Source organism: Antedon bifida, chromosome 10, assembly GCF_963402885.1.
Source record: "Antedon bifida chromosome 10, ecAntBifi1.1, whole genome shotgun sequence".
Classification (NCBI taxonomy): domain Eukaryota; kingdom Metazoa; phylum Echinodermata; class Crinoidea; order Comatulida; family Antedonidae; genus Antedon; species Antedon bifida.
In genome coordinates, this window is record NC_136235.1 from 121,570 (window position 1) to 370,826 (window position 249,257).

General features: G+C 33.6%; 16 protein-coding genes across 25 annotated transcripts; 7 read left to right on the forward strand and 9 right to left on the reverse strand.

The window, feature by feature from the left end:
• Positions 1-1,704: 1,704 nt before the first annotated feature.
• On the reverse strand, positions 1,705-79,728 carry LOC144853856 (mediator of RNA polymerase II transcription subunit 23-like). Of its 3 annotated transcripts, none has more exons than XM_078711708.1 (34): positions 79,502-79,728; positions 15,217-15,260; positions 15,051-15,082; positions 14,444-14,537; positions 14,176-14,300; positions 13,415-13,526; positions 13,231-13,329; positions 12,773-12,877; positions 12,304-12,373; positions 12,090-12,202; positions 11,723-11,818; positions 11,318-11,524; positions 11,011-11,154; positions 10,736-10,866; positions 10,124-10,191; positions 9,391-9,502; positions 8,833-8,981; positions 8,554-8,728; positions 8,261-8,424; positions 7,919-8,116; positions 7,341-7,407; positions 6,423-6,585; positions 6,161-6,232; positions 5,895-6,062; positions 5,594-5,710; positions 5,381-5,480; positions 5,066-5,195; positions 4,849-4,952; positions 4,531-4,696; positions 4,237-4,309; positions 3,386-3,600; positions 3,153-3,273; positions 2,840-2,931; positions 1,705-2,699 (listed from the first exon to the last, which is right to left on the reverse strand). In XM_078711708.1, exons 2-34 carry the CDS (start codon positions 15,256-15,258, stop codon positions 2,555-2,557), a joined length of 3,969 nt encoding a protein of 1,322 aa, XP_078567834.1. In that variant the 5' UTR covers positions 15,259-15,260; positions 79,502-79,728; the 3' UTR covers positions 1,705-2,554. The 3 variants fall into 3 exon arrangements, with proteins under 3 accessions (XP_078567834.1, XP_078567833.1, XP_078567835.1); XM_078711707.1 differs by lacking the exon at positions 79,502-79,728 and adding an exon at positions 15,531-15,658; XM_078711709.1 differs by lacking the exons at positions 12,090-12,202; positions 12,304-12,373; positions 12,773-12,877; ... (5 more) ...; positions 15,217-15,260; positions 79,502-79,728 and adding an exon at positions 11,919-11,954.
• On the forward strand, positions 35,215-82,309 carry LOC144853851 (uncharacterized). Of its 4 annotated transcripts, none has more exons than XR_013614442.1 (31): positions 35,215-35,361; positions 62,194-62,423; positions 62,920-63,101; positions 63,552-63,652; positions 63,824-64,095; positions 64,333-64,497; positions 64,767-64,807; positions 65,033-65,130; positions 65,343-65,607; positions 66,486-66,746; positions 66,834-67,097; positions 67,342-68,541; positions 68,683-68,984; positions 69,266-69,424; positions 69,623-73,500; positions 73,654-73,787; positions 74,084-74,327; positions 74,580-74,961; positions 75,054-76,253; positions 76,719-76,837; positions 77,248-77,864; positions 78,191-78,408; positions 78,642-78,872; positions 78,996-79,107; positions 79,262-79,452; positions 79,909-80,041; positions 80,358-80,537; positions 80,679-80,780; positions 80,899-81,570; positions 81,692-82,085; positions 82,144-82,309. XR_013614442.1 is itself a non-coding variant. In XM_078711701.1 (30 exons), the coding sequence occupies exons 1-30, from the start codon at positions 35,239-35,241 to the stop codon at positions 81,832-81,834; spliced, it is 12,219 nt and encodes a 4,072-aa protein (XP_078567827.1). In that variant the 5' UTR covers positions 35,215-35,238; the 3' UTR covers positions 81,835-82,309. The 4 variants fall into 4 exon arrangements, 1 of the variants encoding a protein (XP_078567827.1); XR_013614443.1 differs by having other exon boundaries at positions 81,692-81,971; positions 82,030-82,309; XR_013614444.1 differs by having other exon boundaries at positions 81,692-81,971.
• Positions 82,310-82,860: 551 nt separating this feature from the next.
• Positions 82,861-109,552, reverse strand: LOC144854536 (uncharacterized). Its single transcript, XM_078712484.1, has 44 exons — positions 109,395-109,552; positions 107,366-107,697; positions 106,732-106,876; positions 106,243-106,278; positions 105,361-105,644; positions 104,876-105,023; positions 104,082-104,419; positions 103,686-103,830; positions 103,153-103,451; positions 102,189-102,324; positions 102,043-102,090; positions 101,384-101,700; positions 100,889-101,033; positions 100,333-100,643; positions 99,921-100,068; positions 99,274-99,581; positions 98,810-98,954; positions 98,078-98,476; positions 97,724-97,843; positions 97,369-97,526; positions 96,897-96,993; positions 96,267-96,423; positions 95,818-95,883; positions 94,916-95,160; positions 94,364-94,732; positions 93,656-94,084; positions 93,193-93,399; positions 92,942-93,029; positions 92,555-92,721; positions 89,287-89,451; positions 88,965-89,075; positions 88,607-88,723; positions 88,308-88,427; positions 87,929-88,084; positions 87,729-87,845; positions 87,436-87,552; positions 86,956-87,061; positions 86,589-86,696; positions 86,403-86,474; positions 86,087-86,158; positions 85,587-85,658; positions 85,018-85,089; positions 83,703-84,742; positions 82,861-83,285 (listed from the first exon to the last, which is right to left on the reverse strand). The coding sequence occupies exons 1-44, from the start codon at positions 109,468-109,470 to the stop codon at positions 82,861-82,863; spliced, it is 8,733 nt and encodes a 2,910-aa protein (XP_078568610.1). The 5' UTR covers positions 109,471-109,552.
• Positions 109,553-110,307: 755 nt separating this feature from the next.
• Positions 110,308-123,433, reverse strand: LOC144853861 (uncharacterized). Its single transcript, XM_078711715.1, has 2 exons — positions 123,352-123,433; positions 110,308-112,827 (listed from the first exon to the last, which is right to left on the reverse strand). The coding sequence occupies exon 2, from the start codon at positions 112,818-112,820 to the stop codon at positions 110,868-110,870; it is 1,953 nt and encodes a 650-aa protein (XP_078567841.1). The 5' UTR covers positions 112,821-112,827; positions 123,352-123,433; the 3' UTR covers positions 110,308-110,867.
• Positions 115,201-123,105, forward strand: LOC144854467 (axotactin-like). Its single transcript, XM_078712427.1, has 19 exons — positions 115,201-115,216; positions 115,429-115,608; positions 115,937-116,059; positions 116,337-116,477; positions 116,734-116,840; positions 117,316-117,482; positions 117,712-117,881; positions 118,098-118,329; positions 118,827-118,911; positions 119,245-119,387; positions 119,795-119,907; positions 120,070-120,306; positions 120,532-120,652; positions 120,833-121,024; positions 121,504-121,631; positions 121,889-122,068; positions 122,404-122,626; positions 122,720-122,827; positions 122,934-123,105. The coding sequence occupies exons 1-19, from the start codon at positions 115,201-115,203 to the stop codon at positions 123,103-123,105; spliced, it is 2,838 nt and encodes a 945-aa protein (XP_078568553.1).
• Positions 123,434-123,979: 546 nt separating the features above from the next.
• Positions 123,980-129,366, forward strand: LOC144853859 (uncharacterized). Its single transcript, XM_078711713.1, has 13 exons — positions 123,980-124,045; positions 124,327-124,479; positions 124,634-124,777; positions 125,025-125,156; positions 125,338-125,568; positions 125,762-125,847; positions 126,151-126,304; positions 126,484-126,650; positions 127,090-127,180; positions 127,452-127,598; positions 127,712-127,833; positions 127,941-128,250; positions 128,510-129,366. The coding sequence occupies exons 1-13, from the start codon at positions 124,030-124,032 to the stop codon at positions 129,106-129,108; spliced, it is 2,352 nt and encodes a 783-aa protein (XP_078567839.1). The 5' UTR covers positions 123,980-124,029; the 3' UTR covers positions 129,109-129,366.
• A 251-nt stretch (positions 129,367-129,617) lies between these two features.
• Positions 129,618-142,070, reverse strand: LOC144853858 (structural maintenance of chromosomes protein 6-like). 3 transcript variants are annotated; one of them, XM_078711710.1, is made up of 22 exons: positions 142,010-142,070; positions 141,447-141,572; positions 140,926-141,037; positions 140,451-140,556; positions 140,082-140,361; positions 139,832-139,933; positions 138,317-138,771; positions 137,754-137,918; positions 137,389-137,567; positions 136,881-137,056; positions 136,666-136,773; positions 136,157-136,353; positions 135,790-135,949; positions 135,444-135,671; positions 135,164-135,301; positions 134,896-135,014; positions 134,539-134,638; positions 132,903-133,061; positions 132,548-132,706; positions 132,054-132,206; positions 131,867-131,964; positions 129,618-131,049 (listed from the first exon to the last, which is right to left on the reverse strand). In XM_078711710.1, the coding sequence occupies exons 2-22, from the start codon at positions 141,564-141,566 to the stop codon at positions 130,950-130,952; spliced, it is 3,414 nt and encodes a 1,137-aa protein (XP_078567836.1). In that variant the 5' UTR covers positions 141,567-141,572; positions 142,010-142,070; the 3' UTR covers positions 129,618-130,949. The 3 variants fall into 3 exon arrangements, with proteins under 3 accessions (XP_078567836.1, XP_078567838.1, XP_078567837.1); XM_078711712.1 differs by lacking the exon at positions 132,903-133,061; XM_078711711.1 differs by lacking the exon at positions 132,548-132,706.
• A 307-nt stretch (positions 142,071-142,377) lies between these two features.
• Positions 142,378-158,798, reverse strand: LOC144853853 (multifunctional protein CAD-like). Its single transcript, XM_078711702.1, has 38 exons — positions 158,246-158,798; positions 157,744-158,013; positions 157,425-157,483; positions 157,031-157,114; positions 156,672-156,813; positions 156,373-156,544; positions 155,972-156,265; positions 155,431-155,584; positions 154,955-155,086; positions 154,442-154,675; positions 153,947-154,168; positions 153,438-153,626; positions 152,975-153,208; positions 152,517-152,654; positions 152,111-152,355; positions 151,563-151,809; positions 151,214-151,414; positions 150,963-151,085; positions 150,401-150,802; positions 150,093-150,260; positions 149,772-149,954; positions 149,567-149,671; positions 148,949-149,194; positions 148,480-148,728; positions 148,079-148,243; positions 147,747-147,878; positions 147,363-147,564; positions 147,024-147,139; positions 146,664-146,879; positions 146,262-146,463; positions 145,738-145,937; positions 145,236-145,313; positions 144,896-145,037; positions 144,565-144,761; positions 143,921-144,076; positions 143,396-143,497; positions 142,967-143,061; positions 142,378-142,834 (listed from the first exon to the last, which is right to left on the reverse strand). The coding sequence occupies exons 1-38, from the start codon at positions 158,331-158,333 to the stop codon at positions 142,732-142,734; spliced, it is 6,687 nt and encodes a 2,228-aa protein (XP_078567828.1). The 5' UTR covers positions 158,334-158,798; the 3' UTR covers positions 142,378-142,731.
• Positions 158,799-165,684: 6,886 nt separating this feature from the next.
• LOC144853864 (coiled-coil domain-containing protein 25-like) lies at positions 165,685-168,503 on the forward strand. Its single transcript, XM_078711717.1, has 7 exons — positions 165,685-165,906; positions 166,219-166,266; positions 166,411-166,450; positions 166,548-166,675; positions 166,797-166,900; positions 167,395-167,597; positions 167,691-168,503. Exons 1-7 carry the CDS (start codon positions 165,882-165,884, stop codon positions 167,770-167,772), a joined length of 630 nt encoding a protein of 209 aa, XP_078567843.1. The 5' UTR covers positions 165,685-165,881; the 3' UTR covers positions 167,773-168,503.
• Positions 168,504-168,829: 326 nt separating this feature from the next.
• Positions 168,830-191,085, reverse strand: LOC144853854 (uncharacterized). 2 transcript variants are annotated; one of them, XM_078711704.1, is made up of 27 exons: positions 190,997-191,085; positions 189,933-190,003; positions 189,335-189,451; positions 188,949-189,031; positions 188,579-188,756; positions 188,046-188,098; positions 187,525-187,570; positions 187,096-187,188; positions 186,577-186,634; positions 186,004-186,173; positions 185,543-185,683; positions 184,983-185,166; positions 184,311-184,712; positions 184,083-184,182; positions 183,591-183,763; positions 180,944-183,108; positions 180,454-180,521; positions 180,114-180,150; positions 172,577-173,209; positions 172,249-172,383; positions 171,678-171,833; positions 171,234-171,489; positions 170,657-170,808; positions 170,368-170,459; positions 169,955-170,104; positions 169,697-169,844; positions 168,830-169,195 (listed from the first exon to the last, which is right to left on the reverse strand). In XM_078711704.1, the coding sequence occupies exons 2-27, from the start codon at positions 189,936-189,938 to the stop codon at positions 169,136-169,138; spliced, it is 5,856 nt and encodes a 1,951-aa protein (XP_078567830.1). In that variant the 5' UTR covers positions 189,939-190,003; positions 190,997-191,085; the 3' UTR covers positions 168,830-169,135. The 2 variants fall into 2 exon arrangements, with proteins under 2 accessions (XP_078567830.1, XP_078567829.1); XM_078711703.1 differs by having other exon boundaries at positions 184,083-184,185.
• A 1,062-nt stretch (positions 191,086-192,147) lies between these two features.
• LOC144853863 (serine/threonine-protein kinase mos-like) lies at positions 192,148-193,736 on the reverse strand. Its single transcript, XM_078711716.1, has one exon. The coding sequence runs from the start codon at positions 193,719-193,721 to the stop codon at positions 192,486-192,488; it is 1,236 nt and encodes a 411-aa protein (XP_078567842.1). The 5' UTR covers positions 193,722-193,736; the 3' UTR covers positions 192,148-192,485.
• A 1,828-nt stretch (positions 193,737-195,564) lies between these two features.
• Positions 195,565-200,207, forward strand: LOC144854362 (uncharacterized). Its single transcript, XM_078712311.1, has 2 exons — positions 195,565-195,698; positions 196,286-200,207. The coding sequence occupies exon 2, from the start codon at positions 196,328-196,330 to the stop codon at positions 198,623-198,625; it is 2,298 nt and encodes a 765-aa protein (XP_078568437.1). The 5' UTR covers positions 195,565-195,698; positions 196,286-196,327; the 3' UTR covers positions 198,626-200,207.
• A 222-nt stretch (positions 200,208-200,429) lies between these two features.
• LOC144854753 (RB1-inducible coiled-coil protein 1-like) lies at positions 200,430-218,253 on the reverse strand. 2 transcript variants are annotated; one of them, XM_078712712.1, is made up of 18 exons: positions 218,141-218,253; positions 217,319-217,485; positions 212,777-212,903; positions 209,119-209,301; positions 208,683-208,798; positions 208,309-208,519; positions 207,800-207,908; positions 207,362-207,480; positions 206,821-207,005; positions 206,287-206,473; positions 205,746-205,874; positions 205,443-205,540; positions 203,075-205,224; positions 202,712-202,922; positions 202,117-202,242; positions 201,585-201,728; positions 201,446-201,497; positions 200,430-201,137 (listed from the first exon to the last, which is right to left on the reverse strand). In XM_078712712.1, exons 2-18 carry the CDS (start codon positions 217,384-217,386, stop codon positions 201,030-201,032), a joined length of 4,323 nt encoding a protein of 1,440 aa, XP_078568838.1. In that variant the 5' UTR covers positions 217,387-217,485; positions 218,141-218,253; the 3' UTR covers positions 200,430-201,029. The 2 variants fall into 2 exon arrangements, with proteins under 2 accessions (XP_078568838.1, XP_078568839.1); XM_078712713.1 differs by lacking the exon at positions 218,141-218,253 and adding an exon at positions 217,610-217,756.
• Positions 210,145-212,334, forward strand: LOC144854754 (uncharacterized). The gene is made up of 2 exons (XM_078712714.1): positions 210,145-210,465; positions 210,699-212,334. The coding sequence occupies exon 2, from the start codon at positions 210,716-210,718 to the stop codon at positions 212,009-212,011; it is 1,296 nt and encodes a 431-aa protein (XP_078568840.1). The 5' UTR covers positions 210,145-210,465; positions 210,699-210,715; the 3' UTR covers positions 212,012-212,334.
• Positions 218,254-225,168: 6,915 nt separating the features above from the next.
• LOC144853860 (uncharacterized) lies at positions 225,169-240,661 on the reverse strand. Its single transcript, XM_078711714.1, has 8 exons — positions 240,583-240,661; positions 234,962-235,008; positions 234,160-234,315; positions 229,616-229,737; positions 228,599-228,751; positions 228,208-228,310; positions 227,071-227,225; positions 225,169-226,731 (listed from the first exon to the last, which is right to left on the reverse strand). The coding sequence occupies exons 2-8, from the start codon at positions 234,978-234,980 to the stop codon at positions 225,169-225,171; spliced, it is 2,271 nt and encodes a 756-aa protein (XP_078567840.1). The 5' UTR covers positions 234,981-235,008; positions 240,583-240,661.
• Positions 240,662-240,971: 310 nt separating this feature from the next.
• Positions 240,972-246,126, forward strand: LOC144853978 (coiled-coil-helix-coiled-coil-helix domain-containing protein 7-like). The gene is made up of 3 exons (XM_078711860.1): positions 240,972-241,146; positions 242,724-242,822; positions 244,995-246,126. Exons 1-3 carry the CDS (start codon positions 241,036-241,038, stop codon positions 245,091-245,093), a joined length of 309 nt encoding a protein of 102 aa, XP_078567986.1. The 5' UTR covers positions 240,972-241,035; the 3' UTR covers positions 245,094-246,126.
• The last annotated feature ends 3,131 nt before the right edge of the window (positions 246,127-249,257 follow it).

Consider the following 249,257-nt stretch of genomic DNA (forward strand, 5'->3'; position numbering starts at 1 on the left):
AGTTGACGTTGTGCGAGGTATCAAGAGATACGTCTAAAAAGGAACATGTTTCAACTTCAACGTAGAAATTGTGCAAAATTTCTATACATTGCTACGATACACTTGAATAAACACTATATGCAAATTAAGGGTATTTGCTTTGACTAGCCTGTGTTATGAAATCAATATTAGTTGGCTAGCAACAATTGGATAATTCTAAAAACATTTTCTTGTTTTTGTCTTGTAATTTAGCTCAATAACGCTTCATCGTCATATCAATTATAATCCATTTAGTTAAGACAAACCTTACATAATTAACGATCGGTTGAACCCTCACATTTATTCAATTGTTCACCTAGTATAGTCCTCGCAATATTTCAATTACGCCATAGAAACATTTACCGATATTTGTTTCGTTCAAACGAAATATTAACTGAATTACGAATTTTAATTAATGTTCGGGGTTTTTTTTTTCAACTCTCTTATTGGTATTAATTAACCCAAAACATAACTTTACTTATACTTTAAAATATGTTGTAAGCCATTGTTTCTGAAATGTTTTATGTTGCTTTGTAGTTGTTTTTTTAGCTTTTTAGCAGGGATCCTGCATGCGACAAGAAACATTGTTTTCTTCTAATACAGGATAACCCAATAATGGACTTTTACGTATTGTTATTTTGCCATTATTAAAATTCTTGAAATGAAATGATTGATAACTAATGGTTTGACTGTTTCTTAATAGGCCTACTTATGTCACACTAACGTTTTGTTTAAAGGGCAACTTGACCACTTGATTCAACTACAACAATCAATAATCTTGTGTACTTGACCACTTGTTGCAATTTGATTTTTAATTGAATAAATCGAAAATTGTATACTTATAGCTAACAGTTGAGCGTTTGGAAATGGTATTGATTGCTTATATTTAAGCGTTATACTTATTATTATGTCGTGTAGAATAGCTTAAAGCAACGGGCGTGTGTAATTATATAACAACCTACAGTAAATAGTAAGAATTCTCTATTATCTAAATTGATTGAAGGCGTTTTATCTCGTTTGCTGATATTGTAATAGAAAAAGAAAAGTGATGCATAAAGGAATGGTAGCAAGACATGCGTTGTAGTGTTGCAGAGAGGCAACGCTGTATGTATCATGGATGTGGATAGTCGCTAACTCCATGGTATTACTTATGTAGTAGAGAATTAAAAACACACGTAAATTCGATTTTTACAACACATAAATTGACGTAATAAAGTTAGATTCAATAACACGCGATATTAATGTGATGCTGAATCTGTAACATGGTTTAAAAATGGAAAGTAGAAAATATTTTAAAATCAATTAGAGTTATCTAAAGTTTAATTTATTCATTCAGAAATTTTCCAAAATTGTGTAAATTATTAATTTAATATTTTTATAAAATCTAGTAATTTGGTTTTTTTTATAAATGATTTATACCTGTAAATAAAGTAAAAACAATATTTAGTTTCTAAATTCGCCAAAATATTCTAAGCATAATTTTTTCCGACCAGCCTATTTTTACAACTATAATTATTTAAAAGCTAATGCTGTATGCCTAGTAGGTTAAATTTAACTGGCATTAAATGATTAAAACCACCAAATACAGTCTAACTAGAAACCAACCGTTTCACCACTATATTGTGGTGATTGGGTTTATTGAAATAGATTAGCGTGTTGTCTTAAAATAATGAATAACTCACGATATCCAATAATTCAGGATTTATTACTTTATTACCTTTTTTACGTTTTCAAATTAGCCTTCCGGGCCATACTTGACTAGAAGCGCCCTCCTAGATTTAAATATTTTTACAGTAGAGATTTAGATAAACCAACTTTGTTGTGTCATGGGGCAAAACAAACCTGTCTAGGTAATTTATAAAGATTCAGCTACAGCTTTTTGATTCGCAGACAGATAGACCAAGGTGGAACCATGGGGAAAATAAAAGCTCTACAATCTTATCATCCGCTCCGCATTCTTGATTTGCACAAATAATAACAGCCATATTGATTGGGATACGTGTCTACTATTACAATGCTATCAAGAGCCAATATTATTATTATATTGTTAGAGGAATTGATATTATCAATATATTGATTCATCAATAAGAAAGAGGCGTTCCACGACATTGAAACTACTCGGTCAAAGGTCAACTTGGCAATTATCAGTGTTCTACTAAATTACTTTATACTAATTATCCAAATCAATACATGTATTTTGTTGACAATTGAATACCAACTTAATCAATAAAAACAGCAAAGATGCATATTCAGATGGATTTCTATGAGCGACGTCTACATCTGTGACTGACTTATGGTGACAATTATGGCCAATGTCTACATCATTGTACTTTCCATGGATTCACTGCCATTCCAACTAGTGACCATCAATACCAACCCTGTCACCAATCTATAGATTAGATTAACTATTAGGCTTTTCTTTTTTGTTATTATTTTTATATGTTTGTTTGTATGTGTATTTTCATCCTGCAATTGGTGTATACACTGTTGGATGTGAAAGAATGAAAAATACAAAATACACCCAGTCCGTTATATTTTAACTTGATTGTGACTGTACATGTAGTTCAGCTCCTTTACTAATAAAACGTAACCTCTGTTGTAAAGGTTGCCTCAATTCTTTTATGACAGACTCTGCCTTACTCTTTACTACATCACCAGTAAACATATACTTTATGTGGTATCTATTCTCAAATTAAGGATTTTAAAGATAAATCACACTTTATTATTTTATAATATTATTGCGGCCTGTGTTACTGTGTATATTTATCTTACAGTATTGATAATAAAGAATGTAAATAATAGAGGGTGGTATAAAGGATACAGAAAGTCACAGATTGAGTCTTTGTGTTGTAGATGATGAGTTGCACAGTTCTTGTCGACAGCTGCCAACATGTCATAAAACTCACTGGTAATCTACAAACAGAATATAATAATAATAATAATAAATAATAGATAGATTTATATAGCGCAAATAAACAATGTCTCTATGCGCTCGACAATAAAGAGAAAGAGTGGAAACCAAAAGGAAAAGAACAAAAAGACAAAAACACCAAACAAGCACCCAAACCGGAGTATGAGGATACACTATCACCGCTAACTGGGGAACAAGTGTTGTTCACAGGGGACTAACTTACATTAAGCAGACAGCGTGTTCTTTCCTCATGAAATCGTTGGAGAAATGGACCAACAAGATGGAAAACAAAGAGCAGCTGTTCTTCAGTTTTCACAAGCGGTCGGACTTCATTCTTCAGAAATCTTAAAATTACAGAAAGAAATCATGGCAAAATATTACAATAGCTACATATACAGAGCTTAAGTCATAAATTAAACAGAAATTGTGCAGTAAATAACAAAACAAAGCACTTACTGTGGTAGGAGTGTAAGCTGTCCAATACTAGAGTGTAACCATACAGCATGGGTTAATGCTAAGACATATGAACATGGAGCTTCACTGAATGATGTATGAGCAGAGGCAAAATCAAAGGTTGCAAACAGACCTTGAACTGGCCTGCTTGCACCATTTAGCAACGGGCTTTTGAGAGTCTCCAGGATACGGTTGTTTAGCACTGACAAGTATGAATCCTGGAAAATGTAATTATTTTTAAACTGTTCAGTGTAGCATAACGGGATATATAAACAAAATAAGTTCAGTATGATTAATGCAAGAATTGTTAACTTATTTTGAATCCTATTATAGCAATGGACTCTTATTACCATAATACAATATGCGATAGGTCCGGTTTCTGCTGAGCAAGCAGATTTAAAATACTGAAAAATGAATCTGGTCTATATCTTCAATTACCAGTTTAAAAAACATTTTTTTAATGCAATTTTTAGCTGGAAGGTAATACCAATCTTTTGAAATTTTTCAGTAGAAACAGGCCTTAAGATAACTTTTAATTTATTTTATATATTTTACCAAGCACTAACTCTGCCTAGATGATCTGAAACAGTTACACTTAAATGTAAAGGCAGCAGATACAGAGTATGAAATATACAGTATCTATTACAATATAGCAGATTGAGGAAACAAATTCCTATATGTTTGTAATGTACTTATTCTTAAGATCAATCTTGTGATAAGTTAAACATCATCTTTAAAATGTTTACATTCTCTTCAATTATAGAAAATACATTACCAGTGTTTGTATTAGTCAAACATGTTTAAATTGTTTACCTTCGATTTCATAATACTTAACCACTACTTAATCAACTTACAGGTAGTGAGGTCATCACCAAGGCAACAGCATTAATCCACATCATGAGTTTATCACGTGGTATTTCACATGGACTGGTTAAAAAAGAGAAAATTAAAAGCTATATAAAAAACATCTATAAATAAAAAGCTGTCGGAAGGATCATCAATTGATAAATGCGTAAAAGAATGGCCTTTAAATATAAAGTTTTGTACATAAAATAGCATAAAATTATTAGCTACTTGGCCATTACTGCTGAACATTTATAACAATCCATTGTACTATTAATATCAAGTGTAACTTGTGTTATACATACGTTTTCAAGACAACATCAAGAAGAGAATTACTAATAGTAACACTCTGAGGAGATAAAGCCATCAACTCAATACAAGTAACATGTAATGCATGGCAAGAGGCATTTGGGAATTCATTAAATCTCCAATCACATCCTTTAAAGGCTTCAGGTATATCACCAGAAATAGGTAATTAACAGTTAAAGAAAACAACATAATTCAATAGTACACTACATACATATCCAGTTCAATACGAGCAACAAAGCGTAAAATACTCTATACTTTTAGCTACTATAAATTATATACATACAATTACAACCATTCACATTTTGAAAGGATATTGTCAACCAATCTGGCAATCAGTTTGTGGTAATATTCTTGAGGTGGAACCCAAGTTTCATCTCCTGGTCTACCAAGATAATCATTAAAATCCTTAGTTAAGCACCTAAAATAGGAACAAACATTTATTAGTTATATTATAGCTTTCAAAGAAAGAAAGCAGTAAAACGAATTTGAACTATTCTTAATTATTTTAATGAATAAAGTTGACCAACTAACCATCCTTGGGGGCGTATTTCTTTCAAAGAGCCGGTGATTGATCCAACAAGTTTCTTCTTCATCAATGGACGATCTTTAACTTTCTTTTCATAGTAATGAAGTGTATTATACAAATAGGTAATAGGTCGAGCTGTAAACAAATTAAACATATATTTTAATCAAACCAATACACACATTTCATACACAAAATAGAAATATAACAATAAGCTAAAGCCTACTCAAAACTGCAGCTGACATGTCACCTACCGTATTTGCAGTATCTCTATCTTATGACACCTTTAGACAACTAAACCTTTGTATGTATATTTTTCTTACCATGAAACTTGTAAAGTGAGCCAAGATGGTCCAAAAGAGTCTCTAAAGACTTTGAGACCGGTGGAAGTTCCAAGAAACGATGGATAACGATGTCAAAAACCTGTTACAAAAATATTTATACAAATTCATAAAATATATATTACTGCAAAAAGTTATTTATTAACATAAAATTGTAATTTGGTTTATTAAAATAAAAAATAAAATACAACATACAGTGAGGAATCGAAGGCAGACATTTACAAAGTATGTTGGCAAGTACGTCGGTGGGTTTGCCATTTGTGTTCTTGTTGCTTCATATAATCCTTCAAAAAAGAACTTCTCTGGAAATCTCTGTAACAACACATACATATTATTTAGCTTGCAATGAAATCATTATATATAATATATGATAATATATGAACATTTACTAAAAGCTGTAGAATCACTACACTTCGATAGATGGCATGCAAATCAACTGACCTGGGCTGGAAAGTTATAGGGCTAACAACATTTTAAAAAAAAAGCGAATACCCACCTGGTTAAAAGTAACATGGTGAGTGTGCCAGTCATTATCCAACCAATGATCTGGAGAAAGTTTAACAAACTCAGCCACGCGATTTCTAAATTCATTTGGTTTCAGAAGGAGCAGTTGAATGATGAAGAAGCATACTTGAGCTTCGTTGCCTTCATGGTTTCCCAAAGCCTAACAGATTGAGAAAAAGTAATAAGTATAAGTTTAAATAATATAAGTAAATAACCATATGAAGGAATGAATAAATACAAGTTTTGAGTAATACTTGCCAAACTGAGAATAAGTCGATCAAGAGTCACTACATTTAACTTCCAAACCAAATCATTGAGTGTCTCAATGCACTAAAAGAATAAACCAATAATAAATAAATTATACACCATTGGTTATAATAAAATAGAATTGTAATTCTCATCATCTCACATTAACTTACATTACAGTAATTCTACTCAAATAAAAGATCATAATCAATCTATGGATCAAATCATTACAAAAAGCTTTTTAAAAAAACATTAAAAAAAATGAGTTGCGTACCTTATTAACGTGTTGACTGCCAACTGAATTGGAGAATTCAAAGACAAGATAATCAGTAAACAGTCGAATGTGTTTGGAAATCATACGAGGTCCAATTGTTTCTAAGATCTTGATGATAACAGGACGTAGTTGATCAGATTGCAACAACATCTTCCACAGAACACTAGATAATAAAGACAGAATGTTCACAGAACACTAATAATGAAGACAGAATGTTCACAGAACACTAATAACAAAGACAGAATGTTCACAGAACACTAATCATAAAGACAGAATGTTCACAGAACACTAATCATAAAGACAGAATGTTCACAGAACACTAATCATAAAGACAGAATGTTCACAGAACACTAATCATAAAGACAGAATGTTCACATAACACTAATCATAAAGACAGAATGTTCACAGAACACTAATCATAAAGACAGAATGTTCACAGAACACTAATCATAAAGACAGAACGTTCACAGAACACTAATCATAAAGACAGAATGTTCACAGAACACTAATCATAAAGACAGAATGTTCACAGAACACTAATCATAAAGACAAAATGTTCACAGAACACTAATCATAAAGACAGAATGTTCACAAAACACTAATCATAAAGACAGAATGTTCAATACAGTTGACTACAGGCTCTGCTGATGTGTATACAGTTATCAGATATACACATAGATAGCATGATATGTTTTTTATACATTGAGAAAGATCTTGATATATTCTTTGAAGGTTTGCATGATGAAATCAAATGTTGATATAAAGTTTGCGGTACACCACGTATATTAGTTCTGAAAAGAAGTGTTGAGTTTCTCGACGTTTCAATCAATATACTTTGATCGTCCTCAGGAGTGAGAATGCAGAAAGTCCAGGAAACTGGGAATATAAGTGGAATAGGGTGGAAGAGAAAGATCTTACCATAAAAACATTGGTGGACGATTTTCAGCTGTGAAATGCTTCACTAGATCAGCGTCATTATTCATAGCTGTGAATGGTTCAACAAAAATAATTCAAAAACATCAAACTTATATTATTACAGTATAATTTATATAATAGAAAAACTGTATACATACAGTATAATTTACATAATTGAAAACTGTGTACATACAGTATAATTTATATAATAGAAAACTGTATACATACAGTATAATTTACATAATTGAAAACTGTATACATACAGTATAATTTATATAATAGAAAACTGTATACATACAGTATAATTTACATAATAGAAAACTGTATACATACAGTATAATTTACATAATAGAAAACTGTATACATACAGTATAATTTATATAATAGAAAAACTGTATACATACAGTATAATTTATATAATAGAAAAACTGTATACATACAGTATAATTTACATAATAGAAAACTGTATACATACAGTATAATTTATATAATAGAAAAACTGTATACATACAGTATAATTTACATAATAGAAAATTGTATACATACAGTATAATTTACATAATAGAAAACTGTATACATACATTTCCAAACCCTGTATTCTTCATCTACATTCCTCTTCAAAATAGCTCTATTCTCACTATTGTATGGGTTTTGTTGAAAGAACTGGTTAAGAGCTGTAGGAAAGCATTCAAGGGTATGCTGAGCCCAACTGTGAGCCGTGTTTGACATCAGTTTAGCTAGGATATCCTGGCACCAATTGCTTGATAATGTTTCTGATCCTAAAAATAGTAAACTGAATAATATCAGACAAAAAGGTCTAAAAAATTTTTAAAAACAGCCTAAGTTAGTAATATTGCAGTACAATACAAATGTGTAGTTGTCTCGGATATAACCAGTATTTTGATTCCATCCAAGCAACCTACCTGTAATATGCATGGCTCGTGCCAGAGACAGGACAAGAGCTCTATTCAATTCTTCAGATTCCAATGAAAGTAACTGGTTTGGTTCTGTTAAGAATCGTGACAGTTGTGGTTGTACTTCCGTGCTACCTAATCCAGTGATAAGCTGAAGGGCTGTACTTTCAATACTAACAAAACATTTAAAGTCATATGATATGATATTTATTTCATTTCAAGCACGACAAAATAAATTAAAATTGTAACAGTGTAAAACAAAGAAATGAAAGTTTAATGTTAAATATTAGAATGATAAGTACCATAGGTAAAGCTGATTTTGGTTGGTTTGTGGCATACTGTTAAAAGCATGGAGTGATAAGAGCAGCTGGATCCTGTATTGTGGTTGAACATGATGTAACCGATAACTAAACATTTCAAGCATTGTGTGTAGGATACCCCAAGCATGATGTTCCTTAATAGTAGATAGCAACTGATCTGAAATTAAACATATTCATTGATATCTCAATATTGATCAAGAAACCTGAGATTAGTGTGCTGTTCAATTATTATCATTATATTCATTTAAACTAAGCACTTACTGATATAGCCTTTAATTCCAAGTGATTCTATTTCCATGTACACAAGTAGCCTACTGTATGTCTCAATCAACACAGCTGGGATAGAGTGCGTAATTGTCTGCTGGTGTTTTGCCATTGTCATTATTTTGGTGACAATGTTGTGTAACAAACTAAAAAGCAATGACAAAATGCATAATACAGGATGAGTAAAGATAAATTGTGACTTGTAATACAGATTAGACCCTCCAATCGCTCCATTGTTCTGGTGGAAGAACAAGTCTTCTTGGATAAGGACTATAAACCGTAGGTCCAGTGTACACATCTAGCTCATGTGCACTTTAAAGAACGTAGTACATATTTCGAGACAAGTAGGGGGTTACTAGTACACACACACAGCCACTCTCACTCACAACCACTGATCATAACAGGGCCCTCTGGAAGACCAGTCTTTGATTGAAGAGGTCACCCAGTATAAAGAAATAAAAAATAAATTAGAAAAGTGCAGCCACTGGAATGTAACTGTTATTACAATTGAACAGCACCCATAACAGATTGTTTTATGCATTCTGAAAAACATACCTCATTTTAGCATGAACAGTAAGTGAGTCAAGCAAAGCCATTGAGAGAGGTGTAGTTGTTAGAGCTGACAGTATTTTTATTGGTTTATTGAAGTATTCTGCATTTGTACTGTCTGCAGAAAGAAAAAATTCTTTCAATGTACTGTATGTTTTATGAATACTGAGTGCATGAATTGATCAGTAAAATTGAACAATTACATTGACTGTATAGAATGGCTAAACTCACATGCATTGCACAGGAAGGCTACCCTGGTCATTGGAACTTTTCCCCTGGTAAACTCACATGCATTGCAGAGAAAGGCTACCCTGGACATTGGCACTTGTTCACCTGGTAAACTCGCATGCATTGCAGAGAAAGGCTACCCTGGACATTGGCACTTGTTCCCCTGTTAAACTTGCATGCATTGCAGAGAAAGGCTACCCTGGCACTTGTTCCCCCGTTGAACTCACATGCATTGCAGAGAAAGGCTACTCTGGACATTGGCACTTGTTCTCCTGGTAAACTCGCATGCATTGCAGAGAAAGGCTACCCTGGACATTGGCACTTGTTCCCCTGTAAAACTTGCATGCATTGCAGAGAAAGGCTACCCTGGCACTTGTTCCCCTGGTGAACTCACATGCATTGCAGAGAAAGGCTACCCTGGACATTGGCACTTGTTCCCCTGTTGAACTCGCATTCATTGCAGAGAATATCTCATTACTATGCTTTACTAATCTAATTCAACATTACTTACATGCATTGCAGGCAAGAGCTACTCTTGACATATGGACTTCATTGCTATTACGGATTTGCTGAATATATCTGAAAAAAGGCAGAAATAAAACAAATCACGGATAAATAAAATTATGAGTGAATCAATTTTGAGCAAACAAAGCAATGCCAGAATCATGACATATCTATCATACTATGCCAGAATCATGACATATCTATCATACTATGCCAGAATCATGACATATCTATCATACTATGCCAGAATCATGACATATCTATCATACTATGCCAGAATCATGACATATCTATCATACTATGCCAGAATCATGACATATCTATCATACTATGCCAGAATCATGACATATCTATCATACTATGCCAGAATCATGACATATCTATCATACTATGCCAGAATCATGACATATCTATCATACTATGCCAGAATCATGACATATCTATCATACTATGCCAGAATCATGACATATCTATCATACTTTCCTCAAAAGAAATAATTGGCTAACAACCTCATTTCTTTTTCTTTTCTACTGGCAGTGTGTTTTGTGTGTGATTTTCAATAAAATAAAAATGACTTTTTAGTTGATTCAGGTAAAAAAGGAACAATTTAGATACTTACTCAAGATGATGCTTAAGAGCTGGTGGTGTTGGTCTTTTAATGGGTTCCTTCTGGGCTAGATGAATCCAGATACAAGTTACTGCAAATTGTATCATACAGTTGGGATTTTTTAAATCTGGCAGTGGCAAAGGCTATTAATACAATCAAAAATAATTTGTAAATGGATATATTTCTCTTAAAAAAGGTAAAATTTATCAAACACCAGTATGAAACACCATTTTAATAAAAAGAAGTTATTATTATATTTATCAATAAAATAAAAAAATTATGTTTACCTCTCGTTCTGGGTAAAGTAGATCAAAGAGATTCAAAACCGTGACAAAATCACTCACTGGATTCTTCTTAATACTGCCAGACACTATTTGCAAAAGAACCCACATCAAATGGTCACGTCCTCTTAACATTGGGTTCTTGCTCAACTGTTTGTGTATAAAATCAAGAGTAAATATAAAATGTTTAATAGATGTGATTTATTGAGGTACATTAAACCAATACAATGTATGATGCAACTTTTATCAATTATTAAATTTTATCTCTAAATGGAAAACCCAGAAAAGAAAACCACTGTGTTTTAATAGTTACCTTTTTAATTAAAGTTTCAACCATTTGAGGAAATCCAGCAAATTGAAAAAGCACAAAGAAGATAACCTGACTTGATAGGTGGCGCCATAACAGTTCAGTTGAGATTTGATCTAATGTGTTTGTTGCTACTTCTTTTTCCATTTTTTCCATAGCCAATATTAACATATCTACTAACTGCTCCTCTAATACTGTACACCTTTGTTTTTGCTGATGATAAAAAAACATATATAATCAGCTAAAAATGTCTGTAGTTAAAAAAGGCTTAGATTAGAACGTCAGACAACCATATTATTATTTACAGACAAGTGTCAACAAATGTTATAATAAATAAACAATGTACAGAGAAGAGATGAATTGAAAATGTTTAGTTTTTTGGGCAAATTTATTTTAATGACATTTAAGTACCTGTTTGTTGAGGTCTAAAATACTGCATATCATGTCTCTTGAATATGGCTGTTCTAGAACATATCTCAATAAACATTTTTGTGGTTCAAGGAACTCCTAGATAGGAAATAGAAAAATGTTATATGATTAGATATGAAAGGTCAAGCATTTACATTACAGTGAAATGGACAAATTGATTTATTGTTATAAATATTACTTTGTCATAAGGAAGCATTCCTTTCAGTGGGAATCTTAAAGTTGATTGTTAACTTACTTTGTCATAAAGAAGCATTCCTTTCAGTGGGAATCTTAAAGTTGATTGTTAACTTACTTTGTCATAAAGAAGCATTCCTTTCAGTGGGAATCTTAAAGTTGATTGTAAACTTACTTTATCATAAGGAAGCATTCCTTTCAGTGGGAATCTTAAAGTTGATTGTTCCAACTTCCAAGCGTTTCCAATTGAACTTGAGTGACCCACAATTGGTAAGAGTTTTGAGCGTCCTGTTAAAAACATATTTAAAATTATTTCTGATCTCTACAGGATAAATTTTAAAAAAAACAAAAAAATAAATTAATTTAAAGGAACTGTAAAAACAACTTACCTGTGATTGAAACCATTCTTGCTGTCTGTCTAAAACTGTCAACAAATCTAGCCAGCACATCACCAATCAGCTAAAAATAAAAAGAACAAACATACCTGTTTGGTAATCATATTTTTACATTATTTTTAGCCATTTTATATGTTTTATTATTGTGATCTATAATAACTTTAGGAGTTAAACAAACGTGATTAGTGTATATTAATTATTGTGTTGATACATGTAAGATATATTCATGTATTGTGAGAGATGTTGTGATTTACACACACAATGAAACAAAATCAGTTAAGGAATATATGATAATACACAGACCTACATCTAAACTGAATTTGAATCATGACATGCAGTGTAAATACATTTATATCATGGAGGACAGTTTGCACTAAATTTAGTTTTTTCATATAAAGCATAGTGAAGGCAGTTGAACAAATTAGTTACATTGTTTTTATAGAAGATACTACACAATTCTTACCCAATGGTTTGAGTTTGGCTCATCAGATGATGACTTCATTATTTCATTTACTGCAAAATAACTTGGCAACAAACATGAATTGCGATCAAGTATTTGAGAAATAACCTAAAATAAAAACATATACAGTGCAGAAATATAACCAACAGAAGTATGATGGTAATGAGAGGCCATTAACAGATAAAATGGTCAAGTTATGAAAATAAAACATAAACAGAAGTATGATGGTAATGAGAGGCCATTAACAGATAAAATGGTCAAGTTATGAAAATAAAACATAAACAGAAGTATCACAGTAATGAGAGGCCATTAACAGATAAAATGGTCAAGTTATGAAAATAAAACATAAACAGAAGTATCACAGTAATGAGAGGCCATTAACAGATAAAATGGTCAAGTTATGAGTGTACAAATGGAGTATACACACCTTTCAATATTACAATATAAAAATGTAGTAATACCTTTGTAAGAGTTTCCAATTTCTTAGCAGTGGAAACGTTGACATTCTTTGGAATACTCAACGTTTTATCCAGAATAAGATTCCAAAGGTCACGACATCCCTATATAAGAAAAGCACAGTAATATAATTACAGGGATCAATTACAGAAAGGCTTTTAGTTATGATTAGCCAATTGTTAAGCTTACCTTATAGTCAACAAACACAATGATTTTCTTGATAAGTAAGAACGTTTGGCACCAAGTGTCTGTACTCTTGAAGTCTAGTTTGTCCGATATAAGAAGCTCTTCACAAATCAACCTTAAAATAAGACAGAATGCTAAAAACATAACCAATACCACTAAGACAATCAATGATGTATAATTTATTACTTGTATATTTATATTGTTATTTTTACTCAGTTATATATAGTGAGTGACTGGCCAAGCGGTTAAGACAGTGGAACCGTAATTACGTAGCCATAACATCGGCAAAGGTTCAAGGCTCACTCACTACATGGTTCTGGTCGGATAAGGACTATAAACCATAGGTCCAGTGTACACATAGCTGATGTGCACTTTAAAAAACCTAGTATATCTTTCGAGACGAGTAGGGGGTTACCCCGGTGTAGTAGTCCACACAAACACAGCCACTGTCACACACAGCCACTGTGCAATTGGGACTGGACCATTTTTAGAGGTGTTTACCACCTGTTGGTCCTGATCCTACACTCACAGTGTTAGTGAGAAGTTGAATAAATAAAAATATATAACAATCTGTTTGGAAAGCCACTGGGAATTCAAATTAAATCCTTTGTCTGCCTATGCTGGTATGTTTGTTTTTATGAATTGAATAAAATACAAACAATAATAATAAAACAGCAAGGGATGAAAGACTCTGCAAACAAAAAATCCAAACATAGATATAAACATTATCTATAAAAGTGTTGTTAGAACTGTTAACAACTCACTTTGCAGGAATAACTTTCTTTTCAACTGCAAGTGCAAGCATATCACACAACAACCTAACTCTTTTTGGTGCTCGTTGTCCATGTAGTGTTTTGATATAATACTGTAATGCTGCCTTCTGTCCATCCTGGAAAACAATAAATACAATTAATAGCTTGTTATACATTAACATACATTTGACAAATTTAGTTGCACGAAACAAATTATGAAATAAAAAAAAAACAGGCCAGAAAGGAAAAACTGTTACTATTTATTAGCTATGAAAATTACCAGTGTAGTAATTGCTTCTTTCCAAAAGCGTAAGAAGGATTCATTACAGTAAATGACTTTGTTGTGTTCTTCCTCTGGTGAGTACAGGATAAATCTATAAATAGCATTTAATGTAAGCAAATCAATGAATGTACGAGAAGAAGACAATATTTCAATAGATAATTTGCATTTATCTGGCTGTTAGTTAAATCCAAGTATTATGCTCTGTGAAAAATAGCTAGAGAAGTATACTATACTAGTATGTTTAAAATATATATTGCTTTCATAAGCGCACGGTTTTTTTTTTGACGTGTTTTTTGGGCAGATGCTACTGTATGTTGTGGCTTTGGAAACCAAATACTTTTTTGAATCAAACTTAGTTTTTAATTACTGTTAGTACTATTACTATACAATAATCCTATTTTTTACTTCTTAATATTTTTAATGAGATCTGCATGTAAAGCCAATTTCAAGGGTTAACTCAACACTTATTATTGTAAAACAGTTTAAGAATAGAATGGTTTTAATAAATGGAGTTCTAAAAGAGAAATAGAAGGTACTGGTAAAAAACGTAGCATTGTACAACTTTGTAAATTGTACTGTAGGCCTATCTTGTTTTTCTACTGACCCACTGAATGCTTCTTCTACTGATGTGGTTACCTGCAAATATAACAAAATATTCAATATACTTGAATGTTGAACTAATATGTTTAGGCTAATAGATTGATTTAATGCAATGCGTACAAATGGTTCGGACAGCACTAAATAAAACCAACCAAATAATAAAGACTTACCAAGATGTCATTGAGAATTGATTGAAGAGCGTCCTCCATCATATCTTAAAAATCAATTTCTTATTATCTAATAATAATATTATCAATGCTATTATATTATAATTTGAATGGAATATATCTATAGCAACATCTTAGGGCTCTCGGCCTGGCTACATTGCGCCCCTATCGAGCAAGCTAGGCGACTAGAATTTTAGTAGCCTCTCTCTGCATACCTAGGCCTAGCCTAGGCCTAACTAATAGTAGGGGATTAGTTTAGGGCTAGTTTAGTCCAAAAACAGTAATTTTGGTTGAATCTGAAGGTAAATAGAACGTACTTTATTTTCAGATATCCTATGTAAAACTTGTATTATTATTACATTGCATTCAATTATAACCATCAAAATCTCTAGCCTGGATTTGTTGTTTTTGTTCTCGCCGCGCGAGAATGGGGAGAGAGGGCGGGCGTCCGCGATAAGTAAATCTGGAATTAAAGTTCATAGACCAGGAGCCCAGAGGGGTCAACCTAGCTGGAAAGTTAACCAATTTCTATGCATGTGGCAATTATCTACGTACATATAGACAGGCAGCCCAGAGACATTTGGTTAGATGAGCTAGGTACCAATATCTGACTATTTAAGTGTGTTGGTGGTCACTTGAAGTCAATGAAAATGGGAGTCTGCCGGGTACCCCCTGCTGCGTCTAGACAGGGGGGACTCCGAAAGGTGCTAAAAAACGGCACCGGTTAGATGAGAGAGATACCACCTAATTTTACCACCATGGGATGCCCATTGGCATCCTTATACAAGTATCACTAACGACAGACTTTTTGTCTGCTGCAATAGGCCCGCCAGACCCCCCGAGGGAGGGCCTAAAATGGGGCTAGCATAGATGAGTGAGGTACCACTCAAAATTAATGCCAAATGAACAAGTTGTGTTCATACAATACTAAATGGATAACAACAGACTAATTGTTTGCTGCACCGCAAGTACCAGACACCCTAAAGTTAGACTAGAGACCCCCCTTCCCCCAACTAGCCCAGCTTAGATATTGTAGATACCACCAGCAACCAATGTTATATGATTTAGCACATTGTGAGCAATACCAAATGACCTATTACAGACTATCTGTACACTGCCTTCAGGCCCGTAGCCAGGGGGGGGGGGGGGGTTTATGGTTCGGGCGAACCCCCTTTACAGCGAACCCCACGGCCCCCCCCCTCCCCGCCACCCTTAACCGACTGCGAACCCCCATCCCCGACATCCCCAATACCTCACCACCCTCATCTCTGAAAATCCTCCAAATACGTGCCCCACAATACAAAAGGTTATTTGTAAATTGAAAAATTTGTAAACTCGTTGTGAATAACTCATACCGTCAATACAACCGCGTACCTATTGTTTATCACTGGCAGTCAGCATGCATAAAGTATATAGCCTTCCGACGTACATCAAAAAATGGAACGCTGCGGTTACCTACAATATTTATGTGTGGCTATGAAGTATAGTGTATCATCATCATAGAGGATTATAGTGAATTTAATATATTACACACGATAATATCTATGGTATCAGGGCCGTAGCCAGGATCTGTCAAGGGGGGGGGGGGGGGTTCGGACAATAAGTATTTGGGTCACTGCGCCGCGGGTGGGGTCTGAGGCGAATTTAGTGACACCCCTTGATGGCCGGAAATGGTACTCTCGTACATAACATTCATGATAAATGGCACCTCTAATTGGCCGGAAAAACACTCTCATGCAGCATGCTACGATTGAACAAAACGATCGTACTTTTTTCCTCCTCCTCACGATAACATTTGTTGCCGCCGTATGTTAGATGCGCGTGCTCTGTGTGCGGAACCACCGCCGATTGTTTGATCATTCACTCGGTATTTTGTTTTGCGTTCAAGTTACAAGCCCCCCAAAAAAGCACAATTTGGGTGAGAAGGCAAATTCAATGCTTATTATAGCCAGGGGCGGACCCAGGGGTGTTTCCCTTGTGGCCCGGGCAACAGCCTTAATTTCATACTAAATGTTGTTTCTGCCACTAAATTAAAATTGAGTTCCATTTCATCGTATACAATATCCATCCGGACCCGGAACTTGATAGGCTTAGTCATAAAGTAGTTACAGAGTTGCAGGGCATTTTATTATTGTTGAATGTTTTGATATTTTTATTGTTAAAACGACCTTCACAACCAAAATATTTCTTTTCATTTTAAATGGAACGCTACAAAAATAATCCTCTGCTTCATCGGAGCATGAATACCTAATAACCAGACAAGAACGTATCTTTGTTACGTTTTACTATCAATCCATTTTCATGTCACGCAATCCATTTTTCAACAATATAGTAGTATAACAATAACATTTTGATTGAATAGTGAGGGATTAGTTACAGTTTGACTTTGAATAAACCATTGGCAATTTACTGAAAATCCAAAATTATTCAATTAAAGAAACGCTCAACACATGAGAAATAGATGTCGGTCGATAAACTTCTGACGACGACTAAAACAACGACAATCAGCTAAATGTTAGTGATTTTATTTCATCTCTGGCTTGTTACATTTTTCATGACACATTACCGGACTTCCCCCTCCTCTCGCAATGAACGACAGTACAGATCTTCCCTATCTAGGCTCGTGTATGTAGCATACTACGTTATTCACAAATTACCCACGCATAGCAGTGTTACTAGAGCCATCACAGATTACCTCTAATGGATCAATCATTCATACATGAATTCAAAAATTCATCGACAAACGAAATATAGCCTATATTCATTCCTTTTAAATATTAGGCATATTGCCAAGGCTAATAATCGATTTGTCCATAATTATTGCGTTTTGCCGGGGGTTTTCCATAATCTAAGGCCAATTTTTAGGCCAAATCATAATTGTGCGTATTCTGTATTTCCGATGCGTGTAGTACCATATTTATCTTCATTTCCGTACGTTCGTAAATATTAGGCCGAATTTCCGTAGTAATTTATAGACGTTCCGAAATTTGAACCGTGTTATACCGGTAGCAGAGCAAAGTTTGCTTCTTTCTGCAAATGTCCTATCATTCTTTTCTATGTTTTATTTGGAGTGTGGTTTAAAACAACACTTTTGTAAAGTTTATAGTACGTGGATAAATAAAAATGAATTTTTGGAAATGGTGGTTTTAACATCTGACTTTATTTAGCATTTTTAAATGAATTAAAATTCCAAATTATACAATTTAACCTTTTGCTCAATATATTTATAGCAACAGCTTCATATTTTTTGTATAACTTTTTAAAATTATTAATTGATAATTAATTTACATTAATTGAGTACAGTTATTAGAATGTATTACCGTACCAAAAGTACCTTCATCGGGGACCTCCTCCCCGTGACGTTCGCATTGAACGAAAAAAAAATTATCATGAATTTTACGTGCGAGAGTACCATTTGCGGCCATCTAGGGGTGTCATTTAACAATTTTCTTGCTCAAATACTCAGTGTCTACAGCCCTGGAGTCTTTGGGCAACCCTCTTGAAATAGTCCTGCGACCGCCCCTGATAGCTCTATCTCTATTTATTTACAGCAATTTGTTGAGGAAACTAAATATATCAATGTAAATAGGTGGTATTGATACAGTTGAGTAGGCCTACGTATCGGCTGGTGGTCTAGAAAAAAATAATCGAATGCTATAGGTGTAAACTACAGTACATGATACCATAGATATTATAGTGTAATATATTAAATTTACTATAATCCACTATACTTCATAGCCACACATACATATTGTAGGTAACCGCAGCGTTCCATTTTTTGATGTACGTCGGAAGGCTATATGCCAGCTGACTGCCAGTGATCGAAACGCGGTTGTCTAGCGGTGTCCTTTGTACGATTCGTTCGTGCCCAAGCTCACGTCAATATCATGTTACATCCTGGGACCAAAAATTCGTATTATTTTTCGGCAACCAATTCATTTGTTTAGCAATAAGGTATGAGTTATTCACGAACGAGTTAACGAATTTTTCAATTTACAAATAACCTTTTGTATTGTGGGGCACGTATTTGGAGAATTTTCAGAGATGAGGGTGGTGAGGTATTGGGGATGTCGGGGATGGGGGTTCGCAGTCGGTTAAGGGGGGTTCGCTGTAAAGGGGGGGTTCGCCCGAACCATAAAAACCCCCCCTGACTACGGGCCTGGGTATCATGTACTGTAGTTTACATTAGGCCTATAGCATTCGATTATTTTTTTCTAGACCACCAGCCGATACGTAGGCCTACTCAACTGTATCAATACCACCTATTTACATTGATATTAGTTTCCTCAACAAATTGCTGTAAATAAATATAGATAGAGCTATCAGGGGCAGTCGCAGGACTATTTTAAGAGGGTTGCCCAAAGACTCCAGGGCTGTAGACACTGAGTATTTGAGCAAGCAAATTGTTAAATGACTCCCCTAGATGGCCGCAAATGGTACTCTCGCACGTAAAATTCATGATACATTTTTTTTCGTTCAATGCGAACGTCACATGGAAGTCCCCGATGAAGGTACTTTTGGTATAGTAATACATTCTAATAACTGTACTCAATTAATGTAAATTAATTATCAATTAATAATTTTAAAAAGTTATACAAAAAATATGCAGCTGTTGCTATAAATAGGGACAGTACAACATACTGAACTATTTATAGGCCTACTGTAGTACTGTACAATTTTAAGTCAAAAAACGATCTGTTGCCCAATGCTTTTTAGAAGAGTATAATAATAATTTGTAACATAATGTGGTTATCATGTACTATTAACATTTAAACATAATTCTGACCAAACCCAGTAGTATTAAATAAATAACCTTTACAATGAAAGTTTTGCCCAATGCATTTTAGAAGAGTATAATAATAATTTGTAACATAATGTGGTTATTATGTACTATTAACATTTAAACATAATTCTGACCAAACCCAGTAGTATTAAATAAATAACCTTTACTATGAAAGTTTTCTTTTTATTTAAATATTTCTTTGTTTTATATACATATAAATCCAAAGGCAAATTACTGAAAAATGACAATACTGTGGGTATCAGTGGCTGGATCTCAATCGATACAAAAAAAAGCGAAAAGCTAAATCAAAACGATAAAGTAAAACAGCCAGAGAAGTTAGCAGAGCTACTCTCGGGCAACATTATACAATTTGTAAGTAAAAAACAGTAGTTGTAGCCAAATTCTTAATTAGAAGAGTATATTAATATATTTTCAACAAGTACTGTAGCCCAATGCTTATAATAAAAGATTATACTAATTTTTTTTTAAGTACCTTTTTTAATAGATCAGTACTACATAACTAGCCCAATGCTTATTAGAGAAGTCCCCGATGAAGGTACTTTTGGTATAGTAATACATTCTAATAACTGTACTCAATTAATGTAAATTAATTATCAATTAATAATTTTAAAAAGTTATACAAAAAATATGCAGCTGTTGCTATAAATATATTGAGCAAAAGGTTAAATTGTATAATTTGGAATTTTAATTCATTTAAAAATGCTAAATAAAGTCAGATGTTAAAACCACAATTTCCAAAAATTCATTTTTATTTATCCACTATAAACTTTACAAAAGTGTTGTTTTATTAAACCACACTCCAAATAAAACAAAGAAAATAATGATAGGACATTTGCAGAAAGAAGCAAACTTTGCTCTGCTACCGGTATAACACGGTTCAAATTTTGGAACGTCTATAAATTACTACGGAAATTCGGCCTAATATTTACGAACGTACGGAAATGAAGATAAATAGGGTACTACATGCATCGGAAATACAAAACTATACGCACAATTATGATTTGGCCTAAAAATTGGCCTTAGATTATGAACAAGGCCAACAGCCATAAGTCGCGTGCTCTCAGAAAAAAATGAACTTTCAAAAAGTAATGTACTTTAAAACTTTTCTGTACATCAAAACAGTTCAAAAAGTACAGAAAAGCGATAAAAGGCATAGTGATACTGGACCGACAGACCGACCGACAGACAGACCGACCGACCGACATAGTGAACTATAGAGTCGCGACTAAAAACCCCCGGCAAAACGCAATAATTATGGACAAATCGATTATTAGCCTTAGCAATATGCCTAATATTTAAAAGGAATGAATATAGGCTATATTTCGTTTGTCGATGAATTTTTGAATCCATGTGTAGTTCATTGCGAGAGGAGGGGGAAGTCCGGTAATGTGTCATGAAAAATGTAACAAGCCAGAGATGAAATAAAATCACTAACATTTAGCTGATTGTCGTTGTTTTAGTCATCGTCAGAAGTTTATCGACCGACATCTATTTCTCATGTGTAGTAGAGCGTTTCTTTGATTGAATAATATTGTTTGTATTATAACACAAGTTCATTTTGGATTTTCAGTAAATTACCAATGATTTATTCAAAGTCAAACTGTAACTAATCCCTCACTATTCAATCAAAATGTTATTGTTATACTACTATATTGTTGAAAAATGGATTGCGTGATATGAAAATGGATTGATAGTAAAACGTAACAAAGATATGTTCTTGTCTGGTTATTAGGTATTCATGCTCTGATGAAGCAGAGGATTATTTTTATAGCGTTCCATTTAAAAAAAAATTAATACAAAGAAATATTTTGGTTGTGAAGGTCGTTTTAACAATTAGGCTATAAAATTACCATTACCATTCTAAAGGGAAAATAGTTTAAGAGTTTCACTTAAAACTTTATATAAGCCAAATAATAAATACTTTTCAATGCATGAGATTGTTGGAATCTACCTAAAACATATTTTACTGACTAAACGCTGTAGTTTTACAGAAATAACTTTAAATACCTTTTCCCTAGGGACAGTACAACATACTGAACTATTTATAGGCCTACTGTAGTACTGTACAATTTTAAGTCAAAAAACGATCTGTTGCCCAATGCTTTTTAGAAGAGTATAATAATAATTTGTAACATAATGTGGTTATCATGTACTATTAACATTTAAACATAATTCTGACCAAACCCAGTAGTATTAAATAAATAACCTTTACAATGAAAGTTTTGCCCAATGCATTTTAGAAGAGTATAATAATAATTTGTAACATAATGTGGTTATTATGTACTATTAACATTTAAACATAATTCTGACCAAACCCAGTAGTATTAAATAAATAACCTTTACTATGAAAGTTTTCTTTTTATTTAAATATTTCTTTGTTTTATATACATATAAATCCAAAGGCAAATTACTGAAAAATGACAATACTGTGGGTATCAGTGGCTGGATCTCAATCGATACAAAAAAAAGCGAAAAGCTAAATCAAAACGATAAAGTAAAACAGCCAGAGAAGTTAGCAGAGCTACTCTCGGGCAACATTATACAATTTGTAAGTAAAAAACAGTAGTTGTAGCCAAATTCTTAATTAGAAGAGTATATTAATATATTTTCAACAAGTACTGTAGCCCAATGCTTATAATAAAAGATTATACTAATTTTTTTTTAAGTACCTTTTTTAATAGATCAGTACTACATAACTAGCCCAATGCTTATTAGAAGAGTATATTAATCATTATTTTGAACAAAGTTTGTGTATTAAATAAATAACTTTTACAATAAACTGGTTTCCAGAATCGGCATTACCCGAAAACCTTTTTGAAGATGTACCTGTGAGCGTTAGCGAAACCAACGAAGATGATATAAGTTCTGGGCCGAATGGAGCGATGACACTGACAGTGAACTTGAGATGTTCTGTTTTTAGAAATTAGAAATTTACAGAATAATTCATAATTCTCCCGTTATACCGTTTTTATGGTTTTTATTTAATATAAATGTTTATATGTCCATGTCAATACAATTATCCAACTCTCACTAATGCAGCAAGGGCTACAATATAATATTTACTTTAACATATACGTTTACATAGTAATATCCAGTATTTCGAGTGAGAAAAAAAATATATTAAACACAATAATTATTATTTTAAATACTTTTAATACTTTTAACCGAGTTTGGTCAGTAATATGTACATCTAAATATATTTTATTGTTAATAGTAGATTCCATTATAAAAATATTAAATATACTATTTTAATCAGCATTGGGTTATTTACAGTACTTTTATTGTAAAAGTTATTTATTTAATACACAAACTTTGTTCAAAATAATGATTAATATACTCTTCTAATAAGCATTGGGATAGATATGTAGTACTGTATCTATTAAAAAAGGTACTTAAACAAAATTAGTATAATCTATATAATAAGCATTGGGCTACAGTACTTGTTGAAAATATATTAATATACTCTTCTAATTTGGCTACAACTACAGTTTTACAGTACATTATATATAATATAATATAACAAAGAAATATTTAAATAAAAAGAAAACTTTTATTAGGTTATTTATTTAATACTACTGGGTTTGGTCAGAATTATGTTTAAATGTTAATAGTAATTACCACATTATGTTACAAATTACAGTATTATTATTATACTCTTCTAAAAAGCATTGGGCAACAGATCGTTTTTTTTAAAATAAAATTGTATGTACAGAAGGCCTATAAATAGTTCAGTATGTTGTACTGTCCCTAGAAAAAAGGTATTTAAAGTTATTTCTGTAAAACTACAGCGTTTAGTCAGTAAAATATGTTTTAGGTAGATTCCAACCATATCATACGTTGAAAAGTTTTAATTATTTGGCTTATAAGTTTTAAGTGAAACTCTTAAACTATTTTTCCCTTTAGAATGGTAATGGTCATTTTATCTTCATTGATGGGATATATTTTCAATTGTTTTGTGTTAGTTTGATTAAAGTTAAACTTTATTCAATTAAACATGTTGTTTTGGGTTTTTTTTGCTGCTGGTGGTATCTACAATATCTAAGGTAGGCTATACTTGGGGTAAATGGGGTCTCTGGTCGAACTTTAGAGGAGTCTACCAGGGCCAAGGCAGTGTACAGATAGTCTGTAATAGGTCATTTGGTATTGCTTACAATGTGCTAAATCATATAACATTGGTTGCTGGTGGTATCTACAATATCTAAGCTGGGCTAGTTGGGGAAAGGGGGGTCTCTAGTCTAACTTTAGAGGGGTCTGTAAGGGCCAAGGCAGTGTACAGATAGTCTGTAATAGGTCATTTGGTATTGCTTACATTGTGCTAAATCATATAAAATTAGTTGCTGGTGGTATCTACAATATCTAGGCTCGACTAGTTGGGGGAAGCGTGGTCTCTAGTCTAACTTTAGGGTGTCTGGCACTTGCGGTGCAGCAGACAATTAGTCTGTTGTTATCCATTTCGTATTGTATGAACACAACTTGTTCATTTGGCATTAATTTTGAGTGGTACCTCACTCATCTATGCTAGCCCCATTTTAGGCCCTCCCTCGGAGGGTCTGGCGGGCCTATTGCAGCAGGCAAAAAGTCTGTCGTTTGTGATACTGGTATAAGGATGCCAATGGGCATCCCATGGTGGTAAAATTAGGTGGTATCTCTCTCATCTAACCGGTGCCGATTTTTTAGCACCTTTCGGGGTCCCCCCGGTCTAGACGCAGCAGGGGTCACTTCAAGTGACCCCCAACACACTTAAATAGTCAGATATTGGTACCTAGCTCATCTAACCAAATGTCTCTGGGCTGCCGGTCTATACCATATTTGGGCATATCACTACCATATTTGGGCACAACAAATAATAAATAATCTTTTGTTTTTTATGATTAAAAAATAAATTGATTGAATTGACTAATTTTCTATTTTTTTCTGACGACGACAGGTCACGCTTTTGCAGGAGGTGCCCTTCTAGCGTTTGCCTTTGATTATCGTGTGATGCGTAAGGACCGTGGATGGCTCTGCCTGCCTGAAATCGACCTCAAACTACAGTTTTCACCTTTTATGATACAGTTAGCCAAGTAAGAACTTAATATTATTTAATAGTACTTTCAATAAATTGTAATGTGTCGTCAATAGGTGTATATTGCGATCTATCAGATTACATTGTGATCTATCAGAGTTATATTGTGATCTATCAGAGTTATATTGCGATCTATCAGAGTTATCAGGGGCGGACCCAGGGGTGTTGCCCCGGCCACTAGGGCCTTAATTTCATACTAAATGTTGTTTCTGCCACTAAATTAAAATTTAGTCCTATTTAATCGTATACAATATCCATATTTATACGTTATAGAAGTCCAGTCTGGAAGAGAATATTTGTAAATTGGCAGAATGCACAGCAGTCACCAATAGGCCTACTATACCACCCACAGATAAATGTAGATAGGTTTCTGAGCATGCACAGAATGAATTTCTGATTGACTAGTTGCTTGTGGTGTGCGTGTCATGAGAGCAGGGAGATGTATCTCTCTCCTGATGAGAGGTATGACAGGAGACCAACACACACTGTGTTCGGGAAAAACCCATCATATGGGTCGTCGATTTGTTCATAATTATTGCGTTTTTCCATAATTTAAGGCAAAATCATAATTTCCGGACCCAAAACTTGTTAGGCTTAGTCATAAAGTAGTTACAGAGTTGCAGGACATTTTATCATTGCTGAATGTTTTGATGTTAGCCTAATTGTTAAAATTGTAACAAAATTTATTTTAAATGAAATGCTACAGTACAAAAATAATCCTCCGCTTTATCACTGCATGAATACCTAATAATCAGATAAGAACGTATCTTTGTTTAATTTTACTATCAATCAATTTTCTTATCACGCAATCCATTTTTCAACAAAACAGTACAGGCCTAATAATAATATTATATATATATAATAAATAATTGAGGGATTAGTTAGAGTGTTGAATTTGAATAAACCATTTGTAAGCCTAACCTTTTTCAATTTACTGAAAATCCAAAATGTACTTTATGTTATAATACAAAAATTAAAAAAAAAAAAAATTATTCAAAGAAATGCTCTACTACACATGAGAAATATATGTCGGTCGATAAACTTCTATCACAACGACAATCAGCTAAATGTATTCATGATTTTATTTCATCTCTGGCTTGTTACATTATCATGACACATTACCGGACTTCCCCTTCCTCTCGGAATGAACGGCAGTACAGATCTTCCCTATCTAGGCTCGTGTTTGTAGCCTACTACGTCATTCACAAATTACCCACGCATAGCAGTGTTACTAGCGCCATCACAGATTACCTCTAATAGATCAAGCATTCACACATGAACTTTGCGTCAAAAAAAAAAATTCATCGACAAACAAATTATAGTCTATATTCATTCCTTTTAAATATTAGGCATATTGCCAAGGCTAATAATCGCTTTTAGACAGGCAGCCCAGAGACATTTGGTTAGATGAGCTAGGTACCAATATCTGACTATTTAAGTGTGTTGGGGGTCACTTGAAGTCAATGAAAATGGGAGTCTGCCGGGTACCCCCTGCTGCGTCTAGACCCCGAAAGGTGCTAAAAAATCGGCACCGGTTAGATGAGAGAGATACCACCTAATTTTACCACCATGGGATGCCCATTGGCATCCTTATACCAGTATCACAAACGACAGACTTTTTGTCTGCTGCAATAGGCCCGCCAGACCCCCCGAGGGAGGGCCTAAAATGGGGCTAGCATAGTGAGTGAGGTACCACTCAAAATTAATGCCAAATGAACAAGTTGTGTTCATACAATACTAAATGGATAACAACAGACTAATTGTCTGCTGCACCGCAAAATCCAAAATGCTCACTGTATCCTGATTGTGGACCCTAATATGTATGGTAATCAACACAGATGATATTTACACCTGAGTTGTGGCTAAAAGAAACATATTAACTAACTTTTTGTTAATTAATTATTAATTATTGTGGACTTGATCTTGTTAATGAATATAGTTAAGTTACAGAGGTACACATTGGATCAAAAGTGATGAGTGCATTTCTTACATAAATACTAGTAACTGTGTCTTAGCAGGAATGCATTCGTAAGTCATCATAAATAAATACATTCATTAGGCTATAATGTATATTAATTAAATAAAACCATACTGTTGTCTTGCCATTTCAAAAAGAAATTATGTTTAAAAACAATTTTTTAGAAAAACTGTTTACAATTGTGTTACTGTATATATGCAGAACAGAATGTTTGGAGACAGAGAGATTCGCTCATTATTATAATGTATCGTCTTTGGTCATCATTCTGTATATAAAGTATTTGTATGATAACCAAGAATAAATAGAATACAATTAAGTTATATTGATAATAACAAACAATTTGTTTGTATGTTCCTGGCAAAAGTATTATTTTTAGTAATGTTTAACCAATGTACTAGCTATAACATTAAGAACTATAGACCTATTGTTAAAGATAGCTTATCATTTTTCTAAATCAAAATGTATATATTAGGCCTATTCATAGTAAGATTTAGTTTATATGTTTGGATAAAATGGTGAATACAATATTGTATATTATGTATCTGTTTCTGGGCAGCCCATCTCATCGTTTTCTTTTTAGGATTTTGGCATCTTAATTTGTTCATATTGTTGTTATCTTATTTATTGACAAAGATTAACTTTATTCGTCAACATTTTTTTTTCAACTGTGAAAAGAAAAATAAACTTGAATTGAATAAATGCTAATTGTCAAGAGAGAAAAACTGAAATGGAATCAGAGTTAATGTATACTGTCGTACTTAACTTGTTCAGTACAGTGTATTGCAATATACTTTACAATGAACCACTCGAATGATAATATAAATAATGTGAAAAGATAAAGAAGTATAATGCAGAGGATGTTCTCATTCATCAGGGGAAAATTGACACCTATCCATGGGTAACAAGTGTTCCTGTTATTGTAGAATAATTGTTTTGCATACCAATGGTTTAAACGTTTTTAAATTCACAACTCGTATTGTCTGTGTTTTAATCGGTGTTTTAAATGACACGTTATATAAAAGTCCCATACATGCTTTATCAGGCCTATTACTATGTTGTTGATGCATTTTCATCAGGCAATTCACAGAAGCTACCCCATAATGTTGCACCTAGAACAATTGGTGTTTAGTTTTTGTACACTACCTTTCAATAATATCGATACTGGGCCATATGGTTTGATTGATGTTATTTACAATTCAAACGTTTCGGTGGCATAACTAATTGTGGGTCTGAAGAGGCGAATTACCCTATTTTATATATATCCAACCCAATAAGTTTCAAGTGGAACTTATATTCTTCATCAGATTTATTATTTATATTGTTAATTTAGTGCCTATTATAAAAATGTAATATTGGATTATTATTTATTTATTATATATTGACTATAATAATAAACATTTGAATTATAAGTTAACGTATATGTTAAAGTAAATATTTTTTTACTTAAAATTGTACAGTACAGTAGGCCTATAAATAGTTCAGTATGTTGTACTGTCCCTAATTTGGCTTATATAAGTTTTAAGTGAAACTCTTAAACTATTTTCCCTTTAGAATGGTAATGGTCATTTTATCGTCATTGATGGGATATATTTTCAATTGTTTTGTGTTAGTTCGATTAAAGTTAAACTTTATTCAATTAAACATGTTGTTTAGTGGGGTTTTTTTGCTGCTGGTGGTATCTACAATATCTAAGGTAGGCTATACTTGGGGTAAATGGGGTCTCTAGTCGAACTTTAGAGGGGTCTGCCAGGGCCAAGGCAGTGTACAGATAATCTGTAATAGGTCATTTGGTATTGCTTACAATGTGCTAAATCATATAACATTGGTTGCTGGTGGTATCTACAATGGGCTAGTTGGGGAAAGTGGGGTCTCTAGTCTAACTTTAGAGGGGTCTGCCAGGGCCAAGGCAGTGTACAGATAGTCTATAATAGATCATTTGGTATTGCTTACAATGTGCTAAATCATATAACATTGGTTGCTGGTGGTATCTACAATATCTACGCTGGGCTAGTTGAGGAAAGGGGGGTCTCTAGTCTAACTTTAAAGGGGTCTGCCAGGGCCAAGGCAGTGTACAGATAGTCTGTAATAGGTCATTTGGTATTTCTTACAATGTGCTAAATCATATAACATTGGTTGCTGGTGGTATCTACAATATCTAAGCTGGGCTAGTTGGGGGAAGGGGGGTCTGTAGTCTAACTTTAGGGTGTCTGGCACTTGCAGTGCAGCAGACAATTAATCTGTTGTTATCCATTTAGTATTGTATGAACACAACTTGTTCATTTGGCATTAATTTCACTCATCTATGCTAGCCCCATTTTAGGCCCTCCCTCGGGGGGTCTGGCGGGCCTATTGCAGCAGACAAAATGTCTGTCGTTTGTGATACTGGTATAAGGATGCCAATGGGCATCCCATGGTGGTAAAATTAGGTGGTATCTCTCTCATCTAACCGGTGCCGATTTTTTAGCACCTTTTGGGGTCCCCCCGGTCTAGACGCAGCAGGGGGTACCTGACATACTCCCATTTTCATTGACTTCAAGTGACCCCCAACACACTTAAATAGTCAGATATTGGTACCTAGCTCATCTAACCAAATGTCTCTGGGCTGCCGGTCTAATATCAATGTATGGAAATGACAGTCTGGCGCGTTTCTTTTGGTGGGTGTGGCTAGGAGGAACATTGTAAAGGGTAAAAAAAATGAGCTAGATCAGCTGAAAAGTTAACCCCATGAAATATTTTGCAAATTGTTTGACATAGAGTGAAATATAAGGAATGGCTATTGCCAGACGATTTTAGTGGTGGGGGGTGCCTGCCAGACCCCCATTTCTGGAGGGCCAAAAATGAGCTAGATCAGCTTAAAAGTTAACCCTCTAAAACTGGTGGGAAAATGTTCAATAAACTCATAACTATCATGAATGACCATTGCCAGACATTTTCAGTGGTGGAGTGTGCCCGCCAGACCCCGTCAAACACCCAACCCGCAAAAAATTGAGCTAGATAAGCTGAAAAGTTAACCCCATGAAATATTTTGCAAATTGTTTGACATAGAGTGAAATATAATGAATGGACATTGCCAGACGATTTTAGTGGTGGGGGGTGCCTGACAGACCCCCATTTCTGGAGGGCCAAAAATGAGCTAGATCAGCTTAAAAGTTAACCCTCTAAAACTGGTGGGAAAATGTTCAATGTACTCATAACTATTATGAATGACCATTGCCAGACATTTTCAGTGGTGGATTGTGCCCGCCAGACCCCGTCAAACACCCAACCCCCAAACAATTGAGCTAGATCAGCTGAAAAGTTAACCCCATGAAATATTTTGCAAATTGTTTGACATAGAGTGAAATATAATGAATGAACATTGCCTGACGATTTTAGTGGTGGGGGGTGCCTGCCAGACCCCCATTTCTGGGGGGCCAAAAATGAGCTAGATCAGCTTAAAAGTTAACCCTCTAAAACTGGTGGGAAAATGTTCAATGTACTCATAACTATTATGAATGACCATTGCCAGACATTTTCAGTGGTGGGTTGTGCCTGCCAGACCCCGTCAAACACCCCCACTCCCAAAAATTAGCTAGATCAGCTGAAAAGTTAAGTCTGGCAGGCACAACCCACCACTGAAAATGTCTGGCAATGGTCATTCATAATAGTTATGAGTACATTGAACATTTTCCCACCAGTTTTAGAGGGTTAACTTTTAAGCTGATCTAGCTCATTTTTGGCCCCCCAGAAATGGGGGTCTGGCAGGCACCCCCCACCACTAAAATCGTCAGGCAATGTTCATTCATTATATTTCACTCTATGTCAAACAATTTGCAAAATATTTCACGGGGTTAACTTTTCAGCTGATCTAGCTCAATTGTTTGGGGGTGGGGTGTTTGACGGGGTCTGGCGGGCACAATCCACCACTGAAAATGTCTGGCAATGGTCATTCATGATAGTTATGAGTTTATTGAACATTTTCCCACCAGTTTCAGAGGGTTAACTTTTAAGCTGATCTAGCTCATTTTTGGCCCCCTAGAAATGGGGGTCTGGCAGGCACCCCCCACCACTAAAATCGTCTGGCAATGTTCATTCATTATATTTCACTCTTTGTCAAACAATTTGCAAAATATTTCATGGGGTTAACTTTTCAGCTGATCTAGCTCAATTTTTGGGGGGGGGGGGGGGGGGGTTGGGTGTTTGACGGGGTCTGGCGGGCACAATCCACCACTGAACATGTCTGGCAAGGGTCATTCATGATAATTATGAGTTTATTGAACATTTTCCCACCAGTTTCAGAGGGTTAACTTTTAAGCTGATCTAGCTCATTTTTGGCCCCCCAGAAATGGGGGTCTGGCAGGCACCCCCCACCACTAAAATCATCTGGCAATGGCCATTCCTTATATTTCACTCTATGTCAAACAATTTGCAAAATATTTCATGGGGTTAACTTTTCAGCTGATCTAACTCATTTTTTTTACCCTTTACAATGTCCTTCCTAGCCACACCCACCAAAAGAAACGCGCCAGACTGTCATTTCCATACATTGATATGTACGTAGATAATTGCCACATGCATAGAAATTGGTTAACTTTCCAGCTAGGTTGACCCCTCTGGGCTCCTGCTCTATCAGCAGCTCGTCTCAAATTCACTAAGCCCCATCTGGAAAGACTCAGAAAGGGTGTTTGTTTCGTCTTATTTAAAGGGGGAAACATAATAATATGGCCACAAATCACGTGGCATCTTTTCTTTAAAACAAAGATAATAATGTCTTGTTTCCAGGCCCGTAGCCAGGGGGGTTTTTATGGTTCGGGCGAACCCCGCCTTTACAGCGAACCCCCCCTTAACCGACTGCGAACCCCCATCCCCGACATGCCCAGCGACCTATCGATGCAAAGTGCTGTATTACGTAATCACAAGTGGGAACCGACGACGCAATAGTACTGCAAACGTCGTAGGTTTAATTTCACGCAGGCGGGGGAAAACACAATTATTGGAAGGGCATTTGCTTATGTTGCGTAGATTGCGTTACGTTGCGTCGCTAGTGGAAAAGCTTGATTCCCACTAGAACGTAACGCAAGGACGTAAAACGCAACGCAAGCGTTTTAACCAATGACAAGCGAAGTTATAGACAGTTAGCAATCATAAGCGAATAAGCCATCGCTTGTGATTGGTCAATTCACTTGCGTTGCGTTACGTCCTTGCGTTGCGTCGCTAGTGGGAACCACGCTTAACCAAGCTTTAAATTGTCCACGAGTCCAAGTACGATCGTTTTGCTCATTGGTAGCATGCTGCATGAAAGTGTCTTTTCCGGCCATCTAGAAGTGTCATTTAACAAAATTCGCTTCGCCTCAGGCCCCACCCCAGGGGGGGGGGGGGGGAATGTCCGAACCCCCCTTGACAGATCCTGGCTACGGCCCTCGTTTCAAAAGTACTTAAAATCAATTATTATTATTATTGCCATGCAATATTGTAGGTTTATATCTCTGCATCTCATTGGTTTGTTGTATCAGACTATTATATTTTAATTGTTTTCTTTTTCTTCCCTTTATTTTCTTTTTTCTATTCCTTTCAGGAGCGGATATCCAGGATTTAACAGAGTATTAAGCGGGATTATGTATATTACAACATTGTTCAGATAATAAAGCCACATTGGAATGAGTATTATTTTGAATATCTGTCTTTCTGTCTGTCTGTCTGTCTGCCTGTCTAGATGTGTGATAAAACAACAAGTCATCTAATTGACTATGTCAGCCATAATATGTTAACTGACAAAACCTCGTATCTTATTAAATATTACATGCAAAACCTTGTAACTCCGGATAAACAATCATGAAATTATTAATTGCAAAATTGCACCTTACTATTAAAAAACTATTACAATACAAGTAATTTTTGAAAAATAGGATGCCATTAAAAAAGAAAACAATATCTGAGTAGTTTTTTGACGCTCCTGAAAATTCCTCTTTTTTGAGATACAGTACAAGGTTTTGTCAGCACAGCGACGATATGTATAGTCTACGGTATTGTGTTTTAATTGAGTAAAACATATTATATTAAGATGCCTTATCATGAATAGATTAACAATTATTCAAAGGCAGATTAAATTTGAATATACCTATTATTGTTTGTAGGTTTGCATGATCAGAACTAATAACTATACGTGGTGTAGGCCTACCGCAAAATATTAACACATTTATTTATAGTTGTTTTAGAGAATTGGATTGTTCTCCTCAGCCTTCAGGGTCACGTATTGAAACACGCAATCAAACGTTCTGCTCAACGAACCCTGGTTCCTTAATGGAGTCAGTCAGTTGTAAACTACAAGATTAACGATTAGAAGGTCATACTAGGCCTATATTAAATTTCTACTCCCTGTGATATTGTACAAAATAGAACATAATTGTTCATACCGAGTATCAAACGGTTAACCTTTACACGAATGCTAGTTGATATAGTCGTACCTAAAATATATAACTAGCTGCAGAAGATGTCATGGCTAGGGAGTGGAATTCCGATTGAATTGTTATTTGGAATATGGATTGACATGATGCAACGAAGTATATTGCATTATAATAGTAATAGGCCTATTAAATGAATTCCTTACAAAAGGGCTAACCATGCTCTGCATAATTCCAGTGGAAATTATTGGAGATTCTCTCCAAACTGTCTACCCGATGAATACCCGATGAAGGTCTTTTATAACATTCACATTAGCACAATGTTTTGCTTTCAAGCTTAAGTTTTTATTTTAAAATAATAAAAAGGCTTTACGTCGGTTTAGGTTCTTAATTGTATCATTAATTGTGATTAACCGGCGGATAATTAGTTCAAGTTCAAGTTAAAATTTATTATCAAATACAAAGTAAATGAAATTTGCCTTCCAAGGTTCAAATTTCAGTTAAAATAACAACAGTCAAAAACATACAAAACATACAATACTATACAATGGATTAAATTAAATATTATCTCCATATTAAAATTACATTCCCATAGGCCTACTGAGTCAAATGCAAACAATCGAAATAAAAAACACAATTTAACTTTGGAATGTTGAGGTGTGGATTCGATTATTGAGCTGCTTACATAATTTTCTTTTCTTTCATAAAAGACACATTCTGCCCCGTAAGGTTACATTCATTTTATGCAATATGGTGTGCGAAATAGTATATCCTCCATTATTTCTCATCACGCCTGTATAATCATGAATTCTGCAATCATTTCCAAAAGATCCAATAATATATTCATTCAGCCATACTATCTTTTATTCTAATACTTCTTTTATAGGACAACTGTAATGTAGACCTATACATGATTATTCTTCAAAGTTTTGGTCGTTTTTTGATTGTAATTGTAATTTATACATAATACAGGTCTCCCTCCAATTAAGACCACTTTGGGGGTCCAGGTTTTAGCGGTCTTTAGTAGCTTGGTCTAAAATAAGAATCCCTCTAACTAAATTGGTCTTTAAGTTATCATATCTATACCCCTTTCACAGCAAAAGCAAAATTTCGGAGACACTCCGGAGTTTTGGTGTGAAAGGAGTATTAGAGCTGAGAGGGAAATGAAATGTCAGAAAATCTTCATTTTTAGTCGCGTGGACGCGACTCTATAGTTCCCTATGTCGGTCGGTCGGTCGGTCGGTCTGTCAGTCTGTCGGTCTGTCTGTCGGTCCGGTATCACTATGCGTTTTAGCACGCGACTTATGGCTGTTGGCCTTGTTCTGTTTAGGCTTCTCTTAATTTGACAGATGGCCTGCTCTGTCACATTGTTCTATCTACGTATCTATTATTCATTTTGATATTGAGGTACTATGTAGTTGAACTCGTCATGTTTATTTCATTTGTGTCATGATACCAGGATAAGGTGTTGATCTATATAATAATATATGGTGTTTACTATTAGTCAATACAAAACGTGTGACAGGAATAAAAAGATTTCTAAGATTTGTGTAAATATTTACTCTCTATAACAAAGATACATTATTTGCTTAAAAGTATAATAGTAGAATTACCAGACCTATGAACCGAATAAATTTAACAATAAATGAAAAGCAGGGTGCCCCCTTGAAGTAGGTACTGAAATGGGGAATCCCCCACATACTTATTGTCTGTAAATATACTTAATATTGTGTCAATAGTATATTTCGATTATTCTGACTTTCGAATTTGAATTGCAAAGACATCCATACCTCATACAATGAAGACTTTGTTAAACTTGGTTCTGCTGATATTTTTTGAGTTGAGTTTAGTTGTATTTGTGAACTCAACTCACTTTCGAGGAGCCCTATTTACATGGAAGCCGTCATCGGTGCCAAATCAGGTAATATCAGACATTTTAAATTGTAGTTCTTAACAGGCGCGTTCTTCTGTAACTTGAATTGTAAAGTTGACGAATTTAATATCTTGCGTTATAGACCGGCAGCCCAGAGACATTTGGTTAGATGAGCTAGGTACCAATATCTGACTATCTAAGTGTGTTGGGGGTCACTTGAAGTCAATGAAAATGGGAGTCTGCCGGGTACCCCCTGCTGCGTCTAGACCGGGGGGACCCCGAAATGTGCTAAAAAAAATCGGCACCGGTTAGATGAGAGAGATACCACCTAATTTTACCACCACGGGATGCCCATTGGCATCCTTATACCAGTATCACAAACGACAGACTTTTTGTCTGCTGCAATAGGTCCGCCAGACCCTCCGAGGGAGGGCCTAAAATGGGGCTAGCATAGATGAGTGAGGTACCACTCAAAATTAATGCCAAATGAACAAGTTGTGTTCATACAATACGAAATGGATAACAACAGACTAATTGTCTGCTGCACTGCAAGTGCCAGACTCCCTAAAGTTAGACTAGAGACCCCCCTTCCCCCAACTAGCCCAGCCTAGATATTGTAGATACCACCAGCAACCAATTTTATATGATTTAGCACAATGTAAGCAATACCAAATGACCTATTACAGACTATCTGTACACTGCCTTGGCCCTGGCAGACCCCTCTAAAGTTAGACTAGAGACCCCCCTTTCCCCAACTAGCCCAGCTTAGACATTGTAGATACCACCAGCAACCAATGTTATATGATTTAGCACATTGTAAGCAATACCAAATTACCTATTACAGACTATCTGTACACTGCCTTGGCCCTGGCAGACTCCTCTAAAGTTCGACTAGAGACCCCATTTACCCCAAGTATAGCCTACCTTAGATATTGTAGATACCACCAGCAGTAAAAAAAAACCCAAAACAACATGTTTAATTGAATAAAGTTTAACTTTAATCGAACTAACACAAAACAATTGAAAATATATCCCATCAATGACGATAAAATGAACATTACCATTCTAAAGGGAAAAATAGTCTAAGAGTTTCACTTAAAACTTATATAAGCCAAATAATAAAAACTTTTCAACGTATGATATGGTTGGAATCTACCTAAAACATATTTTACTGACTAAACGCTGTAGTTTTACAGAAATAGGCCTACTGCACATACAATTTTAAGTAAAAAAAAAACGATGTTGCCCAATGCTTTTTAGAAGAGTATAGTAATAATTTGTAACATAATGTGGTAATTACTATTAACATTTAAACATAATTCTGACCAAACCCAGTAGTATTAAATAAATAACCTAATCAAAGTTTTCTTTTTATTTAAATATTTCTTTATTATATTATATTATATATAATGTAACTGTAAAACTGTAGGCCTAGTTGTAGCCAAATTAGAAGAGTATATTAATATATTTTCAACAAGTACTGTAGCCCAATGCTTATTATAAAAGATTATACTAATTTTTTGTACCTTTTTTAATAGATCAGTACTACATAACTAGCCCAATGCTTATTAGAAGAGTATATTAATCATTATTTTGAACAAAGTTTGTGTATTAAATAAATAACTTTTACAATAAACTGGTTTCCAGAATCGGCATTACCCAAAAACCTTTTTGAAGATGTACCTGTGAGCGTTAGCGAAACCAACGAAGATGATATAAGTTCTGGGCAGGAATGGAGCGATGACACTGACAGTGAACTTGAGATGTTCTGGTTTTAGAAATTAGAAATTTACATACATACATAGTCATAGAGAAAAAAAACAATCTTATAGTTCTCCCGTTATACCGTTTTTATGGTTTTTATTTAATATAAATGTTTATATGTCCATGTCAATACAATTATCCAACTCTTACTAATGCAGCAAGGGCTACAATATAATATTTACTATAACATATACGTTTACATAGTAATATCCAGTATTTCGAGAGAGAAAAAAAATAAATCATCGTTTTGATTTAGCTTTTCGCGCTTTTTTTTGTATCCATGTATTTTGTCACTTTTCAGTAATTTGCCTTTGGATTTTTATATATATATATATAAAACAAAAAAATATTTAAATAAAAAGAAAACTTTTATTGTAAAGGTTATTTATTTAATACTACTGGGTTTGGTCAGAATTATATTTAAATGTTAATTATATAGTACATAATAACAACATTATTGGTTATCCGCACTTGGCGGATAACCCCTTGTTATTGTCAGGATCTTTTTTTTTTTTTTTGGTTATCCGCAACTTAGAAGTTGCGGATAACCCTTGTGATTGTAAATATCTTTTTTTTTTTCATCTTCTTTGTTCTTCTTTCTTTCCCGGAATTTTGTTGCACGCATATCTCTCATCCTTGTCAACATAAGATTGTATAACTTTGTCAAAAGATTGACCTGTAGCTGTAGATGTGCAAGAAACTTCGTTATATGACGTTAGAGTCGCGCAGCGTAAGTTACGCGCGATTTTATGAATTTCAATGATTGATCATAGATTATAAACAAAAAGTCATTTTGTATTGACACTTGGTGAAAATTTAAGTCATATCATGGGAAAACTTTCTATGGATTAAAAATAGCATGTTTCACAAGAAGTTACGCGCGCACGCGCATTTAAAATTTTAAAATGCGCAAAATTAATTTCTAATCAACTTTCTACGCTGATCATGACATTTTGAGCATGTCAAAAATTCCCACGCGCGCGAAAAAAATTACGCGTAAGGTGCGCACGGAGCATGAAAATCATGTGTTTTTTTCTTGAATTATGATTTTACAGGCTTTCTTAGTCATTTTAAAAAAGATTTACATCATTTCAAATTAAAATGACGTCATACGAACACGTTGAGTTAGACCATTTGCGCGCGTTTTAGTTGCAAAAGTGACAACAAATTGTCAAAATTAAGCCTATTTTTAATCTATTATAGCTCCTCAGGATCATCCACGACCCCCAATTTTTTTAATTTAATATGTAAGCAGATATGTTGTAGATATGAATTCATGCAGAACCTTTACCACTCGGATGTTATGACGTCATCGTATGGCCACACGAATGTAAAATATAGGATTTTTTACTCTTTCGTTATTGCTCATCAAATTCAACAAAGCGCTTCTCGGTTATACGTATTCCATTTCCCCCGAAATTTTAATATTGTCTACGTTAATCAACTATCTTTCGCATGAATTAAAAATATTTTAATTTTTATGATGTCATCATGTCTAAAAACGTAAATAACGTGGGTCACTTATTTTCATCATTACAGTAAATTTCAATCTATTATAGCTCGTCAGAATAAAAAGTGATAATCATGATTAAAACGTTTTCTGGAAGCTATTGGATTGTAGATACGAATTGATGTGAATATTTTGCCAATCAGGTGTTGTGACGTCATCATATGGCCAGTTGAATTCAAAAAGTCATATTTTCATCTCTTGCGTAAAAGTTCATTGCGTTTAAACGAGAGCGCATCTCACTTTTACGTGCCCAAAATTCTTCAAATTTGTTTTAATGTAAATTTTTAGATAATTATCTTCTAAAATTGTTATCTTTATATGTCAATTTGATGACGTCATCGTGTTAAAAATTGGATTTAAAAGATGGGTCTCGTAATTTTGTCTATGCTACACTGTATATAACATATACAGTTTATTCTGTAAAATACTGTAATATGGTGTATGCTACATAATAGGTACAATTCAGCACTGTAAACATATTAATTTCATGTCATAGGGTGGCATAATAATTGTCGAGGTTCATATAGTTATAAGTATGTGCATGTTGCGTTTGCGCGGATAACCCGAACTCGTCAAAGTGACGAGTTCAAATCTAGTTTTCTATGTTATTGGTTATCCGCACTTGGCGGATAACCCCTTGTTATTGTCAGGATCTTTTTTTTTTTTTTTTTGGTTATCCGCACTTGGCGGATAACCCCTTGTTATTGTCAGGATCTTTTTTTTTTTTTTTTTTTTTTTGGTTATCCGCAACCGTAAGGTTTTGCGGATAACCCTTGTTATTGTAATTGGTTATCCGCAACCGTAAGGTTTTGCGGATAACCCTTGTTATTGTAAATATCTTTTTTTTTTTTCATCTTCTTTGTTCTTCTTTCTTTCCCGGAATTTTGTTGCACGCATATCTGTCATCCTTGTCAACATAAGATTGTATAACTTTGTCATAAGATTGACCTGTAGCTGTAGATGTGCAGGAAACTTTGTTATATGACGTTAGAGTCGCGTAGCGCAAGTTACGCGCGATTTTATGAATTTCAATGATTGGTCATAAATTATAAACCAAAAGTCATTTTGTATTGACACTTGGTGAAAATTTAAGTCATATCAAGGGCAAACTTTCTATGGATTAAAAATGGCATGTTTCACAAGAAGTTACGCGCGCACGCGCATTTAAAATTTCAAAATGCGCAAAATTAATTTCTAATCAACTTTCTACGCTGATCATGACATTTTGAGCATGTCAAAAATTCCCACGCGCGCGAAAAAATTTACGCGTAAGGTGCGCACGGAGCATGAAAATCATGTGTTTTTCTCTTGAATTATGATTTTACAGCCTTACCTAGTCATTTTAAAAAAGATTGACATCATTTCAAATTAAAATGACGTCATACGAACACGTTGATTTAGACCATTTGCGCGCATTTTAGTTGAAAAGGTGACAAAATATTGTCAAAATTATGTCTATTTTGAATCTATTATAGCTCTTCAGGATCATCCATGACCCCCAATTTTTTTAATTTAATATGTAAGCAGATATGTTGTAGATATGAATTCATGCAGAATCTTTACCCCTCGGATGTTATGACGTCATCGTATGGCCACACGAATGTAAAATATAGGATTTTTTACTCTTTCGTTATTGCTCATCACATTAAATAGAGCGCATCTCGCTTATACGTATTCCATTTCCTCCGATATTTTAATACTGTCTAGGTCAATCAACTATCTTTTGTATGAGTTAAAAATATTTTAATTTTTATAACGTCATCATGTCTAAAAATGTAAATAACGTGGGTCACTTAATTTCATCTTTACAGTAAATTTCAATCTGTTATAGCTCGTCAGAATAAAAAGTGATAATCATGATTAAAACGTTTTCTGAAAGCTATTGGATTGTAGATACGAATTCATGTGAATATTTTACCAATCAGATGTCATGACGACGTCATATGGCCAGTTGAATTCAAAAAGTCATATTTTCATCTCTTGTCTAAAAGTTCATTGCGTTTAAACGAGAGCGCATCTCACTTTTACGTGCCCAAAATTCTTCAAATTTGTAATGTAATTAATTAGATAATTATCTTCTAAAATTGTTATTTTATATGTTAATTTGATGATGTCATCGTGTTAATAATTGGATTTAAAAGATGGGTCTCGTAATTTCGTCTATGCTACACTGTAAATACTGTAATATGATGTATGCTACAAAATAGGTACAATTCAGCACTGTAAACATATTTATTTCATGTCATAGGATGGCATAATAATTGTCGAGGTTCATATAGTTTAAAGTATGTGCATGTTGCGTTTGCGCGGATAACCCGAACTCGTCAAAGTGACGAGTTCAAATCTAGTTGGTTATCCGCACTTGGCGGATAACCCCTTGTTATTGTCAGGATCTTTTTTGGTTATCCGCACTTGGCGGATAACCCCTTGTTATTGTCAGGATCTTTTTTTTTTTTTTTTTTTTTTTTTTTCTATGTTATTCTTCTTTCTTTCCCAGAATTTTGTGTCACGTGTATCTCAAATTCTGATCAGCATTACATCGTATAACTTTGTCAGAAGATTTACCTCTATCTGTAGAAGTGCAGGACAGTTCGTTTTTTTACTTTAGAGTCGCGCAGCGTAAGCTACGCGCGATTTTATGAATTTTGCGTATTTAACATAGACTAAAAACCAAAAGTCATTTTGTAATGACTCTTGGTGAACATTTAAGTCATATCAAGTGCAAACTTTCTATGGATTAAAAATGGCATGTTTCACAGAAAGTTACGCGCGCACGCGCGTTTAAAATTTCAGAATGCGTAAAATCAATTTCTAATCAACTTTCTACGCGTTTCAGGTCATTTTGAGCATTTCAAAAATTCCCACGCGTGCGCAATTTTTTTACGCGCACGTGCGCACGTAGCGCAAAAACATCTTTTTTTTGCTTGATTTTTGTTTTTTCAGCCTTTTCTAGTAAATTTACCAATTTTCAATCAATTTCGACTTAAAATCACGTCATACGAGCACGTAGAATTAAACAATTTGCGCGCGTTTTTAATGAAAAAGTTAAAAAATTTGTCAAAATTTTGCCTTTTTTAAAACAGTCATAGATTGTAAACTACGTGGTGAACTTTTTTAAAATTGCATATTCTGGAAGTTGATGAGTTGTAGATATCGAATCATGCATCGATATGGCTAACCAGACATTGTAACGTCATCGTATGGCCACTCGAATATAAAATATAGGATTTTTGTCTCTTTCGCATAGCTCATCACATTTAATAGAGCGCATCTTCACTTATCCGTATTCCATTTCCCCCCATTTTGTTATATTGTCTAGGCCAATCAATTATCTTTCGCATAATCTACCATTTTTTAAATTGTGATGACGTCATCATGTCCAAAAGCGTCAATAACTTGGGTCCCTTATTTTCACCTATTCTGCACTGTATGTAGTACGTATACAGAATATAGTGTATACCGTATATACTTTGACGTGACGCAAAATAGAGAGCGCACTAACATTTTTACAATGGCATAATCGTTTTTCTGCGCGCAATATTCTAACGTATGACGTGCACGTGGCTTTTGCGCTGCGGATAACCTAACTCGTCCGTAGTGACGAGTTCAAATCTAGTTGGTTATCCGCACTTGGCGGATAACCCCTTGTTATTGTCAGGATCTTTTTTTTTTTTTTTTTTTTTTTCTATGTTATTCTTCTTTCTTTCCCAGAATTTTGTGTCACGTGTATCTCAAATTCTGATCAACATTACATCGTATAACTTTGTCAGAAGATTTACCTCTATCTGTAGAAGTGCAGGACAGTTCGTTTTTTTACTTTAGAGTCGCGCAGCGTAAGCTACGCGCGATTTTATGAATTTTGCGTATTTAACATAGACTAAAAACCAAAAGTCATTTTGTAATGACACTTGGTGAACATTTAAGTCATATCAAGTGCAAACTTTCTATGGATTAAAAATGGCATGTTTCACAGAAAGTTACGCGCGCACGCGCGTTTAAAATTTCAGAATGCGTAAAATCAATTTCTAATCAACTTTCTACGCGTTTCAGGCCATTTTGAGCATTTCAAAAATTCCCACGCGTGCGCAATATTTTTACGCGCACGTGCGCACGTAGCGCAAAAACATCTTTTTTTTGCTTGATTTTTGTTTTTTCAGCCTTTTCTAGTAAATTTACCAATTTTCAATCAATTTCGACTTAAAATCACGTCATACGAGCACGTAGAATTAAACAATTTGCGCGCGTTTTTAATGAAAAAGTTAAAAAATTTGTCAAAATTTTGCCTTTTTTAAAACAGTCATAGATTGTAAACTACGTGGTGAACTTTTTTAAAATTGCATATTCTGGAAGTTGATGAGTTGTAGATATCGAATCATGCATCGATATGGCTAACCAGACATTGTGACGTCATCGTATGGCCACTCGAATATAAAATATAGGATTTTTGTCTCTTTCGCATAGCTCATCACATTTAATAGAGCGCATCTCCACTTATCCGTATTCCATTTCCCCCCCATTTTGTTATATTGTCTAGGCCAATCAATTATCTTTCGCATAATCTACCATTTTTTAAATTGTGATGACGTCATCATGTCCAAAAGCGTCAATAACTTGGGTCCCTTATTTTCACCTATTCTGCACTGTATGTAGTACGTATACAGAATATAGTGTATACCGTATATACTTTGACGTGACGCAAAATAGAGAGCGCACTAACATTTTTACAATGGCATAATCGTTTTTCTGCGCGCAATATTCTAACGTATGACGTGCACGTGGCTTTTGCGCTGCGGATAACCTAACTCGTCCGTAGTGACGAGTTCAAATCTAGTATTTATTTCTTACCTTCCACCCTTCTACTCCATTTTTTGTGTCACGCGTATCTCAAAAACTTGCACACGTACCGTTTCGTAACTTTCTCAACATATCGCCATTCACGTGAAGTTGTGCAGCGAAGGTTTTCACGACGTTTGCAATTGCGCAACGTGATTTTCGCACGATTTTATGAATTTCGCGTATTTAACATAGGTCAAAAACCAAATAGCATTTTTAATTGAAACTTAACAAAAGTTTAATTTATGTCTTGCGCTAACTGACTGTGGAAAAAAATGGCATGTTTCTCACGAAGTTACGCGCGCACGCGCGTTTAAAATTTAAAAATGCGAAAAATCAATTTCTAATCAACTTTTTACGTGTTTCATGTCATTTTGAGCATGTCAAAAATTCCCACGCATGCGCATTTTTTTACGCGCGCGGTGCGCACGTAGCGCATAAAACCTTCTTTTTTGCGAGATTTTGGTTTTTCAAGCCATTTCTAGTAATTTTACCAACTTTTAAACAATTTCGACCTAAAATCACGTCATACGAGAACGTAGAATTGCACAATTTGCGCGCGTTTTTGTTGAAAAAGTTCAAAAATTTGTGAAAATTATGCCCTTTTTCAAACAGTCATAAATTCTAAACTACGTGGTGAACTTTTTTTAAATTACATATTCTGGAAGTAGATGAGTTGTAGATATCGAATCATGCATGAATATGGCTAACCGGACATTATGACGTCATCGTATGGCCACTCGAATATAAAATATAGGATTTTTGTCTCTTTTGTCATAGCGCATCACATTTAGTAGAGCTCATCTCTACTTATCCGTATTCTATTTCCTCCTATTTTTATATAATGTCTAGGTCAATCAATTATCTTTCGCATGATTTACCATTTTAAAATTTGTGATGACGTCATCATGTTCAAAAGCGTCAATAACTTTGGTCACTTATTTTCACCTATTCTGAACTGTATATAGTACGTATAAAGATTATACTGTATATACTGTAACGGCATTTGGTATAGCCCAAATCATTTATTTCCTACCTACTGCTATAATGTAGCAGGCCAAATAAGACTAAGTACTGATTGGCTATTTGTGATAAACAAATAGGTCCAGGGACCTATAGTATAGTATAGTAGTCATAATAATCTTTTTCTGTGTGCAATATTCTAACGTATGACGTGCGCGTGGCTTTTGGGCTGCGGATAACCTAACTCGTCCGTAGTGACGAGTTCAAATCTAGTTTTTTTTTTTTTTTTTTTCTATGTTATTCTTCTTTCTTTCCCAGAATTTTGTGTCACGTGTATCTCAAATTCTGATCAACATTACATCGTATAACTTTGTCAGAAGATTTACCTCTATCTGTAGAAGTGCAGGACAGTTCGTTTTTTTACTTTAGAGTCGCGCAGCGTAAGCTACGCGCGATTTTATGAATTTTGCGTATTTAACATAGACTAAAGACCAAAGGTCATTTTGTAATGACACTTGGTGAACATTTAAGTCATATCAAGTGCAAACTTTCTATGGATTAAAAATGGCATGTTTCACAGAAAGTTACGCGCGCACGCGCGTTTAAAATTTCAGAATGCGTAAAATCAATATCTAATCAACTTTCTACGCGTTTCAGGTCATTTTGAGCATTTCAAAAATTCCCACGCGTGCGCAATATTTTTACGCGCACGTGCGCACGTAGCGCAAAAACATCTTTTTTTTTGCTTGATTTTTGTTTTTTCAGCCTTTTCTAGTAAATGTACCAATTTTCAATCAATTTCGACTTAAAATCACGTCATACGAGCACGTAGAATTAAACAATTTGCGCGCGTTTTTAATGAAAAAGTTAAAAAATTTGTCAAAATTTTGCCTTTTTTAAAACAGTCATAGATTGTAAACTACGTGGTGAACTTTTTTAAAATTGCATATTCTGGAAGTTGATGAGTTGTAGATATCGAATCATGCATCGATATGGCTAACCAGACATTGTGACGTCATCGTATGGCCACTCGAATATAAAATATAGGATTTTTCTCTCTTTCGCATAGCTCATCACATTTAATAGAGCGCATCTCCACTTATCCGTATTCCATTTCCCCCCATTTTGTTATATTGTCTAGGCCAATCAATTATCTTTCGCATAATCTACCATTTTTTAAATTGTGATGACGTCATCATGTCCAAAAGCGTCAATAACTTGGGTCCCTTATTTTCACCTATTCTGCACTGTATGTAGTACGTATACAGAATATAGTGTATACCGTATATACTTTGACGTGACGCAAAATAGAGAGCGCACTAACATTTTTACAATGGCATAATCGTTTTTCTGCGCGCAATATTCTAACGTATGACGTGCACGTGGCTTTTGCGCTGCGGATAACCTAACTCGTCCGTAGTGACGAGTTCAAATCTAGTTGGTTATCCGCACTTGGCGGATAACCCCTTGTTATTGTCAGGATCTTTTTTTTTTGGTTATCCGCACTTGGCGGATAACCCCTTGTTATTGTCAGGATCTTTTTTTTTTTTTTTTTTTTTTTTTTTTTCTATGTTATTCTTCTTTCTTTCCCAAAATTTTGTGTCACGTGTATCTCAAATTCTGATCAACATTACATCGTATAACTTTGTCAGAAGATTTACCTCTATCTTTAGAAATGCAGGACAGCTCGTTTTTTTACTTTAGAGTCGCGCAGCGTAAGCTACGCGCGATTTTATGAATTTTGCGTATTTAACATAGACTAAAAAGCAAAAGTCATTTTGTAATGACACCTGGTGAACATTTAAGTCATATCAAGGGCAAACTTTCTATGGATTAAAAATGGCATGTTTGACATAAAGTTACGCGCGCACGCGCGTTTAAAATTTCAATTTGCGAAAAATTCATTTCTAATCAACTTTCTACGCGTTTCAGGTCATTTTGAGCATTTCAAAAATTCCCACGCGTGCGCACTTTTTTTACGCGCGCGTGCGCACGAGGCGCAAAAACATATTTTTTTTGCTTGATTTTAGTTTTTTCAGCCTTTTATAGTAAATTTACCAATTTTCAATCAATTTCGACTTAAAATCACGTCATACGAGCACGTAGAATTGAACAATTTGCGCGCGTTTTTGATGAAAAACTTCAAAAATTCGTCAAAATTAGACCTTTTTTTAAAACTGTCATCAATTCTAAACTACGTGGTGAACTTTTTTTAAATTACATATTCTGGAAGTAGATGAGTTGTATTTCTCGAATCATGCATTGATATGGCTAACCGGACATTGTGACGTCATCGTATGGCCACCCGAATATAAAATATAGGATTTTTTTCTCTTTCGTCAGAGCTTTTCAAATTTAATAGAGCGCATCTCTACTTATCCATATTCCATTTCCCTCAATTTTTTTATTTTGTCTAGGTCAATCAATTATCTTTCGCATGATTTACAATTTTTAAAATTGTTATGACGTCATCATGTTCAAAAGCGTCAATAACTTTGGTCACTTCTTTTCACATATTCTGCACTGTATGTAGTACGTATACAGTATATAGTGTATACCGTATATACTCAGACGTGACGCAAAATAGAGGGCGCACTAACATTTTTTCAATGGCATAATCGTTTTTCTGCGCGCAATATTCTAACGTATGACGTGCGCGTGGCTTTTGCGCTGCGGATAACCTAACTCGTCCGTAGTGACGAGTTCAAATCTAGTTTTTTTTTTTTTTTCTATGTTATTCTTCTTTCTTTCCCAGAATTTTGTGTCACGTGTATCTCAAATTCTGATCAACATTACATCGTATAACTTTGTCAGAAGATTTACCTCTATCTGTAGAAGTGCAGGACAGTTCGTTTTTTTACTTTAGAGTCGCGCAGCGTAAGCTACGCGCGATTTTATGAATTTTGCGTATTTAACATAGACTAAAAACCAAAAGTCATTTTGTAATGACATTTAGTGAACATTTAAGTCATATCAAGGGCAAACTTTCTATGGATTAAAAATGGCATGTTTCATAGAAAATTACGCGCGCACGCACGTTTAAAATTTCAAAATGCGAAAAATCAACTTCTAATCAACTTTCTACGCGTTTCATGTCATTTTGAGCATTTCAAAAATTCCCACGCACGCGCAATAATTTTACGCGCGCGTGCGCATGTAGCGTAAAAATATAATTTTTTCGCGTGATTTATGTTTTTTCAGCCTTTTCTAGTAATTTTACCAACTTTTAAACAATTTCGACTTAAAATTACGTCATACGAGCACGTGAAATTGGATAATTTGCATGCGTTTTTAATGAAAAAGTTCAAAAATTCGTCAAAATTATGCCTTTTTTTAAACAGTCATAGATTGTAAACTACGTGGTGAACTTTTTTAAAATTGCATATTCTGGAAGTTGATGAGTTGTAGATATCGAATCATGCATCGATATGGCTAACCGGACATTGTGACGTCATCGTATGGCCACTCGAATATAAAATATAGGATTTTTGTCTCTTTCGCATAGCTCATCACATTTAATAGAGCGCATCTCCACTTATCCGTATTCCATTTCCCCCCATTTTGTTATATTGTCTAGGCCAATCGATTATCTTTCGCATAATCTACCATTTTTTAAATTGTGATGACGTCATCATGTCCAAAAGCGTCAATAACTTGGGTCCCTTATTTTCACCTATTCTGCACTGTATGTAGTACGTATACAGAATATAGTGTATACCGTATATACTTTGACGTGACGCAAAATAGAGAGCGCACTAACATTTTTACAATGGCATAATCGTTTTTCTGCGCGCAATATTCTAACGTATGACGTGCACGTGGCGTTTGCGCTGCGGATAACCTAACTCGTCCGTAGTGACGAGTTCAAATCTAGTTGGTTATCCGCAACCGTAAGGTTTTGCGGATAACCCTTGTTATTGTAAATATCTTTTTTTTTTTTCATCTTCTTTGTTCTTCTTTCTTTCCCGGAATTTTGTTGCACGCATATCTGTCATCCTTGTCAACATAAGATTGTATAACTTTGTCATAAGATTGACCTGTAGCTGTAGATGTGCAGGAAACTTTGTTATATGACGTTAGAGTCGCGTAGCGCAAGTTACGCGCGATTTTATGAATTTCAATGATTGGTCATAAATTATAAACCAAAAGTCATTTTGTATTGACACTTGGTGAAAATTTAAGTCATATCAAGGGCAAACTTTCTATGGATTAAAAATGGCATGTTTCACAAGAAGTTACGCGCGCACGCGCATTTAAAATTTCAAAATGCGCAAAATTAATTTCTAATCAACTTTCTACGCTGATCATGACATTTTGAGCATGTCAAAAATTCCCACGCGCGCGAAAAAATTTACGCGTAAGGTGCGCACGGAGCATGAAAATCATGTGTTTTTCTCTTGAATTATGATTTTACAGCCTTACCTAGTCATTTTAAAAAAGATTGACATCATTTCAAATTAAAATGACGTCATACGAACACGTTGATTTAGACCATTTGCGCGCATTTTAGTTGAAAAGGTGACAAAATATTGTCAAAATTATGTCTATTTTGAATCTATTATAGCTCTTCAGGATCATCCATGACCCCCAATTTTTTTAATTTAATATGTAAGCAGATATGTTGTAGATATGAATTCATGCAGAATCTTTACCCCTCGGATGTTATGACGTCATCGTATGGCCACACGAATGTAAAATATAGGATTTTTTACTCTTTCGTTATTGCTCATCACATTAAATAGAGCGCATCTCGCTTATACGTATTCCATTTCCTCCGATATTTTAATACTGTCTAGGTCAATCAACTATCTTTTGTATGAGTTAAAAATATTTTAATTTTTATAACGTCATCATGTCTAAAAATGTAAATAACGTGGGTCACTTAATTTCATCTTTACAGTAAATTTCAATCTGTTATAGCTCGTCAGAATAAAAAGTGATAATCATGATTAAAACGTTTTCTGAAAGCTATTGGATTGTAGATACGAATTCATGTGAATATTTTACCAATCAGATGTCATGACGACGTCATATGGCCAGTTGAATTCAAAAAGTCATATTTTCATCTCTTGTCTAAAAGTTCATTGCGTTTAAACGAGAGCGCATCTCACTTTTACGTGCCCAAAATTCTTCAAATTTGTAATGTAATTAATTAGATAATTATCTTCTAAAATTGTTATTTTATATGTTAATTTGATGATGTCATCGTGTTAATAATTGGATTTAAAAGATGGGTCTCGTAATTTCGTCTATGCTACACTGTAAATACTGTAATATGATGTATGCTACAAAATAGGTACAATTCAGCACTGTAAACATATTTATTTCATGTCATAGGATGGCATAATAATTGTCGAGGTTCATATAGTTTAAAGTATGTGCATGTTGCGTTTGCGCGGATAACCCGAACTCGTCAAAGTGACGAGTTCAAATCTAGTTGGTTATCCGCACTTGGCGGATAACCCCTTGTTATTGTCAGGATCTTTTTTTTTGGTTATCCGCACTTGGCGGATAACCCCTTGTTATTGTCAGGATCTTTTTTTTTTTTTTTTTTTTTTTTTTTCTATGTTATTCTTCTTTCTTTCCCAGAATTTTGTGTCACGTGTATCTCAAATTCTGATCAACATTACATTGTATAACTTTGTCAGAAGATTTACCTCTATCTGTAGAAGTGCAGGACAGTTCGTTTTTTTACTTTAGAGTCGCGCAGCGTAAGCTACGCGCGATTTTATGAATTTTGCGTATTTAACATAGACTAAAAACCAAAAGTCATTTTGTAATGACACTTGGTGAACATTTAAGTCATATCAAGTGCAAACTTTCTATGGATTAAAAATGGCATGTTTCACAAAAAGTTACGCGTGCACGCGCGTTTAAAATTTCAGAATGCGTAAAATCAATTTCTAATCAACTTTCTACGCGTTTCAGGTCATTTTGAGCATTTCAAAAATTCCCACGCGTGCGCAATAGTTTTACGCGCACGTGCGCACGTAGCGCAAAAACATCTTTTTTTTGATTGATTTTTGTTTTTTCAGCCTTTTCTAGTAAATTTACCAATTTTCAATCAATTTCGACTTAAAATCACGTCATACGAGCACGTAGAATTAAACAATTTGCGCGCGTTTTTAATGAAAAAGTTAAAAAATTTGTCAAAATTTTGCCTTTTTTAAAACAGTCATAGATTGTAAACTACGTGGTGAACTTTTTTAAAATTGCATATTCTGGAAGTTGATGAGTTGTAGATATCGAATCATGCATCGATATGGCTAACCAGACATTGTGACGTCATCGTATGGCCACTCGAATATAAAATATAGGATTTTTGTCTCTTTCGCATAGCTCATCACATTTAATAGAGCGCATCTCCACTTATCCATATTCCATTTCCCCCCATTTTATTATATTGTCTAGGCCAATCAATTATCTTTCGCATAATCTACCATTTTTTAAATTGTGATGACGTCATCATGTCCAAAAGCGTCAATAACTTGGGTCCCTTATTTTCACCTATTCTGCACTGTATGTAGTACGTATACAGAATATAGTGTATACCGTATATACTTTGACGTGACGCAAAATAGAGAGCGCACTAACATTTTTACAATGGCATAATCGTTTTTCTGCGCGCAATATTCTAACGTATGACGTGCACGTGGCTTTTGCGCTGCGGATAACCTAACTCGTCCGTAGTGACGAGTTCAAATCTAGTATTTATTTCTTTCCTTACACCCTTCTCCCTCATTTTTTGTTCGCAGCGCATCTCTAATTCTAGCCAATATAAGATTGTATAACTTTTTCATAAGATTGACCTATATCTGTAGATGTGCAAGAAACTTTTTTTTTTATTTTCGAGTCGCGCAGCGTAAGTTACGCGCGATTTTATGAATTTCAATGATTGATCATAGATTAAAATCCAAAAGTCATTTTGTATTGAAACTTGGTGAAAATTTAAGTCATATCAAGCGCAAACTTTCTATGGATTTAAAATGGCAGGTTGCGCAAAAAGTGACGCGCGCACGCGCGTTTAAAATTTCAAAATGCGAAAAATCAACTTCTAATCAACTTTCTACGCGTTTCATGTCATTTTGAGCGTTTCAAAATTTCCCAGGTATGCGCATTTTTTTTACGCGCGCGTGCGCACTTAGCGCAAAAACATGGGTTTTTTTTGCTGGATTTTTGTTTTTTCTGTCTTTTATGGTAAATTTACCAATTTTCAATCAATTTTGCCTTAAAATCACGTCATACGAGCACGTAGAATTAAACAATTTGAGCGCAATTTTGATGAAAAAGTTCAAAAATTTGTCAAAATTATGCCTTTTTTTAAACAGTCTTAGATTTTAAACTACGTGGTGAACTTTTTTATAATTACATATTCTTGTAGTAGATGAGTTGTAGATATTGAATCATGCATCAATATGGCTAACCGGACATTGTGACGTCATCGTATGGCCACTCGAATATAAAATATAGGATTTTTGTCTCTTTTGTCATAGCGCATCACATTTAGTAGAGCTCATCTCTACTTATCCGTATTCTATTTCCTCCTATTTTTATATAATGTCTAGGTCAATCAATTATCTTTCGCATGATTTACCATTTTTAAATTTGTGATGACGTCATCATGTTCAAAAGCGTCAATAACTTTGGTCACTTATTTTCACCTATTCTGAACTGTATATATATAGTACGTATAAAGATTATACTGTATATACAGTAACGGCATTTGGTATAGCCCAAATCATTTATTTCCTACCTACTGCTATAATGTAGCAGGCCAAATAAGACTAAGTACTGATTGGCTATTTGTGATAAACAATTTATCCAGGGACCTATAGTATAGTATAGTAGTCATAATAATCTTTTTCTGTGTGCAATATTCTAACGTATGACGTGCACGTGGCTTTTTGGCTGCGGATAACCTAACTCGTCCGTAGTGACGAGTTCAAATCTAGTTTTTTTTTTTTTGGTTATCCGCACTTGGCGGATAACCCCTTGTTATTGTCAGGATCTTTTTTTTTTTTTTTTTTTTTTTTTTTCTATGTTATTCTTCTTTCTTTCCCAGAATTTTGTGTCACGTGTATCTCAAATTCTGATCAACATTACATCGTATAACTTTGTCAGAAGATTTACCTCTATCTGTAGAAGTGCAGGACAGTTCGTTTTTTTACTTTAGAGTCGCGCAGCGTAAGCTACGCGCGATTTTATGAATTTTGCGTATTTAACATAGACTAAAAACCAAAAGTCATTTTGTAATGACACTTGGTGAACATTTAAGTCATATCAAGTGCAAACTTTCTATGGATTAAAAATGGCATGTTTCACAGAAAGTTACGCGCGCACGCGCGTTTAAAATTTCAGAATGCGTAAAATCAATTTCTAATCAACTTTCTACGCGTTTCAGGTCATTTTGAGCATTTCAAAAATTCCCACGCGTGCGCAATATTTGTACGCGCACGTGCGCACGTAGCGCAAAAACATCTTTTTTTTGCTTGATTTTTGTTTTTTCAGCCTTTTCTAGTAAATTTACCAATTTTCAATCAATTTCGACTTAAAATCACGTCATACGAGCACGTAGAATTAAACAATTTGCGCGCGTTTTTAATGAAAAAGTTAAAAAATTTGTCAAAATTTTGCCTTTTTTAAAACAGTCATAGATTGTAAACTACGTGGTGAACTTTTTTTAAATTACATATTCTGGAAGTAGATGAGTTGTAGATATCGAATCATGCATGAATATGGCTAACCGGACATTCTGACGTCATCGTATGGCCACTCGAATATAAAATATAGGATTTTTGTCTCTTTTGTCATAGCGCATCACATTTAGTAGAGCTCATCTCTACTTATCCGTATTCTATTTCCTCCTATTTTTATATAATGTCTAGGTCAATATATTATCTTTCGCATGATTTACCATTTTTAAATTTGTGATGACGTCATCATGTTCAAAAGCGTCAATAACTTTGGTCACTTATTTTCACCTATTCTGAACTGTATATAGTACGTATAAAGATTATACTGTATATACTGTAACGGCATTTGGTATAGCCCAAATCATTTATTTCCTACCTACTGCTATAATGTAGCAGGCCAAATAAGACTAAGTACTGATTGGCTATTTGTGATAAACAAATAGGTCCAGGGACCTATAGTATAGTATAGTAGTCATAATAATCTTTTTCTGTGTGCAATATTCTAACGTATGACGTGCACGTGGCTTTTGGGCTGCGGATAACCTAACTCGTCCGTAGTGACGAGTTCAAATCTAGTTTTTCTATGTTATTCTTCTTTCTTTCCCAGAATTTTGTGTCACGTGTATCTGAAATTCTGATCAACATTACATCGTATAACTTTGTCAGAAGATTTACCTCTATCTGTAGAAGTGCAGGACAGTTCGTTTTTTTACTTTAGAGTCGCGCAGCGTAAGCTACGCGCGATTTTATGAATTTTGCGTATTTAACATAGACTAAAAACCAAAAGTCATTTTGTAATGACACTTGGTGAACATTTAAGTCATATCAAGTGCAAACTTTCTATGGATTAAAAATGGCATGTTTCACAGAAAGTTACGCGCGCACGCGCGTTTAAAATTTCAGAATGCGTAAAATCAATTTCTAATCAACTTTCTACGCGTTTCAGGTCATTTTGAGCATGTCAAAAATTCCCAAACGTGCGCAATATTTTTACGCGCACGTGCGCACGTAGCGCAAAAACATCTTTTTTTTGCTTGATTTTTGTTTTTTCAGCCTTTTCTAGTAAATTTACCAATTTTCAATCATTTTCGACTTAAAATCACGTCATACGAGCACGTAGAATTAAACAATTTGCGCGCGTTTTTAATGAAAAAGTTAAAAAATTTGTCAAAATTTTGCCTTTTTTAAAACAGTCATAGATTGTAAACTACGTGGTGAACTTTTTTAAAATTGCATATTCTGGAAGTTGATGAGTTGTAGATATCGAATCATGCATCGATATGGCTAACCAGACATTGTGACGTCATCGTATGGCCACTCGAATATAAAAATATAGGATTTTTGTCTCTTTCGCATAGCTCATCACATTTAATAGAGCGCATCTCCACTTATCCGTATGCCATTTCCCCCCATTTTGTTATATTGTCTAGGCCAATCAATTATCTTTCGCATAATCTACCATTTTTTAAATTGTGATGACGTCATCATGTCCAAAAGCGTCAATAACTTGGGTCCCTTATTTTCACCTATTCTGCACTGTATGTAGTACGTATACAGAATATAGTGTATACCGTATATACTTTGACGTGACGCAAAATAGAGAGCGCACTAACATTTTTACAATGGCATAATCGTTTTTCTGCGCGCAATATTCTAACGTATGACGTGCACGTGGCTTTTGCGCTGCGGATAACCTAACTCGTCCGTAGTGACGAGTTCAAATCTAGTTCTATGTTATTCTTCTTTCTTTCCCAGAATTTTGTGTCACGTGTATCTCAAATTCTGATCAACATTACATCGTATAACTTTGTCAGAAGATTTACCTCTATCTGTAGAAGTGCAGGACAGTTCGTTTTTTTACTTTAGAGTCGCGCAGCGTAAGCTACGCGCGATTTTATGAATTTTGCGTATTTAACATAGACTAAAAACCAAAAGTCATTTTGTAATGACACTTGGTGAACATTTAAGTCATATCAAGTGCAAACTTTCTATGGATTAAAAATGGCATGTTTCACAGAAAGTTACGCGCGCACGCGCGTTTAAAATTTCAGAATGCGTAAAATCAATTTCTAATCAACTTTCTACGCGTTTCAGGTCATTTTGAGCATTTCAAAAATTCCCACGCGTGCGCAATATTTTTACGCGCACGTGCGCACGTAGCGCAAAAACATCTTTTTTTTGCTTGATTTTTGTTTTTTCAGCCTTTTCTAGTAAATTTACCAATTTTCAATCAATTTCGACTTAAAATCACGTCATACGAGCACGTAGAATTAAACAATTTGCGCGCGTTTTTAATGAAAAAGTTAAAAAATTTGTCAAAATTTTGCCTTTTTTAAAACAGTCATAGATTGTAAACTACGTGGTGAACTTTTTTAAAATTGCATATTCTGGAAGTTGATGAGTTGTAGATATCGAATCATGCATCGATATGGCTAACCAGACATTGTGACGTCATCGTATGGCCACTCGAATATAAAATATAGGATTTTTGTCTCTTTCGCATAGCTCATCACATTTAATAGAGCGCATCTCCACTTATCCGTATTCCATTTCCTCCCATTTTGTTATATTGTCTAGGCCAATCAATTATCTTTCGCATAATCTACCATTTTTTAAATTGTGATGACGTCATCATGTCCAAAAGCGTCAATAACTTGGGTCCCTTATTTTCACCTATTCTGCACTGTATGTAGTACGTATACAGAATATAGTGTATACCGTATATACTTTGACGTGACGCAAAATAGAGAGCGCACTAACATTTTTACAATGGCATAATCGTTTTTCTGCGCGCAATATTCTAACGTATGACGTGCACGTGGCTTTTGCGCTGCGGATAACCTAACTCGTCCGTAGTGACGAGTTCAAATCTAGTTTTTCTATGTTATTCTTCTTTCTTTCCCAGAATTTTGTGTCACGTGTATCTCAAATTCTGATCAACATTACATCGTATAACTTTGTCAGAAGATTTACCTCTATCTGTAGAAGTGCAGGACAGTTCGTTTTTTTACTTTAGAGTCGCGCAGCGTAAGCTACGCGCGATTTTATGAATTTTGCGTATTTAACATAGACTAAAAACCAAAAGTCATTTTGTAATGACACTTGGTGAACATTTAAGTCATATCAAGTGCAAACTTTCTATGGATTAAAAATGGCATGTTTCACAGAAAGTTACGCGCGCACGCGCGTTTAAAATTTCAGAATGCGTAAAATCAATTTCTAATCAACTTTCTACGCGTTTCAGGTCATTTTGAGCATTTCAAAAATTTCCACGCGTGCGCATTATTTTTACGCGCACGTGCGCACGTAGCGCAAAAACATTTTTTTTTTGCTTGATTTTTGTTTTTTCAGCCTTTTCTAGTAAATTTACCAATTTTCAATCAATTTCGACTTAAAATCACGTCATACGAGCACGTAGAATTAAACAATTTGCGCGCGTTTTTAATGAAAAAGTTAAAAAATTCGTCAAAATTTTGCCTTTTTTAAAACAGTCATAGATTGTAAACTACGTGGTGAACTTTTTTAAAATTGCATATTCTGGAAGTTGATGAGTTGTAGATATCGAATCATGCATCGATATGGCTAACCAGACATTGTGACGTCATCGTATGGCCACTCGAATATAAAATATAGGATTTTTGTCTCTTTCGCATAGCTCATCACATTTAAAAGAGCGCATCTCCACTTATCCGTATTCCATTTCCACCCATTTTGTTATATTGTCTAGGCCAATCAATTATCTTTCGCATAATCTACCATTTTTTAAATTGTGATGACGTCATCATGTCCAAAAGCGTCAATAACTTGGGTCCCTTATTTTCACCTATTCTGCACTGTATGTAGTACGTATACAGAATATAGTGTATACCGTATATACTTTGACGTGACGCAAAATAGAGAGCGCACTAACATTTTTACAATGGCATAATCGTTTTTTCTGCGCGCAATATTCTAACGTATGACGTGCACGTGGCTTTTGCGCTGCGGATAACCTAACTCGTCCGTAGTGACGAGTTCAAATCTAGTTTTTTTTTTTTTTCTATGTTCTTCTTTCTTTCCACGAATTTTGTTGCACGCATATCTCTAATTCTGGCCTACATAAGATTGTATAACTTTGTCATAAGATTGACCTATAGCTGTAGATGTGCAGCCAAGCTTTTCGACGATTTCGGAGTTGCGCAGCGTAAGTTACGCACGATTTTATGAATTTCAATGATTGATCATAGATTAAAAACCAAAAGTCATTTTGTATTGAAACTTGGTGAAAATTTAAGTCATATCAAGCGCAAACTTTCTATGGATTAAAAATGGCAGGTTGCGCAGAAAGTTACGCGCGCACGCGCGTTTAAAATTTCAAATTGCGAAAAATCCATTTCTAATCAACTTTCTACGCGTTTCATGTCATTTTGAGCATTTCAAAAATTCCCACGCGTGCGCAATATTTTTACGCGCGCGTGCGCACGTAGGGCAAAAACATGTTTTTTTTGCTTGATTTTTGTTTTTTCAGCCTTTTCTAGTAATTTTACCAACTTTCAAACAATTTCGACTTAAAATCACGTCATACGAGCACGTAGAATTGAACAATTTGCGCGCGTTTTTGATAAACAATTTCAAAAATTTGTCAAAATTATACCTTTTTTTAAACAGGTCATAGATTATAAACTACATGGTCAATTTTATTTTTTTTTACATATTCTGAAAGTAGATGAGTTGTAGATGTAGAATCATGCATCCATTTGGCTAACCGGACATTGTGACGTCATCGTATGGCCACTCCAATATCAAATATAGGATTTTTGTCTCTTTCGTCATAGCTCATCACATTTAATAGAGCGCATCTCTACTTATCCATATTCCATTTTCCTCAATTTTGTAATATTGTCTAGGTCAATCAATTATCTTTTACATGATTTACCATTTTTAAAATTGTGATGACGTCATCATGTTCAAAAGCGTCAATAACTTTGGTAACTTATTTTCACCTATTCTGCACTGTATGTAGTACGTATACAGTATATAGTGTATACCGTATATACTCAGACGTGAAGCAAAATAGAGGGCGCACTAACACTTTTTCAATGGCATAATCGTTTTTCTGCGCGCAATATTCTAACTTATGTCGTGCGCGTGGCTTTTGCGCTGCGGATAACCTAACTCGTCCGTAGTGACGAGTTCAAATCTAGTTCTTCTTTCTTTCCCTGAATTTTGTTGGCAGCGTATCTCTAATTCTGGCCAACATAAGATTGTGTAACTTTGTCATAAGATTGACCTGTAGCTGTAGATGTGCAGGACGTTTCGTTTTTTGACTATAGAGTTGCGCCGCGTAAGTTACGCGTGATTTTGTGAATTTCGCGTATTTACCATAGATTGAAAACCAAAAAAACAATTTAAATTGAAACTTGGCAAAAGTGTAATTTATATCATGCGCTAACTTTCTATGGATTAAAAATGGCACTTTTTACCGAAAGTTACGCGCGCACGCGCGTTTAAAATTTCAAAATGCGTAAAATCAATTTCTAATCAACTTTCTACGCGTTTCAGGTCATTTTGAGCATTTCAAAAATTCCCACGCGTGCGCAATATTTTTACGCGCGCGTGCGCACGTAGGGCAAAAACATGTTTTTTTTGCTTGATTTTTGTTTTTTCAGCCTTTTCTAGTAATTTTACCAACTTTCAAACAATTTCGACTTAAAATCACGTCATACGAGCACGTAGAATTGAACAATTTGCGCGCGTTTTTGATAAACAATTTCAAAAATTGGTCAAAATTATACCTTTTTTTAAACAGTCATAGATTCTAAACTACATGGTCAATTTTATTTTTTTTTACATATTCTGAAAGTAGATGAGTTGTAGATATAGAATCATGCATCCATTTGGCTAACCGGACATTGTGACGTCATCGTATGGCCACTCCAATATCAAATATAGGATTTTTGTCTCTTTCGTCATAGCTCATCACATTTAATAGAGCGCATCTCTACTTATCCATATTCCATTTTCCTCAATTTTGTAATATTGTCTAGGTAAATCAATTATCTTTTACATGATTTACCATTTTTAAAATTGTGATGACGTCATCATGTTCAAAAGCGTCAATAACTTTGGTCATTTATTTTCACCTATTCTGCACTGTATGTAGTACGTATACAGTATATAGTGTATACCGTATATACTTAGACGTGAAGCAAAATAGAGGGCGCACTAACACTTTTTCAATGGCATAATCGTTTTTCTGCGCGCAATATTCTAACTTATGTCGTGCGCGTGGCTTTTGCGCTGCGGATAACCTAACTCGTCCGTAGTGACGAGTTCAAATCTAGTGTTACAAATTATTATTATACTCTTCTAAAAAGCATTGGGCAACAGATCGTTTTTTTACTTAAAATTGTACAGTATTACAGTAGGCCTATAAATAGTTCAGTATGTTGTACTGTCCCTAGAAAAAAGGTATTTAAAGTTATTTCTGTAAAACTACAGCGTTTAGTCAGTAAAATATGTTTTAGGTAGATTCCAACAATCTATGCATTATTTGGCTTGTATAAGTTTTAAGTGAAACTCTTAAACTATTTTCCCTTTAGAATGGTAATGGTCATTTTATCGTCATTGATGGGATATATTTTCAATTGTTTTGTGTTAGTTCGATTAAAGGTAAACTTTATTCAATAAACTATTGCGTTTTTCCATAATTTAAGGCCAAATCATAATTTTGCGTATAGTTTTGTTTTTCCGTGTAGTACCCTATTTATCTTCATTTCCGTATACGTCCGTAATATTAGGCAGCATTTCGGTAGTAACAAGGAATTATACCGCGCCGATAGCAGAGCAAACCCGGAATTTGATAGGCTTAGTCGTAGTTGCAGGGCATTTTATCATTGTTGAATGTTTTGTTGTTAGCTTAAAGAGTCCCTTGAAAAACAAAAAATGAAGGACGGTTGAGAAGGTGTTTTCACACAGATCGCGAGGAAGTTTTATGATTATGCATACAGAGTAGTAGGAATTAGTCAAAGGGACAATACTTCTTTAATTGTTAAAATTGGTAAAAGAAGTAATGCTGGCGCCAACTAATTCAGCGACCTTTCTACAACCAAAGTATTTCTTTGTAACAAAATTTATTTTAAATGGAACGTTACAAAAATAATCCTCCGCTTTATCAGAGCATGAATACCTAATAACCAGACAAGAACGTATCTTTGTTACGTTTTACTATCAATCCATTTTCATCACGCAATCAATTTTTCAACAATATAGTAGTATAACAATAACATTTTGATTGAATAGTGAGGGATTAGTTACAGTTTGACTTTGAATAAACCATTGGTTTAAAAAAAACAGATTACCTCTAATGGATCAAGCATTTACACATAAACTTTGCGTTAAAAAAATTCACCGACAAACGAAAATAATATAGCCTATTCCTTTTAAATATTAGGCATATTGCAAAGGCCAATAATCGATTTGTCCATAATTATTACGTTTTGCCGGTAGATTTTTCATAATCTAAGGCCAATTTTTAGGCCAAATCATAATTGTCCGTATAGTTCTGTATTTCCGATGCGTGTAGTACCCTTTATCTTCACTTCCGTACGTCCGTAAATATTAGGCCGAATTTCCGTAGTAATAATAGAGTGTGGTTTAAACAACACCGTTGTAAAGTTTATAGTGGATAAATAAAAATGAATTTTGGAAATTGTGGTTTTAACATCTGACTTTATTTAGCATTTAGCCTAATTCAAAATAATACAATTCAACGTTTTGCTCAATATATTTTTAAAATTATTAATTGATAATAAATTTACATTAATTGAGTACAGTTATTCTATAGAATGTATTAAAGTACCTTAATCGGGGACTTCCCCGTGACGTTTGCATTGAACGAAAAAAAATGTTATCCTATATTGTTAGTCGCGTATGTTTACTACCGGTGGAATATTATAGTCTACAATCCTCTGTTTGCTATAGCGCACTATAGAGTGAGTGACATTTCCGGCGAACTAGAGGTGCAATTTATCATGAATTTTACGTGCGAGAGTATCATTTGCGGCCATCTAGGGGTGTTATTTAACAAATTGCTCGCTCAAATACTCAGTGTTGGAGTCTTTGGGCAACCCTCTTAAAATAGTCCTGCGACCGCCCCTGTAATAGGGGCGGGTCTCTAGTCTAACTTTAGGGTGTCTGGTACTTGCGGTGCAGCAGACAATTAGTCTGTTGTTATCCATTTAGTATTGTATGAACACAACTTGTTCATTTGGCATTAATTTTGAGTGGTACCTCACTCATCTATGCTAGCCCCATTTTAGGCCCTCCCTCGGGGGGTCTGGCGGGCCTATTGCAGCAGACAAAAAGTCTGTCGTTTGTGATACTGGTATAAGGATGCCAATGGGCATCTCATGGTGGTAAAATTAGGTGGTATCTCTCTCATCTAACCGGTGCCGATTTTTTAGCACCTTTCGGAGTCCCCTCGGTCTAGACGCAGCAGGGGGTACCCGGCAGACTCCCATTTTCATTGACTTCAAGTGACCCCCAACACACTTAAATAGTCAGATATTGGTACCAGCTCATCTAACCAAATGTCTCTGGGCTGCCTGTCTATTAGGCTAGATTTTACTCTATTCATCTTAATTAAAATTAGTTTTATATACTGCAATCCCTTCCTTTACCAGAAGTATGATCTGAACAATCTTTAGTTTATCTGTTTTTGTTCGAAACCAGAGCTGTGACTGCATCCGCCCAGAAGTGTTTTTACCAATAAGGGTCATCTCGTCCTCCATCAACACGTCATTCTAAAAAAAAATAACACACTCCCACAAAACGTTATACGAGGGTGCAATTTCCGGGCATCAAGAGTGACATATTTCAGTATTCACTCCTCAGCCCACCAACCATAATGGCTCGATCTATTTGACCTAAGGCAAGGATGATTGCTTGCTTTAGCAAAAGTATTTTTGTTCGTTAATAATGCTCATTGTGCGGTTAAATTATTAACATGACCTTTCAACAATAAAAAAAATGTGTATTGTTGATCGAGAGTGGGGTTGATTAAGAAAACGCACTAGTAGATCCATCGGTTTCGTAATTGCGCGATTTAAAATTATTGGTAATATTGTATTTTCTTAGATTGACGTATCTTGGAGAATATCTTGGCGAAGAGGTAGACAACACTGTGATGAAAACACAATAGCAAATGAACTTTTATTAAATGGTGAAGGTAGCCTAAGTTGCACTTCTGGCTGTTCGGGTAGTGTTTCCTTGTCTTTCTATTGCACTGATTTTAGCGTTAGTGAAGATTGGACATCGGGCGTTAACTCTGTTACATTTTCTGCAGGAAGTCCCACTTTCACTATGAGGTAGGCCCATATCCGATTATTTTATTGTACTATGATGCAATCCTAGACCTATATAATAAATAAATTTCAATTTTTTAGGTAATTGTGTTTAAATTGAAATTCCCATTAATGTAATAAAAATGTTTAAAAAAGTTATTGTAAGCATTTGTTAACACATGCGTAAGGTTTTCTTTGAGCATTGTTGTGAGTCAAAATAGTACCGGAAGCAAAAGCATGATTATTGTGTTTTATTTATATATTTTGGTTTTTAGTAAATCACTTCAATTGTAGGCTACTACCAACATATTGTATACCATGATAACTAGTAACAAATCCAATATTATAAAAAAAAATAGTATTAGGCTTTTATACAACTAAATGTGTGAAGAGTATATATTTGTTTTAAACTTAAGTTGATTCGGTGAAACATATAGTGAGCACCTCTATTCCGATAAACTCGATTATCTAACTCTGCAAAAGAAGCAAAATTGCATATCTCTTAATAATAATCCTACAGGTTTTCCGGTCGTAATTGGATAGGTGGCCTAGTTGTTGGCAGTAATGGTGGGTGGTCACTTCCAATGACAGTTAACTTGACTGTAAGACAAGACACTGAACGACCTAACTCATCTCCACTTTCTTCTGTTACTCCGATTGTTCGATTGCAGCATGGATGTAACCACACATTGGTTATTCCTGGTAAAGATTTTGATTTTATTTTGGAACTCTGATTATCTGTCCAATTATCAGATTATCAACAGGACATTCAAATCGAACTTTTTATAATGTAGGCCCTAATTATAATACATTAAATTACAAAATATAAAGTTCCACAAAAAGATACAAGAATTAATTAATTAAATTCTTATGTGAAAGGATGTCTTATTATTATATAGATATACTGCTTCAGACGAAAAGTAGGCCTACACTAATTGAAAGTAAAGCCGTGTACGCTCAATAAATTATGTTATCTAGGATTCCTTAGAGTTACTCTTAAATTTTGTTCATCCATCTTCTTCTAAATTTCTGAGCGTGCAGTATTACTTAAAATTGCATGTGTGTATTTTGCGATTTATTGTTATTCCTCTCTTCTAGAGGTATTGATAATTATAACAACACATTATTTCTATTTTATTAACCTTTCATTAGTAAATGACCCAGATGGAGATAGAGTGAGATGCCGATGGGCAGTAGGTAGCTTTGAATGTGGCGATGTATGCAATGGATTTCCTAATGCGTTTCTTGAAGAGGTAATAAGAGGTTTTAGACAATAATATAGAACATTGCGGTGTTAAAATACAATACAACTTTTATATTATGTTAGTAATTTTTTTCCTCTTCTTAAGTCACAAAACAGAAATCATTCAAAACCAAATGAATTTTTTCGAGAACTTTATTATTAATGTATATATCTTTTACAGAGTACGTGTACCTTTCGGTATGAGGCCAAGTATACCGTAGGTTGGTACGTTGTGGCTTTAATGATTGAAGACTTTGCAGAACCTTTATCGACGACACCATTGAGCACAGTACCTCTACAATTCTTAGTGAACGTTTTCAGTAACGAAGGTCTTTGCAGCTCCGCACCAGAATTTGTTGATCCGACGCCTAAAGACGGAGCATGCATCGGAATTCCAGCAAATGAAACTTACATTCAAGAAATTGTTGCAAAAAGTGGAGGCGATGGTGTTGGGTTAGAATTATTTTATGTAAATTGTAAAATACATTTTGTGAGCAATTAAAAACATTTCGTGTAGGCCTGCACACTTACATTGATTGGCTTACAAAACACAGGTGGTTACATATTACATATTCGGCTATAGGCCTATATCACTACTTAAAAAATAGCATTAACCAAATACTAATAGTGTCATCGGTCTATCTTAGATTGAAAGTACATTCTGAATGTGCTTTGTTTTCCATTTTACAGGATATCAGCCATTGACACCGTTTCACCGTTGGGCGTTACAAAGTCACTTGTAGCCTCAAAACAAAATGAGAACCAGTTATTTTATGTGAATATAACATGGACACCAAGCGTGCAGCAGTTAGGACAAGAAAATATACTTTGTTTTACTGCAGAAAACACGGAAGGGTAAGAAAGCTGGATATAAATAATTGCTATCACACATTATTCCATTTACATACATTTGTAATAAATATAGATGGGGCAACTTATTTAGTGACCTGGCGTAAAAAAAATGATTAAGGTTCTTTAGAATCAGAAAACTTCAGATATTTTATTATTAAAAAATAGCATACGAATGATTCATAGTAAATAATATCTAAAATAGAAACCAATATGTTCAACAAAATTGTAGACCTACACTATTTTGAATTTGTTGGCATTTTACTTTTTTTTAGACAATCAACTCCTCAATCCTGTGTAACTTTTGCAACTGGTGGTATGTAATATATAAGAGCTTAAAACCCTGTAATAATATATTATTGGCCAAACAAATAGACAAATTAGACGACACAAAACTACTAAACATGACGGAGAATGGTCTCTGCTTGTTCTGAGAAAACTCAGATAATTATCTGTGTTTTCTAGATCCAGAAAACTCATATCTGAGTTTTCATTGGACGTTTTTATGTCACCGATAATTACACATTGTTTGATGTTTCAGAACTTCCACCTACCGTAGTTGCCGGCTCACTTCAACCAAGTTCAGGTTCTAGAATCCTCTCAAGTCATGATACATGGCGCCTACAGTTTAATAAACAGGTATATATTTAGGCTGGACAAAAATAGTAGAGTCTATGGAAAGTTAGACGCAGCTACATAAACCCCACTCAAAACCACTATACACCGCTTGTGTGTAATAATCATAAATAATTTCTCTGCCCTACTTATATTCTTATTTATAAAATACAAACTTGGTAAAACTAAGTGAATCATTTAAAATCAATAATATAAAAATTGTTTTTTTTGTTTAGTTTGTACGACCTACACGACCAACATTCATTCGTTTTTTTGATGCCGGTAACAGTCTTGTACACTCAATAGACGTTTCATCTCGTCCGGATGTTCTGTATCAGTCAAGTAGAGATGGATCTATTGAATTTACAATCCAGGGCCTATTGCTTCTTGAAAAACAAAATTATTACATTTTGATGGATTCTGGTGTAGCTAAGGGGTTAGAACTGTGTGGTCCAGAATCACCAGCCATTCGAGACCGAGCGTATTGGACATTTGAAATTCGTAAGTTCTTATTCATCCTGGTTATTAAAGATGTATTGTCCCTTTGACTAATTCCCAAAAAATTTTTTTTTATATTTAAAAAAAAAGTGGGTCATTTTGAAGTATCATAATAGTTATTAACTTTCGCCAAAAATTAGTCGAAAAAAAAAAATTTAACCGAAATACAGACGTTTTTTTATTCAAAAATATCTGATAATGCAACACGCTTGTTTGGCTACTCTGTATGCATAATCATAAAACTTACTCGCGATCTGTGTGAAAACACCTTCTCAACCGCGACGAGTTGTAAACAATCCTAATTAGCATCATGCATAATGCATACTCGTGGTTTGAAATCTTTGTTTACTTTCGCTCGTGACGATTTTCCAGATGAAATGTAATCAAATTAATTTACCTATTAATTACGTTAAAAAACTTGTTGTTTTTGGCTTGAATTTTCGACTTAAAGTGAATAACTTTAATATTACTTTGATAATGGCCAATTTAAATATAGAATATATTTTTTTTCATTTTTTGTGTTTCAAGGGACAATACATCTTTAAGTTAAGTTAAGTAAGATTGTCATTTTATTGCATGTTGTTTGTCCAGTGGGGCAGCAAAACTCTCTTGTGTGATTTGTACATGGAGGTATAAAAATAGATTTAAACAAAATTGATTTATACAAATATTACTGCGCTTGTTTGAGTTCACTGTAGTTACAAGGTTACATATCAATTATTTCAATATCGTTCAATAAACCTTACTTAACAATTATTGTCCACATGTGGAATTATTTTCATTCAAGCATTGATGATTTCCAAATAAAGATCAATACGCTCGACTTCCCTTACATTGGAATACGAGTTGCATTTATTTTGATATTGTTTGTCTTTTTAAAGAGGACAGTACACCACCTGTTCTTGAATTTAGAGAAAGACCATCTAAAACAAGTGGAAATATAACAATAAGTTGGACATATAATGAAGAGTCGTCATCTACCTGTACTTTAAGTAGACCATCTGGTATGATTGAAACAGTTAACTGTGTCAACCACACTTGGTCCGCTGTCGATTTACCTGAAGGCCGCTATGATTTGTACGTTACTGGGACTGACATCTCTGGCAACGTAGCTGCATCATCACTACACTACTGGTCTATAGGTAACTACAGTATTACTTTTAAACTATACAGTATGCAATTATTGTGAAATGTGTGCAAATTTTTAACGGAACTATATGTCATTGTAGATTTAACAGCTCCAGTAGTATCAATTACCTCAAAACCATCTACTCAAAGTAATGTGGAACAACCAGTATTTCGATTTAGGTGCAACGAATACCCTTGTTCGTATGATTGTAGTGTATTTCGTCATGGTGACACACCAAACTTTATACAATGTTCCAGTTCTTTTACAACTGACATCTTAATGGAAGGATCGCATAAACTTCGCGTAAGAGGGATAGACCAAGTTGGTAACATAGGAACATTTGTTGAGTATTCCTGGTTAGTTGGTAAGTAACAAACAAAATATAACATAAGAACCAAATTATTTGCAATTAAATAAGATTATATTTAGAAAACTTTATGCTTAGTAGCTTTTTTCTGCCAGTTGCCTGTACAGTAATAAAGGTAAAACTCCCATGTGTACGCTATACCGGCAAAATACTACAATTGAATACTGAAGGATATAAGATAATTAATATAATATATATTTTAGCGAGCAATTTCATTAAAAATGTGTTCTTTTACTTCAAGATCTGTCACCACCCACTATCGAAACGCTTCAGTCCGTTACAATAAACTGCGGTGACGACTTTTCACCTTTTACAACTGGGACTCCTGTAGTTAGTGATACGCAAGATATTACTCCTGAACTTGAATACAAAGATTACCCCAATCAACAATGTACAATCAATAGAGTATGGACAGCAGTGGACGACGCCCTCAATTCGGCAACATCAACACAGTTATTGAACATTCTCAATGCTCGTCCTCCAATATACAACATAGAAAGCAATGTGTTAGTTCCATGTGGCGATTCACTTGCAGGAAAAACCGATTCTTATCAACTTGTTTCAGAGGGCATTTTGGAACATGAATGTGGAAGAGAAATGACTGTAACATATGTAGATTCTGTGGACATTGTTCAATGTGACACTGAATTTATAAGAAGTTGGACTATTTCTGATGACTGTGGAAATGTCATTACTGAGCTTCAAACAATTCGAGTGTTACCATTACAACTCCCAGTGCAACCCATCATAGGGCAGGTAAATGTTGATTTAGGCGAAACCTTGGAATGGCCTGCTTATCCTGGATCTCAATCTTATAAACTGTACGTTTGGCCTAACGATGAACCCAAGCCAGATGGGATATTTCTGACTTCATTATTTTACTACCCTGTTGATCTGTTTACGCAAAATACGAAATATCTCTGGCAAGTTGACTACATATTGGATTATGCTACAAGTACGTTCTTGAACGTATCTTTTATACCAAGTCCAATTTGGGGATTTGAAACAGGGACCTATCCTGACATCACAGTCACTGATGTTTACGTCCAACCTGAAGAGCGTTCAGGTGAAGAGATGACAGTATCTTGGACAGTTAGAAATATCGGATTCAGGGGCAGTACTACGTCTACGTGGTTTGATACTGTCTACCTATCACCTAGTCAAACATTCTCAACAAGCTTGTCGTGGAGAGTTAGGCAAGAACAAATACGATTCCTGGATCCGAATGATGGATATATGGCATCAGCAACATTTGATTTAGCAGATGATGATCTAGGGACTTTCTACGTATTTGTATACGCGGATGAATACAGATATATCTCTGACGATATTGACACCTCAAATAACATAGGACGAAGTGAAACGCCGGTAGACGTAAAACTAACACCACCACCAGATTTACAAGTGAAGGAAGTGTTTGTGCCAGAATCAACACGTACAGGTATTTTATTCATCTTGTTATAATGTATATCATCCGACTATAAACTTTACACAAAATGTTTACACAAAATATGCAATAAAGTAATGTAAACATACTTATAAATATTAATTTAGATTATCAATTTGGTTTATTTTTATTTAGCATCAGGAAAAGACATTGAAGTGGGATTCATTGTAATTAACGCTGGGTTTACGGCAACAAAACCAACAACTATATACGACACAATATATTTGATGACTAGCAATACTACATTAACACTTGATACTGAACTTGCAAGAGTACCTCGTAGCAATGGTATTGCTCCTAATGAAGAGTACACTGTTTGGCAAACGGTGACTATACCACGAAAATTAGAAGGTACATTTTGGATCTACGTAGAGACAGACACCACCAACGGTGTGTACGAGCACTTTAATGAAGATAACAATGGAAAGTATTCTGATGTAAGTTTCTAAAGGAAATATTTGATCCATTTTGAAATACAGTACAAGATAGAAATAACATAAGTACTTGTTGATTATATTTAAACCCAAGAAACCATCGGGCACTACACCAACAAGACTTTAAATCCAGTAGTATTGTCGTTAATTTTAATTGTTAATTGGTCATATGACCAATAGCTCACTGACGTTCTTTCGTAGTATTTAAATCATCGACTCAGAGGCAAAACAACTAAAGTAATAACATTTTGTTTTATATCATTCTATTTTGTTTGTATTATTAGAGTGCTATTCTAGTTTTTATCGGCCAGCAGCCAGATCTTGTTCCTACTGTGTTCGAATTTCCTGAAAACGCTGAGTCTACCGAGTCTATAACGATATCATGGTCTGGCGAGAATAAGGCTACAGAAGAACCGTTTGAAAATTTCTGGGAAGATCGTCTGGTAATGAAACATAAACATTACGAGTGTCGGGTGTTTCTTAGTTGATTCATTGTACAGGGGAAAAGTTTTCGGTTTTGGGAGATTTAACTGTATTTTATGTTGTATTGTTGCTTAGGCATATGTCAGTATAATTGTATACTAACAATTTTAAATTACTTTATGAACACCTACAATCTACCATTTTAATTACTATTTCAGACAATATCTGGAACAAACATAGAGTCAACGGTTATTTCAACTCAAACATTTTCAGGAGATTTACTAATTGACGACAGATATGACAGAGAAGCTACTTTTAAGATACCCTCAGATTATACGACGGGGCTTTACAACCTAACTATTCATATCGATCACAGAAACCAAGTTTTTGAATTTGATAGTGACAGTAACAATGTCCAATACAAACCGTTGAGCATTCAGCAAAAGTTACCAGATTTTCAAATAGACTTTCTCAACGCAAGCCAAATGTTTGACATTGAAGCTAATTCGGCGTGGTTGGAAGTCAGTTGGCGTGTCATGAACAATGGCGTAGGTAAACCTGGAGTTGGTTCTTGGACTGATCGATTGTACCTATCGAAAAGTTCTACAACTGATTACTCTCAGACAGTTGGTGAGGTGACTCACAGACTTGTTGACGAGCATGAAGAATCGGTGGGATTTCTCCCAGATTCGTTATATCTGGTAAAAACTAAAATAGATTTGTCTCAACGATACTCTGGTGAATACAACCTAATATGTTACTCTGACTATCAAAATCGTGTTATAGAAGAAGATGATGCAAATAATGCTCGTTCTGTTAAAATTATTCTCCAGGAGCGAATATCTAATTTAGTCGTAACTGGCACAACCCTCAATGGTGGTAGTGAGTATAAAGCGTTGGCTGGAGAGGAGCTTGAATTTGAGTGGGTAGTATTCAATGAAGGAACATGGGTGACAAGTGAAAATGAATGGACGGACACAGTTTACCTTTCTAGGCTAAATTATATCGATTCTTCGGCGATTTTATTAGGATCAAAGGAGCAAGTAAACTCGTTAAAACCTGAGGAATCTTACACATCTGCAATACAGTTTACTTTACCAGATGATATATGGGGTACACTGTTTATTTTAACAGAATTAGATAATAACAGAGACCTCATTGCACGTGATACATTTAAAAATCGCATTGAAGAACTTGACGTTTCGTTACCACCGTCTGCACAGCTTGGCGTAATCAACTTGCAGTACAATGTTCTAAACAACCAACAAAGACGAAAACGTCGTCAGACTGATGATATCACGACGTCGACGCGCTATTTGTCAGTGATGTGGTCAATACGAAACTCGGGTAATTCCATGTTTAAATCACGCACTTGGTCAGATGCTGTTATCATCACGACTGAAAAGGGTGTTACGGAATTTCCAACCGGTATTGTAATCGGTACTGTACAAACTGGGTCTAGATTGTATTCTGGCCAAATTTACAACGTGTCAAAAACGTTTGTCATACCTGATAGCATAAATGGTGGTACATTCTATGTGTATGTGATTCCCGATTACTACAAAACTCTTACTTACATAGAGTTAGAAACGTTACCTATTTTTGATGCCAATATACCAGTTGATATTCCATTGATACCAAAACCAGATCTAGAAATAACTAATGTTATAGATACTTACCCGAATTCTATAACTGCTGGTCAACAAATAATGATTAGCTTTCAGGTGATTAATAATGGTGGGGCAACCCGGGCTAGTTCCTGGACAGATTCTATCATTCTAAGTAAAGACCCACAGATATCATCTGGTTCTTTGACTCTGGTCGAAATACGCCACATCGGCAGCTTAGGCTACGATGGATCATATGCAGTAAATGCAGCTGTAAGGCTTCCTTTTGGAATTACAGGAACATACACGATTTTTATCCAAGTAGATACTCAGTTTAGCGTGGAAGACATCGATATAGACAACAATATTTTTAAATCATCTAATCAAATCATAGTACTTCCAGCTCCTTTACCGGATATTGTGCCTTTTATCAATTTATTGGAATCTTCCATCCGTTCCGGTGAGCCATTTTTTCTCCAATTAAACATCACTAGCTTTGGATTAGGTGTCGCAAACCAAACCATTTATAATAGTGTGTACTTAAGCCAAGATACAAATCTTGACCCATTTGACCGAACACTTTTGAGTGCGAGTACTATTTTAGACATTAGGGCGAATAAAACGCAAAATGTGTTGCTGGAAGTGTTTATGCCGTTCGATATACCATCAGCGAGTTATTACATTATTGTGAAGATTGATAGTAGGGATGATTTGTATGAAGAAAACAACCAAAATAACGACGCGTATACACAAGTCGACATTGAAGAAACTGTATCCACAGATATCGTCGTAACTTCTGTCCAGTCATCTCCATCAACTTTAAAATATAACAATGATATTACGGTTCAATGGTCACTTATTAACAACGGTTCGCTGGATGCCAGAGGATACAAATGCGATGCGACATATTTATCTGTTGATGATAAGTGGTCCATTGACGATGAAGAGCTGGGGATCACATGTTCATCAATTAATCTACCAGGGCTAGGTGCTAATGGACAAGATTATTCCATGGTGACGTCATTACCATTAGTCAATCCTATTAGTTATAATACTATAGTTAGAACCCGAAGTAACATCAGGGATCCTGATCTAAATAATAATATTGCCGTAGCTTTAACTCCAACCGTAGTAGATATGGATCAGCTATTTCTTGATGTGCCGTATACATTCAAATTAGGACGTTTTGAAAGACGAGTATTTCGTATAAGAGATATCCAGGCAGAGAAGACATTGATCATTTCATTACGAAGTAATACGGTTACAGATTTTAATGAATTGTACGTTAAGTACGGTGAAATTGTAACACCTGGGAATTACGATGCAACTGGGCAAGATTTTCTTGTGGCAGATCAAGATACAGCAATACCTAATTCAAAGGCTGGAGACTACTATGTTTTGGCAAGAAATCTTGGAAGTATTCTGGCTAATGAAGACAGCGAATACCAATCTGATATAACATTGACCGTCAAATATGCAAAACTAGAAATACTTGATATTTTCCCACAATCTGCAGCCCCTTACGGCACTACTACCATAAAAATCTCAGGCACCTTATTTCCAGAGGAGGAATTTGTTTACCTGTCACTGCCAAACAACGAAACAAAGATTGAAGCTATTGACGTCTATCATTTTTCTTCTTTAGAGGTGTACGCAACTTTCAATCTGTCCGCATTAGGTATTGATACTTTCTGGTTTGTCCAGATAATAGATCGTTATAACTCGAACCTTCAGACAACATCATTACAAAATCTAAGAATAATTGAAGGAATCCCTGGAACAGTTAATATGAGACTAAACACTCCAGGAGCTCTTCGTCCACAGGAAACAGCAATACTGTCACTATTCATTCAGAATATTGGTAACACAGATGTTCCCACTCCAATAGTTCTTTTTGAAGTGATCGGTGATGCCAGCGCTCAACTAATCCGGGGTTCTTACACATCTGAGTTACAATCAGCGCATACTATTTACGCAACACCTCAGGAAGGACCTGGTGGAATTCTGCCCCCTGGCGGCTATGCACAAGTTTCAATATATATACTACCAGAAAGTTTTGATACCGAAAATATTCAAATTAGAATGGTTGAAGTTAAGCCATCATCTAATGTTAACCACTTCTATGTCGACAGTAAAGACTCTCTTCAACCAAGCTACATAGATCAAGTGGCCTGGGATCAAATTTGGATGAACTTTATCAGTTTTGTAGGAACAACACAATTAACTTTAACGCAACAACTTTCGTCAACCGCCAATCAGCTGAGTTTAATTGAACGCCGGCCGATTGATACGACTCTGCTAGTGGATTACATTATCAACCTTTCTGATGGTATTTTATCAGGTGTATCACTGTACGCTAATATTGATTTGAAGGTATCTTATCCCTATACTGGTTTCAACGAACTAGAACTAGAAAGAGAAATTAGTGCTTTGATTTCACATCGAGAATATGTCGGTTCTTTTGGACGTGGATGGAGAATAAAATATATGTAAGTAACCTTATCTTTTCACACATAGCTCGTTGCAAAACTAAAGACGTATACGATTTCTTTTGTACAACTGTAATCATGAATGAAATAAGTTATAACACAATTGTTGTACTGCAATTAAACCTAATTAACTTCGTCTTTTTTTCATTGTAGTGATACGAGGTTGAAGGAAATCACTAGTGAATATGTCAAACTCCAATTTGGATATATAGTAAATTCATTCTCTGTAGTTAATTACAACTTCTATGAACATTCGTCAGTCGGAACGATCGAAATAAAATCTGATGGTAACTATATTTCTTTTTATTTATAGAATATTATGCAATACAATGCAATAGGCCTATCAACAATGTAGAATATTCAAGCAAGTTGGCCCATTGTGCCTTTATTTGTAATAATGGCATTTGCTTGTATCGATAGGCTACAATAAGTAAATTACGTTATGATCGAATCAAATATTACATAATTACGTCATAAGCCTGATATGGATGTAATACAGGACACTTGTGTGTTTCGCATTTATTACAAATTTCACTTTAATAGCATTAACATTTATAACGCTAACTCTGTTTTCTATTTCAAGAAATAATATTTGCTGACAGGAAGTCTTCTATTGTTACCTACTACCACTTCGACAAGACAAGTAAACTTCTGCAGTATATAGATAATGATTTGGATAAAACCCGGCTGAATTTCTACTATGAACAGAACCTTTTAAAACGGATTGTCTCAACGGCTGATGTTTCTATTAATTTTTTGTACAATAACGCTGGCTTGATTGAAACTGTTACAATGATATCACCAGGACAAGAGGATCTTCTGGCAAAGTAAATAGTATTATTAGTTTAACCTGTTTTTAAATTCGTTAAAGTTACTAAAAGTGCAATGAGCATTGCCTTTGCGACAACCAAAAACAGTCACGAATTGGAAAAATTAAGTACTGAAACGTGTGTGCCTGTAATTTGATATTTGTGTTTTTGTTGGGGTTTTTTTTTTTTTTGGGGGGGGGGGGGGTGGTATTTTGTTTCATGTTTCGTCTAAATTTTGTTAACACATATGTTAACCATTGTTTTCAACAGTTATCGATATGATATCGACTCTCGGTTTTTACTGTCAGCAGACATTAACGGTCAAGTAACACACTACGATTATACAAATGATGGTGCACTCCAGTATGTTACATTCTCTGATGGTTCTACACAGATATACGTATACGATGAAATGAAACTTTACACTGGGTCATCTAGAAATTCAGCAGACGGTAACGTAGAGTCTAGCCTGGAATTCAACAACAACGGTAACGGCAGAGTAGATTCTGATCATTTCCCAAGTAACGATCAAACCACAGTTATCTTTGATGAGAATGCCAATGCTGCATATGTGAAAACTGTAGGTAGATTGTCCTATAGATTTATTCGTGATTATGGAAGCGAAGTGAAAACAATTTACGCTGGAGATCAGGTAGTTATTTTGCACCTTTCTAATATAGATCTTAGTTAGGCCTATATCAAGCTTTATAGGCTTTCATTTTGATTTTGTTTAAATTTCCATAGGTCATAAGAAAAGAAACTTATGATGCTTCGACTGGAGTTTTTCTAGAAACTGATCCAAATGGAGTAGAAACGTCCATCAGTTATTCGTCAAAAGGAGACATACTGGCTATCGAAGATGGAAATGGTAATATACGAACTGGAACCTATGATGAAACACAATCGGTTATTACATACCCTGACATGACAACTGAGGTGGTGAACTATGATGAAAATGGTCACATAAGTAGTTTCAAATCACGAGCTGGCGAGATGACAGAGTTCAATTACAATGAAGCTGGTAATCTTGTTTATAAAAAGATACCAGACGAAGATTCTACGTATTACCAGTATGACCATCGGGGATTTGTAACACAGGCTACTAATTCTATTGGTACAATCTTTATTAGATACAACACAGATGGTTTCCCATTGTCAGTAACATATCCAAATGGTAGAGAATTGGTGTACGAATATGACCGTTATCTAAGAACGCGTATTTACGATGCTAATAACCAAGACTATGACATAAGGTACATATACGATGATTTAGACAGACTGGTAAGAGTTGTAGATGAAGGTTCTGCAAAAAGACAAGAGTTAATGCAGTTACAATACGATAACAAGCAACGAATGATTGAACGAAAAACGGGAAACAATTGCTCAACGATTTATAGCTACACAGACACCACAGTAGAAAGTCAAGTTACGTCATGTATAGATGCAAACCAAGCTAATCTGATGTCAGAGGTCTACGAATTCGATCAACGTAACAGACTTAAAGTGTTGAATTCATCAGATGGAGTTTGGACATACGGATACGATTCAGCTTCACAGATAATATCTTGGACAGATCCTACGGGAAAATCAACAGAAGTAAAATACGATGACGCAGGAAATAGACGTATATTAACAATAAATGATAACTCAAAAGCATATGATGTTAATAATCTGAACCAATATACAAGTTATGGAAAAGGTGAATATTGGTCATATGATTTAAACGGAAACCTTGCAAAGATACAACCTGACAATATATACGGAGACACAGAGAGTTACACGTTTAGTGACGATAATCGACTTCAAGAGTATTCTACAGCAGAGCAAGATTGCAGTCTGGAATACGATGCACTTGGAAACATATACCGATCCACATGTGATGGAAAAACAACACACTTTCTTGTTGATCCGTTCGGATATTTTGGTGCAGAAATTATCTCTGAGGTAAATGTTTATATTATTATTAATAATATCTACCATGGCATACCATAACAAGATGATCTTCATTGTTCATCATTTGGTACTGGTACTGGTACTGGTTCAAATAACCGTCTCACAGAGACATCTGGTAGCCATTGACTTAAAGTTGGCTTTTGGATGTGTTACTTTTAAATATACAGTACGAGAGTGACCACTACTAAATTGCACAGTCACAAAACAACTTGTAAAACAGTTCATATATACAGTTAAAACATTGCTGGGAATTATAAATTTCTGCTCTGTATGTATATTTTTATATGACAGTTTGTCAATTTTTAGATCTGAAGTGCTTAAAGCAATTTAATTTTGCAATTTTGTGTATGTTTCATATTGTATTTTTCTCATTTATTTTTAAGGCATCCTCTAATTGGCGATTTTTGAAAAAATACATATATATGTAGCTCAGTAAAACTATATAATCATCCACAGGAAACCGACGACAGTCTCCTAAAATACGTCTTTGCTGGACAAAATGGACTGGTTGCGCTAAAGAAGTACCAGGATCAGGTCTTCGATCAAGTATTTTACTACCATTTTGACAGACTCGGGTAAGTTAATGTTTAAACGAATAACCACCAACGTTAGAAAATGCACTGTACTATGTGGCGACAATTATTTCATTCAGTATCAACGTTCTTAGAACGAAACTCGACATACATAATACAATTCATAACAATCGTCGAATTTTTATAGGAATTTGATTTACATACGTCATGATTTACATACATCCCAACAGTTCTATCATTTTTAATAAAGAATACCTGGGTATAGATTACGCACATTTCTTCCACAATTTGAAACGACTACTATATTTCATTTTAAATATTTGTAGCTTTTTGTGGAAAAATATATTTTGGAGAATCAATGACATGTTCGCGTAATACTACTGCATTATTCGCCTTAGCACTGTTTAAAAAGGGATTTTTCTTTTATTGTCTTATTATTCGGATCCGTTTAGATCAACAAGAGCAATTACAGATGCAGATGGGAACTCTATAAATATTTATCAGTATGATCCATTTGGCGGTATAACAATGAAGTCTGAAGGAGTCATCAATAAGTTTACATTCATTGGACAATGGGGAGTACGACAAATGGACGGAGTTTCACATCTTTACAATATGAGAGCCCGTGTGTATGACCATCGTCATGGCCGGTTTTTGTCCCAAGACCCACTAGGCATAAACGGAAAATCGTACAACTCGTACGCATATCTAAACAATGATCCTCTTTCGGGAATTGATCCAAGAGGGACAGTACCGGTAGTTGTAATTGGGGGTGCATTCGGATTGGGTACATACGTTGTCGGATATTTGTTAGATGATAAGCCATTTGATTGGACTGCAGCAGTTTCAGCGACCGTTACTGGAGCTCTTGGCAGTGTGAGCAATGGAGGGGCGTTAGCTGCTGCATTAATAACGGCTTCTGGGAACACATTACAGCTGGCTTTAAATGGAAATGGTATTAGTGATTATGACTCTGATGATTATGAGAAAATCGTTCAAGAGAGTTTCATTTCAGCTGTGCTCACCAAAGTGCCGTTTGCCGATATGTTGTTTAAGAAGTCAACAATACGTGAGTATATTAAATCGTTTTTGTGTTCAGAATATCAGTTCTAAAAGCTAATATTATATAATAATTACTATTAATGTATTAATACTGCACTTTGTCATTCTAAGTTAGATTTTTTAACATTAACAGTTTGTTATTTAACATTAATAGTTTGCTACATTAGATTTGGCTCTGTCCTCTATTTTTACATAGTTGACATAGCGTTCAACCAATACAATATTCACACATTCAATTGATTTTTGTTGTTAACTTAACTGATAATTTAGCATCGTTCCTTTAGTTGATGTCATAGTCACAGTAAAAATGTTTTGTTAATATTATACTTGCAGCAACATTAAGTTCACTAGCAAGAAATGCACATAAAAACATACTCAGGAAATCTGTGGATAAACTACGCGAATTTCTAAAGAAAACGTATGAATCGCTGTTTACATCAAATGTAAACAAACTAATTGATTACGTCCAAGACCTATTCGATCGACGTGATGAGTTGATCAATCAGCTTGTTGAAGGACTGATCATTGAATGGCTTAGATCAATTGACCCGGTTTGTTGTTTGTTTTTATATTTCTCTTTATTTTAGTGTTATGGACTGTTCCTAATAGTACCTAAAATATTAGGAAAAATTGGTGTTTGTTAGGATCAATCCGGAATACTGCAAGAGCGCGTGCGTATTTGCATCATGATAGTATTGTATTGAGTTTAATCACATTTAGTTTGATGAATATTTGACCAATAAGAACAGTGGTTTAAATTATATATTCTTATTTGGTCACATAGAACGATATGATCGGTCCCGCTGGTTACGGAGATGCACGGTTTTTGCCCACAGATGAGTATCTTGATTATAAGATTAGATTTGAAAATGATATCAATGCAACAGCACCCGCACAGCGAGTGTTGGTAACGACAGTACTTGATGACAATATTGACATCAGAACTCTTCGAATTGGAGATTTCGGGTTTGGAAACTTTACTAACAAAGTTACACAACCTGCTGGCTCGTATGAGGTAGGTCTAATAATAAGTACGTTACTAAGATAAAATTAACTTTAAAATGAATTATTTTAAAGTTTAAAACATTTAAAATAGTAATGTTTACCACTGTTTGTGTTATATGCGATTTTTATTCAGAAACGAATAGACTTTGTTGATGTTTTTGGAGTGTTTGTGGAGGTTGCTGCGTCGCTGGACTATGGTAAAGGTGAAATCGTCTGGGAGCTAAGGGCTATTGACCCAGAAACACGTAAATATCAATTTACTGCTTGTTATCTAGATTATATTTAATTTACTTTTTTATTTATAAATCCAAATGCGATTTACAAAAAAAAAATAGGCCTAACTACTAGCAACGAGTATTAAATACAACTTTTTCTGTACAATTGCACACTTATTTGCAGGTCGAATGCCAACAGACCCTCTGAAAGGATTCTTGCCGCCTAACCCAGAAAATGGAACAGACGGGCAAGGCTTCGTGACATTTAGGGTGAAGCCACGTGTTAGCACAATTGATCTGTCAGTGATTGATGCAAAAGCTTCTATAATATTTGATAACAATGATCCAATAGAGACACCACCTATATTCAATACGGTATGTTAAATAGTTAATAAAACAATAATACCTAAATCCTGGTACTTACCAAGCGAGCGGCTTCGATTCTCCTAATAAAATCAAACTAACTCTTCTTTCTTAGCTTTACACACTATCTGCCTGTGTTTACGCACCGGGTAGTCAATCATGAACGTAAAGTAAAACATTCAAAATACTGGATAGGCCTACAACAATTAATTCCATTGCAATACAAAGCTTGAATACTTATACGGCTATACAAACGACTTGCTGCTCGTTCGCCGGTCTCTAGTAGAGTGAGCAGACAAAAGGTTGTCTAAAATCAGTTACACCTGTTAATTATGCAGGGATTTTAAGTGTCGCTACAATATTATAATTTGGAAACATGTAGACCTATATTTCTGGGGTTTTTTTTACAATGATACTGAACAAAATGTTAGATAAATTATTTCATTATTTCTAATCTTTCGTTGTCAGATCGATTCTGGTAAACCGGAAGTAAATGTTACAGTTGACACTGACTTTCTTGAATCTGGGATACTTGTTATTCATATCGAAACAAATGATGATGGGTCTGGTGTCAGTTTTGTTGACATTTATACTGATACAGGTAATTCAATCATTTTTACGTATTTCCTGTACTCTTTTTCAATCCTTATTTTCAATTTGTTTTTCCTCCAAAAAACACTAATCACACTGATCCATTGAAAACACGTCTGTTGATGACTTGGCATCATTTTGAAATTGTAAAATGTTCTTCTTGGTTCTATGTGTTGCCTGTTCATATTGTCTATCGATCAACATAAATCTGACAAACATAAGCAATAGTCTTAATACTACAATACTCATTAGGCAACATTGGTAGAGCAAATGGTCATTACGTAACACCAGAGAAAATATATAACGCAATGTGTTTTTTTAATAAGATGGTGAACCAGAGCTGCTGGTTGAAGGGACCACTGACACAACTGTGACACTGGATGTACCTATCGGTGTAACCTACAATATAATAGCCATTCCACGAGACAACGTTGGCAATTATCCTACATATAGTGAACTACAGGAGGAAAATCGAATCATATCGGTCGATTTTCCGGTTGTTACTGGTCAGTATGTTTGATTACTATATTATATATGAGTTACATTATTGGATGTTGTGTGCTTAACATCCCACTTTCCTACTTCGTTCAGACGATTAAATACTGAAAACTTTATATTTATCATATTGGATATTTGTTTATTTGTAGTTTCGTGTACTGCTGTTAATAATTGTTCGGGATTCGGTACATGTACTGGACAAAATCTATGTAGCTGTTACGCAAACAGATACGGATCTGCTTGCAACTCAGGTGAGTTCAATATAGTAGTTCTTAATAAGATACAGACTGGCACAGAAAGTCCAATACATGTAGTTCCTGACAAAACATCGTTGAAAAAAAAATTACATAATATTGTTCTCTTCATCAGTTACGACTCCTGTTGAGCCTCCGGTCGTTGGAGTACAAGCAGCCAGCGTGGACGAAGATGGTGATGTTCCACTAACTGTTTCAATCGTACCTTATGCGAGTAACTACAGTACTGAAACAACGCTAATCGTCAAAGGAGCACCAGATGGGTCGATTTTCTCACATGGAACAAAACTACAAACGGAATGGCATATTCCTATAGACCACCTTCCCAATTTAGTGTTTTCTCCTCCCCTAAATATAGATGGCGTCATCAATCTGGTCCTATTTGCTACCACAAAGAGTGACCATGGAGACGCAGTACGTAGAGTTGATCTCCCTGTTTATATCGCAGCAGTCGCTGATACGCCGGTTGTTACCGTAAACATACCGTGTTTCACTCATGATCAAATTAAGCTTATCATGACGATATCGGCGATGTCTACAGACACAGATGGATCCGAGAATATTACGTCAGTTATTGTATCCGACGTGCCGTCCGACATTAGCATTTCACCAGGTGTTTTGGTGTCTAATAATACGTATAAATTAGTCGGAGATACTAAAGAGATGGAGTTACAAACCGAAGGTACATTTGCAGATTTTGAAATGAATATCACAGTCATTAACAGAGAATCAACAAATGGCCATGAGAACAGTGTGTCAACAAAAGTTCATCTTAAGAGTTGTGAAGGTATGTACGTTTTGTTTTAAAATAGGGCCAATGAGCCAAATTTTATGTTAACAAATCTAATTTCAAAAGTCAATTTGTTTGTTATTTGTTCGCGTGTTAACTGTACTTTATTTGTTTACAGATACAGAAAGTACTTTGCCTCCCAACGATGAAGATCCTAACACATTTGTTATGTATTTGACAATCATTGGTGGTGTGGTTATTGTTGCCGTCATCGTTACCTTGGTGGTAATCATTGGTTGCAGCAGACGTACTCCTACCTAGTTTTTATATACGTGTATCCAGTAGTTTATTGGTTGCAACAGACGTACTCCTACCTAGCTTTTAAATACGTGTGTCCAGTAGTTTATTGGTTGCAGCAGACGTACTCCTACCTAGTTTTTATATACGTGTATCTAGTAGTTTATTGGTTGCAGCAGACGTACCCCTACCTAGTTTTTATATACGTGTATCCAGTAGTTTATTGGTTGCAGCAGACGTACTCCTACCTAGCTTTTAAATACGTGTATCCAGTAGTTTATTGGTTGCAGCAGACTTACTCCTACCTAGCTTTTAAATACGTGTATCCAATAGTTTATTGGTTGCAGTAGACTTACTCCTACCTAGCTTTTAAATACGTGTATCCAGTAGTTTAATATTTTGATACGTTTATCCAATAGCTTAATATTATATTTAGTTATGTTTATTTAATCCAATACTGTATAATATTATCATTTTAATATGGTGTACATAGTGTATTAGCCTGGTGCGGATATGCAATTTTGTTCGAATATTAGGTAGGACTGGGTAAGGTTAGATTTATGATAGTGTATGCTCTGAGTTCGTCATTTTAGCAACAAAATAACATTTTATTCATTTTATAAAATGGTATAAAGATCCTTAAAAGTGTGTTTTCTCTGATTGTAATTTTTTGATTAAAATTTAAATTGAATTCTAACTGAACGTTTGGCTTACAGAAAATTACTATGTTATACGTTAGGCATATACATACAATTGTTTTTGTTTTAATAATGAATGTACACATTTATTTTAAACTCTGATAGAACAATACTTGGGCAAGAAATACGTTCATTTAAAAAGTATTTACAGTAAAAATGTTATATTAAAACGTAAACACGACAAATATATAGCACAACTACAAAAACATGAATTAATATGAAAACAACTTTAAATTCTATAAGTGTGGTTAAAATATAAATTATTAGACAGTTAATTTTTAAATGTATAAATACGATAGAATTAAATATAAAAATTAATATTAAAATGTATGGAGTAAATATTTATAAATAGCTAACATTTTGTATTTCCTGTTTCTTGGTTATTGATACCTATCATGACATCATTTTCATCTCTACTGATTTCATCTCCATCGCTGTATTTATCACCTAGATTATTACTATTGTCTTCAAGTCTTGTATTTAACTCTTCAACACTTTTACTTATGTCCTCTTCACTTTTACTTATATGGTCAGTTTCAATAGCAACATTATCAATCGCAAGTTTACTTTGTCCTTTCTGACACTTTTTAAGAATCGTAATCGCCTCTTTGAATTGCTTCTCTATCGCTTCTATTTCTTCATCTTTAACTCCACCTCCTTCACTATCTTTAAACCTCTTTGCTATAGATACAGACTGAGTTGACGATTCGCGTAAATACGGTAAGAGCTGACGCTTTCGTTGAGCGTTTTCTGGTACAACCCACATAGGAATGTTATCTTGAATTTAAAAAAATAAACATTTTAGTAAATAACAATAAAAATTATACAAAACTTTAATCCACTCATGAAGCTGTATATTGGAAATGGCAACTAAAATAAGAACAATTATACTTCTTTCTAAAATATCAACTTAATAACGAAATATAAGTTTGAGTCCTTCGAATTTCGTAAAATCGAAAATATGGATATTTATTATGTGGTTAAACTGTTATGGACATATACTCGACAGTTAAAAAAACTTAGAAGGATTCAAAAAGAAAAAAAAGACGGAATATAATTGGGATAGTCAAATAAATAAATAAAGATATACAATAAAAAATTATAAACATATCATATCATATTACATCATCCTGCCATGTAATGTTGCAAGTCACGTCGAGGAAAAGATAATACTTGTATTATGTAAGTACTTACTTAATTTCTTCATAGGTAGCGGTGTACTAAATGGCGTTGAACCTGTATTGTTGGATGTTACGGCCTTCTTTTTCTTTTCCAACGTAATATACGAAGAGAATGTGTACAGATGAGGATTTATAGCAGAATTTAAAGGTAAAATAAAAACTGCAGTCCATGCATAAACTGAACCTGGTATGCTCACAGCTCCACCACGTGCAAGAATTCCCATTAAGATAATTGGCAACCAACAAAACATATCGGTTAACACAATCACTGCCATCTTCGTTGCCATTTTCAATTCTTTCCTCTTGCTGTCATTTTTTATGATATTGTCCTTCAGACGATTTGCTGATCTTTTAACGTTTATATACATTGATACATAGCAAATTGCTATCACAAGAAAACTTGTCAAATTCAGTCCTAAGAAAACAATGATTGTATACTCAGCAGCAGGAATGTCCTGGTGTGTAATGGGCAAAGCAAGACAAACTGCATTCACACCGTAAAAGTTAGCAAAATAGTCAATACCAAATAATGGAATAACGCTGATTAAAAATACCACAAGCCAACCAATAACGAGGACACGGATGGCACCCTTTCCTCGCATTCTGAATCTACTAAATGGAAAGACAATGCAAATGAAACGATCGACTGAAATTACTGTCAAAATGTATACAGACATCTCACTTGAGAAAACGGACAAAAATCCAGCGAAGCTGCAAAGTCTACTGTTTCTCCATTGGTTGGCATAGACGACGTAACTATCCCGATAGTAAATGTCGGCGGAAGCTATAACCAATAAATAAATTCCCATGAAAAAATCAGAAACAGCTAGATTCTGGATCAGGTAGCCTTGAACTTTATTTTTCTGCTTATTTTTAAATCGCCAAAGAACTACACAGAAATTTCCAATAAAAGCACTGAGACCTAGAATCCAGACAAACACGCGCAAAGCCTGGTGTCTCATCAGATCCGCGCACGATGAAAACTCGTCTGCTTCCGGGGTGCAAGACGTGGTGGTTGTTGCCAAGCAACAAAACCTGTAGTCATCAGATACCCTAACACAAAAGCAATATAAATAAATAGTCAGCCAATAAAAAAACAGTTCTGTTATAACAATTTATCTAAAAATACAATACAACTTACCATGTATTAACAGTGATAAACTGTATACAAAATCATCAACAAATTTCTACCAATATTACTACTGTAGTATGGTATTTGATGAAATAAATGTTTGTTGAATTTGAATACCATTTTATTTCGTCTTTAATGGTAAATGTGATTGATTTTGAGTACAACAAAAAGATTAGCTTTAATATTCGTTACTTACAAAATCCTCAGCTCCGTTAAAGAATCAAAAGCAGTACCGCTTATCTCATCAATTAAGTTTCCTTGAATGAATCTGAAATGTTTTTGGTTTGAACTTTGGTTTATAATGGTCAATCAAATATAACTTAAAGATGTATTGTCCCTTGACTAATTCCAAAAAAATTTAAAAAAAAAGATTTCGAAAAAAAGTGGGTCAAGTATCATAAGAGTTATTAACTTTCACCAAAAATGAGTATAAAAAATACATTTAAAGATGTATTGTCCCTTGAAGCACAAAAAATGAAGGTCAAAATATTCTTTTTGGCTCGAATTTTCGACTTAAAGTAAATAACTTTAATATTATTTTGATATGGCCAATTTAAATTTAGAATATTTTGACCTTCATTTTTTGTGTTTCAAGGGACAATACATCTTTAATGTGTACTGGTAGCATTGTTATTTCCTGTATTCTTGGTTCCGTATAATTATTAACATTTTAATTGAGGGATTAATTTTTTATTATATGTTATAATTAATTTTATATTTCCTGGCTAGATTATACAAATTATAAAGAACTGATGAAATACTTACAACTCTATCGTGTTGTTGATGTCAATAAATACGTTATTATCAATTTCTATAAGACCATTGTTGCTAATGTCCCTTTAAGAAATAATATGTATATTATTTGTGTATGTGTTGTAAGTCTTAATTTCGTTTTAATATTATTTTTGATACAAACAATCTGAGAGGCGATGTTTACCTTGAACTGTAGGACTTTGAGAACTACGTTCGTTTGTCCCTCTTGATCATTCTTGAGAACTCATAATTTGTATATGGGCGAAAGTTTAAATGGGGTTCAGACCAACTTTTCTCTAAACTAGATTTTAATGTATTTATGGAAGAAGCGCAAACAACATCTTGCGGAAGTGAGTTCCAATACTAAAAAATGTGTCTCCTTATTTCTACTTTAGAGGATGACCTCGTGTTTTTGTGAAAGTTGATTTCCTAAATATTTCTATGTACTCTATATTGTTTTATCGATGTAAGAATGCTTAGAATACTTTATAATAATTTTGTTAAATACTTACAGAATGTTGAGCTTTGTAAGACCCAGAAATGCGTTATCTTCCAACAGAATAATAGAATTCCCGGAAAGATTTCTATAAAATGTTAAATACATTAAGGTATATTTTATTCATAAACTGGTGTTTCTTATACAGCGTATGAGTATTCATTATACTTGAGCTAGCACACACTACAAATGTTTATCAAATATTATTACTACAGTAAATGATTTACTTGTGTATTTGTCCATACACATTGCATCTTATATTATTTCTACAACAAATGCTAATAAGAGTCTGATTTGACATCGAACTCGAACATTAATGACAACACACTCACAGTTTCTTCAAATTGATAAGCGATGCAAATCCACCAGGATTAAGTGATTCAATGTTGTTGTCGGATAGATCTCTGAAAATATAACATTATTAATGACTCTTTCCTTCATTATTTCTAGGTTCGTTGTTGTGAAAAACTAAATTTCTTCAAGAGGAAAATTTATGAAAACTAATGAATGATACTTACAATGTATGAAGAAACGGAAATTTGTCAAGAATGACTAAAAAGTCTTCCACAATCGTTCTTTTCTTACGTTTGTCATTTGTACTAATTGGTAGACTTCCACTTAAATCTCTGAAAAACATAGCATCGATACATCAAACTAATTTACTACTTCTTCAGAATGTTGTTGGATTAATGTACTGTTATTTAGTGGAGACGCCAGGGAGTGTGAATCACCTTTTTTCCAGTGGGAGAATATTTACAATGTTTGTCGGAGGGGTTAAATAACATTAGAAATAAATACAGGAAGAAAACACACCTTACTGCATTTTAAAATAATCATTATTATTCAGACATATGCCCTTTGAATCACATTTAAGTCTTTACTTACAGGAATCTAACAGAAGCTGGAATAAGTTGTAGATCTGCGATAGTTAATGTTGTAGGACATTGTACTACAAATCCTGTGCATGTACAGCTTGATGGACAGGATATGTCTAGGAAAGACAACATGGATATTAAGGGTTAATGTTGTAGGACATTGTACTACAAATCCTGGTCATGTACAGCTTGGACAGGATATGTCTAGGAAAGACAACATGGATATTAAGGGTTAATGTTGTAGGACATTGTACTACAAACCCTGTGCATGTACAGCTTGATGGACAGGATATGTCTAGGAAAGACAACATGGATAAAGGGTTACCGAAATCAATCTTATTAGAATTAGCTGATAATACAGGGTGACAACAGACATAATATATTTTTAATAGCTTTCTTACCACAAAACAAAATTAGAATTAGCTAGTATATTATTCTTACTCGGGGTTTTTGAACAGACATGACAATATATTCGTAATAGTTTTCTTACCACAAAACTGTTCATCATCACCAAGCGGACAGTGTTTGACACCATCACAAACCTCCATTGGAGACAAGCACTGCTGGGATGATCGACAATGGTAGTAATCAGAACATGTATAAGAAGCTAAAGAAGATAAAATAAAGAATACTGTAAGCCTACTACAATGGTTTATTTGATTCTGTAATAAAAGAATACTATGTAGAGATAAAATCTTATATTTACACATTTTCAATCTTAATTTTATGGTACTTATATTAGGTAATATTGTGTACTTATAATAGCATTGTTTTAATACATACAACACCCCGTTTCGTCTTCTCCGTTTGGACAATCCCATATCTCATCACATCGACGCCTCATTGGAATACAGTATGAATTTGGACACTTGAACATATAATCTGGACATTCAAAATCCTCTAAAAATAAGATACAAACACCAGTATTAAGTCTGGAAGATTAGTTCAGTGAGAATAAACACGTAATCATTTGTTGTACTTACGACACGAGCCCAGATGTGTAGAATCTCTGCATCCAACTTGAATGCTGTATTGATCTACATCATACAAGCATTTAAGATCTTTGCTGATACAAGCACCATTCTTACACATCTCCTCGCTTTCTAAGCAATAGGTATTGTTAGAGGCTTCGTTATAGTCTGTAAAAAAAAAAATATCATTATTGCAGTGCCCAGAGGAAAAACAGGCATTGAAATATGTCGACAAAACATCAGAGGCCTTCAGCGTTGGAGGGCCACTTAGAGTTGGGGGCTTCAGACCTCTACGTTACGCCACTGGACAAACTATGTCAATACAATACAAGGAATTTTATGAAGCATTATAATACTGAGATAGCCGAGTTAAATAAATAGAGCAACTTACAACACTCTACAGGTTCGTCCTCGTAATTTCTTCCTCTACAATCTTTGGTTGCGTCACATACGGCATGGTTTGGAATACAACTTCCATCGTGACACTGGAAAAATCCATCAGCGCAGTTCACTGATAAAAATATACATAATATATTTGAAAACGATAACAACATATCAAATATAACACCACTATTATAATATTGCTATGTCATTTTTGTAAAGATAATATAGATAATAATTCTCCAAAAACAAATTGCTTAAAGGGCCAAACAAATAGAAATGGTTGTGTGAATTTAAATGATGCCATACCACAATCAGCTTCATCTTCTCCAGCGACACAATTAGTGACACCATTGCAAACTAAAGTATTGTTAATACAAAACCCAGTTTGACATTTGAACTCATCTTCTGAACAACTCGGGAATACTGTAAGAAACAATTTAATTTACATACATGAATAAATAAGAAGCTTACAGAAATAAAATTACTGATTAAGAGAGATAGAATTTCATTGTAACGGAATATTTTGTAATGGAAACGAATGGATTTATCACAGAATAGTGAAATTACACTTCGCTGAATTTATTAGGAAACTTGGCATTCATAGGTTAGACCTAAAGAAAGAAGTAAACATCTTAATCGGAGAAACAATTATAATTAAACTTACTACAACCAGATTCATCGGCTCCACCTCTCAACTGGTTTATACCATCACATATCAGGGACAATGATAAACAGTTATTAATTATTAGTGCATAACCATCTGGACAAGAAGAAACTGAGAACAAAATAATAATATGGTGAACTATTAAAATACAAGTTGAATTGGAATTATGAAACTTCAGTTGAAAACAAAAGACATTTTGACAAACAACTACACGTTCGCAATTAATTATCTCACGCATCACAAACAAATTGTAAATGTCATAATCGAAATATTCTTAGAAAACAACGGCAACTATAATTAGAATTAATGATCTTCAACTTACAATCACACGCAGCTTCATCGCTTGAGTCAAAACAATCGTTATTTTCATCACAGACGTACGCAGACGCAATACAATCTCCAGATCCACATTGAAACTGGTGAGTACTTTGACAGGGTGAAATATCTACAGTAGAAGGTACCTTTAACACAACTTCTTCTATGTTTACTGTAAAATAACAAATATTATTGTTTTGTGTATCCTCAATAAATTTGATTTGTTTCTTTATAATTTGAGATTCTGTAATGTACTCACCATAATTGGGTAAAGGCTGCTCACAAATGAAGTGTCTTCCTCCTTCAAATGAACATGCAATAATTGGGTAAAGGCTGCTCACAAATGAAGTCCCTTCCTCCTTCAAACGAACATGCAATAATTGGGTAAAGGCTGCTCACAAATGAAGTGTCTTCCTCCTTCAAATGTACTCACCATAACTGGGTAAAGGCTGCTCACAAATGAAGTGTCTTCCTCCTTCAAATGTACTCACCATAATTGGGTAAAGGCTGCTCACAAATGAAGTGTCTTCCTCCTTCAAATGTACTCACCATAATTGGGTAAAGGCTGCTCACAAATGAAGTGTCTTCCTCCTTCAAATGTACTCACCATAATTGGGTAAAGGCTGCTCACAAATGAAGTGTCTTCCTCCTTCAAATGTACTCACCATAACTGGGTAAAGGCTGCTCACAAATGAAGTGTCTTCCTCCTTCAAATGTACTCACCATAACTGGGTAAAGGCTGCTCACAAATGAAGTGTCTTCCTCCTTCAAATGTACTCACCATAATTGGGTAAAGGCTGCTCACAAATGAAGTGTCTTCCTCCTTCAAATGTACTCACCATAACTGGGTAAAGGCTGCTCACAAATGAAGTGTCTTCCTCCTTCAAATGTACTCACCATAATTGGGTAAAGGCTGCTCACAAATGAAGTGTCTTCCTCCTTCAAATGTACTCACCATAACTGGGTAAAGGCTGCTCACAAATGAAGTGTCTTCCTCCTTCAAATGTACTCACCATAACTGGGTAAAGGCTGCTCACAAATGAAGTGTCTTCCTCCTTCAAATGTACTCACCATAACTGGGTAAAGGCTGCTCACAAATGAAGTGCCTTCCTCCTTCAAATGTACTCACCATAATTGGGTAAAGGCTGCTCACAAATGAAGTGTCTTCCTCCTTCAAATGTACTCACCATAACTGGGTAAAGGCTGCTCACAAATGAAGTGTCTTCCTCCTTCAAATGTACTCACCATAACTGGGTAAAGGCTGCTCACAAATGAAGTGTCTTCCTCCTTCAAATGTACTCACCATAACTGGGTAAAGGCTGCTCACAAATGAAGTGTCTTCCTCCTTCAAATGTACTCACCATAATTGGGTAAAGGCTGCTCACAAATGAAGTGTCTTCCTCCTTCAAATGTACTCACCATAACTGGGTAAAGGCTGCTCACAAATGAAGTGTCTTCCTCCTTCAAATGTACTCACCATAACTGGGTAAAGGCTGCTCACAAATGAAGTGTCTTCCTCCTTCAAATGTACTCACCATAACTGGGTAAAGGCTGCTCACAAATGAAGTGCCTTCCTCCTTCAAATGTACTCACCATAACTGGGTAAAGGCTGCTCACAAATGAAGTGTCTTCCTCCTTCAAATGTACTCACCATAACTGGGTAAAGGCTGCTCACAAATGAAGTGTCTTCCTCCTTCAAATGTACTCACCATAACTGGGTAAAGGCTGCTCACAAATGAAGTGCCTTCCTCCTTCAAATGTACTCACCATAACTGGGTAAAGGCTGCTCACAAATGAAGTGTCTTCCTCCTTCAAATGTACTCACCATAATTGGGTAAAGGCTGCTCACAAATGAAGTGTCTTCCTCCTTCAAATGTACTCACCATAACTGGGTAAAGGCTGCTCACAAATGAAGTGTCTTCCTCCTTCAAATGTACTCACCATAACTGGGTAAAGGCTGCTCACAAATGAAGTGTCTTCCTCCTTCAAATGTACTCACCATAACTGGGTAAAGGCTGCTCACAAATGAAGTGTCTTCCTCCTTCAAATGTACTCACCATAATTGGGTAAAGGCTGCTCACAAATGAAGTGTCTTCCTCCTTCAAATGTACTCACCATAACTGGGTAAAGGCTGCTCACAAATGAAGTGTCTTCCTCCTTCAAATGTACTCACCATAACTGGGTAAAGGCTGCTCACAAATGAAGTGTCTTCCTCCTTCAAATGTACTCACCATAATTGGGTAAAGGCTGCTCACAAATGAAGTGTCTTCCTCCTTCAAATGTACTCACCATAACTGGGTAAAGGCTGCTCACAAATGAAGTGTCTTCCTCCTTCAAATGTACTCACCATAATTGGGTAAAGGCTGCTCACAAATGAAGTGTCTTCCTCCTTCAAATGTACTCACCATAATTGGGTAAAGGCTGCTCACAAATGAAGTGTCTTCCTCCTTCAAACGAACATGCAATAATTGGGTAAAGGCTGCTCACAAATGAAGTGTCTTCCTCCTTCAAATGTACTCACCATAACTGGGTAAAGGCTGCTCACAAATGAAGTGTCTTCCTCCTTCAAATGTACTCACCATAACTGGGTAAAGGCTGCTCACAAATGAAGTGTCTTCCTCCTTCAAATGTACTCACCATAACTGGGTAAAGGCTGCTCACAAATGAAGTGTCTTCCTCCTTCAAATGTACTCACCATAACTGGGTAAAGGCTGCTCACAAATGAAGTGTCTTCCTCCTTCAAATGTACTCACCATAACTGGGTAAAGGCTGCTCACAAATGAAGTGTCTTCCTCCTTCAAATGTACTCACCATAACTGGGTAAAGGCTGCTCACAAATGAAGTGTCTTCCTCCTTCAAATGTACTCACCATAACTGGGTAAAGGCTGCTCACAAATGAAGTGTCTTCCTCCTTCAAATGTACTCACCATAACTGGGTAAAGGCTGCTCACAAATGAAGTGTCTTCCTCCTTCAAATGTACTCACCATAATTGGGTAAAGGCTGCTCACAAATGAAGTGTCTTCCTCCTTCAAATGTACTCACCATAATTGGGTAAAGGCTGCTCACAAATGAAGTGTCTTCCTCCTTCAAATGTACTCACCATAATTGGGTAAAGGCTGCTCACAAATGAAGTGTCTTCCTCCTTCAAATGTACTCACCATAACTGGGTAAAGGCTGCTCACAAATGAAGTGTCTTCCTCCTTCAAATGTACTCACCATAATTGGGTAAAGGCTGCTCACAAATGAAGTGTCTTCCTCCTTCAAATGTACTCACCATAATTGGGTAAAGGCTGCTCACAAATGAAGTGTCTTCCTCCTTCAAACGAACATGCAATAGCTAGCCATTGGTCTGTTCTTAACACTGACGTCATCTCAATTACAGTGCATGATTCGATATTACTACTTTCTGGTTGGTGGTACTCGAACTCGTCGGTAGCATATCTGAATAAAAAAATTGTATTGACAAAATTACCAAACACGTTGTGATGTTTTATAGTTAGTCTTAGAAATACTAAAAGATTGGAAGTTATTACTACACTAAACATGACTGAATGTATGGGTACAGTCTGATCCAACGTTGTGGAATTAATTAGAAACAGAAACGATAAATAAGTGAGTTTCATTTGTACTAAATGTTACTATGAATCATAAAGTTGCTTACAAAGACGACAAATACCAATCCATGTAGCTGGCTGGTCTTCCATCGATCCAACGAAAAAGTTGACGTCCAGCTGACTCTCGTACCAAACCTTTTCCAATTTAAAAAATATTGTATTTATTGTAATAGGTAGCTTTGTACTTTAAACTGCCATTTTAAAATTAAATATTGAAATATCCGTCTGATTGGCAGAAGGAAACGTTGTGCAATGCCTGTTCAAAGATTTCACAAATTCAAGTTTTATTTGATCTTACCAATATAAACGTATTCTCCAATAGCTTCTGGCTTATTGATAATTATTGAATGAATATACTGCATTTCATCATATGTACATATACTTGCAAGATTACCACCAATAGAAGCACAATTTTTCTGAGCTGTGTTCCAATCCATAAATGCGTCAGACGTTTGAAATAAATAACACTGTTCATTGTATTTGCTCCAGCCTTGTGGACAAGAACCTAAAATGGATTTTTAAAATTAATACCATAGCGTAATATTACCATTAAATACCAAATATAGAATTACTTAAACATAAATCTTGTTATTAACATAAAAACTCATCTGTGGTGGTGAATAGGATGTAGAATTTATTTAAATTTTTAAAATTTTGTTCTACATAAATCTTGTTATGATGTGTATTATTTTGTATATCTTATAAATGTTATTACTGTTCCTCCTCTTAAACCCATGATATAGTCACAACAAGAGGTTTACCTGTTATGTTCTTATCAATCAAATTTGGTTCAAATTTCCTCTCTTCATAGCGTGCCAAAAATCCAGTTCCTTCATCTCTTCCATTTGTTTCAAATACTACACGTAAATAATTAGTAAGAGAAGTGATTGGAGCATCGTCATCTGCAGGCTGTTGACAATACTTTGGCCTGACTTCGTCGTCATTGGTAGTTCCACCTTCGCTAATAGATATTCTAATAAAATCTTCTCTACATTCTGCATCTCCGGGTAGGATATCTACATCAAGTATTTCAAAGTATACGTATGATCCGATAGATACATATATATTCCATTCCATCACACAATCAGGTTCGTAAGGATGAGGATAGTTCCTAGAAGCTATCATACCACTTGAACTGTCACAGTCCCATTTTTTACACATATCCGTACCAACTCTGCATCCAGGAAAATCTATAGAAAATAAGCCACAACAATAATAATGTTGTATTTAATGAGAGTGATAATACTGTACAAGTACAGTGGGTGAACGTACCAGTGTTGCTAAAATCAAAGCGTGTTAAATGACCAAAACAATTTATTTCAAAATAATAATAATAAGACATCCTGGTATTGGCCCTTGGCTGTTGGATGTGAATTAAAGAATTAAAGAATAAGAACTAATTAATTAATAATAACACATCTTATTGCATATAATGCTTTTGCTTAGTAAATAACATAAATTCAACTGACCTACAGTTGTGTATGAAGCTTCAAATCCTCTAGTTTCATCACCAAGTCCAGTTATAAGTTCAATAAAAACCGTACTGGTGGTTGACCTAACGGTTGGCATTAGTGATCCACATCTTTGACCAGTTAAACTCACAGAGTCTCCACCCAATACTTCTAACGTGTCTTTACATGACCCATCCACGTTAGTAGCAATGTCAAAACTATAAAACTCAATCTCAATATATTTATCTCTTCCGACTTGGATGTCAAATCGACAATTTGCAAACTCTTGAACTGGTCTTGGAAAGTTGGGAGTTGATATTAATCCGCTGGGTTGCGTATACACCGATTCAACGCCACACCCATAGTCGCATTCCTCGCTTTCACAATCTATGATACGAGTAATATCTTTATTGAGCATGCATTTTTTACGAATAACTACTGTTTTGATAAATAATTAAAGGTAAATATAGTTGGACGAATGTAAACTACGTGTAGCATTATCATAGTGATAATACTAGCGTATTTAATGTCCTATTTTGCAGATATTTAATTACAATAATAAATATTTACCCAATTCTGTGTAAAATGCTTCAAATCCGATTTTGTGAGGAACAACACTTGTCAGATCGCCAATTTCGAGTACAATGTTTAATTTATTTGATCGGCTTAAAATGTTTAACTCATCAACGCTATTGCATATTACTGCTATATTGGTTCCACGGCCATTAGATACCTCGCTGACAACCACGCTGTCAATACAAATTGGTGATCCATCACCTTCTGCTGATCGAAGAACCACTTCACGGAAATGCAGTCTGATAAAAGCAATAGTTGTGTAAAAAAAAGACTGTAATCAATTATTATTGTTCTATTCATTCAACAAAAGTCGTAAAAGCAAGATTCTCATTGAAATATCAACTAATGTTACACGTGGGATACATGTAAACATGCATTACGATGAATAGGTAAATGGACTCATGCCTACGAAAACCGGTCATAACATTGTGGCAATACATTTAATTATTGATGGCACACCTAAATTAAACATTCTGCTCTCGTTAATGAATTGTTATCAAAACGAGAAACGAAAAAGCAAATATAAATTTAAAATAAATATAAATTTATATATAAATATATTATATTCAATAATATTGTGAATTATGTTGATATAAAGTTTGCGGTAAACTACGTATATTAGTTCTGAAAAGAGCTTTTGAGTTTCTCGACGTTTTGATCAATATGCTTTGATATACGTGGTGTACCGCAAACTTTACATCAACATTTAATTTCGCCATGCAAACCTTCAAACAATATAATGTGAATTATCTTTCTATAAAATGATATTTAGCAAAAACAAATAATCTAACAAAATGTAACAAAAATGTATTAGTATACTGCAGTATGTACCTTAATTTTTAGAATTGTTTTGCCGTTTTGTTAAGAACATAAATGTATTGTGTAGCAGTAGTTACCTTAAGGCAAATTTTCTTTTCTTTAATCCTTTGGGCCTATGTTTTAAGTTATTGTTTTGTTTTCTTCTATAAGTGAAAATCGGAATAAAGATTTTCAATTTCAATAAAGCATTTATTTCCTTCTTTTAACATACAATATAATATAGTAAACAAATAAATACAATACGAATACATGTTAAGATATGACTATGAAAGTACAGTATAGATGAATTAAGTGAAGGAAGAGGCAAATGGCTGAGAAGATAAAATGGTATTAAATGGTACAAGAAACACAATGCAGGACGTATAGACACAATGCAGGACGTTTAGACACAATACAGGACGTATAGACACAATGCAGGACGTATAGACACAATGCAGGACGTATAGACACAATGCAGGACGTATAGACACACAACAGAAATAGCAAGCATTAAAGATCAACAGTGGTATCAAATCATCCAACTTACTGGACATATTTTGAGCTATTAACACAAACTTCAAACGTCCATTTGGTGTTGATATTAAAGAAAGGTGCAAAATGAAAACACCCTATAAACCCATAACCATCATCAAATGTCACTGAACTATTTGGGTTCATGTCATAACACATCAATACGGTGAATTCTGTTGTAAAAATAGACACAAAAAATATATCATTATAAATGTATTCAAAGTTTACATCTTTATGTAGTTTCAGTGAATTTATATATTTAAAGATGTATTATCCCCCAAAAACATGAAAAATGAAAATTAATAAAATCAGACTTTGAATATTTCATTTTGTAGTTTTTATAAAGTTAACCACTCCGTAGAAAAGACTCCAACAAAATAACGCTTTCACTTATAAAAAGACAAAATAAGCGGTTAAATTCAATGACAACTCATTGGCTGGCAGTCATTTTGACTATTTTTTTTACTTTAAATTACAGTTTTTTTCAGGTAAACAATTTTCGATCCAATTTTTGTTTACAGAATATAACCGTAATTTTTTGCTCAAATAAAAAACAAGATTTGATCGTATTCAATTGAAAACATGGATGTTCAATCAACTTAATTGTTTAAGTCTACATCATACCAGTTGATTAAAATAACATCACCTTTAATACAAGCATACAGACCGCAATCAACTACAGAATCCGGAGGAACCGTTGTCATGGCATCTGAAGTTCTGCAAGATGTACTAGATCCGTAAATCTAAAAATAATAAAATGTATGAGTTTGTTAAGCTTAATACCACTGATCGTACTTTAGGCAAAAGTACCTACTAACAGACAAAGTAAGTAAGTACCAATGAATTCGTTCGACAGACAAAGTAAGTAAGTAAGTACCAATGAATTCGTTCGACGGACAAAATCACTTTCTGACATCGATTTTTACTATTGACTTAGCCTAAATTATACGACACCATTTTTTTCTGGGTATTTTTTGGCATTTTTGTTAAAATCATCTGCATATGTATAAGTTACTTACAGATGAACTATTGGCTAAATATAAAGGCATCATCTGCATATGTATAAGTTACTTACAGATGAACTAAAGGCATCATCTGCATATGTATAAGTTACTTACAGATGAACTATTGGCTAATAGTGCATTCATTTCTTGACACATTTCCAAAGCGTCCATCTCATTTGTTAAATCATCAAGTACAGTATAACATTGATTATTTGAATCTAAATTAACCCATCTTACGTCGTCCATAGTTCCTGACAATATTGTACAACCACCTTGAAATAAAAATAAATTCTATAATACAGTTTTATTTTAATTATTCGCAATAATTCAGAAAGGTGTGCATGCAAGTCCTTTTGCATCGTTTGTCAATGGTGTTTGCTACCACAACATTACATATCACTACGTTACATTAAATACACAAACTAAGCAAAGGAGTATTATGAACAAAACAAAATGAAAACGTATTTACTTTGACAAGTACTACCATCATCTGCAATGTAATAATGTTCTGGACACGTACAGTAGTATGCTCCAGGTGTGTTTACACAATCGTGTGAACACAAGTCATCTCTAACACACTCGTCAAGATCTGTAAATTATTTAATAATGTAGTATTGTTTAATTAAGTACTTTATGATTGTTCTATTTATACTATGTTAATCAAGGACTCTCTCGATCGAGCTCTCGAAAAATTCCGTAAAAGCAGAAGCTGATATAAGCTACATACAAACAATAGAATGATATGTCTATTTCCTGAATACTATAGTATGGGTTAACCTAAAAATAATTAACTAATAATTAACATTTTTGAACAAAATCTTACCAATCTGACAGAGAGTTGCTCTAGATGCTGATAAGTTATCATCACAATCAAATAGATTCCAGTCCTGATTGTCTAAACCATCGAGGGCAACGCATTGGTTGTCATTTATCACAACTGGTTGATCTCTAAAATTACTGTAAAGTACCGGTGTTGAATCTACCCACACAAGCTCTCCCATAGCATTACTAGATGCTCCAATAATATACAGATTATACGTATCACGTCTGAACGGATTAGAAATTTGAATGAAATGTGCTTCATCTACTGAACGGACAATTGCCCTTTGAGCCCCAGCGGAAAAGATTTCATGACACGCGGACTCATCACTACTTTCAACTGTTCCGAAGCAAAAGCCATTATATGCTTCTTGGCCAGCTCCAACACAAAGGGCGCCTCTTTCTGAAAAACAGGAAAAATACACTTATTGACCATGATTTAAATACATAATTATAAACCATTTGTATGTATATCATGTTTTGGTGCCTTTTATAAAACGTATTTATTATTTAAAACAAAAAAGATTAAATTGCGTTACAATTTACAAAATATGTATAAGGCAAGAAATACGTCGTTAAGTTACTTATAATATAATTATCAACTACATATTTGCCTTGATATCCGTGACAGTCTGTTTGTCCACTTGTTTAAATTTATACATAATATTAAAAGGCCATATGAATCTGTACAACCAACAAATACATTACGTAGATAGTAACAAGAAAGTTATCTTACCCGCCAGTGAACAGCCTAATAGTTCAAATTGTAAGTAAGATAGGTATGTACCAGAGGAAGTGTAGAAAGTTAGTTGGTTTGTGGTGATTGGTCGACCAAACCAATGTGTTATTTCGACTAGTTGAACCACGCCACCAAGAAACATCTACAACATAAAATGTTTTAGTTATAGTTTAATTAAATACATGTTCTTAAAATACATATGATAATAACAAAATCAATGATGAGTGTTTTCATAATCTTATTTTGAATTAGGAGTGAATATAAACATAACTTAATGTTGTTTTGAATGTACATTAAAATAATTTACTTTTTAATTTAATCTTTATTACCGGTAATCACTTCAGGATGGGAATAGGCATAATGTTATAGTAATCCAAGATTAATCTAAATCATTTCTAAACAAACATTTTTTGAACAAATGTAGTTACAAATTTTATGAAGAGAAAAGTAAAATCGCAAACCTCTGTTTCACCGTCTATTGTTTGGTATGTTAAGGTTTCATTTTGATACATATATTCAATCCAAAACATCAACTCTTCTGGCGATGCAAAATTGACAGTTGTAAGTGTAATTGTACCATGTATTATATGCAGATCTGGGAATGATACTCTGTAGTAACCATAACGCGTAGCTGCCGAAGTTAAGCCTCTAAGGTCTATAATAGCTCCATACAATCTAAGAGATCCTGGGTACGAAGCTCCAGACCACATGATCTCTATCTGGTCGTCAGTAATTTCACCGGATTCAATTCCTAATCTTCCTGAACATGCTGGTAAATATTAAATATATTGAAGGATTCAATTATTTATTTAGGTTAGGTATTTTGAATAATGATTGTATTGTCAGTACGTCGTGCATACAATATGCAGATGCTGATGTTGTATAGCACGTTCCACAAACACTTAGGCCTAATGACCTTTAATGAATGAAAAAGAGGAAAAAGTCTAACCAAGACAAAAAAAAAATGATGGTTGTTGAAATTAACAATTAGGCCTAATTGCCTTTAGGATTAATTAATAAGAACTAAGTAAAATGGTTTTCTTTCTATTGTTACCAAACAATTGTATAATTCACGTGGACAAATAATGCAGTAATACTGAATACCTACCTTTATATTCGCAAGCTACTATCTCGAACGACATGGCGATATCACCAGACCACTGTATTGGACGAATAGTCAAACTGACGGCATTATCAAGTACTGTACCAAGGTCAATGTAAGCCAAATCGTAGGAATTTACGTTTGCTAAAAATTCCTAAGAAAAAAACACATTATTGATTTTGACTATATAAACGTCAACTTAAAACTAAAATTAATGCTAGTATTTTTAGGCGCTCTGTTCTTTGTAGGCGCCGTATAAAAACTTACATAGATAGATTGATTGATTGATTACACCAGAGAGAATAGTGAAATTTGCCTGATTACACATTCTTTATAGATGAACATCTGAATTTTTAATTTCCAAAGATTGGTCTAAATTAGTCACTAAAACTATTTGTGTAACAATAAAAAATATTACTTTGATAAATCCATTTGAATCTAGTACAGCTAAAGGAGGTTCGTTGTCGTACGAGTAGCGAAGCGTAAACTTTTCAACCCAAAGATTATTTTCACATCCTCGCATAACGATGCCATGGATAGTCATAGGAGGAAAGAAGACTTGTATCCAAGGTTGATCATCAGATACATCCGGCCTCCAACATGATACTGAATAAGAGAGGCTATCCAAACGAACAGCTGATGGAAGATGGTTTTCGTCTAGAGCTGAAGATGCAGTGAACGAGTTATCGACAATCGCACCTGATGATATCCCAGCTGTTGAGTCACACTCTGCATACATTAAAAATAAAACTATATTAATTATCTATACCAATAAGATCGAAGAATTTCATTTAGCTTCTATGTTTTTAACATAAGATTGTCTTTTTTTTAAGAGCTTACTCGAACGATTCGATCTCTATCATCAACAACCGTAAACAAGCAGTCAGTTGATAAAGATCTCGGATAGAGTACTCTTATCTTTCATACCAGCATGACTCTGATATTTACAATAAAATCATAAATATTATATATACCTTTGTCATTGCAACCTAAAACTTCCATTCGTAACCCAATACAGTTGTCCCATTCCAATGGTAATACTTTTAAATAATTGGCACGAATATACGGTGTTAATGGCACTCGTGCAATGCAGTTAACGCTATCAGACGCCAAAAACTCCTAGATAAATATTCATAGTATTACATAATTAATTAAAAGATGCAATTTATTTGAACATCACTTATTCAGTTAAGTAACAATCAAGTAGTATTCTTATAACTATAACTGCTTTATATATTACGAGTTTTATTGTACGATTATTTTATTAATCTAAATCAATCTAAAACGCATTCACACAAAATTCATAATTTCCATGTGTATGCTTTTTTCTTTTATTATCAAGTTACTCTAAAAAATGTTTACAACATTCTTAAGAGTAATATTGTAATGACAATTACAGGACGACTGCAGTACAAAGAATAATGCTATAAATGGTTCAAATATTTAAATAACTTAACTTAAGTACTTACTTGAATGGAATTCATCATATTTTTATAATCATAAAACATCATTTCATTATTGTCTACAGATGGGTAGCTAAATTGTAAAGCGAACCTCCTCAATTTACAGTTACCACTTGCTTGTAGTAATAACCCTGTCATGATCACTCGTCGGTCAAACTGAATTTGAAACCATTGCTCTTGGTTGTTGAATTCGGCCTGCCAGCCATATAAATGATTCAAACGCCCACTGTTAGGAGAGTGGTAGACATCAATAGAAGAGGAAGCTGTTAGCTGGTTTTCTTTTACCTTTACAGACTCAAGTCCAATTGGAAATGGACAGTCGTCTGAAAAGTAAATGACAAAACAAAACGTTAAATTCATGCTACATGTTTTAAACAAAATATATTTTTCGCAACTGGTTACTGTTTTTTATGGCAATAATTGTATCTTTTATCTTTCTTTCTCTTTGCAACATCTTTTAATTCTTATTTTGGTTCTATTGTTAAATTTTTAAAACTTTTTTTATTGTTCTTCTTTTCACTCGAGCTCTTTTGAATTCTGTTCCGGTGAGCTCTCATGTGGAAGCTTCAAAATGCTGGAACGGAGCGGTGTCAATGGTTCCTCTGCATCATCATCATCTTATTTTTTTTATATTTCAATATTTTTATGAAGGATGGGATACTTACCATAAATACTTAAAAACTGATCTTCCATGTCCACACTGCCTTCACAATCTATTACAATAAATTATACCATTTATAATATATCGAAAATAGGTTATTTGTATATAGTAAATTATGCTGAAGAAATAAATGCAAATGATGCAACCTACAGTTTGGGGGTTGAACACCATTTATAGCGAATCCAGATATGCTATTTATACGCAAACATCCGAATCCTAATGAAATCCTCAATGTGCTTGCTGTAAAAGGGTGATCTAGTTCCAGATAATCATACGTTGTGATATTCTATAACAAAAATAATAGTGTTATAGTGACAAAAAACATCAGAGATGTAATATCAGAATTTAAAGTCGTTGCGATAGCTATAGTTACACTCTTTTAATAATCATAAATCTAAGCTTTACCAGTTTAGATGATACAGTTATTCCATTAATGGAATACCGTTTATCTAACCTAGACCTTTGCCATCGAAATGAAGAGATTTGACAACAGTATCTATCATTAAGGTACCATTAATCAAACACCCAACAAGGTACCTGTTTCAACTTAAGATCAGTTATAAGCTCAGGGATGATGTAATGACATTATGCTAATGAACAGAAGCTAATATACACTACAGTCTCAGCAGAGTCCAGACACACCTCACAGACACTTTCTCAGACGCATACCTTATTATAATTACTGTCATTTATTTACATTATATATAAGTACATTTGCGGCTTTATTGGAGAGACGAGCATCCATCAAACAATAAATAATAATAATGATTTTTTAAAGATTTTGTTACATTAGTTATATATTAAATCTGGGAAACACGCCGAACGTTTTACAATTCTTTAAGAAATTGATATCCGCGTCTGCTTTTGCGACCATCTTGTTAAGTTTCTCAAACTGTCTAAGGTCCTGCTTGGTTACTGTACTAGTCGAAGCAAAGTCATTAATGATGTGGCCAAGCAGGACCTTAGACAGTTTGAGAAACCTAACAAGAAGGTCGCAAAAGCAGACGCGGATATCAATTTTTTAAAGAGTTATATATTACTGGTTAATGGAATGACGTAGGTAGTTTGAATAATGTTGTACCAAGCTTGAATGTTGATAAATATTTAGGCCTACCTGATTTGCATCTTGATCTATGTATAATTTCCATTCTTCTTGAGTGTTTGACTTATAACTGATACGGTAAGCCTTAGTTTCAAACCCAGATTTTGCCTCATATTCTATCCAGTCAAAATTGACTGCTGTAATAAGGTAGTCTTGATACAAATCAAGCTGTAGCCAATTTTCAAAAGGTTGATCATCAAATTCGGTGCCTAACCAACAGCTTGTAAATACGTATGATGATGGGTAATTAATGTCCTCCTTAGTGGCACTCACTTGTTCAATACTTATTGGTTCAATTGCCGTTAAACAGTCTATTAAAAATAAATACATCCATTGTTATGTAAGTTATTGAATTACAATATTATTAGCAATAATAATAATTATTATTATTAGTATAATAAGTAATTGTTAGAATACGGTTATACATGGTTAATATATATAAATACAAATTATAATATTTTAAAGAACTTAGTACATCTTCAGTGCACTGAAAAGTAAACAAATGAAATCAAAGATATTATCACTCTGAATAGAACCTTTGTTACCTGCATTAATACCAGTGATGACGTCAAGTCGTAGACATATATCATTCTGCCACGTGACCGGTATGACGCGTAGGATATCACTGGTTACTGAATATGGCAGGATGTTCTTCACTATACTATTGTGATCCATATTACCTTCAAATATCTGACACAAAAAGCAAATTGTATTATATAATTAAGCTGCCTTTGTAGAAATGTGAACTGAGAGTTCACGAAATTTCAGGTCACAAAATGTTTTACCTGGTTTGACACCAAAGAAAACTTTTCCCCAAAAAATGTCATAGTCACAAATGGTTTATAAAGCTTTTATTAATTATTGTCTATAAGTATTTGGGTTAAGGTATCATCATTTAAAATATGGGAAATTAAAATTGTTAAAAATCTTGTAAAAATTACCTGTTCCACTTGTTTAGGTGCGTCATTCTCATTTTCATATAAAAATTGCATGTACATTTTCAAAGGCCTTTGGTAACCAAGTTTATACGACAAGACCCATTTCTCTTCTGAGGAACAACCTTGTAGTAATAGAGCGTATATTATACGTGGATTACTAATGAAAACTTCAAAGTATTGACTGTCATCGGAAGAAGATGGGATCCAACCAAGACCAAGTCTTCCAATAACATCAATAGCTGAGGATACTCCATCATGTCGGCTATCTTGATTACTTGAGGTGGCGATAAGAGCATTAAAATTCATCTGTTGTTGATTGATTCTTAGAGGAGTCAAACAATCTGAAACAGTTTGAGAAAAAAGTCAAATTTTAAATAACTGCAATCGTATATGATGATCATCATCATCATCATCATCATCATCATCGTCATCATCATCTTCATCATTATCTTCTTCAACATCATCATTGCATTCATCACTCATGTCATCACTAATTGGTATGATAAACCTCGTATACTTCACCATCATTATCTTCTTCAACGTCATCACTGCATTCATCACTCATGTCATCACTAATTGGTATGATAAACCTCGTATACTTCACCATCATTTATCTTCTTCAACATGATCATTGCATTCATCACTCATGTCATCACTAATTGGTATGATAAACCTCGTATACTTCACCATCATTATCTTCTTCAACGTCATCATTGCATTCATCAGTCATGTCATCACTATCATTATCTTCTTCAACATCTCCAGTGTCTCCACTTCTCCCAGCATAATAATTTTACCTGTATATAAACATCCAAGTAATTCCACGCTAAGTCTTCCAGAGAACAAGCGTGAAGGAGACAACCAGCATACACGAACCTGTAGCGATATCTCAGGAATATCGAAATACGTTCTCCTGGTACAACCACTTACGTCACTGCTCAATACCTATAATCAATACAATACAGTATGTATACAACTTATTAATCAAATGGATTTCTACATGAGGAATTTGTGAAAACTAAAACCATGATCATCAAAAATATTACAATACGACCATGAAGTACATACACGATCGTCGTACAAAGAGCCCTGTATTTAATTTTACTTACTTTTCTTACCACACTTTTGTATTATAGTGAGTGTTATTAACATTTGAATGATGTCACACTAAAAACAAATGTATTTATTCAATAACACCTCTATAAAAGGAGAGATATATTAAAAGGGAATCGTTTATTTTAAATATGTGAAAACAAACTGTGCTTCTGTTTGGACTACATACATATTTACTTCTGCTCCATGAACTACCATCATATGAACTTTGAAAATAAAACTGATCATTCAACTGTTCTCGTCCGTTAAATTGTCCAAGAATTCCTTCCACTCTCAATCTGTATGGAAATGATATGTATAAGCATTGAGTGTCATCGTTAGTAGACGATGGTCTCCATCCTCCAGACGCATTAAAACTTGCTCGCCATGCTTCGCTGCCAGTTAGTTCTGAATCAGCCGCATAGGAGGAAGGTTCTAGGTCCACTGTCACAGGATACGGGCAAACCAATCCATCTATGTTAGAAACAACATTTAGCAAAATCAGTATGTAGTCAAGTCAATTACATATTTTAATAATACATTGTATGACGTGAACATTCTTATTTGTTAACACCTATCAAAAAAATCTATAAAACATGCATGTTTTTAAACAAGATTCTAAAATATTTTACTTTATAAATTGCTTGTTTATTACATTAATTTAATAAATGATATTCCATTTTAATTTAGTTATTGCAATTGGCGACACTATCGTCGTCTACAAATGTTAAATAACAATCAACATCATCATTATTTAATTAGGCCACACTTTAATGATGTTTTCATTGCTATTATAAAGCTAAAGATCAATATCGTTGAACGTTAATTAAGGCGTAGAGTAATTATCTCAATTCGATTATACTGTATACCAACATCACAATTCCAATTAAAGTAATTGCGAATGGTTTGAAATCGAATCTTCAGCCGTGTTCCATCCTATATTATTTGACGTGCTGTAAGGATCTGCTTAAAATGTATATTACTAGGACATTAAAAAGTTTTGTAGAACTAGGCATACTGCTAAAATATAGGCATATTACAAGATTCGCAACAATAAATAAGTTTATTTTACCTGAAACGTTTGTATCTATAACTCCGCCGTCACAATCTAATTTAAAAACAAATGATTTTTTAAAAGAATTAAATTACTCATTGCATTATACCATATACATTTTTTCAATACAACCCCTTACAATCGAAACATCACCGTACAGTAGCCTAGTGACGTAACTATAATGACGTAACAAGAAACGCATGTGCCTTTCGTCATCATAATTGTTATATCGTAAACAAAGCTCTTTCAATGCTTCCAATGCTATTGTATAGTTCACAGTTGGAATAAAGATTATTCATTGCTACAGTTATATAAGATTTAGCTAAGTTTGTGTGTTATATATACTGTAGGCATATGCGTTAGGTAACTTGTAATTTGGCGGTTATCCATTGGAACAAATAAGCAACAATTGTTTTTTACGATAAGGTATGAGCTGCCTATATTTAGAATATCAAAAGAGTGGTATTCCTATACTTAGGTTAAATGACATACAACACATTAACTTACACCAGTCATTAGATGTCTGGGCACATCCAAATACTTCAAATCTGAACTTTGACCCGCTTCCAATATTCAACTTTAGTTGACGTGCTACGAACGGTTTCCAAAATTCGACGGGTGTTTCGAATTGCGAGGAACCAATTCGTACGGGCTGGACAAAATAAGAATAGAATTTTAATAGTGAAAACCATGACAAAATAAATAAATAATAACATAATAATTAGATAGTGGGCCTTTTATGTGTTAATAATAGGCCTAAAAGCTTTGTTCCCACTTTGAAGCAACGAAACTACGTAGGTGCAAGTACGCAAGTGAGTCGACCAATCAAAAGCGACAATTCGGATGATACATCGCGTCGTGATTTGTCAAATTACTTACGGTTGGCTAACGTCCTTTCGTTGCGTCCAAGTGGGAACCAAGCTTAACGGAAACCGTACAGATGACGTAGGAATAATAAACGAACCTTCTAGGATATTTAAATAAGGGTATTGTATGTCTAGTAAACAGTGTGAAAATGATGATGGATCATGCAATAAAGATGAAAGCATTGATCGAAAAAGTCACAATACCACACACGATGCCCTAGGCCTAGAATTATGATTTAAAAAATACACACACACACCAAAACATTAATCCTTACTCCAAATAAAGCTCCGTTTGAATCTAAAAATGGTTGAAAACTGGATGCGTCTAGACTGTATTCCACACCATTTAGTATGACATTAGAGCTTGAAGACTCGGTACCACCGCACTCTTGGAACTGAATGCTCCAAATATCGTACAATTGGGTAAAGTCCACTTGAATCCATGGAAATACATCGGTACTAGCAGGTTGCCAACATGATACCTGTTGGGAATCCAATGGTTGTATTACGTCATATCGGGCATTGTCTGGATTAGAGTTGTCAGAAGAACTTGAAGCAGTCAACTGGTGATCACCATCTTGTAGCCCGGTAGACTCGGGATAACAATCTGTTAAATAACAAAATGGAAAGGGAAAATGCAGATTTTGCACTAACAAACACTAACAACCCATCCTGCCCTAACAGAAAAGAAATGGTGGAAATCATAATGTTTGAATGACGTTTAAGAGATAAATAAGAATTTAAAATGCAGTGCACCTGTATATCAGGATGAAATGAACACAGTACATTAATGACATAACTTTACAGCACACATTATCTTTCTCCTCTTTATTGATAGGCCTACTATAATTCCTACCCTCTTCCAATTTTTTGGTTGATTTTATTTTTGTTATATATCATTATACTTCCATTTTTCTATTTTGTTTACATTTTTAGTAATGTTGGAAAATTGTTTTCCCATGTTTATTGAACTAATCCGACTTAATACTATGACAGACAAATAGACGGATATCCTTTATGGAAGATAAAGACCTACTATGAACGGTACCTTGCCTACCAAAGCTGAAGGACAAAACAAAATAATGATGAATGCGCTGCTTGCACAGCATTTATTACCAAATATATAAAATATTTAAATCTTGTTGTTTGTACACAGACAAAGCTCTTAAGATTAAATATAACATAAACAATACGATAATAAAAAACACATCAAAAGATACAAAGGCATACAGGGAAAATATTCCAGTAACAACACATTGCCATAATGCCTACAGTGAAACACAGTTTATAGTTATACTAATCTTATCTAGATGTTTTGCTGTTATATAGAGTTATGGAGTTCGGAATAAATGACTTTCAGTATCTACCAGCGAGTGTAAAGAGATCTAATACGGACGAATTTCGTATTCCAAAAATAAGGGATGAGACGGTTGTATGAGTATACGCTCTACCATTTTAAGGATCGCAACGTATTTAGACTTGATGTCGTTTAAATTTGCTATTTTATTAAATTTTTTACGAATTCTCTCTAAGAGACCCATGTCATTAGCTGTAATTAGGCTGCCGCCCCAGACAATAAAACAAAAATAAATCGACAATGAGGCAGGACAAAGTTGGTTTAAATAAATTGTGCCTATAATGCAAAGCAGCCACCTGAATAACACACATTTGCATAATCAGGAATTAATCATATTAGGCATAATAACGTTCATATCGTCTTTGCTAGGGTCTAATCAATTTGCGATGGGGAGGCAACTACCAGAGTATGGCTTTCTATTAGTATTACTCTGCCGACAATTAATATACCAATATAAATAATATCATGGAGAATGGTATAACAATAATTTTCATTTAATTCCAACGTATCACTTACAAGATGTTAAATATTGTTATATGTTTAATAGTCAATACATTTGTAGAAAACTCTATACATGTCAGTTCAGTAAATACCGGTACGGTAACAACTGACGAAATCATTCGGTCCACCGTGTAACAACAGTATAAATATTGTATAAACATAGTGAATCCGTACCACGTATACCTAGGCCTACATTCTTTAAACAGCTAAGACGCGTCGTAAACTACTGATTTCTTCTCGGAATCAGTCACACAACATCACTACTACTACTACTTGTGTTTTTAGCACTTATCCATCCATAATCACAGTATAAACCAGGCCTACCTCATCGTTTAGACACACATACCTGTATCATGTGTCATATTCGTTTTTATTTATATATCAGGCAAATGAGGTAAACCAAGTGCCTTATGCAATACTCAGATAATTTGTATAATCATACTCACATTGGGTGTTAGACGGAGTCACCGTAAAAAGACATATAGTTATAATAATCCACTGTGATTGAGCCTGCCAACGCATCTCCACAACTTCACACAACTACAAAATGTATAACACACAATACCCAAGGAATGGTGTTTTGAACTAAATTCAGAACTCATTAACTGGTTGAGTGAATCGACAAATAACACAGCCTCTGATCAGTGAACAATATATGAATACCTTGTCACAATGGAGTGTAGAGAATGAGTGCATGTAATCGCAATCCTCCGTCCAAATCAAGGTCGAATCAAATATCTTTTATTATTTCCTGACAAGCATCCAATCAAATCAACCGATGCATGGTCATTACTTTTAGGTATATTTGTTGTCCAACTCGGCCAGGTAACTGTACTTGTTCAAATGAACGTGACCGTATAGCAATTTATTGTACATTTTTATTACATATCACCACCACGGCAATTCTGAAGGTCCATTGTCGGTGTAGGGTTAAATAAAAAGTCATATTCAGTCGCACACCACATTTACAGTAAACAGTCGTAGATTTAATGAAAACGTTTCTTCTGTAGTAGTTCTTTGATAGTAAACCATAGATTTGATTCCTATTGGTGCAACATCTCATAACCAAAACAATCTGTCTATTGGCTGGTAACCTTGTGCCAAATGTAACACAATGGAGATTAAAAACATTTTTTAAATAAGAAAATATATATGAATAGAAAAGGTGGGAATCTAAGGAACTTTTACTCGTCAGTCCAGACAAGATTCACAGGTATAAGTCCGTCAGACTTAACACGACATGACGACGTCGTTAGTTTGAGTCCAATTGACAGGATGATAATGGCAAGTAGAAACACAGTGAACAAAGAGTACACACAAATTGGTTTGTTTTTTAACAAAGTTTATTTACAATGATCTTATAATAGATGATGATTTCATTAAAATCTGGACTCAAATTCGAGGCTATAATTGATGATCATTCAAAATGGCAAACATAGCTGCAATTAATTAAGGTATCGGTAAACTGCAGACAAACCGACAAATACACATTCATTAGTTAAAATTAGTAAATTTCTATTAAGTAAAGTACTATTCGTTGATTAATCAACACTGATGACAGAATAAAAATAAACATATTAGCGATAATGGATTATTAGGAGTGGGCGGTACGAAATGAGATAATTGTAATTAATATTGTAGGGCGAATCCAGTAACTTCATTATTACGATTATAAAGAAAGTGATTCATGCTGATTGATAAACTTATAGAACTTGTGTACAAAATACAATGTAAATTCTTATATAATTAAAGTACAGACGTAAACAAAACGGATGTATATTTATAGACTGATTAACAAAATGGATGAATTTATTCTATTACTATTCCTGTTTGTATATATTACTCCATGATAAATCTAACAAAAAATGTATCTGTTAAAACAAGTATAATGCATGTGATTAAAACATTGTTGCTTTTGTTCAGTTTTGATTGCAATGTTCTTCCTCTTTATTCTGCCAGAATTTAAGAAGCTTCCATGCAGTTATAAGTTTTTCGTACATGTGACTCTCATCGTCAGTTTCTCTTTCAAGCTTTATGTACATATTTGGATCTGAAATCAGTTGACCTAAATGACCTTGATTTTTTCGTAATGTTACACAGACATATCCCTGGTCTACTGTTTGCATTGGTGGGTTTACACTTAAGTAGCCCTCCATATCGACAAGAATTTCGTTTTTTGATTCTTGAGGAAGAAGCATGTAATATCCATTCCGTTTATCAAGAACTGACGTGTTTCTGGATTCGACTATCAAATACCCGTATGTGTCTACTAACAAAGGTGCATATCCTTGCGATTCGGCTTCTTGTGCATTCCACATTAAGTTGTCATACACGTGATTCACAGATTGTGATGCAACCTCGTTTAATCTTAGATATCCATTTGTTACATAATGAGGAACACTTTTCTTGTTGTCATATTGTGAACTTATATCTTGACCTTTGACCTCTCCTTCAGCTCTTTCCAATGTAGACTTTTGTTTTCTTCTGCATATAAACATAATTACAAGTAAGCCTATAGATAGCCCTATTGCAATAGAAACAGTGATAACAGCAATTTTCCATCCCTCAAAACTATCATCTCTAGCATCGCTGCAGGGTGTAGCGACGATTCCGCAGTTGTTCTCATGTCCTATTGTATTTGTCTTGTTTAAGTAAACTCGACCAGTAATGGTGTACAAGTGTATCTCATGACATGTATGATATTCTTTGTAATTGTAATAACCATTCAAACTGAACTGACTTGCTTTAGTCAAATTAAGATATCCAAGTTCCGTTGTATGTATCAAGTCGGCTGTCTCTTCACACAAACTGTCTGGTAAATCCCAACAAATCTCTGTAATCTCGTTACATTCATTTACTATTGTTGAATCAACAAATCTACTGCAATATTGGTCATCAGAACATGATCGCATGCCGACGTAACTGGCAGAAGAAAGGACTAAACCTGTAGAATACATTGTACGCTTACTTTGTGTTTCCATGTCAACTTCAAATTGACAATTTTGAACCAATATGGTGTCCATGTTAACCTCGGTATAATTTCGCATACATGTTACACCTGTATTATTCAATGAAACAAGTGGTAACAGTACATCACAATCACATCGGAGTGGGTTTCCTACCAGCATAATGTCTGTATCGTGAAGTGAGTCCACAATTGATTTTGGAAATGATGTTAAGTTATTGTTGTTAAGGTTTAATAATTTCAGGTTTGGTAGATTATATGTGCATCTGAAAAAAGATACATCAGATATCATATTGTTTCCCAAGTCTAAAACTTGAAGATGTTCTAAATCTGTTGGTATGAAAATATGATTAAAGTTATTTTGCGATAAGTTCACTATAGCCAGCATGGGTGCTTTCCTAACCGCAGCAGTTATGTTTTTCAAATTCCTCAATCTATTTCCATCTAATATAAGCTCTTTGAAATGACAAAGTCCATCAAATGCATCAACATCAACTTCTGAAATACTATTATTTGACATCTTTAGAACTTTCAGTTTCTTAAATGCTGATAACTGATTAGTCTTGATATGTTCAATCTTGTTGTTAGATAATATCAGCGTTTCTAGATTAACTGGCAAATAGTCAGTTGGTATTTCAGTAAGTTCGTTTTCAGACAATGAAACATTGACGATGTTTGTCGTTGAAAGATTAAGATTACTTGGCCAACTATCTCGTGACAGATCATTGTTTTCTAATAGTATTGTTGTTGCTCCGGTGCATTCAAAATCTCTAAGATCTTGATTTCTGCAATCACAGACATTATCTAGAATGATGCATCCATGCGCTTTGGTGAATAAAACTATGGTAACCATGTACCACAAACTTAAATTGGCACTAAGTATCTTCTTCCTGGATCCAGCAGACATCTTTAAGCTGCAATGAACAACAAACATGATTCTATTATTAAGAGTGCATATCTTCTCTAAACGTACAAATTAAGTAAACTTAGATTTTTAAAAAAAACATTGCTTTTGTACTATTGTATAAAACAAATCTGCTTAATCATGAACACGTGATCATGAACTGTGTTTAGTATTTAGTTATTTGAATAGTCACACTGTATTGACTAGTTAATCAACCTCCTGTACACTATATAAATCAAAACGATAAATTAAAACAACCAGAAGGAAATTGCAGAGATTTTAGCTAACACTCCTACCTCGGTAGGCCTACAATCTATTGATTTTAGCTAATACTCCTACCTCGGTAGGCCTACAATCTATTGATTTTTAATGATTTTCAACTCGGCTCTGAATCGTTAAAAATAGACCAGGCAATTTTTCAACTCATGAAATTTTGTCACCATCCAACATCTATTATGTGTATATCATTATGTGTACATTATTATTCTCTTAATCTAACAATAAAATGTACACTATATTGTAAATTGCATAATCGAATCTTAGAAAACAACGGCAACTATAATAACAAATGGATGAATTGAATTAACATAAATTGTGAGTACAAGCAAAATTAATTAAAACACACAATGTAGCATTAATATCATAATCAATGACGGGTTGTTAATAACACACGTTTCCTATTAAATACGAAGCCTAATAAAACATTAATTATTTCTGTTCGAAGACAACGATGTACTTTTTCTCGAACCCGGATGTTGATTAAACTTAGGGGATTAATACCTAACCTGCCTGTAACCATGACAGAATTACTAATTCCTCCGATCAATCCTTAATAATGGTGTATGTCTAAATTAACCAACTTAAGAACCACCACCTTGAAATACACAAACGTAAAAACTATATACTTAAGATGTAAACTTACCATGTAATATTGATCAACTGGTAGATCGAGAAAATCTATTAGTCATAATATAGTGCACGATTTGAGTTAATTTTCGTCAGTAGTGATTTTAGTGCTAAACAATCTATGTATTATAAAAGAGGCCATTATGGGCCAGTGCGTAAGCTGAAAGGGTGCACAAATACCGCACACTTACAGTGTGTACACTCACTACAAAATACCTAAAAATGCCTTTGGTACTAACAACAATAATATTACACATTATTGTGACGCATGAATATCACGAGATTTAACTTTTTTAAATAGATCTATAATACACAGGTCACAGTTACATTTTCCAGTCTGTCCATTATTATTATTAAATGTTTAATATCATTAAGTTTAACGTTTGTATTTGTGTACCGGTAGGTGATCTGTTGTCTAGTGTGTTAAGGTTCAACGTAACATGGATTGGAAAATCACGCTTGCGACTCATTGATTAATATCCAGGCCCATCACCATATTGACATTTTTAATTCCAATCTTTATCTGTTTCCTCGTAATTTAAGTGTTTCTGAGTTGTTGTAATTGTATTGTATCTGTTAAACCAAGCTGTAAGTGGCGGATTTGTTTCTGCTGTTGTTTCTGGTTATAAAAATAAAATAAAATAAAAATTAAAAAATATAACTTAAATATATATAGACCTATGTGTTTATTAATATTAACGCAGGAAACTAAATTTAAATTAGGATTAATTAAATAAATATGTAAACGAAATACCGTATTGGTACCAATAAAGTGCTAAATAAACAAGATATAATCATTGAACAACCACAAAAAAGATCATAGTCCATTTTGTTCACACTGCAGAGCATGCACACTGACATGATTTATTAGCTTTCTGGTGAGCAAGACTCTGATGATCAAAATCATATTAAGTAAGTTTAAACCTTAGAATACACGCCAATTTAATTATCTTAATACATCCTATTGTTATTGACGGCAGTTATACTTTGTATCTTAATAATACCAGAGGGTAAATCATATTGTAATTGACAGCAACTGTGTATCTATTCTTATAAATCCTATTGTCATTGACGACAATACTGTGTATTTTCAAAATTCAATTTCATACAGTTTAGTGATTTCAATGGCCTTTGAGTGACTGTATTATATGCAACGATTCATTTCATTTTTAACAGGTAGCACCCACTAATATGCGATCAAGTTCTATCTTTGTAACCTTTATATTTCTTAATCTCGTCGCCCGTGTATTCTGTCAACAACAAAATGGACTATACACTTTTATAAATCCTCAAAAATCTTTTGCCCAAATATCCGTACCATGGATACCGATAGATGAACACGGTGCTCAGATCCGTTTCAAGACAGTGGAGGTCAATGCACTATTGTATTATCATGAATTCCGCGACCTTACGGAACCAAAATACGCCCTCTGGATGGAGTTAATCAACGGGGAAGTTCGTATTACCCATGTTTACAATGAATATGAAGAAAGGTAAATCAAATTTTATCAATAAGTTGTTGTGCGTATAACACAATTTACATTCCATCTTTTCTTTGAGCAGATAGACCTATTAACTCAATGTCGTAACTTACATGAACAAACAATTCTCAGTCCAACTCGTTTTATTTAGTTAAAGTATTAGTACTAATAAATAAATATCCGTAACTTTGTTTAACATTTTTGTTGGTAAAGCATCTCTTTAGGTAAAGCTTTAAATGACGATGTCTGGCATACAGTTTCATACGAAAAGAAGTCAAACGGTTTATTGTATTTTTCACTTGATAATGAAACAGCACCAGAAAAATATCTGTATGCATACAGTGTGGGTGATGCACGGGAGGCTTTTGGTAAATTCTCAATGTCGTCCTACGTATTCATTGGAGGTAAGTAAACTCCTAATGAAGAAGTATTATAATACTTTCTCACACAAATTCAGCTGACGACAAACGCTCGAATCTATTGCGACAACTGCAAATGCTCGAAACTGTAACCACTGCAAACGCTCGAATCTATTGCGACAACTGCAAATGCTCGATGTAAGCACTGCAAACGCTCGAATCTATTGCGACAACTGCAAATGCTCGAAACTGTAAGCACTGCAAACGCTCGAATCTATTGCGACAACTGCAAATGCTCGAAACTGTAAGCACTGCAAACGCTCGAAACTGTTTGACAGACATTATATGACAGTCTGACTTGCTTTTATTTAAGGTTTGTGGAAATATGTTGAGACGCCAGAAAATAGAAGATTTACATACTTTGTTGGATGTATTGAAACGCCGAAATTACTAATCTCGAAAGCATTTAAAACGTTTAATATGTATAACAGCAGTAGTAAGTAAAACAACCATACTCATTTGTTTATTTTGCTTACAGTAGTTATCAAATGGGTGAACTCGCTCTTTGTTTCTATTTTTAACAAAGGCTTACGACCCATTGTCATTGGTTGCTGTTCATACCTGTCTGTTTTGCACCTCCATTTACCCTTTTTAATTGTTTTCACAGCGCTTCGAATCTTCTAAAACCATATGACCATCCTATGAATAACCGTGAGCTACCAATGTTTCCAACTTATTATTATGTTCAACTATTCTCAATTCATCTTATACAGATTTAGTTCAAAGAGGCTGTATCAACAAGTGTGATGTGGAAAACCAATGCAAAAATGGCGGGAAATGTATAAATGAGTATACAAGGACAATATGTGACTGCAGACATACTACATTTATTGGTTGGAGCTGTGAAACTCCAGGTTCGAGTTACAAAGCTATTGTTAATGTCATCACGTCTTACAGTTACATTATAATCTCATTCATAATACGATATTTTAACATAATTTGTAAAGCAGCCCTCCTACACTACAGTTAGGCATAATGTTTGTTTATCATTGTGGTATCTTTAAATTTTAAACTACAATTTCTAAACTGATAATATTATTCCTCAGTTCTTTACTACCTGTCGACACTAGCCATTTTTTATCCTGACTTATTAATTATATTTTCTTTTAGATGATATTATCGTTACCTTAAACGGCGATGAGTATTTAGAATTCACCGTGGGAACACGTTTGGAAAATACGTACACAGATAGGCTGTATATACATTTTACATTTAAGGTAAACAAAATCTTTATTCCATCATGTGCCCTTCTACGGCTGTAGTACACTTGAAAACTGAAAGCGTAAGGATGCTTGTATAATCACATTTTATTTTATAATAGAAGAGAAAACAAAACCCTATTTTATCACATCGATTAACAATTTATTTTATCAGCAGCATTCCAGACTGTCAATACAATTTGTCATCACAACGCCATCGTCAATTATGTATTGTTGCCTATTATCGGCATTTTATCACTACGATTTTCATAAAGATACGCCAAAGTGCATGGCCAGTAGACAAGCAATGTCATGACTTTATTTTTTGTATTAGAACTTTTTACGTTGAAAAAGTCATTTAAACCTTCAAAAATGTAATCATCAAAACTGTATATTGACAATTAACTAAATCTACAAAATGTAAAGAAATGAATGTGTTAATTGATAATTCTGAGTCACGTAGTCTGAGCTAGAATGCGTGTATTTATTTCAGATAGAACCCGAGCAGAGATCTGGAGTACTAGTCTACGGTCATAGTTTCTCAATTGGAATCAACTATGTCGCTATTGAGATAACTAATGGGACTTTGAAAGCTTCTATTAACTTTGGATATGAAGCCCTGGATTATCATTTTACTGAAACTGAAGTTAATGATAACAGGTTAGAAAACAGTTCTTTTATGTTCAGTTAAGATACAAAGCTATAACAAGTAGGCTTATAAGTAAATTGATAAATGTAATTCTATTACGATTTACACAAAATGGAAACACGTGTGTTGCTCAACATAAAGAAAATCATGCCAGTTTTTATAAACCATGTATTTTTAACTTATATAAAGTAATATTGAATAAATCAAGAGATAATAACTAAGTATTTTTTATTGATATAGTTGGTATGAATTTACTCTACAACACGAATTAACTTACATTTCACTGGAACTGACACGGATATCAGATGGTATAGCTTACTATAGAAATGAAACTTTGCCTCAGCCTAGCTACTTGTACCTAGGGCAGACTGTCTATATTGGCGGTGGACCAGTACTCAGAGGTTACGAGGGTATGTCCATTATTTACCATATGCCTACTAAACATGTTATCAAATGCCTGACGGATAGCGAAAGAATTACATAATATCTGTGAAATATTTACAGGTATTTAAATTGTCTTGACAACAACATTTGCATTTGTTATCATACCTAGTATATATCCACAACACCTTTAATGGGTATGTTTATAACATCAACGTTGTCTTTTTTTTTTTAACTTCTACTAGGCTTAATATTGGGTAGTAATTTTGTTGGTTGCTTGAAACATGTCAACTTTGGGTTAAATAATATACTGGAAGAACTGACAGTTAACCATTCATCAGTCAAGTATGTAGGTAAAAGTATGGGCGGCCAACCAGCGCAGGGTTGCAGGCAAATTGGACATTCGTCGGTTATTTTTGCACAGTCAAATTCACAGCTCATTCTTCGAGATTGGAAAGATGGAAATCTTAATCTAAGGTGATTATCCGTCGTGAATGCGATTAACCATAGCGTTTTCACTATACTATCTATGGATTAACTATAGAGTTTTCACTATACTATCTATGGATTAACTATAGAGTTTTCACTATACTATCTATGGATTAACTATAGAGTTTTCACATGGATTAACATAGACTGTATATTATTTATTTTATTAATACTATTCTTTTATGCATGTTGCATGTTCAGTTAGTTAGTGCTATGATTAACATTTTAATATAAATGTTAAATAGAGTATTACAATATATCCTTTAAGTCAGCAAACTCTTAAATCAATAAATTAATCAATATAAGCCCTAATAAATATATAGTATAACAATTGATAATCATTTATTATAAGAATTAATAACAGGAATATATGGAAAACAAGTGCAGTCATTATACGCATGTTGTAGTAATCTAGTCCTAATTATGTACTCGGTATGTAACATTTTGGTCAGACTTTAAATATACTTTTATGTATTGCTTTAAAGATTTCAATTGAAGACAGTTCAACGCAACGGTGTTCTTCTTTTGGTTGCGATTCGAAGCAATAAAGGTCACCGAGGGTCAATCAGTGTAAGATATAACAGTTTCAAGCTCATCACTTCTGGTAGCATTCTTTTAGGCTTCATTTGTTATAAACTCATCATCATCAAGACATTATTCACAGTAGATGTAGTGTCGGATCCAGGATTTTAAAAAGGAGGAGCCCAGGGTCTAAAAATTGTGAAATGAAGGGCTGAGCTCAACTTGATGTCCTATCTTTTGCATTACAATTTTACAATTTCCGAAATTTAGGTGGGGGCGGCTTACCCCAACTGGATCCGCCCCTGGATTAGTCCAATTTCGAAGTTATTAATATAATAATGTACGTACATAAAAACGTATAATAATGTTTATATTAAATAGCTTCGTATAGTTGATTACCAAATACATGGGATACTCGAACTAGAGGAAGGAAATGCTGTTACGTCATTCAATAAATCTGTGGTTGTTGGAGAACACTTGAATACTACTATGTGGTACAAGCTATATTTAGCCATTGAAGATAGGTAAATATATACAAAGTATTCAGATTTTAACTATTTAACATGGACTGGGGTCACTGATAGTGATATAGTACAAATAATGCACGAACAAAACAACACATCGGTAAGGGAATCAAGTGAACATCAGTCGGAAAAGCAAAAGAAACGGAGAAAGATGTGGATAGATATTATGTAAAACATACAGACATAAATTGTTCAAACAAACATTGTAAAACCGGAAGGGACTGGCGTGCCTAAAATGGAAATGAAATATTATATGTTCCATTATTTTCTTTGTCTAATAATTATTATTTTCTAAATTAGTTGTTTTCTATAATTATACTACTAATCATTACTACTTCTGCCAAGTTAAGTAATGGTTTCTCTTTAATTCTTTTAACATGATAACATGTTAAAATCGCTCTTTCTAGTTCTATTACAGTAATGGTTAACGACATCAAGGCAAGTTTCCAGGCCACCGACATTACATTATCTCCAACCAGTGATCTTTATTTAGGTGGAGGATGGACCAATACTGATCAAGGTTTGGTAAAACCTACAATTTCACTAATTGACTGCACACATTTATAAAACCAAAATGTTGCAATGTCTACACTTTATTCTACATTAAAGGCAAACACTGCACTGAATTATGTACAGTTGAGACAATAACTGAAATACAAAAATATGTATGTCTTTATTGAAGGGTTTGAAGGTTGTATGCAAGAAATTATATTTCAATCTGTTGAAATTTATCCGAATGAAGTAATGAATACAAACATGGTAAATGGTGTTACAATTGGAACATGTCAGATATCAGATCCCTGTCTAACATCTCAACTAGTGTGTGCAAATAACGGCCGGTGTGTTTATAATAACAAGCAAGAAGGCATTCGATGTGACTGTTCGGCCACCGGCTACTCTGGACCAACATGTCAATTTCGTAAGTATGTTGTAAAATGTTATTGAAATAATATATGCTTATATTTCTCTTACAGAAAAGAGAAATTCTTTAAAAACTACTCAACTAAACAGGTATAAATAAATGTGAGAAGTTAACGAGAAATAAGAAAAAGAGTGGACACAATCACCCCAACAGTACCAGGAATATGCCTAACTATTAATGCAGTGTAATTTATTTTTGTTCTTTACATCTAAACATCTACAGCTGCATTCAAGAGAACTTGTGGTGAGTACTATTTTGCTGGCGATCGAACATCAGGTTTGAAGAAGATTGATATCGATGGTGTTGGCAAGCTGCATGCAGTTGACGTCTTGTGTGATTTTAGGTAGGAATATGCTAATACACTTATTCAATCACATACAAAATGACCGTTACTTTCTTGTTATGTAATTATGTCAGTTTGGAAAACATTGTAATAGAAAAATGTCGACCACTCCACACTTTTGAATTTATAACAAGCTTTTATAATGTATAACAAGTATCTGAAAATTGTTTATCTTACAAGAAATGGTAAAATCAAAACAATAATTGAGCACAACTTTGCTGCTGAAACTCAAGTAAGGTCTTCTCTTTGGGGTTCAACTAAATTTCAACTGAGGTACCGAGATACTTCAGGTGAAGTTATCAAGTATCTTGTTGATCATGCCGATCACTGTCAACAAGATTTCAAGTATTGGTGCTGGCAAGCTCCTATAAGGTAGCACTATTACGTATGATGGTCAATCAATCAACATCAATCATTATCATCATCAGTCAATGATCATCAACATCATCACCAACATCATCATACTATCATACTATAATCATATCATCATATTATCACCCTACCATCATCATACCATCGTCATGCTATCATCATACTATCATTATCATATCATCAAATCTTCATCATTATATCATCATGCCAATCATCATACTATCATCATCAATGACCTAATTTAATTAATGCACATTATTATCATTAATATTTACAGCTTCGGCATTGGAACTAAATTAATTTCTCCCAAAGGACATACTATGCCAACCGCAAATATAACAAGAAATTGTGATGGTAATACAAATAGGTAATTAGTTCACAATATTGATGTAGGCCTAATTGGAACCGGTTAGTCAACACTTAGTTTTTGGGCATAGGTATATTTTACGTGTTTTGTATATGTGTTCGTATTTTGTTAGTTGGCTATACGATGAAGGAGTATTAGATGCAAAGAAGTACTTACCTGTCGTGAGTATGGACTTCTCACGAGAACAGAAACAGACATTGGCAAGAATGTCACTTGGACCACTAATGTGTAATGGAATGCGTGAGTTTACTTTAAGAATGGACTTAAGCAGGATATGAATGACTTAAGTATGAAAATATTTTATAAAAGTAAATGTAAGCCTATGATATAAGTCAAAAAATTGTAAGATAAACTTTTCTCAGTTGTTTGATCCGCTTTGAATAAGAGTGACTAACGCTATTTTCCGTACGTTAGCTAGTTAGTAGTTTCCTAAGTCATATTAAACAAGACATAATTGTTTTTTTTAATACATTGAATAATATTTCCCATATCTTTAGTTGGCTATACTGAAGGATACACACTCACATTCCTAAAACCAAGTACCATCCTAAAAATGGAACCCTGGACAAATGGAACTTTGAGTTTAAGTTTTCGTACATCAAGAAATAACTCAGTAATCTTCCACCAGCTTCGTTCCGAGACCAACACCAATAATTTGATGGCAAAAGTTTACAATGGTAAAGAACATTTTGTTTTTCGTCACTTTCGGTGAAATATTTACCCAAAAAACAATAGCAAAACAAAATTGAAAAGCGTATACATTATTACAAGCAGCGTTTGGACGTCTCTTTATACATTTTTCAACAAGGATTTAAAAATAGCAAACAAATTAACACAATCCAGTTAGTGAGTAAGACAAAAACACATGTGAGTGAAACAAACCAATAAATTTAAGTGGACCACTACATTGGTAAATAGTACAACAACATTAGAGTGTGTGGATTGATGAATTGGCAGATGAATCTTTGTAATGGAAGAGTAATAACTTTAATCAACCATTAATTTATTTCAGGTCATACTATGGAATTTTCATATCGCCTGAATGGACGAAGTGATATGGTAAAGCTGAGAACGACGAGGCTTTTAACTGATGGAGATTGGCATTTGATAACAGTTGAACAAAGTTCTAAAACAGTGAAGTTTAGTGTTGATTTTGATAATGAAATATTAGTGATGAACGAAGGAGAAACGATAAAGCCGTATGATGGACCGTTTTTACTTGGTGGATCTTTGAGGTAAGACGAGGACACGTTTAACTATTCAAATTAAGTTTTTCTTGTAATTTTCATTTACGCAATTGTATGTTTCGAAATTTGTTCTATATATAGTAACGAAGTAATGGATAACCCAAATGTACAAGGCATGACGGGATGCATTGGTGGTCTGATCATCAACAACCGCGTAGAGTTTCTTGCCAATGTTTACCACGCTCAACCGTAAGTATTTATCAATTCAGTCATTTCATCAATAGGCCTACAGCATTAATGTTTTATATAACCTACATCATGCATATTATTCATGTTTTCTTATTTGGCTACTTAGACGGATTGTACGAGATGATATTGTCATTGGATGTAAAACACTGTGTCAAGAGAATATGTGCAAAAACGGAGGTATTTGTATCGAAGGTTTCACGTCATATACGTGCTACTGCGTTAACCCAGCCACGTCTGGTGACCACTGTGAAATCAGTAAGAGGACCTTTTTAATTTAGTTTATTAAACCTTTCTATTTTTTTCCGTCTTTCGTTATGCTACAGTAAAATTTGATTATGATTTTTGTTTTATTTAATGGTGAAGAAAATATATCCATGGTATCTAATATATGGCAGGCCTAGACATACATATTTTTGTTCATGTTTGCTTTGCTAGTATTTAGTGGTAAGCTACGAATTAACAAATAAAGTGTATGATCCTGGATCTGACTTATACGTCTCCATCCAGGCTTACCTTTATATTACCTATGATCGCTCTCACATATCTCCTTGCATCCATTGCAGAAAAGGATTATGCCGTTCTTGTTATCCGTAGTAAGCTTACACGTTTGCATCAGTCAATTATTCCTATGTGGTGAGATTGCATTGTCGGAATGTTTAAGTCTGTAATTTTAATTCAGCTGGAAATTGGTACTCGAACGCTAAGCTTCCTATGCGTGAACTCAATCTACCCTTTCCTAAACTATTCCAAGTAATTTTAGAAACGGAATACATGTTATCAATGTTTATTCGATGGATATTAATAGTCTATAGTTTATTCTCTAGATACTTCACGTGGTTTTCAATATGGCACCACATACGTTCGGATTAATTATTCATTAATCATATTTGAAACGCGCGCTATTCAATTATTGATTTTAAAAAATTCTTTTTGTTTGTATATTTGTTATAATAACCTAGACGGATTACTTTTCAGATTACAATGATGACATTGTTAGCTTCCCAGAAGGCAATACCTATCTCACTACTGATCTGCTAAACAACGATATCTTCACATCAAGTTTTGTTGTGGGCTTCCGTACATTAAGTTCACACGCGTTCATTCTTCACGCGGAAGACAATTTAAGTAATTTTGTGACTTTGGAGATTCGTGATGGCGTCCTAACACTTACCTGGAATGTTTACCGAATTATTAGAAACATTATGCTCAAAAGTACAGGTAATTCACTTAAAATAAATCATGTTCATAAGTATAATAACATTAATATCAGACTAACCAAGCTCTGTCCACAATATCACACTTTATGTGACAAAAAAATATGGGCATGATGATGTCATATCACTACCATATTTGGGCACATCACACGTTTTTTTGTCAAACTATAGTTTGATAGTGTAGACAGACCTTTACGCCTAAAACAAATATTCTCGTCACAAGTTGTGAAGTGACCGTTTGTGTTGCTGTATAACACAAGGGTTGATTATCTTTGTATCTCTTAGAGCGAGAATTTACAAACGGCGAGTGGGTAGATGTTCGAGTTGAAAGAATTAACGGAGAAATTAGCTTGGTTGTTGGAAATGAAAAATCCAAAGCTACTACACCAGTACGACTTCTTGACAGATTCTACAGCGATCCGTTTATGAAGGGTATTGGTATGTAGGTCTATCTACTTATAAGGCTAACAACTATAATGTTTTGTTTTAAAATGTTGTAGTACTTTTTCATTAGGCCTACTTTAAATGTGATTTTAACTCATACTATATTCCAAGGCGTGTTATGTTTGTGTTTTTATTATTACTTTAAAAGCCCAACCTTCTTCTTCTTCACCGTACGAATTCGTCAACATTCACATTGGCGGGATGCCTAACGACATTGCTGATTTCAAGGGATGTATTCGAGGGCTCGTTGTAAACAGACAACCAATAAGATTGCAAGGAAGTGGTATAAAAGGTGAACAAATACAGTTCTTTAATATGCAAGGCTATCATATAGCTTTTATATAACGATATTCCTCCAGTAAAGAAAATGATAACTGATATTTTTTATAAAACTCTAAACAGACTAGATTTAGAACGATTTTATTTTGTTCTCACTCCGAATCAATCTTTTCTTTCCCATTTTAGTTTTCATATTTTATAATTAAAAAGTTTCAAAGTATTGTTTACTATCTTGTGTGAAATACTCTGTTTACTCTAAGGTGTTGTTGACACATGCAAGAACCACTGTTCGCCTACACCATGCCTTAATGGAGGGGTTTGTACTGAAACGTGGAATGACTTCTATTGTAACTGTACACAGACATCTTATACAGGAAATCAGTGCGGTGAAGGTAAACAAAAGTTAAACAAAAAAAATAGGTTTAGTGTAGACATAGTGTAAGGCATAAAAATAAACAAATAATATGAACATATTTGAAACGTTATAATCAAATAATCAAAAAAATTAATACATGTGTTTCAATGCTAAGGAATAACACAATACATCTATATTTTATGTCAATATTTTAACAGATGTCGGAGCCCATTTCCATAGTTCCAATGGCATCATATCAAAACTAACTCCATCATCTGACCTAGCTACTCTACAGACCGATGTTTTATTAATATCATTTAGTACGAGTATGTCAGGAGTTTTGGCCTATGTACGTAGTCCAAGATACACACTTATCCAGGAATATGTCATTGTGTACATCACGGACTATGGACATATTAAGGCCAAAATAAACTTAGGATACAGAGAAAGTAAGTATTAGATCTTTCTTTCATGAAAACGTATTAGAGAAAAAGCTACAATTATTAAATCGAAATGTCATTTTTTCAGAAGATGCAAAAGTAATATGATTATTATTGCATCATCAATTGTTCTTATTAATTTAATCTGAAATAAATTTGATTTATATCATCGATTAACTTTGCTCGTAATTCCAATTTATAGATATAATAGAAGCTGTTGGTTCGTTTAATGATGGCTATCGACATTTAATTGCATTACGTCGCTATGGAAACCGAATAATGATGACGGTAAATAAACTTGTGTTCATTGCTAAATGAGGTGATTTATTTGAAATTAACCACAAAAGCAAAAAAAAAAAGAAAGAAAATGAGCCACTTAATCGCAATCATCATAATAATCAAATCAAATAATTGATGCAAACGTATAATTACTGCCGGTCTTTTGAGTTACAAAACGTAGCATGTCTCATCTCATCATTTCAAAATGAAATTAGTATTTGATAATTACTGCCAAGGAAAATTGTCGATGTAAATTAAATGAGGATGGAATAGCAATCATGATAATACCTAGTTACGTCTTTTTACATTCAGGTAGATAATAAAGAGTCAACTTATAACGACCTATCAAGTGATGGAAGTGACTTTCAATTTGATTTTCCCTCCGTATTCGTCGTCGGCGGACTTGAACGTAATCTAACTGGTTTTGGATTAGAGGGTTTACATGCATTTGACGGTTGCTTAGCTGGTAAGATATTATCGTCGAGTATATAATTGAGTTAAAGGACATTTTAGATGTTTCTACAAGAATAAAGTCACTAAGAGGCAACTAGATCTTTCTCTTGAACCCCCCACCCCAACTAACTAAACGAAACACTAACTGTTTAATTGAATTATATTACTTGAATAACACGTCATACTTTGTAGGTGTCAATTATAACGGCAATCAGCCAATCAAAACGTTTTACATGAGTACATCTGCAATTGACGTCACGTCTGAAAGTTTAAGGAGGGAAACGTGTGCAGACTTTAGAACACCTATTGTAGTGTTGCCAACAATGTTGCCTGCAACAACTGCTGAACAACCACAAATTGTAAGTGAACCACAATAATACAATCATATTCCAACACCGGCCGCATACATTAGCAATACTGGTGACAAACATATTGCAAACGCGTTTCAGTAAAGAAAGGTACTGTACACTGACAATATTCAACATTCTTAGTCATTTTCATTTAATTTCATAATATGTATTTACAAATTCTGACAAAAAAGGAAAAGAAAAATACAAGGCAAATAATATAATGATAATAGGATGAGGAGAATGAAGGCAGATGCCCGGAAAGATGAAGACAAACATCTTGTGGTGGGCGAGCCTTAAAAAAAATAATAATAATAATAAATAAATAAGAAAAATAAATAAAGATACAGTATGGAAAAGACAGGTACAGGTCAAGACATGACAGGTTAATAAGTCGGTGTAAATAATCAATAAATGATCAACACAATTGTACTCAACATTTTCTACCTAGACCCTGGCACCTTGGAATGTACCTCCTGCTCAGCCAATCATATCCGAAGCAACCATTAGCGAACAGAAATCGAATCCAGGTCTTGTTGCATGTAAAGTTACATTTTTTTAAAGTTTCAACAGAAAGTTTAAAAACAATTTACAAAATACGTCTCAATAACAATTAATACGGTAATCTTAACACCGGTGATCTTAAGCCAATAAAAAGGATTGAAAACACTATCTAGATTATTTTGTTTTCTTAGATTCAAATATAATTGCTATTAACAAATACAAAATAATAATAAGCACCGATGATAATATTAATAATAATTAAATTTATATTATTTGTTGTTGAAACATATTTGATAATGTTAATTTCAGTTGTGGCATTACTCTTGTCGGGTGTAATAATACTGCTACTGTACTGTAACATTCGTACTGGACTTGATATCAAAGCGATCATGGACAAAGAAAAGAAAAAAACCAAGAAGATAGATGAAGAACAACCGCTTATGAAACCAACCAGTGGTAAGCTTATAGACATTTTGTAGTACACAAATTTCATCTTTAAAGAAGCATATGCCTTAAAACTCAATTTGTATTGATATACAATTGTTTAACATTCAATTTGTTTTTTTCAGACGGCTTTGAACTACATGAACTCGTTTTGAGAAGGACTGGCGGAAGTCCTGACATGTTAGATAACAATGACGAAATTGCGAATGAATCTGATAACAGGGACTCATTAGCACTCAGAGATGATGTACGTAATCCTCCCACACAACTTTTCTTTAACTGTTGTTTAAATATTGTAATTTAGTATACCACTGTTTTACCACTAATACTGTACGTATAACGAAAACAATTTAGGAACTGGAATGGGATCCTCAATTGGACAAGTCTAAACTACAACAAGCTGCGAAATCGCCTGAACCACCACCTTTGCCTGCCAGGGATGGTGAACAACCAGAGGAAACACCTCAACCACTTTCAACTGTCATCGAGGATGATCAACAAACGGCGAATGAATCACCTGAACCACCACCTTTGCCTGCAAGAGACGTTCAGCCAACGGAGGAAACGACTCGACCACTTTCGACTGAACAACCCGAGGAAACACCTGAACAACCATTGATAAACTTTACTAATGAACCAGATGATAAACCCATAATAGCACCAGGTAAATCAAGTCTTTTAAAGAATCTACCTTAAAAACGGTTTTGTAGCAAACAACCTATCTTGTGTATTGAAATGGAAAACTTCGATTAATAATGTTATTGATAATAAACTAAACTTAACAAGCATCAAGCATTATCATTTTATTTTTGTTTTAATAAAGTAGGTGTAAATTGCTTAGGACGCCCATCTACAAACATAACGATTTACTCGAAATTTAAATTAGAACTAAAATCCCAAATTACAATACACTTTGCTTTCAGATGAGAAACTCCGAAAATCTTCCTCGTCAAGCAGCGACTCAGACACATTTGTGGAATCATCACCAGCCCTCATGGATACGTCACAGGTTGCTATGATGGTTACGCTACCAGACCTGCAACCCATTTCAAAGCATGAAAGTAACCAAGCAGACATCAGCACGGTTAAAAATGAAGAGAGTGAAGTAGATAAAACTGGAGTAAGTAATGATAGAGAGAACAAAATAGAAAACATCAATCCCGAATTAGATGAAGTAAAAGATGATGGAAATGATGGTGAAACAAATGAAGTAGAAAGAACATCTACCAGTAGTAATGATGAAGTAGCAGCTGACGATATGGAGACAAGTAGCAACAATAGTAACGAGGATGATGACGTCAGATCTAACAAAGACCACGATGAGAATAATGAAAAAAATGACGAACAAGAAACGAGTAAAACACATCACAGAGAAGACGAGAAAAGCAATTCGCTAGAAAATGATGAGGAAGAAGAACCCGATGAAGAAAGCAAAGATGAAACGAAAAATGAAGACGGAGAAATGGGAGGAGAAAAAGAGAACCAAGTAGCACCGGAAAACATAGACATTGACTATAACTGAGCATTATAGGGTATATTGGAAGATCAAGGAGACGGGCAAAAAGTGACGATTATAAAGTTATGAAGGGAAAAAAATGATTATGATTATAATAATAAATTACCCAGTTGGTACGATGTCATTACATTTTGTATTGAAATTACTAAGTATTAAACGTGTTTTAATATAAAAACAAATAATATATATAATTGAAACGTTTTGTAGTATTTTCCCTTCTTTGCAGTGTATTTTTTAGGTATAGAAGGTAAACAATGTTTTAAAATTGACTTTTGAAATTAAATTATTGTTTCTTTTGCTATTATGTGGTATTTTCCACTTTTTGATAATTAAAAAATCATCTGCATCTGTGTTTTTAAAAATATTTGTACTGTATTGTCAAATGGTAGTTCATCCTTCCCCATCGGTTACGAGACCGATTTTCTATTTGTTATTCTCTGTTCTGTATGCCATGTATGTTGTCACTTGGCATATGTTTAACTAATACAACAAACAATAAGTCGCATCTCTTTTAACGCAATTTATTGTAAATAAATATCAGTACACTCAACTGTATCAACGATAATATGTCATGTTAGTAATTAATATACGACGTAATATAATATTTTGTTAAAATACATACACTACTAGTACAAAAGATACGTATACAAACTTTAGCCTTTTATACGAAAGAAATATCTTTGGTAAAAGCTTGACGTTATAAAAAACACTAAACATGCCATGCAAAGTATAAATTTAATTACTTTTTAAAATTTGACTACGTTGTACAGTAAGAAATCTCCAGGGTTCTATAAAGCACCATTTCGATACATGGAATGTATGTATACTGGTTGATGAAAATAGTCATATGGCCGAGCGGTTAAGGCAGGGGCGCCGTTTACCGTACCTAAAGAGCCAACAACAACATCGGCAAGGGTTCGAGGCCGACTCGCTCCTAGTTCTGGTGGTGGAACAAGTCTTCTCGGATAAGGACTATAAACCGTAGGTCCAGTGTACACAGTTATAACCTGTGTGTACTTTAAAGAACCCAGTTCATTATTCGAAGAAGAGTAGGGGGTTACCCCGGTGAACTGGTTCACACAATAGCCCCTGTATCAGGGGGATTACCACCTATCTGATAGGACAGTGATTAATTCACTATTGGTAATCCTTGGCCACATTGCCTAAAGACATAAAATAAAATAAAATAAATAAAAATGGCAAAAACAAGTTAAATGTTATGTATTTGTCCCATTAATACAAACACGAACTCTCTTATTGCACCAGCCATTATCACTGCAGCTATTTACTGCTCTTCCACATCTCGTCACTATCTTTCTACTCAATATTTGAATTAAACAATTCTAATGAGCTAAATACTAAGTATGAACTTAAACATGCACCCTGTGTCAATACAAATTGGGCATCTCGTCACTTTCTTTCTACTCAATATTCAAACTAAACAACGAGCAACATGCTAAGTATGAACTTAAACATGCACCCTGTCAATACAAATTGGGCATCTCGTCACTTTCTTTCTACTCAATATTCAAATTAAACAACGAGCAACATGCTAAGTATGAACTTAAACATGCACCCTGTCAATACAAATTGGGTATCTCGTCACTTTATTTTTACAAATATTTTAGCTGAATTCACATTGAGTGCTTTGATCGGTTGGTAATTAGTAATCTCAGTAACAATGTTTAACCTAAGGCATGCAATTCTATTCTATTAATTTCTTAACAAAACAAACATCAGTATAACAGTGTTAAAAAAGGCTAAACAAAATATAAATGTTTAAACAATGTAGAAATGGTCTTTCCACAGTTTTAGACGATCATAACAGAACTCTTTGTACTAAACATCTAATTGCCTTCCTCTACAGCTTCATATGGCAAAGCATTTTGATTCCTCTCTGGATCATTCAAGCGTGAAATACGGACAAGTGGATTGGCTTTGATTTTACTGTGAACATATAAAATATATAATGTTAATCAACAAAATCCTAATCATCATCATTTTTTTTTTGCCTTAAAGTATTTATATTTAGTTATTTATTTAAATTTCTGCCCAATACAAACAAATATAAGGGCAAAGAAAGACCAAACAGGTACTAAACACCTTTGCTAGTTGGTCAACTCAAAACAAGACAAAAAAAAAAAAAACTTATTTACGATCTACTATTACAACGTCTACAAGAAATTTACCAACTTGATACATTTCCACATTGAACAAATTTAATGTTGAACTAAAGTAGTTTACTCCTAAAACAACCTATAGATGAATTTAAATTGCACAATTTGGAGTGCAACTTGTTCCAAATAAGAGTGATATGAGGATTCTGGATATCAGAATATGAATGAAGGCTGAATTGTAAAAGAATTCTATTGTTCTACTACTACTAACTAACTGTAAGCCTACTGCATGTTAAACATTTTAAACTGCACTGTTAACATACATTCCAAACTGCCATTGTTTAATTTAGTTGGTATCCTAGTTGGTTTTTAAAAAAGAGCTTAGGTCTACAGTATTACCTAATTGTATTTAGATTCTTGCTGCTCAAAAATCCTTTGGCTAACGTTGATGTTTAAAAACGTAAACCCACTACCAACAGCATTTGTTTATGATTTACTTGGTTGCATGCAATAAAATTGGTCATTAGCGAAATTCTCCGCGATAAGTTATAGAAAATATTTTCATTAAATATTTATTGATCCTATAACACTTTTACTAAAACATGGATGACAAAATTAAGACGCAAGATCTTAAGTGTCCTCATTACCTCATATCAAGTGGAGTTAAGAAAATAAACTGGCGCATTTTTTGCTCTTTGGCAACTTTCAACATCAGGTCCATGCTTATCTTGCGATTCACCATGTCCTGGCAGAAAGAAAAACAACAAATGTACAACATTCTTGCATTCATCAACATGTTGAAGGAGTACAAAACATACATTAATACAATCTTACCATGAAAACATCAAACTCATCCAATGCTCTAAATGGCGATTCCATTGATTCCCATAATGCCATGATGAAGCACACTGTTGAAAAAGATCTTTCACCGCCCGACAATCCTCTCATATCCTTTTGTGCTGACCCTTGACCTTGATGTGGATGTACCTAAAAAACAAGAAAACACCCAATTAATTCTGTGAAAAGTAATTGCATATTTCTAAAATTGTACGTAAATTAGGACTGCTAAATAATTCATAGTGATTTTGATATAATACATCATTGTTTTTCCTGGAATTTGGTGAAAGGGAGAAGTCCTGCTTAAGTTGTTTTGGCTTTGTCTTTTTGCAACCTTTTAATTTGCAATGAATTTTCCAACTGTTATAAAAAATTTAATTTTTTAATTTTTACAAGATTTGTTATCAACATACAGTACCTTTTATTTTACTGAAATACCTGGATTTATCATAAATATAATATAAACCTTATTGTGTGAATATTGTTCTCACCTTCAAATCAATGGTTCCCTCTGAATGATTGAAGGTTACTTTGCCTTCGTATCCTCTTTCGTTCATCATTGTTATAAAACATAATTTTACACTAACAACAATTATCTTACGAAATTGTTTATATGTACGTCTTCTGTCCTCTAGACAGGCATCAAGTGCCTTGGATAAAAAAACAGAAACTATTTTCTATAATATATTTAACAACATTGAAAGAGAACAACATTTCACCTGCCTTTTTACAATAGAACTTTAGGTTCTTGAGGACTGTGAAATGTTTTTTTTATTGTAAATAGTTTTATAAATTTGTTATTTGCAAGGCAGGTGCAATTTTGTCTCTTTCTATATGAGGACTCACAACAATATGTAGTTGTCGATCTTTGTGGTCAAACGACATCTTTCCACTGTAGCCTCTTTGTGATAGCATCATCGCAAAATAACACTTAGCTCGCATAGCAACATATCGTCTAAATTCAAGGTATGTTTGTCTTCTCGTTTTTAACAATTCTTTAAGTTTCTAAAATCATAAAATACAAAAATAAAACTCTCTAAAAATAATAGTAATATAGTAATTTTGTATTGATTAATCGAGTATTTTAATCATATAAAAAAATAAATCGTGTGTAGCACCTAGAATTTTTACCCAATGTTGGTGCATATTTTTAATACATATTTATATATAGAGGGCTAACAACAAAAACAAATTTGACTCACTGATGTAATTTTAGTGAAGGAAATTTTTTTGGAATCTCTGACTGAAGTTGATAAACAAATTGTTGCTTAACGGTTCTACATAGCCTAAATATCGAAGTTTTCCAGAAATATATTAGCACTGCGACCAATAAATAAAGGATCTATGTTTAATAATGTTAGGCTAGAGGGTATGCGAGTCAACCCTTCAATAGGAAAAAATAATTGTAATAATTTGGTAAAAAATTATTAGTCAAATTATAAAAATTGGGAGGATTTTCCCAAACAGAACAATACTATGAATATCTTATATGTCATATTTTGTGTATCTAATTTTATACATTTTGTATATAATAATTGTTTTATATTTTTGTATATACTGTACATTGTTTATTATCAATTTATTTACTGTTAACTTAAGTTATAGTAATCTTGTTTACTTTAGCAGCCCTGACTAATTCTCCTCTGTTTATGTTTATGGTTTGTTTGTTAAATAAATAAGAAATATGCGAAAGCATTACAAAAAATGATAAAATTGTTATGGAACGTCCAGATCATGTCGAGATTAGTTGATTAATGGATACGGTTCACATTCAAGTAAAATTTAAAATTATTATTTTAGAGTAAGTTAGATTAGTATACAAATATCCTATACAGGTTTACAGTGATTAATTAGATATTTAAACAATTATTAAAGAAAAGAACAAACATAAACACATAGAAATGACGAAATTAATGTCAAAGTAGAGTACAGTGCACATTTTGCGTCATTCTGATTTGCTAAATGTCGGTTTTGTCGCGATGATGCTTTCAGAAGAAACAAGTTGAAAGATAAGAAAAGTTGTTGTGCTCTTTGTTGGTTATTGTGGAACATGTCAATTGAAAGGTATAACATAAAAAAAGCTAAATTTGCTTTTGGACAGGAAAAAGAAAAAACAAAGAATGACATTAACCTCAATCAATACTTCCATAGTATTTATACAGAATGACACCAAGTTTAGTTTTTCCAGAATGTTCCTTTCATCTCCATTAGTAACACACATACAGTTTAAACAAATCCATCACCAGTCAAATTGTAATTATATGCAGTACAGTTTAGTGCAGTGATAATATTATACTATAACTTGATTATTAGAAAATGTGTGTTTTGTTATTACAGTGTGTGCATTATAAAGTAAAAAAGGATTCCTTATTTACAGTGAATTGTATACAGATTAGTGAAGTATTATACATATTTAAACCTAATTATTAGAAAATGTGTTTTGTTTATTAGAATGTGGGCATTGTACAGTTTTTTAACTTACCGTTACAAATGCTTTAAATTGCTTCATTTGAGTAATAATTGCATAGAATTTATTCTTTGCATCGTAATACTCTCTTGTTATTTGTTCTGGGTCACCACGACTAAAAAAAACAAACAATTCTCATCTCAAAATATGTCCTGTAATAAGTTTTGTGTAAACCAAGAAGGTAGTGGTGTTGAATCACCAGAACTATGGAGAGAGGCAGTTGCGAACCCATCACAATCAAAGCTGTAGATATTGTGTTGATAATTAATAATTTTTTTTTAATAAAATGGTTTCAAAAGCCTACAATCACAGTACTGTGCTGTTTCAAAGACCAATATGTTAAAATATTAGTTTTTATACATGGAATTGTACCTTTGACGTTCCTTTTCAATTCTTCTAGTAATCTGGTGTATTTCAGAATCAATGTTCTGAGCCTTCCTCTGAGTAGGGATTCTCTCCGCCGATATCTTACTTGCTTTTTCTCTTGCACTCTGAAAAAAGACAATCCATAAAATAAAATGTGAAGGTGTAAATGAATTTCTCAGTTCTTGTTTTTGTGACTGTCTTTGTCACCAACTATGCTTAAAATTCAACTGAAAACAATGACAATATATAAAAGCATGATCTCATCTGAACATACCTCAATCTCCTTTTCTTTAGCCTCCACTTTCTGGCTTAGATCAACGAGTACTTGCAGGTGCTCAGTTTTCTTGTCTTTGTAGTGCTTAGAGTGTTGCTTAGCAGTCTCCAGTTCTGTGAACTTCTTCTTTAAGTCATCCTACAAATAGTTTTATAGTTGTATTTTGAGTCATTTTTTATTTGGAGTCATATTCATTTTTATGCATTGTGACTCCATACACAATTTCTATGTAGGTGTACAGTATTATTATACCAATAATTAAGGACTTTTAACAACTAACCTGTTTTGCTTCAATATCATTCACTATGCCACCATATTCATCTGCCTTCTGTTTCCAGTTTTGTTGCAGTTCTTCTAGTCTAGCATGCCTGATCTTGAATTCTTTTTCTTTTATTTCAAACTCTTCTTGCAAGGCTCCTATTTCTAACAAATACTTTTCAACTTCTCCTTCTAAAGTACTCACGTCCACATTTGCTGGCTCTTCGGTTGAAACTAGTTCATTTATTTCCTATTGAACAATAACAAAATGGGAAACAAAAATAAGACAAAATAAAGAAGTAGTTTTTCTTAAAATCCTATTTCTAGTAATTCTAATAATAACTAATTATTAAGTAAAACAAACTTGCCATTGATAACTGGCTAATCTTGGCTTGTATTTTCTTGCAATGGACTGCTAAAGATTTCTCTTGCCCTTGTGTTTGTTTGAAACGGTTATTTATTTCCCTCATCTGTTCCTGTATCACATTTCCACTATGTTTAATCCCTTCTATTTCATTCATTGTCTCTCTATAGCAATAAACATAAATATATCAAAGTGTTTATTGTAAATACATCACATGACCACATCCCTTAGCAAGACAAAAGTTTAATTTGTTTATTTCAACATGCAAAATCATGCATGTGACTTACTAACTACAGTTGCACTGTTTTGGTATTAAAATGTATGTAGTACCAGTACTTTTTTAGGGCAATGCTTGTTGTAGAGCATGTTACCTGACTTCATCTTCTAAGCGAGCCTTAAGTACTCGTGCTTTAGTTTGGTTTGATGCATACGATCTTTGGTTTTTACCAGGATAAATTTGGTCACCTTCTAAAGTAAAGCACTCTTTACAGTTCTGTGGTGGTGACAAAAACATGTAGTCTCTTGCCTGCCTTCCACTCTCAATTAAGATTACAGATTCAATGCCTCTCTATAAATAAAAAACACAAATACTTAGTAGTGGAGCTGAAGCTTGGTACCTTCTAATCCAAAGGTCTAGGGTTCAATCCTGACCTAGTGCTAATCACCTCCATAATCCCCACTATGGTTTATAATCACTAGTTTATAGGGAGTTACCCCGGTGTACTAGTATACACAGATTGTACGCTGTTTAAGGTCACCCTCTATAAATAAGGTAAAATAAAAATAAATAAATATTGGCAATTGGCGAGTTACAACTGTTGGATGTGTATGAAATAAATAACAAATATTGATAAACCCAGACAGGTCCTTTAGGTCTTACCTGATCAATCAAGCAGTTAAAGACATCAGCATCTTCAACTTTAATCTGATCCAGAAGGCAGGGAAACTCAGTTGAACGAACTTTCATCAGCCCACTATACTTATTGTCCTAAAAAAATTAAAATTCAAAAATTGTTGAATTAATGTAAAAGAACAAAGCTGGTAGTGTTACTTATTGTTAATGAGAAGTTGCACATATAAAATACAATAACTTACCTCAAATGACGACACAATAACAACAGGTTTATAGCTATGTGGGATGACTCGCTGCATAATTTGTTTTAATGTCTTTTCGTCTTGATAGTCATGACAAATGTAAGCATACACCAAACTTTTTAAACAACACTCAATTGCAAGTGCCCATTTCTCATCCACCAATGAAATATGTGATCCTACAGAGTATAAAATAGAGCATAAATATCATTTATAATTATAAAATTCTTTCCATGTCTTTACTTTTTCGCACTGTTCGCAGTTTTTATAATTTATAATAAATAGTAAAATTAATATATTATTATTTATTTCTGCTCCAATGAGAAGTCTTCCCACATCTCCGCTTGAGCTGCTGAGCTTAATGAGGTTTTACCAGTGATTCCTATTCCTTTCAATTTCTTGTAGGTTATTTCTCTATAGACAGCCAATTCTTGTGCTGCACCCTTGTCATGTATTATAAGTTGTTGTTTGTGCCTGAAAATTGAATAAAATAAATAAAATATAACCATACCTATAGGTCCTTTTGGCTTTCTGTGAAAAAGTTTATTCCTGGTAGCTTTGTTGATCTCTTCTAGTAGTCGTGGTGTGTGATCCCCAAATATTTTCATATGATTAGCTTGACTTGATTTTAAACGATTCAGTTGAACATTCTGATCTCTCAAATTCCTTGATATTTCTTCTTCTTGTTGCCTTTATCAAATAAAATAACTTAATATTTATACAATTTACTAATAACTTCTGTATATGTTATTTTGCTATACCCAATTGAGCACGGTCTCGTGTGACTAAACTGACTGAGCTCATGTTTATACCTCAATTGAGCACGGTCTCGTCTGACTGAGGAACTAAATTGACTTAGCTCATGTTCTTACATACCTTAACTGACTCAATTGAGCACGGTCTCGTCTGACTGAGGAAGTAAACTGACTGAGCTCATGTTCTTTATCAGCCAATGTCTTTGAGAAACTTTCCCTTTCTTCTTTCTTCTCTTCAATTGATGCCACTCGTAAACGTCTTTCTTCTTCATAATCTTGATGAGCTCTGTTAGTAATATTATAAATTCTATAAAATGTACTGGTTAGATTATTTACTACAACTCTCGTCCTAGAGTTATATTTAAGGTCTGCAACAATATGGTTGAATTGTACTGGAATAGAGGTTGCATGGTCTCTATCAAACATTATTGGATTAAAGTATGTCAATTTGATACACAATTAACATCATCAATTTAAGTATACTACTCTGTAAACAAAATGTCAATTGGGATGTGTATTATAAATAGATTATTAAGAACTACTACTGTTTCAATGTACTTTCATAATCTATAGTTACAGTCAGGGCAAAAATGGCTTTCTAGGAGATTTATCATATAATCTATATTGTTTTCACAACTCTTGTAACATGACCACAGTGCCGATTTTGACATTTTTTTTACTTACGTGTTTTGTAGTTTTGATATCTCATCTTCTAGTTCTTTTTTCTCATCATTCAGTGTTCTTAATGTACTTCTTGTTTGTTTTAAGTTATTCTGAATACTTTTCAAGCCTGATTTCTCTTCATCACGTTCTTGTTTGGCAAGGTCAAGATCTGGTTTCAAATCCTCCGCCATCTGTAAATGTTCCTGCAACGATGTATCAATCTCCTGGTACTCAGCTTCAACTTGATTCACCTTCACTTCAGACTCTTCTACTTTCTGATCAAACTTTGGAGTTCTGTTTTCTTCTTTCTTTATATCTCTGATTATAGGATCTAACTGTTTCTCAATCACTGTAACTTGAGCCCAGGCAGACATCTTGATTAGTTCTTCTTTCTTTTCCTTCAGTGCATTAAGAGCAGTCAAATCTTGAAACTTTTGTTTCTTTTCTTGAACGTCCTTTTCAAGTTCTTCCAGACTCTAACAATTAGGATAAAATTAGATATTTAACTAAGAAAATATTTCCAAAGCAATTCAAGTTATATTTTAATATTTAATTACTTCTTACATTTTAAATATATAGATACTTACTTCCTGTTTACATGTTAAATACACAGATACTTACTTCCTGTTTACATGTTAAATACATAGATACCTACTTCCTGTTTACATGTTAAATACATAGATACTTACTTCCTGTTTACATGTTAAATACATAGATACTTACTTCCTGTTTACATGTTAAATACATAGATACTTACTTCCGGTTTACATGTTAAATACAGATACTTACTTCTTGTTTACATGTTAAATACAATAGAGAGGTTTCGCAATCTTACGAATACGATAACGAAAACGGATACGTCACGCACACGTATTCGTTTTCGTAAGCCAGTAAAAATCTGTTTCGCATGGCAACGAAATATTCAGGGCGCCGTCCAAAATATGACTGCGGTAAATTGAGCGAAGCGCAGGTACGTGTTGCTTAGTGCTTAGCTGCCTAGGCCTAGCGTAACATCAAAGCGAGTGGGGACTTTAAAAACTGCTATTTATCAAAATTGACCAGGCATTTTACTAAACTACTTTAGTAAATTACCTTCAATAAATCTATAATTATATTATAATCATGAATCATTCCTGATTCAAATGCAAAATGTGCAAAATAGATCAAAAACTATACTCGTTTTGTAGTTACGAATATGACTGGTGATATTCGTCAAACACGAATACGCTTTACGGATATGAAATGGGGATCAGCTCAAAAGTTTCAGAATGTGTGACGTATCCGTTTTCGTTATCGTATTCGTAAGGTTGCGAAACCTCCCTATAGATACTTCCTGTTTACATGTTAAATACATAGATACTTACTTCCTGTTTACATGTTAAATACATAGATACTTACTTCCAGTTTACATGTTAAATACAGATACTTACTTCTTGTTTACATGTTAAATACATAGATACTTACTTCCTGTTTACATGATAAACGCATAGATACTTACTTCCTGTTAACATGTTAAATACATAAATAGATACTTACTTCCTGTTTACATGTTAATGTTCCTTCCATGATATCCTTTTGCTCCTGAATTGTGTTGTAATCATTTGTCATTTGCTGAAGTTGTGTTGCCTTCAGAAAAAACTGGAATATAAATATTAATATAAATAACAAATATTATCAGTATTTGTGGCAATCAGACAGGATAACTTAAAGGCAGACATGCTATAATAATCATTTAACATTGAATACTGAGCTGCAAGCACAGACTACATCGAGTCAACATTTATACCTTATAGCGGTCAGTTGGTAACTTTGATTGAAGAAAGTTACGGCTCGTGTCCTGATTTAGAATTGAGACTGGATTGTCCACTTGTATGTTGAATTGGTCAAGGAGGTGGGTGAGCTCTTCCTTCTTTGTCGATACAACTGCACCTTTCTCACTTTTTAGTTTATAAAACGACTGACCATCTTGATTAATTCGACGTATCACAGTCACTGAGTTGCCGTACAAGTCATGCTTGAATGCATCCGTTCCCTGATTGCTAATTTTGATTGTAATTTCTGCATAACTGAAATTAAAATATACCTCTAATAATGTAATATAACTGCATATAAAAACTTAACTATGTTATACAAGTTTTAAATATATTAAGATTACCTTTTTTGATTTTTAACAAAGTTTTTCATAGATGATCCTCGTCCAGTAATATTAGCCTTTCCTCCTAAACCTACTACCAAAGCAGTCAGAACAGCACTCTTACCACCTATAATACAATTTAATAACAAAATCATATATTCAGTATTAAACTCATAAACAACATAATTCACTTTACAATAGGTAATTACAAGTAGTTGCAATGACATCAAATAGTTTTTTTCCCAATATTTTAAAGTTCTATGTTGATTGATATATGAAATATAATCATTATACAGAGTGTTTAGAAATATCTTTCATTAAAACAAAATTTTCTATTTGTTTCATTCCAAATACCATTTTTGTATTTGTTGAGGTAACAAAATATAATTGTATTTTGCTGTTTTGCAATATTTTAGACACACAGCAAACGACAGCACATTTTTTAGTTGTAATTTAATGATGAAATAACACCACCAACATTGTATATATCACTTACTTCCATTTCTACCAACAACAAAGTTGACATTTGGACCAAACGAGAAGTCTAAATGACCATGACACATAAAGTTCTTCAGTACTATCCTCTCAATAATTCCAACTGAATTACCCTGAAAGAAAGTATTATTCTTATTAATTAATAAATTGAATTCTAACTTCTTACAATGGTTATGCCATACTGCTTCATTTCTCCACTCCATTTTTTTTTCAGTTACTAGGCTACTACAATATTGAAATAGTGAATAAAATCAACTTAATATTTCATCATTCATTATTTTTCCTGTGAGCCAATGAGTTAATTCACATCTTATCACCTGGTTCAATTCAATTAATTTTTGTCATAGGAAGGCTTGAAATTATTCAATTCTGTTATGATTGCAATTTATATATTGATATTTTAATTTTAAATACTATTTGCATTTCCCTAACAAATACCACTAAAATTGAAAAAAAATTTGAATCAGACAAAAAACAATCAATATCAATTAAAAGTTAATTAAATCATGATTGAAATAACACCTCTTCCTCCTCTGCATCCAAGTCTGGGTCTGGATCACTGTTGTCTCCCTCTCCAGTTTTGCGTCTTTTTCTCGTAGGATCACCTTCACCATTTTGTGATGTCCGTTTCACAACTGACATTTTTATCTGTTTAGTAATGTAAAACCAAAGAAAAGCAATGTTTAATATTGAAATAATACTAATATAATAATGTGTAAATACTAAAAATAGCCTAGGCTAGATCATAATTATAAAGTGGAATAATAAATAATTGGCACTCTCATTCATTCGCATAATCTCAAGTCTCTCCAGGCGCGGCTAAGCCTAAATGTTGGCCATCACTAGCTAGGCCTAGCTAACTTCACTACTACACAGGCCCAGGCACAACTCGCAACCTAGCCAGCCAGCCTAGATAGAGTAGAGGGCCAGACTACTAGGTAGGCCTAGTTAGCTAGGGCCTAGACTGGCCTAAACAAAGCACACCTCTAGCCTTATATTATGCTACCAATGCTATGTACTGATTTTTAAATAGTTAAATCTATAAGTGAAACAAGCATTAGGCCTAACACCACAAAAAACAGTACTTTTTAACGACTCTTTCCAAAGTCCACAACATGCGGGAATTCAATTCATCCATCCACCATCATCAAAAGTCAATAGATCAAGCACGCCCCCTCTATTTTGGTAACGTGTTGGCGTTCGCGCCTTTTTCTTCTTTCCCCTCATCATCAGGCGCGGCAGCATCATCCGGCAAAGGGTGTGGTGGTAACGTCAATCAAAACATCAGAGGGCGATAATCGGATTTTGGCAATATATATTTAAAATAATTCCATGGGGGCCTGGGGCCTATTTATTAAAACAGACTGTAGCATTGAAAGAATGACCAACAATGATTGATCATTTTTTTATCATCACCCCATTTTAAAAATTATTTTAAATGAAAACAACACTGTACAAGCTAATATTATCTTTTATTTTCTCATATTTCAATGTGCGTAAATATATAACTTGTTTTGTTACGAAAAAATGATAAATACATTCGACAGTGTAATTCTTATTAACTACTGTTGTGCGGCATTTCATTCGAATTCCATATTTACTTTCATTAATTTTCTTAAGCAATTTTAAGCTGATAATGTTTAGAAATGTATTATTTTTAAGACACTCAAAATATTATGTTATTTGGTCTGTACTCAAAATTTGTTCTTAGGCCTAGATAATTTGAAAAAGGTCAATGGCAAGCAATTGGCCAGTGCCCATAATGCCATTCCATAATTGCCCAGTGTATATACATAAAGATTTCTGGCTAGCACTTTCCCAGGACCAGTGCCAAGAGAGCCATTCTGACATACATTCCACACTCAGCTTGGCGGAAATAAGCAGCTCTTGGGTCACGGTCAACAGCAGGGCTGTAAAAAAAACAAATAATTTATAATTTAAATAGAAATACAAATCACAGAAACAGAGTTTGCTGCCCTCATAAACATTATTAACTACTGGACAAAACTTATAATCAACGTGCAATAGAATGACAATCTTACCTAATTTCATTAAGTCTTGGTAAAGGATGGAGTACCACCATCTTTTCTTTTGCTCGGGTCATTATATTAGGGGTCAACACAAACTGACCTACAGACTGCAAAGAATAAACAAATCAAACTCTATTCATTCCAAGCAAAACATTATGAACAGAATTTACAGCATAAAAAAAGTATTTAGAAATTTAAAAATAAAATCTATATTCAAAAGTACTGTATTGCATTTAAATCTATAATTCAGATTGTTATTTATTGTTATATATATTTAAGAAAGTTCAACCACTTAAGACAACTAACAAAGTAATTTACATTACTACACACACATTTACAATAAGGTAACTATCTACAAAACATTTATTTTATTTCACTTGACAATAAAGAGGAGGAGCCTAACATGATATGGCTTCCATACAAGAGGAACAAAAAGTTTACCTTTTCATATTCTTCTACAGACGCAAACCTCTCTCTTTGAATGCGAGTCAAGTAAAGAACGTCTGTATCTGGCAACGCAGCTTCTAGGGAACTGAACTCTTCCTGAAATATCAATATCAATGGAATAGTATTGCAACAAAATGAGCTGTCAAGAGGCTCTACTACACGATCCTGTATTAATGGTTGTTTTATTATAATATTACCATTTTTTATTGTACTGTATTGTTTACCATTGATAGAAATTAATATATGTTGATTGATGGGTCAAAATATCATACATAATTGTCTGTACTATTTTGTTTTGTCTAATTTCATGATTGATTTTTAATTCTGTGAAATTGGTATAATATTTTCTGTTTTCTATATTTTTGTTTATCTTTCCATTTTAAACAGGCTTTTCATAAACATTTTTAAAGTTATCCTTTTTAAAAATAAAGTTGCACTAAAAGTGTTCAATGCTACCTGAAATTATTAATATCTGTATCTATCTGTATTTCATTTTCAAAAATGTACAATATAATTTACCTGATTTATTCCCTTGTCTTGTACATACTCCACAACTTTTTCGGGCATCTTTAAGTTCTTTGGGGAAACATAACGTAACTTAACGCGGTAAAGTGTCAGTAACCGAGCAAGTGAATGTACAGTGCGTCCATGTTTCAGATCTCCTACCATAGTAATCTAGTGGACAATCAAATAAAACGTAGCATAAGAAGAAAATAAAAAAATTCTGAATGAAGCAGGGAAACGTCGGGTGGGTCAACCCAAAACAACCTGGAGGCGCACAGTGGAGAAGAAGAAAAAAGATAGATTAGGCTGGAGATCATGGAATGAAGCTAAAGTTAAAGCTAGAAACAGAATTGACTGGCAAGAGCATCTTGTAGCCTTATGGGAGGGACAATCGGCCTGAAGAGGTAAGGTAAGTTAAATGCATATTTTTAAATTGCATATTTGTGTGTATCTAAAATGACTTTAAATACAATTGTTTCTTGTTCAGAAATGTAAAGTTAGCTTTTAACAGATAGACTGTAAAAGCACATCAACAGGGAGAGAGTTCCACAATAGAACACGTCTAGAAAAATATCCGCAAATTTTAATTTAGAAGGTTGACTTCTAATTAGTAATTGAATAGATTTTGACACTATTCCACACCTACAATAATCACTTACAGTCAATCCATTTACTGTACCAATCTCCTCCCTGATGATAAATACATCTAGTAGTGCCTGTGTAGGGTGTTCTCCAACCCCATCGCCAGCATTGATTACCGGTTTCCGACAATTTTGAGCTGCGATCTTGACAGCGTTTGGTTCTGGGTGTCGTATAACTATCACATCACAGTAGCCACCCATTACCTGGGTGGTATCTATAATAAAATGTATTCATATATTATTTGAAAATTAAAATATTCATGTATACTACAGATTTATTACAAATCAATCAGTTTTTTAAAAAAAGTTGGAAAGTTTTATAAAAATAACAAAAGTAAAATGAACTAACCTGCCAGTGATTCACCTTTCTTATGTGAAGATGAACTTTCATTAAGGTTGATAGCATTACCACCAAGTCGCTGCATTGCAGCTTGGAACGAACAAGACGTACGGGTACTCACTTCATAGAACATGCATGCCATCACTTTACCCTGAAAACCATAATATACAAATAATGAATGTACACAAAAAAGTACTATTTAATGATCATTAAATAGTTTATACTATTGCACGCCATGTGACCAACAATTGTCCAATAAAATAACAAGAATTTATATGTGTTATATAAATGCGTTCTATAATAGCATGTACATGATATACAGTATTTCCAACCATATTAAATATCTTACCTTCAAGATGTAGTCTAGTGGTCTATCTCTTTGTACCATCAACCTCATGTTGTGGGCAACATTAAATATGTGATGAAGCTGTAAAAAATTACATTTATTTTAACAAACACAGTAATACATTAAAATAGTTCCATTCCATTATTGTGGAAATTAATTGGTTTTACCATACAAAATGATTACCAAGTGACTGTCAATTATTAGTCACCCATTGGACAATTCAAAAGGGACTGGCAAATATCAGTCAGTCACTCATTGGTAAATTTAAAAGTGACTGGCAATTATCAGTTACCTATTGGTCAATTTAAAAATGGTCATTCTTTTGGTGACACTTTTAAAAATAATTTGCAAATACTGTATATGGAAATGATAAATTAAGCTCATCAGATTGTTTTAAAATAGATTTCTTACCAAATTATCAGTATTAACTTTTTAATTAAATGTATTTACATATCATATCTTATGCTCGTTATTTGTTTTTATATTTCTCCTTATTGTACCCTACCTGGTCCTTAGTAAGTTGGGCAGCACTAAGAATATGTTTGTTAATAAGACTGTTCTTAAGTTCACTTGGCATCAACATTGCTGGTACTAAAGCATAGTGCCCACCCCCTTGAGGGGTAGAGCCAGTCGATGTTGGGGTAACAAATGTGCCACGCCCGGCACTGCTTGGTCCCGGAGGCGGGGACAGTAATCCAGACATATCTAAAAAAATAATGTTAATATTAATTACCAATATAAAATGTTTAAATACAACTAAAGTCTGCTACATATCAAAGAAGATCAATCTTCTTGCTTTCCAGTGTCCTGAGTTAAGTCTTGAGTTTTTTACACATGTTATGGTTGCAGTTTGACACCGGCAAATCAAATCTAACGTCAATTTTTCATTTTCACGATGCTCCACACAGCTTGTTCCAATCGATATGCGCATATCCGTGTGAAAACGAAACATTGACTATTTGATTTGCCGAACTGGAACCAGGTGTGAAAGACCCTTAATATTTTCATAATAATGATTACAATTAGTACCTCCAGATTCTGAAACCCTATGCACTCTTGGTGGCAAGGTAAATCTTTCAGATTTACGGGGCGATGAGGGCGCTGATGATGGTACTGATCCTGGCAAAGGTAGTGGCGATGGTCCAGGTACTTGCACTGTAAGTGGTTGTGTGGATGGGAACACATCTTGCCCACTTCGTACATCTTTCCCAAAACCAGTTGGAACCAACACCTACGAGAGAATTAATTCATTATTCATCTAGTAATTTTGTTTACATTCTTTTTTCTATTAAAAACCTTTTTACAATTGTGGTATAGTAGCAATAATGTCAAATATTTATTTATAAAAAATAATATTCATAAGACATCTTAAAATGGTACAAACATTTACAGTATGCCTACAAAATGTTATGTGTATTCATTTATCCTCACCCTTCCATCGACAAAAGCTACTTCACCGCGCAACACGACACGGCGAACCATTCCTTTGACACGTCGTCCAGCAAAAGGTGTCCATTTGCTTTTTGTGTAGGTCATGTGATCTGGAATGGTCCACTCTTGATCTAGGTCAACTTCAATGTATGTGTCTTTCTGTTCTGGAAATCCAAAGATACGACGAGGATTCGTGTACAGTCGCTGGATTATATCCTAAATTAATAAAACAAAGCATCATTGAAATGTTAAGAGAAACTAAAAAATAAACTTTGTGAATATTTAAAAGAAAATTAGTTGCTGTTACACCTAGACAATAGATTGTGTTCCATTTGGAATTAGAGAATGTAGCAAACTAACCTCAAGTGTTAGCCTGCCCTCATCTACAGCAGTCAGCAGCAGTGGAAGCATAGTCTCTAGTCCAGGATATCCTGGTGGTGGTTTGCTTGAGTCCTTTTCTTCAACTGTATGGGGAGCTGCCGATTAAATCACAATAATTCCATGTTGATTTAAATTATTTTAACTTTATTTTTCAGTTAACTGCAAAAATGTATAGGGAGGATTGTTGTAAAAATTTATTTATTTTTTTATTAAACTTTGATAAATGAGGGTGACTCAAAACAGCCGAGGCTGACAATGCATGAGGCCCTCAACACTTAAAAAAGAATTGGCCCATAAATTAATTTGGAAGCCACTCACCATGATCAGTAGCAAAGCAATCAATAATCTTCAAGTTATCCCACAATGTTTGTTGATCTTCTACAGAACACAACACTGGTCGAACTTCACCTCTACCATGACCTATGACATCCAGGTCTTCATTCGTTAGGAACAGGTGATGAGGGGCGACCTCACAAGTCACTTGCATGCCAGATTCTTTTGCCAACCTGACCATCTCAATCTGAAATTATCATTGTTTAGTGTTTGGTGCATGTAGGTACGATATTTAAAAACCAATGAGTTAAATGTGAGAGTTTTAGAGACTAGGCAAATTTTACAATTTGTAATTATACAGCAGGCCTGAAAGCAGCCATCTTGAAATGAGCACAACAGACTAATTAACAAACAAATTATTTCACTAACCTCTTCTTTTCTAGCAACATGGCAAATGTGAATGGATCGATCAAACATCTTGGCCATGAATAAGATAGCAGCGGTGGTCTTCCCTTCGGCGTGTGCACAAATTGGCATGTTCCGTGGCCAATTCTCAAAATGCTGATAAAGAAATCGACTTAAAAATTAGTCTCATTGATATAAAATGTTGTTCCATTTTGTGATACTAATACATACATATACCTCCAGCCCATACTTAAACTAATGACATCACTACAATAAGTTTTATTTGTCATTTAAGCTGGCTTTAAAAACATAAAGTAGCCATGATTTATAAGTTATCATAGCTCTATTTTGCATACCTTTTTCCAGATAGTGAGGTCAGACAACATCAAAGTTGAGAATGTCTGATTCAGATACATTTTGAGTGCACAACTAGACATTGCAAACTTTTGAAGTTCATCCCAATTATTTGGTCCAGCACCAGCGTAGAGGGCGTAATCACAACGAGCACCAATTCGAGCAAGCTGAAATAGTAAAATAAATAAATAACTTTCCTGAATTGATGGAAAACAATGTGTAGGAGAAAGTATAGCAAATGAAACATGAATGCAGCCAATATCATTACAGATACAGTGACTACACATGCCCAAAGAGATACACAACATTGACTGCACATGTCCAAAGAGATACACAACATTGACTACACATGCCCAAAGATATACACAACATTGACTACACATGCCCAAATCCAATAACTCACCTTTTGAGCTAGTAGGAATGAAGCTTGATCAGTAATCGTAGGACTTGTGTTAGGCATGACGCCAACAAGCGTAATACCGCCAGCTAGAGCAGCTGCTGTACCAGACGCAAAGTCTTCCTTGTGTGTAAAGCCAGGCTCTCGGAGATGAACATGAACATCAATAAGTCCAGGTAACTTAATTATACGGTTTGACGCCATGCAATCTATGTGAGTGGATACAGTTGGAGTGCCACCTACTCTACGCAAAGCCTAGACAAAAATGTATAAAATAAACAATAAAATGAAACAAAATTTATTAAGACATGTATGTACTATGGAAGTCATGAAAACTTGATAAATCAAAATTGTTATCACTAAATGTCCACAAAATAATAAGATAGGAAAGTTTATATTTCTGAATAAATAATCATTTGATGTTTAAAATTCAGGGAAAAGAATTCATTACAATATTACTGAAAATGTTCTTTACCTCAATAAACAGCTTTGCAATCTTGACGTCCGTAATAAGCGGGATCTCTTTATCGATGGCCATCCGCCTCGTACGATACCCTTTAGTGATGAATGAGGAGGCACGCCGTGAACCACCATTACGCATAGGTAGGTTGATCACTAGGTCAAAGTGTTTATCCATAATGTAACTTGCTATATTGCGCTGGGGTTCCTGCTTTCTGCCAGGTTCCTCTTCCTCTTCAAACGGCCAATCAACTGGGGTCACCTAAAATAAACAGGTAAACTAAAATTACCTCTACCATAACATTATTTTTATTTATGTTTCATTTTATTTCATATGCACCTGTAATTCGCCAATTACAGGATGGATAAACTATTATAGGATGGATAAACTATTATAGGATGGATAAACTATTATAGGATGGATAAACTATTATAGGATGGATAAACTATTATAGGATGGATAAACTATTATAGGATGGATAAACTATTATAGGATGGATAAACTATTACAGGATGGATAAACTATTACAGGATGGATAAACTATTATAGGATGGATAAACTATTATAGGATGGATAAACTACTAAATTTCAAAAACATCCATCAAACTAAAGTGGATATCATTTTTTTTTTACCTGAACACCATGTTCTGCATAAAAGTCAGCTGTTCCCATACTGCCATACAATCTGTACTTCATACTCTCTAGGGTTTTTACTGCACTCAATAACTCAACCTTCCACTAAAAGAAAGCAGAAATCAGTTAGTATACAAGAAAAAAAGGACAAATTTTCTAGTAGTGTGGTCCATGCAATGGTAATATAATATAATACAAAAGTTACCTTGTAACTTCCTATAGATAGCAAGATGTTCTTTTTTGGTATTTTGAATCCAGAGCTGAGCATAGCCTTAAGGTAAGCTTCATAACGAGTCTCACCAAATCCTGCAACTTCACCGGTACTCGACATCTCAACACCGAGTAAAGTGTCTGCACCCGCTAGACGAGAGAAAGAAAACTGAGGCACCTGCAACAACAAAATGGGTAACAATATTATGTCACAAAAATGTTACTAATATTTGGCTTTAATTTGGTAAAGTTGAGATAATTAAAACATTCATTATACTAATTTTAATGATGAATGTAAGTGTTAAGTGCTGCTTACCTTCACTCCAACCTTCCCACAACCAGCAAGACATTTGATTGGCTCAACAGCTTCTCCCATAATAACTCTGGTTGCTATAGCAATAAAATCATAACCAAGTGTTTTGGAAACAAATGGGAATGAGCGAGACACGCGTAGGTTACATTCAATGACCTTCAGTTGATTGTCCTGAAAATGTTAAGGAAACATTATTTATTTATTTATTTATAAACAAATAAACATTATGAACCTGTTTAGATTGAATATTTGAAATGTGAAACTTCTTTAATACCCACATTAAGATTAATGAAAAAAGAAAGAAAAACTACCTTAGCTATCAGCTGCAAGTTATATGGGCCGGTAACTTCTAGGGCTCTACCAATGGCATTAACAATACTAAGTATCTTCTCAATGGTTTCGTGATTAAGATCTTGAGGTGGTGTCACTAAACTGGCATCACCAGAATGTACACCAGCATTTTCAACATGCTCAGATATTGCCACGGCAACAACTTTGCCATTACAGGCAACAGCGTCAACATCAATTTCTTTGGCCTCTTGAATGAACTTTGATATAACTACCGGGTGCTCCTTAGAGACGGCAACAGCATTGTTTAAAAACATCTCCAGATCAAAATCAGTGTGAGCAACAGCCATTGCAGCTCCACTAAGTACATATGATGGACGAATCAAACATGGGTAACTTACACGGTCACAGAACTCCTTAGCTTCCTGAAAAAAGAACATCAAACTATCTTTGAAGGCATCATTTGATTTTTTTATTCTCTTATACTGTGAAGTTGCACATGAAAACATTCTTTTTTTTATATGGAAAACCAAACAATGACAATGAAGAGATAAGTTAATTGAAAAACGACTGAAATAAACTTACAGTTAAATTTGTGAGTTCTTTCCACTGTGGCTGACTAATATTAACATTATCCAACATACGAGAAAATTTAAATCTATTTTCGGCATTATCAACAGATTCTGGAGAACTTCCAAGTACAACACACTAAAAGAAAAACAATTTAAATCATATTTATACCCAAATTATACTTAAAACCATTCACTTTTAATTCAGGAACCCTTCAGTTGTATCAAAATAACTTTTTAAAAATTAATTTATAGATCACAACTGACCTGTTGTCTATGTAGTGCCATGGCAATGTTGTTTGGTAGTTGGCCTCCCATAGACAGAATGACACCCTCTGGATTTTCCGCTTCATAGATGTCCATCACAATCTCAAATGAGATTTCATCAAAGTAAAGTCTGTCACACATGTCGTAATCTGTGCTTACTGTTTCCGGGTTAAAGTTCACCATAATAGTTTGATATCCCATCTAAACAAAAATTTCATTTCATAAAACTATTAACAAAAAAATCATCATGAATATTATTAAATATGAATCAGTTTGAAAATGAAATTATTTGAACTTTAGAAAACAATAAGTTGTATTCAATAATAATTTCAAATTAAAATAATAATACCTTTCTGAGTTCTGTAATACACCCAACAGCGCACCAATCAAATTCAACGCTACTTCCAATACGATAAACACCGGACCCAATCACCATAACATAGCCTCCAGGGAATTCAAGATCGTGTGCTGAACCGTTATAAGTCAGATAAAGGTAGTTGGTGCTGGCTGGCCATTCAGCTGCTACTGTGTCAATTTGTTTCACATACGGTCTTATTCCCATTGTTTGACGCATTGTGCGGACAGCTAACTCAGTGCTAAAAAGTTATACATTCAAGCAAATCAACGCATCACAATATAGAAGGTGTACACCATTTATATAGAATTGCCTCAGGGTCTAAAGTTCTGTCTACACTATCAAACTAGTTTGACAAAAAGTGTGATGTACCTAAATATGGTAGTGATATGACATGTCCATATATTGGCACATCAAATTTTTTTGTCACATAAAGTTTCATAGTGTAGACAGAGCTTTATGTATTATTTTAGTAATACTATACTGTACCATAATAACACTTTTCTATTATCAGATTTAAATTAAATCTAATTGTAAAGTACCTCATAATAGCCTTTGCAATTTGCCTGTCACAGAATCCAAGTTGTTTGGCTTCCAATAGAAGCTCTTTTGGAAGCTCTTTCTCTTGGAATACCTTAAGACGTCCATTTAAATCAACAATGTTCTTCATTTTGTGCAAAAACCAAGGGTCTATTTTGGTGAGGGTGTACAGACGATCAATGGAATAGCCAGCATAGAGAGCAGCTGCTAAGATGTAGATGCGTTTATCCGTAGGCATGCTCAGTAGCTAAAAGAATCACAATTCACATATCAATCAATCAAAATAACATTTATTTTCTTCAAATTATAACAGTATACAAAATGGTGTAAAGAAAGGTAAATATATATTTACAAAACACAGCAATATATTAGCTCCTATTTTGAATTCTAAAAGGAACAAAAACTTACCTCCTCTGATGGTTTGACATCACCAGGGTCAAATCCACTTGCATTTTCATTCACCATTCGTAGTGCTTTCTGTAAAGCTTCCTCAAACTTACGACCTACTGCCATTACCTCACCAACACTCTTCATAGAGCTACCAATCTATAATATAAATTAGTTCATAAAAACAAACTTACTCAAACATAGCATAGTAAAATCATAAATATCCCAACCTATAGATCCAAATGGGATACTACATTTATGACATCAAAATGGAGGAAATGAATAATCCCAATGCTGCTTTGATTGTTTTGACCTGAATGTCGTAAGATTCATTTAGATTTATTGTCTTTAAATTTAAGAAACAGTTCTGTAGATCAATCCTTTAAAATGTAAATTATGATGAACTAATAATTTGCATTTCTCTTGTTCTATAGGTTACATATAAAAGACATACTGAATGTTCTAAAATGACCACTGACCTTTGTGCTGACCCGGTTGAACTTATTTAAGTCCCAACGAGGAATCTTGACCACACAGTAATCTAAGCTAGGTTCAAAGCATGCTGTAGTCTCATTGGTAACAGTGTTACGTAATTGTGGTAACGGAATGCCGAGGGAAAGTTTAGCAGCAACATACGCTAATGGATAGCCTGTGGCCTTACTGGCTAAGGCTGAGCTTCTAGACAAACGGGCATTCACCTCAATTATAAAGAACTGAAAAAAACGAGACAATGCAAACTCAATTAAATAATGTAGATTAAATTATTATTTTTAAGTTTATGTTTATATTGTTTGAAGGTTGCATGGCGAAATCAAATGTTGATATAAAGGTGGCGGTACACCACATATATTAAGTTTACCTTTGTATAAACAATTAAAATTGAAAAGTTGTCAAAGAATGTAGATAATTGAAAATTAGCTACCAATGGGCTTTACTGTTTACCTCTTGAGACAAAGGGTTAAGTGCATACTGAATGTTGCATTCTCCAATAATTCCAAGATGCCTAATGACTTTAATAGCGGTTGTACGAAGCATGTTGTACTCAATGTTTGTGAGCGTCTGACTTGGAGCAACCACTATGGACTCTCCAGTGTGAATTCCCAAAGGATCTATATTCTCCATGTTGCATACCTAAAAGACATGGAAGAAATACAGCATAAGTTTACTTAACATTTACAGCATAGTGCTAAATACTCCAGAATTTGAAGTAAGCATTAAAACTAATATTTGGCATGTTTGATTTTCTATGCCAACCTGAAAATCCTTTTTTTTTTATGGTGTCATTAATGGGTTGTCTTTGGTTAGCTTATTTCCTGCTCTAGATAACTTTAATAATCAACAAACACTCAAAGCGCTCTGATCTTTATGAAATAGCGCTATATAAATGTCGCATTATTATTATATATTATATGTAAAATGTCTACAGAAGTAAATTATATTAAAATTCTTACTGTAATGCAGTTATCATAAGCATCTCTGACAACTTCATATTCAACTTCTTTCCATCCTTTAAGTGATTTATCAATAAGTACTTGGCTAGTGTGTGAAAATGCACCCGTTGCAATCTCCAATAACTGCTCCTTGTTATCTGCAAATCCTGACCCTAAACCGCCAAGTGCAAATGCTGCTCTCACAAGGACAGGATATCCAATATTCTCTGCTGCTAAAACAGCCTAAATTAAATTTGTTACAGTTACACAAACATACCATGATACACACCAAATAAAGATTGCAGCAGATATCATCAATTTGGTTTGTACACAATATCTTTTTACTGCTTAAATTAATGTGTTATGTCTATGTAATGCCCATGGTCATGTTAAAGCACACATATCTTAAAAGTGTGAATGTGCTTCGACACTCAACAAGTGTAAAAGAAGACTGGATAAATCTGGAATTTAGAGACACTAATGAAATGTTACAGTTCACTGATTTTGGTGTTTTACCTGTTCAACACAATAAGCCGCCTGGCTTGGAGCAACCTTTTCAGATATGGCAGCCATCTTATCAGCAAACACTTCTCTATCCTCAGTATCAATTATCGACTGTACAGGTGTTCCCATTACTTCTACATTGTATTTCTCAAGAACCCCTAATTTCTTAAGTTGTACTCCACAATTCAAACCAGTTTGTCCTCCAAAATTCAGTAAGATGCCATCAGGGCGTTCACTTTTTATTACCTTAAATAAAAATGTGTTTTGAAAAAGGGATGAAAAGGTATTTAGACAAACAACTGCTTATGAGTAGATAATAATATGCATAAATGTTGTTGAGCATTGGTAGTTATTTAATTTTTTTTATTTATTTTTTTTTAATCCCAGCGTGCAAACCTGTGATTTACAAAACAGTAAACAACAAAGACAACGAGGAAAGAAAACGGACGGGAGCAATTAATTAGGAAATAAAAAATAAAGATATTTATAATTAAAGTAACGGATGATTAGAAACAGATGTTTTACCTGAGTGACATACTCCGGTGTGATTGGTAGAAAGTAAACTCGGTCTGCCATTCCTTTAGACGTCTGGACAGTTGCAATATTTGGATTAATGAGGATTGAACCAATGCCTTCTTCTTTTAAAGCTTTGATTGCCTGTAGAGATGACAATAGTGGTATAACAAGATAACTTCAAATAGTTAAAAAAACGCATCCAAATTAAGAAATTGTTTTTGTCTAGTTCAAATGGAAATTCATTTTGCTTGGCATAATTAAGAAAATAAAAGACAATAAAACTACAAGAAAAATACATAACCCTAACCCAAATTTAACAAACACTATAGGCCAATGTTAAAATACGGTTAATAGGCCAATGTTGAAATACAGTTAATAGCCCAATGTATAAAACGATTAAAAATGGTTAAAATTCAAAACAAAAATTACAGTACATAAGAGTTATCAATTTAATGATTTTGTTTGATAATAAAGTTATTAGAAACCTGAGATCCGGAATAGTCGAATTCACCAGCCTGTCCAATAGACAATCCACCAGATCCCAAGATGAGTACTTTATTTGGCTTAGAAGCTTGGAACTTGGAAGTAGATATTTGTTTGTATTCAAGCTTTGACTGGATACGTTCTTTTACAGTCATGCTAGAAAGAATCCAGTAATTAATTATAGTGTTTTGTATTTGTTGTCTTTTTTTTTTTCTGAATATGATTGGTCCTACAAGCTGTGACCTGGGATGTTTGTTACATTCTTATGTTTTTTTTATATTTGAAATAAAGGATGATTTTACTACTACAAAAGCTGATCATATCATAAAGCTTGATTCATTAATCATTAATTGAGGAAATAAGAAATACCAACCAACCAAAATGTCCAATGGGAAAGAGAATTAGTAGTTTTTAGATTAGTCAAGATTTTAGGTTTACGATGTCAGAATTCTGGAGCAACAAGATAGTATTTCAAACCTTTTCTGATTACTAATGTTGACAAAATTCTACAAATGAATACATTAAATTTGTGAAAGAATTTACCCTAATGATCCATCACTCATTTTGTATGCAGAAACGGTATCCAAGAAAATATCAAATAAAAACTCTAGATCTTGCGGGCCTCCCATGTGTTCAGGATGGAACTGTACACTGAAGAAAGGTTTAACATCATGAACTATCCCCTCATTGGTGTGATCATTGGCATTGGTAAACAAGATTGACCAATCATCAGCCAAGTTTTGAGCATCTATAGCAAATCCATGATTTTGAGTTGTGATGTAGCAACGGTCTGTACCATTATGTGTGCAGGGTTGGTTGTGACCACGATTTCCATACCTATCAAATAAAGTAAATGTTGAATAAAGTGAAATTTAACATTCATATTCCATTTGCTTTAAAACTGCTTAATCAAGTTTAAAAAAAAAAATATACTATAACTGTACTTCATTTTGTATGATTTTGCTCCAGTTGCTAAGGACACTAACTGATGACCTAAACAGATTCCAAAGACTGGTTTTGGATTTGATTTGTTCAAGATAACTTTCAGGTTGTCAATGGTTACGTTACATTGTGTTGGATCTCCTGGGCCGTTGCTAAGGAACAGACCATCATACACTAAAACAGAAAACAAACCAAAAAATCGAGAAATTAGAAAAAAACATCTATTAACATTTATAATGTATTATATATTCAAAACAAACAAAAATGTATTGAATTAAAATTGTTTCATGTAAAACCTTGCCTTCATTTTGGAGAGGATGATCCCAGGGTACTACTTTCACACACGCTCCTTTCTTTGCCAATAAACGAATCTGGTTATTTTTTATTCCACAATCCACTGCAACTATTTTAAATTTACCCTCAGGGTTGAATGTCATAGGTTGCTAAGGGAAAAAAGGTTATTAATAGATGACACATTATTTAAAAAAATGTATTTTGTTATATACTAATTACATGGTTTAAATTTTAATTATATCAGCAGAAACTATTTTCTATCATTATTATAAAATTAAATATGATAGAGCAGCTACTGCAAGTCCACCATTACAGACAGGTCTTCCACTCAAAAATTGCCTATAACCCTGGCAAAGGGTATCTTACTTTTGTGGATACTTGAGCTACCAAGTGATTGACATTTGGATCATAGAACTTAACAGAATCAGCATCAACACCCTCAGTCACAATCTAATAAGATTAAAAAAAAGGTAAAATGTTAATGCAAGTTAATTTGTATATAATGTTGAACCTAGTTGAAGTATAGTTAAGCCACATGCATATCAGCGCAGGTTTAGTAGGTATTAGTTTTAATGATGTTTCATGGAGGACTTAACATTAGAAGTTCAGTGTACACATCTGGCCCACCAAGTTCTGGTCCATTTCAGCCCTGTCACTGTGTTGGACTACAACCTTACAAGTACCTTGTTAGTACCATAATAGTGGCCTTGTGTCCCAATGGGGTGAAAGAGGTTGTAAATGTAACAATGTAGATACACACCTTTCCAAGCATAGTTCCATGCTCTCGAATTTTCTTTGTCAAAACTCTTGTATCTATTCCTATGTAAATGAAAAGGTAGAGGTTGTGTACATTTATTCAGTGCCATAACAATTAATGATACTGTGCATCTCAAGATAATGAGCCATGAGAAGTGCTCATTTTCTGGTCACATTTTGTACATGAAATCAATAAGACAAACGGTGCATAACAAAACAAGGACTATGTATGCATACCTAATTTTTTAACTATACAGTAACATAGATTTTTACAATATTCAATAATTATAAATATTAAGTAGCAGCGAGACAAGTACACATACCATGTATGGCTGGAATATTGTGTTCTTTCAACCAATCAGAGAGCGACCTAACAGCAGCCCAATGACTGTACTCAGCTGAGATTTCTCCAACAATCAAACCAGCTACATGAATTTTCTTGGACTCAAACCACTTTAATAGTCCAAGCTCATCCTGGTCATTGGCTGGAATCCCATAATTCCCAATCATGGGATAGGTCAACACAAGAATTTGAGATTTATAAGAAGGATCTGTCAAAGATTCTGGATAACCAACCATTCCAGTTTGAAACACTAAAAGCATAAAATGTAAAATGTTAACACTAATTTTGTAAAGTTTAAAAATCTGTATTTGCAAATTCCATGGGGATATCAGTTAGGCCTAGCCTAGGCCTAATCAATAATAATTAATAAATTCAGAACCAACAAGGCTATTAGGCCTACTAGGCCTACGGGCTTAGTTAGGCCTAGGGCCTAGGCTAGGCCTATATAGAATTAAAAGAATATTATTGCACAAAGAACTTACCAACTTCGCCTGGACTGCTGATTTCTGCACCAAACATTTTCCCAGGGTAGCATGACCCATCTTCAAGGTAAAGCGTAGCACCTTTCATCCTGACCTACTTCAGGCTGCAGATCTGGCTTCGTCTCCTGTGTGTTTTGCGGCCGTGTACGACGTGTTTCTTGTTGATTTTTCAATTTCGCGCGTTTTCCACTTATTACCTCACTATTTGTAATCCAAGTTCATAAATGAGTAGAATAACATGTGGTGTCCACCAGAAAACTGTTTTGCTCTAAAACGGCTTCACTAACCAAGTCCGCAGTACGACGTATTACTTCCGTTGTTTTTAAAGGATGGTAGACTTGGTTGGATAGCTTGAAATATATAAGATGATTAATTCTACAGCAGATTTCAACTTCAGTGTTCTAAAAAGATGGACAGAGCAGCATGACGGCCATGCTGTTATGATTGGTGCGTAGGATATTTTGATAACGATAATGGGTGTAGTCTCTTTACTGTAGCGTTTACGACCGGTCTTGATCATAAAACATTTGTGAGTCATACTTGACGACTGTTCGAAGTCTAATAGTTTAGAGAGAGGGCGTTTAAACTTAAAAGTTTGAGGTATATTCAGAGCGTCATTCTGACGACTGGAGCATTCTCTACTTCTCTACGGAGCGCCATTTATGCCTTTATTAACTTCAATAATAGAAATAGTACTACGGTAACTGCTCAAGTGGACCCAATTTAGCACCAGGGTAGCACAGTGATATAAATAGAAATAAAAGTCACCACTTTTAATATCGTTTCGTATATACCCATATTACAAACTGATCAACAGAAACATCTTGGCATTCACATTGATTCAAATTTATCTTTTTCTTTTCTTGTAAATAAACTCCGTTCCAGAGAGAGCACTTCGCATTATCTTTAAAGACAATTTGGTACCAGGGGAGCAGTGATATAAAATAGAAATAAAGTTTCAATCTTTTCGTATGTTAATACACTGTGCTCAAGTGGACCCAATTTGGCACCATTAATGGAAAATAATGAATATTGTTTTTCTTTTATTTTGAAAGAGAGATATTTTGAGGATTGTAAATGTCAAGTGGAACTTTTTTTAAATCAGAAACAAAGTTGCATGGCATTATTTTCCATTTTCCAAACTGCCATAAAACCTCGAAAAGAAGCCCATGTGCTCCTTCATTTTTAGTACTCTTGACTGGGCTTCTTTTCCACATGGAGTTCTTTTCGAGATTATTGCTAGCTTCCCGCCCGGAAAATATTTTATTTACATGATTTGAAACATCTTCTAATGTAAATAATTAACAGCATCAAAATTTAACAGTGTGGCGTGTTGACCGCGAATGACTAACAATACCATCTTTACCATAATACACCTGCACAGACTCATTTGCATAACAACGCACGCACATACCAAACTGTTTAAAATACCCGAAAATGACATCTATTATGTTTTCAAACAACAAGCATAAGAATCTTCAGTACCCCACCATGCTTGGGGCTGAGCAAAGACAATTTTGAAAAAATGAGCTGTATACAGTAGGTTCCCGCCCGAAAAAATGGCGTTACATGATTTGAATGAAACAAACTATATAAGACTCACCAGGACAATATATGAGCGTGTCCCCGTAAAGTGCACCTATTCATTGAAATATAAAATTAAATATTAAGTCTCCAGTACTAGCCCATCCATAGTTGAGGCAGAGCAATGAAAATAGAGACCAGAAATGCACTTACTTATACTTATTACTATACATAGTCACCTATGATAATTATGATAATGTTAAAATTTCAATATCCAGATGCGACTTCAGCATTTTAGGTGGGGTTTTCTACTTCTATGGCCTAGCCCGGCGGCGGAATTAGTCTAAGCTTCGAAATTGGTCTGGAAATAGGCATCTTTGCAAATGTTCTATATTTGATCTTATTTCACTCTCCATTAACCTCATATAAAAACTATCGGAGACCATCTGTTTAAAACATGTTTATTCTGGGACGGCGCGGCCATACACACCAACTACTATGAAGAATCGGACATTTCGCTACCAATGTTGCAACATTGATTAACAAAATCAAAATTTAACGGTGGGGCGCGTTGACCGCGAATGACTAACAATACCATCTTTCCTACTACACCTGCACAAACTCATTTGTATAAAAACGAACGGCATACCAAACTATGATGAGAGATACATTCTCTTCTCAACACGTAACGCGTAACGAAGATAATTAATTCCTTTTTTACATTAAAATTGAAGCCGCTAAACATAAAATTTACGAGATCAAATACATGTAGCGAAAGCCGTAAAAATTCAAAAACTCATTTGCATAACAACGCAGGGCTTACCAAACTGTTTAAAATAGCTACAAGGTCCCCAGAAATGACACCTATAGTATTTTGAAACATGATATAAGGGTCTTCACTACCCCACCATGATTGGGGCTGAGCAAAGACAATTTTGAAAAAACATTTATTGAAATATGAAATTAAAATATTAAGTCTCCAGTTAAGCTCACCATGGTTGGGGCAGAGCTAAGAATGAAAGCTTAGTCCTCGGAAATTATGAAATGAAATATAAAACTCTTCAGGACCAAAAGGCTACTTACTAATTTTAATATTTCTATAATTTAGAAAACAATTAGAATTATCATATCACCTTTGATAATTATAATGTTAAATTTCAACTATCCAGATGCAAATTTTAGGTTGGGTTTTAAAAAACTCGACTTCATAATTTATTATGCTTCAATTTCGAAGATCTGCTTAAAACATATTTATTTATTTATTCTACCATAAACTTTTATTCACAACATATTAGTAGGCCTACAATACAATATCTTGCATGAAACGGATATTTAAAAGTACACTATAATGTGTAACGGTAGAATTACAATTCTAATGTAAAAGATTAACAAAATAAAAATTGAACAGTGTTGTGTGTTGATCGCGAATGACTAACAATACCATCTTTCCCACAGCACATGTGCACACTCATTTGCATAACAAACGCACGGCATACCAAACTACGATGAGATAAAATTAATTCTCTTCTAAACACGTAAGGAAGAGAATTAATTCCCTTTTTTTTACATTAAAATAAATTGAGGGGGCTAAACATAAAATTTAAACCACCAAAGCAGTTTGCGAGAGCCAAAAAAAAAAAAAAAAAAGATGGTAAATGTGCTCTCCCTGCCTCAGCACTAAGGCCCTGCCACAGCCTTTTGGGGTCGTTTCCAGCACATCACCAGATGCATTGATGTTGTCGCCTCATGATGTGTGGTGGAAAGGGGGACGTATGATCTGTGAACCCCAAACACAGTGGCCGCATGCCTTTAACTCTATTCCACCGACCAGCGTGGGAATCGAACCCACGACATACGTGTTGTTAACACGACGCTCAGACGACTGAGCTAACTGATCATTTTGGTTTTAGCAAGTTTAATAGGATATTTATGACGTAATGATCAATTACGTAATACACGTATAAATAGACTATTATCAGCTTTTCAGTCATGTACTTGGTGGCGTAACGGGTAATGCTCAGTTTTGAGTGCTATCGGCTGAGGTTCGAACCTCGACGGATATTTTTTTTTTTTTTTTTTAATATTGTTTTTTTTTTAAATAGAGATATGTGACACTGTATTGTCGAACATGCATGGTACCATACCGGTAGGTATTCAAATATGCTTAATACGAAAAGATATTAAAATTCAGTGACTTATTTCTATTTTATATTACTGTGCTCCCCTGGCTCCAAATTGAATCCACTTGAGCACAGTGTGTATTAACATACGAAAAGATATTAAAATTCAGTGACTTATTTCTATTTTATATCACTAAACTAAAGGAGGGGAGTTTCTAGATTCCCGCCCGAAAAATTGTATCTTTACATGATTTGAATTTCTAATAAAGTTTAACAAAATCAAAATTTAATATTTAAATTTTATTTTGTGGCGTGTTCACCCACCGCGTAGGACTAACAATACTATCTTTCCCATTACACCTGCACAAACTCATTTGCATAACAACGCAGGGCTTACCAAACTGTTTAAAATAGCTACAAGGTCCCCAGAAATGACACCTATAGTATTTTGAAACATGATATATAAGAGTCTTCACTTCCCCACCATGATTGGGGTTGAAAAAATATTTATTGAAATATGAAATTAAATATTAAGTCTCCAGTTAAGCTCACCATGGTTGGGGCAGAGCTAAGAATGAAAGCTTAGTCCCCGGAAATTATGAAACGAAATATACAAGTTTTCAGAACCAGCCATACAATGGTGATTGTTTCCCAAGTGTGAGACATGCAATGCACGCGGCCGTGACGGTAATTCAACAAAACAAAATTATGAAATACAAACAGAGCTAGCACACAGAAACCTACTTACTAATTTTAATATTTCTATAATTTAGAAAACAATTAGAATTATCATATCATCTTTGATAATTATAATGTTAAATTTCAACTATCCAGATGCGAATTTTAGGTTGGGTTTTAAAAAACTCGACTTCATAATTATGCTTCAATTTCGAAGATTTGCTTAAAACATATTTATTTATTTATTCTACCATAAACTTTTATTCACAACATATTAGTAGGCCTACAATACAATATCTTGCATGAAACGGATATTTAAAAGTACACTATAATGTGTAACGGTAGAATTACAATTCTAATGTAAAAGATTAACAAAATTAAAATTGAACAGTGTTGTGTGTTGATCGCGAATGACTAACAATACCGTCTTTCCCACAGCACATGTGCACACTCATTTGCATAACAAACGCACGGCATACCAAACTACGATGAGATAAAATTAATTCTCGTCTAAACACGTAACGAAGAGAATTAGTTCCCTTTTTTAACATTAAAATAAATTGAGGGCGCTAAACATAAAATTTAAACCACCAAAGCAGTTTGCGAGAGCCAAAAAAAAAAAAAGATGGTAAATGTGCTCTCCCTGCCTCAGCACTAAGGCCCTGCCACAGCCTTTTGGGGTCGTTTCCAGCACATCACCAGATGCATTGATGTTGTCGCCTCGTGATGTGTGGTGGAAAGGGGGACGTATGATCTGTGAACCCCAAACACAGTGGCCGCATGCCTTTAACTCTATTCCACCGACCAGCGTGGGAATCGAACCCACGACATACGTGTGTTAACACGACGCTCAGACGACTGAGCTAACTGATCATTTTGGTTTTAACAAGTTTAATAGGATATTAATGACGTAATGATGAATTACATAATACACGTATAAATAGACTATTATCAGCTGTTCCGTCATGTACTTTGTGGCTTAACGGGTAATGCCCAGTTTTGAGTGCTATCAGCTGGGGTTCAAACCTCGACAGATATTTTTTTTATGAATATTGTTTTTTTTTTTTTTTTTTTGTATGGCATTTACTTTTCCATTGAATAGACACCATAAAACCCCAAAAAGAGCCCATGTGATATTATGTTGTGAATAAAAGTTTATGGTAGAATAAATTTAAAAAAAATAATATTGTAATATTCATTGTATGGCTGGTCCTGAAGACTTATATATTTCGTTTCATAATTTCCGGGGACTCAGCTTTCAATCTTAGCTCTGCCCCACCATGGTGGGCTTAACTGGAGACTTAATATTTAATTTCATATTTCAATAAATATTTTTTTCAAAATTGTCTTTGCTCAGCCCCAATCATGGTGGGGTAGTGAAGACTCTTATATATCATGTTTCAAAATACTATAGGTGTCATTTCTGGGGACCTTGTAGCTATTTTAAACAGTTTGGTAAGCCCTGCGTTGTTATGCAAATGAGTCTGTGCAGGTGTATTATGGTGAAGATGGTATGTTAGTCATTCGCGGTCAACACGCCACACTGTTAAATTTTGATGCTGTTAATTATTTACATTAGAAGATTTTTCAAATCATGTAAATAAAATATTTTCCGGGCGGGAAGCTAGCAGTTCCCCTCTTTTAGTTTGCAAAATGCATGTGGAAAAGAAGCCCACCCAAGAGTACTAAAAATGAAGGAGCACATGGGCTTCTTTTCGAGGTTTTATGGCAGTCTATTTAATGGAAAATAATGCCATGCAACTTTATTTCTGATTTAAAAAAAGTTCCACTTGACATTTACAATCCTCAAAATATCTCTCTTTCAAAATAAAACAAAAACAATATTCATTATTTTCCATTAAAAAAAAATCCACTGGCGCCAAATTGGGTCCACTTGAGCACAGTGTATTAACATACGAAAAGATTGAAACTTGAGTGACTTTATTTCTATTTTATATCACTTCTCCCCTGGTACCAAATTGTGTCCACTTGAGCACAGTGTTTTATACGAAAAGATATTAAAATTTAGTGACTTTATTTCTATTTTATATCACTGTGCTCCACTGGGGTCAAATTAGGTCCACTTGAGCACATTGTATTAACATACGAAAAGATTTTTAAAAATGTAGTGACTTTATTTCTATTTTATTTTTTTATTAAACCTTATTTTGTGAGGGTGACCCTAAACAGCATATGCAGACAGTCAAAAACATATATGAAAAAACGGATGAACTATGTTCCAAAAATATAAAAATATATAATATATATGTACTTAAATACAAAAATATAGCCTACAATACTATACAAAAGTTTTTTCTTTTGGGATTAAATTTTTTTTAGAGCAGACTTTTTTTATTTCTTAGTTTGGTGGGTAGTAAATGCAGGTATGTTGGTGCTCTATAGATGAAGCTGTTCTTAAATGTTTCAGTTTTAGGAAAAGGGACGACAAATTTCCTCTCACTGACACTACTTCGGGTACATCGATGATTTGGAATTCTGGCAAGACGCAGGGCAAGGTATTCCGGAGAAGACCATTTGCAGACCTGTAGGCAAGGCAGCCCAGTTGTAGATGCATGCGATCTTGGACTGTATAAAGATTTAAGGTGTTGTAAATGTTAGTTCGTGGTGTGAGAGGATGAGCTTTAAGGATAATGCGAAGTGCTCTATTTTGAATGGTCTGTATTCGGTCAATATTCGATCTGATTCCCCAAACACTACATCAATAGTCAATGTGTGGGAGGATTATAGTGTTATAGAGGAGTATGGATGTGTGTTTATTAATGAAATGACCGCGCAGGCGATAAGATGGAGATGGGCAAGCCCAGTTTGGAACGGAGTTTATTTACATGAAAAGAAAAAGATAAATTTGAATCCATGTTAATGCCAAGATGTTTCTGTTTGTCAGTTTGTGATATAGGTATATACGAAACGGTATTAAAAGTAGTGACTTTTATTTCTATTTTATATCACTGTGCTACCCTGGTGCTAAATTGGGTCCACTTGAGCAGTTATCGTAGTACTATTTCTATTATTGAAGTTAATAAAGGCATAAATGGCGCTCCGTAGAGAAGTAGAGAATGCTCCAGTCGTCAGAATGACGCTCTGAATATACCTCAAGTTTCATGTGGGTAGTAGTGCCGTAGTGCCATCACCTCTAGCGTGTCGAAGAGACATCGGATCGGCGGCTGAAAGCAGCTTCTGCAGGCGGCGGCAGCAGGAAGAGGGGGATAGGCCTAGTTGTTGTTTTGTGGGTGGGCTTAGCAGCCAAGTCCAGTGATAAATAGTTAAACATTGAATAACGGTGGCCAATCGACATGGTATTCTACTATATCAGTGATGGTAAGTAAAGTAAAATTACGCTAAACAATAACAACATTTATTTAATAATTTGGATGGTTACAATACAGGAGGAGGAGGAGGATCGGAGGCCAGCCAGGCCTCTATTTCTATCTATAGCCTGCCCTAATATGAAAGTAATTAAATACAGACTTGAACTTAGTTAGGTTAGTCAGGTAGGCCTAGTAGTAGTAGTAGTAGTAGTAGCAATGTTTATAATTTATAACTTAGGCAAGGCTACTAGACAGGCCTTATTATAGGATAGGCATAATTAGTACTGTACTTAATTATTGTTCTTATTTTGGTTTTTTTCAGTTGTTTCACCTCCCTATTGTATATACATGGGTTTGGATAAACATGAAAGTGAGTAAAGTGTTGTTTTAATATACAGGTACTCTCAATAAAGTTTTAATTTATAAATAGTATTATATGCCTAGATTATTTATTACATTTTAAATGAATAATAACTTGATAAAACACTAGCCTAGTTTTTTAATTTATTTTTAGATGAAGATTTAATCAAATTTGGATTCCCAGAAGATGTGTGGTGAGTTATCTTATAAATATTCTTATGAAAAAAGTTGAATTTATTATGAATCAATTTTATAGACATTATAACTAAATTCATAATACTTGTGTTTTAGGTTTCATGTTGATAAACTATCATCAGCTCATGTCTATCTTCGGTTACCAAAGCATCAAACAATTCACGACATTCCAGCTGCTGTCCTAGAAGACTGTGCTCAGCTAGTCAAAGCCAACAGTATACAAGGTAAGTACTAAGTACTGCTAACTGGTCATTACTGCTGGATACAGTATGTTTCTGACAAATTTGTAATACTTTTTTTTAATAAGAAAACTAACATTTATATTACATTGTATATTATGTTAAGGGTGCAAGATGAACAATATCAATATAGTGTACACACCATGGGCAAACTTGAAGAAAACTGGTGATATGGACGTTGGACAAATAGGTTTCCACAGAGGAAAAGATGTAAGATATCAATCAGTTTAAATACATCAACTTATTGTACTGTAAATGCCAGTTTACATTAATTTATGTTTAAACTAATTATTGGTTAGATGTTTTGCCCTACTCTGACGTAATTTGTGCTTTATACCAAGTACATTTGAGAATGAAAGAAAAATTTGCAAGTAGTTCTCGGGTGGGACTCGAACCCACGACCTCCAGATCACTAGCCTGGCGTTCATACCTCTAGACCACTGAGCTTGCGCTGATGGCTAGTGGTTAGATTCGAGCCCAAGTAAGCAGCGGGTACTACACCAACAGGATTGTAATTGTTTTTAAACTACTGTGGAGTAGTAGTAACTCCCTGACGCAAAGCTACTCCACAGTAGTTTTAATAAACTAATTATATTATCATCTGTACTGTAAATGCCAGTTTACATGTTTATAAAATGTTTTGTGTACTGGTCTTATTCATTAAATTTAATTTTATTAATTACGTTGTATTTTATGAATTAAAGGTTAAGTCAATCAAAGTTGAAAAAAAGAAAAATGAAATAGTAAATCGACTCAACAGAACAAAAGAAGAGAAGTTTCCAGACCTTAGAGCTGAAAAAGAAAGACGAGATCAAGAAGAACGAAAAGAAAGTAGGCGGAAAGTGCAAGAAGAAAGAGAAAAGGAAAAGTCTGCAGCAGTACAACGTAAAGAGGACGCAGAATTAAGGTAAAATAATACAAAGTCATCAATTTACTAATTAGAAAGTCAAGTACATAATTATTGTTGCTTCAACATTTATGCAATTTAATATAATTTCAGGAGTTATTCATCTTTAATGACAAGTGATAAAATGACGTCAAATCAAGATGTTGATTCGGACGCTTCAGATGATTTCATGTGAAGACATGTCACATGACTTGGTGGTGATCGTCACATGACTTGGTGGTGTAACTTGTATTTGCCTTGTAGGCCAGTGCTGTTTTCCAGCCCTCTAAACAGACACATTTACAGTTCAGGCAAAATGTAAATTGCCCAGGCAATCCAAAGAAAACATTCTAACTATACTTGAGATAAAGTAAGAATATCGCTGCTGCTGATAGCATTATCTATATTTGGATCATACATGTTACTGGTTAACCTAAGGTATATGGCTCTACTATCTATAGTAGATTATGAAAGATACTGTGAAGATTCACCCTTTATATCTATGGTGAACAATGAAACACTAACTAGCTCTAAATGCCAGCTGCACCAACATGACAACCTTTTTAATTTGGTGTTTTCAGTCAAGCTGTTTTTACTGTAATGTGTTCCCGAACCAAGACAGTTTTTTAACTTGGAATATGCAAATTGCAATAAAAAAAAAGTGGTAGTAGATCAACTAAGGTTGATTTTAGAAAACCATCGTGATAAAATCTGTAGCAACTGTAGTAGAAAAGTCATTTTAGAATCAATATACAATAACACTATGTGTGCTATGTAAATGGCATGTACAATAAAGCTTGTCATGCAGTAGTTACCCTATATGTAATATACCTGTGTTTTTGTATTGAGTGAAGACAACAGTAGATTATCATAATATTCATAACCTAGAAATATATTCAGAAAATAAAATATAAAATGTTTACTTCACATTTTACTTGTTTTACTTTAATTCTGAGACAAACATTTGTAATTGTTGGTATTGTATTCAGCTGTGTTTCAATGTTTATCAAGCATTTGTTGTATACCAGTAGTATGCATACTACTACTTCTGTCTACACTATCAAACTTTATGCAACAAAAACATGTGATGTGCCCATGTATGGACATGATGATGTCATATCACTACCATATTTAGGCACACCTCACTTTTTTGTCAGTTTCTAATTAGCGTAGACAGAGCTTAAAATGTTTACTTTTATTAATTGCATGCATAGTTTTCAGATAAATACAATAACAATCGGTACGAGTAGTAATTTTTAGATAACGCATTTATTTTTCTCCAAAAACAGTTATAACAATAGTTTTATCTTAAATAACATTAAATAACTCAACAATTCAACTGCTAATTAACAGGAATGTTCAAAATTATCATAAATATCTTTTTTATAAATAAAATAATTTTCTATAAATTTGATTTAATAATAATAATTTCATTTAAATAGTTTAAACATATTGCAGTAGATTGCGATATTATTGCATATATTTTTAAACAGTATCAAAAAGCAACTCATTTACATACAAGTTATTGTCACAACCACCTGTACTTGACCACCTGTCCTTCACAATGTCGTAAAAAATGACTGCAATGATCTTTTCACCTGCATCAATTCCTGGCGTTTCTGAAATTAATTTATGCAGTTGCTTTTTTGTTGTTTTTGTTTTGTTTAGGGGTTGGTTTTGACAAGTTCTTTTACTTCTTTTTCTGATCCCAGAAACAGTTCTTATTTAATGTTACCATTTAAGTTATTGTAATTAATGTATACTGCTTTTATTTCTGAATAAATGTTGTTGCTGTTGTTGATAATTGAATTGAAAATACATAAATTTAAAAAACTTATTTATAACAGTGATTTGGACTTTTGTTTGGTAATAGGGGATAGTTCAAAATACATAAAGAACAATAGTGTGATACCCTGATGACCTCTCTTAAGCTCTGTCTACACTATCAAACTAGTTTGACAAAAATGTGGTAGTGATATGCCCAAATATAGTGGTGATATAACATCATCATGTTCATATATGGGCACATTTTTTGTCACATAAAGTGTGATAGTGTAGACAGAGCTTTAAATGCATGGTGCTAAAAACAAACACTACACAGGATGAAAGCTTCTACTTACTTCATCTTCAATAATCTTGTTCTTAAGTTCATTCATCTCTTGGAAGATGATATTCTGTAGTCCACTTTGTAACTTCCTCTTAAGGCTGATGTCCAGTTGGACATTCCTCTCTTGGAACTCTTCCAATGTATTTCTAATAGTTTCAATGCTGTAAGAAAAATATGTACATTCATTGCGGTTTAGATTCACAATATTTTGCCCAAGGAAAAGAGTAATTAAAATTTGTTTTAAAATATATCATTAACAGAAATGCCTTACTTTTCATACAGCTTAAGTGATAATTTTTCATGTAGTTGTTTCATTAGTTTGCTACTCTTTTGTTCAATTGTATTCATCGCTTCTAAACCTTCTTCCAAAGACAAAATCTCTCCTAATATCTTTTGTTGTCCCAATTTCAATTCTTTGAAACTGTTTAAAAAAAGAAATTTTCTGTTACAAAACACAATGGGTTGTGTATGTGCAAATAAAGAATTAAAATGAAAATGAATTGATACATCACAATCTAAAGATCCAGATGAACCTACTTTTTACTAATGTTATAAATATTGAATAATTATTATAATAAGTAGTTTTGTGTTGTTGTAGTGCTTATCTCTGTTGGTGCAATTTTCTGTGTATTTTTACTTTTTTATTTATATATATGATGATATATTTCAAAACAAATTTCTTACCTAGCTTGATGATAGCTCTTAATGCTCTTCAAATGTTTGGTGACAGCATTAATAGCACATCCCGCTAGTTTCTTTGTTTGACTTTGTTTTGCCTGCAACATTAACATTATCAAATTATAATTTCAATTTGATTTTCCATTGACAAAAATACATAGGATGCATATTTTAGAGCTTAAAGCCCGATTCCCACTAGGAATGCAACGCAAGTGATTTGACCAGTCACAAGCAAAGGATTATTCGAACAGTTGCTTGTCATTGATCAACTCCCTGCGTCTATGTCTGATAATACCTGAATGTGCTTGTTGATGGTGCCACGTACAACTTGTAGTAAATGTTCAATTTGTTCAATTTCTTCATCACCTGTAAAGCATGATGTTGATGCTTCACCAGCATTCAACTGGCAATCATCTGACTTGCCTACTTGCTCGCCATCATTAAAATCTATTTCAATTATAGAAAAAAATATTTCAGAGAGTGGCTGAGGTGTTCAAGCGGCACCATAACCAGACAATCAGCACAGGTTGAAGGCTCTCCACGTCTTCTCAAATAAGAGAGAAACTATATCTAGACTGTGACATTATATAATCCAGTACATTTTTCAAAGAGTAGAGGGTCACCCTAGTATAATGGTCTATCTCACTTAATAGTCAATGATTATATATATTAGTAAATGATTATTTATAGGCCTACTGTATTGTAATTATAGAATTATTTGATGTTGTGACAACCAATGTATGAAATTAAAATAAGATTATAAAAATTCTACTTAAACAGCCTGTGTTTTTAGTTTTACAAAACCTAGGGACCAATTTGAACTACAAACAAATGAAATGATGCAACCATTGTTCATTTTGTAGTTTACTTACCATAACTCTGATCTGCTTCTTGTTCTTCAAAGTCAAATAATTTCTTTGGCATCAATAATGAGGATCCTCTTGCTGAGTTCCTTGTTGGTTTTCTTTCTTTCTCAACTTCATAATCAACAGTATCATCTTCACTCCTCTCCTCCTCCTCCTCCTCCTCATCTTCAATTTCATCTTGATATTTGCGCTTTAAAGCCGATCTTGTAGGTCTTTGACCTTTAGATGGTCCTGATACAACTGTTTGAGGTTGTACCATTTTCTATGAAGAAAAAGGAAATGTTGACATGATTTTAATCATGATAGAAGTTTTTTTTTATTCACACAGCAGTTGTTACAGTGTGCTAAAAAGAAGTAGGTATTTGAAGGGAGTAGGCTGTGTGTCAGTGAATTCACTTGAATTTCATAAACTGAGGATAACAATAATATAGTAATTAAATAAAAACTTGCAATTTTTGATTTGTCTCGTAGTGCAGGTGTTCTATTTGAGCTGCTGCTGGGTACAACTTGAATGATTGCAGGAATTGTTGTTATTCGTTGCTCTTCTTCGTCATCTTCTTTTTGTGTTTCCATTTCTTGGTCAAAATCAAAATGGAAGTTCAGTAGCTGTAAGAAAAATATGTTTTATTGTAGTATTAATCAATAGAAATTGATATTTCTTTTTTGTGATATTTGTTTATAATCTGTATTGAGGACTTCTTCTGATACAGGCTTTCAAGCTTAAATGATCATCCTCTGCTATCCCATATATTATCCTTATAATGTATGTATGATTTTGTCTGCTTTGTTTATAATGGATAGCAATAAATATTACAATTGTAGTGAATATATGTACAGAAATAGATGTACAGTACCATGACTAAATATCTAACGAAAGGTTTTGAAAAACATTACTTGTTTGATAATCACACACAACAATCTAACATTGCTTTAAAACTACTTTCTTGCAGTAGCATTACAAAACATATTTAATTTTGAATACTTTCCTAAATAGTGTCAATAATAAATAAAATAAGCAAACCTCAACACTATGCTCCTTGTCAAAGTAAGGAGTGCTTGTTGTCGATGTTAATTCTTCACAGGTTTGAAAGTACATGTAATCCTGAGCTGTGCTTACACTCTGCTGTGAAGATAGTTTGCAAGGTGTCCTTGCCACCTATGAAATAATAAAACAAAACAAGTAATAACTGTGATCAAACTTTCTACACTACTTTTATTCCTTTTGTTCATCTTTATACAATATATATACATACTATTAAATATGTTCCAGTAATGTATTTTCTCATAAAACACCTTGTATTTTTTTTAAATTAATGATGATAACATAAATCTGTCTTTTAATACATTACCTTATGAGTGTCATGATATTTATCTTTGCTTTGTGCAGGAGTTGTTTCGATATACTTCTTATGTACATCTTCTTCTATATCTATTTGTTCTAATTCATCAATAACATGCTGAATGCTTTTCAGTTTCTCCTCCATAAGATCATCTTCTGCTTCTTCTTCAACCTTTTTCCTCTTCTTACCATCTTCACTCTTTTCTTTGTCTTCTGGTTCCATATACATACTTCCCAGTGATGACAACTTCCTCTTTGTTTTTCCTTTCTTGCTTTTCCTTTCTGTACCATTCTTCTTATTTGAGTCTGGTTCCAACAGAGACCTTTCTGTACCATTCTTCTTCTTATTTGAGTCTGGTGCCAACGGAGACCTTTCTGTACCATTCTTCTTCTTATTTGAGTCTGGTTCCAACTGATATGTTCTTCCCTTCTGCTTAACCCAGACATTAGTGTGACTTTTTGAGTACGTACTAACTTGTTTCTTCTCTTTTTCAACTAACCAGCTTCTTCTACTTGTAACACTCACTGCATCATCATTGTCCTTTGTGACTTTTCCCTTCTTTTTACCAACTGTACCAGTATCCATATGACTAAGTTTATTCAATTGAGGTCTTACGGCCACTTTATTAAACACTTCTTTTGTCTGTAAAGGAGAGAAATGTACTTACTTAGTTTTGCTATAAAAAACCATGCTGATTATCAATCTTTGGGATAGAAGTGTACATCCATTACTAAATACTACTACAAAACATGTAAAAAAGGTAGTTTTCCAAATACATTGACAAAACGAAGGAGAAGCAACAGGGAATTAGAAATGTTATTTTAAAAAATGTTAAGAGTGCTTGTCACAAAAAATCAGACATATTCGTAATTTAGTGGCAAGGGTCAAAATTTCGAATTGGCTCATATTTTGCACATTGGTAGACCTTGATGTAAGTAAACCTGATGTGTAGTTTGTTTGGTAAAATATCGCTTAGTTTTCGAGAAAATCGAAAAATAACGATTTTCGGCCAATTTTGTTAATTTTTGGTGTATAATTTACATTAAGTTTAACAGCCTCTGGAAGCCAAACGTAGCTACCTAGCGTTTAAATATTTTACACTTATGTTAACTAGCATCTTGACAATAATTAAGTAAAGTTTCAAAAAATTTGATGAAATTCTAAGATTTTTACTAATTAATTACTAATTAGCATATATAAAACTCTTAAAAAGTAGGGTAAAAACAAACGCGTTTTTTTTCATGTGCGACGAATTTTTTTAAAATAAAAAAATCATCAATCTAAAGTTTAGATACTAATATTTATGAATCAAGTAAAAAAAATTTGGGGAAACTATTTTGCGCTCCGCGCCAGAGTCACAAAGTTGTAAGAAATTCAAAGATTTTATCTGTCGGCAAGATCAATCGGATGTACCTATTGTTCTCTATTTACATATTTAAGGTAAATTTTACTATGAGAAACAAACTTTAAAGGTAAACTGAAAGGTCCTGAATAATTTGGATTTACGTTTTAATATAAACACAAACTAAAAATAAATTTCTAGTAAAATTTAAACGACTAACCCATGATGAAATTAAGCAATTACTATCTGAGCTCAACATTATAACTCGCTTAGCTTCATCAAGCCTGTTATGTTTTCCACAAGGTGAATTTATTCTCGCGAATTGAACATTTTTTGCATGCGCAGTTTATTTTTATCAACAACGTGTTCCATTGGGCGTGCGCGTATACGCGAAAATGTTTTATTTGCGCGAATAATTTCGCCTAGTGGAAAACAGGCTTTACAACATAATTTTCTTATCTTCTCATATAGGGAGTTTTCGCACGAGCACGTTAACGCTATTTTCCAAGCTCCGCCCACTTTGTAAACAACTTGATCTGTGCGTGCGCAAGCATTACGAAAAACTTTAGTTACGTGCGTCGAGAACCTTATTTCTGAAAAATAGCGTCAATGAAAAACGTTAACCAAAACATGATTAAACATGCCTGGCTAGGCTTAGTCTCTAAACCCAAGGTATTCCGTGATTTGTGTCAATACTTGTGGCGTATGTTGCGTGCGCTACACATGTGTTGCGTTCTACACTTCCCGTCGAAGCGCGAAATCAGTACAGAAAAGCAAGTACGTTAACGCAAATGTTCGCTGAACTCTGTTGTTATGCAAATGAGTAGAATGGTGACAACCGTTAACGTTCATGTGCTCGTGCGAAATTTCCTAATAATTCGTGGCCTAAACAATAAATTATTGTTTTACCATTGTTTCACCCCTTCGCTTTATTAAAAATTTACAGAACGCGACTTAAAATACTAACAATTTAGACAACAGAATCGTCCCACATATTAAATTGTTATTTTAAAGAATTCTCACAGACACAGTTTTACCTTCGTTGCTACCTTAATCAATCGAGCAACTGCACGTGGAAACCAGCTTTCCCAGCAAATCAATGTATGGCTTCTTGCGCTTTATGGTTATATCTGTGGTATCAAGTTCAAGAGAAGTACACATTTCTTGCAACATTGGCAAAGAGAATCTGGAGAGTTTTTCTTGAGCTTTCAGTTCACAAATATTATGCCTTTCAAACATTATTGGATGCTGCAAGCCTATTGTGTCCAGTACGGTTTGCGACAAAATTTGAATTTCTCTTTCTTTTTCCGTTTTTGAATCGTCTCCATTTTCTTGGACTTCGTCACCATCTTCAATACTATCGTAATCATCATCTTCGTCATCATCATCATCATGAACGGCTGCATCTGTCCTCCTTTTTTTAGCTAAGCGTGAGAAAAAACTTGCAATCTGCTGTGCTGTTAAAAATTCACTCTTGCTAAATAGATGTGAACCATCGCTGTGCCTGGCCGATCTCATCTCTCGTGAGACATCACATGGATCAGCTTTCTGTCCTGTCTGCTCTCCAACGTCAAAAACATCAATAAGGTAGGTTTTCTGTGGAACAGAAAATCGGGTTTTTTTTTGCAGAGGACTTTAACGCCCAGCCCATTTGCAGGTCGGGGCCAATGTCAAACCGTGGCAAATCGTTGGTTCTTGTTGGTTCTGGATTTTTAGAAGTACCCTCTTCTAGTTGTGTTGCGTATAATTTCATTGCCCTGTCATATAGTGTTTCATGTTCTAGTGCGTTCTTGTGATTTTCATAATCTAAGTGTTTCTCTAGGGAAGAGTATCTCTGATATGACCTAATGCAACCTTGTTCGCGACAAAAGAACAGTTTGCTGGGGGTGCCAGGACTTTCTTCACTTTCTATTTGTTCGTCGTCATTTATATCAGCTTGTTCTTCATGAGATGTCTTGGCTTGTATTCTTGCTTTTACTGTAATAAATGATACTTGATTTTGATCAGACGTTGTATCCTTGTTATGAATTAAATTGGGTAGTTTCGAGGGCACACAGAATTTACTCAAAAGTAGATTTTGTCCTGCACCAATACCATACGCCATCCACACCTTCATGGACCTGCTTCCGAACTCTATGTTGTTGATGTGACTCACGCCTTTCCATTTCCCTGCTGCACAAATAGTACCAGTAGGTAAAGCACAAACTATGACTTTCACTCCAGGAATGCCTCCAAAGGACTCAATTGCTGCCTTCATCTGCTCTGGATTTTCAATATCTTTTCCTGAATTAAGATATTTATTCATGTGATTTTTGATATGGGCTGCCTTGCGGTCACATGCGCCCTTCCCCCCTTGAGGGTCCGAAAAATCAATACGTCGGATTTTGATCTTCGTTTCTTTCGCTATCTTTGGTAACGAGAGTAATGTTAGGGCAGAGTGGTAGCATCCTGCATTATCTTGACGCAGATACACAGAGTGTATATCGGGTGCAATAGATGGCAGCTGCCTCAACACATCGTCGATGATTGCCACAACAGTAGTACTATCCTGACTGCAAGATTTAAAAATATGCACAAACGTAAGCATCTGCACCTCTCTATCTTTATTCTTTTTCGTCAAGACCGTTATGTGCCACGGAAGTCCACGCTTTCCAAACCAGTCTCTTTGGCTTTCGCGGTATTTACGTGGTACAAACTTCATCGCCCAGTCTAAAACAATTAGGGCACAACCAGGATTCAAATCTCCTAAAATATCATGTCGTGCAGCGTCTTGGTTAATGGATCTTAAGATATGCGCCTTCCACGTCTCGATGTCTTGGACTGACCGTGTAATTACGTACTCCATGTCATCTTTTTCTTCAGAAGAGCAGCGCACTTCGTTTAAAGCTTCAAGAATTTCAGACAAAGCTTCTGGAAATATACGACATCTGTCACATCTTGCATTGTGGTCATGATCACAGACAGTCTGGTAATATTTGTCTTCGCAAGAACTAAGAGCATACGCCCTACAATGATCGGCAACTTCAGAATGGTTAGAAATGTGAATCTGCAATAATATATAAAAGGAATTGTATAAAAAATGTAATTAGTCTTGAATGTTTCTTACATGCTTTACTGAGCAACATACAACGCGCTACTTTGCCTTTTTTATTATATTGTTTTTCTATTTATACTGTAGCAGTTATCAAGATATTTAAACAAGATTGTTATTACCTTATAGTCACCTTTTAGGTAGCGCTTGGCATCTTTAAGTTTTTGGTTTGTTTGTTTGGCCCAAGTCAAACCCATTTCATAGCAATCTCCCAGCTTATCAACGATGTTCTCCAGGTCATCGAAGGCTTTTCCACCATTGGCAGAGATATAATCAAGGCCCTGTAAGGATTTGCGTACAGAAGCAGAACAAACACTGAGAACTCTACGCAATGTACTGCGGCTCATAGGTTGAAAATTCTTCTCTTGACAGTAACTCTCGTATTGAAGAATACATTGTTCTGGGATAAGATTACGCACAACATTTGGGATTTTTATAACTCTGTCTGTAGAAAGTTTTAGAGTTTTTTCTCCAAATGGCAAGTCTTGTATAACTTGAGAACTTGTTATAAAGGTAACAAAGTGGTCAATTTTCCCTGGCTGTACGCATACTCTAGTGTTCTTTAGAGGTTGAATTACAGAACCTCTACCATGTAACAATAAATGGTGTTTGGCCACGTTAAAACGGTATCTAGTCAAGTTAGGTATCCATTTCTGCAGTTCCTTGAAGGTAACCTTATCAACCATGATCGATAAAATCTGACGTCTTGTACTCCAGTGGTTAGTATGAAGATAGCATTCTGATAGAGCATCTAATAGAGAAGAATCGGTTCTTTCGTCAGCTTCTGTGGTTTTATCACTTGATAAGCCTTCAAGTAGAGTAGTCGACTGACCAGGTGCGATTTCTTCCAGGCACATAGAGACAACTTGACGAGCCTAGCGCATGTGGAAACGTTTAGTACGGTCTGAAACTTGCTCCAGCGGTGCAGATAAAGGATATCTAATTGGACTGACGTCCCTTGAATTGAGAAATGCATTTAATTTTTCTCTTGGTGTAGATTGAATTGATTCATCTTCTGAGGTAGCTGAAGCAAAAGTTGGATCGCAAAATTGATATAGGCTCATTTGAGTATCCATAACATCACACGCCGGTGTTTGACAAGTTGGAGTGGCTAATGACATGTAAAACTCATCCTTATTACTTTCCTGAAAATAAGAATAATATTGGTAAAAAATTACTACTGACTTTGATTCAATTATTGACGCACTGATTCGTGATATATATAAAATGATGATGACAATGGCAGGGAATGCAGAAAATATTCCTCCTACTACCAACATACGAAAAAAAATGAACAAAGTAACATGAAACACATTATTTACTTAATCTTTCCGCCAATAAATGCGTATTCATAAATGTCATACTGTACGGTATTTTTTAACTTACAGTTGTTAGTGCGCTCATCTGATCGACGAGACTAGGGTTATTTGTTTCAGTGTTCGAGGTTACAGGTAACAATGACTTCAGCATCTTACGGCAAGTTGAACAGATACCTGATAAAAAGCGTAAAAACATTTACTTACAGGGTTTTGTTTAACAGTTTAAATTACATTAAATATATAAAAATATAAAAATTAAATTATATTTACCTGAACCAACTTGCAGGAAAGTTCCTGTTTTCTTTAATATTAGTTGCGAATCTTCTTTGCTAATACCCCTATCGCACTTGGGTCCCTTTCCTTTGCTTTGGATGTGATTAGAGAGATCAGGCGGCACTCTACATCTGTTGTTATTTCCTCGAGACCAACCTAAGCGAAGTTCCGATCGATGCAAGGGACAAACAGTCCAACTATGTATATCAGCGGGCAAGGTAAACATGGCTGCTCGACTAAGAATTAGGTCTACCTCACTATCGATGCCCGTAAACCTAAACATGTGTCTGTGTGCAGCGATTTCCTTCTGGCATGCTTGTAAAGGTAGGACTTCAGTGCTCTGTTTGCGGTCTTTTCTATCGAATCCACAAGCTCCGCCAACAACCGATTTAAAAGAACATGAAATCTCCATCTTGTTTGAACTTAAAGCCATCAGACAATAAGTATATATAAAAATTATTTTCAACACGTCTTTACATTGTAAGACATAAACTAAAATGGATAACAATTCAGTTCCGTTGTCAACGCCAATGAAGATATCGTTGTCTATCGAATATATGCAGTAAAGTGTTTTGTCTACTGTGGTTAATGTTTTGAAACATTCTCGCTGAGTAAGTTCGACCAGGTTCGACAAACAGGAAAACGATAACAAGTTAAAACAAATGTGTTTTTCAGTTTTATCCTATAAACTATGAGAGGATGGAATAATTTATAATAATGTGGTTTGACAAAGAATAAGAGAGTGATTTTTAGTTAATTGCTTGATTTTGTATATTGATTAGTAATTGAAATTTTACCAGAAACGTATTTTTAGTTTGTGTTTAAATTGCAACTTAATTCAAAATTATTCCAGGAACTTTCAGTTTATCTTTCAATTTTGTTTCGCGTAATAAAATTTTAGCTCAAAGCGACTTAGATTGCTAAATAGATAACAATAGGTGCATCTGATTGATCTTGCCGACAGATAAAATCTTTGAATTTCTTACAACTTTGTGACTCTGGCGCGGAGCGCAAAATAGTTTCCCCAAATTTTTTTTACTTGATTCATAAATATTAGTATCTAAACTTTAGATTGATGATTTTTTTATTTTAAAAAAATTCGTCGCACATGAAAAAAAACGCGTTTGTTTTTAACCTACTTTTTAAGAGTTTTATATATGCTAATTAGTAATTAATTAGTAAAAATCTTAAAATTTCATCAAATTTTTTGAAACTTTACTAAATTATTGTCAAGATGCTAGTTAACGTAAGTGTAAAATATTAAAATGCTAGGTTGCTACATTTGGCTTCCAGAGGCTGTTAAACTTAATGTAAATTATACACCAAAAATTAACAAAATTGGCCGAAAATCGTTATTTTTCGATTTTCTCGAAAACTAAGCGATATTTTACCAAACAAACTACACATCAGGTTTACTTACATCAAGGTCTACCAATGTGCAAAATATGAGACAATTCGAAATTTTGACCCTTGCCACCTAATGTTTGATTTTTAGTGACTGGCTCTCTTAAGTAATCTTACTGGTGACCAGGCACTTATTGAACTATCTTCTAAAGAGCTGAAAATGAAACAAAAAACAGACAATTAATAGCTTACTGGTTTATCAATACTTGGATTAGCACTAATTCTAAACTAAAGTCATCCCTAATTTTAACACTAAACACTAGTAATTTCCAATAACCTATCAGGTATCGTAAGAAGAATTATTATTATCGTACGTCAATGATTGGTTACACATAACACAAGATGAATGATATGGATGCGAATAGTTTATTTCTTCAAAATCAGGTTAAATTAAGTTATTTAACGTAAAATTAAGCAGATTTAATTATATGTTGGTCATTTTTTAAAAAACACTTACCTTCCTCGCTCTTCATAGTTTACAGGTCTACGAGATCTCCTGGATTTCTTCACGTCTGTCATCAGGACCTAAGAACCCAAAAAATGTATTATTGGCATCAACAACTTTTAGTGAACAACAATTAGTAAAACAAAGTTTTAAAAATTCAAAGGAAACAGAAAGATGGATATAAATATTTTTTAAAAAGCCTGGCGGTTTAGAATTTTTTCTAATGTCTGTAAATAGTATATACTTTACGATAAACAATTATATAGGGCGACTTTAATTCATTCTTATTTAAGATCATCTTAGTCTCTAATGCTTGGTTCGCACTAGAGATGCAACGCAAGGACGTAACGCAACATAAGTGAGTTGACCAATCACAAGAGATGAATCATTGGTCAACTTGCTTGCATTGCGTTTACATCCTTGCATTGCGTCCTAGTGGGAACCAAGATTAATTGACTGGAGTTGGCAGCATATTTCCTGCTATATGCTTTAGTAGACATACCTTACACATAGTTGCAAAGCTGGCAACTGATGCTTCTTCATCAAATACCTCCTCTTCATTCCTGTCACTTAGGTCTTCTTTCTCTTCTTCATCATCTGTGTCAATTATTTCAATTGTTTCTATAAGGTTTTCCATTTTACTTATCTCCTGCAGCTTCAATGAACCATTCTCACTTTTCTCTTTGTCCATTTCCTCGTCTTCTTCACAACTTACAACTTCTTGAGGGGTTTCAAAATCCTCAATCCATGCACTACTATCGTCAGATCCTGGCTTTCTTCCTTGTTGTCTCTGTGTGTAATTTTCATCAAGCTGGTAATCATTTATTTCTTGTCGCTCTTTCTTCTTTCTTTCCAATTGTTTTCTTTGATTGTAATCTGCAACCGTATGCATTTGCTTTCTTTTCGCACCTTGCTGTTTTGTTTTACAACCCTGAATCATAGACCCAACCATTGTGTGAAGTTCATTAAGATCTCTATCTTGGAACTCAATGTCATCAGTATGTGCATCACGCATTACCTCAATCTCACCCATGTTCTTTTGCTGTTCATTATGGACCTCAATTTCATGCATGTTCTTCTTTCTTTGCTTTTTATTTCTTTTATTTCTGTTGTCCATTTCATTACGTTCTTCAAGATGATGAACCTCATCAGTATGTCCATCACTCAGAACCTCTATTTCATGCATGTTCTTCTTTCTTTGCTTTTTATTTCTTTTATTATTGTTGTCCATTTCATTACGTTCTTCAAGATGATGAACAACCATTTCATCAGTATTTCCATCACTCAGAACCTCTATTTCATGCGTGTTCTTCTTTCTTTGCTTTTTATTTCTTCTATTATTGTTGTCCATTTCATTACGTTCTTCAAGATGATGAACAACCATTTCATCAGTATTTCCATCACTCAGAACCTCTATTTCATGCGTGTTCTTCTTTCTTTGCTTTTTATTTCTTCTATTATTGTTGTGCATTTCATTACGTTCTTCAAGATGATGAACAACCATTTCATCAGTATTTCCATCACTCAGAACCTCTATTTCATGCATGTTCTTCTTCCTTTGCTTTTTATTTCTTCTATTATTGTTGTTCATTTCATTACGTTCTTCAAGATGATGAACATCCATTTCATCAGTATGTCCATCACTCAGAACCTCTATTTCATGCATGTTCTTCTTCCGTTGCTTTTTTTTTCTTTTATTTCTGTTGTCCATTTCATTACGTTCTTCAAGATGATGAACATCCATTTCATCAGTATGTCCATCACTCAGAACCTCTATTTCATGCATGTTCTTCTTCCGTTGCTTTTTATTTCTGTTGTCCATTTCATTACGTTCTTCAAGATGATGAACATCCATTTCATCAGTATGTCCATCACTCGGAACCTCAATTTCTACTATTTTGTTTTTACGTTCTAGGCTCATGTTCTCCTCCAGTATTTTGGTTAAACTTTTAATTTGTTTGACAGGATTAATTGATTGAAGACATTTCTTTTTCCGTCCTTTCCTTTTAGTTTGACTCTTTTTACCACTTTGCTCTTTAAAGTCACTTAATGAATCTTCCTGACACTCTTCTTCACTGATCGTCTTCTCCAAGTTTTTTCTTGCTTTCATTTTTATAAAGTCGTCATATGGAATTGGTTCAGTATTGGTATCATCATAACCTCTCCTGTTTACTTGTTTCTGTGCTCCACATTCTTCATCGGTTATTTGAAATGAATAATGATCTATTTTGTCTTCTGTTTTTCTTTTATTTAATTCATTCTTCTTGTCATTTTTCTTTCCATTTTTTCCTTTCTGTTGTTTTTTTGGTTTTTCTACTTTTTGTTTTGTTGATTTCTTTTGTCTATTTCTAAACTTCGCGTAGAAAGATGGTGGTGAGGAGGACTGAGAATCACTTTCAGGTTTCCGTGCTCTAGTTTCTACTTGAAATTCATACGGGTCCGATTCATTTTCCAGAATAACTTCATCGATATTGTCCTTTGATTGGCTGGCTCTAACTTTTCCTCTTGAGGGTTTCTGTGTTCTTATCTGCCATCCACCTAGACTAGGGTTATACTTGGGTTTTGCTCGCGTTTGGCTGCATTTCAGTATTACATTACTAGATTGTGAGCATACTGATTCCTGTGATACATTTAGGTTGTCTTCATCTGGTACTTGATTATTGATATCTTAAAAAATGGATTAATGTAAAGACAAATTCTTAATTATAGAAGGAACAAATTGATTCAGTAGCTTTACTTATTTAATTAGATAAGATAAACTTTATTGACACATTTACAACTGAGGTATACATGAAATTTGTTTTACAACATATAGACATAAATAATTTTAGTTTAAATGGTGGGTGGAATTTAACTGGTGGGCGGGATTTTACTGGTGGGAGAAGTTTAACTGGTGCACAGAGTTTAACTGGTGCACAGAGTTTAACTGGTGCGCGAGGTTTAACTGGTGCGCGAGGTTTAACTGGTGGGCAGGGTTTAACTGGTGCGCAAGGTTTAACTGGTGCGCAAGGTTTAACTGGTGGGCAGGGTTTAACTGGTGGGCAGAGTTATACAAGATTTTCTTCATCTACTTATTTTACTAGATCTGTAAACATTATTAAAATTGTCGTCATATCAAAGATACATGTAATTAATAAATAAATGCTTACCTGAATTCTGTGACGGTACATTGCTTTGTGTTGGATTCTTAGTATGGGATCCACTTGGACTTTCAGGTTTATTGCTGGGTGTAGTCTGCTTACTACGCGATGCTTCCTCTTCTGTGACAGTACTTAGTGTTGGAGTCAGAGCTGCTAAGTACACCTTCTTAGTATATACCTCACTGCAATCAATTATAGACATTTTGTTTAGATTTCCTTCTCAATATTAAGACAAATATGTAAGTATTTATATTTATACATGTGATATAATAATGCAATATTATTTCAAACTTAAATAAATGTAGATCTCTAGTCTATGTAACATCTCTTGTATGGTGATCAAGCCTTTGCAGTTTGCAGCTCCTAAACTGTGAAACATTAATCTTTTCTATTCAAAACTTCAATAGAAGAACACACCTTAATTTTTATTTAATAGTTTTTTATTTCTAAGCGATAGGACAATCTGTTAGAGGCTGAATATGACAACATTAATATTATTACCTGTTGTCCACTTTGCTAAGTTGACCGTCATAAGAAGGTGGCAATGAGTCTGGAATTACATCAGAATCATTTTCCACTGGAACTATACGACCAGAAGATACTACTGAAATTAAGACAAATAACATTTAATACTAGGTTTTCCGTTGGAGAATCAAGAATCAATTATTAAGATTGGATAACAGTGCTTTTATTAAAATAAATTTTTAAATAAGTTTTACATTTACATACTTGGTAAATCTTCTGCATCAGCATCCTTCTCAACTTCATTGTTCTGTATACCATGGCCATCGCCCAGATCAGCAATTACCAGGTCAGTAATCTTCAGGTCGGCAATATCCAGGCCAGCAATCTCCAGGTCAGCAACAACCAGGTCTGCAACCACCAGGTCAGCAATGTTCAGTTCAACCTCATGGCCTACCTGTTCACTGCTGGGTGCTGTCTGAACTTCACGTTTTATGTCAATCTGTTCACAAATCTCTATTCTCTCTTTAACAGGTTTTTTCATGTCTGTATCAGTATCATCAGACTTTTCATTATCAGTGCTTGATTTATCATTGGGTATGATAATCCGTAATGGTGTCTTCACTCGTTTGGTACTACCTTGCCTTGTCTTGGGTGTTTTAGGAACATCTATGTCAAAATGAAATAATAGATACAAATGTAAATGCTTGTTCGCCACTCAACTTTTTGAAGTATTCACTTCAAGAAACTCAACAGTTCTTTTCAAACGGAATACATGTGGTGTAGCGCAAACTTTATATCAACAAGTATTTACTTATTTTTGTATCTCCATTGAGATGCAGCCAATGACAACCACAGCATTTTTAGTGCTTATTTTCTTTGTACAGTATCTCTATTGAGATGCAGCCATAATTTATTTCATAAAAATTAAATATCTACCTTTATCACTACTATAATCATGTTTTTTGTGTCCAGTGTCCTTGCTTTTTGTAGTCGTTATTGAGGCATTAGGAGTTGGTTTAGATGTCTTAAAAGTTGATTTTGGTACTGTTTCTCTAGCAGGGGAAACCATAGCAATCAAAGGTACAGAAACTCTTTTTACATCACTGTTTCCTCTTCCAATCTGAATAAATACAGATAACCATTCTTATCAAAGATCTTGTTTGATCGTTCACAATAATTCAACTAAAGCTCTGTCTACACTATCAAACTAGTTTGACAAAAAAAGTGTTTATGTGCCCAAATAGTAATGGTAGTGATATGACATCATGTCCATATATGAGCACATCACATTTTTTTCATGTAAAGTTTGATAGTGTAGACAGAGCTTTACATACATTCACTCATTTTGAGATTTAATGAATCCCATTATTTTTATATTACCATTATTCATAAGTTTTCCATCAAAATCGTAGCATATTATTACTACTCAGGATACAAATTAAACTCCTGTTTCTGATATTAATTTAATTTAATAATGTTTCTTAAACACACACTACCTTTGGGTAAGGTTCGTCTTGTGGTAGACTTGAGCTTATTAATTCTGGAGACAAACTGGGATGTCTAATGTCTTTACTGCTTTTAGTGGTTCTATTTACTGAAATATCCATCTCAGTAACAGAAGACTTTCCACCTGAAATCTATAATATAAAACTTTCAATACAGAATTTTCGTTTTATACAAGGTTTCTTTCTTTCATTTATAGGAGAAGTTGGTGGAATTGATTCCCTATCTTGCCAGCAAAAGGAAGGACATTTTTTAATTACAGTAGTACCGGTAGACAAGGCAAGCTTTCATTTCACTGTATGATGATGTAAATAGGGAATGTTGGTTGAATAGACCATTTTGATGTCATAAAGATTATTTATTTTGACCAAAAATTAAACCACTTCACTTGATTAAACTATAAATTGATTTTATTTATCTTTATGTTTTTGGGAGCAGATTAAATCTTACTTACACTTCTTCTGCAAGACTTGTTTCCAAATGCCACATTCAACGCATGTTTAAGATTAATAGATTTGTCAAACATTATCTGAACAACTTGACTGTCATCCTGGCACTTTTCAAATAAATCACTAACAAGGAGTGTAAGGTTCAAATGTAGAATATTAAACCTCCTCCCTTTCTCTGTAAACAAAAACAACATGCCAAATTAATGCTCAAAAAGTAAACATGAAATGATATTTACATTAGTTTATACTAAAAAAAATTAATGAACAAAAACATAACTTAATATGCCAACAATTAATTATGCTAAAAAAACAACCGAAGGAACAAAATCAACACAATATTCCAAATTATGCTAAAACACTAAAGAAACAAAATAATATGCCAAATTTTGAAGTGCAGAATGTGATTCCATACAATGGAATGCTTTGTTGCATTGACTTTATATATTTACATATCTTTGTTTTTGTTCTATGAGCTGTTAGATTAAGATTTTTTTTTCTCTCTTTTGCTATGGATATAATATTATGTCACCATGATATTCCGAAATAAAAAGATAAATGAAAAATGAAATGATAAATACCTTTAATTGTGTAGTTGTTGACATCATTATCTGCTATGGTAATTGTCTCCCACGCATTCTAAAAGTAAAACACTTTCAATTAATAATAACAAACTTTTGTCAAATTCCAAAGCAGTAAATATTGTTTGTTATTACTACAGATGATATTTTGCATTCCTTAATAAAAAAGGAAATATACAATTGAGACATAAATTCTAAGTTCATAAATAAAATGACACATGATTGCATGACAAGTTTATGTTCTGTATCATTTCATGAGCAAGATAAGTTTATGTTCTGTATCATTTCATGAGCAAGATAAGTTTATGTTCTGTATCATTTCATGAGCAAGATAAGTTTATGTTCTGTATCATTTCATGAGCAAGATAAGTTTATGTTCTGTATCATTTCATGAGCAAGATAAGTTTATGTTCTGTATCATTTCATGAGCAAGATAAGTTTATGTTCAGACAACTTATGATAAATATAAAAGAGGATGCAACTACAATTGAGACAGTTAGAAAAGTTAAAATAACTAACACTATAATTATTTTCATCATCAACATAGATGGTAAGGCACTTGGAAACTGAATTGAAATCAACCCAAAATTCATTTCCTTTTGGGACAGTTAACTGTAAAAAGAAAAGAACATTAAATCAACTATAACACAATCAAAATCAGTCTGAAAGATTATTATAGATTTTATAGTTAATTCTCAATTGGAATAGAATTGAGTTGCTTTAATTGAAAACCACCCACAATATGTTTGCATCAGTAGTATACAAATAATAAATGTTTACGAGTTTAATGTGAAAATATTTGTTGAGTAGTCAGGCTTTCAATAAATATCTCTCCATTCAAATACATTACATTATATGACATTATCTGTACATTATATATTTGTTTCCATTTCAACAATATTTTACTTGACATGGTATATTTTCTGAATAGACTTGAGTGGTACTGACCCTATGACATCCAAGGTATGCTTTAGCAGCTACATAAGAGTAGACACTAAAAACAAAACATAACATTAATATTGCTAGAACACCTTTAGCAGCTACATAAGAGTAGACACTAAAAACAATTATATAACATAACATTAATATTGCTAGAACACCTTGACTTTTTATACTGAATTTTTTTTAAATATTATTTGTTTAAATTATAAAAATATTATAAATAAGATAACATTAACATTATATTACATTAGTATATTGTTATTAAGATTATAGTACATTTACCTGTGAAAAATGTTTTAAATACAATAATGGTGTAAATTATGGAGTAATTTGATATAATTGCTCCATAATGGAGGGAAGTGATTACAATAGGATGAGAACCATAAATGTAGGCGCCGTAAATGAATCATGTCAGAGTAATACAGTAAAGACACATTAATAATTGATGCTGCCGCCACATGTAATGACAATAAGATGAAACATCAAAATAAGCAATAAGTATTATATTTCTAAATATAGTAACATACCTCCTCTTTCTACCAGCAGATTCATTTAAAATATTCAAGAATTTCCTACAGTCCTTTAAAGTAATAACAAACATATTATTTAGGAATTAGTTGATCATTTCAAATATTGATTCATTTAATTTGATTCAATTTCTAGAAATTGTAAATTTAAGGGTAAATTTATAGACACAAATTAGCAGACTGATTAATTAGCTTTGCAAGTTAAAAATAGAAATGTGTGTGCACTTTCAATGCCACCAGTTATGAAGTTTATTTTTATTTTTTTTAATTGTTTCCTTTTATAATATGCTTTTTTAATTTCAAGAGTTATTCACTTTGACCAAAAATTGGATCCAAAAAAATTATTTACCTAAAAAAACTGTAATTTGAAGCCAAAAAATAGTCAAATTGGTTTTTGGTTAAATTTAGTTTTTTTTTCTTTTTTCTAAGTGAAAATTTTTTTTTCTGGAAGCGATTAACTATATTGAAACTAAATGGTCTACTCATTTTGGATGTTTTCGGGGGACAATACATCTTTTAAAAAAAATACATACTTCATCAAAACAAGATTCCTTTATTTCAAGAAACTTGAGAGCCAGATGATGTTGTGGAAACCATTTTTTAGCATAAAACGGACGTTCTGATTTTCTCACTAATCGTACCATCAACTCAATTAATGACATCTGCATTTCAAAGTCTCCAGCTGTTACTAAGAACTGATTTAGTTGTTTCCTAAATTAATTTACAATTAATATCAATTTAAAATACATCAAGAAAGAATTATATAAATATAAATCAATCATCCATATAACATAACATTATATTTAGCAAGGTATATTTGTCACCTGTTTCCATCTTCTATGTTGTTGGTTGACAAAAAACATCATACAACTTTTGTTGTACAAATATAGTAGGCATACTTACAAAATATTTTTAACGGTTAAATCATTTTTGGTACTTGAATCAGGACGACAATCTTCTAAAAGTATATTCATATCTCTCAAAGCCTATAAAACAAAATGTTCAGCACTTAGAGGTTTCACAACATTAGCCGCTATATAAATTCAGGATATTATTATTATTTACTAAGAGAGTAAGAAATAAACAACAAAACATTATTATGATACTGAATAAATACTAGTCCAATAATTATATTGTAATTGTAATTTTCAAATTATAACTTGGTAAAACACAGTGCATTCCATAAATACAGATCCTGATTATCTTTTACTTTAAACGAAAATCATTTTATGGAATTATTTACATTATTATTAATAAATAAAAAATTTAAAAGTGTATTTTTTATTTACCTGCATTGTGGTGTTGAAATCATTTCTATTTCTACTGTTTAAAAGACTCAGTAGTCTGTCTGATGACTTCAGGATCATTGATTGTTTGCTATCAACTTTCTCGCATTCAACTAACGCCTGTAATTATTGCAAGCAATCATGAATTTATTCTTGTTAAATATATCCAATATCTATAAATCTAAAACTTTTATTTTGCCATTTCCTTTTTTTGTACAGTGCATTGAGAGCACACTAATTATAAGTATTAACTATAAATTATTATGCTGTCATTTATCCAAAAAAATAAAACAAATGTCTAGAAAATGATCAATAAAGTAATGCATGATGCATGGATGTAATTGTGCTTCAAAGTATTCCATCCAGGTTAAACCATTTTTTTAAGACTTAGGCCAGGGAGCCAGGGAGTTGTTATTTATTATATTATAACTCCCTGCCTAGGCCTTGGTCCACCTACATTAATTTCAGCACAGCATCCACCCAAGAAAACCAGGAGTAGGCCTACTGTTTTAGATTACATCTTTGATAGTATAGGCTAGTATTAAGGATGTAGAGAAGTTGATATAGAATGGGTGGAACAAGAATGAAAAAAAAAACTAACATTCATTTTTGTTTATTCAGCCTTGAATAGGCCTCTAAGTCTTAGTCTTGAGGAATTCATCCAAGGAATGTCTGTAAAAAGAAAAAAAATTGAATTTAGGCCCACAGACACAGGGACTCCTACTAACTTAAGGCTAGGGCCTAGCCTAGATTAATTTACAGATAACACTTTACACAGTTTCACATTGTATTTTCAAGCTTGATTCTCATTAAAATAATATATTATAATTTATATTAATATTATACCCTATTAAGTATTATTAGGAGGAACCTGCCTACTAAGATAGGCCTTGAATCAGCAAACATTTTCTAATAGGATATATTACAAAACTTGTACCAGAACTCAGAAATTTGCCTTATGAAGAGCGCAGGATACAGCTTGGTCTACCAACTTTACAGGAAAGAAGGGAACGCAGACACCTCATCGAAGTTTTTAAATTTTTGAATGGTTACGAAAAATGTAGATCGGCACTCCTTTTTTAAATTAGCATCTGAAGTTGGTCCAAATATCACTCGAGGCTCAACTTTTAAATTAAAATAAAGAAACCTAGCCTAGATGGAACTCAACTAAACGGAATAATTTTTTTGATACAAGAGTAATTAAAAAGTGGAACTCGCTGCCCGAATCTGTTGTCAATAGCAAGAGTGTAAATTCATTCAAAAACAAACTTGACAAACACACACACCAGCCACACACACACACATGAGAGAAGAGGCTCCTTACGAGTTTAAAAACTCATTGCCTCTTAACTTTACTAAAGGTAAGAATTACTAAAGGTAAGAATTGTATGTAGGCCTAGGGTAGGGCCTAGCTAGGCCTAGGCCTATATTGATGGTGTTTCGTTTGTTTTGGAAATCCCTTCCTGGCCGGCCTGGTCCTCCCAAGCTGACTGCTGGCATGCTGCTTCCTCTCAGTCAGTCAGTCAGTCAGCTAGCTCATATAGGCCTATATAGGCTAATTAATAAGGCCTGCCTATTACCCAAATATTTAATTAATATCAGAAAAAAGGTAACAAATTAACAAACAAATGCGTCCAGCTGGCCTAGGCCCACTAAGCTTCTTACCAAAACCAATCAAAATTCCCGCGATCACCGTCTTTACTTCTTGTCGTCTGCTGCAGCTGCTCGCTCGCGATTTAATCCTCCGATTGATCCTCTCTCCCCCCCCCATGCACATCAGAGCATGCGCAGTATGCAGATATAATATAACCAATTTCACAACAGGTGCAAGCTTAAAATTTAAATTAAGATCGAATACTTAATCCCTTGATGGACGAACCTGTAATGGTCTAAAGAAAGCCACTGCACTATATGTCAGAGTGGTGAAATAGAAAATATACAACATTTTTTATTTAATTGCCAAGCTCTTATAATGCTATAAGAGAGATTGAATTAGTAAAGCTAAATAATGACCTTGACATTTTGGATGAGTCTGCAACATGGGAATATTTTATAAATGCTAATGTTAATGAAAAAACAATTTTAGTTTTAGGGGGGAAATTAACATGGATCTCAGTAAAGCTGTCTTGGCAGCATTTGATAAATATTGTAAACATTTTCTTGAAGTTGCCTGGGAAAAAAGATCTGAGTTTAAAAAAAGAGCTAATTTGCATTGTTGCCCAAAAAAAAAAAAATTTAAGTTTAAAAAGTTAAAGTTAAAAGTTAAGAAAAGCCACTGCATTGGTTTTGTTTTACTATTGTATTTAATGTCTATGTATGTTACCGTTGAGTGTACATACATACATGTTTGGTTTATAATGTTTATTTGTATGTAGTTTAAGTTGACTGCACCACTAATGAGTGTGTTGCCACTGATCCAAAAGTGTTTGTCAATAAAGTTACTTACTTACTATAAGAATATAAAATGTACGTACCTGGGGCGCGTTGGGCCGGATTTATCAAACTTGCTTAGCAAAGAAATCGTCTAAACTTTGTCTTAAATCCTCCTCAATTTTACTTAAGTCAGATTTATTAATATATCTAAGCGAAAATACTTCCTTATTTTTGCCTTACGAAAAACACTCTGCCTTGAGATATGTGGTACCTTACATTTTTTCGCAAAAACAATGACGTCGAATAGCCCCGAATTGTACAATTTCATTGTGATACTCCTACTCCGTTTAATGTTGAGTATGTTATGAACTCCGGGCTAATAATAATAAATTATAAATACATAAATTTAAACAACTTGAGAAATTAAAATCAGAAAATTCGACTCAAGGATCAAATATATTAATTTATTTAATTTATTTACATACCATCAAATAAAAATATTCATATATACCTTCAATTTAATTATACTTTGTGCAAAAAAATACCGACACATATAAATAAATAATTTACAATTTTTAGTATATATATAAATTTGTTTAAAATTTAAAAATATCTAAAATACACAATCAAATAAAGAAAGACGTACATGGCATTGTGCCAATAGGCATAGATAAAACTTTGGACTTATAGACCCTGCACTTGAATAATATAATGGCACGTGGGCAACAATGCCTTCAAACGTGGCGCCTTATACATCGTAGTTTCTTATTGGCTGATGCGTTTAAACGCAACGAATAAGTTTACCAAAGAGCGTCTCCTTGACAACATTTGCTGACGGTCGCTCACTTGGTGAAGCATGCCAACATTGCTTGAAGAGGTTTACAAACCACTGTTCATTTAGATTCACGTTATCAGGACATTCTGGTCTCAAACCGTACGCAACCACTGCAAATATGACCACGTGCATATCTCCATCATACGGTTGTTCACGAACCATCATATGCCACAGAGTTATACCCAAGGAATACATATCTGCTTTAACGGTCGGTAGACTACCACGTAAAAGTTCTGGTGCGCGGTACGTATACGTACCGGTTAAGTAAGATCGGTCTGTGATACCAGTAATAACCACACCGTTCTTTACTTGTCGACAACATCCGAAATCAGTTATTTTACAGCTATCATTTGGTGAAATTATAACATTAGCTGGTTTGATATCTAAATGCGCCAAACAGTTGCTGTGTATGTATTCTAAGGCGCTCACTATATCAAAGGCATACTTTGCCCTGCGCTGAAGTGGAAATCGTTCAGTTGGGTCATTAATACATTGTAATAAATTCCGATCACCCGCGTACTCCATAATTAAAAAGCAGCCTTCTTGTACATCAGTTGGGTCACTTGCTGCCAATATTCGAACAATGTTTTCATGAACTAAATTGACAGCTTCTAGTTCGGCTTCAAAGCTCTGCACTAAAGCTCGACTTTTTCTCTTACTTTCATGCATGTATTTAATCGCTACATTCCTGCCGCAATAAGTACCTTTGAAAACTGATCCAAAACCGCCTGAGCCTAGGTGAGCTAACTTGTCCAGTGAAAAGTCATCCTCGTTTACCATTCGTTTTTGCTGGCAGTTGTTGTTATTATTACCGTTAATCGAGTCCAAATGTTGTGGTGTTGTAGGCCTACCTGGTTCGACAGCAAGAGTCTGAGAAGAAGCGCATGGAACCAACTCAAAGCCAGCTTGTCTTTTCAAACTTCGTCTTGGTGACATTATTTCAATTGTTTGACAAACGTTAGTAAATTCAACACACAAATATAATGCTTTTCGTAATATTTTAGTCCTCTTATTTTGCTTTGTTGAACTGCCTTTAACGAGTGACGTGATTTGTGTATTGACATTGTTTTTATTGCAATACATTTGCATTTCCAGCTTGTCTTGAATAATTATAAACTTGAGTTTCAACAACGCCACCTGTCTGTTGAGTTGAGCAAGGATACTTTCAAACAGCTTCGTCATCTTGTGTTCACATTCAAGTTAAACAACAATTGTTCACATTCAAGTTGAACAACGAATTATAAGAATAGAACTACTACAATTTTCCATTTGACACTAATCACACTATTACGTCATTGTTCAACGTCAAACTTGTTCAAAATGAAAATAAATCTGAAAAATAGAACAAAATGTGACGCTTTTAGATGAAATTTATCCAAATTTTTCCATTGTGTGTTAAAAGAACACGAGAGAAAGCCTTTTATGTGAAATAATAACAACATATTTTCAACATGACCAGCTATAAATTTGTAATAGTCCAACGCAATCAGCAACAATTGCTAATATTATTTGTTCAGTTAAGATAATCAATATCACCAAAATATAGATAAAATTTAACTTACATTTAGCTATCGTATGCTGCTGACAATACTGCTGCAGGATTACCATCCATAACAGTGTTTGAAATATTAATTGTGAAATTAAACAATATTGCTCCTGGACGTTTCGGATGGGAACCGAGTGTAATCGATTATACAGTGTGTGATTCCGATACATAGCAGGCAACAGTTTGTAGTTATTGTTTGTTTTATTGAATTCTAACACCCACGCCAATCGTTTAGCATGCACTCATCATACCATCAAATATAAGTCAGTTGGATACAGACACTCGTTAAATCACTATTTATACAGGTAATCGGTTTAGTGAAATAACAATTACTGCGTAATATTGATACAGTGATTTGATGACGTCAGCTTCTGCCATTTCACACATTACATATTGCTTTGGTAGTTATGTATTGCAACAACAACCCAAAATGCGCACTTGTAAACATAAATTCCGTTGAATTATATACAATTAATAGGAAAGACGTCAATACATCGCTTTTTGGTATTCAGTATAAAAAATCAACTATGTTTTTTTCGGGTTTTTTTGTGTGTGTACTTATTATGTATAACGTATATACGGAACAGATTCCACGCACGAATTGCAGATAGCTGAGGATCGATGTACCGATACACGAAAAGTGCCATTTATTTGTATCCGATATAGACCTAAGGAAATATAATCTACAATGCTGAATTGATAGGCCTACTAATTTATACAATTGGATGAAAATAAAATGATTTTAAATTACTATTCTATGTATTGCGTGACACCGGCATACACTTTTCATGGTCATCATCGAATAAAATCTATTGATTAATCCGACACGGCACGCATCGGTGATTCAGAAACCAAAGTTTACTATCCTGTAATAGATGATACCAGATGATCCATATTTCCCCCAAATATCAACAAGTGCTGGTATTAATTAGTGAACCAGGATTGCTGCACGTTCATTAATATTAAAAATAATAAGGTAACTTTTAGAGAAGGCTCCGGATTGAATATTATATAGCTAACAAAACAACTACTTTTCACAGAAACCAAGTCATTCAATAATAATGTATTCGACCGGCCAGCACCAACATCTTAACATAGGCTTACATACACTGAATAAAAACTTGACAAGGCATACTCCGGGTGTACATTCGCTAACTCAAATGAGCCAGCTATTATATAATTTTCCGTGTTATAATAATGTTCCAAATTGGCATAGGCTACTAAAAAGTCTAAACAGAAATTAATCCTAAAAACTTTTTTTTTTAATTGAATACTGTATTGTCCCCTGATTGTTTTGTTTAAATATGCCATCTTAATGTCATATTTCCGAGAACCATCGTCTACACAGGAGGAGCGCACCGTACCTTCTAGTGAATATTGAACAATAAAAGTTGTCGATTGTTTTGACTTAATCAGCCGCCCATACCCTTTTCTAAACATAAAAAAGAGGGCGTAATTACAGCGTCCCCCGTGTGTGCAGTTCGTCCCACTATCGCTATAAAATTTAACTAGGCTAGGCCTAGCTAGGCCTAGAACTGCACGTATTACAGTATTTTCTGTTAAACATATGCTATATTCTGCATTTTATGCATATAGTGTATATATTTGTTCATGTAAGTAAGTTAAAATAAATGAATAATAACAGCGTTTAATTCGTAATACTAATAATTAATAAATACTCTAATATAATAGCTAGCTAGGGCCAGGCCTACTACTAGTCTAGGCCTCTAGTCTAGCTAGCCCTAGTAATAATATTCTCGCGGGGATATGATGGCTTGCCCACAGGCAGGACCAGGCCCAGCTAGCCTAGCCTAACTAGAGTCGAGTGTAGAGCAGGAGGCCCTACATACAGTACGACCTACTTTCTTAGATACCCAGCCTATTCTATATGGATGCAGTGAGTGTAGACAGCAATCCGTGACTGTAGTACTGCCGAGTAGGCTAGCTAGTCTAGAAACTTAGCAGCTGCAGGCTGTGTTTTTAAAATTTGAAATACAATAAATAATAATAATACTATTAACACTTAAACACAGTAAATAAATAAGCTAGTTAGGCCATTATTTTAATTTTTTTTTAAATAAAAATTCGCAAATTAAGTTTAACATTTTGAGCTCATCACAATTATAATTAAAATATTTCAATTGATAAAAGTACAGTAGCATTTTTTGAGTGTGTGATAATTGCTCGACTTTTGTTACAGGTGGCATGGTTCCATTGATGGTGATTTCAGTGAACTGAAGGGATGGATGATATTGATATACACAACATAAAATATTTGCAAGTATTGATACCAAAACTTGATGACAGCAATATAGAGAGCACGAGACAGGATTACGGAAACTTTAACGAGGACCTGATAGATAGCATGATGTCTGGCTTATTGGAAGATGATTCCAGTATGGAGTTACCACCATCAATGACTGGTAAAAAACATTCATTAAGTAAGAATGTTGGCAAAAAGAAAACTGTTAAGAAACAAGACTCTTCTTTACAACATAGTAAAGAGAGTGGACATAATTCATTGAATAAAACAACAAAAATGTTGAATAAATGTTTAACTTGTGGGCAGCGATTTAAGGATAAAGAGACTCTGTCATTCCATTGTGCGGCCAGAGGACATGCTAATCCAAACGATACAAATGTCACATCCATTGATAAGAAAAAGACGAACTCCAAGCAACAAAATGTCTCTCTGAAATGTGGAGAATGCTCTCGAAAATTTAAAGACATTGAAGCGCTTAATTTTCACTATGCAATGTCAGGTCACACAATGTCAGGTCATGCGATGTCAGGTCATGATAAGGATTGCACGAGTGATAGTCAAGAAGAGAATAACACACCACCAACAAACATCAAACTCCCGTGTGGTAGTTGTAATAAGAAGTTCAAAGATTCTAAATCTTTGGATTTACATTTAGCGCTTTCAGGACATTCTGATAATAGGGAATCAAATGAACTACAAAAACCTGAATCAAATGAACTACAAAAACCTGAGAAAATGCAAAAAAGGCATTCAGAAAAAAAGGATGCTGAGAAAACACAAAAGGGATATTCAGGAAAAAGAGATTCAGAGAAAAAACCAAGTGAAAAACAAAAATCTGAAATGAATGGAAAAAGAAGAAACAGTAATAAAAGTGATTGTAAAAACACTTTTGAGAAGCGAAACGAAATATTCAACTGTAATGGTTGTAGGAAGAAGTTTAAAAGTTTGAAAGAATTAGATATGCATTATGCTCTTAGTGGTCACACTCAGATGGAGACAACAGAAACAAACAAAGCAACAACAACAACCAAAAATAATAAAACTGACTCACAAAAAGCCAAAATACTTAAAAATGGAAGTTCACAAAATGAAAGAAAACCTTCAACAAAATCAAGCTATAATTGTTTTGAATGTGGGAAGAAATTTAAAACTTTAGAAATGTTGAATTACCATGAGGCCTTAAGTGGTCATGCAACTAAGGAGGAAAATGATTCAAATGAAGTGAGTGATGTTGAGAAAGTGGACGAAGATGATGAGGAAGTGGACGAAGATGATGAGGAAGTAGATGAAGGCGATTATAGTCACAGTGAAGAGCTATCTGATGATGAACAAGTACTAACTCTCAATGAAGGTATCGTTGATATACTTTGCAGTGTTTGTACCAGGAAATTTAAAAACAAAAATGCATTGTATTATCATATGGCAATATCGGGTCATGGAGCATCAAAACTAGGATCAGACAGAGCTGTAAAGGTCAAACCAAGGTCAAGAATTGCTGATCTCACCAGTAGCGATAGCAGTAGTTCAGAAGAATCTGAATCGGACATTTCCGACGAAAGTGAAGAAGAAAAACCAACTAAAAATAATAAAGCACAAACAAAGTCTATTACAAAACCAAAGTGTGCAACTTGTAAAAAACAATTCAAAGACACCACAACATTAGAATTTCACATCGCTATGTCTGGGCATTCAGATAATACTAACATAAAATCAAAAGGACGCCCAGCAAAGGATAGGACCTCTAAAAGCACCAACAAACGCAAAACTTCTGCATCACAAAATGCTAAGAAAGCAAGAGGCAGCAGACAAAAGGCAGTACAAGAAGAAATACAATCTGAAGATGATGACTCAGCAGAAAAAGATAAAAAAAGACAATGTAAAGAGTGTGGTAGGAAATGCAAAGATCTTCATGCATATCAATATCATTGCGCAATGACAGGGCATGGTAGCACAGCCGTCATTTCACTTGCAAAAGTGGACCTTCCAGCTAGTAAAATACAATCTGATGATACCAGTGATGATGAATCAATTGACATCAAAAGACCTCGCAAAAGACAGCGACGAAAAAAACATTCTTCTGACGATGACAGTGATTACAATGAGGGCGCTAGTAGAGTTAGAAGCTATCAGAGTTTCATGGAAGAGGCATCTGTGTGGGATAAATGGAACCCAAAAAAAGGAATCCCATGTCGACGTTGTGGATTGCTCTTTAAAAGGACTGATGAACTTAAGAGACATTTACTCACTACATCTCACAAAACAAATGTGCAGGAGTAAACACAATCAACATCAGTACATGCATGTTGCATTGTGTAGTGGTCTCTCCTAATTCATACCTTAAAAGACATTTTGTTTAAAAACGTGCACACAAATTATTAAATGTTTCTTCATAAACTGATTAGTTAAGAGATATTGTTACTTTGCTCAAATCCTTTAACTTTTATAAAATAGGTATCAACAACAGGTTGTTGTATCAATACACAAACATTCCATTCTTAGTCATGTGCTTAGTTTACTATATTAATATCAAGATTGCTTTCTTTTAAATAGGGTAATTTATTTGTTTGCATACCTCATTTGTATCAAGTCATATTTCAATTGAAATGATTTGTTCATTTTAATGTACAAAATGATTGTTCCTATATTAGTCACGGCAATGTTGATTTCTTAATGCATCAGTCTGATGTTTATTAATTAATAAATTATACTAAATCATAGTATATAAAGTGACTTTTGAAAGCAACTTTTGTGTAGAGTTGCAAATGTCTCGTTAGTGCCATTAAAACATTTTGTAATTTTTTGGCTTATAAAAGATTGTACAGTATTTGAACATTGAGTTTAATTTAAATGTGTAAACTATAATAAGATAATAAAGTATTAAAGATATAAGTGTGTGTGTGGACAATAAGCCACGTGATTTTATAATCTATACAATAAGATTAAAGAATCTTTTAATAATAATTCTTATAGATAGAACTATTTATGTCATATTTGTCATAGTACAGTAGTTTAAAGATTGTAAATATTATTGCATGCTATAACCTTAATCCTTACCTTTGGCCTATTGGATTCTTAAACCAATTGTGTAAATAGTCTTATTGATTTTAATCATGTTTTTCAATTTCATAGTTTTTAGGTTTTGTCTATGTAAAGTAGAGCTATATTTGGGTCTGCCATTCAAACGTTATCTTGTTTAAAAGGAAAATGATTTATGCATGTGATAAATAAAACTCGATTCCCAAGGATGGATTCAAAAGTTTAAAGTACATAAGTTGTTCTCTCATTATTTGAAATATATTTTAGCCAAAGCATCAACATAATTTGATAGACTTAACCCAACTATTCCAGATGTATGATAAGTTTACATTTAGAGATTTACAATGTGTGACTTGCTTAAAGATGTTTTTTATGGTGGCATCTACTATTGTATAATAAAACTTACTATTCAAACTATTTTCTTGTCAGTGTGATTAAAAACCTTTCATTGCTGCTAAACAAATCATAGTGTTCCAAAGCTTTTTAATTAAAATTACAGTTTTCAGATTGCAGCAAGTTTGACCACTGTTTCTGATATTTGTGTAATATTATATAGGGCTACAACTATATTTTTGTTTAGTACAGGCTATTTCCATTTACACAAACACAGAGCAGATGGTCAATTGAGCAGAAACCCGCTTTCTTTCTCCCAGTTTTCTGCTTACCATTATTGTAAATTAGTCTTTTAGTAAGATTTATAACATACTTCTATACGTATTCCATAGTTATAATACAGAAACATAATGATTTTGTAATGTCTATGGAACAACCTTGATTTCCACTTGGAACGAACACTAAACCGTTAAATAAATAAATTATTATAAAGGATATAACATGAGAATGGGCTCACTACATATTGTGAAATGACTATGGATTTCTGAATTAAATAAAACTGTGTGAACATAAATAAAAATATATAAACAAAGCCATTCATTTTGTAAATGATCAATTAAAATCAAATACAGTGTGGTTAACATATCTGTTCTCTATATAAAATTAAAAGATATGAATTAAGACACAAATGAAAGGCACAGCAAGATGTTCACATAATCAGATTTTATTACACATTAAATATTATACACGGCATTCAAATAAATCATCCCACAAATTACTGTTATGTTTATAGAATTAAAATAGAGTAGAATCTTTCTACATTTAGACAAGCAACTACAAATGATATACCTCGTTTATTCTCACATACTACTTGAATATACCGACACATTTAAAGCGTAATTAGATTTGATTGCACAAATTTTCAGGTTTTAATTATAATTAATCCAAATAATATATGTTTATAGACCTATATATTTTATATTATTCATTTTAATGCACTAGATACAACATTTTTTAGTGAATCATACTGAAACCCAAGTACTACTTAATTATTAATTGTAATACTGTACTAAGTAAAACCCCTTTTATTTTATGGAATTTCATCAGATTAACATAAGTTTACAAACAAAATTTGATTTCTTTAAACTGGGATATAGTGTATGTATATATAAGTTATTTTTAATGTTGTTTATACAATTATTAACACAAACAAAACAAATTTGGAGTAGGGATACTTGCTAAAGTGGACTATTATATATCTTGAAATGTACACAGGGGAATTTGTCACTCAATATTGGCCACTGTAGGCTGCCTAGGTCTTACTCTCTACCTTTGTCCTACGGTGGTCCTTTATACTGCAGAGTTCTGCTTTTACTCTGTAAAACTTCGTGCCCACAGGAACCTTGAATCTATTTTGGGCCTGAAAAGATACAAATGTTAGATTGATAATCCAATGAGCCTGTTTAGACATTTGAATCATTCACAGGGTACAACTCCATATATAGGTCTGAATCAGGAAGATTAGTGGAAGCCATCTCTCACAACACTGACCTTCATTTGGTATGAAAGCTCAAGGTAAGTATACCTTGAGCTTCAATTTTGACCCCCAACCAATCTTGCACAAGCATGTTTGCCCCTATCGTAACGGAAATGTTATTGAACAACATTTTGTATGTAGTAGCATAATGTAAAGGAATCAACAAATATGGCATGGCAAAGATGACATACCTTCTTAGCTTGACAATACTCCTTGTCAGTTATTCTGCCAATTATCCAAGCTCTAAGATTAAAATAGAAAAAATCTGAAATTACTTTATTATCAAGGAAAAAAAACAGAATCGCAACCTCTGTTTGAGTAACAACATACCTTTTGCTGGGGTCATGTGGTTTTAAGCCAAGCCCTGTTAATGAATCAGCATGCACAAAGTAATGTGTCTGTCCTCGTGTAAACACAACATAGTTGTCATGTGGCTCTTCAAAGAAGATCAAAACAAGGTCTCCAACACCTATACTGAAAGCCAAAATCAGGAATAGAAAATGTGATAAGTTTAGGTACAGAATCAGTGAAGTATGATACCATTCATGTATATACAGACTGATTATTGATATGAGTAAAACATGATAAGTGTAGGTACGTTACGACCACAAGGCTCGAACTAGCATTTCATATGCTATGCGAAAGAGATGGGTTTTCAGCAACTATTTGAAGATGGCAATAGAGTTGGCATTCTTGATTGATTGTGGAAGAGTATTCAATAAAGATGGAGCTGTGCAAGAGAATGACCATAAATATACAGACTGACTATTGTTATTAATGTTATGATTAAAATACGAGAACTTGATTAGTACTATAAGGGAGGAATAATACTACAACCTTCCTTGTTTAATAATGTACTCACTCTATTATAGATATTTTTTCTGCTTTGGATGTAGAATCTACCATTCTCTTTCTAAAGTCTGTATTTTCTTTAGCCTTTGTAAGTCTATGACCACCAGAAGCCTGATCTTCCAATGTTGATGAATCACTAGGGAAACAAATTTAAACTCACTATAGCTTCAACATATTTTCATTATCTCTTGATAAATCTTATTATTTATGTAAAGTTGAAGTCAGTTTTAAGGTAGATCAAGTATACACACAATTATATACATCAGAATATAGAAAGATATGTTCCATATTAATGTAAATGGTCATAAGAAATACTACTTTTTATACCGCTTACCGTTACTGCTGTAATGTATAAAGATGGATACTAACCCATAGGTTGGACACAAAACTTTAATATCAGTCAAATCATAAAGGAGTGAGACAATTACATAGGATACAGTAAATCAGTACATAACACTGTTTATCACTGCAATAAGTAGATAATGTATGTTTCTGTGTTTAAACATATTATTAGTATATTATGATGGCCTCTGTAGTATATTTGTTGGAATATCCACAATCTTTGTTCACTATCTTTTCCAGCCCTGTTCCATACAACATAATACCTATGAATACTCTTCTGCATGTACAAAACCGACTCCTCCATAGATGAGGAACCACTACCCCTAACTTGCAGGTCCATCAGATCTTGTTTACTTTTGAGTAGAGATTCATTCTCATCTTTAAGTCTCTGGTTTTCTAACGCTCTCTCACTAATTGTTTGTTTTACAATGTCACTGATGTCACAATTTTCAGTAAGCAGTTTATCAATTGCTTCTGTCAATAACAAATAAGACTTTATTTAGAAACAATGAAAATTGACATTTGCTGAGGTATATACAATACTTATATTGATTAGTTTGACATCAGATTTTAAAAACAGCTATAAATTATATTATGTTCGAATAAGTAAAAATAAGTATAATTACCTTTATCCATCTGACGTTGCTTCTCAAATTCTGCAATTTTCTTTTTCAAAGTTTCAATTTCCTTATCTTTCTCAACTGATAATTTAGAGAGGGCAGTATTGAAGTGAACTTGCTTGTCTGCTTGGATGCTAGTCTTCATGTCATCCAGACTGCTTTGCTTTTCTTTATCAAATGTTTTCATCATTTCTTGTATTTCTCTTGAATGCTGTAATTCAGCTTCATCTAAAACCTCTTTGATAGCATTTTTCTGACTTTCTTCCATGTTTTGTCTGAGTTTATCCATCTTCAGTTTGTGGTTCTTTCTTTCTTCTTCTAAAGCTGCTAGAACCTCGCATTGTTTTTCTGTCATAAAAGATGCTTCCATCTGATTTGTCTGCTTCACAGAGTCTTTCTGTAATGTATGGTATTTCTCTTCACATATTTTATATTTTTCCAATAATTCCTCAATTTCTGAGTGGGCTGTCTGCTTGGCTACTGCAATTTCCTCATCTTTCCTTATTTTTAACTCTTCTAACCTTACATTTAACTCTTTCTTATGTGTTTCTTCAAGATGTTCTTGGAGTGATTTAAGAGACTCTTCATTTTCTTTTCTTATTATTGCCTCAGATTTTATATCTGGTTTAATTGCAATCAAATTCTCCATTGACATAGCTTTTATTTCCTCTTCCCATTGTTTTCGTAACTTATTCTCAAAGTCTTTCAATTCAGTAGACTTCTTGCTTTCTAATTCAAGAACAAGTTGCTCTTTTTCTTCACTTTTTTGTTTCAAAATTTCCTCCTTGCCATCCTTCAGCTGATCAATCAATTGTTCTTTATCTTTAACAATTAGTCTTAAGTCAGTGATCTCAACCTCTTGGCTCAATCTTAATCTAATTATTTCTTGATTCTTATCTTCCAATTGACTTTCAAGTTTTCTCTTAGTCTCATCTAAAGAGTTACTATACTCATCTTTAAGATCTTGCATTTGTTTATTCAAATGTATCAAGTCTTGTTGACTTTTTTCAAGTTGTTTTTTAAGTTCATTTTCTTTCTGAATTTGTAAACTTAATTCCTGTTGAACAATTTCTACTTTCTCTTTCTCCTTCAACATTTTCTGAAGTTGTGTTTCTTTTTCCTTTATGTCTTTATCCATCATTTCATGTTTTTCATCGCTTTGCTTTATATAACATTCATGTTCCTGTAGTAAATGTTCATATTTTCTTTGAAACACATTTTCTTCTTTGAGTTTATTTTCCTTTTCCTCTTTTAGCATTATCATTTCTTGTAACAGATTAGCATTATCTACTTGTGTTCTTTCATATTCCTTACTTATTAGCATTACTTGTGTTTCTAACTGAACAACTTCTGTTTTATAATCAGTAAATAAAGAACTAAAATCATCCTTAATGTTTGTCAATTCACCTCTAATTGACTTTGTTTCTAACAACAAAACATTCTTACTTTCATTTACCTTTTCTGTTAGGCTTACATTTTGTTTAGAAATCTGTTCCTTTTCATTTTCTAACGTGTCCAATTTAGAGGTTGCATCTTGGATTGCTTGTTGAAGATGTCTAATTTCAACCTCTAATCTTTCAGATATTTTAAGCTTTCTTTCTTTATCTTCATTCTCTCGTTTCAAATCTTCAAGTTCATCTTCCAAAGTCTCTATTTTGTTTGTGAACTCTGTTCCTATCAGTGGTTTTGGTAAACCTGATTGTAGCTGATTACCAGCTAAACTGTAAAATGGCATTTCAACACTATCTTGTGTTGACAAAAAGTTATCAGTGTTTGTTGACAATAAAGCCCCAAAAGGAGGATCCATTTTTAGGTTGCTATGGCTACCAATTGTGATACCAGCCACTGATAAAGGACCACCATTTTCCAGCAAAATATCATCCTCTAAATTATCTTCAAATGGTTCATTTTTAAGTGTTTCAACTGATTCCTCAATGGGTTGTTTTGAGTTTTTCTCAAATTCATCTGCAAAGCCATCATCAATATGGGATATGTATATCTCTTCCTCTCTGTTAGCCGTGGGAGTAGTTTCCTTATCACTGTATTGTATTTGTTGCTGTTTTATAAGCACATCTCTCATTGATAACTTTTCCCAGTCTTTATTTGGTAACTCATCAACTGTTTGTGTTTCTTTACTCAAACCTTCATCTGGAAATCTGCAAGATGTAGTCAAGTGTTTTAATATTAATGTTTGTTTAGTTTGTACATGTGTCAAAATCAAGCTGATGATGACTTTACTAATCTTATAGAATAATTTTGATTTTACACTACAAATGAAACTATAAAATGGTGAATAATGGCGAGAACATTGGTATGGTCATTTATGGCAATAATATTACTTTTATTATGTGGTAAAAATATTAAAATCACTTACTGAAGGCAGTGTTTTAATTCTGGTACATGGTCTTTAAGTAGCTTGATATCTTCAAGGGATACTGTGGGCAAAATAGTATCACTCACCAATGGCTCAAGCTGGAAAACACAAAACAAAAAATGGTTATTCAGGTTTGCTCATTTATGGACAAGATTAGATATTACACATTATTATATATATAGGACATAAATATCCAAGATTAATCAACACAACTATTTGTTTGAGAAAATGTACAACTTTCACTAATCATGTTAATAATATTGAAAAAAATAAAAAATGCTTTAAAAAGTGTAAATTTCTAACCATGATCCCTGGTGGAAGGTTGCCAAGCCCAGGAAACATAGCATTAAGAAAATGTGAATGCATTATTGCAGAAAACTCCTTGCGTCTGTCAACCTCCCTTAGCTGCAACTCACTCACCGCTCCAAATTTCTATTACGAAAAATACAAGATATGAGTAAAGGCAGTAGGTAAATACGAACATAATTTCATCTTCCATTTAATAATTAGGTTTAAAGTTCTTCAGCTTGTACGATTTGAAAGTTTCCTCAAATTCCTCAACTTCACATTTTTGTGGAAATCCGTCTTTGTAATCAACTGTTTGGATAAGGATTTATTGAACTACTGAAACCAGAAGTAACACATTTATTTATCATAAATGTTTTTAATTTTATTAAATTGATTGTAAATGACAAACAATGGCTTAAGTTCACACACATGGCTTAAGTTCACACACATGGCTTAAGTTCACACACATGGCCACAACTAACCTGTGAGAACTGAAAGTCAAACATGGCCACAACTAACCTGTGAGAACGGAAAGTCACACATGGCCACAACTAACCTGTGAGAACTGAAAGTCAAACTGCCTCCTGAGATAAATCTCCACCAAGGCTTTTGCAAACAGCTCTGGCGCATTGTAAACCTGTTGAGCTATTTCCAACCGTTTCTTTAACCTTTTCAGATTCTCGTGGTACACAACCATTTTTCCATGAATGCCAGTAATTTGCTGTTCTACAAACATTATCCACCTGAAACAAATTGGGCATTTTTACAGAATTAGTGTTATAGATTTATTTCAACATTGCAGGTATCATGAAATGTATATTTCAAAAAACCTCCTGAGAGAGAGGTCTAAATATACCTGTTTTATATAGAGTACATCGTTACAAAATAAAAAAGACATAACACTGTCACATATTCCAAAACAATAGAACACAACAGGTATTCTTAAAATATGACGTGACACATACAGTATAGGTTACTGTCGTAACATATCAACCTCACTTTGAGATCTTTTGGAATGAAAACTCTGGTTTTGGGAGAATTTATATTCCAGATTATTAATGCATTTCCTTCTCTTATTTTAATAATATACCTCAATCTGACATGAAGATTTTGACAAAGCTCTTTTTTTGCAATCAAACAACGACGACTGATTTCTCTTAATTGAAGATGATTCTTGATCATGACCACCAGCTGTTTCTGGTGACTGTCACAGAGTTGTGGCAAAACAGATGTGTCTCTAAGGTTACTGATCCGTGTCTGATTCTGAACAAAGCTCTACAAATACAAATTGTTAAAGTTATTCACTCGACAACACATCCATCAAAACAAAAGTACAAATGAACAGAACACAATGAAAGTGTTTCAAGTTCATCAACACAGAACAAAAGGAGTTTTAAATTGACAATATAGCATATATATACTTGTAATCAACTCGCAATTCAATTTATTTGCCAAGAGTATGAAAATAAAAGCCATAATAATAATCATATTTCATACTGGAACTATAGGCTTGGCTTTCAGTATTTGAACATTAGCCCTGTATAGATTGTCTAATAAGTCTACAGACTTGCTAACATGCTTTATGTCAGTTTACATTTAGAAGATGTGGGCTGTATTGTTAATGCACACACCTGAGCCATCTCTCCCTGGTCTTGCCTTGTCTTCTTTGCTTGTGCCAACAGTTGTTCTAATCCAAACAGCCTGTCTCCAAGGCCTTTGATTTCTTTCATACCTGGGTTATCAACTTTCACTGGTATAATAAAAAGAAATGTATAGATTCAGAAGCAATACTAAATGACATTATGTTGTACATTTACAATTACTATGGATACAATCATGGAGGAATTCCACCATAATACAACCAGATAGTTTAATAGCATATTGTACTAAACACACTCAACAAAAGGGCTAAATGTTGAAAACAGTGTGGGGGTCACAAATAGACAATTTTAATTAACACTACTTTTCTTCAAAACAATCAATCTGCCCCTGAAACAATGTCAATTTAAATAACATCCATTCAATTTTAAAGGACGTTTCAAATATTATTACATACAAATGCTGTTTACCTTTAACATCATTAATGTCAGAGCTAAAAACATGAAGCGTGTTTGGCTCAAACTGCTCCAGTGACTTTGCACATAATTGGTACATGTTAACTAATGAACTTCTCTCATCCTACAAAAACAACATAACATGCTTTATGAAATTGAAGCTAATAAGCATCTACATACATCTTTGACACAATGGTGTGAAAGTATAATTAAATTATAGGCATTTTATTTTATTTCATCAAAACCAACAGCAAAGAAAGTTGCCTCTTAAAGGTATGAAACAGAAAACAGATACAATAAATACTATATGAAGCAGACTTAAATAAAAATATGTTAAATAGCCTATTGAGCACAATTATAACTATTACAACAATAACAATAGTTATGAATATAACTATTACACTAGTAAAAAAAAATGGTTTAAACAAAAACAAAGAAATACATAGATATTCTTCAAGGAATAGACAGTACCTATAATCAACATAATTCTAGTTATTTTATAAACGATTTAAATAAAAAGTAACCTGTCTACTAATCCATCTCATTAATGTCATGCTATCACGGTCACTCTCACTCTCAAGCCGTGCAGAATCAACCAGGTTTGATGGCAATGGAATCCTTTCTAGTTGATTTAGAACATCTGGGAACTCCGATAACATCTTGAAGTAGTCTTCTCTTTTTGACATGAAATCAGTCAAACTATTCTCAAATGAACTTGTTCGAAGTTTGAATGCTCTGCAAAAACACAATATTTTATTCAATACATTCTGGTGACAATATTTTAATATAATTTCAACAGCACACTACATAATATTATTTCCATCTTATTCTTTTCCTTGCCTTTCTATTTATATCACTTGCAAATAATTATGTTGTCATGGATGTTGTATTATCTTACCTAGAGATATCTTCCAAATTAGCAACAACAGCCATCCATCCTTGCTGTTGTTGATGTTGATCTCTAACCACATTCTCACATGATTGCACTTTTTCTTTAGCACGATCGTGTAGTTGCTATAAGTAGATAAATTAAATCACTATTTTAGCAGATTATGGCAAACATGTATATATATATATAAATAAAATGCTTACACTATATTTAGGTTTGACTACAGCAATTTATTATATTTCATACCAGAAAACCGGTCATTTACAGGATGCTTATAAACTATATTTGAACTTTGGACTTTAACATTAATTTTGTTAAACCAACCTACAGTTCCACTAATAATTTGAATAGAAAAATGCCTATTATAAATTAGACAGTCTCAGTAAGAAAGATAATAACATATTCAAAGTTAATCACAGTAGGCTAGGTAGGAGGCTGTACTTACAAGGGCCATTTGCGTTCTTGAACTAACTGCATTATAGCTAGGTGGAAGGTGTCTGAATGCTTCAACCTGTTCTTTCAGCTCATTATCTAACTGTTGCTGATCATCTTCCATCAATGAACTACCATGTTGATAGTTTGCTTGCTCAATTAAAGATTTATCAAACAAATAAATAGGGTTTGTATCCTACACAAGAAAAATCATTAAATAATAATCCATGTATTAATAATATAAAGTTAAGAGGATAAATTATAACATCAATAAACAATTAGATTTAAATCATCATTTTGACAAATTAAAGGTGATTGATTGAAGATAAAAACAGAGATAAACAGTTTATAAAAATCATTATCCACACAAACGAAACATCCATGCAAAGATGAGAGCTGAAAGTTGATGTACAGATGCTATCCTATGGCCTGAACTTGCATAGTATTGAAAGCATTGTTTCTCTCTTTTTATCATAAATTACCATAAAACGTACATCTAAGACAAGGAATAACCTGGTTTAATGTTTTTAAAGTAATGCATTATTTTTACAAAACGTCAACAATGGGTATTTAAGGGAATCCTAATCAAATAGGTAGGCTTTCTTCACAAACGTTTCTAAGTTACATATTATTACACCATTCTAGCACTGTGTGCTAGCCTTTGTTACCTAAACAAATAAAGAGAGTCAAGTCAAGTCTATTTATTGTCATTTGTAAACATATAAAACACATTTACATTGAAATTAATTTGAACGGTTTCAGCTAACAACAGATAAATAGAACTTAAACTACATGGTGAAACTATCCCCCGCCGGACACCATCTCGATATTTCTAGAACTGGTTTTGGGGTTGGTAAAAAACTAAACCTCGTCTGACACCATGCCGGTATTTCAAGGTTTCGGGGAAGTACAAACTTAATGTATGTCATTAATTGCACGGATTGCTGTTTTTGCAAGTATCGATCTAAATTTGTGACATAATTTGGAAATGATGGTTGCCAGGATGGTATGGATCATTTATGATCAATGTTGCCTTTTTGAGTAAACGTTCAGTGTACAAAGTACCAATAGAACGTATGTTAGCCTATGATTTTTGAGGCATGTTTAACAACCTTGTGTAACTTGTCTTTATCTTCATTAGAACAGCCATTGTACCATACAATAAAGGATAAAGTAAGAACCCTTTCAACTATTGATCAATAGAATGTCTCATCACCTCTGACCTAATACCAAATTAAGTAAACGCATCATTGGATAATAATAAATGTAATTACAACAATTTGGTAGATATGCATTCACCTGTAACGATACAAGGAAGTACTTAAAAATTACAACATGTATAAAAACTATAAACTTTAGGGTACAGTATGATTTGTTTTTTTTTTAAATTAAATTACGTCAAGTTTTTCTTTTTGTACTTTAACTTGTAAACAGCATTTTAAAATAATTTAAGATTGAATTAGCCTATAGAATCTGTCTTATAATAAGTAAACAAATGTTATTTTCAAGAAATATACTTTTTCAGTGCATGATTACCAAACAATGTGTTATTCATTAATAAATATTATAATAAAATATAAATTCATCTTTCAGAGTAACATAAGGAAATTATGGCAAAATTTATGATTATTTTCATTATAATCTACATACTCATACAAATGGCAATAGCCTCCAATGTGACAGTTACACCAAATTACAGTATTACTGATGTTGGAGCTGATACTGTCAACTTTACCTGCAATGTACAACTGGAGATTTACGAAGCAGTGCATTATCATTGGATAATATGGTGGAAAGATGAAACTATTCGAATTGTAGATAATGACAGGGTACTGAGTGATCCTGCCAAGTATAGTGTATATGGAATATCATCTTTTAACAACCTTGATTACAACCAGACTCTACAGGTGAATAACATTGATGAAAATGACATGGGAACATATACTTGTCATTTGGTTTTTATTTCAGTAGGTTCTTCAATACCACTTCCATCTACCTCAGATGCAGCATTGGTAATTAGAAACTCAATTCCTCGACTCACTTGTTCTAACATTACACTAACTGATTCGCAATTGAGATTGGTTTGTACAAGTTCACCAGGTTATCCTTCAATAACACTCCACTGGATAGATCATACAGGTAGTTACTTGTCATCAAAGAGTCAGATGGGATTTGAAGCAAACGCATTGACGCATGATGTGTCTATAGCATCTGTCACAAGTAAGCAATGGTTCATATGTAGAGCTACACAAGAAGGATCAACAGATTCCAACGAATGTGTCGTTGGCAATCGGATTCCAATGACAACTGAGCAAACAGCAGTGTCATTAACAAATAAGTTTTTGTCAGGTCAGTCTGTGTCACCTACAGCTAATGACAAATTTACAACAAAGGATGAAATTGAAGAGATACAAGTTACAACAAGACATCATACATCATCAGCAACTGACATGGCTTCAAACACACTTAATACCTCTGAAGAATTACTACAACAAGGTATGTCAACAAGACATGAAACATCAGCAGATAAGCTTGAAATGAAAGATCAAAATAAGGCTGTCATTGCATTGTCTGTCATTCTAGGTATAAGCCTATTAGTCATATTGGTATTTTCAAGCTACACTCTTCTAAACAAAATAAGAAAGAAATGGCACAGTGCAACAGACAGACCAACTGGACCTTACTGTGTAACCAATATAGTAGGTCAGAGTACTACTAGCCAAATGCCAAATGAGGTTGAAGATGGTTATATAAAACCAAATGTAGAAGAAATAGCAATGGAACCATGCTATTATACTATCTCAAATCAAAAACATCAAGATAAAATAACACTTGATGAAGATGGTTATATGGAGACATTATCCAAAATGCCCAATCAGTACAAAGAACTCCAATGGAATAAATAAATTGCACATGCACTGTATATTGTATATAAGGTTTAATTAGGTTCTGTAAACTCGTCATCCGCACAACGCACCAAAATATGATGCTAACCCTGAGATTTAACACTGAGAGTAATACTCTGACTAACGAGTCATGTTAACTATTTAGTAGCTGTACGTAATAATAGAATTTTTGTTCTCATTATTGTATTAATATTATTGTGGAATTGCTGCCATTGATTCTTGAAGGACAAATTGTGATAGTGCTAGTTAATGCGTATGATATAAATATGTACTAAGATGGATAAGTGTCTGGCAGGTACGGACCGAAACAATATGTATGCTATTGTAATAGGCCAGATGTATTGTAAATAAAGCACAAATGAATTTAACTTATTTGAATATTCAATATATACAACACCACAGGTAGCTGTGTTTTTTATGTGTTATTTGTGTTTTCTCATAAGAGTCTGTACATATTATATACTTTTTAACCAAGTAGTTTATTAGTTATTGTTCAGCATTGAACTTGTGTATGAGCCAGCCCTTGATGTGTACGAGTGAGCAAACATTTGAGTACGAGTTGGTAGGTACACAAGTTTGCATGGGTACGGGTAAGCAAACATTTGGGTACAAGTTGGTGGGTACACAAGTTTCATGGGTACAGGTAAGTAAACATTTGGGTACGAGTTGGTAGGTACACAAGTTTGCATGGGTACGGGTTAACCTGTTTTCGTCAGTAAGTTGCATAAAGTTATAATCATTTCAATGAGTTTGAAGTGAACTTACAGTGCCAGCATTGAATGTACAAACTCTCTGCTGTACATCTAAACTCTGACCTCCACTCACAAGAAGAACTTGTTTATCAACTGCAATGCCATACTCTTTATGAATAGCATGTTGTAGATCGAGCACACTAAGTAAGAGAAAACAAATAAACAAGATTTAGTTTTTGCCTCCACTCACTATAATCATTTTAATATAAATTTCACAACAAAGACCTACCACCATGATTGATATCAATAAAAGCAAGAAATTGTCTATGAAAATTCTGTTATTAAAGGATGCACTCTACTATTGAATTTGTTTTAAGAATCAGTGATAGGTTCACTCTCCTCATCTAAATCATTGGCTGTTTGGATATTTTTTTTAAAAAACAAACTAGTGCGGATTATCACAACAATAATATTTACAGTTACTGTTGGTCGTACTGTAATTTTGTATTTTGTATCGTGACAACCGATGAAACGCTTTGAATGCTTACATTTTTAACATAAAAAAACGTATTTTCTACTTTTGCTCATCATCATGCAGTATAAAGTACAATTTAGAACTTTATTCATCCATTTACTATGTATCATAGTAAGAATATGCACTATAAGTCAACCGTCTTTAGACTTCACTGGAGTCGGACCTGACATCGCAAGCAACTGGTCAGCACCTGCCCACATTAAGCAGGATAACTTGGATTTGAGATCACCACTCTGGCAAATGTACGGTGCAAGCTCTTCGAGATATCCGGTAAAACGTATATTAAGAAAACATCACCATTTAACGTTAAGTTATTTGATCATTATTGCTGGGGATGTCTCCTTAAATCCTGGACCTCAACAAAAGTCATATTGTGACGTATGCAGTAGAGGATTTAACAAGCGAAGTAAAATCATCAGATGCAATGCATGCGACATTAAAAGAATACACACAAAGTGCGCCGGTAAGTCATCCTCTTATATTTGCGATATATGCTCCTGGAACTCGCTCCCATGGCATGATGCAGACTTTCATGAAAATCAGAACCAAGATGAATCTGACGCTAATCAGATTGATCCCCTAGATGATGACATGGTCGACATCGCAAAAACAATTAACAAACAAGGAATGCATTTTCTTCAACTTAATGTACGATCGCTGATTCCCAAAATATCTGAAATAAGGGAAATTGCATTAAAATCAAAAGCAGCAGTTATATCCATCACCGAGTCTTGGCTAGATGAGACTGTTCCTGATAATGAAGTAAACATAGATGGATATACCATAGTTCGCAATGATAGATCTTCTCGTAGAGGAGGTGGAGTATGTATGTATGTGCGTACGGACAGAGCGTTTACCAAGAGAGAAGATTTAATGGACAAAAATGTTGAATCAGTATGGATTGAACTCAACCTCCCGGATACAAAACCAATCGTTGTTGGAACATATTACCGTCCTCCTGAACAGAATGTCAACAATTTTCTAAACTTTTTCGAAGACACTGTAAATAAAATTAACAACCTTGAAACCATCATAAATGGTGATTTTAACATAAATACTAACAGAGATTGTACTCAATCTATGAATTATAAAAACGTTCTCGAATTACTAGGATTCTCTAACTTGATAAGTGATGACACTCGTTTTGACAGGAATTCATCCTCATGTTTAGACCATATCCTATGTAATTCTCAAGACAAAATTTCTAATTCCGGTGTTATAAACACAGGCCTAAGTGATCATATGCTGATATTTTGCACACGCAAATCTTGTAAAGCAAAATACTCATCGCATAAAACCATTTACTCAAGATCATTTAAACAGTACAACAAAGAGGAATTCCTGTCAAAACTGTCCGAATTAGATTGGACAAAAGTTACATCCAAAGTTAATGTTAACGACGCATGGTCGTCATTTAAGGAAGCTCTTAGCTCCGTTATAAATTGTGTAGCACCCCTTAGAAAGATCAGGGTGAAACAAAGGTCAGATCCATGGTTTAACACAGATATTCTAAATGATATACGAACTCGTGATCAATATTTTAATAAATTTAAAAAGAGTAAAAACAAAGAAGATCATGATATGTATTGTAAATTAAGAAACAAGGTCAAGCGCAATGTTAAAAAAGCTAAATCAACGTATTTTCGAAATAAAATAATTGAAAATAAAAACAATCCAAAGAAATTATGGCAACATCTTAAGAAATTAGGATATAGTGAAAAGACGTCTGAACAAGCTAAAGTTGTTTTGGAAATAAACGAATCAAAAATTTACAATCCACAAGAGGTTGCTACACATTTTAATAATCATTTTACCAATGTAGCAAGATATCTTGTTGATAAACTTCCACCCATGAGTAACATGTTTAACTATGGTTCCAAAATTGTAAAAGACTTTTATTCTTCAAAAGTTACAACTCTTTTTAGCCTTAAACCTGTGTCAGAAGAATTCATTCTTAAACAACTTGAAAGTCTTGACCCTACGAAAAGTACAGGTCTCGATGGGCTACCAGCTAAATTCCTTAAAGATGGCGCCGGTGTACTGGCTTCCCCTTTAACGTATTTTATCAATTTGTCAATTAATACTGGAGTTGTTCCGAGTGATTTTAAAATAGCTAAAGTCATCCCACTGTATAAAAAAAAATGTCGTAAAAATCCAGAAAACTATAGACCCATCAGCGTCTTAAGTGTTGTCTCAAAAATTCTCGAAAGGTCGGTTCATGTTCAGTTAGAACAGTACCTTGTGGAAAATGACCTTATTTATCAATATCAGTCAGGTTTTCGGCAATTTCATTCTACCGAAAGTACGTTAATTAATCTATTAGACACAATTAAATTAAATAACTCCGAAGGTACACATACTGGTATGGTACTTATAGATTTATGTAAGGCATTCGACACTGTCGATCATGATATATTGTGTGAAAAACTTTTGTTAATGGGCATCACCTCATTAGACTGGTTTCGTTCATATTTGTCAAACAGAAGCCAAATTGTTAAAATCGAAGACTCCTTATCCGTTCCCATGGATATTTCATGTGGAGTTCCACAGGGTAGCATATTGGGTCCTTTGCTTTTTTTATGTTTTATAAACGATATGGTTGTAAGTATCGACCCTGAATGCAAATTGCTGTTATATGCTGATGACAGTGCAATTGTTTTTTGGCACAAAGATCCGACTGTCGTCGCTGATAAACTTAGTAAAGCTCTTGATTCATGTAGAGTATGGCTTGTCGATAACAAACTATCTATCAATATCAGTAAAACTGAATCTATCATCTTTTGTACCCAAAAAAGGCTTCAACGTTTACGATCTTTCAATATTATTTCTCATGGCCTTACTTTAACGGGTTCAAAATCAGTAAAATATTTAGGTATAGAACTTGATAGTTCTGCCTCTTGTAACAACATCGCCAAAAGTGTAATAAAAAAGGCGAATAGTAGATTAAGGTATTTATATCGTCAGGCTAGTTGCTTGGACAAAAATACGAAAAAACTGTTATGCTCTGCCTTAATTCAATGCTTGTTTGATTATTGTGCTTCGACTTGGTATGAAGGTATTGACAAAGTTTTGAAGCAAAAACTACAGACCACTCAGAACAAATTTGTACGTTTTATTTACGGTTTCGGACCACGATCTCATATTGGTCAGAAGGAGTTATCAGACATTGGCTTGCTTAAGGTGGAAAGTAGAGTAAGATTTCTCAGGCTTTGTAATGTTCATAAAATTGTCAATAACAATGCAGCTCCATATCTATCTGAACATTTCTCACGGACATCCACAATCCACACACATAACACACGCCAACGTAATGTTAATCTGGTTTTACCTCTACTTAAAGGAAACAAACAGTCTCATTCTACTTTTTTCTTCTCTGCTATCAAAGACTGGAACGCTCTTCCATCTAACTTAAAATTAATTTCCAACATAACTACCTTCAAATCTCATATTAAAAAACATTTTGAACGCAATATTTAATATTTATAACAATTTTGATAACTATATGGTCTTGATGACGTGCAATCTTCTCATTACTTGTTTGTTTTCTCTTTAAATTTTTCTGTTTTACTGGGCTTTATTTTTTATGTATATATATATATATATTTTTTATAAATGTTGTATTTTTTATTGTTTGTTATGTGCAATTTGGACCCCATTGGAAATGGGCTGGTTTTTCCGGCCTAATGGGTGTTCCTGATGCTCGTTATTTTGTCTTTAGTCTGCTTGTTATTTTAATGTTGAGCATCAAATAAATTCAATCAATCAATCAATCGATTGAGAATTGTAAACAATTGTTTAATTTCCTTGTTTTATTTTAACTGTTTGTATGTTTGTATTGTATGGAGTGAGTGCAGAATCTGTTTAGATTGTATGCAGTGAGAGCAGAATCTGTTTGTATTGTATGGAGTGAGTGCAGAATCTGTTTGTATTGTATGGAGTGAGTGCAGAATATGTTTGTATTGTATGCAGTGAGTGCAGAATATGTTTATATTGTATGGAGTGAGTGCAGAATCTGTTTTTATTGTATGGAGTGAGTGCAGAATCTGTTTAAAGAAATAAATAAGTTTAAAAGAAACTTACCTGCGCATTGTGTGGCTCATGTCCATGGTAACCATAGTACCAGTATTCACAATGAATATATGCAACATCTTGGACCTTTGATTGTTCAACAACACATTTTCACAAGATGTCAAAGTTCACTTGACTTGTGTATGTATAATATACTATACATTATCATTATAAGTTTCCTATAAATTGAAAGATTTACACATTTGTAGTAGTAAAGTACTTTAGTATGGTATTGTTCGTTGATAATGATTCCAGAATACGTTGTTAGTTACATCATTGTTATAAATATGCTCGAATACTTACTGTAGATAGTAACTCAACCTTAAAGTGGAAATTCCACTTTTGAAATATTTACATAATTGTCTCTAAAAGTAAAATTTCTGTAAATTTTTTTTCATACAATAATAAATTAAATTACCTAATCTAAAGTTCACAATTTATCTAAAAATAAAATCAGAATTTCTTAATTGCAAAATTTGAAATAATAAAAACAATTCTTTATCCTGGTGTCTTATTTATTATCAAAACGCTATTGATTTAAAAAATTAAATATTTATCCATTGCAAATAAATTTCATTTCATTTATTCTTCATTTCGCACAAATAAAAAAGTGTACTATTAGGACACACTTACAAATAAAACATATTTTATCTAAAAATAATTAATAAAAAAAAAAATTCTAAACTAGGTAGAAAGAATATATTTACATGTAATATAATATTTGTATAAAAGTTTAATTACTGTCATACAATACATGTATCAATAGACAATATAAACGAACAAAAAGATGACAGATGCATAAAAAGCATTTTTTAAGAAGTAAAATGAACAAACCTGAAATATCTGTCTCTCTATCTGAAATGTCTGCCTAAATAATTTTTTTTTCAGAACAAGAAACAATTCCTATTTTAGACCAGCAAAATTACAACTACTTAACATTGACTGATTGAGACTCTTTCTTTTCTAGTAGTAGAGTATGAAAACATTTATTGATTTATCAATATCAGAAAATGAAAGGAGGTAACAGTAACAGTATTTATTGTTCTATTATTTATTAGGCCTACATTAGAAAAAAAAAATCAGTTGAACTTCTGACACTGTCTATTACATGGGACTATCCCTACGAATACCATCCCTACTAGGCCCTATGTTTTGTTGCGTAACACATCCGCAGAATACTGTGTGGCACAAAAGAAGAACAATGGAACGTCCTTTCTTTTGCTGCTACTGCTCTCTTGCACAACAAGCCCAGCCTAGACTCTAGCAAATTGATTAATCAAGCAGGTCCTAGGTAGTATCTAAAATACCTAGATCTATCTATACATTTTCATGTCATCATCATAATTTGATTGACACACACCACAAAACAATACAAAAATCGATAATTCAATCTTACGGAAATTCCAACTGTGTAAAAATAAAAAAACGACGACATTATCTTTTTTGGACTTTTCACCATATCATCAAAACAAGAGCACGCCACCATACGATGATATGATGTACTCATGCAGCATGCAGCCAGCCTGATGCTCCACTTGGCATAATGAAATTAATTTTGAGAATTAAATATCTTTAAAAAAAAACTAACAGTGAGTAATCACTGTTGACTGTATACTTTTGAAATAAATATACGTTTGCCAGGTCCAGATATGAAAAAAAAAGAATAGAGAACTTTGTATAATAAAAGTAAAATGTACAAATCATAAATGAAAGATTTAAGTCTAAATTGTTGCTGATAATTAATATGTACAGGAATTTTATTATATTAATAGTTCCATCTACAAACATAATTATCACTGCAATTCATATGATTCATAATCTTATGTCTTTAAACATTCAATCAGATATACTGGTCCCATAAATTGGAATAAAATTCCTTTACAAATTAAACATTTGGCTACTAAATTTTTATTTAATAAAACATTCAAATCTTTCCTCATTTCTAAATATTAATGTTTCCCCCTGGTGATGTGTGTTCGTGTATGTGTGTGTGTGTGTTTGTGCATGTTCTGTATGAGATGTCTGTTTGTGTTGTGATTCGTGTCCTGTAAGTTTGTTTCTGTACCTGTGTGTTTGTGTTCTGTCTAACTTATTTATTACTTCTTTGTGTGGGCTTCCACATCACAGGCTTGCCTTTTGTGGATTGCCATCTTTCTTTCTACATGTTGCTGTTTATAAGGTTTATTTTAAAAAAAGGAAAAAGGAAGTGAAAATTAGTCTATATAGGCTATATATATATATATATTTATGAAATGTATTATTTGAAATTCGCACTTTCTTTTTTAATACCATCTGTTTTATTGTTATTGATTGAGTGAAGTGAAAATTAGTCTATATAGGCTATATATATATATATATATTTATGAATTGTATTATTTGAAACTCGTACTTTCTTTTTTTATACCTTATTCATTTGTTATTGATTGAAAGAAAGAAAATAAATGTTTACGTTGAATTGAATTGAATTGAATGTGTTACTGTTCTCATAGTACATAGGCCCTTTCATCGGCTTATATGTGCGCATCTGAGATTATCTCACAAACTGCTGCAATGCTGAGCGAATCACAGCAAATGTTTAGAAAGACGATCCAGAAAATTGCTGATAACTGATTACCTACTTAATTGGGCAATTTGGATTTGGTTTATAATTTTCAAACAAAAACTCAGAAACAACTTGTATATTTTGGAGACGTGTTTATTATTCCTTGGCATTATTGCATATGCAGCAAAAAAAATATATATGGAGATAACAAGATTAACTCAACACTGTCATCACCTTTCACTGGAAGATAGTTCTTGGATATTGGCGGGGATGCTACGGCCAAAGCGGCAGTGACAAGTGTATAGAATTAGTTCAAATGGTACAATAACCAGAGTGACAATTATTATTGTCATTTATCCACAGGAAGAAGTTTGCATACAAATAGTAATGAGATAGCTTGGAACCAAAATGTATAATAACCAATCTAAATTGGCAATAGGGAGACTTGAGTATCTACTTATGAATTAATTTACACATGTGCTGAGACCCGCAGTAAAACCATAGAGGAATTACTCCATGCATGATACAAAAGTTAAGAACAATGTTTTAACACCAGTTAATAGCATTGTATATCATATAATAACAATAATTGGCAGCAAAGGGTTATAGTTCCTACATTAATACACTAACACAATGTTTTCCAAATTTATTGAAACTTGCAGGGACTTTAATTTACATACAGGTGAGCTTTAAATGTATACATTGAATCCAAATCCAAGGTAGAGCATTTGTACATGCATTTATGTAAAACGTTATCATTCAGACTAGTTACACAAATAAGAAACATGTCAATGTTCCCTGTTCACACATAAGAACACAGAATGATGTTGTCAATGTTCTCTGTTCACACACAAGAACACAGAATGATGTAAATGTTCTCTGTTCACACACAAGAACACAGAATGATGTCAATGTTCCCTGTTCACACACAAGAACACAGAATGGTGTCAATGTTCCCTGTTCACACACAAGAATACAGAATGATGTCAATGTTCCCTGTTCACACACAAGAACACAGAATGATGCCAATGTTCTCTGTTCACACACAAGAACACAGAATGATGTCAATGTTCTCTGTTCACACACAAGAACACAGAATGATGACAATGTTCCCTGTTCACACACAAGGTATTAGCATTTTATCTATCAGTATTTGGCTTACTGTCTCTGGAAGCAATTAAAAACAACTACCGTATAGGGTTAGTGTTAATGACAAATAAAGCATCAGTACAGTAGGTAATTTGTGGAAAATTGAACACTAAATTTTGGGTCTTTTTTATAATTGTAAAAATCTGACAATCTGTAAATATCAATGCTTTACTTCAATCTTGTTATCTCATGCTAACTACCTCATGCTAATTAATTATGCAAAAAATATTAAATAGATTTACAGTTTGTTTTATAATATTGGCAAAATGTATAAAAATGGATATATTACAATCAGTCTGGTATTTTATACTACTTATAAATATGAAATGCCTATAATTATTGAATATTATGTTTCATGTACATTATGTACATTATTAATATAATATATAACCTAAAGAAAAATAATTCAATTTACAATACTATTATATATCTGTACATAAGGATATACCACTATACTTCCTGCTATTCTTAAAATTCATAAATATATATAATATATGATATAGTCTAAATACACAGATACTACTATAGAGCTGTTAATACTGATACAATATAAAAACAAAATTAAAAAACAAACTATAAAAACATTGAAGTTATTATATCTGAAACTGTAGTATTAAATAAAACCTATATTAGCAGAACACAAGGTGTGTCACCCAGAAACAGTGTTTTTAATATTACATTTGATGAGAAGTGGTTTACTACTATTTTATAAATTCAACTGCAGATCTGTGATACCAGCTATGGTTCCGTGATACAGAAATAAAAGTCTGGAAATCCAAAGCATGCTAGATTAAATTTTAGAGAAAAAATTAAAAAATTAAAGAGAAATAAACGTCAAATAGAACTTGAATTTAACTGGTTACCACCAGTAGTAAGCATGATACATCATTTAACACAACTTAATTTCAATATTTTGAAAAGAGTGAATATCAAAAATAATGACAATTTGTATTACAGCAGGTACCCAAAACAAACACTGTAATATGCGGAGGTCAATGCTGAGGTCATGTAATTAAACATAATATATAATATACCAATAACAAAACACACACTATATTAACAATAGGTCTATGTATCTAGTAAATATAAATGATAACATAACAATACATAATAATGTAAAACAATAGAAATGTAAATACACATGCAAATAAGAAATTTAAAAAAAAATGTATTAAACATTAAATCCACACTTGTATTTTGTAAGAGACAGTATAACAGCTAAAGAGTAATTTTATAGAAACATTGTAAAAAGCCAAACAATTGGTGGTAACATTTGATATAAACATTTGATAACATGAATGTGGAAATCAATCAAAATATAATGATTATGATAAGCCACATTATACCATCACATTAATACCAATAACTTGTCTTAACATCTTTGTATCTCATTAATAACCAGTTTTACAATGATAATGGAGGTGCCGGCGGCGGCGGGGGAGGGAGGGTTACATATTTGGTTGTACCACTATGTTCAATTGCAATGAATAATTGTGTAAATACTCAGAAATATCGTATAATGTTTAATGACATTCTACGATGTACAGCATTGGTTTAGTTTTTAATCATATATAATAATTTTAAAATCTGACAATTTGTTTATTGAACATTACACCAATTATTATGCTTGGATATATTTATCTTAAAGTGTTTATACAAAGACATATAACATTATCATTTAATAAAGTTAGTTGATAACATGGAGATTAATATTAATACAATATATTCATTACTGATTGTTTTAAATACAATTACACTTTTAAATTATTCACTTTTAAATTATTCACTTTTATTTATCACACTGCTTCATACATTTAGCAACACCATTTGCACTTTCCACTGAAAAGCTGAATTATTAGTTTTACCTAGAATCAAGTGTTATTAAATTGCAAATATTAAAAATACCATTTCCAATAAATTAGAAGTTTTCTTCAAAATATCTAATTATCTTGAATGGGATTTATATGTTTCAATTAAAATATGTTAAATATGAGAATAATCAGATTCTATTTTATTAATGACATAAAATAGTAAACTGGCCCATGCAAGGGCTAAATGACTGAGGTACCATACTATATATCAACTTGTTGATTATTTGTAATAGCACCTTCACACATATATTAGTGTATTCATACCTACACAATTGGAGCAGATATAATGAAGAGTTTAACAGAATATTATAATTGTTACGTGTTCAACATATTAAAATCAGCAGAAAATTTGTTAACATTATTTGATTTATAAATACTGTGCGAAATCTGTTTTATATCAATTAAAATCATTAAACCTAGTTGATAACAGTTTATATGTTTTATTTATTTTGAACTTGAAAAAGGTGGATGTATTTACTATCAAATAAATGTAAAAGTAAATGTATTTAATATGAATAGGAAGAGCAGGTTATAATGAGGTAACAGTAATCAAGTTAAAACCACAGCAAGCAGTTGCATATCAAAATAATATTTACAACATAGACTACTATAATCTATCGATTAAGTAGTTTGAAAAATTGCACAGCTCTAAGAGGTAGTAGAAGATGAGAGAAAAACTAAATCCAGAGTATACAAGGGCAATGCATATTATGTAGTACAATATAGGAAACACAGATGAGTCAGATTTCCATTCAATCTAAAATACGAAAAACCAAAATAGTCAAAGAACGAATATACAGTAAAGTGGTGCATAGAACACGTTCAGTTTTGGTATTAATTTTGAATACAGTATTGGGAGATAACACATCAAAATAATTAGATTAAAAAAGGAGTTAAATAATTACTATAGAACCCCTCCTTTAGGACACCTCTATTCTGGGGACACCCCTATTCTGGGAAAACCCCTATTAGGGGACAATTTCCCATGAAAGAAACTACTGCAGAAGTATATATTTTGACACTACGGCCAACCCAAAGGGGATACTTTTTTGGGTCCCAACAGGGTTCTACTGTACTGTATATCAAACTTAAAATGCATCCTGCTAGAAAGTATGGCCTATACTCACATCTACCAAGAGTTGGACACCTTCAGAAGAACTCAATTGTTTACACTTAGAAAATATGACAATGTTACTTAATTAATTCAGTTTAAAAAGATATGATAAAGGCACTGTTAATATAAAGCTATAAAGAGACACAGAATCAGTGAAACAAGAATGAATTTTGGCACAAAAAACCAGACAATTTATACCAGCTTACACACTTTTTTGGCTTTGATTTTTTTTTTTTAATTAGGAATTATTAAATATGGTTAAAAAGAGTCATTTCTGGTAAAAATGATTTTAAAAGGAAGGTACAATTTGTTAAAACATAATAATACACTAAAAAGTTTAAGGTTTAAATGAAGGGAAACAATTTATATTTAAACCCACTCACACACACTCGCATAAAAACCCCACCCATAATAGGTAGACCCAGGCTACTATACCCATCCATCACAAACTTCCCAGCCATAATATACCCTACCCCCTCACAGAAACTTCCCAGCCATAATATACCCACCCCCTCACACACTCAAATACTTAATATATATTTACACTTTAATATTATTACTTGCAATGTGATTATAATTTAAGAGAATACAAAAAACTTGACAAAATAGCTCGCCAATAATTATAAAGTCATATATTCTAAATCTAACTATATATATTTGGATTAGTTTCAGTTTTCTTAGTAATAACAAGGTTTTGAATATTCATTGATTATATCTATATATTTATATCATACCAAAAAATTATTTTTAAAAAAAGATAAACTCTCCCAAAACTGATACCATTTTGGCTGCCCTAAATTGCCTGTTTTCATTCACTCATATCCATTTTACACGGCAGGCCAGTTTGGGAGAGTTTCTAAAATATTTTAGGAGACTATACATAACATAAATTATTATTTAGTAAAAAAGTTTTGTATATTTCAACACATACATTGGCACCAATATTTATTACTGTACCTATCAGCATTGCTAAATAGCTAAGGATGACTCACACCTAGTTACCTGATTGCACATGACAGCTGCTATAAAGAACGCCCTCTATTGAATTGAGAATAAAATGAACCGCTAATAGTTACTTTAGTGTACCACATATTATACTAACCATGTTATTTTTATTCTGATACTACTGTAGATAACGCTATGATCAACAAAATAATGTAACATAATAATGTTCGACACAAATGTTTCACTGAAAAGCTTGGTGAAAGCGTGGAAGCCCTTGAATCATTGGATGGTTATACTGACCCTGGCTTATACCACTTTGATTAGAGGGGTATCGGATTGTCTGTGGTTGAATTCCTGGATTAGGAATAGCCATAGGCTGTGAATGAGGTAGATCCGACTGCGTTAAATAAGTTGAGGTCTGAGGTAAAGTGCTAGGAGACTGTTTCATCGGCGGCGGCAGTTGCTCGCGTGATGGGTGAGGGGGGTTACCAGCTTGTTGCATTGGGTGATTTGTCGGTAAAAATCCTAGTAATCGACCCAGATCATAACTATTAGGATTCAAAGTATCAGACAAATCTTGCATATCTTTATCTCTATCCGTCTCCATCATGCTTATTTCCATTGCCATTCCAGAAGCTTCTTTCACCTGTGTTCCGATCTTTGGTGATAATCTTGTTTCTGTATGAGGTCGTGTCATCGTTCGGTTGTGAGATCTAACTTGAGGAATGGGTGGAACTTTGATAAGGTCAACCTCGTTAAGTGGAGGTTGACCGAGCGACGAGGATGCTGTATTTGACCCGTAGTTTGATATCGTTAGCGGAGGAAGGTCATCCAGATGCTGTTGAAGTATCTGATGAACTGTTGCCGTGCCAACTGCCCTTAAATGTTCACCCATCTTCATCCCAAGTTGTTCTCCATTGTGACTCTTGCGCGTGTGTCTCACCAAATGGTCTTTACGTCCAAATCTTTGACCACAAGTCTGACACAGGAAGTTCTTCTGACCCGTATGCACCACCGTGTGCCTCCGCACATCTTTCCGCGTGTAGAATTTACGATCACATTCATCGCATTTATGTTTCTTCTCTTTTGCACCATTACTCTTCCCAGAATGCACCTTAATATGTTCTATGAGCATTTCCGTACTATCAAAGTCTCTGTCGCAAACTTTACAAGTCAATTCACCTGCGTCTGCAGCATGCATTGCTATGTGTTTTTTGAAGCCTGGTTTTGTGTTATAAACTTTGCTACAATTTTCACATCGAAATGATTCCTTGTTCGGGTCGTGTGTCTGCAGGTGATTTTTTAAATGATCTTTACGGTGAAATTTCTTGTCGCAGTATTGGCATTGATGAATTTTATCAGGTGAATGAGTTGCCATGTGACGTGATAACTTATAACTTGAGATAAATGCTTTTTTACAATCAGGTTTTGTGCAAACAAATGGCCGCTCACCAGAATGCGTATAACTGTGAGTTCTTAATTTCTCCATACTCAGAAATATTTTGGAACAGTGATCACACGAGTATGTCACTTGTTCCTTGTGTTTACGTCCTTTGCCATGGCGACCAATCAACTTATCTTTACCCGTCTTTAGTATAATCTGCTTACTTGCACGTGTAAGCGGTCCTTCTCGACTCGCAGATGTATCTATTAATTTCTTTGACTTTGGTTTTCGTCCACGTCTAACCTTTGTTGCCGTTTCACATGTGTGTACTTCAAGAAGTGAAAAAGTTCCAAATCCTCGATTACAGGTTGAACATTTCCAAGGGTCTGAAAGCGTAGGGGATTGTAAACTAGACGATGCCTATGAACAGAGGGAAAGAAAACACAATTTAAAACTTTAGAAATCAAATGAGTTCTTATCAAACTTTACTTTCAATTCAATTCAACAAACATTTATTTCATCAAATGCCATACAAATGATACAAAGCATAAAATGAGGACCAACCTATAACTTTGTTTTTTTTTGTATAGCTTAATAATCTAATGTGAACAATAAGTTTCCGCAAAATTTCAGAAAATTTTAACTTTTTCCCAAAAGTGTGGGGTCTACACTGCACAAGTTTACTAAGTTCTAATGCTGAAATTGGTGATTGTATCAAATAAATTAAAACTATTTGATGGGAAAGATAAGGTACAGTACCTGGTGCACATTCAAATTAGATTGTAATAGTGATATTTCAGGTTTGAATTCAGGTTCTTGAGGTAACTCATTGAGGTCAGTAAAATCATACTCTGGTGTTGATAAGTGGCTTCCACCCATCTGAGACGTGGATTGTCGAGAAAAATTAGGTGATTCTGAAAAAGACAAAATGAAGTGAAAAAAGAGTGACCAAATGGATCAAATAATGCATTAGTTCATTTACGAAAAATGTATTCAAGTAATGTATATACTGTAGATTTCAAAACAAGCAAATATGTATGTATTATTAAAATATACATGATATAATATCTCTGGTATAATCCCACCTCTCTAGAACATGAAACTGGGCCGACTTAGGGAGTGGGACTACTGTATACCCAGGGAAAATGATCGGTAAGCATTTCTTGTAAAATCTCATCTGAACTGGCTAGAAAAAGAGGCCTACATCCAGACCAAAATACCCATACTGGGACTATATCCTATTTGTGAAATCAGACATAAAGTAGGGGGTGGGATTAAACCGAAGTGGGATTATACCGTATACCCAGGGAAAATGATCGGTAAGCATTTCTTGTAAAATCTCATCTGAACTGGCTAGAAAAAGAGGCCTACATCCAGACCAAAATACCCAAACCCATACTGGGACTATATCCTGTTTGTGAAATCAGACATAAAGTAGGGGGTGGGATTAAACCGAAGTGGGATTATACCGTATAAAATATTGCTAATTATAAATATCTAATTTTTTATGTTTGAAATAATTTTAATTAATGAATGAGTAAATGGTTGACTCACGACAGGAAGGAATATGAAAAAAAAATGAAGGATTGAATGGTTGACTAAAAAAATCAAGGATGAATTAACATATGAATGAAGGAATGAATGGTTGACTAAGAAAGGGAAAGAATAAATCAACAAATGAATTGATGAGTCATCAAGGAATAGAAGAAGTAATAATTAAATTGAATTATATAATCATGAAGGAATGAATGGATTAATTAAAGTAATAAAAAGTAATGAATAGTGAATAAATTAACAACCAAGAGAGTGATTGAATGAAGGAATGAAAACAATGAGTGAAGGAATGAATGACTTAATACAGTAATTATCTAATGAGTACTTAGCAGTAATCTTTACCTGTTTTGGTTGTACTTAAAGGGTTGTATAATAGTTTAGTCTGCATATTTTTGGAGTACTCAGCCGCATACCAGACCTTTAATTCTGTGTGCGGTGGAATTGCCTGGAAACAAATCAAAACACATAATACTGTTTACTCATCAAATAATAATTAAATATACTGTACATTATTAGACTGATATGCTTTAGTATACCACACGCAATGACAGTAACACTACTGTACTATAGCATTAGATTATTTAAAAAAATCTGTTAAAAATATCCTTCTGAAGGTAAGCCTACAGTACTTAGACTTACCTTATACCTTGTGTTGTAAAATAAACATCATTATTTTAAAGTAACAAACTAATGTACATTCTCCTGCGATTCTTACAAAAAAAAGTAGACTTACCTTTGATGTTGTAAAGTAAACGTCATTGTTCCACTGATACGCAACTACATTCTGTTCAAAATATTCTTCTGCGGGTCTTACAAACATCATCCAATTACACACATCCTCACTACTAGTGTCAAGGATCGACTGCTGCATATTATTTTGAAAAATCTGACAAATATGAATTAATATTATGAAATAATAAGCTAGGGAGGATGTTGGGAGATCTACATCTTAAATATAAAGTTGAAAAATCCTTGTTAAATTTCCATATTTTAATTGTACTTTTTGACATCCGATATCTGGCCATTTTCATTGCAACAATCTCACATACGTTTGTAAATGCAGTCGCAGTATAAATTCTCACAGAAAAAAAATGCATGGAAATGAGAAGCAATACTCATTATTAACGTAATTAAAGATAATGATGAGTTAAGTAGTAAAGATGTGATTATTTTAATCAACTTCTCAACACCTCCAGAATATTATTATGCCATGTTAAGTGTCAACTTATAGATGACATAGAAAAAATCCAGGGACTAGAACAATGAACTTATAGATAGATAGAGATGAGCACACATGCTTAGTCACATCTCTATTGTTAAGCGCCAGAGATGTCACTCCGATGCATAGAATGGGCATCAACAATGTCGGTCCAATTGTTCTGTTTCATGTTTTATAATAAGACAAGATTTATTAAAGATGTACTATTGTCCTCCAAAAACATGAAGAATTAAGATTAATAAAAATAGACTTTTTATAAGCCATTTTGCAGTTTTGATAAAAAATGTAAAAAATAATGTTTATTTTCATGTATAAAAAGACAAAATAAATGATTAAATTCAACCAAAAACCCATTGATTTCCAGTCAATTTGAATATTGTTTGCTTTAAAATACATTTTTTCGGGTAAATTTTTTTTTTTTGATCTAATTTTGTGAAGTGAATAACTATTATGTGACATTAAAATGGCATATTCAACAACAAAAATTATTTTTTCAGGGGGACAATATATCTTTAATGACAATATTCCTACCTTAAAAGAAGGTCTGTGAGTGTCATTGTTGTTTGTTTCAACCTTTGTCAGAGATCGGGGTGCTATGAAGGGACCAAACTGAGTTCGACGTTGTATTAGCTTCCGGGCAAAAACACCAAGGACTGTTGGAAATGACAAAACAAAAACAGATTGTTATTATAAATATATAAATCTTCAATAAACAATTAACTAATTGGTTTTATTTCTTTTCTTCTTTCTTTTTAAAATTTATTTATTTCACTCAACTCTGTAGCAAGATTTTTACAATTGCAATTTCTCCCTGGCTCTAGATAGGGAAAAAGAACAGAAAACAGTTTAACGTAAAACGTTTATAATTTATTTGTTTTACAAGTTAGGTACGTCTGTTACATAAAAACAGGACCTGTCTAATAGATTCCAAAATGAATCTATAATCTTTGTAAAATTTAGTTTTAATTTTTTAGATCACTCGAAACATAGTTAAATTAATTCTATAACCACTGTACAATTTGGTTGCTCCAAAACTGGAGACATGGTAATTGCTTAAAAGTGCCACTTAAGAATGGTGTCACTCAAAGAAAAGGTACAAGTCCTGTAAAACACCAAGATGGTCTTGTTCAAAGTTCTGTAATAAAGTTTGTAGGAATATACTGTATGTACACTACACAGTGTTTGATAAGACTTTTAATGCAGTACATTTAATTTAACCTTAATAATTACAACTGGGAAGAAGTTACTATTTTTTTATATTTATAAATCACTCAGAGAAAAAGGTATATAACAATATATAATACTGTATACCAGTATAATATGATATACTGGTGGTATACAAAATAGGTATTTGATACTACTATATATAAGTCGTCATATTATTAGTATTAGGCAAAAAGTGAGGAGACTAAGACACCAGCACTTTGTACAACAACACCAGCAACAGTATATTTAGTATTCATCATAAACATTAATCAATGTTTTATTTATAGTCATTAGTGTAGATGAAAAAAAGGATATTATAAATACTGTAATTATATTATATATTGAACCTATAGCCATCCCTTCTACTTAACTTGACCTTTCTATTGGAAGGTCAAGTTCACACTTGACAACCTTGATGGTTGTGAAGGTTACCAGCTGATGCCTGTCAAATAGAAACCATTTTGTTTATATGAATTAATTATGCAAGATATTACAATTCTATTCAAAATAATGTGGAAATGGATCATTTGATAAATTGATATAAAATAAAACTATATAAATTAAAAGAAAAAAGGTAGAAACAAATTATAAGGCGTTACGAAAAGAAATGATGATACTACTAATACTAGGTGGGATGGCTCCCACTTGAGCCGTGGTCCACGGATGATAACATTATCCAATAGGGGTGCTCAATGGAATTTCTTCTTTTCACAATTATATCCTGTCTTCGGAGAGAGGTAAACTACTAGGTAGGCACAAAATAGGCAAAAGTACCACGACTCAAAGAAAAAAAATTATACCTGACCAAAAAATTAAGATCATGCACGGTCAAGTTATTCATTATATAAATAACAATAACGTTACATAAACACTTAAGTTTTGTTAAAAACAAGACAAATATTGTAAATCAATTTATAATCAAATGCTAATACAGTAAATTCCTAGTTATGGGCGAAAACTTACAGATATTTTACAATTAATAAAATATTTGTAATTTGTACTCATCAGTAGACCTTTTAATTCTACATGTGACACCCCATGTGATAAGAGAATGGCACGTTATGACACAAGCTAGGATGACGCGTTAGCCAGGACTTGGGACAAACTGTACGACGACGTTCAAATAATCTATATATAGTCAGATGAGTAACACATCAAACTAGCAACTCTATACAAACTTTATATAAACTAATATGCGAGATGCTGAACCTTTAGTCATACAATCCTGGTTCAAATCTTATGACTGTTAGCTGAGACTTAGAATAAACTGATTAAATATATATAATATATGTACTTTGTTTTGTTTGAAATCAAACCAATTGTCAATTGTTCAAATCAACTAATAAACTTTGGGTTATCGTTCACCCTTCAACCAGATTACACTTAGTTTAAGTATAAAACACAATTAAATGTGTCCATCAATCTCAAGCTATGTGGGATGTATAGTGACATAAATAAAAGGCACAAAACTAGCAACCACATTATTTATGGTGCTGAACTTGGTTCAGCTAAGGATTAGGGACAAACTAAAACACAAGTCATGGATATGAAAGGGTTGCAACATTTTTCATTTTATCTTTTCAACACGTAGTATATTGTACTTTTAGATACTGCTGACTGTAATTACTAGTACAGAGATAGAAAGAAAATAGCCTTAAGAAATGGAAACAAAATTTGTTAATATTTTAATAAACTTTTGTAAATACTTTTACTACTTTGAAATGAAGACATCAATTTTTATAATAATTTTTTTTACAGATTTGTATAATAGATAGAGAAATTTGATTTCTTAACCTTACAAATATATCTATTGTATAAAGGTTTTTTGTATCTTGGCAAATTTCCAAACATCAATCAAGTTTTAAATTAATGTGTTATTAGCGATTTCCTAATGGAAATACTTTTCAATTATTATCAATAAAATGTTTAATATGGTTTAGTAATTTTCAAATGTGTCTCAATTCTAGCTAGCAATCTGATATAATCAAGTAAAAATATGTTTAATTAAAAAAAAAACCAACTGACAATATTCTCTTCAAAAGGTGCCCAATTTTAGAATTTAGATTTTTGGAAATTTTTTAAAATTCTGTGAAATGTTTGATTTAACGCTGTCATTTATGCAATAAAACATAATAATAAAATATGTTCATTATTTGTTCATCATATTTTGGCAAAATCTAAACCATTGTGATTTTTTATTCAAAATAGTTATATTATTCAAAACTTGTTTGGAATTCATGTTTCCTTGTGATTCTATGAAATATGTTATACAATGTTAAATAGGTACCAAAAGTCAACATCTATGAATCTGTACTGCGCTTTCATCATTGAAAAAAAGTGCTCAAAATAAATTTTAAAAACATCATTTAAGTGACAATATTAATTTATGGATTAGATAAAATTTGTTAAATTAAAAATGTTGGGACAGCTTTTTCTTATTTTCACAGATTTCGTCATATTTATCATTTATCAGTACATAACCAGGTGCTTTAGAATTTCTCTACATTTCTGTTTATTGTTAAAAACTAACTGATGGGTCACAGTACTATCTGTAAGTGATACATTAATTAAAACACAAACATAAATTAAAACAAAAAATCAACAATAATCACGATAACGATAAATAAAACAGCCTTGGTGCGCGTTCTGTATCGTTGCACGGTGAACATAGACTGATAGGTCGGAATCCTGCCAACGCTGATAATGAAACAAAACATTGGAAATAGGCAAAGGATAATTTAAATAAATTGCGATTACTCATTTAAATTCAAGTATTATATTATCATTGCATGCTGCCTATATGTCTACACGAAACCTGGCAAAAATAAAGACAAATGCTGTAGTTGGCACTGTACAGGTTTAAATCAAAACAATCTACATTGGGTATTTTATTTTAAAGTTTTGTTTAACACAAAGTTTCACGAACCAATTTCTCTCACTCATATTTGACCAAAGACAAATCTAGTGGTGAGTTACAATCACTTACACAATGTTATACTTAGTTAGTGTTGCACTAGTAACTGTATGCAAGCTTTTATGTGAATATTGGATATAAAACTTCCCAAAACACCATTTAACTGGCCTGGGCATGACCCTTCACCTGGTCAAAACACCCTTCAACTGGTCAAAACATTTTTAACTGGTCAAAACACCCTTTAACTGGTCAAAACACCCTTTAACTGGTCAAAACATCCTTCAACTAATCAAAACATTTTCAACTGGTCAAAACACAGGAACTCAGTTGTCTGCCCTCCTCCTCTATGTATATTTGTATATTTTTTACACTTTTTAAAAATATTTATATTATAGTTCCATGATCTGGATCAAGTCTACCACGCAGATTATTATAGTTACTATATTTAATACTTTAAAGTTAATAACATGCTAGCTACTGTATTAATAAGACATTGTAGTTGGTTCATACAATGTTGCTGGTATTAATTGTGTGGGTGTTGTTTGCCTCTTAGTGACAAATATTACTACTAATACATTAAATATTAATATTATTATCTAATCAGGATAATGATATTATAACATGTTGCTGTAAACATCTTCAACCATTTTGGGTTGATATTGAACTTACTATATTTTACAGTTAATACCAAGGATCATGTTAGCTATAACAAGACATTGCAAAATGTACTTTATATAATGTTGCTGGTATAAATTAATTGTGTATGATTCAGGAATAATATTGTTTTTTTCATTAATGAATGATAATGTATGTTACTACATGTAATACCTAATCATGATAATGATGTACAGTAGCATGTTGCTGTAAAACCTTCAAACTGTTAGGATTGATATTGAAATACAAGTGTTACACAACGCAGTACATCATTTGGACTACAAATAAATGTGACACTTACTTTGTTGGTTTCCAGTTCTAAGTTCCAACTCTTTTAAAACCATGTGATGTGGTAGTGTGAGTCTAGCGTGAGACGGTATTACTTTATCTCTCACTCTAGTTAACGAACCATGAACTGGACAATCCCCTATATGACTCTTTCCACATTCTTCACACCCTGTTAAAAAACAAACTAATCTATCTAACAATTGTCTAAGACCCTGTTCACACCATGAAGTTACACTGTGTTAACGTTGTCAAATTTTATGTCTTTGTATCTTTCATTTGAATAAAAGAAAACGGTTGAGTACACCATTTTAACGTTTAAACGTTCTCATTCGTAATTATATCATTTCTTATGATGGTAACAGAATGTTTCGTTAAGGACCGAAACCGACATTGTACCGAAAAGCGTTGCTCTGCGGTTCACAATTTTACTTTGCTATCACTAGTGTGTTGCACACTAATACGACATACTGTAACTCATCTGTGTGAACATGCCTACTGTAAGTAACTGCAAAATGGTATTTAACAGTTTTAATAATTAGTCACAATATTAATAAATCAACTTGCTGTATTTTACGTCACTCTCAAAAATAAGAAAGTCGTAAAACATTTGACAGAAAAATGTTTCTATTGACTTTAATTTAAAAAATAAAGTGACACTAAAAATGTATTCTACTACTACAGTATGTTCGCATAAATAAAATCAGGTAAAACTTCATCTGAACAAAAAATTGTCCATTGGTTAGGTAACTTAATAACTGGATAAAATAATGATATTAATATATGTTGTAATTTAAGTAAATAAAGTATGTACTTACACAAGGGATCTTTGGCCATTGCCTACTACAAGCCAGTATAAATCCGTCTGAAAATAAACATTAATAACAATTGATATTTTATCTCAATTTATCTAAAACAGGAAACAATTTGTTTTAATTGTAAACAGAATAATCCTAATAGAGATTAATAATTTGTCATTTTCATTTCATTTATTTATTTTTTTTTAATTGTCAATCTGTGGATTTCTGTGAGTTGCCAAGAAAGAAAAATGATGTTAATTAAAATTGAAAATAAGTATTTTGCGCTCAGAACACTCAGTGATGAAGTTAAACTGTCACTTTTGCCTAAATTGGTCTTTTCCTTCATTTCTACCTCTTCTAATCAACCCATCTACAGTACTCCATATCTTATCGTACACTATGCATGTGAAATGGATTTTGTGTTCATGATGAGACACTAGTTTTGCTTAGCCTTAATTTACTAGTTAATTAAGTAACAAGATTAAAATTATCTAACTAACTGTACACATCTATAGCTGAATTTTCTAGTTTTACAGTTATGTAACAAATAAAAAAAATCTAAATGAACATTTCTTGAAGTTGAAATTATGTGTCAGCCTTCTCTCTATAAAAATGAATAGAAATGTGTAAGAGGCGGGTAGGTTTAATGGTTTGACATCACTCATCACTTAAACTACAAACACATCAATCTTGAAGAAACTAAATATATTGTTATTTGTTAAAGATAAAATAGCAGAACTTGTCACATGTGGAGACAAGAATGTTAAATATAGCCAACAAAGTCTTAATAGTGATCTATACAGAAAGTGTACTTTTTTTCTTTCTTTTCTTAAATTGTTCAGGAGACAATATATCTTTAAGAAGTAAGATTAAATTACTAAGAACAATGTACAGTACTCAGTTGGTACAGTACTTGAATTTTTATTTGCAGAATCTGTTTTGTGTTACAGCTGTGTCGGTTTTTGTTTTGTTTTTGATACCATAAAATACGAAATAAAAAAAAAAAACTAGTGTAGCCATCATACAAGGATTCATACTAATCAACATGAAATAAGTAACTTACAAATGTCAAAAAATTCACCCTGTAAAAATGTTACTAAAAATACAGACATTACAAACCAAATTCAAGCATTTATACACACAGGATACTAAGTTGATTCTTAAACAAACTTTGATGGTATCTTAATAAGAACTTTAGCAATATCTTAATAAGAACTTTCCTATTAAAATTACTGGACTAATGATTTTTACAAGACAATCATACGGTTTTATCTTTGAGGTCAAACGACACACTAAACAGTACCTGTACAGAACCTTACTAGGTTTCTGGTAGCAGTTGAATTCAAATATCATTTATTTGCAAAATAATTAACATAATAAACTGAAATTAAAGTAAAAAGCAATTTATGAACACAAGACTAGTTAGTCCTAAGAAAAGTGGCTATGCAATCTGCAATGCCAAGTAGTATAAGAAGCAATTTTACAGAATGTATAGATTCTGTAGTTTTTCTTCTTTTTTGTAGTTTATCAAACTCCACAGAAGCCATTAAAACAAGTTGTTGCCATAAATCAATGTTACCCTACTGTCAGGGTGTTCAATACAAATTGTAAGGTGAGTAATGAGTTAATTTTGAGTACCAACAATCACTCATGTACAATGTGTAAAACCATCCAAAAAAATATTTTTTTAATCAATTCAAGGTATCAGTAGTGTAACACAGAGGGCAAAGGCCCTGGTTTAGCACTCCTAAGGGGCCCTCTAACACAGGGTAGTTGCCTTAGGGCTGCTCATGCTCTGGGGCACCTTAAGCTCTGGGCCCCTGGGTTTAGCCAGTGAGCGTGCATAGACGTTATGCTTCTGCAAGGGTTGCAGTATGAATAGTGAAATGGATTAGTATTTCCAAGCAGGGAATTTTTACTGTGCTAACCCAGGGGCCAGGCTCGATATTTCACTGGTTCAGTCTACTAACAAATGCTCGGGTTAGTCCGAATTTTTAACCAGGGAATGTAGTACTGGGCTAACCCAGGGGCCAGGCTCGATATTTCACTGGTCCAGTCTACTAACAAATGCTCGGGTTAGTCCGAATTTTTAACCAGGGAATGTAGTACTGGGCTAACCCAGGGGCCAGGCTCGATATTTCACTGGTCCAGTCTACTAACAAATGCTCGGGTTAGTCCGAATTTTTAACCAGGGAATGTAGTACTGGGCTAACCCAGGGGCCAGGCTCGATATTCACTAGTCAAGTCTAACTATACACCGGGCAAGTCAAACTAACTTCCAATAAGCCTGGGTGTGTCTGGTAGAATTGAAATTTTATTTTCATTTGTTTTAAAAACCAGAAACAACAGCAGAAACAAATCCGCCACTTACAGCTTGGTTTAACACTTACAACACTTTAACAGATACAAAGTCAGAAACACTTAATTACGACGAAACAGATGAAGATTGGAATTAAAAATGTCGATATGGGAATGGGCCTGGACTAAACTATAAGATAAACTTAATCTACTATTATTAATGTAACCGTTTTTAAGTACATTAACTCTACTAATGGGATTCGGATGAAATTATCTTTTTATACTTTAAATAGCATTTAATGCAAACAGTACAGTATACCGACTAGAATAAATAATGATATTAAAATATGGAACAATAATAAAATGAATAACTAACCTCCAGAAACAGCAGAAGAAATGAATTAGGCATTTGTATGTCAGAAGTAAAGGTTTATTAAAACACTATTTGAAGGTACAGGTTTAAGATGGTTCTTTAATATATTTTAAAATGACAGTTATTTTAATATATCAGCTGATCGTGTCACATGGCCTTAGAATGTCTCATACATATAATGGCACCTGTAGTAACCAAAAATGTCATATTTTAGAACATATACCGGTAGAGTCATAAAACTTTAATATCAATTATTACTACAGTATAGCAAGCATTGACACAAACCTAGATTACTGTCATGTCGGTGATAGTTTACTGGACTTTATACTTTGCTTTAATAACAACAAGACACTTTTTAATAGAATTAAATGCCGTTTAATAAAGAATTCATCAAAGAAAAATAACATGCAATGCAGTGTAAATAAGAGTTGAGATTTAGCAAAAAGTCCCATAAAAATGTCCATCGATACAATCTAATTTAAACATTACTTAAGCTCTGTCTACACTCTGTACTGTACAGTATTTTGACAAAAAAAGTGTGATTTACTAAAATATGGTAGTGATATTCCCAAATATGGTAGTGATTCTGTATGACATCATCATGTCCATGGGCACATCACATTTTTTTGTCACATGAAGTTTGATAGTGTAGACAAGGCAAAGTTTGTTTCGTTTTTGATTTTAGTATTTTTAACCAAACCCAAGTTTCCAAATTATTCATGTGATGCAATCAATATATTCAAACATTATCCTGTAAAATTGTTTTGGGAGACAAACGATTTAGTGCTAAAATATCTTTCTTAATCATTGTAATAATCATTTATGATAAAAAAAATGTAAAAATGTTTTTTAATGCAAGTTTCGTAATGGTGTGAAAACAATGCACCTGGCAATGAGGACAATTTATCCTGATAAGTTCTTCTAAAGTGTCAAGTTTTCACCAACTTGAAATATAAACCTTCATGACCCCTCAAGACCTAAACTATATAAGTGGATTTACACTGACATTTTTTTTGTTTAAAATATATATCTATATAGTTCATGGAATATACCATTTGTGGAGAGGGGTGTTCAATACAATTTCTACTTTTCGCGTTATATCTCACCCTTCAAGGAGAATACAGTATTATTAGTAATATATAGTAATAGTAATATTTTAGGTTTATCCAGGTATTCTAGGCAAGAAATAGATATTTTATTTGATCAGAATTTGAATAATAAAAATTAATACTGTACAATATTTCAAAAGTTTCTTTTATTCATCCATAAGAAAAAATAGTAAAAAGCATAAAAATATCAAAATAACAGAGTGAAATATGGACAAAAAGGAAGGAGATACAAAGCAACTACTGTACATGCTTATCGAGCTCAACTTCCATTTTTACAAAAGTGGATGACAAAGACCTCTACTGCATGGTTTCAATCATTACGGTACTTTTCTACTGCACGATCCTAGCGCAGATCAAGAAATACAGATGACAGTGTGTCTAGAAATCAGCTGCACAGCCAGGAATTATTTATTCTACCATCATGTCAGTCGACACTTTACAAAGGACATGTCAATTATTAACAGAGTTATGAAAAACACAAAATATTCACTGAAAAATTATACTTTTATTGTTTAAACAGGCCTTGTTTTTATTCTGAAAACCAAATATAATATTTCAATTTTTTTTGATGGGGGAAAAAACCTTACATGTTTAGAAAATTGTTAATAATTCAGTTAACATAGTAGACCAGTTTCTTAATTGACAATATGCATAACTCACTGTAGAAATGATGTCTAAATAAATTAAATGTACACGAAATAATGATGAATAAAATAATGTCATTATGAATAGAAGAATAGAGAATGACTTGTTCAGGATAAATGAACAAGAATGTTGAATTTTGACAATATCATGTCATATATGTTGTAGAACAGGGTTAAAAGTGGAAGAGAATGATTATTTAGAGGATTTTTTAGGCTGGGACAATTGTGATGAAATTATGTCAATAGTTAGCATGTCACATGACTCTGCAGTAGGACAACAATGGCTGAAATGATGATGATGACATAAAGGACATAATTTTAAACATGGCACACACGACATACAACATGGCACATGGTCACATTAGAAAATACAAGCGAACATCTTGCAATATAAAACAATTAAAAAATGTCCCATTTAGTGAAAAATAACATCACACATTTCCACTTAAGTGACGCCACATAAGACTAATTAATTGACAATGTGACTACAGACACTATGCACGTGAAATGGATCTGTGACTTTAAAAAGTGACACTAAATGTACAGCCTTACTAAATAAGATTTATCGCAAATAGCGTGCGCGATAAATAGTGGGAAGGATTTTGGAGGAAACACGGACATACATGATTTGTTATTTGTAAGTATGCGTTGTGACATTTCCTTCCAAACCTTTCCCATCATGCATAGAGACAACGCCTTTTTCTAAATAGTTGGCAACATGTGTCATAAAATCATTTATTTAGTATTGTAATCATGAAACAAAACATAAAGCTAGGCTTTCTAGTACCAGTGTAGAATAAAACAGATCTGTCAAACCAAACACTGTCTGGACAATATTCAGATTTTTTTTCTCAGTTTGGATAAAATAAAAAGATTGTCACTTTATTTAGTCTGTATGTACAGAGTAGTACTATAGTACAGTTAGTATGCATATCAGTGTTTTGTTACATCTAAAATGCAATGTAATGAATGGAAGTTATGATAAAATAGCTGAGATACCATATTCATTTACGCAGCCATGGCTAGTATAGCAATATAGTAGTGTACATGATGAAAAGGGACCAGCCCAGAATAGATACAGCAGCCAGCCAGCAACGAATTTATACAATCCAGGGTTGCTGGTTGTTCAACACACACACACGATGGTCTTTTTATTACACAGCTTTTTACACAAATCCCAATATGTTTCAGAGATATGAAAAAATGCATACACACCTCTGTAAGTGCCTTTCTTCTGTTAAGACATTCCTAAAATCTATCAGTTGGCATTTTCTACAAATTTCATCAATTTTGGGTCCAAACAGGGATGACATTTCTCCGCAAGCAGATGGGACCGCCCGGCCAATTATTCCAATGTTTTGACGAAATGAACTGTGGGCAAGTTTTTGCAGTTCAGGCGGAAAATGACAGAAAATCACAAAGTTTCAAAAATTGTTTTTTACACACTAATAAATGTTCAGTTGTAACCTGTATGCACATTGGTTTTTTTCAAGTAGTAACTGTAAGGTAAGTATTAGTTTTTTCACAAATAAGTAGAGCAAATACCAATAACATTTATAAAGGTGTGAAGGTTTTACCTGTTTGTATAATGAGCTGTTCCAAGATGTCTGCCTCCTTCATATGACATTTTGTTGGTACAGTATGCAATTTTAATCTGATTTCTGCAAAATGGAAACGAAAAGTGGTTCTGAAATTGAAGCAGACAATATTCGAAGAAAAAGGAACCCTGGTTCCGATAGACAAAAACTAGGCGATATTAATAATAACCCTTGTCTTGAGGTTTGTATTTCAATTCTGTAGGCTAGGCCTAGCTAAGTATAAGCTAACTAATTACTAAGCTACTGTAAGTAGACTTTACAGTAGTATAATAGTGGCCATCTACCTAGTAGTAGGTCTAACCTAGGCCTACTAACTACTACCAACCTATTTGGGGGGTGGGGGGATCTCAATTTTATCCATGGCTCAGCTGATGGAATCATGTTGGCAGCACTTGACATTCATTCATAGAATAGACAATACAAAGTTTGTAAATTAAAATAAAACCAATTATAATATAACTTTCATTTAAAGTTAATTAAAGTGATGAAGAAATAAGGGGTTTATTTTGTTCATGTTTTATTAATATTAAATTCCATGTAATTAATTAGATACATATAGGTATATAAAATCAAATTACAAATAACATTTGTTGTGCAACTTGACTTAAAATGTTAAGTTCAATGATCAGGCCTAGCACACCGACTTGGTATTGTAATTAGAATTAACATAATTATAAAAATATAAATTAATATTACCATTTTTTTTTTTCAAACATTCTGATCGCTACTAAATAAAAAGTCTAGACTATTAGTATTATTTAAAAAAATATCTAAAATGTAACTCTATTTTTTTTTTTTTTTCAAAATTGGGTATTTTCATTTAGGCAATGGACTATTTCAAACAGTTGTTAACAAACAACCTTCTGTTTTACTATCCAATACAAAAATTATTTCATACTCAAATATCTAGACCCTTCTACTAGTTTTTACTTTACTTTTTGGTTTGCATAGTAAAAACAAACCACAAATGTCAGCTTTCATTTGGAATTTCAATTCCTATCCTACTTATACATTTTATCATACTGTAAATTTAAATAAAAAATAATTATTAACAAAAAATGGAAGATAGAAAATGAATTAATTTCACAAATCTTTATTCAGACAATTCTGTGTGCAACTTTTAATGCAATTAATTGCCTCCTCATAGTTCATGTTTATAAATATTCACAAGACAGATTGTTTATATTTAAATTAAGTAGGAGCAGATTGTGAAAACCTAGTAACTGTCAGTGAGTGGTATTTATACTGCCAGATGTGGATACCTAGTAGGCCTAACAATGTGCAATGTGACTCAGTATTATAAATACAATTCATTCAAGTTATAAAAGTTGATTAACTATGTTTATACATTTTATATCTAATTGAAAATTCAATTAATAATTTTAGTAATTTTAAAAAAAAAATCTCTATTAAATGTAGATAAAAGCTAGCCAAATAAAAGTTTTTAAAACCTAATAGATAACTGATCCTCAATAACCCAATATTTTTTTAAGCTGGGGATGATTGAATTATTAGCATTGAATACCGTTGCTCACGCTTAGTGGTGGTAGGTTCTCATGTACGTGGCATATTGTATACAGTTGGCTCCAATCTGACTTGTATTAACTAGCTCATGTGACCAAAATATCATGACTACCCAGACAAATTGAGTAGGGACTTAAGTATACAATGAGTTACTTTCATTTGTTTTAATATTTATGCTAAAATTGTTGACAAATTCATGAATATCTCCTTTTTTTTTGTCTTGTTTGTCTTCAGGAAGCTAATGCCTCGTACCGTTGTCTCCATCAAAATAATTTTGATCGCGATTCATGTACCAAGTACTTCCTGAATTATAAAAACTGCCGCAAATTTTGGGTAAGTACTTTATTTTTAGACTAGTGTCATTTAATTGATAACAAAAATATTACACAGGAGAATTTCATAATAAAATATGATCTATGCTTTGTAATCTGGTTTTAAGGTTTTTGACAATGTTTGTATTATGTTACTGCAGTAGATAGAAAATATAGATTAAAAGATAAATAATCCAAAAATGTAGTGTATATTTATTTTTTATTGAATATGTTGCTTTTATCCTATTGTTATTTTTTGTCAAAACCTCCATAAATAGAAGAACTATAGATAATAAAAGATGGTATTTTAAAGATGGTACCATGCATAAGTTGGTGCAAAACTTGGTTCAAATCAACTAATGAATTAGATATTTCCTGGTTGAATTACTCAGACTGTATCCAGCTAATTACTAACTTGCCTTGACCTTATTACAAGCGCGATCTCCAAGAAGTACCGTAGTTGGCTAATAAATAGTAATTTGTCATCAATACAAGATTAGATTCATAAACAGGCCTGTTACATAATGTTGCTAGGCAACGTGGCTAAAACCTTGTGGTTTTCAAGGTGGTCATTGTCGGCGGCGTTGTTTGTAAATTTCCACATTGCAAACTTCCAATATGATGGCTATTGAAACATGCTATTTATCAGTTGTAATGTCAATCATACAGGACCTCAACAAATGCTGAATAGTAAGAAATGGTAAACATTGCCTTATTAGTTAGAAGTGTGGTGACATTTTTTTAACACAATGTTTTATAAACTTATTTAATAATACTAGATGAATCATAATTTATCCAATTTTGTTTTAATAATGTAATACAAATTTTACTTTAATAATAAAATACTAAGTAATTTGTATTTAGTTTGTCAATTAATTTTGTTTAAATACAAAATATTATTTTAAACTATACTACTATAATAAACCATACATTTCATAAATTTTGCACACTGTACCAACATTTATAGTTCTTTTCTGAGACCACTTGTCCTTCATTGTGTGGAGTGTGTCTGCATGCCAATGTTATGGAATATGTAAGACCATGGACCTATAAATTAGGGTCCATGGTAAGACCACCCCTGCCTTTATTGCTTGGCCATGCAAACATAATTACATAATTAATTTAGGATTTCGATAATTATGTATTTTAAAAAGAATATTTAAATTTTTGTTTTAAATAGTTGTTACATGTGAAATTGACTATTTTTTGTGCAGTTGCTGTACTATCATTTTACAGTACAGTTTACAAAGTGCATTTATTAGCTCAGAAGCAAGTTGCATTCAATACACTCCCAACTTTTTTAGTTAAACTTTACGAGAAAAAGGAAATAGAATTACCTTGCTGGAGTTCCGCTGCAGAACTATAAATCCAAAAATACCATTATTTTCAATATGACATGATTCTAATCTAATCATACTAATGTACAATAAATATTATTTGAATGCTGCCCTCTATAGTTTATAATATCTAATGAATAATCAAACTTATAAGTTAGTGATTTTTGTATGTAGAGATAGTGGTACTTATTGCTACAGTACGTTAGTCATCATTAACAACACAATGCTTGGCACTGGCACACGTTTGTCAAACTTTGGCTGTAGGCAAACTTTAGTTTTTATAAAACGGAAATTAATATAATTTTACGCATTTAGTTCTCATGTTACATAGACCTACATTGAAATAAATGTCTTGATCTTATAAAGGTTGAATTCCCTGTAAGTGAGGTTATATGAAATTAAATGTATTTCTTGAACCAATATTCAATATTTTGTTTAACCAGTAGTCTTCCTGATCATAATTACCAATTTTTGGATTTTTGTTCTGATTGTTGGTGTTATGTAATGATATGTTTATAAAAATTCAATATATACCGCATATAGTGTCCAATATTCAGATTGCATTAACAAAGGAATCATCCAAAGACTTGTGTCCAAATTTAGCCTAATTGAAGAGGTGGGATTATACTCGAACATGGGATTATACAGTCAATACCTTGTATATATATTTGATATCAATCTACACCAATAATTATTAATATATTTAAATCCGAAAAACACTATTAGTAAATTGGAAGTAAGAGGGGCTTTAGTAGAAGCTTTGTCAAGCCCAACCACAAAGTAAACAAAAGTATTAATAATTTGAAAATATGTTTCTTTTAGGTTTATCTTTGGTATTTCTCTATTTTATTTTACAGGGGAGTCTCATCAGAGAACGTAAAGGCAAAGGAATTGTACCAGCACTTCCAAATAAAGAAGAAAGAGACAAGATTTTAGAAAACATATCAGTGAAATGATGATAACATAGAACATTATTATTTGAAGAAACGTGAGAAGAATACAAACATTGATGTGATTGAGTAAATAAACCAAATAACATCATTTGACTCGGATGGTTTGGTCACACTGAATGTACTTTGAGAACATTTTGTGAAAGTTATTCTTGTGTTTGTCTCATGACCTAGCCCATATTTCTAAACCGCCAAGCTTATACTGCAATGGCTAAGGTTAGATTCAAGCCTAAGGAATTAGCTGAGAATTTTTTTATTACTGAACACTGAATGAAATCTGTTAATACAGATTAATTTGTACTACATTCAACACTCCCAATACCGGACACCCTTGGGCTGGGCTAATAATTATGTCTGGTTTTCTGGAAAGCACTTTGAATGTGTTTTTAATGGTAAAAAAGAATATGGACCTAAAAACAGGAACCTTTCTTGTTTTCAGTGAGTCCGGCATTGGCCGAGTTTATTGTTGTACTATTAAAAATATATATATATTTCTAGTTGTGATTTCAACTTTTAAATATTTGCAATTTGTTGGTGACAAAATATATTTTGTACCAGTGGTGCTAATTAATAATGATGGATGTGTGGCTTATTGAGCCGTGTGTAGCGAGGAAACATGGGAGTTTTAATATTTTGACTGATAAGAGAGCAAGTTGTACTACATGACATCTTGATGATAATACAGTATTAGTATATATGGTGTATCAGACAGTGAGGTCTTTAAAGCAGATGGCTCCAAATACAAATCATGCTCCTACAAATAACAAATTAATTGTTATGAGAAAACTGAGATGAAACATACTCATATTTGAAATATGGAATGGGTTTGCAATTGTATAAGTCATGTATCTCCCAAACCTAAACCAAACACTAAAACAAATCTAAGTTAATAATTTGTGGAATTGTCTTCCAAAGCATTGGTATACTTTACTAATGGTGTGGCAGTAACTGTAAGTACAACTTACAATCTACTAATGGTGTGGCAGTAACTTAAGTACAACTTACAATCATGTTTAACCATGTTGCTGTGTTGTATAAAAAATAAATAAATATTATAAATCATTTTTGTGTCTTTTCTGTCTGTATCTGCTTCACTAAATTGGTACTTAAGCTCTGTCTACACTATCAAACTATTTTGACAAAAAAGTGTGATGTGCCCAAATATGGTAGTGATATGCTCAAATATGGTAGTGATCATCATCATGTCCATAAATTGGCAAATCACATTTTTTTGTTACTTAAAGTTTGAATGCTAAATATATTTGAACCCAAGGGAGTAACCATAATGTTGCCAAAGTACGAGCCAGCGAGGCATGCAATTCATGCGGTCACGACGATAATTCAACAGAACAAAATTATAACGTACAAACAGCGCGCCACACACAAGCGCCTATACTTTTTATATTATAATTTATAAACAATTACAATAATGAATCGCCTACGATAATTAATTTTAACTATACAGATATGACAGGTTTTAGGTGAGTTTAGATTTTCGGGTCAGCTTCATGCCATGCCAAGGATCCGCGCCATCTTTTTGACATAATATAACGCGGCTGTTCTTAAAATTGAGGGCGCTAAACATAAATTTTACGAGATCGAAAAAGGTGGTTAGCCAGAAGAAAAAAAATGGTGTTGTGCTCCCATGCCTCTAGCACGGTAAGGCCCTCTCACAGCCTTGGGTACACATCAGATGCCGTGATGTTACCGCCTCATGATGTGTGGTGGAATGGGGGACGTTTAAATCTGTGAACCCCAAACACAGAAGCTCGCGTAGCTTTAACTCTTTTCCACCGAGACCGGCATGGGGTTTGAACCCACGATAATCGTGTTCCACGACGCTCTACCAACTGAGCTATCCGGCCCTCTGATGCATAACCAAGTAAAACTAATACTAGTTTTGTTCCCTCAAGACGACGGTCATGAATATGCATATTTATGACGTAACGATGAATTACGTAATATAGGCACGTATAAATAGACTATCACTTGTTACCTTTCCAGTCGTGTATTTCTGTGGCGCAACGGATAATGATCTGTTTTGAGTATTCACGGTTTTACCCGGAGGTACGGTTCAAATCTCAACGGTTTTTTTATGCAAAATCAATATCATTTTTCTTGTATTTTGAAATATATAATAATAATATTTTGATAATAAGAAGGTTAAATTAATTGAATATAAATAGTAATAATAATAAAAAAAATATAAAAAATCTATATATATAAAATACCGATTGATGTTGCCGCTCTTTAATAGCTTGTGGCAGATCATTCCAAATACGAGCAGAAAAAAGATAAATTTATTCATTCATTCTTTTATGTCAGATAAATATCCACAGAGAGAGAACATATACTATATACGTAACGAAAATACATAAAATGTATTCTGATAAGTATCTAAATATAAAAAAATAATAAATGATTTTTGCACCATCTATGGCCGGTATAATTTTGACTTTTTAACAATGTATACAGAATTAGAACATTATGCCATAGAAACAGTGGTCGAATTTGCGATCTTTGCTCTTTGTGATTCAACCGTCATAAATGCGTCTTCGTGCATTCCTTACATTCAAATATAATCACAATCTATCATTTTACAGATCGCTATGCCATTGTATGCCCACCCATCCCCCCACCTCCACACTCGAAATTTGCCGTGGCACCTATTCCTGTTTCATAAAATGCACAAATTAGCGTTGGCTCAATTGCAACCAGGAACGAGTGAATGTAAAGCTCTGTCTATATCAAAGTGACAAACAAATGTGATGTGCCCATAGATGGGCATGATGATGTCATATCACTACCATATTTAAGCATATCACTACCATATTTGGGCACATCACACTTTTTTTTGTCAAACTAGTTTGATAGTGTAGACAGAGCTTGTAGCTTTAACCAATGGGTATTATAGCGCACAGTGGTAGCCCTAAACTAAATCCTATTTATTTTATTTTTATTTATTTTTTTTTTTCAACTTTATTTATAGAGGGTAACCCTTCCAGCTGAACCCGCAGGCCAGCTGATATTCAGGGGCCCTCTTAAAAATGACAAAATATATAAAACTATACTTAACTAATACGAATCTACTATGTACATTTAAATTTAAAACTATTATATAAAAAAATAATTATCCAAAAAAAAAAAAAATTCAATTAGACAATTACGATAAAATGTGTTTTTTAAAATTAAATTTAAACGAGTTAATATTGGTACATTCTTTCAAAACAGAAGGTAATACATTATATAAAATACAAGCAGAATAAATAAAAGAGCGCCGGAAACATTCCAATTTAACTTTGGGTATTATCACTGATATTTTATTGTTTAGGAATAGGCCTATTGTACAAATATTAATATTAGTAGTTAAGCATTTGTGTGTGTTGCGCCGCTGCGCTGCGCGCGCTGTTTATGTTTATAAATTACCGTAAGCTTGGTTCCCACTAGAACGTAACGCAAGGACGTAAACGCAACGCAAGCGTTTTAACCAATGACAAGCGAAGTTATAGACAGTTAGCAATCACAAGCGAATAAGCCATCGCTTGTGATTGGTCAATTCACTTGCGTTGCGTTACGTCCTTGTTGCGTTGCGTCGCTAGTGGGAACCACGCTTTAGGGCCGGCCCTGAGAGGGAAGAATTGCATGCCTCTCCTCGCACTTTTGACACTGAGTGAGCGAGTCTATTTCGTCATCATAGGCTAGATAACGTTCGACCAATCACAGGCCTGCAATAATCCTTAATTTACCTTTGGTCGTTCGGATCGTACAGGATCGATGATACGTGCGTGGTCGGTTCGTTCTGTTATGAGAGCGCATACACAACAGGGTGGGCAGGGGTGTGGAGGTTGGGCCTAGCATATTTTAAATAATTTATCGTTAGATTCCCCATCCCCAAGTCTACATAAAAGATTTAGGCCGCCCTAGAACTAGGGTACTAGGCCTAGCTAATACAATTGTTAGTATTAGGCCTCTAGTATAGGCCTAGGCCTAGGCCTAGGCCTTAGTTAGGCCCTGGGCCTAGCTAGTGGAGAAGTGTAGGCTAGGCTAGATCTGAACATACAAATGGTCGTTTCGCCCAAGCAAGTTGTCATGTTAGTAACAGTAGTACTGTATTGTATTGGTAATGTTAATATTAAATTGATTGAAATGAAAGGATAGCTTTGGTGTGTT

Bases quoted from the DNA above. Each gene is read 5' to 3' on its own strand.
- LOC144854753 (XM_078712712.1), bottom strand. From the start codon at position 217,386: ATGTTGCATATATTCATTGTGAATACTGGTACTATGGTTACCATGGAC. The intron at 207,909-208,308 runs GTTACTTTTTAT...TTGTTTTTGTAG, and splicing joins TGAGATGGATTAGTAGACAG to GATGAGAGAAGTTCATTAGT. The intron at 201,729-202,116 runs GTGAGTACATTA...TTTGGCTTTCAG, and splicing joins GAAAAAATATCTATAATAGA to TATAGGTGTTGGAGACCTTG.
- LOC144853858 (XM_078711710.1), bottom strand. From the start codon at position 141,566: ATGTCAGTTGTGAAACGGACATCACAAAATGGTGAAGGTGATCCTACG. The intron at 137,568-137,753 runs GTATGTAAGAAC...TATTTGATAAAG, and splicing joins GCTCAATTGAGTCAGTTAAG to GCAACAAGAAGAAGAAATAT. The intron at 137,057-137,388 runs GTATGGTTATAT...TATACTCTGTAG, and splicing joins AAAGCCAAAAGGACCTATAG to GATCACATATTTCATTGGTG.
- LOC144853851 (XM_078711701.1), top strand. From the start codon at position 35,239: ATGAAGACTTTGTTAAACTTGGTTCTGCTGATATTTTTTGAGTTGAGT. The intron at 64,498-64,766 runs GTAAGAAAGCTG...ACTTTTTTTTAG, and splicing joins ACTGCAGAAAACACGGAAGG to ACAATCAACTCCTCAATCCT. The intron at 81,571-81,691 runs GTATGTACGTTT...ATTTGTTTACAG, and splicing joins TCATCTTAAGAGTTGTGAAG to ATACAGAAAGTACTTTGCCT.
- LOC144853853 (XM_078711702.1), bottom strand. From the start codon at position 158,333: ATGAAAGGTGCTACGCTTTACCTTGAAGATGGGTCATGCTACCCTGGG. The intron at 156,266-156,372 runs GTACAGTTATAG...TTTATTTGATAG, and splicing joins GCAAAATCATACAAAATGAA to GTATGGAAATCGTGGTCACA. The intron at 143,498-143,920 runs GTAAATTATATT...TTGATATTTCAG, and splicing joins AAGACAAGGGAATAAATCAG to GAAGAGTTCAGTTCCCTAGA.
- LOC144854754 (XM_078712714.1), top strand. From the start codon at position 210,716: ATGGCAAAATTTATGATTATTTTCATTATAATCTACATACTCATACAA.
- LOC144853863 (XM_078711716.1), bottom strand. From the start codon at position 193,721: ATGACGAAGCTGTTTGAAAGTATCCTTGCTCAACTCAACAGACAGGTG.
- LOC144854362 (XM_078712311.1), top strand. From the start codon at position 196,328: ATGGATGATATTGATATACACAACATAAAATATTTGCAAGTATTGATA.
- LOC144853854 (XM_078711703.1), bottom strand. The intron at 187,571-188,045 runs GTATGTTACTAT...TTTTGTTTTTAG, and splicing joins TCTGCTGGTAGAAAGAGGAG to TGTCTACTCTTATGTAGCTG. The intron at 184,713-184,982 runs GTAGATATTTAA...ATTTTGACATAG, and splicing joins TGATTATAGTAGTGATAAAG to ATGTTCCTAAAACACCCAAG.
- LOC144853859 (XM_078711713.1), top strand. The intron at 127,181-127,451 runs GTAAAGTTACAT...TGTTAATTTCAG, and splicing joins GAATCCAGGTCTTGTTGCAT to TTGTGGCATTACTCTTGTCG. The intron at 127,834-127,940 runs GTACGTAATCCT...AAAACAATTTAG, and splicing joins CATTAGCACTCAGAGATGAT to GAACTGGAATGGGATCCTCA.
- LOC144853856 (XM_078711708.1), bottom strand. From the start codon at position 15,258: ATGATGGAGGACGCTCTTCAATCAATTCTCAATGACATCTTG. The intron at 12,374-12,772 runs GTAAGAATTGTG...TTTTATTTTTAG, and splicing joins AGCCAAACTCAAACCATTGG to CTGATTGGTGATGTGCTGGC. The intron at 4,697-4,848 runs ATATCCTTTCAA...ACTGTTAATTAC, and splicing joins GATTGCCAGATTGGTTGACA to CTATTTCTGGTGATATACCT.
- LOC144853978 (XM_078711860.1), top strand. From the start codon at position 241,036: ATGGAAACGAAAAGTGGTTCTGAAATTGAAGCAGACAATATTCGAAGA. The intron at 241,147-242,723 runs GTTTGTATTTCA...GTTTGTCTTCAG, and splicing joins ATAATAACCCTTGTCTTGAG to GAAGCTAATGCCTCGTACCG. The intron at 242,823-244,994 runs GTAAGTACTTTA...TTTATTTTACAG, and splicing joins AAAACTGCCGCAAATTTTGG to GGGAGTCTCATCAGAGAACG.
- LOC144853864 (XM_078711717.1), top strand. From the start codon at position 165,882: ATGGTATTCTACTATATCAGTGATG. The intron at 165,907-166,218 runs GTAAGTAAAGTA...GGTTTTTTTCAG, and splicing joins ATTCTACTATATCAGTGATG to TTGTTTCACCTCCCTATTGT. The intron at 166,901-167,394 runs GTAAGATATCAA...TATGAATTAAAG, and splicing joins GTTTCCACAGAGGAAAAGAT to GTTAAGTCAATCAAAGTTGA.
- LOC144854536 (XM_078712484.1), bottom strand. From the start codon at position 109,470: ATGCGTTGGCAGGCTCAATCACAGTGGATTATTATAACTATATGTCTT. The intron at 101,034-101,383 runs GTAAGTACTTAA...ATATTTATCTAG, and splicing joins ATATGATGAATTCCATTCAA to GAGTTTTTGGCGTCTGATAG. The intron at 97,527-97,723 runs GTAAATACGTTT...TTTTATTTCAAG, and splicing joins TGATGGTAGTACTTGTCAAA to GTGGTTGTACAATATTGTCA.
- LOC144853861 (XM_078711715.1), bottom strand. From the start codon at position 112,820: ATGTCTGCTGGATCCAGGAAGAAGATACTTAGTGCCAATTTAAGTTTG.
- LOC144853860 (XM_078711714.1), bottom strand. The intron at 228,752-229,615 runs GTAGGAATATTG...CATATTTGTCAG, and splicing joins CTCACAGACCTTCTTTTAAG to ATTTTTCAAAATAATATGCA. The intron at 226,732-227,070 runs GTACTGTACCTT...CTCTGTTCATAG, and splicing joins CTAATTTGAATGTGCACCAG to GCATCGTCTAGTTTACAATC.
- LOC144854467 (XM_078712427.1), top strand. The intron at 117,882-118,097 runs GTATGTCCATTA...AACTTCTACTAG, and splicing joins AGTACTCAGAGGTTACGAGG to GCTTAATATTGGGTAGTAAT. The intron at 119,388-119,794 runs GTAAATATATAC...CGCTCTTTCTAG, and splicing joins TATTTAGCCATTGAAGATAG to TTCTATTACAGTAATGGTTA.